General features: G+C 36.9%; 3 protein-coding genes, 1 non-coding gene and 3 pseudogenes across 9 annotated transcripts; 3 read left to right on the forward strand and 4 right to left on the reverse strand.

The window, feature by feature from the left end:
- The first annotated feature begins 21,193 nt into the window (after positions 1-21,193).
- Positions 21,194-21,300, forward strand: LOC114196884 (U6 spliceosomal RNA). The gene has a single exon (XR_003606814.1). It is a non-coding gene; the product is annotated as a U6 spliceosomal RNA (small nuclear RNA).
- An 8,726-nt stretch (positions 21,301-30,026) lies between these two features.
- LOC114196875 (ferritin heavy chain pseudogene) lies at positions 30,027-30,931 on the reverse strand (annotated as a pseudogene).
- Positions 30,932-44,193: 13,262 nt separating this feature from the next.
- CCDC18 (coiled-coil domain containing 18) lies at positions 44,194-148,954 on the reverse strand. The gene is given in 29 exon segments (XM_028087647.2): positions 44,194-44,763; positions 60,573-60,773; positions 63,346-63,483; positions 68,892-69,095; positions 70,647-70,790; positions 72,095-72,211; positions 76,694-76,793; positions 80,542-80,755; positions 81,175-81,338; positions 84,147-84,289; positions 90,088-90,255; positions 95,708-95,824; positions 100,603-100,680; positions 101,076-101,210; positions 107,592-107,723; positions 108,192-108,302; positions 109,429-109,652; positions 116,262-116,419; positions 117,262-117,386; positions 122,117-122,408; positions 123,414-123,535; positions 125,968-126,064; positions 136,669-136,797; positions 138,411-138,517; positions 143,146-143,304; positions 145,920-146,094; positions 146,616-146,795; positions 147,931-148,110; positions 148,815-148,954. Coding segments are annotated over 27 exon segments (4,458 nt in total). The 5' UTR covers positions 146,750-146,795; positions 147,931-148,110; positions 148,815-148,954.
- Positions 85,369-86,494, reverse strand: LOC114196846 (hsc70-interacting protein pseudogene; annotated as a pseudogene).
- On the forward strand, positions 119,693-121,133 carry LOC114196845 (histone-binding protein RBBP4 pseudogene; annotated as a pseudogene).
- Positions 148,955-149,116: 162 nt separating the features above from the next.
- Positions 149,117-164,349, forward strand: TMED5 (transmembrane p24 trafficking protein 5). 2 transcript variants are annotated; one of them, XM_028087653.2, is made up of 5 exons: positions 149,117-149,620; positions 154,597-154,694; positions 159,332-159,515; positions 161,556-161,601; positions 162,172-162,339. In XM_028087653.2, the coding sequence occupies exons 1-5, from the start codon at positions 149,432-149,434 to the stop codon at positions 162,255-162,257; spliced, it is 603 nt and encodes a 200-aa protein (XP_027943454.1). In that variant the 5' UTR covers positions 149,117-149,431; the 3' UTR covers positions 162,258-162,339. The 2 variants fall into 2 exon arrangements, with proteins under 2 accessions (XP_027943454.1, XP_027943453.1); XM_028087652.2 differs by lacking the exon at positions 161,556-161,601 and having other exon boundaries at positions 149,123-149,620; positions 162,196-164,349.
- Positions 164,350-179,777: 15,428 nt separating this feature from the next.
- Positions 179,778-237,369, reverse strand: MTF2 (metal response element binding transcription factor 2). 5 transcript variants are annotated; one of them, XM_028087648.1, is made up of 15 exons: positions 237,119-237,369; positions 206,059-206,257; positions 205,860-205,941; positions 201,337-201,432; positions 201,004-201,104; positions 200,468-200,616; positions 198,072-198,167; positions 197,101-197,169; positions 196,147-196,270; positions 189,755-189,822; positions 188,079-188,249; positions 184,151-184,256; positions 183,978-184,030; positions 183,760-183,864; positions 179,778-182,213 (listed from the first exon to the last, which is right to left on the reverse strand). In XM_028087648.1, the coding sequence occupies exons 1-15, from the start codon at positions 237,121-237,123 to the stop codon at positions 181,856-181,858; spliced, it is 1,782 nt and encodes a 593-aa protein (XP_027943449.1). In that variant the 5' UTR covers positions 237,124-237,369; the 3' UTR covers positions 179,778-181,855. The 5 variants fall into 5 exon arrangements, with proteins under 5 accessions (XP_027943449.1, XP_027943452.1, XP_027943450.1 ...); XM_028087651.1 differs by lacking the exon at positions 237,119-237,369 and having other exon boundaries at positions 206,059-206,160; positions 206,241-206,253; XM_088022355.1 differs by lacking the exon at positions 179,778-182,213 and adding an exon at positions 182,231-182,461.
- Positions 237,370-288,243: the final 50,874 nt, after the last annotated feature.

Below are 288,243 nucleotides of genomic sequence, written 5' to 3' on the forward strand. Positions count from 1 at the left end.
CAGAAATATTTTCAGGGGGTAGCATCGCTCTGACCAGGAGGCTATCCACGCAAGTGGTTAGGGGCAGGCCTGAGCTCACAGGCTTAGAAGGCCCTGGCTGCCCTTGGTGGGCTGCATACTGTGCATGTGCAAGATGGGTAGCCAGAGCTCTGGAACAGGGCAAATGTTTGGAGAGGATGGGTCATGGGATCAGGCTGTCGGGGGTACAAGCCATCCGCATAATTCCAGGCCCTAAACAACACCAGCGTGCATATTCTCCCTGAAGGTAAAGCTTCAGGAGTCTGGACTTCATTGTGAAGATGAGTTCTGGCCATGTGCTGGGGTATGCTTTACTGAGAGACACTTGGGAGCCTTGATTCCTGGTAAGCCCAGGACCCCATCAGGAAGCCAGTCCAAATGGGGACTGATAGCCCCCAGTTTAAAATGGAGCCTCAGAAATATTTCCAGGGTGTGGGCTTTTTGCACCCTGAAGCCATTAAGTGGTTGGGGTCTTGCCAGAGCTCCGTGGGCCCGGAGTGCGCCCTGCAGCCCTAGGCGAGCTGACAGTGTGGGTGCTGCCCAGGCATCAGCAGCGCAGGTCGGGGTGGCCAGCGTCCTGACACTGGACAATGTCAGGGGAGGTCGGCTGACAGGAGGAGGCCATTGAGGGTACCTGGCATCTGCCTGAGTCCAAGCCTTAACCTACACAAATGATTCCCCCTGAACACAGAAGTGGGGAAATCTGGACTGCCTTGCCAGGGTGGGTAGTGTGGGACACCTGGGAATCTTGGTTGCTAGAGAAGCCGGGGGTGGTATTGGCAGCCAGTCCAAGCATGGACTGTCACCAATTTAAAGCTGTTGCCTCAGGAAGACTTTCGGCGAGTGGGCGCTTTCCACCCCAGAGGCTCTGCAGGTGGAGATTGGCCTGAGCCCAGCAGACCTGCAGGGCCTTAGCAGCCAGAGGCTGGATGACAGGGGGCAGACTGTGCACGAGGCAGCAGCACAGGTCTGGGGAACCGGGGACCTGAGACAGGGCAGCTGTAGGGAGAGGCCAGGTCACGGGAGCGGGCTTTTGAGGGTAGCTGACATCTGCCTGATTCCACACCCTAATCTACATAAATGTACATATTCCCCTAACTCTGCTTTGTTTGGGGAGGCAAATCATGCTCAGATGGATTTTTGTCTTTGCCAGCAATGTATTTAACACTAATTCACGGTGTGAATTTCACAAGCCATTAGCATATGGGATAATGTCTTTTAATTTACCAATACAGAAACAGCATATTCCAAACCAATGTTAGGGTAATCATACCATTGTTCCAGGCAAGGAGAGATGAAAGGAATAAAGCTCAAATTTAGTTGCCATTCTTCCTCTTTGCAGGAGCTGGTACTCAGGTGAGACCGCTTAGGTACTCGCCAGCTCCAAAGTCCAAGTCCTGTGTCGCTGGAGCGTGTTGCTGGGGCAGGAGGGTGCTGGGCTTCCTAGGCAAGGGGCCACTGCTAGTAAAAGAGTCACCTTTACCCTGGCAGGAACTAATTGCCCCAAGGTCTTTGGAAAGCTCTTTTAGATGAACAAAAAGTAGCCTTGTCCAGACCGAACACCTTTGGGTAGTAATTACAAAATCTCCGTATTTATAGTCAAAATGTCCCCTTGCCGTAGTTGCTTCTTCATATGTGTTTATTGATAAGCCCCCAGCAGTGCCCCTCAGCTGCTGAGCTACTGAGTTCTTAGGGGTGAGGACAGATGAGATGGTGCCATCCTGATACCACTTAATTTATTCTTGTATCAAAACAACTTTACAACTAAAAAAACACAAAACCACCTTTTTTTGTCTTTGCCATAAACAAGTGGATTTGAAAGCATATCAAACGAATACACAATAATCCATCCTGTAATTTCAAATCACTCTCACTCTAATTAATACTAAGGGCCTAATGGGGCACCTGGGTGGTGTAGCTGGTCGAGCCTCCAACTCTTGGTTTCTGCTCCGGTCATGAGCTCAGGGTCCTGGGATCAAGCCCCACATGGAGCCGATTTCAGCCTCCGTGCTTAGCATGGAGTCTGTTTGAGGTTCTCTCTTCCTGTGCCCCCTTGCTTGTGCTCTCTCCCTCCCTCCCTCTCTCTCTTAAATAAATATTAAAAAAATACTAAGGGCCTAATGCTCTGTACAAACATGAGTTCAGAAAAATATCAATCCTCGTTGTGATTCTACATCACTTACAGTCTTAATCACAGCACTCAATTGTATTTTTCCTTTGATGCACATTCTTTTATACCATAGTTTAATGACCAGTTTAAACCAACATATTTCTAATATTACCAAGATAAGCACAACAAAGAACTCTTTAACATGGTACCTTATCAATCACTAAGTGGCCAAAAGTTAAGCTTCTTCAACCACTCAGTTTAACGTTTTTGACAATTATGTTTCCAAGTAAAAATCTTCTTTTCAAGATTTTTAAAAAAAAGATTTTATTTATTTGACAGAGAGAGAGCCAGAGAGGGAACACAAGCAGGGGGAGTGGGAGAGGGAGAAGCAGATTTCCCACAGAGCAGGGAGCCCGATGCGGGGCTCGATCCCAGGACCCTGGGATCATGACCTGAGCCGAAGGCAGACGCTTAACGACTGAGCCACCCAGGGGCCCCACGAGATTTTTTTTTTTTTTAACTAATCTCTACACCCAATGTGGGACTTGAACTTACAACCCCGAGATCAAGAGTGGCATACTCCACCAACTGAGCCAGCCAGGTGCTCCTCCAAGTAAAAATCTTTTTTATAATGCTCCATGGGGTATGGCTTAGCACTGTCAAGTTCAGTTGCCATAACATCAGAATTCAAGCTGTCATTATTTTAGGAAATGCATATTTTTGTTCTCTTTTCAATTCCTGCAAATTATTTTGACTTTATTAGTCACATCTTCCAAATGTTCCTTTACTTAAGTTTTCTAATGCATGATTTACATTTATTAGATTAATTTTAGGCAGGTCAATGTGAAACATTTCTCTGGTTATTTTAATAGTTCCTTCATCTTCTGTTGAGCTCAAATAATACCCCTTTCCTTCTATTGTCACATTCATTACCTGTTCTAGTTTTACACAACCCATCATGCTGCGTTCCTTATTTTTCCCTTGACTCCAGTAGGTTAGGGTGAGGTTGGCTTAGCGCATGCTCTCACGGTCCAGTTTCCTATATTAACTGGTTGACCAGGCAACAAGGGCATAGTCATATGGGCAACTATAGGCATAGCCAAAAGACTAGCAGTAATAAAGGTATTTGGTTCAATTCCACCAACATATCCTTAGGAACATGTTTTCCTTCTATCATAAGGCTTTCTGTTGCCTGTAGGCTTCACTCTGAGTTTTAATATTGGGGAACTACGCAAGTGTGGTAACCCAATGTCATGCTCCTCCTGGAAATGCCAATATTCTAATTTCACATTGGCTCAAAGAAGCACAGCCATTAGGATGCGTGGCACTCACTTGACTTACGGTTGGGCTGTTTGTTATCTCAGGCAACCAGTATTGTCTCGAGAATATCACTTTTTTATTTTTTTAAGATTTATTTGAGAGAGAGAAAGCACAAGTAGGGGCAGAGGGGCAGAGGGAGAAGCAGGCTCCCTGCTAAGCAGGGAGCCTGATGTAGGGTTCGATCCCAGGACCCTGAGATCATGACCTGAGCCGAAGGCAGACGCTTAACCAACTGAGCCACCCAGGTGCCCTGAGAGTATCACTGTCCTAAGAGTATTCCACACATCAGTCCATCTTAACGGCAACAACTGACAATCTACAGGCAAAGAAATATCTTTTATGTCTTTTCTTAGTATTGTGTTATTTTTAGCATTTCCTTCAACTTAATATCAAATTTTCATTGCTCTATTTACATCCTTATGAAATTAATTGATGTTCTGTAATATATTGCTAATTTCATCCATCTGTGTACCCAACCATGACAAAGCTGCCATGGTATATATGTGAAATTGTGATTGTTTGGTTTTAATTCTTTTTTTTTAATTACATCAATTTGGAATAAGAAAAAGCAACTGCCGTTTATCCTCCAATTAAACCTACCAGTCCAACAAGCATCTTCTTTCTTTAGCAAATCTGTTTTTGGCATAAGTTGTAAATTTGGCACAAATGAAGATGGATAAAACTGAGCACAATTAAGGGATCTCTATCTGGCTTGAAAATGCTGTATATTAAATGTCAAAGTATAGGCTACTATTTTAGGTTCTAATATGAGCATGAGAGGTTTTATTATCAGAAGATCCTATATTCTTGGGTAGAAATCTTTGGTGTGAGGCAGAAGCCTGATGTATATCACCACAGATACTGATATGTGTGATATGCTGTTTTCTATGTGCCCACTATCCACCTTACAAGGTGTCCCTCTTTTACTGACTGGACATAGGTCTATCATTAATTTTCTAATAGGTGAACATGGGTTAAACAGTGTAACTTGGAGTGTAGTAAATAATCTTTTTTTTTTTGCTTATTTATATTAAAAGATATTGTTGCCCATTGTGCATACTCAGCAGCTGCTCTTATACAATGAAATGCTAGCACACAAACTAAATCAGGAATTAAAGTGTGGTCACTTTTAGAGAGTCTGCTGTGTGTCCAATGCTGCACTCAATTCAGTAAGATAAGGGAAAAGTACAAAAGTCAGTAGCTGGGTACCATCATACGCTCTGGGCTGTAATGCCAAGAGCCAGTTGGTACTTCAGGCCAATTTTCATCCTCTAAATCAGTGTCTAATAGGGTTGTTCAGGATCCTCATTGATTCTTATGGAGATTGAAGTGTTTCCGCTGCTTCATCAGCTTCCCTAAGTATTCAGTTTCTCCATTGATTGAAGGTTTCCCCGTGAACAGATCATGCTGATAGCAAAAGATGGCGTCAGGAGGTTCAGCTTGGTGAGGCTGGTGATGCTAAGTTGTAATAAGGTGACGAGGATAATGATCCAATGGAGGAAGTAGAGGATGTCACAGACAGTGGAGTTGTATCTGGACCAAAAGTTGAATGATGGCACAACCATGGCTGGAGCTGTCGGAAGAGTATCCAAAGCTGCAACGAGAGTGCTGTTCAATAGTAAGCAATAGGCAAAATAGTATGGCCAGCTAGTGCCACGCTCCACTGAACCATTTAGTAACACTGATAGGGTTAAAGATGCATACCACATTCATTCCTGCAAAATAAAGATAGTGTCCCATATATTTTTAATTTTTTGTTCTTGCTATTCAAGTTATTGCCATTATTTCCAATATTGTCTCAAGCACCATCACCCTGCATCATGCTAGGGTAAACACTAGGCATCTAGGGTTGACAGAATAAAAGATGTTCTTCAGACCTGAAATTTCTATAGAGGCATTATGTTATTTTTAAAAATTTTATGTAATAGGTCTTTTCCTTCAGTTACCCAGTAGGTTTCATTAGTAGCAGGTGCAATAATTTTCCCAGTACTATTTATATCATTATGTTTTTTAAATTAATACTTTCCCTTTTAATTTAGATTCTGGGGTGTTGCTAGTGCTAATTCTGATCTCTGTTGGTGCCTGCAATATTAATTCAATAGGAGTTTTTTCCATCCTTTCTATATCTATGGTTTAGAAATCTTGCCACCTCCTAGATTGTTTTAGTCTAAGCTTTCATATATAGTTTGTTATTAAGCAACCTTATTTTTGCTTGAGCAAACCATTATACCTTTCAGTTGAATCAGAGATGATGGAGTTGTAGGGCAGGTGGAAGTTCCACATTATGCCTTGCTCCTTCGCCCATTCTTATACTAGCTTTCCTGTGAAGTGTGTTCCCTAATCTGATAGTATGATGGTTGTGATACCAGAGCGAGCAATCCAGATTTCTAACACTCTGATGGTGGATTTTTGATCATTCTTCCTGCACAGATAGGGTGATTCTCTTCCTGACCATGTGTCTATAATGGCATGCATATGTTTATTCTCTAGTATAGGCAAGGAGCCTGTATAATCAGTTTGTGTAATTCGGAAGGGTCTGTCAGGTTTGATCTTATCTGAAGTACTCATCAATGGCCTCCAAGCTTTACACTTACAGCAATTCTCATATATCTTAATTTGAAATTGGAGGTATTTGGCAGGTATCCATATGTTCTTTTTTTCCAACCATGTTCTAGTGCTGTTTGGCAGTGTTTGGTGATGTGACCTATCAATTGGCATATCTGTGTATTCATATTTTATGTTCCACTGTCTTTCTTTATTTAAGGTTATGATTTGAATTGATTTCCTCATTAACCCTGAATCATTTTATTTTAAAATAAATTTTAGGCATCTTTGCCTCATTAGTTTTCTTGGTAAGTTTGTCTACCTGGTTATTAAATTTGATTACTTCAGAGTTGTCCTTCTGATGGGCAGAAACCCGTGTGATGAATATGGATATATCAGCTAGTGATATTTTCTGACACATGCCCTTACCCTGTACATTCATATTTCCTACTTTCCAGTCATTTTTCTGCCATGTTCCTGATGAAAGAGCTACTCCATTAGCTGCTGCCCATGAGTCTGAGAAAAGATAGAACTCATTCTGATTTTTCTTAACTGATTGTTCATGGTCAATTTTATGGCTATTGGTTCAGCTTATTGTGCTGCTTCTCCTGAGCCAGATTCTGTCAGGATTAGACCATCATTAATCCTCAAGACCAGTCGGCCAGCATACCCCAGATGGTGTCATAGAGGCTGATCCATCTGTAAGCCATGCATTGTTGAGTGCTGTAAACCGGGGTGGTACCCACTGCCCGACTGCTCAAGTTTGGATGGCTCATTCTTTGGAAGTTCTGTAAAGTTCACTCTTGGCATTGCTGAGATTTCCTTAGTTAATGCAGAGGGTTGACTCTCCATCCATATGTCCTGCTTGGAAATATACCAGTTGCATTTTAGGACTTTTTGGGCAGGAGTAGTTCCCCTCTCTGTTTGTCAGAGGTCTGCTTTACCGACTCCAGAATAGGCTTTTGGATTTTAAGTGTTATTAGTTTGTTTTCTACTAGTGGCTCTATATTTTGTAGGGCCTCAGAGAGTGCCTGAGTGAGCCTTTCAGTTGGTTGGTAGCTGTTCTCGACCATGAGAAATTCTTTTTTTTTTTTTTTTTTTTAGGGTCCATGCAATAAAATCCTGTGCTTTATTACTCAATTAGAAAGTATCAAGCATACATCATTTTAATATAGAACAAAGAATTCTGATTGAATTAGTTTTGCTTTTAACCTAAATTAGTAAATGTCACAAGAAACCAAGGTATGAGAAAGCATATCAGAATAAATATGCTCCTGGAGGGGAAAATACAGTTTGACCAGGGAATCCATTTGGAGGGGGAAACACACTGTGAGGGGCAAGGGTAGATGGAGGGGGAAACATCCTTATTGGTTTTTCATCTTCTACTGATTCACAAGTCTCTGCTTTTTCTTTTTTTCTTCATTTTTTTAGAAGATTTTATTTATTTATTTGACAGAGAGAGACACAGCGAGAGAGGAAACACAAGCAGGGGGAGTGGGAGAGGGAGAAGCCGGCTTCCCGTGGAGCAGGGAGCCGGATGTGGGGTCGATCCAGGGACCCTGGGATCATGATCTGAGCTGAAGGCAGATGCTTAACAACTGAGCCACCCCGCGTCCCTCTGCTTTTTCATTAGACTCAGAGGATAGGGCTTCTTCCCCATCCTTCATTTCACAAGTCTTTCTCTCAGATAGAGTGACTCTTTCTCTTCTTTCATTTCACGAGTCTCCCCCTCCTCAAGTGGAGTGACTTTTTTTTTAAGATTTTATTTATTTATTCATGCGAGACAAAGAGAGAGAGGCAGAGGCAGAGGGAGAAGCAGGCTCCCCGTGGAGCAGGGAGGCCGATGTGGGACTCGATCCCAGGACCCCGGGATCATGCCCTGAGCTGAAGGAAGATGCTTAACCGACTGAGCCACCCAGGCATCCCTGGAGTGACTTCTTCCTTTTTCATTTCAGGAGTCTCTCTCCCCTCAGTTACAATGGCTTCCTCCTCCTCTTTCATTTCACATGTCTCCCTCTCCTCAGGTACAGGGATTTCCTCGTCTTCCTTCAGACCAGTGACCTCCCTCTCCTTGGGTAGGTACTTATTAAATGTTTGATCCTCCATGTTGTTCAGTTCCTGGTGTTGATGGGGAAAGACACTTCAGATGCAGGGCTGAACTAAGTAAGACTCATAGGCCACATCTCCTTGGACTTGACCATGAGAAATTCTTAGTCCGAAATCCAATTGGGTAAAATTTGGCGTCCTGCAGTGGTTTAGTCCACAGTGACCATGTTGCAAACCCTTGTGATTATAGGTACTCTAAATATAGCTTATATTTAGAGTCCTCATTAGCTGGTGATCATGTACTAGAAGTTCTGACAACATTTTTCAAATAAGTAAAGGCTGCCTCTTGAGTCTCTGTCCATCTAAATTCCCTATACTTCCTAGTTACTTTATAAATGTGTTTTAATATATTCCCATATGTGATATATTTGTTTCCACTATCCATGCATCATCTATCAGTTTCTGAGCTTCTTCTTTTGTGGTAGGAGTTGGTATGTAATCTGTTTGGTTTATGACTTGGTCTGGTATTTTTCTGCCTTCAGAGGACCAAATCATGCCTAAAAATTCTATAGTAGTGTGGGGTCTTTGGACCTTACTTGGGTTGATTGTCCATCCTCTGAGTGTAAAGAATTTAATTAACTCCATTTTTGATGCTAGTTTGTTCTTCCAAGTTATTGCCAGAAATAGAAGTATCATCAAAAAAGGAAATACTGGTTTGTGTGTATATTGAATTTTCATGAACAACCTGAATGTCTTGTGTTAGAGTGTTGTGGGTTATTACTAGTCTGCTAAGGTATCCTTGTGGTAACCTAGTGAACTTTTATTGTCTGCCTTCCATGTACATGCAATCATGGTTTGACTTTCCTCATTGACTGGAATAGCAAAGAACATGTCAGATAAGTCTGTCACTGTATAATAAGTTCTGGATCCAGTGGTGATATTGTTTAAGATAGTGCTTGTACCTGGGAGTGCTCCCTCAATTTTGGGGGAGTGTTTGTTTAAATTCCTATAATCTGTCTTTTTAAGGGCAGATTGGATTATTATATGGTGAAATAGTAGGCACAATACTTAGTTCCTTTAGTAGTTCTTGAATTTTTTCCTTAATTTGAGAATATCCTGTGATATCCATTCCAAGCATGTTTTCTAAATTGAGACTTATGAAACATTTAGCCTTATTTTTATTTATTTTTTTAAAGTAGACTCCATGCCCAGCATGCAGCTGAACATGGGGCTTGAACTCAGACCCTGTGATCAAGACCTGAGTTGAAAATCAAGAGTTAGACGCTTAACTGACTGAGCCACCCATGTACCCCCAAAATGTTTTGTTTTTTATTTATTTAATTTATTTATTGAAACCTTTAGCCTTAGTGAGTGGTCTGTCACCAATCTATGTACTCACATCCCTTGGGTTGATTTTTCTCCAAATCCTTCATTAGTCCCTTTTTATTGTTAAAGTTTTCCAAATTACTAGAATATCCTTGTATCATTGTTACTTGGGACCCTATATCTAAAAACATAGTGGTATATGTATTTTTATATACAAAAGGGTTTCTATTGATATAGTTAGTGTAACATATGGGCAGTTGTCTCTGGCTTGGGCCAAGGGTTTATAATGAAGTTATTATATTACATACAGTGAGTTAGTGGGTCTACAAATGGGTTTGTTTTTGTAGGTCTATTTACTCTAAAAGGTTGTTTATCTCTGTTTCTCTGCCACTATAAGTAGTTTCTGGGTTTTCTTTACATTTTTCTAAAGATTTTTGGGGGAGTGTTTGAGAGAGAGAGAGAGAGAGAGAGAGAGAGAGTGAGAGAGGCCAAAGGAGAGGCATGGAGCCCAATGCAGGGGCTCGATCCCAGGACCCTGAGATCATGACCTGAGCTGAAATCAAGAGTTGGACACCCAACCAACTGAGCGACCCAGGCACCCCTGTTTCTGGGGTTTCTATTTTTATAAATTGCTTTACAGTGAAGTGGTCTAAATAGTTTTTAAGTGGCCAGTAGGGCCTTGAAGATTTAGGCTTTTATGGTCCATTTTTTTCTTTTTTTTAAAATTATTATGTTATGTTAATCACCATACATTACATCATTAGTTTTTGATGTAGTGTTCCATGATTCATTGTTTGTGCATAACACCCAGTGCTCCACGCAGAACGTGCCCTCTTTAATACCCATCACCGGGCTAACCCGTCCCCCCACCCCCCTCCCCTCTAGAGCCCTCAGTTTGTTTTATGGTCCATTTTGATTGGGTCCATTTACATTAGGTAAAGGTCTGTTCTATCCATATATGTGAGTGTTAAAACTATAGCCTTTATCTTAGTTCCTCAGCTGTTCTTTTTTTTTTTTTAAAGATTTTATTTATTTATTTGACAGAGAGAGATAGCGAGAGCAGGAACACAGGCAGAGGGAGTGGGAGAGGGAGAAGCAGGCTTCTCGCTGAGCAGAGAGCCCGATGCGGGGCTCGATCCCAGGACCCCGGGATCATGACCCCAGCTGAAGGCAGACACTTAACGGCTGAGCCACCCAGGCGCCCCATCCTCAGCTGTTCTTATCAAGTCAATGAGTTCTCCTGTGTTTCTGGCACCTGCAAATAACTGTTAATAATGTTGTTCTGTCCTATGGGGTATAGCTTTAAGAATGACCTTTTTATTTTATTTAAGTTTTTATGTAAACTCCAGTTAACAGTGTCATATTAGTTTCAGATGTACAGTACAGTGACTCAACACTTCCACACAGCACCTGGTGCTCATCACAAGTGCCCTCCTTAATCCCTGTCACCTAGTTAATCCGTCCTCCCACCAGCCTCCCCTCTGGTAACCATCAGTTCTCTATAGTTAAGGGTCTGTTTCTTGGTTTGCCTCTCTCTCTCTCTTCTTTTCCCCCTTTGCTCTTTTGTTTTGTTTTTAAATTCCACATGAGTGAAATGTTATAATATTTGTTTTTCTCTAACTTATTTCGCTTAGCATAATACTCTCTAGCTCCATCCAGTTCACTGCAAATGGAAGAAGGACCTTTTTAATTTGTTCTGTCGCTTTTGCATGTAATGAGGACGGTGTCTATCCCCTATCATAATTCATAGTTAATAGTCCTAATTTCATTATTATATTAGTATCTTCCCCAGATATTTTCCATGGAGATGTCTTAAGGGACATCTTAGGAACATGTTAGATATAAGCCATCTTAATCTCCAGGTTGCTACTATCCTGTCAAACAAAGATCTTTGTAAATTAGTACTATTTTCTCCAGATGCTCTAAGATGTTGATTAATTTTAGCATCTGTGGTAATGGTCCAAGTTGTACAGTCTCTATTCCTGTGAGGATCAGGTTAGTCCTACTTTGGACTACTAATAGCCACTGGGTTTTTGTGTCCAAATCAGTCTCTTGGAATTCCATTCTAATTTTTGTCATTTCTTGTCTGGAATAAGCTCTCCCTCCAGTGACTGATTGTAGTTCTGTGTATTTTCATGGCCCTCCCGTCTTTTAGTAAGTTCAAGTTACCAGAGCCAAAAGGATTTCAAAAATCATCATCCTCAGTGTGTGGATTGTTGTCCTTAAGAGCAAAAGGCTCTGGGTTTCCTCCTACTCTGGAGATCACTTTTTAAAAAAATTTATTTATTTGAGAAAGTGAGAGCATGTGTGGAGGGGCAGAGGGAGGGGGAGAAGTAGACTCACTGCTGAGCGGGGAGCCTGACAAGGGGCTCAATCCCAGGACCCTGGGATCATGACCTGAGTGAAGGCAGACGCTTAACTGACTGAGCCACCCAAGCGCCCCTGGAGATCACTTTTTGTGCTAGTACTTTTCCTTTCTTCCTATCAGCATCTATGTTACTGAATGCACCTAATAAGAGCACTAGAATGTTTTCCTTTGTTGCTTTTTTTAAATTTTTTTTTTAAGTTAAACTCTACCCTCAGTGTGAGGATTGAATTCACGACCCTGAGATCAAGAGTCATAAGCTCCACCGACTGAGTCAGCCAGCTCCCACTTCATTGCTTTTTTTAAATATAGGATATAACTTACTGGGTTGAGTGATCAGGCCAACATTTTGAGTTATCTTCGTTTTAAGATTTGTCCAGACTAAGACTTCAGTGGGTCTTCAGGGATCCTAAGAAGTTAACATATAATCCATCCTACCCCTAAACCACTTCTTGAGTAATTTTGGTAGGTTTAGTGACTGAGGCATATTTGCTATTGTCCTGCTGCCTTTCACGACAGTGTTCAAGATATGTTTTATTACAGAGGCGCATTAATGAGGTTCATACATTGTCAGAAGAAGCCTGGTTATTAGAGCTATTTTGGGGGTAACTGGCATGTGCCTAATTCCAAGCCCCAAACCTACACAAATGCAGATATTCCCCGTGAAGGCAAGATCTGAAAGAAACTGGACTGCCTTGCTAGAGTGGGGGTCAGGCAGATGGACCCGGGCCTGTATCCTCCTGGTATTTCCTGGGAGCCTTGACTGCTGGAGGACCCCATCAGGCAGTTAGTCCAGTTGGAGACTGATTATCTCCAGTTTAAAGCTGCAATATTGGGGGGTGATCTCCCTTCATTCTGGAGGGTATGCAGGTAGTTGGGGACCAGCCAGAGCTCTCCAGGCTTGGAAGGCCCCAGGTGCTTAAGGGCAACTGACAGGGGGCATACTGTGCATGCACCGGCTGCACAGGTCAAGGAAGGCAGGGGCCTAGAACTGTGCATGTATCAGGAGAGTCCAGGTGTCAAGAATGGATTTTGGGCATCCATGACATCTGCTTAAATCTAAGTCCTAACTACACAAAAGCACATATTCTTCCTGCAGGCAAGCCTGGAGGAATCTAGACTGTTTTGCTAGGTTGGGGCCAGGTGAGATGGCTGGGCTACCCTTCATTAAGTAATTACTGGGAGGCTTGATTACTGGTTTCCAAGAAGAAGGTATTTTTCTACCCCTCAAGTTTTTTCTAGTCTAAAAATTGAATTGACATAAAACAGATTAATAGGTGAAAAAAACCAGTTTTATTACATATGCATGGGGACCCAATAATGAAATTGAGACCCAAAGAATGACCAAAGCTTTTGTACATTTTAGACAAAGAAATACGTATCTGTGAGGAATTAACAGGACAAGTGTGTTCTTGTGTTCAGGCGCTTCAGTTAGTAAGAAATCCTAAACAGGATTTGGGTTGCGGTAATAAATTAGTAAAAATAGCAAGGTTTATTTATATAGACTTCTTGGCCCTGAATTCCCTATCTCTAACTATAAGCATGCCTTTCTACCTCCTGGTAGAGGCACAGAGGGTAACTTTCACTGGGACAAAGGAGGGTCAGAGGGTTCTTCAAGCACTGACTATTTCTTTAATAACTTTAATTCAAAATAAGCAGTATGTCAAAGTGGCACATTTTGAGGTGTCTTGCCCCAGGCCCCCAGACTTCCCACCTTTGAAACTTCCCCAGAAGTCCCAAGGACTAAAAAACTGAGCTGGTAAGTTGTTCCATCTCGTTCAACCAGTCTCTTAGTTCTGAAAATGAGTCAGTTCAGTTAAACTCATTTCAGGAGGTGGTGATGCAGGTGTGTTCCCGAAGTTAGGGCTATGGTTCAATATCAATATTAAATAAGAGGCATTTCTATGGTAATAAAGAAAAATAATGGTTAATGATTGGAGCACATTATGTATCAGTTTCAAAGGTAGACAGCTGAGAAGATTTCTAGATGTCAAAATTAAAGCATCTTTAGATGGAGTGAGGGCAGGCAGTGGTAATCTAATAAATTTTCCTGAAGCTTTATAAACTATTGACATTTTTAGTGGCCCACACAGCAACAGACATGAAGATTGTCTATATAAGACCTATTGTAGCTTCAGGAAAAAAAGGGCAGTTTTAGCTTTCAATTTCAAATAAAACAAAGGATGGGGAAAAAATTGGAAATGTTAGTTTGGATATTGTAGCCAGACATTGGAGGGAACTAGAAGAATTCAAGATCTAGTCTAGTTTATAGAAAACAGAACCTCAAAGATAATGAACAGAACAAGAATCTAATATGCAAAAGTATATATTATAGTTTCAACTGAAACATTTTTTCTCTTCTTAGTTACCCCAATTTCTATCAACGATAACCATGGTAAGACTAATTTTAAGTCTAATTTCAATAAACTTGGCTTGATTGTTTACATCAGTGCAGCAAGAATAGTGATTTATCACATAGACTCTTTTATATCTGCTTTGCTGGAACTTTTCGTAAACGATCTCAGATTGAACTTTTAACAGCCTTTCAAAGTTAAGAAGCCAAGCCAAATACTTGCCATCAGACTTCACCTGCAAAAGCTATAGGTTTGGGTTACTTCCCATCTTTTTGAGGTTCTCAAAATATCATGAGGTTCTTGATCCTGCTAGGAAGTGATTTACTCACCCAGAAAGGAGGCTAGGAACCCTGTAAGCAAGGTATCAAATTGATATTTCCAAGGGGCTTATTGGCTCCATACAGTTAACCTTAGTTCCTAAAAGCTATCTGGTCATATCTGAATCTACGCATGTCTCTCAAATACAATGTTCCAGTCTAAGCCTTGTTATATAATCAGTGTTTCTAGCTGTGTCCTGTCACTAGGAGAACAGATTCTTGTTGAAGTTATACAAATAAATATATTGCCATGAAAATGTAAGAATACTCATTGAGAATTTCCAAATGCTGGAGGGATTAGATACGGAGGAAAAGATAAATTATTCAGTTCTGCTTATAAAGGTGTAATTTGCCAAATTTCTGTAAGTCATGGCTGAAGAGAAAAGGTTTTCTTATATCAGGAAAACAAAAGATTAAAAACCAGCAGTATTTCAAACAAAAAGTCATACAAATTATAACGATACTCCTCAGTTTATTCAGTCCTACATAATTAATTTTTGTGGATCTTGATCTTTTGTTAGTAGTTTTATGAAGCCATCAGTTTCTCCGTTAGAGTTCTGTAAATTCTTACGCAGTTGAATGGTACGATCTTTAAGTTATCAGAGACCTGTATTTTAGAGTACTTGCCAGAGTTTTTTCCCTGACTCTCCTTGAAGATGAAGCAGTCTTGCCAAAATATTAGAGTAAAACAATAACTGTGTAAATGACAAAAAGACTTAAAAATATCTCTGGTTAACAATCTGATTAGAATTTGTTACAATGCAATTAATAAGGAAATTTGGTTATTTCTGTGACACAGTACTTCAGGATAATTAGAATTATAAGTGATAACATGGCAAGACACATCAGATTTTTAAGAGTTTCATATAATTTCTTGAACACTTATATTTTAATAACATATATCTCCCCAAATATAATCTAAGAAGGTTTAGCATCACTTTTTTGACAACGCTTCCCATGTAACTTAACATACCAAACAAACCTAATTAATTTATTATCTCTTTTATGAGAACAAATCCTTTTAAATATTCCAAAGATCTGCTGAAAATTTCAGTTAGTTTGTGGTCAAAAGACTTCATTTCAGGGGCGCCCGGGTGGCTCGGTTGTTAAGCGTCTGCCTTTGGCTCGGGTCATGATCCTGGAGTCCGGGGATCAAGCCCCGTGTTGGGCTCCCTGCTCTGCGGGTAGCCCGTTTCTCCCTTCACCCCTGCTCCTACTCTCTCTCTCTCTTTCTCTCACTCTCTCTCAAATAAATCTTAAAAAAAAAAAAAAAAGACTTCATTTCAGAATGTGATTTGGGGAAGTTTGCTGAAAAATGTGAAAAGACTTGGACATTTGATTAAATAGGATCACAGGTCATTATGAAACAATTCTTGGTTATCCATTTAACCAAAGTGGCAATTAAAGACTTCACAGGCAAATACAAACACTTGTAAAAAGGCCTTAGCTCTTCTAATGTTGAATAGGGGTATCTAAAGTAATCAAAGACCTGATAAAGACAAAATGTATGGGGAGCCTGGCTGGCTCAGTCAGTGGAGCAGGCAACTCTTTATCTTGGGGTTGTGAGTTTGAGCCTCACACTGGGTGTAGAGATCGCTTAAAAATAAAATCTTAAGGGTGCCTGGGTGGCTCAGTTGGTTAAGCGACTGCCTTCGGCTCAGGTCATGATCCTGGAGTCCCGGGATCAAGTCCCACATCGGGCTCCCTGCTTCTCCCTCTGACCCATCCTCCCTCTGTGCTCTCTCTCATTCTCTCTCAAATAAATAAATAAAATCTAAAAAAATAAGTAAAATCTTAAAAAAAGACAAAATGTAGAATCTTTGTTTTTCTAGGTAGATTACATTAAAGGTAGAGAAAAACATTTTTTTTATTAAAACATGATCAAAGAAAACTTTTAACAGAAAAGACAAGTTTTAATTTTGTACCAGCTTACTTTGATATTAAAACTCATTTTTAATAAGTTTATTTTAATTTTAGCCAGCTTAACCATACATTAAAATTTCTTTTTAAAATTTTTTTTAAGATTTTATTTATTTATTAGAGAAAGAGAACACAAGCCGGGGGAGCAGAAGGCAGAGGGAGAAGGAGAAGCGGGCTCCCCATGGAGCAGGGAGCCCAATGCAGGCTCGATCTCAGGATGTGGGGCTCAATCCCAGGACCCTGGGATCATGACCTGAGCTGAAGGCAGATGCTTTAACTGACTGAGCTACCCAGGAACCCCTAAAATTCCTTTTTAAAAATTCCTTTTAAAAAAATTCCTTTTTCACAAAACTTTTACAACTTTCTTTTCTTTCTTTCTTTCTTTTTTTTTTTTTTTAATAGAGTTTGTCTGAAGTCTTTCCTCTTTAAGTAAACAACCTCAGCCTCACTTTAGGACAAAATTACTCACTTTGTTTCCTCAACAAAAATGCATCTCACTCCTCATACCTTCTTTTACCAAAAGCACTTCCCTTACGTTTCTTGCATAAGGAATTTAACTTTTTTAAAGCCTATTTTTTTGTCTCTTTTTTCTCCTGGGAGCTTTATGGTTTCAGGTCTTACATTTAAGTCTTTAATCCATTTTGAGTTTTTGTTTTATTTTAATTCCAGTATAGATAACATAGTGTTATATTAGTTTCAGGTGTACAATATAGTGATTCAACTATTCTATAGATCACTCAGTGCTCCTCAAGACAAGTGTGCTCTTAATCTATTTTTGTGCCAGTACCTTCACCTGTTTTACCCAGCCCCCTCCCCTCCCCCTCTGGTAACCATCAGTTCTCTATAATTAAGAGTTGGTTTTTTGGTTTGTCTCTTTTTTGTTTTTTCCTTTGTTCACTTGTTTTGTTTCTTCAAATCTACGTATGAGTGAAATCATATGGTACTTGTCTTTCTCTGACTTCACAGTATCACACACTCTAGCTCCATCCACATTGTTGCAAATGGCAAGATCTCATTCTTTTTATGGCCGAGTAACATGCCATTGTGTCTATATATACACACCACATCTTCTTTGTGCATTCATGGAACAGTGGACACTCGGGCTGCTGCCAAACCTTGGCTATTGTAGATAATGCTGCTATAAACATCGGGGTGCATGTACCCTTTGGATTAGTGTTATTGTATTCTTTGGGTAAATACCTAGTAGTGCCATTGCTGGGTCACAGGGTAGTTCTAGTTTTACCTTTTTGAGGAACCTCCACACTGTTTCCACAGTGACCACACCAGGTTGCATTCCCACCAACAGTGCAAAAGTATCTCTTTTTCTCCACGTCCTTGCCAACACCTGTTGTTTCTTATGTTGATTTTAGCCATTCTGACAGGTACGAGGTGATACCTCATTGTAGTTTTGATCTGCATTCCCCTGATGATGAGCATCTATCTTTTCATGTGTCTGTTGGCCATCTGTATGTCTTTGGAGAAATGTCTGTTTACTTCTGCCCATTTTTTTAACTATTTGGTTTCTTGGCATTGAGTTTGATTAGTTCTTTATATATTTTGGATACTAACCCTTTAACAGATGTCATCTGCAAATATCTTCTACCAGTCTGTAGGCTGTCTTTTAGTTTTATTGATTGTTTCCTTTGCTGTGAAGAAGCTTTTTATTTTTGATGTTGTCCCAATAGTTTATTTTTTCTTTTATTTCCCTTGCCTTAGGAGACATATCTAGAAAAATGTTGATACAGCCGATGTCAGAGAAATTATTGCCTGTGCTCTGCTCTAAGATTTTTATGGTTTCAGGTCTCATACTTAGGCCTTTAATCCATTTTGAGTTTATTTTTGTGTATAGTGTTAAAAGGGGCCCAGTTTCATTCTTGTGCGTGTAGCTGTCCAGTTTTCCCAATACCGTTTGTTGAAGAGACTGTCTTTTTCCCATTGCATACACTTGCCTCCTTTGTCAAAGATTAATTGACCATATAATTGCGAGTTTATTTCTGGGCACTCTACTCGGTTCCATTGATCTGTGTGTCTATTTTTGTGCCAGTACCATACTGTTTTGATTACTACAGCTTTGTAGTATGATTTGAAATCTGGAATACTGATACCTCCCACTTTGTTTTTCTTTTTCAATGTTGCTTTGGTGATTCAAGGCCTTTTGTGGTCCCATACAAATTTTAGGATTGTTTGTGAAAAATGCTGTTGGTACTTTGATAAGGATTGTATTAAATGTGAAGATTTCTTTGGGTAGTATGGACATTTTAACAATATTTGTTCTTTCAATCCATGAGCATGTAATGTTTTTCTATTTCTTTGTGCATTCATCAAAGAGTGGACACTCGGGCTGCTGCCATATCTTGGCTATTCTTGGCATTGAGTTTGATTAGTTCTTTATACTCTAAATTCTTCCTCAATTTCTTTCATAAGTGTTTTATAGTTTTCAGAGTACAAATCCTTTACCTCTTTGGTTAGGCTTATTCCTAGGTATCTTATGGTTGTTGGTGCAATTGTAAATGGGATCAATTCCTTGATTTCTCTTTTTTCTGCCTCATTGTTAATGTATAGAAATGCAACTATAGTGCATTGATTTTATATCCTGTGTATTGATTTTATATCCTGCCACGTTGCTGAATTCCTGTATGAGTTCTAGCAATTTTGGGGTGAAGTCTTTGGGGTTTTCTACATAGAGTATCATGTCATCTGCAAAGAGTGAGAGTTTGATGATGACTATGCTGATTTGGATGCCTTTTATTTCTTTTTGTTGTCTGATTGCTGAGGCTAAGACTTCTAGTAGTATGTTGAACAACAGTGGTGAGAGTGGATATCTCTGTTGTGTTCCTGACCTTAGGGGAAAAGCTCTCAGTTTTTCCCCACTGAGAATGATATTCACTCTGGGTTTTTTGTATATGGCTTTTATGATGTTGAGGTATGTTCCTTCTATTTGTAAACTACAGAGCTTTAATCAAGAAAGGATGCTGTATTTTGTCAAATGCTTTTTCTGCCTCTATTGAGAGGATCATATAGTTCTTGTCCTTTCTTTTATTAATGTAGTATATCACATTGATTTGAGGATGTTGGACCACCCTTGCAGCCCAGGAATAAATCCCACTTGGTCGTGGTGAATAATCCTTTTAATGTACTGTTGGATCCTATTAGCTAGTATCTTAGTGAGAATTTTTGCATCCATGTTCATGAGGGATATTGGTCTGTAATTCTCCTTTCTTTTAGGGCCCTTGTCTGGTTTTCAGATCAAGGTAATCCTGGCCTCATAGAAAGAGTTTGGAAGTTTTCCTTCCATTTCTATTGTTTGAAACAGCTTCAGAAGAATAGATATTAATTCTTCTTTAAATGTTTGGTAGAATTCCCCTAGGAGGTCTTCCAGCCCTGGACTCTTGTTTGTTGGGGGATTTTTTGTTACTGCTTCAATTTCTTTGCTGGTTATGGGTCTGTTCAGGTTTTCTATTTCTTCCTGTTTCAGTTTTGGTAGTTTATATGTTTCTAGGAATGCATCCATTTCTTCCAGATTGCCTAAATTGTTGGCATATACTTGCTTTATAATATTCTTTTATAATTGTATTTCTTCAGTGTTGGTTGTGGTCTCTCCTCTTTCATTCATGATTTTATTTATTTGGGTCCTTTCTCTTTTTGATAAGTCTGGCTAGGGGTTTATAGATCCTATTAATTCTTTCAAAGAACCTGCTCCTAGTTTCGTTGATCTGTTCTCTTCTTTTGATTTCTGTATCATTGCTATCTGCTCTAATCTTTATTTCTCTTCTCTGGCTGGATTTAGGCCTTATTTGCTGTTATTTTTCCAGCTCCTTTAGGTGTAAGGTTAGGTTATGTATTTGAGACTTTGCTTGTTTCTTGAGAAAGGCGTGTATTGCTATGTACTTTCCTCTCAAGACCACCTTTGCTGTATCCCAAAGTTTCTGAACTGTTGTGTTTTCATTTTATTTGTTTCCATGTATTTTTAAAAATTCTTCTTTAATTTCCTGGTTCACCCATTCATTTTTTAGTAGGATGCTCTTTAACCTCCATGTATTTGTGTTCTCCTTCAGATTTTCTCTTGTGATTGAGTTCAAGTTTTAAAGCATTGTGGTCTGAAAATATGCATGGTTAATCTCAGTCTTTTGGTACCGGTTGAGACCTGATTTGTGACCCAGTATGTGATCTGTTCTGGAGAATGTTCCATGTGTACTCAAGAAGAATGTGTATTCTGTTGCTTTAGGATGGAATGTTCTGAATATATCTGTGAAGTCCATCTGGTCCTGTGTGTCATTCAAAGCCCTTGTTTCCTTGTTGGTCTTCTGCTTAGATGACCTGTCCATTGTTGTGAGTGGGGTGTTAAAGTCCCCTACTATTATTGTACTATTATCAATGAGTTCCTTTATTTTTGTTGTTAATTGTTTTATATATTTGGGTGCTCCCAAGTTAGGGGCATAAATATTTACAATTGTTAGATCTTCTTGTTGAATAGACATTTTAATTATGATATATTGTCCATCTTCATCTCTTATTTCAGTCTTTGGTTTAAAATCTAGTTTGTTTGGGGGCACCTGGGTGGCTCAGTCTGTAAAACGTCTGCCTTCAGCTCCGGTCATGATCCCAGGGTCCTGAGACTGAGCCCCGCATTGGGCTCCCTGCTCAGCGGGAAGCCTGCTTCTCCCTCTCTCACTCCCTCTGCTTGTGTTCGCTCTCTCGCTGTCTCTCTCTCAAATAAATAAATAAAATATTAAAAAAAAATTAAAAAAATCTAGTTGGTCTGATAGAAGGATTGCAACTCCAGTTTTCTTTTGATGTCCATTAGCATGATAAATGGTTCTCTACCCCCTCACTTTCTATTTGGAGGTGTCTTTGGATCTAAAATGAATCTCTTGTGCTCGCTTCAGTAGCACATATACTAAAATTGGAACAATACAGAGAAGATTAGCATGGCCCCTGCTCAAGGATGACATGCAAATTTGTGAAGTGTTCCATATTTTTATTACAGCAAAAAAATAAATTAAATAAATAAATTAAATTAATTGAATCTCTTGCAGACAGCATATTGATAGGTCTTGTTTTTTTTTCCAATCTGATAACCTGTGTCTTTTGATTGGAGCATTTAGTCCAGTTACATTCAGAGTAAGTATTGAAAGATAAGAATTTAGAGCCATTGTATTACCTGTAAAGTCACTGTTTCTGTAGATTGTCTCTGTTCCTGTCTGGTCTTTGATACTTTTGGGCTCTCTCTTTGCTCAAAGGATCCTCTTTAATATTTCTTGCAGGGCTCGTTTAGTGTTCACAAATTCCTTTAGTTTTTGTTTGTCCTGGAAACTTTTTATCTCTCCTATTCTGAATGACACCCTTGCTGGATAAAGTATTCTTGGCTGCATATTTTTTTCCATTTAGCACATTGCATATATCATGCCAATCCTTTCTGGCCTGCCAGGTCTCTGTGGACAGGTCTGTTGCCAGCCTTATGTTTCTCCCCCTATAGGTTAAGGACCTCTTGTACCAAGCTGCTTTCAGGATTTTCTCTTTATCTCTGAAATTTGCAAGCTTCACTATTATATGTTGAGGTATTGACCTATTTTTATTGATTCTGAGGGGGGTTCTCTGTGCCTCCTGCACTTGAATGACTGTTTCCTTCCCCAGATTAGGAAAGTTATCAGCTATAATTTATTCAAATAAACCTTCTGCCTCTTTCTCTCTCTTCATCCTCTGGAACCCCTATTATTCAGATACTATTCTTCTTTTTTTCTTTTTTTAAAGATTTTATTTATTTGAGAGAGAATGAGAGATAGCATGAGAGGGAAGAGGGTCAGAGGGAGAAGCAGACTCCCCGCCGAGCAGGAAGCCCGATGTGGGACCTGATCCCAGGACTCCAGGATCATGACCTGAGCCGAAGGCAGTCGCCCAACCAACTAGCCACCCAGGCGCCCCAGATACTATTTTTCTTTATGGTATCACTGATTTCTAGAAGTCTCCCTACATGATCCAGTAGTTGTTTTTCTCTTTCTCATCTTCCTTATTCTCCATTATTTTGTCTTCTATATTACTGACTCACTCTTCAGCCTCATTTATTTTAGCTGTTAGAACCTCCTTTTTTTTTTTTTACTGCATCTCAAGTGACAGCATTTTTAATTTCACACTGATTAGATTTTAGTTCTTTTACTTCTACAGTAAAGGATTCTCTAGTGTCTTCTATGTTTTTTTTTTTTTTTAAGCCCAGCTAGTATCTTTATACTTCTTTTGAATTCTAATTCTAGTCTTATCTCCATATTGATTAAATCCCTGGCAGGGAGTACTTCCTCCTGTTGTTTCTTTTAGGGTGAGTTTCTCTGTCTTGTCATTATGTCCAGAAAAGAATAGAAGAAAGAGAGAGAAAGGACAAAAATAATAACAAAACAAGCCAGAAGAAAAAAGAAACAAAACGAAATAAAAATTCAAACAAGTAAAACAGAAGAAAACAATAAACTAGATCCTGTGTGTATTTTGGTCTGTTTGTTAAAAGAAACTAGATCCCAAAATAGGAAAGAAAGACATATATATATATATACAAACACACACACAAATACAATAAAACACAATTTAGGAAACCAAAAATAATATGTATAATGTATCTATAAAAATAAAAATTAAAAAAGAATTAAAAAAGAATTGAGGGACACCTGGGTGGCTCTGTCGGTTGGGCGTCTGCCTTTGGCTTGGGTCATGATCCCAGGGTCCTGGGATCAAGTCCCGCATCAGTCTCCTTGCTCAGCGGGGAGTCTGCTTCTCCCTCTCTCACTCCATCTATGCTCTCCCTCCCTCTCTCTCTCACATAAATAAATAAAATCTTTAAAAAAATAAGAAAATAGCTGAAAAGAATAAAACTGAAAGATTAAAGAATTAAAAAAAAAAAACAAACCACAAATGCTATATACTGTTTTCCCCAAGAGCTGAAGCTGTGCAGCCCTCTATGATCAGAAACTTGGTCTGAGCAAGCTGTTCTTGCTGGTTCTGGGGGAGCAGCCTGTTGCTCTGATTCTCAAGTGCCTTTGCACTTGTGGAAATGCGCCTCCCTTGCCAGGGGGCTGGGCTCAGTGTAGCAGCTCCAGATTGCATTATGTGGCACTATTTTGTTCCCTGAAGGTTTTCAGCACTGAAGGGGGGATGAAAATGGCGGCGCCCTACTCTCTAGCCCTGGAACTGAAAGTTCACATCCCCCACTCTTCAGTGAGCTCTCACAGAAAATCAATCACTTTTGTCTCCCTGGTTTCTGGCCGATCTCTGTGTTCACCCAGTCTGTGACCTATAATTTTTTATCTCAGGCACATGACCCAGTTTCAAGTCTCTAAATTTTACCGACTCATGGGGCACAGGAAGAGGGAGAGGAGTCTCACCACGCTCTTCCTTTTGCTGGGTCCCTGCCTGGGGAGAGGTTGCCTGACCGTGCAGGGGTTCCCAGTTTATGGCACCACTGAGCAGGAAGCCAGCACCTAGACTTGCTGGTTTCAGCTGGCTTCTCTGCTCTGATGCTTGGGAACTCTGCCACACTCAGGCACCCCCATCCTTTTTGTGACCCCAGGGATCCTGAGACCAGGCTGCCCCACCTGGGATTCTGCCCTGCTTTGCCACCTGAGCACCTTTAAGCCAGGGACTTCCCCCACCATAACAGACTTCTAAAAGTTCTGATTTTGTGCTCTGCTGTGTATTACTTTGCAGTAGCTTCCTTAAGCAGGCTCCCTCCCCATGCGGTATCCTCAGGTATATTGCCCCGGATTCATGTCTCCAGACCTCCTATCTTCCAAAAAGTGGTTGCTTTTCTATTTGTAGAATTGCAGCATTTCTTTTCTCAGAGCTCTGACTGACTTTGCAGGTGTTCAGAATGATTTGATAACTAGCTGAATTCCAGGGACTATACTAACTTAGGGTTCCCTACTCTTCTACCATCTTAACTCTTCCCCCTATTAGATCTTCTTGTTGAATAGTCCCCATTGTTGTGAGATAGTGTCGTTCTTCATCTCTTGTTACAATCTTTGGTTTAAAATCAAGTTTGATATAAGCATGGCTACTCTGGCTTTCTTTCGATGTCCATTTACATGATAAATGTTTCTCCATCCCCCTCATTTTCAATCTGCAGGTGTCTTTAGGTCTAAAATGAGTCTCTTACAAGAGACTAGCATCTAGATGGGCCTTTTTTTTAATATACATTCTGACACCTTATGTCATTTGATTGGAGCATTTAGTCCATTTATATTCAGAGTAATTATTGGTAGATATGAATTTAGTGCCATTTTATTACTTGTTTTGTCATTGTCTCCAGAGATTTTCCCTGTTCCTTTCTTGTCTTTGTCAATTTTTGGTCTTTCCTTTCCACTCAAAGAGTCCCCTTTAATATTTCTTGCAGGGCTGGTTTAGTGGTCATGAACTCCTTCAGTTTTTGTTTTTCTGGGAAACTCTTTGTCTCTCCTTCTATTCTGAATGATAGTCTTGCAGGATAGAGTATTCTTGGCCACAGATTTTATCCATTCAGTACATTGACTATATCATGCCACTGTCTTCTGGCTTGCCAAAAGTTTCTGTGGAGAGATCTGCTAACCTTATTGGTCTTCGCTTGTAAGTTAGGGACTTCTTTTGTCTTGCTGTTTTTAGGATTTTTTCATTTGCAAATTTAGTTGCCGTATATCCTGGTGTTGACCTGCTATTGTTGATTTTGATGGGAGTTCTCTGTGCCTCCTGGATTTGGATGTCTGTTCCTCCCCCCAATTAAGGAAGTTTTCAGCTATAATTTCCTCAAATAAGCCTTCTGCCCCCTCTTCCTGCTCTTCTTCTGGAACTCCTATGAATATAAATGTTACTATGCTTGATGGTGTCACTGAGTTCCCTAAGTCTACTTTTGTGATCCAAATCGTTTGTTCCTTTTTTCAGCTTATTTTCCATAATTCTATCTTCTAAGCACTTTCCTGAAGCACATTCTTGTCCTTCTCCCATCCTTGTAGTCATTACGGCTTTTTTTTTTTTTTTTTTGGTATTTTACTGGACTGATGTACATTTCACCACTTCTGAAAACGTAAAGTTAACATAGGACTAAGAATACAGAATAAGAAAGGGGGAGAAGCCATCCACACATTTGAGTAAACCAGAAAGGTATGTAAAACATTAGGTTGGAATTGAGGGAAAAACCTGTTCAGAGGTGAAGGGAGGTCCTTGGTTTCTAACAAAAATCTCCTAAAGGCTCTAGTAATACAAGGGTCAGTTTATGGAAAAACTCCGAATTGCACAAAACCCCATTAGGCAGGAGCAATGGGCAGGATAGAAGGACGTGGGCTGTGGGGGCAGCCGGTCTGCAGCAGGGATGGCTGGGCTGGAGGCGGAGGCTCAGGCCCAGGCCCTGTAGGTAGGAACAAGCTGGAAGACTAGAGGCATGTTGGTGCATTCACCCAAAGCTCAGCCTTTCCAGTTGATCTCTAGGATGCTGATGCTTTCCTCAGACAAGGGTCATTACATCCGTGTAGTCATTACATCCAGTTGGTTTTGAATCGTAGTTACTGCATTTTTCATTTTGGCCTGATTGTTTATCCTCTTTAATTTCTGTAGTAAGGGTCTTCCATGCTTTTCTGCAGCCCAGGTAGTATTGTTATGGTCATTGTTTTAAATATTACTTATATCTGTTTCAATTAGATCCCTGGTTGTGACATTTTCTTTCTTTCGTGTTCTTTCTTTTGGGATGAATTCCTCCATCTTGGCATTTTGTCTAGGTCTCTGTCTTCTTCTCTGTGTTGGGAAAGCCTGTTACATGTCCCGCTCCTGAGAGTAATGGCTTTATGAAGAAGAGGTCATACAAAGTCCAGGGCCCGGCACTTCAGGAAGTGTCTCTGTGCATAAATGCTGTGTGCAATCTGCGGCTGTGTTTTGGCTGCTCTGTCCCTCAGCTCAGTGGTCTGTAGAGTTTCTTCCAGCCTGCAGTGGGGAGTGTTTGGACCTTGGCCAGAGTGTGTCAAGTTTTAACTAGGTGTGCTCTGGTCTGCTTGTTAAATGAGACCTGATGCTATTTCCACTAGAAATAAAGCCTTGCAGAACTCTCTTGTCAGTAGACATGGTGCGGGGGTTTGTGCTGGTCTTCTGGGGGCCGGTCCTGCTGCGCTGGTCCTCACACACACTTGCCCTAGAAAGGCAGCACCTGCAGGGCGCAGGGGGTGGACGTGGGGTAAGCAGGTTAGGCAGCCAGTGTTGGTGCTCGGCTGCTTCCTGAAGTTGGTTTATGCCAAGGGGCGGGGGGCGGAAAGGTGGCAGCCTGCTCCATGGAGGAGAGTCCATGTCTGCTGCTCTCAGGGAAGCAGGTTTTTTGTTTTTTTTTGTTTTTTTTTTTTTTAAGATTTTATTTATTTGTTTGACAGAGCACACAGCAGAGGGAGTGGCAGGTAGAGGGAGAAGCAGACTCCCCACGGAGCAGGGAGCCTGATGCGGGGCTCGATCCCAGAAGCCTGGGATCATGACCTGAGCCGAAGGCAGACATTTAACTGAGTCCCCCAGGTGCCCCTGAGGAGTGAATAATGTCCCTTCGTGCATCACGGGCAGTTTTCAGGTCACGGATTTCACGCGGTGTCTGGGCCTCCTGCCTGTCTGGCGCAGCACCAAACACACTGGGCTCTACCTCAGCCAGGCCTGCTGACTTCTAAAATTCCAAACTTCGGGGACCTGGTGTGGTGGGGACTGTAGTCCTCTGGGAAAGGGTTTCAGCATGCTGGAACTGCTGCAGGTTTGACCCCGAAGGGCTGTCTCGCCAGAGCGCAGGGGCCTGAGATTTGGAGCAAGCAGGCTAAACAGCCAGCCTCCTGGTTAGCTGCCCTCAGCAGGTTTGTCTATACCTATGACAAGGACAGGGAAGGGAAATGGTGCCTGCTGTTTTTTTGGTCCCCAGAGAGGCAGTGCCATCTCTCACAGATGTGCTCCAAATGTAGTTTCTCCCCGTGCCCCTTAGGTGACCCTCAAATTGTGCAGTCTGCCCTGAGGTTGTCTGCTGGCCTCCACTCCAGGAGGGGGCCCGTGCCTCTAGTCTCTATCCCAGCCAAGCCCAGGGACCTCTCAAACTCCATTCTTGAGCCCCACTGGTAGCAAAACCCACAAAATTCAGCCCCTCTCATTTTCCCAGCCAGTGGCTTTGGGGACGTGTTCTCCTTGAGCATTCCCCCTGTGCACTCCCCCCTTCTCTCTTGCCTTTGTCCGTTACCAGGGCTCCCTCCCCTCTGCAGCACCCAATCGGTTTCTCCCCCAAACACTTCCCTTGAAGTGGCCTCCTCCCCCTCTAGTTGTGCAGTTTGTGCTATCAGTCCTCAGGCGGACTTCTTGAGTACTCAGAATGATTTGATAGTATTTGAGGGCTGAGGCAAGCCTAGGGCCCCCTACTCTGCCACTATCTTAGCTCTGGAACTCTTTCCTTTTTTGGTAGGTTGTTTATGAATAACTGTCACTCTGTAATGTACTCTTTAAATTTTCTTAATGGTAAGTTTGAGATAAGTTTCAGATTTTGATCAAGTCCAGTTTATTGACTTTTTCTTTTATAATTAGTGCCATTTTGGATCCTAAGAAATCTCTACCTACTCCATGGTCATAAAGTTACTCTCTTATGTTTCTTCTAAAATCTTTATAGTTTTAGTTTTTACATTTTACATTAGTCACCCTGACTTAATTTTATGATATATGAGGTAGAGATTGAGGCTCCTCTTTTCCCTCCTTAGATTTCTTTTATCAGGATGAGGATATTTCCTGTATCCTTTAATTTGTTAAGTCTTTATCATATATGGGTTTTGCATTTTGTTAAAAGCCTTTTCTGCATCTTTTGATACAATTGTGGTTTTTACCTCCTTTATTTCTCTTATTCTGTGAATTACATTTTTTTTTTAATATCAAGCCAAGCCAGACTTACGGGTTTAAGAGTTATTTGGTAATTATGTAACCTTTTTATATCTCTAGATTTTGCTTGCTCATATTTTGTTGAGAATTTCTGTGTCTATGTCAGAGGTTGACAAACTTTTTCTGTTGAAAGTCTAAATAGTAAATATTTTAGACTTTGTGGCCATATAATCCTTGTGACAACTATTCAGTTCTACTGCTAGAATGCAAAAGCAGTCATAGACGATATAGAATCAAACTTTATTTTTTTTAAGATTTTATTTATTTTATTTGAGAGAAAGAGAATGCAATTGGGGTGAGGGAGAGAGAGAATCTCAAGCAGACTCCACACCAATCACAGAGCCCCATGGGGGGCTTGATCTCATGACCCTGAGATCATGACCTGAACCGAAATCAAGAGTCCGTGGCTTAACCTACTGAGCAACGCAGGTGACCTTCAAACTTTATTTTCAAAAACAGGCACAGGAGCGCCACATTTGGCTTGAGGTTTTCTGACCTACAGTGGATGTTCACAAGGATATCTTCTTTTCATGTACTATACTTGTTAAACTTTGGTATCATTGTTACAGTGGCCTCATAAAGTAATCTGGGAATTTTCCCCTCCTCCATTTTCAGAGTTTCAGGTGTTCTTAATATTCCCCAATCATATTTAAAAATGTCTGTAGGATCTCTTGTCATAGCCAGCCCCTCTTTCATTCTAAATATTGTTTATTTGTATTCTCTCTCTTGGTCAGCCTTCCTAGATCAAATAATTTGATTAATATTTTTAATGAAGCAAATTTAACTATTTTCTCCATTGTTTTCTGTATCACTGATTTTTGTTCATTTTTCCCCCTTCCTTCTATTTACTTTAGGTTTAATTTGTTCTTTTACCCTTCTAGCTTTTTTTTTTTTTTAAGATTTTATTTATTTATTTGACAGAGAGAGACACAGCAAGAGAGGGAACACAAGCAGGGGGAGTGGGAGAGGGAGAAGCAGACTTCCCGCGCAGCAGGGAGCCCGATGTGGGGCTCGATCCCAGGACCCTGGGATCATGACCTGAGCCAAAGGCAGATGCTTAACGACTGAGCCACCCAGGTGCCCCTTCCCTTCTAGCTTCTTAAGGTGGAAATTTAGACCACTGATTTTAAACCTTTTTTCTTTATAGATTATTTATAAATTAATTACAAAGGTCATAAATTTCCCTCTACTGCTTTAGCTGTATCTTACACATTTTTACTTTTGTCTTTATTACCATTTAAAGATAATATCTAAATTCCCTTTTTATACATTCTTTCACCCAAAGGTTATGTGCACATTAATTTCCAAATATTTTTCTAGATTTTCTAGATATGTTGTTATTGAAATTTAAGGATACTGTGGTCAGAGATCATACTCTGTAGAATTTCAGTCTTTGGAAGTTTATTGAGACCTAAACTGTGGCCCAGCATATGAGCTATCAACATTCCATGTACACTTGAAAGGAATGTATTTTGCAGTTGCTAGGAGTGGTAGTCTATTTAAATTTTTAAAAAAAGATTTATGTTAGAGAGCAGAGGGGCAGGCAGAGGGAGAAAAACAGACTCCCCCCGACCATGGAGCCAGATGCTCAACCAACTGAGTCACCCAGGCACCTCTTTAAATGCCAATTAAGTCAAATTAGTTGATGGTTATGTTCATATCTATATTCTTATTCTTTTTTTCGTCTCTTTAAACTGTTAGGAAATGGAGGTTAAATTCCCACTATGATTGTGGATTTTTCTTTTTCTCTCCTTAGTTTTTTTTTTTTTTTTTGGGTACCAAATTACTTTATTTGAAGAATGGTACAAATGAAAGAAGTTAAGTAGATGTTTTGGTACAACTTATAGAAAAGGTAAAGGTAACCCCAACATGCATGCACTGCCTTGGTGACCAGGGAAGTCACCCTTGTGGCTATGGGAAGACAGCCTAAGGCTTAGCTTTCACTATCACTGTTTCCCAAGGTGTGCTTGTCAAAGAGATACTCTGCCATGCCAGATTCGGGAGCCCCCATCTTGCGCAGGTTGGTTACGTGGTCACCCAATTCTTTGATGGATTTCACCTGCTCATTCAGGTAATGAGTCTCAATGAAGTCACACAAATGGGGGTCACTTTTATCAGTGGCCAGTTTGTGCAGTTCCAGTAGTGACTGATTCACGCTCTTTTCCAAATGTAATGCACACTCCATCGCATTCAGCCCGTTCTCCCAATCATCACAGTCTGGTTTCTTGATATCCTGAAGGAAGATTCGGCCACCTCGTTGGTTCTGCAGCTTCATCAGTTTCTCAGCATGTTCCCTCTCCTCATGAGATTGGTGAAGAAAATATTTGGCAAAGTTCTTCAAAGCCACATCATCGCGGTCAAAGTAGTAAGACATGGACAGGTAGACGTAGGAGGCGTAGAGCTCCAGGTTGATCTGGCGGTTGATGGCGGCCTCCGAGTCCTGGTGGTAGTTCTGGCGCACCTGCGAGGGGAGCGCGGTCGTCATGGCGGCGGCTGAGAAAAGGCGGCGGCGAGCGGCGGCGGGGGCCTTGGAGCGGTCCGAGGGCGCGACGAAGAGATGGCGGAGGGCTGGCTCTGAACGGCCGGCCCGGGTGGGGGACAAGCGCCGGGTTCCGTCCAAGCACTGTTGAAGCAGGAAACCGCGGCGACTCTCGGCAGAGACTGTCTCCTTAGTTTTTACTTTGTATGTTCTGAAGTCTGTTATTTGGTGTATACACATTTAGGAGTATGTCTTTCTACTGAAAAGGCCATTTTACCATCATGAAACATCATTCTTTATCTTTACTAATACTTGTTTTTGAAGACTACTTTGTCAGAAATGGCCTGCTGTTTTGCCTGGTGCATCTTTTTCTATCATTTCCAACCAGTATTGTCTTTATATGCAAAGTGTGTCTCACTGTTTCTGGTCAGAAATCAGCCTTCTTTTGATTCATTGTTCCCTATGTGAGACTTCTTTCTCTGTTGCTTTTAAGATTTTCTATCTTTAGTTTTCTCTGCTATAGGCCTAAGTATGATGCTCTTTGTATTTATCTTGCCTAGGGTTTGCTGAACTTAGAGGATCTGTAGATTTTTTTTCTCACACCAAATTTGGTATATTTTCAGTCATAATTTTAAAAAACTTTTTTTTTTCCTGTCCCATTTCCTTGACTCACATGGTCTTCGTTGCTCTGTTCATATTTATCCAACCATTTTTCTCTGTCCTTCAGAGTTGACATTTACTATTAATTAGTTTTCAGGTTAACTGACTTTTATTTCCATTTTGCAGTTAAGGCCACACTGGGAATTCTTTATTTTAGATATAGTAACTTTTGGTTCTAGAATTTCCATTTGGTTCATTTATATCTTCTGTTTGTCTGCTGAGATTCCTTCCCCTCTGTTCATTCATTGTGTACATCTTTTTTCTTTAAACCTTCAAAAGTATTTACAGTAGTTGCTTTACAGATCTTGTATGCTAATTTCAACATCTGGGTTACCTTGAGTTGGTTTCTACTAAGTTTTCTCTAGGTTATGGGTCATAATTTTTCTATTTCGTTTTTTTAAGATTTTACTTATTAGAGAGGGAGAGTGTGAGAGAGAGCAGGGGGAGAGACAGAGGGAGAAGCAGACTCCCCACTGAGCAAGGAGCCCAAAGCAGGGCTCAATCCCAGGACTTCAGTATTATGACCTGATCGATATTATGATCTGATTGAAGGCAGATCAGCCACCCAGGTGCCCCAATTTTTCTATTTCTTAGGTCTAGTAATTTTTATTATATGCTGGACATTGTGATGGATACCTAAAAATTATTCTGGATTTCTGAATTATTTTGCTTTCCTTTAAAGAATGTCAAGTTAAATTATTGGCAGATGTTGTTGATCCTCTCAGGCTTGGTTTCATCCTTTGGTAGGGTGTGTCTATTTTGGTTTTGCCTTAGTTCTATGGTATACGTTTATTCTAGGGCTTGGTTCTTATACCCAATGTGTGACCTTATGTGCCCAAGTTGTTCAGCAGGTATCCTCTGTGGGCAGGCTGAAACTCCAACAGTACATACATGTATGCAATTTCTGCTCTCTCCTTTCCACTCAGCCTCATAGCGGCCACTATTAGTTCTGCGGATTTTCATCCTGTACCTGTAAAGCCACCCTTTGCAGGGCCTTGAGGCAAACTCTGATTCTTCTGTGCCTACCCTCTGTACAAAGCTTCCTCATCTCTGGTATTCTCCACAAATTCCAGCCATCATAGCAACTCCCCACTCCACTATCTGCCTCAGCTCAGCACAAACACCACTTACTCAGGCTTCTTTCCCTGTACCAGAGTTGTAACTGGGGAAGTCCGTGCACAGTCTGAGAGCCCGGGCAAATAGTAGGGTTAACATGAATGTTTCCCTTCTTTTAAGGAGTATAGCCTTGTGCCGCCTGTTGCTCAATGCCTAAGAAGAACTGCCTTGCATGTTTTGTTCAATTTTATAATTGTGTAGCACCTGAGGGCAAGACCAATACCAATAATTCTATTACGGCTGGATGTAGAAGGTTCCTACTCAAAGTCCATATTCTTTACCACATTAGTAAATTATCTCTGTGATGGGATTCCACATTATAGAAAAAAATGTTAAATGGGAATATGTTTTTTTTTTTTTTGAAGATTTACCTATTTGAGAGAAAAAGAGAGGGCACGAGTGGGGGAGTGGAGGGGCAGAGAGAGAGTCAGAGAATCTCAAGCAGACTCCCCACTGAGCATGAATCCTGACTTGGGGCTCAATCCCATGACCCTGAGATCATGACCTGAGCTGAAATCAAGAGTTGGATGTTCAACTGAGTCACCCAGGTGCCCTGGAAATACATTCTTAATAATGTGGAAAAATATCAACAGGGATAGAGAATGAGAGAGATGAAAGGATAAGAGATTGTTGTCAGAGAGTACGGATGCTGGAATGTAAGATTTCATAGATGAAACACATGATAACAAGATCTTACAGGCACACATGGCTTAAACAGAACAGTGTAATCTCTCTGTTTTGCATAAAGAGAAAACAGTGATCTGATAGCCACCAGATTATGGTCTTTGATGGCAAGAACTGGGTGAATGATGATGGAAAATAAGCAAACATCTAAACAAAAGGAAAACAGGAAAGTAGGACAGGTAAAATTTGAAAGAATACCATGAGTTCAGTTTTGGATAAATTTAAATTTTTCTTAAAAAAAAAATCTACAGGATATCCAGGGAACTGTCTGGGTAGGCAACTGAAAATACAGATCTGTTGCAAAGAAAATATGATATAGATCTGAAAGTTATTACCATAAAGATTATTACTGAAGCAACAGGACTGGATGAGATGATGTAAGAGGAACATACATCTTTAGAAGAGGGGTCTAAGGTAAAAACCTAGGGAATCCCAATATTTTATAGTAGGCAGGTAAGACTACTAAGAATGGATGTTCAAAGAAGTAAAAGGCGATATAAAGAGGCAATGTGGCTTTAGTAGTTAAGAGTATGGACTTTGGAGTCAGTTCAAATCCCAGCTGTTAAACTTACAAAACTACATGACCATGAGAAAAATTACTTAACCTTTTTTTGTGCCTGTTTTCTCTTCTGTAAAACACAGTGAAAAATTCTAGCACTTGCCTAATGAGAGACTATCACAATAGCTCTGGAGGCCCATTCAGCCCCCAATCTGTCCTCTCAAACTTTTAGTAGCAAAGAAGACAGCTGGATCAACAAATTTGAGTTAGCTCAACAGAGGAACAGGAAGGCTCCCCTTCTCTAACACGGCCAGCTCATCTACAAAGAAGTCTCCATTAGTACATAGCTACACAGATATTCCCTACCCCACCTCAATAATAAATATATAGGATATTATGGAGGCAGGGTTTCTTTCCACTGGAACTTTGAACACAGTGTATGCAGACTATGCCAAAGCTAGAGGATAAGAGTTTGAGAGATTGTGTGTACTCTCCTACTACCGTCTCTGTAAACTCTCCCTCAGTAAACTATTTTACATCTATATCATATGGTACTATGGTGCTGTGTTGCATGACCTCCTTGGAAGATATTTCCTCATAGTTGTTCCTCTATTTGTTCCTCATTACAAATATAATACTACTAGTAAAGAGTTTACAAACCTGCCTTGCACAGAGTAAGCATTATGTAAAGGTTAGTTATTTGTTTTTAAAAGGAGAATCAGGAAAGACTAGCAGTGTTCTAGAGTCAAATCAAGAGATAACAAAGGAGAGCTGGTAAACAATGTCAAATGCTACAAAAAACTCAAACAATGAAAATAGGACACTGGGTGTGGCAACAGAGTGGTAGAAGTCAGATTGTATTAGGTTAAGGATTGGGTTAGAAGTAGAGTAAAACAGCGAATATAGAATGGTTTTTCTAAGAAATTTGGTGGCAAAAAAAAAGAAAGTATAAAGGTTAGTGCTTTTTTGCTTGCAAGTGACAGAAATCCAATTTGAAGGAGCTTTATAAAAGGGCTTACTATAAGAATATTGTGATGTCTCAGAAGGCAAGGTCAATAATGTGGCTGAGTCTCAAAAGCATGTGGAACCAGGATCTTCAGCTATTCTTTTTCTTGTTCTTCTCTGTAGGTTTGTTTCATTTTCTCTCCTCCTTTCTCCAGACTAGTTGCATTGCTGCTTTGGCCAACACGGCACAAAAGACAGCTATCAAGAGCTCTGGAGTCCTGCATTTTAGAGTCCAAGCATGCAAAAAGATAGTGGAGTGTGTTTGCAGTTTGAGTTTCAAAATTCCTAAGACAAGACTCTGGCCCTTAAACTAAGTGTCTAACCCTGGGTGAATCAGCAGTAGCCAGGGATGATAGAGGTGAATGGACTGGAGCATAACATGACTATTCCTATTGCAAATATATATGAAATGCAATACGATGTGGAAAAAGTTCAAACTAAGTGTGCACTATAAGGATACACAGAGTATTTTCTTGAGGAGTAGGTATTATAAAGATGGGGTTTTAGTTTTTGTTGTTTAGGCTAGGGAAGGGATGTGAACATATTTTTATGAATGGGAGAAATCAAAGGGATAGGATTAAAGATAAAGGACAAGACGTGGGACATTTAATAGAGTAAAATCCTAGACTCAAAGGGAAAGAATGGAATTTAGTGCACAAGTATAAACACTGGCCTTTTAGAGAAATAGGCCTTTCTAAGGTAGGAAGAAAATATGAATGCATGCTGGCATAGGCAGGTCTAGAAAGATGAAGGAAATTGAGGGAGATTGGACCTGAAGATCTATGAAGTATGTGGCTAAGTTATCTCTTGAAAGTATGGGAGTATGGGAAAGTATGGGAGATGTAGTAAAGGGGGTAGTTAAAAAGAATAACAAATATTAACATTCCTGTCAAGAGGAAGAGGTTAAAGTTTGTCAAAATTAAGAGTCCAGCTCAGACTGGAAACTAAATTAATGAAGATGTCAGAAGTACAATGTGACTAAGTGATGTTCACTAGTCCGTGAACAAGAGCTCATAAAGCAGATGGTAGAAAGTCAGGGGAAAGGGAAAAAAGGGTGCTGGCCAAGAAGACTGAATCAGTAATTCAACTCTTAGAGTCAAGTCACTAGTGAGTAGCAGTAAAAAAGATAAACTTTATTCCACTCCTGATAAATAATTACACATTCTGAATTAGTGTTATTCAAATGGTACTGTCAACATTAATGGCTTTACTGTTTACATATTAGAAAAAAATTAACTCCTAAGGACACATTTATATATACTTTAAATATTTGGTCTAAAGAAACAAATTTGAACTCTTGAGAGATTTTTAAATTTGAAGGTTTAAATATGTCACCTTAATTCTGCTGCATTATTTTTATTCTGCCATAAAGTTAGCCATGTACAAATGGGGCCACTAGCCCAAAGTCCATCTCCTGACACTTAGAACAAATCAGTTTCTTTGGAACACACACTTCTGTCATTATGTTAAATAATTCCACCTGTAAAACAGGAATAATAATAATAGTATATACCTCACAAAATAGATTATGTGAGGGGTGCCCGGGTGGCTTAGTCTGTTAAGCATCTGCCTTTGACTCAGGTCATGATTTCAGGTCCTGGGATTGAGACCCGCATCAGGCTCGCTGCTCAGCGGGGAGTCTGCTTCTCCCTTTCCCTCTGCCACTCCCCCTGTCTCGTGCTCGCTCTTTCTCCCCTCTCAAATAAATAAAATTAAAAAAAAATAGGTTATGTGAATTTAGTGAGTTAATATAAAGAGCTTAGAATAGTGACTGATAAATGGTAAACACTCAACAAAAGCAGCCCTTATTAGTACAGTTGTGAACCTGTGGCAGAATGACTTCTAAATTCATATTACTCATTTTAAAAGTAATTACTAGAGGGCGCCTGGGTGGCTCAGATGGTTGAGCGTCTGCCTTCGGCTCAGGTTATGATCCCAGGGTCCTGGGATCGAGTCCCGCATCGGGCTCCCTGCTCCTTGGGAGCCTGCTTCTCCCTCTGCCTCTCTCTCTCTGTCTCTCATGAATAAATAAATAAAATCTTTAAAAAAAAAAAAAAAGTAATTACTAGAACAGTAAGCAAATAATGTTATTCTAATTGAAAATATAAATTAGTCAACGTACTTATTATGTATTTTAACAGTGATTTTTTATATAAAAAACAAAGACAAAGCAGCAAGTTTAAACCAAAAATGAGTAATGAATTAACTTTCACAACTTTTTTTAAATATACTGAAATAAAAATTTATTCAAAAGCAATAAAATAACAGCTTCTATGAATTATGAGCTACATGTAATAAACACTGTACCAAAAATCTCATTTTTCATCATATCAACATCTTCATTTAATTACAAATTTTCTCCCTGGAATAATGCAAAAAAAAATTAGCTTTTGAAATATCCTTATATTAATTTAGCATTAATGTCCACTATAATAATCAGGAGCATAACTTAAAGTAAGAGTGGGAAATATTTACTCAATTAAGAAATATGAATCAGAAAAAGTCAATAATGGACCGCATGGAATAAAAAAAGTAATTCTGATTGGGGGCATTGGGAGGGAGTGCAAAGTTAAACTAAATTGATATAAAAAACAAAAACAGAAGACAATATAAATACTTAGACACTGGTGTCACACTATAGTTTGAGGGCACAGTAAGGAAGATAGATGAAGGGCTACCTGAAAATAGTGAAAAAGAAGAGAAATAAGAGCAGGAAAGGGAAATGACAAGAGAGAAATGTTTGCACAAAGAAACAGCACAACATAAGTAGAAAAATATATGAAAAAGGCCCAGGAGATTTTTTTTTTTTTTTTTTTTTTTAAGAGGGAGAAAAAGCAGGGGGAGAGGGAGAGAGAGAATGAGAATCTCGAGCAGGCTCCACGCCCAATACAGAGCCTGAAACGGGACCTGATCTCACAACCGTGAAGTCATGACCTGAGCTAAAATCAAGAGTTGGATGTTCAACTCCCGGAGCCGCCCAGGCGCCCCAGGCCCAGGAGGTTCTAAAAATACAGGTCAAATACTCTTGTTATACCCTGGTCTTTACTAGCCAGGGATTTGAAGATGTTACCATGTCCTTAGGTATTACCTGTAGTCTTGCTTCACCTTTTTTCTTTCCATCTCTGTTTTCCCTATAGCCTACTTTCTCAATTCTTATTTTTCATCTTATTGCACGGCATATGGACCACATTTGTAAACTCTTTTTCCTTTTTGGAAATAAGATGGATATAAACAATACTTCTTATAACTTCCTAATGAACTGTGAATTAGCTAATTAGTATTTGCGGCACAGTATTACACTGTTCAAATCTGAAACAGGAGTTTTTAACTTGCTGTTTCTGAACTCCTTTGATAATGTGTTCAAAATTTTGTGCATATGTAATTTTTTGTGACTTTTGAAGCTTTTGTCAGCAGCTTTATTATGAATGGAACTGGCAACATACTTAACTGTTAGGAAAATCGTTATTTGGGCTACAACACAAGTAAAAGAGCTAACAGTTATTAAGCACTTCTCACACAGTAATTTCTAGGTTTTATTCTGCTATATCAGTGGACTTTAAAACTGCAAATTTTGGGGGCGCCTGGATGGCTCAGTCGGTTAAGCATCTGCCCTTGGCTCAGGTCATGATCTCAGGGTCCTGGGATGAAGCCCCGCGTCAGGCTCCCTGCTCGGCGGGGAGTCTGCTTCTCCCTCTGCAACCCCCCCATTCTCTCTCTCAGATAAAATCTTAAAAAAAAACAAAACTGCACACTCTGGAGCAGGGCTGGATTAAGGCCAACTAATGCCCTCAACACGGCCCAACAATGATGCCTCATCACCCGTCCATTGCTTAAAATAGAGAGCTTAAGGGTTCTTTGCACAAATCAGTGTATGACTTCAATGCCAGCTGGTTTTGCTCTCTACGGAAGTGAAACACACCATAAATAGAAACAAATTTAGTATCTTGAGGACACCTTCAAATCAAACCTGAGTCATTCACAGATTACAATCTGTCACTGTACTAATCAAGTTTATCCTATATAAAGTTTTTTTTTTAAGATTTTATTTATTTATTTGTCAGAGAGAAAGAGAGCGAGCTGCAAGCAGAGGGAGAAGCAGGCTCCTGGCTGAGGAAGGAGCCTGATATGGGACTCAATCCCAGGACCCTGGGATCATGACCTGAGCCGAAGGCAGATACTTAACTGAGCCACCCAGCCGTCCTGAAATGAGTTCTATTTACCAGAAATAGACTGTTGCATATCTAGGACTCTAGGGCCATTGGAATAGAGCAGATGTTCTCAAAGAAAGCAGTACTCCCCTCCTGGGGATGATTCTGAAAATTGGTGATAGTTCTTTTTGGTTGTTACTATGATGGGGAGATCCTGTTGCTGGCATATAACTGAGAGGGACAAAAGATACCAGATATATTTGCAGGGCCATTTCACCCAACAAAACTATCTGCCTGGCAATCCTACTAGACTTCCCTAGTCCTTTTATATTTTCTCATTTTCCAAGATAACTATTTCATATACCTTTCCCGTTCTTAATCCTCTAGTACCTTACCCTGCCATAGCTCATAACCTAAGAAAACCTTCACTAAGAAAATAAAGGCAATCAATAAAGAAATTGCTCCCTTCTCACCAAATCTACTCCATGTGTTTCTGTACTTTCTTTCTCTCTACAATAGATGAACTGTCTCTTCTTTTACCCAAGGCCAATTCCACTTCTCTGCTGGATTCTGTTTCAGCCTATCTTAGGAACTTTATTTCTTCTACTCTCTGTCTTGAATTATCAGTTTCCCTGTATACCACTAATCAAATGCTGTTTTATCTCTTATTCTAAAAAACAAACTCTCCCTTGACATTTCATCTCCCTCATTTCTTTACATCAAAAGAGTTGCCTGTTTTTGGTGTTTCCTTTTCTTCTATTCTCTGCTGATCACGCTCTAACCAGGCTTTATCCTATTACCCTGAAGCCATTCTCATAAATGTCACCAATAGCTTGCATAATACCAAATACATCAATTATTAATCCTCACTTTATTTAGCAACATTTAATCTCTCTTTTCTGAAACATGTGATATATTATGTTTTCCTTATTTTTTCTCTCACTGTTTAAATCTTACAGTTAGCTTTATTGGAGCCTCAACTTCTTGCATGCTAAAAATAATTTAGCCTAACTACTAAATTAGGCTTAATTTGGGCGCTGCTTTTTTCTACCTCCACTAATTCCCTGGACTTAATCCAGCATTATGGCTTTAGCAATGATCTATATGCTGATACCTAAATTTATAACTTCAGCCTCACTAACCCAGTCATTCGCTTGTCATCCTCACTTGGACATCTAATAGAAATCTCAAATTTAATATATCTAAAGTCAATCTTTTGAACTCTCCAAGCTTCCAAATCTGTTCATCTCCTAGTATTCCCCAACTGAGTAAAAGCCCAGCTACTCTTGCCAAAATCTTTGGAGTCTTCCTTGACTACTTCACTCAAGACCTACATTAAATCCTGTTGGCTCTATCTTCAAAATATATCCAGAAATGGAACTACTGTCAACACTTTCACCTCTATCCTCCTGCCTACCCCAAATCATCTCTTGCCTGGATTATTACAAGTAGCCTCCTGGATAGTCTCTGCTCTTATTCCTTTGTCATTCTTTCTTCCTAAAACAGCCAGAGTGATCCTTTAAAAACATAAATCAGATAAATGTCATTTCCCTAAGCAGAACCTTCCAATGCCTTCCCATCACACTTCAAATAAAATCCAAAGTTCTTATAGGAGTTACAACACTGCTAGAGCACCCCCAGCCCTAGCATCATCTCTTATCTCCTACTCCTTTCCCTCTTGTTTATACCAAACCATCAGTACCCCTCCTAGCTGTTTTTTGTACATACCAGGCAGGCTACCACCCCAGGACTTTAGTACCTGTTGTTCCCTTTCCTCCAGTGCTCTTCCTTCAGCTATTGGGACAGCTTGCTTCCTTACTTCCTACAAGACTCTGATCAAATGTCACTTTCTTGAGACACCTTCTCTGACCACCCTACCTAAAACAGTACCCCCATCACACTGCATGCTCTTACACATTTCCACCTTGCATTAGAGCATATGTCTATTTATTTGTTTACTGATGGTCTCCCAACTAAAATGTAAGCTTTGTTCGGACAGGGTCCTAGTCATTTTTGTTTATTTCTATAATTCCAGTGCCTGGTATATAGTAGATGCTCAATAAATAATGAAATGGCTGAATAAATGATAAAAACTAAACACTGTAGTTTTAAAGGCTAGATGAAAACTAATTTTATCAGGCATTATATACAATCTTATCAGGCATTATACACAATTGCCTAGTTTACTGTTCCATCTGACTTGCTATACACTTGAAATTTCATTTGAAAATTTTATTTAATAAGAATATTACTTAGTTTTTTGCTTATAAGTAGTAAATTAAGCTCTTTTCAATGTGGAGAAATATAAAGAAGGTCTATCAGTCTTTGTCTTGGATCCAATCTAAAAATGCTTTTTAAATTTTTTAGGCCACCAATGCTATTTTGAAAATGAAACAAATGAACATTTGAAAAAATGGATTCCTCTGGAAGGGATTCATTATTTCTATATGCAAATTATAGATTAAATGCTTATAAAAAACGTTGAGCGGCACCTGGATGGCTCAGTTGGTTAAGTGTCTGCCTTTGGCTCAGGTCATGATCTCAGAGACCTGATCTCAGGTCATGATCTCAGAGGATCAAGTTCCTCATCAGGCTCCCTGCGCGTCAGGGAGTCTGCTTGTCCCTCTGCCTCTGCCCCTACCCCCACAGCTCCTGCACATAGGTTCTCTCTTTGTCTCTCTCACTCTTCTCTCAAATAAAATCTTTTTAAAAAATGTTGAGTGTCTGTAAGGTATGTGTAATAGGGACAGAACTGCTTATTCAGTATGATATGCTCAAGGAATAATGGAAGTAGATAAATCATGTAAATGAGATACTCTGCACTGTGGAAATCTACAAAACAAAGGTCACCTTAATTTTTTACTAGAATGGTTTCCAGGAAGTCTAGAAACACAACTAATTTTGGAGCTCCAAAAACGTTTTCCAATTAAGCTGACCCCTGAATAACATGGTTGACCTTTGAATAACACAGGTTTGAACTGCACCGGTCTACTTATATGCTAATTTTTTTCAATAAATATATTGGAAATTTTTTTGGAGATTTGCAACAATTTGAAAAAACTCACAGAAGGCCCTCACAGTCTAGAAATACCGAAAAATTAAAAGGTGTCATGTGCATAAAATATACACAAATCTATTATAAAAAGTTAAGATTTATCAAAATTTATACACAGATTGTATATGGCGCCATCTGCAGTTGAAATGTAAACAAATGTAAAGATGGAGGATTAACTGCATAAAATTAAATATAGTACTATTGTAATAATCTTGTAGCCACCACCTGTTGTTTTGGGGTGAGCTCAAGTATTGTATTGCTTAAAACACTGTGTGACGTTAATCATCTCCACATGAGTAGTTCGTCTCTCCAGTAAATTATGTATTGCAATAAAAAAGTGACCTCTTGCAGTTCTCACATATTTTTCTGGTGTTTAGTGCAATACCATAAACTTCTGAAAAACATCAAGGGACCCATACAAAGTGCTGCTAGTAATGTTGGAAGTGCTCCCAAGAAGCAGAGTAATGACATTACAAGAAAAAATTGAATTGCTTGGTATGTACTGTAGATTGAGGTGTGCAGCTGTGGATGCCCACCATTTCAAGACAAGTGAACCCAGTGTAAGGACCACTGTAAAAAAAGAAAAGGAAATTTGTGAAGCCATCACCGCAGTTAGGCTAGCAGGTATGAACACCTTGAACTTTTTATCTTGTGTTGAAAATGCAACTTTTATGTAAGTGTAAGAAAGGCATGCCTATAGACTCTAATACAATTCAAGAAAAAGCAAAATCATTGTATGACAATTTAGAGCAAAGGAAAGGTAAAAGGTCCAAAGCTGGAGAATTTAATGCCAACAAAGGATGGCTTGATAATTTTAGAAATAGGTTTGGCCTAAAAAATGTCAAGGTGACCAAGAAGCAGCAGACAGTTCAGGGACGCCATTAAGAAAATCACTGAGGAGAAAGGATTATCTGCCTGGACAGGTTTTTAATACAGACAAAAATGTCCTATTCTGGACAAAAATGCCCCAAAGGACATTTATTTTTACGACATGGACCCTTCTATGATATGGGCACTGAACCTAAAGCAAATGGTGGAAGAAGAATTGGTACCGTATAAAAACATTTTTAAAGAAATGCAAAAGCAAAAAAAAAAAAAAAAAATCACACAGGGAAATTGTGATGTATTTTCCTAAAATTATACCAAATGTACCTGCCTCTCCTGTCTCCCCTTCCACCTCCTCCAGCCTTTCTGCCTCTGCCATCCTTCAGACAGCAAGACCAACCCCTCCTCTTTCTCAGCCTACTCAGTGAGAAGACAAGGATGAAGACCTTTATGACAATCCACTTCCACTTAACAAATCATCATGCTGTACAGTTAATAAACTTATCTTTTGAGTGTTTTCATGTGAAAATCTAGTAATGTATGACAAGAACTGGATGAGACATTTATGTGTCACCATCATCACCTAAGTACTGATCATATAGAACATCATGTGCAAGATCTGTATGGAAGTGGGCAGACTATCCAAACATGGGTGTAGGTAATATTTAATATAAACTCCATAATGTGTTAGTTTTCTTTGCTTTCAAAGAATAACATCACCATACAGTGTGTCCTTTTCTCTAGTAAATGAAGAAGGTGCACAGCAGCCCATCATCACAGGTAAGTGGTTTTTAAAAAAATATAACACTGTTTCCAATACTGTATTATGAATATGACTAGAATATTATTTGCCATAAAAATTTTATAATGATTCATTCATTAGCGTATAGGCTAAGCTACCATAAAGCATTCATCTTGCTACTGCTTCCTTTTCGATGCATGAATTATTATACCTGTAAATAAATAGGAATTTTTCACATTATCTTTTCATTTTTGATATCTGGTGTTAGTTATACATATAACATATACAGTGTTTTGTGTAAGACAATATTGATGTAGGTAGACAGACAATTCATCTTGTAAACAGATGATATAGACTGACAGTATCAATAAAATTGTACTGTAAATGTATTTTCTCTTATGATTTTCTTAACATTTTCTTTTCTCTAGTTTATTGTGAAAATACAGTCTATAGTATATATAACATACAAAATATGTGTTGACTGCTTAGCTTATCAGTAAGGCTTCCAGTCAACAGGCTATTACTAGTTAAGTTTTGGGAAAGTCAAAAGTTATATATGGATTTTTAGCTGCACTGGGGTGGGGGAGGGAGGTGGGGTCAGTGCCCCTAACCCCTGCATTATTCAAGGGTCAACTTTATTCTAGAGTTCAAACTGCTTTCCTAATATGAGGCAGACTTAGTTCTTTAATCAAATGTATAGGCTATTTTAATCAAAGTTAATTTTCAAAGCTAAATTCTCAACCCTACTTACAATGGATTTAACTTTCAATATTTGCATATCACTTAATGGCACACTTCATTTAAATATATGGATTTCTCTACAAATAGTAAAATGATATACTTTGGGGACAAATTATTATAACTTCAAGTGTATGACATACATACCTGAGGTAAACCAGCACCTGTTTGCATAGAAGACTTTTTTAACAGTCTCACTTCTTTGTTTATGTATCTTAGCATTCCACTGAGAGTACTGAAGTCATTACTCTCAGAACTATCATCTTCTGGGTCATATGTAAGAGGTTTAAATGAGTCTGACTGGCTATAAGTCAGATCCTTCTGGCTTTCTTCTAATGTTGAAGGCTGTTCTAACTGCATTTTTTTTAAGTCCTGTAGTAATTCTTCAGAAAGATCTTCACCACTACGTGTCTTGACACTAAGGTCACTGGCACTAATAGAGCGACGTAGCTTTCTACACTTGAAAAAGGCTGTGTGAGAATGTTTAGCAAATTTTGGATCTTGAATGTCAGGCATAATTTCTGTTGCAGATGTAAGCAGGGCTGGTAGAAACTTGATGTCTTCTGTCCTTTCACGCCCAGAAATTTTGGCTTGTAATCTGGTTAATTCTGATTCCTGTAGAAAAATAGGCACATTGTAGGTGTTCAGTACATTTTTGTTAAATGAATAAGTTACTTAGATGTCTTCCAAGAGTCCATGATTTTCTAAGTCAACCTTCTGCCCAGAACACAAATTCCTTTTAAAACATCCCATGAGACTTCAAGCTCTGTTTAAATCTTTCATTTTGGGACAATTACATATGTTCACTGGAAATATGTTAAAACTATGCTAAGGAATCCCATGAAAACTAGATTTACCTTACACCAATGTTTTTCTTTTTCAGTGCTAATGATAGCACTTTCTAGTAATTTATATTTAAGACTGAAATCTTACATCTGAAAATTTCTTTTCAAAGTATAATGGTACACTGTATTTTGCTAATCAAACGTATATGTACATACAAAAAACTACTCCCTTCAGAATTTCTAATAGGAAATAAATTTATATTAACTATTATGCTTCACATGTCCTCTTTACAAGAAAGCTTCATTACACCAGAAATTTTTCAAAGAAAAACCTTTCAAAAAGTGATTAAGGATTGACTTGTTTAATATTTAACTTTTCATTCCTACTATTTTTCCATGTCCTTCATATGGGTCCTCTGACCCAACTTTGGGATCATAAGAATGAGACTGCATATACTGAAAAGCCATAAAGTCTAAAAAAAAATGAAGAGAAGACATAAGTTAAATAATGTGTAGTAGTCTTCTGTTCAAATACATTTTCCGTTTCTTATAGGTATCCATAAAATATATATTTCTAGATCAGTCACTTTTAATCCAATAGTAACTATTCTTTCAAAAATACTGTGCTTACTAAAACTGTCATAACCACAGAATACATTACAAAATGAAAGTTTAACATCCTTATTTCACTTCTTTGATATCTACTACTTTATCTAAATGTTATTTACAAGCTGCTAGAGTGCCAGCTTATGTAGTAAATCTTGTATTTACATTCTGATAATCACAATTAATAAAGTAGCTATAGAGTTAACACACACAGGGTTATGTGCAGTTGAAATATTTTTTAACTCTAGCCACAGAGTTATCTAGCCATAAGTGAGAATTGTGGTATCTTAGATAAATAAGAGTCCATGTAACTTTCAGTTTAACACTTAGCTTTTATAATGAAATGTAGTATAATGAATATGTTAAACAGAATTCAACTTTTTCTTAAGACTTGAAGAATTTCACCGTTGTGGTCACTATTATAATAGTGTGCCATAATATAGTAATGCCTTTAGGGCTCTCAGCAAATGGTCTAAGCTTTGCCCTTGCTCTGGTTAACCTCAAATAACAGGGTATTTGTGAGGGTACTAAAGGAAGTGAGCTGGAAAATCAGTTGCCTCAAACACTGTTCTTTCTTCTCCCTCACTTGTTTCTGTTCTCTGTCATTTACTGCTGCTGTCAATGGAATTGCTGTCCATCATTTACAGCTACTTCTAATTGTTATAGTTATGCCAACTTCTGCTCTTCTGTTAGCTTTCTTTTTTTTCTTCTATCCTCCTTAACTCTTCTTCAGTCTAGACTTTAGAGCCAGTTAGTATTGACTTTGAGAATTACTGTCAAAAACTTCTGAATAATTAAGTACAATCCAATTCTATTTATTTCATTAGTAATAATTAACAAATGAGCAGAGAGAACTATAACAAGGATTACACAATGCAGAATCTTTAAAATTTTAGTCAATTTTTCACAATGAGGTTATATAATTTTATATAAATGTTGTAATTCTCCAGAACACTAGGTATTTTTATGTCTCTAAAAAAGCATACAGTGTTCAATCTAATTTAGGTTATGTCCAGGGGCGCCTGGCTGGCTCAGACAGTGTAGCACATGATTCTTGATGTCAGGGTTGCGAGGTCGAGCCCCCATGTTGAGTGGAGAGATTACTTAAAAATAAAATCTTAAAAAAAAGATTCTGTATATTCAGCTTTCCTTACTGTGAATAACAGGTATATTATAAAAGGAATTTGAGTGCTCAGCTTAGTAACTAGAAATATTTCTAAAATATTATTTGAATTTTTTTGCTTTTTAATAACTTCCATTTTGTAATAAAATCATTTATTGCTTCATAGCTATCAGTGAACTTTTTTGTAAGGTCTTAGCTAGCAATGTTAATCTCATACCTATTGGTAGTTTTGAACTAATATTAAAACTTCTTATCTCTATGCATCAGTACTGATATTAATTCCAAATTCTTCATTAAACTGCCATAATCAATAGGGGTGAATCAGTAGCAATGGGCTATTTGAAAATTGATGTACAGTAAATTTTTTAAAATATAAAGGAACTTTGTTTAATGAAAAATGCTCCTACTTGTAGGTATATTAAGTGTGGAACCCTCTAAAGTAAACATAATTAAGTCTGTATTTGAGTAAGTTCAGAGATGACAGAGGTGATTCCTCCCATGACACACTGAATCTACAGCTACACATGGAGCAATTCCCTCTCAAAGAAGCTCGTTGAGCAACACCTACACATTGGGTTAATAAGAAAATACCTACAAAAGGGCCATTCAGTGGGAGGAAACACTTGACTCCCAGCTTCTCCCTGAGGAGTGAAGGGTTTGGGCCCCATATCGAACACCCCAACTTTTAATACTGCCACTTGAGGGATGGGTGCCAAAAACCTACCTCTAGAGAGCTAAGAGGACTTGAATTCATGAGACCTACAAGACTAAACAAAAAAATCCAGTTCTTAATGGGCTCACAACAATGTGGTATGGCTATCTCCCCAGGGATCAGCACAGAAGGAGCCGGCAAAAAGAGTCCATCTCTCTGTCTTTCCCTAAAAGAGTCTTAGTTGTAGACTTTAAAAGCTTCTGCCTGAGGGTCAATTTTCTAATTTCGCACATGTCTAGGAGATTGTGATCCTCCAGAGCACCAGGGAAACTAGCAGACACCTCCTCCACCTTTTCCCTCGAGCCTGCTTCAAATTTCCAGTATCTTCTTGGAAGGAATTTGTACATGTCTGGCACTCAAGCTTTTGAAGCTGCTGCCCATGGGACAGGCCTCCGGACTACATGACTCTATAGCCAACAGGATATGCATTCCTGTGTCCAAAAGGACTGTGGCAAAGCAGTTCTTAGTAGGCAGAGCAGCACACCCTCGTGGCTATACATGTAAGTCCAGCACTGCGGGACCGGAGAATAAAGCCCATCTCTCAGTTTCTCCCTGTAAGGACCTCAATTACACTTTCCTAGCTGTTACCTGAGGGTCTAGCTTTTAGTCAGCCTACACCTAGGTGCTGACTGAGATCCTCCTCTTTGGAATACTGACAAATCTTGTGACACCCTCAACTACGGGGAGCCACCTAGAACAAAGAAGGCTGCTTGGACAATCACAAAGGTTTGAAAAACAACAAGGAATTCAGAACAGGATGATCAATAAGGCATATCTCCTATACAAGACCACTCTGTCAAGACTGGGAAAGGTGGCTGAGGAAAATGAAGATACAGGGGAATATGTTCCATACAAAAGAATAAGCTGAAACCCTAAAAACAGAAATTAATGAGACACAGACAGTGTGATTTACCTGACAAAGAATTCAACATAAGTTATAAAGATGCTCACTAAAGTTAGGAGAACAATGCATGAACAAAGTGAGAATTTCAACAAAGAGACAGAAAATATAAGAAAGTACCAAAGAGAAATCACAGAGTGAAAATACAATAACTAAACTGGAAAATTCAACAAAGAGGTTCAACAGCAGACTAGATCAAAGAGAAGAAAGGATCAGAGGACTCAGAGCAGAAAGAAAAAAATGAAAAAGGGTGAAACTAGCCTAAGGGACTAATGGGACACCATCAAGAGGACAAACATACACATTATAGGGGTCCCAGAAGGAGAAGAGAGAAAGGAGCACAAAGTTTATTTAAAGAAATAATGGCCAAAAACTTTTTTAACTTGAGAAAAGAAATAAACGTCCAGATCCAGGAAGCCCAGTGAATTCCAGATACGATGAATCCAGAGACCCAAACTGAAACACTTTATAATTAAATTGTCAAAAATCAAAGACAAAGAGAAAATCTTAAAAGCAGCAAGAGAAAAACTACTTCTTATGTATAAGGAAACCCTTATAAGACAATCAACAGAAAATTTGCAGGCAAGAAGAGAGTGGCATGATATATTAAAAGTGCCGAAAGGAAAAAAAAACAAAAAACAAAACTGCCAACCAAGAATACTCTTCCTGGCAAAGTCCTTCAGAATTAAAGGATTAAAGAGTTTTCCAGACAAGGAAAAGTTGAAGGAATTCATCTCCACTAGACTGGCCTTACACTAAATGTTAAAGGGGATTCTTCAAGCTGAAATAAAAAAAAATGCTAAATAGTAACAGGAAAACATTTGAAAGTTTCAACCTCATTGGTAAAGGTAAATATATAGTTAAATTGAGAACACTCTAATGTTCGAATTATAGTGGGGAAATCACTATAACTCTAATATAAATGGTTAAAAGACATAGAGGGGAGTTCCCAGGAAGATGAAGGAGGAGGATCCTAAGCTCACCTCATCGCATAGATACAACTGGATAACACACACATCAGTGTAATTAATCCAGAAAATGACCTAAGACTAGCGGAACAGACTCTCCACTGCTAAATGTAGAGAAGAGGCCATATAGAAGAGGGCAGAAAAGAGGGAGATGCAGTTGGGAGCCAAAAGGACTAGAGGGATTGTCTGCAGGAGGGAAGGACACTGTGGGCATGGAGAAGGGAGAAGAACACACCCCATGCCAGAACTCCAGGCATGAGGACCTGCCCTGGGAAGATAAATCCCTTTAATATTTGGCTTTAAAAACCTTAGGGATCCAACTCCATGAGTTCTTACAATCAGTGGGGCTTACAACCTGGAGCTTTAAAAATCAGCAGGCTGGGCTCTGGGCAAGCTGGAAAGGTGCAGTTCCCACTGTTAAAGAGACAGCAACAAACAGCCCCATGGAGATACAGCTTGCTAACAGTGTGCCCTGTCCCTCTCCTCTGTCCTCCTGCAGACTCGCCCTATCCAACCTAGCCTGGGCAAGAGTTTTCAAAAGTAGATCCAAGTCCCTTGCCATAGCAGATTAGCAAATACCTTGCTAACACCGTGCACCCTACTGTTGTTTTCTCCTGCAGACCTGCCTTTGACAGGAGTCCATCCAAAGTGGTGCACAAGTTAGCTGTCTGAAAGCAGCCACGATAAGGGGTCACCACCACTCCAAAATGACTCCTGGCCCAGGAAGAGGGGAAGATAACCACACACACCAGTACAATTGTGGTCTCAGCAGTAGGGTGGGGGCAGACATCTGGTCTGCAGGCCTCGCCCACCAACAAAAGCTTCTCAGGGGGACAACACAGGGAGAACACCCTGCAAATCAGGGCTACCACAGCTCTGGCAAATGCCTGGTCTGACTGGCCGACTAACAACACAGGGACCAAATTTTGCCCACAACAGGCAAAGAGAGCCATTGCAGATGACTGGACTGAAGGCAAATGCAGCTCAGCCACAATAGTAGGGCACATATAACACACTTAAGAGACACCCCTGAAGCATGAGGTTCTGGTGAATAGGGGATATTGCAGTGCAGGGCACTACAGAATCTCTTCATTAGGCTCTAACTTTCAAGATCAGAAGACACAGCTGACATCCCTAACAGAGACAGAGAAAGACAAAATGAGGTGGCAGAGGAATTTATCTCAAATGAAAGAACAGGACAAAATCACAGCAAGAGAGCTTAATGAAACAGAGATAATATGCCTGGTGGAGAATTTAAAGTAATAGTCGTACATAAAGATACTCAATGGACTTGAGAAAAGAGTTACATACAAGGGACCCTATAAGGCTATTAGCTGATTTTTCAGCAGAAACATTGCAGGCCAGAAGATAGTAGCATGATATATTCAAAGTACTGAAAGAAAAAAACATGCAACCAAGAAATAGAAAATTCTTATTTTTTAACTTAAATTCAATTAGCCAACATACAGTATATCATTAGTTTTTGATAAAGTGTTCAATGATTCATTAGTTGTGAATAACACCCAGTGCTCATCACATCACATGCCCTCCTTAATGCCCATCACCCAGTTACCCCATTCCCCCCCCACCTTCCTATCTGCAACCCTCAGTTTGTTTCCTGGAGTCAAGAGTCTCTCACGATTTGTCTTCCTCTCTGACTTCTTTCCATTCAGTAACAGAAAATTTGAACATGCCAACTACCAACAATCAAATTGATTCAGTAATCAAATAACTCCCAACAAACAAAAGTCCAGGACCAGATTGCTTTAAAGGTGAATTCTACCAAACATTTAAAGAGAGCTAATACCTATTCTTCTCAAACTATTCCAAAAAATAGAAGGAAAATTTCCAAATTCATTCTATGAGGCCAGCATTACCCTGATACCAAAACCAGACAAAGACACTACAAAAAAAGAACTACAGTCCAATATCACTGAACACAGACGACTCCTATGTGGAATATAAGAAACAGTGCAGAGGATCATAGGGGAAGGGAGGGAAAACTGAATGGGAAGTCATCAGGGAGAAAATCCATGAGAGACTCTTAACTATAGGAAACAAACTGAGGATTGCTGGAGGGGAAGTGGATGGGGGCTGGGTAATTGGGTGATGGGCATTAAGGAGGGCATGTGATAAGCACTGCGTGTTAAACACAACGATCAATTACTGAACTCTACATATGAAACTAATGATGTACTAGGTGTTGGCTAATTGAATTTAAATTAAAAAAAATCCTCAACAAAATATTAGCAAACTGAATCCAACAATACATTAAACATTCACCACGATCAAGTGGGATTTATTCTGGGGATGCAAGGGTGGTTTGCTATTCAACACTAGAAAGGATAAGAACCATATGGTCAAGGGCGCCTGGGTGGCTCAGTCGTTAGTGTCTGCCTTCAGCTCAGGTCATGATCTCGGGGTCCTGGGATCGAGCTCTGCATCGGGCTCCCTGCTCAGTGGGAAGCCTGCTTCTCCCTCTCCCACTCCCCCTGCTTGTGTTCCCTCTCTCGCTGTGTCTCTGTCAAATAAATAAAATATTAAAAAAAAAAGAACCATATAATCATTTCAATAGGCTCAGAAAAAGCATTTGACAAAGTACAACATCATTTGTGATAGAAACTCTCAACTTTTATAGGGAATATACCTCAACATAATAAAGGCCATATGTCAAAAACCTATAGCTAACATCATACTCAATGGTGAAAAACTGAGAGCTTTTCCCCTAAGACCAGGAATAAGACAAGGATGTCCACTCTCACTACTTTTATTCAACACAGTATTAGAAGTCCTAGCCATAGTCCTATGCATGTCCTAGCCATGGTAATCAGACCAGGAATAAAACACATCCAAATTAATAAGAAGTAAAATTATCACTATTTGCAGATGACATGATACTATATATAGAACCCTAAAGACTCCACCAAAAGGGCACCTGGGTGGCTCAGTCTTTAGGCGTCTGCCTTAGGCTCAGGTCATGATCCCAGGGTCCTGCAATCGAGTCCCGCATCAGGCTCCCTGCTCTGCGGGAAGCCTGCTTCTCCCTCTCCCACTCCCCCTGCTTGTGTTCCTGCTCTCGCTATGTCTCTCTCTGTCAAATAAATAAATAAAATCTTAAAAAAAAAAAAACTCCACCAAAAAACTACTGGAATTGATAAAGGAATTCAATAAGGTTGCAGAATACAAAAATCAATAATCAGAAATCCATTGCATTTCCATATACTACTAATGAAGTAGCAGAAAGAGAAATTAAGAAGAAGAAATTAAGAGTCCCACTGACAATTGTACCAAAAATAATAAAATACCTAGGAATAAACTTAACCAAGGAGTTAAAAGACCTATATTCTGGGGGCGCCTGGGTGGCTCAGTTGGTTAAGCGACTGCCTTCGGCTCAGGTCATGATCCTGGAGTCCTGGGATCGAGTCCCACATCGGGCTTCCTGCTCGGCGGGGAGTCTGCTTCTCCCTCTGACCCTCTTCTTTCTCTGACCCTCGTGCTTTCTATCTCTCATTCTCTCTCTCTCTCTCAAATAAATAAATAAAATCTTAAAAAAAAAGACCTATATTCTGAAAACTATAAACACTGATGAAAGGAACTGAAACTGACACAAAGAAATGGAAAGATTCCATGCTCATGGATTGGAAGAATATTGTGGAAATGTCCATACTACCCAAAGCAATCTACAGACTTAATGCAATCCCTGTCAAAATACCAACAGCATTTTTCACTGAACTATAACAAAGAATCCTAAAGTTTGTATAGAACCATGAAAGACCCTGAATAGCCAAAGAAATCTTGAAAAAGAAGAACAAAACTGGAGGTATCATAATCCCAGATTTCAAGACGTACTACAAAGCTGTAATAATCAAGAGTATAGTACTGGCGCAAAAACAGACCCACAGATCCAGAGAACAGAACAGAGAACCCAGAAATATACCCACAATTATATGGTCAATTAATCTTTGACAAAAGAGGCAAGAATATACAATAGGAAAAAGACAGTCTCTTCAACCAATGTTGTTGGGAAAATTGGACAGCTGCATGCAAAAAAAATGACAGTGGACTACTTTCTTACACCATACACAAATATAAACTCAAAATGGCCTAAAGGCCTAAATGTGAGACCTGAAACCATAAAAATCCTAGAGCAGAGCACAGGCAGTAGTTTCTCTGACATCAGCTATAGTAACATTTTTCTAAATACGTCTTTTGAGGCATGGAAACAGAAGAAATGATAAACTATTGGGACTTCATCAAAATCAAAAGCTTCTGCACAGGTGCGTGGGTGGCTCAATCAGTGAAGCATCTGCCTTCAGCTCAGGTCATGATCCTGGGGAGTCCTGTGATGGAGCCCGTGTCCCTCTTGAAAGGGAGCCTGCTTCTCCCTCTCCCTCTGCCCTTCCCCCTGACTTGTGCTTGGTCTCTCTCTCTCTTTCTTTCACTGTCTCTCTCTCTCAAATAAATAAATAAAATCTAAAAAAAAAAAAAAGCTTCTGCACAGTAAAGTAAACAATCAACAAAACTAATGCAATGGGAGAAGATATTTGTAAATGACATATCTGACAAAGGGCTAGTATCCAAAACATATAAAGAACTTATACACCTCAACTCCAAAAAACCAAATAATCCAATTTAAAAATGGGTGAAGACATGAACAGACATGTCTCCAAAGAAGACATATAGAGACAGTCAACCGACAAAATGAAAGATGCTCAATGTAAATAACCATCAGGGCAATGCAAATCAAAACCACCATGAGATATCGCCTCACTCCTGTGTAAATGGCTAAAAATCAACAACAGAAGAAACAAAAAGTGTTGGCAAAGATGTGGAGAAAAAGGAACCCTCTTGCTCTGCTGGTAGGAATGCAAATTGGTGCAGTCACTGTGGAAACAGTATGGAGGTTCCTCAAAAAGCTAAAAATAGAACTACCATATGACCCAGCAATTGCACTACTGGGTACTTACCCCCAAAATACAAAAACAGTAATTAAAAGGGACACATGTACCCCTATGTTTATTGCAGCATTATTTACAACAGCTAAGATATGGAAGCAGCCTGTGTCCACTGAAAGATGAATGAATAAAGATGTGGTTATACACACACACACACACACACACACTGGAATATTATTCATCCATAAAAAAGAATGAAATCTTGCCATTTGCAATGACATGGATGGAGCTAGAGAGTATAATGCTAAGTGAATTAAGTCAAAGACAAATACCCTATATGGTTTCACTCATGGAATTTAAGAAACCAACAAAACAAGCAAAGGAAAAAGAGAGAGAGATAAACAACAAACAGACTCTTAACTACAGAGAACACACTGATGGTTACCAGAGGGAGGTGGGTAGGAGGATGGGTAAAATAGGTGATGGGGATTAAGGAGAGCACTTGTCATGATGAGCACAGGGTGAGGTATAGAATTGTTGAATCACTATATCGTACACTGAAATTAACACTGTATGTTAACTATATTGGAATTTAAAATAAAATAAACTTTAAAAATTTTAAAAAATAAAATAGATTAAAAAAATATTCCATGTAAATGGAAATCAAACAAATACTGGAGTAGCTATACTTATATCAGAAAAAACAATATTCAAGCCAAAACTGTAAGAAGAGACAAAGAATGTCATTATATAATTATAAAAGGGTCAATCTAATAAGAGTATATTACATAAATATTTATGGGCCAAAAAACATAGAAGCACCTAAATATATAAAGCAAATATTAACAGACCTGAAGGGAGAAAAAGACAGAAACATAATAGTGGCAGGGGACTTAAATACCCCATTTTCATCAGTGGCTAGATCAAGGCAGAAAAATCAATAAGGAAAAACTGGACTTAAACCACACATAATATCAAATGGACTTAACAGACTTTTGCAGAACATTCCATATAGCATAAGGCCTATATACATTCTTCTCAAACATACAAGGAACATTCTCCAAGGTAAACCATGTGTTAGGCCAAAAACCAAGTCTTAATAAATTTTAGAAGACTGAAATATTAATACATTCCAACCACAATGGTATAAAACTAGAAATAAATTACAAGAAAATTGACAATTCACAAATACGTGGGGATTTAAAAATATGCTAATGAACAGCCAATAGGCTAAAGTAATTAAAAAAAATTACCTCAAGACAAATGAGAATGGAAATACAAAATGCCAAAAATTATGAGATATAGCAAAAACATTTTTAAGAAGGTAGTTCATAGTGATAGACATCTACATTAGAAAACAAGAAAGATCGCAAAAAACCTAACTTCACACTTTAAGGACCTAAAAAAGAACAACAAACTAAGCCCAAAGTTAGAAGAAGGGGAAATAACAAAGATCAGAGCAGAAATAGAGACTAAAAAGACAACAGAAAAGATCAATGAAACTAGGTGGGTTTCATTGGGTGGCTCAGTCATTAAGCATCTGCCTTTGGCTCAGGTCATGATCCCAGGGTCCTGAGATCCAGCCCTGCATCGGGCTCCCTGCTCAGCACTGAGTTGTCTTCTCCCTCTCCCTTTGCTTATGTGATCTCTTTCTCTCTTTCAAATAAATAAATAAAATCTTAAAAAAAAAAATCATTTAACTAAGTTTTGCTTACCTAATTAAAACACACCAGGACTTGTCTAGTTTTGTCATTTGGGTGGGGAGGTTGTTGGTGGTGATAAAATTTTCCTTTCAGAGATCTTGCAAATGAACTTGCATTTATGACTGTAGATATGAATACGGATTCTGATATGTCTGCTTTTAAATTGTCCAATTTAAAAATCTGAAAGGTTAAGGCTTCAGGAAAAACTTCAATTTAACTTTAAGTGATTTATTTCTTAAGTTGCTGAAAATGATAGCATCCCGGAAACACGGGCTTATCCATGGTTATAAATGCTGTTTTTGTTTTGGTGAATGTTAAAAAACAAAAACCATTTATATATGTATTTTAAGTATACACACAAAAACCCCCTAAATAAAGAAAAAATCCAGAATGGTCCTTAGGCATATAGGTGTTAAACACAAATTCTGACTGAGTAACGACTATGAAGATTTCCCCCAACATTTAGAAAAGGTGTTCTCTAATGCAGGGGGATAATATACCATGGTCTCAAATATTTTTTTTCTGATAAAGGAAGCAACTACAGAAAGTTTTTATTTGTTCAAAGTAACCAGTGCTATAGATGCAAAAAAACCCCAACAACTCCCCCAATACTACTTCAAAACAAACATATCGAACTTGATTTTCATTAGAATGTTATTTCTTCACACTAATAAATCAAAAAACAGACCTGGATTTTATTTATATATATATATATATATATATATAAAGCAATGCAAACAATTATTGAGCTTCATCTTCTGGACAAGAATGCCAAGTTAGTCTCTCTTCATAAAAAGCAATTACAATCTGAGGACACTTCGTATTTGCCTCTTTTGCCAGCACCAAGTCTGCCTCATCTGAATCTTTCCACTTCATGAGAAACATTAATTCTCCACTGCTGTCCGTGGCACCAATTATTCGTTCAGGATCAAGACCTCTGGCAAAGCCTCTTGTTTATCAGCAGCAACTCTTTTCTTCTTTGATTTGCTATCATCAGATTCACTGTCAGATAAAGATTTTCTTTTTGTACCATCTTTTTCTTTAATGGACACTTAAAGGTTCCTTCTAGTGAACCATTCCTTTTCAAGAAGTTGAAATCTCTGTGCTGTATTGACTAAAAGGTCATGATTCATGGAATGTCTAAGACTTTGTTCATGGAAACCTAATCATAATCAGATGGTTAGAGATGTTGGCAATTTAGCACCTGTTGGAATAAATGGGTGGACAGACTTTCATAATCCAAATTCTTAAACTGCATGTATTTTCTTTACCCCAACTCGTTCCTGACATGTAGGCTCAGTCTTCTCAGTATTTGAGTTACTGGTTCAGCAGAAACCAGGAAAAACAGTAACTGTAGTCAGAATGTTATCCAACTGTATATTGTTTACTTTATTGTAAATACTGGTAAACAGTGGTCAATAAATAGTTTTATATTCAAAAAAAAATCAATGAAACTGAGAAGGGGGCTTTTAAAAAGCTAAACAAAATACATAAATATTTAGCTAGATTTACCAAAGGAAAAAAGGGCCCAAATAAATAAAATTAGAAATGAAGGAGAAGACATTTCAACTACTACCAAAGAAATACAAAGAATCATTACAGACTGATACAAAGACATATGACAACAAAGTGGACTAGAAGAAACAGATAAATTCCTAGAAACATAAAATGTACCAAGACAATCATGAAAAAATAGAGTATCTGAACAAACCAATTAATAGTAAGGAAATTGGATCAGTAATCAAAAACTTCCAAAGAGGGGCACCTGGGTGGCTCAGTTGGTAAAGTGACTGCCTTCAGCTCACGTCATGATCCTGGAGTCCCAGGATTGAGTCCTGCATCGGGCTCCCTGCTCCGCTCCCTCTTCCCTCTCACGCTCTCTATCTCTCATTCTCTCTCTCTCAAATAAATAAATAAAATCTTAAAAAAAAAAAAAAACTTCCAAAGAAACAAAAGTCCAGGACCAGATGACTTCATTACGAATTCTACCAAACATTTAAGGAAGAATTAATATCAACCCTTCTCAAACTCTTCCAAAAAAACAGAGGAGAAGGGAACCCTTCCAAACTCATTTTATGAGGCCAGGGTCATCCTGATACCAAACTAGACAGGGAAGCCACAAGAAAAGTAAAGGCCAGTATCCTTGATGAATACAGATGCAAAATTCCTCAACAAAATAGCAGAAAAGCTGAATTCAATAATACATTAAAAGGATCATATACCATGATGAAGTAAGGATTAATTCCATAGATGTAAGGATGGTAGGTTCACGATCTGCAAAAAAAATCAGTGTGACATACCACATTAACAAAATGAAGGATAAAAATCTTATGATCATCTCAATAGATGCAGAAAAAACATTTGAAAAAAATCAACATCCTGTAAGACCAGGAACACTCTTGCCACTTTTATTCAACATAGTACTGGAAGTCCTACCCAGAGCAATTAGTCAAGAAAAAGAAATAAAAGGGGCACCTGAGTTGCTTAGTCGGTTAAGCATCTGACTCTTGATTTCGGCTCAGGTTATGATCTCAGGGTTGTGAGATTGAGCCCTGTGTCAGGCTCCCCACTGGGCATGGAGCCTGCTTAGGATTCTCTCTCTCTTTCCTTCTGCTCCTCCCACTCCCTTCTCTCTCCCTCTGAAAGAAAGAAAGAAAGAAAGAAAGAAAGAAAGAAAGAAAGAAAGAAAGAAAGAAAGAAAGAAAGAAAGAAAGAGAAAAAAGAAAAAAAGAGTATCCAAATTGGAAAGAAGCTGTCTGTATTTGCAGATAACACATTATATATAGAAAACACTAAAAACTCCATTAAAAATCGTTAGAATAAATGAATTTAGTAAAGTTGTAGGATACAAAATCAATATACTACCCAAAGCAATCTACAGATTCATTCAATCCCCATCCAAATTCCAATGGCATTTTTCAAAGAAATAGAACAATCTTAAAAATCTATATGGAACTAGAAAAGACCCCGAATATCTAAAGTAATCTTAAGAAAAAAGAAGATGAAGGCATCACACTTCTTCATTTCAATCCATTTTACAAAGCTATAGTAATAAAAACAGTATGGGACTGGTATAGAAATGTATACATAGATCAATGGAACAGAACAGATAGTCCAGGAATAAGCCCATGCATATAGAGCAAGTTAATTTATGACAAAGGAGCCAAGAATACACAATGGGAAAAGGATAGTATCTATATAAATGGTGCTGGGAAAACTGGACAGTCAGATGCAAAAGAATGAAACTGCATCACTATCTTACACCATATACAAAATTCAACTCCAAATGGATGAAACACTTAAATTTAAGATCTGAAACCATAAATCTCCTAGAAGAAAAAATAGGGGTTAAGCTACTTGACATCAAGCTTGGCAATAATTTTTTGGATTTGACACAAAAGCTAGGGCAATGAAAGCAAATATAAACAAATGGGACTATATTCAACTAAAAAGCTTCTACACAGCAGTGCAAACTATCAATAATAAAATGAAAAGGCAACCTACAGAATGGGAGAAAATATTTGCAAATCATATATTCAATAAAGGGTGAATATCTGAAATATATAAAGAATTCATACAACTCAAAACCCAAACAATCCAATTAAAAATCAGCAGAGGAACTGAACAGATATTTTTCCAAAGAAGACATACAAATGGGCAACAGGGACAGGAAAAGGTGCTCAACATCACTCATCATCAGGGAAATGCAAATCAAAACCACAATGAGATATTACCTCACACCTGTGAGAATGGCTATTATAAAAAAAAACCCACAAAAAAACAAAACAAAAAACAAAAACCACCAAAAACCCAAAGATAACAAGTGTTGGTGTGGGTGTGGATACAAGGGAACCTCTGTGCACTGTTGGTGGGAATGTAAGTTGGGACAGCCACTGTGGAAAACAGTATGGAGATTCTGCAAAAAATTAAAATTAGAACTACCATATGATCCTGCAACACCAGTTTTGGGTATATACACAAAGGGAATTAATACAGGATATCAAAGAGATATATGTATTTAATTATTTAAATTATTCCCAAGTTCATTCCTGGCAGCATTATAGCCAAAATAAGCAAACAACCAAAGTGTTCATCAGGAGATGAATGGATAAAGATGTGGTGTGTACATACACACAATGGAATATTATTCAGCCATGAGAAAGGACATCTTGCTATTTGTGACAACATGGATGGACCTTGAGGGCATTATGCTAAATTAAATAAAAGAAAGAAAGACAAATAGTTCATGGTATCATTTATATGTGCAGTCTTAAAAAGAAAAGAGAATCAAACTCAGAAACAGCAGATAGAAAAGGGGTTGCTAGGCAGTGGGGGAAATAGTGAGAGGTTTGTACAACCTTTTAGCTAGAAGATGAATAAGGTCTGAGGATCTAATGTATAACATGTTGACTACAGCTGGTAATACAGGTATTGTATAACTGAAATTTGCTGAGAGAGTAGAACTTAAATGTTCTTACCAAAAAAAATAGAAATAAATTTAAAAATTTTTAAGTTTGTGTTTGAACATTTATAAATTATTTCTCCTACGGTAATATGATATATAATCATACTTATAATTCCTACATCCAGTGTCTTCTAAATAAAATGCTTTTTATTCAAACTGGTCGACATTTGGTCATATTTTCCTTTATGAACTATAAGGATGGGGAAAAAAGTCATAAGTGTACTTTTTCATTGATGTGTTTTATGTACTTTTATATGTTTACTTACTTTAATAAGTAATGCTTCATTTGTAGCTTCAATTACTTCATTCCTATCTTGGACTTGTTGATGCAAATTGCTTACGGTGTCCTGAGCTTCTTCTAATTCCAGTTTTGCCTTCTCTAACTGTTCATTTAGTTGTTGAACAGAAGTCTTTTGAGAGTCAGCAGAAATCTTCCACTTCGCATGGTTCTCTTGATGTGAAATCATCTACACAGCCCCAGAATTGTAAAAGAAAAGAAAAAATAGGGTGGAGTTGGTTTCAAAAACATTCTAATACTTTTCACTTCCATTTATACTGAAGTAAATTCTGTTTTTAGGTATAAACATCTGATTTCTCAACAAATAACCTATTAGAGGAAAAAAAGGAGAAGAAGAAACCTATGGTCTTAAATTACATAAGAACAGTTAACCAAATACAATGGACTGTTTTTTGATCCTGATTTGAACCACTTAACTAGATAGACATTTTTGTGATAATTGGGAAAATGTGAACAAATGATGGGTAATTGATAAAATTAAGGAATTACTGTCAATTTTTAATTGTAATAATAGTATTGTGGTTATGTTTTTAAAAAACAGCTCTTTTAGAGATACTTATTGAAATGTTTACTGATGAAATAATGATGTGTGGGATTTGCTTCAAAATAGAATGAGATATGTGGGGGAAGGGAAATGAGTGAGGTTAAAGATATGGTGGACTGGCCAGGTTTTATGCCTCGTGTCCTGGTGTAGTTATGAACAGCATCCTTTTTCATTCTCAAAAGTATTCCCTTTTAAAAAGAAATGGTCAACATACTTATAGATGAAATCACACTGGCCACAAATTGATAATTACTAAAGTTGAATAATAAATATAGGAGGATTTATACCTTTCAAAATTTTCCATAATAAAAACTTTTTTTCTTTTTTAAGATTTTATTTATTTATTTGACAGAGAGAGACACAGTGAGAGAAGGAGAAGCAGGCTTCCCGCAGAACAGGGAGCCCAATGTGGGGCCTGATCCCAGGACCCTGATATCATGACCTGAGCCAAAGGCAGAGGCTTAACGACTGAGCCACCCAGGCGCCCCATAATAAAAACTTTAAAAAAATCTATTTCTTAGCAAAAATATTGGGGGAGGTGCCTGGGTGGCTCAGTGGGTTGGGTGTCTGCCTTTGGCTCAGATCATGATCCTAGGGTCCTGGGATCAAGTCCTGGCTTTCGGTTCACTGCTCAGCGTGGAGTCTGCTTCTCCCTCTCCCTCTGCCTGCCACTCCCCCTGCTTGTGTTTTCTTTCTCTCTCTCGTAAAAATAAATAAAATCTTTAAAAAAATATCAGGGCTTTTCCAATTATTATTATTTGACTTTTCTGACAATTCTGAAACCTGTTAATTTTTAAATGCTGTTAAAAATTATTGATTCTTTTTACTAACTTTGTTACTTTAATGACTTATTTCTTCATTTTTATATTCAAACAACATACATGCTTTAAAAATAAATCTTTGTCAAGTACCAAAGAGGATAAAAACATATTACAAATTTTTATATCTTACATATAAAACAGTACCAAATATTAAACAACAGTAAAACCTATTTTTACAATTCATTTTATGTACTACTGCTTATAATTTCAGAGGGCTTACAAAACTTAAAGTAAAAAATTAGATAATAAGAAATAAAAGTAGAACAGAGACCACATATTAAAAGTGCAAAGAATACTTGCTGGTAAATACTTGAGCTGGACTAGTTATTACTGATGGTTACTTGGGTTGAGTAGCTAATATTTATTTATTAAATAATTATGCTGAATCCAACAGCATTCCATTTGTCTTTAAAGACCAAGGATTTAAATCTCTTAACCTACTAACTGGATTCAACTTGCAAATACGTTTTGTTTGGCAGACACAATGTTTTCAAAGAGATCAGAATCTAAACGCACTTAAAAAAGACATGGTGACTACAAGCCCTACCAATCCCTCACAAAGATAGTCCCAAACTCCTTTGAAAGGAGTTTAATATAAATATAGTTGTAATCCTTGTCATATAGAAAAACGTTTTATTAGAAGTCCATAAGTAATTTAAGTCTAATACATACATTTTAGATATCTTTAGACATAATTTTTAAAAAGACAAGAAATGCAGCCACACTGGGAAATGTGAACCATGAGAATATCATTGACACTGATGAGAATAAACTAAACGCCTTTGTAACAAGAAAAAAAAAGACAAGAAATGCTATTCTAATAACTCTGTTCTATAAAGGCTCAGGACATACAAGTAGATAAAAAGTATCAGGTTCTAATTTTGCCTACCTTACTATCAGAACAAATGTAAATTGCAAAACATTATAAATTCATATCACATGAAACTGCTTATGTTGTTTACAAAATATCTCCAGTTAGTTTTGGCAAGCGCTATTTAATAACTGATGATGATGATGATGATGAGCCAGCCCCTGGTCTAAGAACTTTAACTATATTCATTTAATCCATTTAATTCATTTAATATACTTCTATGAGGTACATATGATTATTATTGCCCATTTTAGACAGAGATGTTAATTGCTCAAGGTCACAAAAGTGCTAAGTGGTAAGCTGAGATTTGGAACCAGACTGCCTGCCTCAAGAATTTAAGCTCTTAACTCCACAGAGTATTAGCTCACTGGATATGAAGTGAAAGTTATATTAAGCTACCAGAAATGAAGACCACAATGAGTTATTCTCTAATGAACATTTAGAGGCTAGACTTATACTTTTGTTCAGATAGTTCACTTTAGCAGGAAGTTACATTTTTCTTTACCTCCAGATGATAAGCTTCTTTGAGAGATTCTACTTCTGCTGACAATTTCTTGATTTCTGCTTGCATTCTTGCTTCTAAATGAGCTTCACGTACTTGAGAAGCCCCCAGTTCTTCAGCTAAATGGTGTCCATGAGCTTCCTTAAAAATGACATATTAAGGAAAAGTTGTTTGGTTATTATAGCTAAACTAATTACGTCCATTTATGGAAGTATTTTCATCTTTTTTTTAATTTATTTGACAGAGAGTGAGCACAAGCAGGGGGAGTGGTAGGCAGAGGGAGAGAGAGAAGCAGGCTCCCCGCTGAGCTAGGAGCCGGATGTGGGGCTTGATCCCAGGACCCTGGGACCATGACCTGAGCCGAAGGCAGCCGGTTAACTGACTGAGCCACCCAAGCGCCCCTGTATTTTAATCTTTTATAATACTATGTAAGTGCTCATATACAAAGTTAACTTATTAAATGGTATACTTCAAAATCTAGACGTTTAAGAGACTACAAATGGGACTGTATTAGTATATTGTTTATCATAATATAATACTTCACTAACCAATGCATTCTGTAAAACAAATAACCACAGCATGTTGAACTTTGGCAGGTAAGTCTACTCTAAGGTTTGCCTGTGCATTTTGTTCACCAGATGCACTGTTTGCTTATCAAGAGTCAGTTGTGGAGCGCCTGGGTGGCTCAGTCAGTTAAGCATCTGCCTTCGGCTCAGGTTATGATCCCAGGGTCCTGGGATTGAGCTCTGTGTTGCCAGGCTCCCCGCTCAGAAGGGAGTCTGCTTTCCCCTCTGCCCTTCTCCCCACTGGTGAGTGCGTGCATGCTCTCAAATAAATAAATAAAATCTTTAAAAAAAAAGAGTCAGACACAATGGAATATTATGCAGCCATCAAAAGGAATGAGGTCTTGCCATTTGCAACAACGTGGATGGAACTGGAGGGTCTTATGCTTAGTGAAATAAGTCAATCAGAGAAAGACATGTATCATATGACCTCACTGATATGAGGAATTCTTAATCTCAGGAAACAAACTGAGTGTTACTGGAGTGGTTGGGGTGGGAGGGATGGGGTGGCTGGGTGATAGACATTGGGGAGGGTATGTGCTACGGTGAGTGCTGTGAATTGTGCAAGACTGTTGAATCACAGATCTGTACCTCTGAAACAAATAACGCAACATATTTTAAGAAAAAAGAAAAAGAAGAAGATAACAGGAGAGGAAGAATGAAAGGGAGTAAGTCAGAGGTGGAGACGAACCATGAGAGATGATGGACTCTGAAAAACAAACTGAGGGTTCTAGAGGGGAGGAGGGTAGGGGGATGGGTTAGCCTGGTGATGGGTATTAAAGAGGGCACATTCTGCATGGAGCACTGGGTGTTATGAACAATGAATCATGGAACACTACATCAAAAACTAATGATGTAATATATGGTGATTAACATAACAATAAAAAAATAAAAAAAAATAAAAAAAGAGTCAGTTGTGTATTTATCCAAACCTATTTATGCTAGTTGTGCTTGTGATTCTAATTATGCAATTCTAATATACATTATGTATGAACATTGAGGAAATATACATGCAAAAAGAAAGTTTTTATATGAAAAGAAAGTTATATGCTTTGAGACAACTTAATGAATGATTCATAAACATTTTTTACCCAATTAGAAACAGCCAAATAGTTGTAAAATATTGTGGGACATCCCATGTAAAATATAAGAGATGTTAAATTCTAAGTGATTTACAAATGTCTTTTAATTCTTCTACTTTAAAGAAACCAAAATTGGAAACAATAGTTGAGGGAATAGGAGTATGGTTAATGCAAAAAGATTAGGTGAAATTCTAATCAAAGACCCTGCCCACACACACAAAAAGCAAGATTTGGTCCTAAATTAAAAGATTTACACATGAATCTATATTTAGAGTTTTGAGTTGAAATATTTTATTTTAAACAACTATTATTTTAACAAATCAGAACAACAGTGAGATACTACCTCAAAATGGCCAAAGATAACACAAGAAACAAGGATGCAGAGAAAGGTGTTAGTAAGGATGCAGAGAAAGGGGAACCCTCTTACACTGTTGGTGGGAATGCACGCTGGTGCAGCCACTCTGGAAAACAGTATGGAGGTTCCTCAAAAAGTTGAAAATAGAGCTACCCTGTGACCCAGCAATTGCACTATTTACCCCAAAGATACAAACGTAGTGATCCAAAGGGGCACCTGCACCCCAGTGTTTATAGCAGCAATGTCCACAATTGCCAAACTATGGAAAGAGCCCAGATGTCCATCAACAGATGAATGGGTAAAGAAAATGTGGTATTTATATACAATGGAATACTACTCGGCCATCAAAAAAAAAATGAAATCTTGCCATTTGCAACGATGTGGATGGAACTAGAGGGTATTATGCTAACTAAGCGAAATAAGTCAATCAGAGAAAGACAGTTCTCATATGGTCTCACTGATATGTGGAATTTAAGAAACAAAACAGGATCACAGGGGAAGAGAGGGTAAAATAAAACAAGATGAAACCTGAGAGGGAGACAAACTGTAAGAGACTCTTAATCATAGGAAAGAGAGGGTTGCTGGAGGGGAGGGAGGTGGGAGGATGGGGTAACTGGGTGATAGACATTAAGGGCACATGATATAATAAGCACTGGTATTATATAAGACTGATGAATCACTGACCTCTACCTCTGAAACCAGTAATACATTATATGTTAATTAATTGAATTTAAATTAAAAAATGGAGAAAAAAGTAACTTTATTTTCTTTTCAAAGTTTCATTTAAATTCAAGCTAGTTTCAGATGTAGAATTTAGTGATTCAGCACTTACACACAACACCCAGTGCTCATCACAAGTGCCCTACTTAATCCCCATGACCTGTTTAACCCATCCTCCCATCTACCTCCCCTCTGGTAACCATCAGTTCTCTGCAGTTAAGTGTCTGTTAATTGGTTTTCCTCTCTTCCCCCCCAACCCATGTTCATTTATTTTGTTTCTTAAATTATACATGAGTGAAATCATATGGTATTTGTTTTTCTCTGACTTATTTCACTTAGCATAATTCTCTCTAGCTCTAGCCATGTCATTGCAAATGGCAAGATTTCATTCTTTTTTTTCCATTTTTTAATTGTTATGCTAATCACCATACATTACCTCCTTAGTTTTTGATGTAGTGTTCCATGGGTCATTGTTTGTGCATAACACCCAGGGCTCCATGCAGAATGTGCCCTCTTTAATACCCATCACCAGGCTAACCCATCCCCCCACTCCCCTCCCCTCTAGAACCCTCAGTTTGTTTTTCAGAGTCCATCGTCTCTCATGGTTCGTCTCCCCCTCCGACTTACTCCCCTTCATTCTTCCCCTCCTGCTATCTTTTTTTTCCTTAACATATATTGCATTGTTTCAGAAGTACAGATCTGTGATTCAACAGTCCTGCACAATTCACAGCGCTCACCATAGCACATACCCTCCCCAATGTCTGTCACCCAGCCACCCCATCCCTCCACGCCCCACCACTCGAGCAACCCTCAGTTTGTTTCCTGAGATTAAGAATTCCTCATATCAGTAAGGTCATATGATACATGTCTTTCTCTGATTGACTTATTTCACTCAGCATAACACCCTCCAGTTCCATCCACATCGTTGCAAATGTCAAGATCTCATTCCTTTTGATGGCTGCATAATATTCCTGTGTGTGTGTGTGTGTGTGTGTGTGTGTGTGTGTGTGTGTGTGTGTGTGTGTGTGTGTGTGTGTGTGTACACCACATCTTCTTTATCCATTCATCTGTTAATGAACATCTCGGCTCTTACCACAGTTTGGCTATTGTGGACATTGCTGCTATAAACATTGGGGTGCACGTACCCCTTTGGATCCCTACATTTTTATCTTTGGAGTAAATACCCAGTAGTGCAATTGCTGGATCGTACGGTAGCTCTATTTTCAACTGTTTGAGGAACCTCCATACTGTTTTCCAGAGTGGTTGCACCAGCTTGCATTCCCACCAACAGTGTAGGAGGGTTCCCCTTTCTCCGCATCCCCGCCAGGTGGTATCTCATTATGGTTTTGATTTGTATTTGTATTTGATTTGTATTTCCCTGATGCTGAGTGTCGTTGAGCATTTTTTCATGTTAAACTGTCACTTTAAATAATTCCCCACTTTTTTTCTTGATTAATTGAGCTTACCTTATCCACATAAAATCAATTGTACTATACTTAGATACTTCTGATAAGGACAGAGATGAGATAAAAGTAGATAGCTTCCTAGGAGCTTTTCCTAGGAGACTTCCAAACGCCAACATATTCTAAAAAAAATTCCTTATGTATTCTGTTTTTAAAAAAAGATTTTAGAGTGGCCTGGGTGACTTAGTTGGTTGGGTGTCTGCCTTTGGCCCGTGTTCCTGGGGTCCTGGGATCAGGTCCCGTGTCAGGCTCTCTGCTCAGTGGGGAGTCTGCCTCTCCCTCTGCCTCTCCCCCTGCCCGTGCTCGCTCTCTTTCTCACTCTTAAATAAATAAGATCTTTTAAAAAAAGATGTAATTTATGAACCTATTAAAAAAAGATTTTATTTATTTATTAGAGAGAGAGAGAGCACAAGATGAGTGGGGGAGGGGCAGAGGCAGAGAGCGAGAAGCAGACTCCCGCTGAGCAGGGAGCCTGACGCAGGGCTCCATCCCAGGTTATGACCTAGTCCAAGGCAGATGCTTAACCAACTAAGCCACCCAGGCACCCCCCCTTATATATTCTTTATTAGTCTAACCAACCAGATATGTGAATAAAAGCATTAAGTTTACCAAAATTAAACGTAAAGATACTTTAATGCAATTCCTATATTAGTAAGCATAATAAAAAGCAGAAGACTCACAGGCACTTTTCTGAAACTCAACAAATACATTTTTCTCAAAGTCTAAGTAATTAACCCAAGCATATCAATCTAACTATTTTTAAGCAAAATTATTAACCTTCTACGAAATACTGGGGAAATACATTTATATTATTGTTCTTGCTATTAAAAGCACTTTCTCTCCCTAAGGGTTCTGGACTACAGATTTCATAACAGTTATAAATTTTGACTGTCAGTTTCACTTTTAACAGTAGCTACAAATGTAAAAATTTTACTCAAAAAAGATTAGCTTTGGGGCACCAGGGTGGCTCAGTCGTTAAGCTTCTGCCTTTGGCTCAGGTCATGATCCCAGAGTCCTGGGATCCAGCCCCACGTAGGGCTCTCTGCTCTGTGGGAAGCCTGCTTCTCCCTCTAAAGTACTTGTAACTTAATTCATTGAAAATTAATTAGTTTGGCCAAAACTCATTTCTGAAGGTCCTCCTACTTATATTACTAGGCTACACTAAATATAACATTTTTCTTCGTAAAATTTTAGTAAAATATACATAACATAAAATTTACCACTTTAACCAGTTTTAAGTGTAAAATTCAGTAGTATTAAGTACATTCAGTGTGTGTAACAGTTAATATAATCTACAATTTAAAAAAGTAAATGCTAAAATTTTAAAGATTTTTAGTAAGGTAATATTATTTAGAATAGGGATTACTTTTTCTTTAGAGAGTTGCTTTATTTCCTCCAGTTCACTTGACAGCCTTTCTACCTCTCTCTGTGCTTGGACTTGTTGACGACGAGCCTCCAACAATTCTGCATGAGAGTTCTGCATCTGCTGTTGAGTTAGCCTCAATTCTTGCTCCATATCTATGGCCTCCTTGTACTGAGTTGCAATGTACTGTTCCTGTTCTTTCATAACCTGAAATACACAAGATATTTGCAGGTTTCAAAATGAAATGATATAGATAACCTATTTCTTATTCTGATTTCTCTTTTAATTAAGTCATTTCCCCAACCCAACTCAATCTCTATAAAATTTAACACACAATATCATCCACTGTGAAACTGATACTCAGAAAATTTTTTTTTTCCTTTTTAATGATAAGAAAATGTACTATAATAAATCTGGGACTAATTGGTATATTTTGCATGACTAATGTGCAAGCTGTATAAACCTTTATCATTATGACTATAACGTGGCAGAATACATAATAATATAAAGAGACAAAAGAAGCTAATATCTGATTATCTATTTCACAGACGGAGAATATATTGGCATGAATAACCAAAACCCACCATTAATCCACATGTTTGGGTTAAGGTCATGACCTTATTCTCTGTAAAAGTAAAATCTGCCACTGGGACTGCTACTCCTTCTGAAACATTTCTACATTACTCAGTTAAATCCCTAGTAAAGTATTGTGTTCTTAGAGGAAAAAAAAATCTGTGAAAAGTTAGTTCTAAATTAGCTTGGTGAGGGAGATTAGAAGGTAGGTAATTGACTTTAGGGCTGATAAGAAGGAAAGAAATGAGTACAAATCATTAGGACCCTGATGTCTGGAATGGGGACATTGGGTCCAATTGTATTATATATCAGTATAAATCTCATGTAAATATTTTTAGTCAGCCTTTGTTAGGGAACATGAAATGACTGGGCCAATAATCATTTTCTTTTCCCTGGGGCCCAAACTTGCTCTCACAGACCCTGCTTAATTTATGTATACAATTCAACAAATATTTATTCATGATTACTATGTGATATGTGCTGTTTTAGGTATTGAGGACTTAGGAGTGAGCAAATGAGACAAAGTGGCTACCCTTAAGGATTTTATATCCTACTGGAGGAGACAGATAATCAAACACAATAAAGAGCTATATGTGAAGTTTTAAAGTTGAGTAGAGTATTTAAAAACAAAAAAGTTACATATATGAGAGCTCTTAGAAGCAAATTCACTTTTTAAAAAGGCAGGTGGGTAGAATGGGTTCACCAGTCAACACACATGCAAACTGATAATATGAAGTCATCAGACTTCATCTGGCAACTAATTCAATGTATTTGGTCTCAATAATGTACAATTATTATCTGTTCATTCATTCTCTGGATGGAGTTCCTCAAGGACAAACGAGTATATCTTATTAATATCTGTATCTACAGCTCTATTACATAGTAGGTTCTCAATAAATACCTGCTGACCAAGTAAGCACATATTGTGGGTTTACTATGTGAGAGATACCATGCCAATGCCTGTAGGCAATATAAAGTAAGATGATGTCCTTGCCTATAATTGGAACATCAGAGTAAAATATTTAAAAAGATCAAAGAAACCAATAATTATCTGACACAAATAATTAGCCTAAAAATACTTATGGCACAGTTTCTATATTTTAAAACCAACCAGTTTAAAACAAAGATTTATATCACTTTTTAGATAGTATTACTCTGTTCCTTAGGCGAAAATAATTTGCTTACACTTTCCATTTCTTTCATCTTTTGTTGTGTTCGTTCATTTTCTTTTTTCAGTTGACTTATCTCCTGTTCATTTTGTAGCATTATAAATTCTTTTCCTCGAAGCTGTTCTTTGGAATTTTGCAATTTTTCATTCAAACTGTCTATCTGATTTTTAAACAGAGCAGTATTAATGCAACTAAGGAAAAATAGTTCTTTAATCATAACTGCAGTCCAAGTAAGTCAAACACATACAACAGCAAAATATAATGTGTTTTTCTTAAGACCACCATAACTCAGACATTAACATCAGAATTCTTATGCTTAATAAGATGCTTATTTGTATACCTAAAATATACTAAAAGAGATGAAAATCTCAACCACATTTGTATAAGAAAGGAAAATTAGAGTACATTAAAACAACAGATGTTACATGACCTCACAAGTAATTTTATAGGTAATATGTACAAGAGGTGAAAAATATAGTTAGTGAAAACAAAGTCCTCTTTCCACTGTGTTTCTTCCTTAGAGGCAACCACAGTTAAGAGAATTACAAATCCTTCCAGAGATATTTTATACATATTCAAACAGGCACACATGATGATAAATATGTGGAAACATTGAGAGAAGAAAAACTACATTCGAAATAACATTAAGAAGGTAATCACCAGGGGCTAGGGAGTGAGGAAAATGAGGAAATGTTCAAAGCATATAAGGTTTCGGTTATACAGGTTGAGTAAATTCTGGAAATCTAACGTACAGCATACGACTATAGTTAGTAATACTGTATCGTATACTTGAAATTTGCTAAGAGAATAGACCTTAAGCATTCTCAGCAAAAATAAATAAAATAATTGAGGTGATGGATATGTTAATTAGCTTGATTGTGACAATTACTTCACAGTGTAAATATATATCAAACATGCTGTAAACCTCAAATATATGCAACTTCTGTTATTTATATGTCAATAAAACTGGGGGAAAATTAAGAGGAGAAAAATGAATTTATTTATTTTTTTAAAGATTTTATTTATTTTTTGACAGAGAGAGAGAGAAAGACAGCGAGAGAGGGAACACAAGCAGGGGGAATGGGAGAGGGAGAAGGCTTCCCGTGGAGCAGGGAGCCCTATGCGGGGCTCAATCCAAGGACCCTGGGATCATGACCTGAGCTGAAGGCAGATGATTAATGACTGAGCCACCCAGGTGCCTGAGAAAAATGAATTTAAAGTAGCATGTACAAGGTGATTAAAATTATGTAGTATTGGGGTGCCCAATACTCCCACCCCACCCGCTTGTGTTCCCTCTCTCGCTGTCTCTCTGTCAAATAAATAAATAAAATCTTAAAAAAAATTATGTAGTATTTTTATTGTATGTGTTCTATAAAAAAAGCCATATTATGTGAATAATAGATGCTTACAGTTAAGGAGTTATTTTTCAAAACAATACAAAATATGTAATTTTAAATAATTTACCTGTTTGTTGCATTCTTTAAGTTCCAATTCTGATTTCTCCAGAGTACCCTCTAATTTAATTATTTTCTGTTCCATTTCTCCCCTATGCTCACGAATAGTCATATCCAAATGTGTAACCTAAATACAAAAGTAACATTTTTTTTGTTAACATAAAATGTATTATTTGTTTCAGGAGTACAGGTCTGTGATTCATCAGTCTTACACAATTCACAGTGCTCATCATAGCACATACCCTCTCCAATGTCCATCACCCTGCCACTGCATACCTCCCACCCTCCTCCACTCCAGCAACCCTCAGTTTGTTTTCCTGAGATTAAGAGTCTCTTATGGTTAATACAAAAGTAACATTAAGGGACTCCTGGGTGGCTCAGTCGTTAAGCGTCTACCTTCAGCTCAGGTCATGATCCCAGGGTCCTGGGATCGAGCCCTGCATCGGGCTCCCTGCTTGTCAGGAAGCCTGCTTCTCCTCTCCCACTCCCCCTGCTTGTGTTCCCTCTCTCACTGTGTCTCTGTCAAATAAATAAATAAAATCTTAAAAAAAAAAAGTAACATTAAGCTATTACTTGACTTTATTCTAATGTGAAAAACTGTGTACTTAGAATGTGTCTTAAAATTGTTTACAGTAGGTATAACTGAAACATAAACTCACCTCAAATTATTTTACAAAATAAGAAAAATATTCATTGCTTATTAATATTGAATCTTAAGCCTCATATGTATTACAGAAACTTAAAGAAAAGATAAAACTATGTTCATAAATAACAAATAAATGATTTAGACTTCATTTTATGCTAAATAAAAGCTGCTAAATAATGCAACATAACAAAAATTGTGGAATGCAGAAAAAGCAGTGTTTGGAGGAAGATGTACAGCACTGAATGCATATATTAGAAAAGAAGATCTGAAATCAATCACTTAAGCTACCACTTTGGGAAACTAGAAAAAGAAGAAGAAATTAAATCCAAAGTAAGCAGAAGAAATAATAAAAATTAAAGCAGAAATCAGTAAAATTAAAATCAGGAAATCAACAGAAAATCAACAAAATCAAAAGCTGATTCTCGAAAAGATCAATAAAATCAATATCCCTCTAGCCAGGCTAAGAAAAAAAGAGAGAGGACACAAATTACTAATACCAGAAATGAAAGAGAAGACATTACTAAAACTCTCATAGACATTAAAAGGATAATAAGGAATACTATAACAACTCTCTGACCACAAACTTAATAAAACTAATGAAACAGACCAATTACGTAAAAAACAGAATCTACCAAAACTCACACAGGAAGAGACAATCTAAATACGCTTATATATATATTAAAGAAATTAATGATTAATAACTTTCCCAAACAGAAAGAAGCAGGTCCAGATGGGCTCACTGGTGAATTCTACCAAACATCTAAGAAAGAAATTATACCAATTCTCTGCAATCCAATTCAGAAGACAGAAGCAGAGGAAATACTTTCTAACTCATTCTATGAGGCCAGTATTACCCTAATAACAAAACCAGATAAAGACATTTCAACACACCTTCATCATAAAAACTCTCAGTAAACAAGGAATAGAAGGGAACTTCCTCAACTTAATAAAGAATATCTATAGAAAAACAACAGCTAGCATCATACTTAATGGTGAGAAACTCAAAACGTTCCCACGAAGATCAGATACAAAGCAAGGATATTCTCTCTTACTACCGCTTTTCAACACTGTTCTAGCAGTCCTAGCTAATGCAGTAAGACAAGAAAAAGAAATAAAAGATATACATATTAGAAAGGAATACAAAACTACGTTTATAGATGACATAATCATCTAGGTAGAAAATCCAAAAGATTTGACAAAATAATTCCTAGAACTAATAAGTGATTATAGCAGGATCGAAGGATACAAGGAGTACACAAAATCAGTCACTTTCCTATATACCAGCAATAAACAAGTGGTATTTGAAATTTAAAACATAATGATTTACATTAGCACTCCCCAAAACAAAATACTTAGGTATAAATCAAGTTAAATATATCAAGATCTATAAAGAGAAACTACAAAACTCTAATGAAAGAAATCAAAGAATTAAATAGAGAGATAGTCCATGTTCATGGATAGGAAGACTCAATATTTTCAAGATTCAAGATGTCAGTTCTTCCCAACTAAATCTATACATTCAAGGCAATTCCAATCAGAATTCCAGCAAATGAATTTGTGGATATTGACAAACTGATTCTAAAATTTACATGGAGAGGCAAAACACCCAGAATATCCAACATGATACTGTAGAAGAACCAAGTTGGAAGAGTGACATTACCTGACTTCAAGACACTTAAAAAGCTACAGTAAACAGACCTTGGTATTGGCAAAACACAGGTGAATAAATAATTGTACAGAATAGAATCCAGAAACTAAATATGTTAATTAACCTTTGACAAAGGAGCAAAGGCAATACAATGGAGAAAAAATACCTTTTCAACAAATGGTGCTGGAATAAGTGGACAACAACATGCAAAAAAATGAGTCTACACCACACCCTTCACAAAAATTAACTCAAAATGGATCACAGACCTTGCAAAACTATAAAACTTCTAGAAGATAACATAGAGGAAAGCCTTGGATGACCTTTGGTGATGACTTTTTAGATGCAAAGCCAAAGGCATAATTCATGAAAGAAATCATTAATAAGCTGGATGTCATTAAAATTAAAAACTTCAGCTCTGTGAAAGCCAATGTCAAAAGATTGTGAATTAAAGCCACAAACTGGAATAAAATATTTGCAAAAGACACATCTGAAAAATGTATCCAAAATATACAAAGAACTCTTAAAATTCAACAGTAAGAAAACAAACAACTCAATTAAAAAATGAGCCAAAGACTGTAACAGACACCTCACCAAAAAAGATATACAGATAGAAAATAAGCACAGGAAAATGCCCTCCATATCATATGATGTCATCTGAGAAGTGCAAATTAACCAGGAGATACCACCACACACTAATTAGAATGGCCAAATCCAAAACATTGACAACACCAAATGCTAGCCAGGATGTGGAGCAACAGGAATTCACATTCATTGCTGGTAAGAATGCAAAATGGTACAAGCCACTTGGGAACACAGTTTGGAAGTGTCTGATAAAACTAAACATACTCTTACCATATGATCCAGCAATCATGCCCCTTGGTAATTACCAAAAGGAGTCAAAAACTTATGTCCACACAAAAACCTGCACACAGATGTTTATAGCAGCTTTATTCATTTAATTGTCAAAACTTGGAAGCAACCAAGATGCCCTTCAGTAGGTGAATGGATAAGTAAACTGTAGTACATCTAGACAATGGAATATTATTCAGTGCTAACAGAAATGAGCTATCAAGCAACAAAAAGATGTGAAGAAAACTTAAATGAATATTACTAAGTGAAAGAAACCAAAATAAAAAGACTATGTACTATATGATTTCAACTATATGACATTCTGGAAAAGGCAAAATGATGGAGACAATAAAAAAGATCAGTGGTTGCTAGGGATGGGGGAAGAGGAAGAAGGATAAAGGTAGAGCAAAGAAAATTTTTAGGGCAATGAAAATACCCTGGATGATACCATAATGATGGATACGTGTCATTAAACATTTGTCCAAACCCACAGAATGTACACACCAAGAGTGAAGTGTAATGTAAATTATGGAGTTTGGATGATTATAATGTGTAGATTCATCAACTATTACCGAATGTACCACTTGGGTGGGGAATGTTGATAATGGGGAAGGCTACGCATTTATTTATTTATTTATTTATTTATTTATTTAGGAGTAAAACAAGATTTCATTGTTGACAAGGTTACTTTTGATTTGCAGAAATTCTTTTGGTTTTTCCCTGCACTCCCCCATTCAATCTTGACTGCCACAATGAGATGGACAGAAAGCGTGAGGACACTTTTTTCTTGCACCTCTAGTGGAAACCTTAGCAGCAGACAGGAACTGCTCCAAGGGCTGTGCATTTATGGTAGCAAGGTATATATGGGAAATCTCTGTACCTTCTGCTCAATTTCACTGTGAACCTAAAACTGATCTAAGAAAGTCTTTAAAAAAGATGCCTTTTGAATAGTTTCATTCCTCCAACACACTATTAAAGGAGTTAGAATAACTCCTTTAATCCCGTTGTCTTAGGATATGCAATAATTTAAGAAATCAAAAAGTTCAGATACTAAGCTAGCCTTCATTCTCAAAAATTGACTTTCTATAAAAATAGCAAGATGGGGGCACCTGGGTGGCTCAGTTGTTAAGCGTCTGCCTTCAGCTCAGATCATGATCCCAGGGTCCTGAGATGGAGCCCCACATAGGGCTCCCTGCTCAGCAGGAAGCCTGCTTCTCCCTCTCCTACACCCTCTGCTGGTGTTCCCTCTCTCACTGTCTCTCTCTGTCAAATAAATAAAAATCTTAAAAAAAAAAAATAGCAAGATGAAGAAAGATGACATATTTCTAAATTTTTATATATTAATGTGCACAGAAAAACATATATGCTTTAAAAAGGTCCATTTTACCAAAAAGTGGTCATCTCTAAAACCCTGCATGATTGTACTGTAACAGAAAATTTCATTAAATATAATTAAGAAAACCAACTTGAGCTGCTCTTTGCTTTAGTTCCCAATTTCTCTCCTTAAGTGCCTGATCCATTTCAAGGAGTTCTTGCTTTTTATCTTCATTCTCCATCTTGCATTCTCTGCAATTTATCAAAGGAAAAAGATCAAAGCAAATAGTAGGAATATTATAGTTTTAAAAAATTAAGTTGATTGGGTTAGCGTCCTATAAGTTAAAAGTGATAAAACATATGCAATTATTTCTGACTGAAAGGGCTCAAATTAAAGAAATACTGAATAAAGAAAATGACTGGTATCAATAGTTACTTTAATAAAGTATTCTCAAAAGGCAAAAGTTAACTCAAACACTACTACTGTAGACAATTTAAGCTAAATGTTAAAGTACTCCCAAGATATAAAACTGAATCATTATAAGAATTTTTAAAGTATGTCCATATTTTTCATTTACAGATCAGGGGAGCATTTGAAAGTCATTTCTATATAATAGCTGTGAGTTTATTACAATTGCATGAGGCATTTATCTCATGGTTGGTATCTCTGATATCCACAGCTCAATGACCACTGTGTTTCTCATGGGAATTTTACTCAAATGACGCCTTATATATAGTGAAGTATTGAAGTCTAATATAGAAACATTTTTTTTGTAAACTCTAGCTCTCCTAAACTTAACTTATTTATAATTTTATATTATGAAAATGCTTAATACTGACACAACTTTAAGACTTCTACTACTCAGATCAGAGAATGCAATCAAAGAATTTTAATTTGGAACTCTATGTTTTGATATGACAAAGGCTAAAAATGTTGTTGATCTCGAAAATCTTTATAGTTTTCCAGACTTAAATATGAACAATATTGAACAAAGGTACTGATTTTAAAAAAGCAGATTGTGAATTTCTTTAATGAACTGTTTACTATTCTCTTAAAAGTCTCAACAGTTAGGGGTGCCTGGGTGGCTCAGTCAGTTGAGTGACCAACTCTTGATTTAGGCTCAGGTCATGATGTCCAGGGTCATGGGATCAAGCCCCTCATCAGGCTCTGCACTCAGTGCAGAGCCTGCTTGTCCCTCTCCCTCTGCTTCTCCCCCCCCGCTCACATGCTCTCTCTAAAATAAATAAATAAATAAATAAATAAATAAATAAATAAATAAAATCTTAAAAAGTCTCAGCAGTTATAAAATACAAGGCTACATTAATAAGTTATTATGAAATGAATTCTAAAGATAGTTGTATAAGTGAATAGCTGATTTTCCAAAAACTCAGTTATTAGCTAGAATTTAAGATTTCATTTTTACTTCTTTCATCTACTCATTCACTTAACCATTTAGCAAATATTTATTGGATGCTTCCTATACATCAGGGCTCTATGTACTGTGAATTTAATAGTCAGTAAGATAGATGTCCTTCATCACATGGAGCATACATACTAATAGGTCCAATAGAGAAGACAGACTATAAATAATAAACAACAAAAAAATATAAAGTGCTATGTTAGAGCATTAAAGACAGTGATGAGATAGTGCCTGGGTGGCTACTTGAGAGTAGGCAGTCAGAAAAAGGCCCTCTGAGGTAATATGAAAGGCAAGAAGTTGGCCATTCAACCATTATTTCAGGCCAAAGAAATAGCTACAGCAAAGTCAAAAGGTAGGAAAAATTTACTAAGTTTTAAGTACCAACAAAAAGGCCAGGAGAAAAGGGAACAGTACAAAACGAGGCCAGAGAAACAGGTAGGAACCCTGTCATCTAGGGCTTTGTATTCCATGATAAGGAGCTTGGCTTTTTTTTTTTTTTTAATTGTGGTAAAATACATATACTATTTACCATTTTAACCATTTACCATTTTAACCACTTTAAAGTGTACAGTTCAGTTACGTTAAGTGAATTCACAATGTTGTATAACCATCACCACTATTTCGTTATTCATTACTCCAAATGAAAATTTCACACCCATCTGCAGTTATTGTCCATTGTCCCACCCCCTAGTTCCCAGCAACCATTAATCTGCTTTCTATCTCTATGTATTTGCTAATTCTGGATATTTCATATAAATGGAATCAAAAAACACATATCTGGTTTATTTCATTTAGCCTAATATTTTCAAGGTTCATCTATGTTGTAGCAGATATCAGTACTTTATTCCTTTTCATGGCTGAATAATATTCCCTATATGGATATATCACATTGTGTTTATCCATTCAACTACTGATGAATATTTGGGTTGTTTCCATTTAGTGGCTATTGTGAACAGAGCTGCTATGAACATTTATATATCATTTTTTTTGAACATGATGTTTTTAACTCTTTTGGGGAAATAACCAGGAGTAGAATTAATGAGTTACATGGTAATTCTATATTTAACTTATTAACTATGCCAAACGATTTTCCACAGGCAACTGTATCATTTTAATTTTCCAACATCAAAGTAGAAGGGTTCCAATTTCTCTACACACTTGCTAACACTTGTTATTTTCAGTTTTGGGGTTTTTTGTTTATTTTTATCATGGTCATCTGAGAGGGTGTGAAGCAGTATCTCAATGCAGTTCTGATTTATATTTCCCAAGAAGGTTGGATTTTATTCTGAGTATTTTGGGAAGCCATTGTAAAGGTTAAGTAGGGACACAATATAACCTGATTTATGTGTTAAATAATAAACTTAAGTCCATTTCTGTTATGTTTTAAATCATAAACTTAACTCTATAAACTGAAATGGACTGTGGGGAGGGTCAGGCATTTAAGCTGGGAGACCACTAGGGAAACCACAGCAACAGACCAGGTGAGAGATGATGATGGCTTTATGCTAAGGTGGTAACAGAAAAGAAGCCAATAAATCAATGGATTTCAGAAGATGTTTTGGAAATAAAGTTGACATGAATTCCTAATAGGTTGGATGAAAAAAGAGACAGACAAAGAGATAAGACTAATCTTTCAGATTTCCAGTTGGAGCAAATGCATGATTCTGAGATGGAGGAAGGGTAGGGTTATGGAGAGAAAAAAAAGAGTCCTGTTTTGGCCAAGTTTAAGATGCCATTACTAGAGATGTGGGTTTGGAAGTCTGACACACAGTATTTAAAGTTATATGAAATTTACTAAGAATGAATTTGTGGGTAGAAAAGAGACAGGGTCCTGCACTGAGTCATGGGATACATCTAAGTTCCTGGGTCCTCTTGCTGCTCTCTATCCTGTCATCCCACATTTCATATCCTGGTTTGTAATTCTGTTTTCCTTTCTGGAATCTATTTCCCACACCTTGGTTCTCATCTGGCTCTCCACCCCCACTCACCATAGATGTGTGCTGGAACAGCATTTTATGCTATCATTGCTAATCTAAGAACCCAGATTTTAGAGCTGGACAAACTTGTGTTTAATTCCCTTCTCTGGACCTGATTATGTGACCTTGGGTATTTTACTTCATTTTCTCAAGCCTCAGTTTTCTCAAGTATAAAAAGGTGGTAATATGTATATGATAGGTTTATTGTAAAGAAATGAGTCAGATCATATAGGAAGCCCCTGGCATAATCCTGGCACAAAATAAGATCTTAATACAAAGAAAACATTGGCATTATTAACATTATTTTGCTATTAACCACTGCTGTATGCTGTTCCAATCATTTTTTACCACTATATAATATAGGAGAGGGTGAAAATACAATGTCCAAAGACCAAGGATAGAAATATTAGTCATGAGGAATGGCTGAATTAGTTAGACAGAGCATGGGACAGGCTAACTGGGATGAACAACAGTGAGCCAAAGGCAGTTGAGAAATTTAGACATCTAGAATTAAACAGTAAACTTTACTGTATGACCCAAGAAATCAGAGTAATAAAGTGAAATACCTGTAATTGTGGTATCATTTCTTACTATTTAACGCACCTAAGTTCAGCTGTGAGATCCTTTATAGTAGTGTATTTTTCCTCTAATGATAATTGAGCCTTCTGTAGTACATCTCTCAATTCCTGAAGTTGTCTTAAAGTACTTTTTAACTCTCCATGCGCATTTTGGAGTTCAGACTCTAATGCTTCCCGTTTCTGCAAAGCTTCTGTTAGTTCAGTTTCAGTGTGGTGCTGTAATTTTTCTAATTCCTTCACTGTTAAAAGGAAAAAATAATTTTAGAACTATATAAAAACAATGTTATTAAAAATTTGTAGGGCGCCTGGGTGGCTCAGTTGTTAAGCGTCTGCCTTCAGCTCAGGTCATGATCCCAGGGTCCTGGGATCGAGTCCCACATCGGGCTCCCCGCTCAGCGGGAAGCCTGCTTCTCCCTCTCCCACTCTCCCTGCTTGTGTTCCCTCTCTCACTGTGTCTCTCTCTGTCAAATAAATAAAGAAAATCTTAAAAAAAATTGTAAATAATTATAATTAAGAATATCCAATTTTATTCATCTATAAGAGGCAAAATACTGACCACTCATTGTCCCTTCCAGCCCTACTAACCCAAATTCTCACTTTATTCCACTTTCTAAATATAAATACACAGGCAGATAAGCTCAGCTAACATGTTGCTTACCAGAATTTGTCTTCTTATCTAGTTCTGTCTTTGTCTGTTCTAAGATCATGTCTAACTGAGAGAGATGCATTGCTTTATTTTCTCCATCCCTTTTTAGGTACATTATTTCTTTTTCCATTTTAGAGAGTTCTTCTCTGTACTGATCCATCTCAAGTTTTACTTGCCTAGTTAAAAACAAAAAATACAACAATTAATAAACGATAATTTGGAAAACTAAGAGCCAACTGACTTGTCTCTGACTAAACAAAATCTGCAAGTTATATAAGGGCAAATATCAGCAAAACATCTAGTCAGAATCCTAGGTCACACTTAGGTCATATTATTAAAAATCCTCCAACTAAAATATTGTAATTCTACACCAATTATGTACCACTAGGTACGACTGTACTACCTGGTAATATTTAGCAAGGCTAGCTGTCTTTTCAATCTATCTACAGTTAGCTTGTGAAAAGCTTTGTATACTGAGAACAGCCATGGATAGGTATCTGATTCATCTGGAATTTCTGTTATCTGCAACACAGAAAATAAGGAAACCAAGCAATCAAAATATTCACCAGAATGACAATACTACTCATAGGAGAATCAAGTCAGTTATTTTTATTCAGACCTTTATTATTTATGTTATCCTTTTTAGCTTTACAAGGGACTAGAGATTTCCAGACTAGTGCAACTTTCTTGCTTTACAGATGAGGAAACTGGAAGGTTAGTGAATTGTCTGGGATAAGATGAATAGTTATTAACAGTTGAAAGAATCAGGTTTACTAACTTTCAGTCAGTCCTGAGCTTATTCCAACATGGAAGATCCTCTACCTATAGACAAATCAACATAGTGAAAGAAAGTTTTAGGTCCATTTGTTGGTAACTCCAAAGTGATATTCACTAAGTAAACAAGTGCTAATATTAGCCTCAATGGTGGGTAGAACTGATGTGCTTTGAATCAACATTTTTTGTTGTTGTTCTTTTAGGTCTTTGATATTTTGCAAATTGAGTTTGCAAGCGGGAACATTTCTTTTGTAAATGCAACTTAGACAAATGTGGACTTGTTCAAGAGGTTTTTAATCTGATGTCCATGAGTGAACTTGAGGAGAACTATAAAACTCCTAAAACAATATGCAAAATTATGTATACATTGAAATTGTGAATTTAAAGTAAGACTGGTCAGTGTGCTTATATTTTCCTCCAACTTCTCTAAAGATGAAAGCATGGAGTAGTGTGAGTTGGATTTTTAGTGCTGTGTAGAAAAAAGTGAGAGAGAGGTAAGAGAGTTGCAAGTAGATGCAAATCATTGATTTTAATGACTGACTAGAATTTAAGCTGGGTAAAGAAAGGAGAGGACATCAGAGAATGAAACAGTGATGGAACTGATGAATTAAGTCCTGGTGAGATCAAAGAATTGTTGAATTTGGGGTATTAAAGGGAATCAGGTGATAACAGAGGTATAGATGCCTAATATTCAGGTTACGGAAAAACTGGAGATATTGGAAACGATAAGATCTAGAATAAATCATGTGAGTGAGTGGCTGAGGTATGATAGAGCTCAAGATCATTAGAGGAGAGGAATCTTTAAAATGAGAAGGTAACATCTCAGAAGGATCAGGTAACAGATATTGAAATCCTCAAGAATAATGACAGGAGTGGTGTTGGAGGAAGCAATATTACATGAGGTGGCCTGTAGGTGTCAGCAACAGTGAGGGATGATATGGTCTGAATGAAGACCAGAGGTTCACGGAGTATGTTATACTATTCCATATCTCAACCCTGTGAGGTACAAGAACTGTGGGAAAAAATTTTTACTTTAGAGGGCTACAGGACAAGAAGCAAAGTCCTCAGGGAAGAGTAAGATTTCTGTTAAAGCAAGAGAAAAGAAGTAGGGAATATAGAGAATGTCTTTCAGGATGGACTTAGAATTCCAGAGGACAAGTAGAAGTCTCAGAAGTTGGGATAAGCTGAGAGAAGGAAACAGTACACATGGTGAGGTTTGGGGAATTAGTATGAGAGATGACTGTTGACCTGGAAATACACAGCTTCTTGTGGTGTCTGGCATAAGCAAGGATAAAGTTACTATGTAACTATTCAAGTAGACACTGGTGGTGAGGCTGTTGTGTGGGAGACACCAGTCAATGGAAGAAAGAAGGTCTGAAGAACTGTATTCTTAGTCTTAAACACAGGGCAATCCTCTTGACCCAGCTGAGTGAGTTGACATCTAGAAAAGAAACTTGCTACTCAATGCACAAGGCCTGATCTTTACTCCTGTCAGTGGGAGAGAGGGAACCTGGGGACAAGTGTTTTAGTTCAAGTGCCTAAGTTAATTCTTGACTCCTGCTGGTAGCATGGTGGGTTAATTATGAGAGTATTATTAATTATGTAAACTCTTGTAGACAAAGCATAAGAGGTCTGTGGAAGCTAGGGAATGCTTTCAGTTTATGGGTCCCTTTCTTAACCAATTAACTATTGATTCCTGGGCCCGGCTCAGCCAAATTAAATCAGAATCCTTAGAGGTGAGACCTAGCCATCAGTACTTTTTAAAGCTCCTCAGGTAATTTTAATGTTCAGTTAAGGTTCAGAACCACTGCTGTATTCTATTGTTACTCTTTCCCATAAACAATTAGACATCATGAAAGTTTTAAACGAGATCTTTGCCTAAAACTTTTAATACTATTCACAATTTAATATAACACAACAGTTGCTGAGTGCCTATGAGGTATAGGGAACTATGCTAATTGTTGTGGGAGGACCCTAAAATAAACCAGAAATTATTTAGGCTTTAAGGAACTTATAATACAATAGGAGGATAAAGGATTTTAAACTATAATATAAAGAAGGATATAAAGGTACAAAATGCTAATAACACAGGTTGTGAAGAAATTAAATCCTTAAGCAAATGCTTCATTTAACATTATCTGATTTTGAAATTCAGGTAACTACTGATGTTGAAATAGGAAGAAAAAGAAAAAGTGACATATTCATTTTACCTGGCAGTACCAGTAAGCTCAATAACTTTTTGCCTTTTCAAATCGGCTTCATGTATGGCTGCTTCACATTTCTCCTCCATTTTTCTCAACTTTTCAGCTGAACTTTCCCTTTGTTTTTGAAGCTCTTGTTCCAGTTTCGATACCTTGTAAAAATAAGTTTCTTTAAGTATTTTAAGTTCAGTCACATTTTTTGGAATGTGTCACATAACAGTCTTTGGAAGAAAAATATATATATAAATACGTAGTCTAGCCTATCATTCAGTTTCAAGATGTACTATAAAACTCAAAGTACAGACGAGAAAGCAAATGTTTTGGAAATAAAAAAGCAAAACTTTGTGGAAGATATTTCATTCATATATTTATAGAAGTAGCCACATCATAACACTAAAATAGGATTTATAAGAATTGAACAAAATAATGGTTGTGTCCCCTTTCATTATCCCCATGTGAAATGTTTTCTTCGCTTGTCAAACTATGTTGCTTTCCTTCTTCACAAATTGGCTCATTCATTAAAGGATTTCTAAATTCCCAACGCCCTCAAATGTTACCACTTGCATTTGCTCCTATTCATTATTTCCTCTGTTCTCCTATAGTGACGGAGGTATTTTTCCTCCTGTATAAGTCAAATTGCTTCACTAGTGTTCTGGATTCATTTTCTCAGGAGCCTATCCACTTTCTCAGGAACTCATACTATTGACTATCACTACTCTCTCCTGGCTTCTTTATATTAGCATTTAAACATGTTCAAGACATTCCCATCATGAAAAACTACCCATACCTCTACCTCCCTCCAACTACCACCACCACCCTTTCTTTCCTCCTCTTCAAAGCCCAATTTCTCAGTATTCTATGCTTGTTGTATCATCTTCTCACTTCTCATTCATTCCTCAAACCAAAGCAATTTAGCCATTTTTTTTTTTTTAGTAAAGAAAAATGTAGGGACTAACACACCCTTTTAATATGTTTTTAAATATTTTTAAGGTTTAAAAAGTGTTTAAGGTTTGTAATTCCTAGTAGGAAAACATTATCTGAATGAATACCCTAATGGCAAACCACTATAGAATGTTTCAGTTGCATGTGGGGCAGAAGGGTAGGGATTCTCTTCACAGCACCCCAGCTTTCTTCATGAGAAGGTCAGAGGTACACTGGTTTGTATTATTGCGACATCCATTAGGTGATCGTTGCTTTTCCTTCAGCAAGGGCTTTATTTGTCAGAAGGGCATTATGCTTGACCTCCAAATTTGGCTGACAATTTACTGGTGAGATCCATAACCTTTGGATTGCTCTGATATTTTGACATATTCGCTGGGTTCTGGGCCACATCCTGGAAGGCCACCATAACTTCTGGATCCTGCATGGCTACGAGAACCTCTGAATCACTAAGAATTTCATTGAGCCCAGGCATTCCTGCCATTCCAGGCATGCCCCCCTGCCATTCCAGGCATTCCTCCAGGAAAATTACCAGGCATTCCCCCAGGAAAGCCACCTGGGAAAGAGCCATACTGAGCTCCTGATTGTTGTCTGGCTTCTTCCTCCCTCTGGGCTCTCTCATGTTCTTCCCGAGCCTTCTTAACCCTTTCTATTCTTTCTTTGATCTCTCGCTCTTCACGTTTTCGCTCATACTTTCTCCGATGTTCAGCAATTTTCTGGGCCCTCAGTTGAACTTCTTTCAGCATTGCACTAGCATCTTCATCGTAATCCAGTTTACAAGCAAGGGCAAGATCATGTGCTGCTTCTTCCCAATGGCCCAGAAGTCTGTGTGCTTTCCCTCGCCACTTATAAGGCTGAGCTGAATCAGGATTTATTTCAATAGCTCTGTCACAGTCTCGAATGGCAGCATTTGGCTTCTGTAATTTGATGAAGACACTGGCTCTCTTGGCATAGAGAATGGCCAAGCGAGGATTCAGTTTGATGGCATCTGTGAACAAGTCAATGGCTTTCTGTAGTTCGCCATCATTTAGGGCATCAATGGCAGCCACTTTTTTATCATTTGCCTGATCCATCACTTCCTCAGTTATCTCTACATTTTCATCTCCCATTTCTAGAGGGGCATCAGTATCTGGTTCAATCACATCTTCATTGTCAATTTCTAGATCACTTTCCTCACTTGATGGTTCGTCTGTCTTTATGTTTTCCTCCGCCTTCTTACCATCTGTTTTTTCTTCCTTGATATTGTCTTCTGATTTAGTTTTATGAGTGGCAGATGGTATTTTACCCCCCATGCTCTCCACCCACTCCCGCAGGAAGCGCATTTCCTCGGTGTGCAGAACGCTCGGATCCTGCTTACACATTTTCACAAAGGCCCGAAGCTCGCTCACTTTGCGGGGGTCCATGGTCCAGAGGCGGTGGCAGGCGGCAGGTAACAGGCGCGGCTGAGGTTGCGGCCTGATTCCAGGTCCGTGTACTAGCTCCTAGCCATTTTTTTCTTTAAATTTTTATTGTTATGTTAATCACCATACATTACATCATTAGTTTTTGATGTAGTGTTCCATGATTCATTGTTTGTGCATAACACCCAGTGCTCCATGCAGAACGTGCCCTCTTTAATACCCATCACCAGGCTAACCCATCCCCCCACCCCCCTCCCCTCTAGAACCGTTTTTCAGAGTCCATTGTCTCTCATGGTTCGTCTCCCCCTCCGATTTACCCCCCTTCATTCTTCCCCTCCTATCTTTTTTTTTCTTAACATATATTGCATTATTTGTTTCAGAGGTACAGATCTGTGATTCAACAGTCTTGCACAATTCACAGCGCTCACCATAGCACATACCCTCCCCAATGTCTATCACCCAGCCACCCCATCCCTCCCATCCCCCACCACTCCAGCAACCCTCAGTTTGTTTCCTGAGATTAAGAATTCCTCGTATCAGTGAGGGCATATGATACATGTCTTTCTCTGATTGACTTATTTCACTCAGCATAACACCCTCCAGTTCCATCCACGTCGTTGCAAATGGCAAGATCTCATTCCTTTTGATGGCTGCATAATATTCCATTATGTATATATACCACATCTTCTTTATCCATTCATCTGTCGATGGACATCTTGGCTCTTTCCACAGTTTGGCTATTGTGGACACTGCTGCTATAAACATTGGGATCCCTACATTTGTATCTTTGTGCTAAATACCCAGTAGTGCAATTGCTGGATCGTATGGTAGCTCTATTTTCAACTTTTTGAGGAACCTCCATACTGTTTTCCAGAGTGGCTGCACCAGCTTGCATCCCCAGCAACAGTGTAGGAGGGTTCCCCTTTCTCTGCATCACTGCCAACATCTGTCGTTTCCTGACTTGTTAATTTTAGCCATTCTGACTGGTGTGAGGTGGTATCTCATTGAGGTTTTGATTTGGATTTCCCTGATGCCAACCGATGTTGAGTACTTTTTCATGTGTCTGTTGGCCATTTGGATGTCTTCTTTGGAAAAATGCCTGTTCAAGTCTTCTGCCCATTTCTTGATTGGATCATTTGTTCTTTGGGTGTTGAGTCTGATAAGTTCTTTATAGATTTTGGATCCTAGCCCTTTATCTGATATGTCATTTGCAAATATTTTCTCCCATTCTGTCGGTTGTCTTTTGGTTTTGTGGACTGTTTCTTTTGCTGTGCAAAAGCTTTTTATCTTGATGAAATCCCAATAGTTCATTTTTGCCCTGGCTTCCCTTGCCTTTGGCGATGTTTCTAGGAAGAAGTTGCTGCAGCTGAAGTTGAACAGGTTCCTGCCTGTGTTCTCCTTTAGGATTGTGATGGACTCCTGTCTCACATTGAGGTCTTTCAACCATTTGGAGTCTATTTTTGTGTGTGGTGTAAGGAAATGGTCCAGCTTCATTCTTCTGCATGTGGCTGTCCAATTTTCCCAACACCATTTGTTGAAGAGACTGTCTTTTTTCCACTGGACATTCTTTCCTGCTTTGTCAAAGATTAGTTGACCATAGAGTTGAGGGTTCATTTCTGGGCTCTCTATTCTGTTCCATTGATCTATGTGTCTGTTTTTGTGCCAGTACCTTCCTGTCTTGATGATGACAGCTTTGTAATAGAGCTGGAAGTCCGGAATTGTGATGCTGTCAGCTTTGCTTTTCTTTTTCAACATTCCTCTGGCTCTTCAGGGTCTTTTCTGGTTCCATACAAATTTTAAGATTATTTGTTCCATTTCTTTGAAAAAAGTGGATGGTACTTTGATGGGGATTGCATTGAATGTGTAGATTGCTCTAGGTAGCATTGACATCTTCACAATGTTTGTTCTTCCAATCCATGAGCATGCAACGTTTTTCCATTTCTTTGTGTCTTCCTCAATTTCTTTCATGAGTATTTTATAGTTTTCTGAGTACTAGCCATTTTCTATAGAAACTGAGCAATGTCACTAATGCCCTCCATGTTGATAATTCTAGTGGACATTTCTCAACCCTTATTCTACTTGATATTGATCTCAGCAGCCCATGACACCAATGATCATTCTTAATTTCATGAAATACTTACTTTGGCTTCTATGTACCGTATCTCACAGACATGTGCCCAAGTCAATCTTCTCACCTCTCATTCTGTATTTTCTCCCTAGTTAATCTCAGCCACTCCATGTTTTCAATGAACATTTACATGACTGTGCTCTTCAAGTTAATCTCTGGCTAATAAATTTAATATCCTCTCTGCTCTTCTAAAACCTCTCACTAGAGAACTGAATATAGATTAAAAGTTATTAATATCCACACCTCTAACTCAAGTTCCAAGAATAAAATTAAAATAGTACCCAGTGTAAAAACTAAATGGAATCACCAAAACCCATCCACTCTGTGTTTTATTAAAGAGCACATTCATAAGCAGAAAGAATCTAAAGATGAGTAATAATCTGAAATGATCTAACACGGAATCTCTGCACAGAGGAACATGAATGAAAGGCACGAAGAGAATACTGTATACAATGGAAAACTTACTCCAAATACTACAGAAATTTTTAGATATAAACTTCTTTAGACCCTCAAAGAAGTTAAAGAACATACAAAAATCTCTTAAAACAAAGATCAAGAAGAAAAAGAATTTACCAAATGAAAAATACAAATGAACTGGTAGATTTAAGGGGGGAAAAAAAGAGAGAGAGAACCATAAAATCATTATGGAAATGAAAATGACTTCAGAAAGAACAAGAATTTTAATCAATTCTACAAGCCAGAGTCAACAACGGACTTAGGAAGTCGGAATCAAACACAGATAAGATGAAGAAATGCTTCCAGATGAAGCTGAACAAGCATAGCAAGCAATAGGTCTAGACTTTTAACAAAAGGGATGGAGAGCCACAGAACAGCTGTCTCTAAAAAAAAGAAAATAGAGAATACCTGCCTGATATGTTTGAATGTATTGAGGGATTCTTTAGTTCCACTAGAGAGGCTGTGGATGAATTCAGAATACACAGATCAAATGACAAAAGGTGAGGTGTCGTGAGATTACAGGGAACTATCATTTTCTAATTTATACATTTTTGTAAAGTTTGAAAAAGAAAAACAACTCAAAAATATGAATTATCTGTCTGAAGATTTCAGATGAACTGGTAATGAATGAAAGAGGAAAGATTCGATTCTAGTATAAAATTCCTAGGATTCTTTCACTGGAGTAATAACTTATTTTTAGAAGTAAGTAGTTTCCTTTGGGATTTTTCTTGTAGTGCACTGCTTTAGCATATCCTTAGGGATTATCACGCATCCTGATCCAAACACACGATGGAATGAAAAAATCTAAATTATAACTAAGTTCTACGGATGACAAAAATGTGCCCATGGTATTAGAGATGCAGGTTAGAACACACACAAATAGAACTTCACCCATTTTTCAATGTTAACACAGAATATTTCTTATAATATGAAATCTGTGAGGTAAATAGCAATATAACAAAATACTTATCAGTTTTTAAAATTTCTATTTCATACAAGTGAAACAATGTTGACCAATAAGATATACCTGTTTTTCAAGTTTAGTTTGAATGTCTTCTAGCTCTCCGTTCCTAATTGTCTCTTGTTGTAACATTTGCTGCTGTTGCTGAAGAGTATGCTGTAGAATAAGATTCTGCTCAGCAGTCTCTTGAAGACTGTGATTTTTTATCTTTAGTTCTTTCTGTAAACAGTATACCTAACAAATACATACATTTCTCATTAAAATGACATTTCAAATAAAAAGTCATAAAATGTCAAAGCTGTCTTCCTTATTATCTTCATTTGTCATATGGGATAATTGTATTTATGGCTATTGTTTGTTATATGGAAGGGCAGGTTCACTTTTCGGATGGAAGGGTGAGTTAGAAGGGCCTGCTTATAAGGCTGACTCTTGGGGCGCCTGGGTGGCTCAGTCATTAAGCATCTGTCTTTGGCTCAGGTCATGATCTCAGGGTCCTGGGACTGAGCCCCACATCAGGCTCCTTGCTCAGCGGGGAGCCTGCTTCTCCCTCTCCCACTCCCCCTGCTTGTGTTCCCTCTCTCACTGTGTCTCTGTCAAATAAATAGATAAAATCTTTAAAAAAAAAAAAAAGGAAAAAAATTCCCTTTGTCCTACTAATCCAAATCCAATAAATCTGCCCAAAGAAATTATTTTAAAATCATATTAATAATGCAGCATAATTTAATATTTATTTTATAATATTCTTTATGTGCTCCCAAAAGTAAGGGGAAAGTTTAAAAAATGATATATCAATCTTGATTTAAAATGATGCAACCATTTAAAATCATAATTTAAAAGACAGTAGGAAATACAATATTTTAGACAATGAAATTAAGTGGAAAAAGCCCCCCAGAATTACATTTCATTAACATAATTATGAAAAACATTCAGACAAATAGAAAACTGAAAACTTATGTATTAGAAAGTGGATTGCAGGTAAATCCTTTAAAAATATCTTATTTTTGCTTACATAATAACTATTTTTAACATGAAGGAAAATAAAAGTCATTCCTTTAAAGCAAAAAAAAATCTTACCAATAAGTATTCCAGAAGAAAGGAATTTTAAACTGCTAAGAAATAGTGGAAGAGAACCCTGATTTGGTCCCTTTTTCTAATTATCCAGCAGTTGAACAGTCAGCAGCATCATGAAGGGCTCAGGGGCCAAATATTCTTTGGTCATGAGGAGAAGCTCTTAAGTTTCACATCTCTTCATTATATGATGACACTGTAAACTTGGTGAACCTTAGGCAACTAACCAATTTCTTATTCTATTATTATAGTCCTTTTTTAATGCTAATTTACTTAACTTTGTCTAAATGAAAATAATTTATTTAGTGCAAACATGTATCAGTATCACCTATTTTCTTTGTTTTACTTGCTAGCTAGCCCCCAAGAAAACTGCAGATCACACTTAGTGCAGTAGTTTATTTTATATAGAACTGATCTGCTGCAAGATAAGTTTAAATACTATTTTTTCTTTATCGGAACATCCTGTCTTATATTTACTTTCCTAGTCAGAGAAAAAAATGGACAAAATATTAAGATAAGGTAAAACAGAAGAAAAAAAGATAAGCCTTAGCCAAAATGCCAAGAAACCATACCACATAATAACAATAAAAAATTTATTTCAACAACCTGGTCACTGGCAAAATAATTTCAATTAAAAATATTGAGTATCAACCTGCATCTATTCAATTTGAAGTGGCATTTTATTGCACTACCCTTTAACTTCCACTTGACTTTAAACTATAAGAAATAGTTTTTACATTATATTCTCTACTGTTATTATATTCAGAGAAGAGATTTCCTAAAGGATTTATCACTTTATAATTAGGGTCAAGAAGAAAGTAGAATTTACACTATAAAATCTACTTGACGATTAACTTTATCTAGATTAATCTATATCTGAAGGAAAAATACTCTCACCATTATTACAAAAAGTAAAATATAACCCAGGGGTGCCTGGGTAGCTGAGTCAGTTGAGAGTCCGATTCCTGGTTTTGGCTTAGGTCATGATCTCAGGGTTCTGAGATCTAGTCCTGAGTTAGGCTCTGTGCTCCGTGAGGAATCTGCTTGAGATTCTCTGCCTCTCCCTCTCCATCTGCCCCTCCCCTTGCTCACATGCTTTCTCTCTCTCATAAAAAATAAAATCTTTAAAATAAATAAATTAAATAAAATATAACCCAGAAAAGTTACTGATATGATGATGCCAACTTCTCAAAATTTAAGTCTACCAATTTGAATAAAAATATCAATAAAATGATTGATTTTATGCAAAAAATGTTTAGTCTTATTCACATCTATTTTGTGTTTATTTTCTTCTCTCACATTAACAATGTAATTTTGCATCATACTTTATCACTTTTTAAAGCATGTTAATATGGAATTAAAATATTTTCAAAATGATTCAGAACTCCGAAGTTACTATTATTTTAATCATAAATGTACTTACTCAACATGTGGAAAATAATATTTGCCTGAGGCAAAATTTCAGAGGAATATTTATTAGCTTTTTGTGGTGGATAATTAACATTTAGTTTTTACAACTGGATAACTTCCTACCAGTATGCTCTAGAGTCACTTAATTATTCAGCTAGTATGTGATTTGGGAATATCTACTGATTTAAAAGATTAAAACATCTTTATAACATCACCTATTACTAAAAGAATGGATGCACTATGAATCAAATCCAATTTTCTTTTTTCCTTTTAAGGTTTTATCTATTTATCTGAGAGAGACAGAGAGAGTGCACTGCAGGCGGAGTGGCAGGCAGAGGGAGAGGGAGAAGCAGGCTTCCCGCTGAGCAGGGAGCCAGACACGGGGCTCAATCCCAGGACCCTGGGATCATGACCTGAGCCGAAGGCAGATGCTTAACGACTGAGCCACCCAGTGGCCTCAAATCCAATTTTCTAAAACCTAGCTATATATAATGAAAACTTCACAAGTCTGATATAATACAGTTGACTCTTGAACAATAAGGGTTTGAACTGCATAGGTCCACTCGTGCAGATTTTTTACAGTACAGTACTGTAAATGTATTTTCTCTCCCTTATGATTTTCTTAATCACATTTTCTTTTCTCTAGCTCACTTATTGTAAGAAAACAGTATATAATACATATAACATAGAAAATATGTGTTAATCATCTATGTTATGGTAAGGCGTCTAGTCAACAGTAGGCTATTCATAGTTAAGTTTTTGGGAAATCAAAGGTTATATGGGGATTTTCAACTACATGGCGGGGAGGGGGTTGGCACCCCTAACCACTGCATTGTTCAAGGATCAACCTTAATTATATTAACCAGCACTGATACTAAAATTTGCTCTAAAGACAAGTAATTCAAAAGTAAATAAATGTATGGGGTGGTACTTAAGAAAACAAAGTAAATAGTAATTGAATTTTTCTCCGTTTCTTATCAATATATGTGAAAGAGTGAAAGATAACCTGTTAAGCCAAATACATGTGCACTGAGATAATAATTCAGCAGCAAAAAATGCAAATCTTTCTAATTTACTTCCTTATTCCCTAGTATAGTTGTACATACTTGACTACTACTTCTGATTTCTAATTCAGTTTGGAGCCTAGGTTTTTATTTCCAGTCATTTTGGAAATAATTCTAAGTTCATTTTAGGTAAATGCCTACTATCCACCCTAGTCTCTGATGCGGTTTCTGAGAGCACAAAGTGTAAAGCTCAACAAACTCTCGTTACAAACACTGCTTGTCTCCAGATTCTATCTCTGCCAAGTCCATCTACACTGAAGGACAGTGAGGGCTATCAAAGAAATGTTTAAGTAATGTTTGAAGAAGTTCATAGTAAAATAAAAATAACATTTCTATTTTAAAAAGTCAAAGTATCCATAGTTGAGGTAATTTAAATTCCATATACTGCAGTAGAGAAATATATGCCTGTCTGTCAAAGATGCTATAAAAGCCTTCATGAAGAGACATGGAAGGAAGAAGACAGGACCAATAAAATATGAAGAGTTCCTTTTTCAATCTCTAAACTTACATAATTATGTGATACACCTAAGTCTGGAGTGCTAGTCAACTACATATTTGCTTTTAGATCTATGCTTGCCTTCCCCCTGCTCTGCTCCAGGTATTGCAAGAAATTCCTTTTTGGATAACAAAGATTTAGCCAGTGGGAGGGACCTGGAGCAGTCCTCCTCCCCTATGGCCTCAGTTTCAATTAGACAGATTCCTTTGTGGACCTCACTCCACTAGGCAGCCCTGCTTCTGGACTATAATCATTGCATCTCTTCCTGATATTCCTCTATCCCTAATGATGGTAGTAGGTCCCTGCTTATGATAATCTGAGTCACCTTACCATGCTTTGTTTGCTTCTCTCTTCCATCACCTGTGTATCTAATTCTCTGCATAAAATTCTCTCCATTTTAAAGATATAGAAAGGATTCTATTTTTCTGGTTGGGACTTTCTGATGCATTCAAGTCAACTTTGATGAACATTTTTGGGGGACTATTTCTAAACATGAATTTAAGGTTTAAAGCTTATATTTAATTTTTAAAACAGAATTTATTTTAAATTTGTATTATAAATTCTAACAAAGAAATAAAGGAACTCTTCACTAAGGTTATACCTTTGAGCAAAGTGAATACCTATTATGTTGAAAGCAAAGTGGTAGACACTGATGATATAGAATAAGGTATGAATAAGATAACCTGAGTCATCCATCCAGCATCTCAGAAACTCTTCTCAATAGACAAAGTTGAATTTCCAAACCTAATTCTCAATCCTTCAGACAACCAGAAGGAGCAAAAATAAAACGAAAAAACTTGAAGATGGGGCGCCTGGGTGGCTCAGTTGTTAAGCGTCTGCCTTCGGCTCAGGTCATGATCCGAGGGTCCTGGGATCGAGCCCCGCATCGGGCTCCCTGCTCCGTGGGGAACCTGCTTCTCCCTCTCCCACTCCCCCCTGCTTGTGTTCCCTCGCTAGCTGTGTTTCTGTCAAATAAATAAATAAAACCTTAAAAAAAAAATTTGAAGAATTTTACGCCTCTAAATCTAAAACAATATTCTAAGTCTTAATCATTTTGTTAGAATTCCTTTCTGTGATATTAACAATAATTTAATCTTCTGATTCCCTAGAAATAGATAAAAGAATCAGAATTTTAAGGTGTCATATTTTGTATTGCACAGAATTAATGTTTGTTATAAACAAAGAATATAAAATTGGAATTCACATTTTAATGGAAAGTTTTTTTTAAAAGATTTTATTTATTTGAGAAAGAGAGAGTGCACACAAGTTGGGGGGGAGGGGCAGAGGGAGAAGCAGGCTGCCCGCTTAGCAGAGAGCCTGATGGGGGGCTTGATCCCAGGACCCTGGGATCATGATCTGAGCCCAAGGCAGAAGCTTTAACCAACTTTACATAATTATGTAAGTTTAGAGATTGAAAAAGGAACTCTTCATATTTTATTGGTCCTGTCTTTAGGGAGAGGGAGAAGCAGGTTCCCCACAGAGCAGGGAGCCCGATGCGGGGCTCAATCCCAGGACCCTCGGATTAAGGCACCCTTTAATGGAAAGTTTTTTATCAGTTACAAAAAGATGTACTTTTAAAGAATCTTAAAAATAATATCTCAAAAAGAAGTCATGTGAAAAATGTTTTTTAATAAAAATGCTAATTTACCTCTTCAGATTTCTTCTTTAGCTGCTTTTCAAACTTTTCCTTATTTCCTTCTAATTGATTCAAGTGCAAGGCAAGTTCTTCCTTACAAATTTCCAGTGCTGAATCTAGTTGTCTGACCTAAGCAGGAGAAAAGCAAAAAAAGAAAAATCAACTAATATTAATGAGTGCTTATTATATGTTCAATATTTTACAGGTTTATCTCCTAATATTACCTAACTGCTTCAAACTGAATACATAGCCCAACTTAGGACACAGAATGCTATTACAGAAAAAATTTATTTAGAAAACTGATTTTTTATTGCAAATTAGGAAATCAGAGGCTGGAGTCCTAAAGAATAAACAGAACATGAACAAGTGAAGAAGAGCATTCCAGGAAGAGGGAGTATGTCCAGAGACAAGACAATGTGAAAAGGAATGGTGCGAAGTTGGCAGTTTAGGGTACGAAGAGTATTAATTTATAGGGGATGGGTTTTTGGGAGATTAGACTGGAAAGACAGACTGGGGCCAACTGTCAAGAACCTGTAGACCAAACACCCTAAGACATTTACCTAAAATAGTAAACAACATTTAAGCCTTTTCTTAAGTTCCCTTGATCAAGAAAAATAGTAAAGTGAGTACACGTTAGTGTACTGCGCTAATAATGCTATGGTGCAAATATTCTGAATGTGCTCAAGTCACAAAGAAAATGAAAATATTTTTGTTAGCTAGAAAAAAAACTTAGCAGGCTGCATTTGCTTTGAATCAGTGAAAACATTTTCAGAAAGGCAGCACTGTAACTTGGTCCAAGTGTTCACAGAGCTGCAAATGCTTTACACACCTTAATATTAAATAGCAAATGAGCAAAGAGCAACACAAATTCAGTAAACTTTTTTCACAAAAATTAGTTTAAGGGCCACAATTTGCACGTGTGCTCCATATCCCATCTGTCAAAAAGATGTTTGTCTTGCTTCTTTCTTAGTGTAATTTTGAGCTTCTCAGGAGTGGTTTTTTACCCCCCTTAATCAAGCAGCATTCTCGTAAGTCATCTTGAAGGTGTAAAAGAAATCTCAAGATGAGAAAAAGAAAAATGCTCCCTCTTGCAGATACTATTTATTCTATATCATGAAATTATCTTTGCAACTCTTATTTCTAAATAGAGAATCCTGAAAGACCATTTTCAAAGATTGTCCCTATAGCCTGTGAATATAACCATTAACAGCTAAAAAGTTGGTAATTTTGAATTATTATCCTTGTTAATAAATTAACATTAAATAACACAAATTAACATTTGTTTTATGAAAGGTATAAATACTTATGAGTTTTCTTTCTTTCTTTTTTTCCTGAGGGTTTTATTTTTTTAGTTTTCTTTCTTAACCATGAGAATGAGCACTGGTACTTGTATCATCTCCCACACACAGAGAAAAAATGAAATTTGTGACTGTCAGAATATCGCACCTGATAATTAATAATGTAAAAACTAATTCAGGCAAGCTTTATCACAAGATGTTAAAACTATTGGTTATAGGTAGTTGAGGAGTAGTACATTCACATGGCCTGAAAGAATCACCGCACATTTTAATTATAAAGGAAAAAAATGTGCCCTTTACATGGGGAGATCTGGCAGTAATCAGCTTAAATAAGGTGCCAATATTGGCAATGCCAGTTATGGGTAGTCTGACATGTGCTTCCTGATGGGAAGCAGAAAAACACAGTATAACTCATGTGGTGTTCTAGTTGACCTAGACTTTCAGAAGATTCACTATCAAGAAGAACAGAAGAGTGAGTTTAGGGAAACCTAAAGTGCCAAAAGCAACAAGTAATTATAAATGAATCCTAGAGTGGAAAAAGAACAAGAACAAGCTGAAGTAGTGTTTCTGAAGGTTTTAATGGGCATACAAATCAGCTGGGCACCCTATTAAAATACAGATTCTGATTCAGTAGAAGGACAAAAAGGTAGGACAGGAGACATGGGCTCAAAATTTAAGGAAGCTCTCACTCTCAGGGTCATGCCAAGTGCCAACACTATACTTATACAACCCCAAGAGTAAGAATCTCCTTAAATTTTGCACCAGAAGCAATTCACTTCCTTCACCTTAATCCCAATTCTGTTCAGTAGGTCCGGGGTATAGCCGAAATTCTGCAAGTCAAACAAGTTTCTAGGTGATGCTGATGTTGCTAGTCCACAGACCATGCTTTGAGTAGCAAGGCTATATAGAATGATTTTAAATAATTGGAAAAATTTAGTATGGACTGTGTGTTGAATGATGCCACTGAATTAACTTTTACTTTCTCTGGTGTGCAGAGTGGTGTAGTCATGTAGGAGAAAGTTTCTGTTCACAGGAGATGCAAGTTTAAATATTACAGGTGTAAAGTGTTAATGACATCTGCAACATTCTCTCAGGTGGTCTGGCAAAAAGGAAATGTACACATTTATGTCTCACATTTACGTTATGAGATTGGGTGGGTGCGTGCACAAGTGGGTATGTGTGTGTAGGGAGAGATGAAATGAATGTAGCTAGAGTTTAACAGACAGTAAATCGAGGCAGAGGGTTCACAAATGTTCTCTGTACTATTCTTTCCATTTTTTTGTAGGTTTGGAATGCTTCAAAATAAAATTTAAAGTTTTTGTTTTTTTGTTTTTTTTGATAGAGAGAGACAGCAAGAGAGGGAACATAAGCAGGGGGAGTGGGAGAGGGAGAAGCAGGCTCCCCACAGAGCAGGGAGCCCGATGTGGGGCTCGATCCCAGAACCCTGGGATCATGACCTGAGCCGAAGGCAGATGCTTAATGACTGAGCCACCCAGGCGCCCCTCAAAATAAAATTTAATTAAAATTAATAAATCAATTTAAAAAATAATAAAACCCCAAACATTTACTACTCTGTTGGATTCATTATTTGAACAAGGAGTTTGAGAGTCTAAATCTCATATGGATAAGCATCATTCACCTCACACAAACCACCTATAAATACACATACACATATATGGACATAAATGAATGAAATGAAATGAATGAAATGAAAATAAAGACGCTGCTTTGTTGAACCAAAAGAACTTCCTCAGGAGTATAGTCTGGGGGTAACCAGGTATGGGCTCTAGTCTACCTATTTTCAACAAAAGCAGCTAAGTTCTTTTTTGTTGTTGCTTTTTTCTACTTATGACTTTCTTTGGGAAAAGAAAAAAATCCAGAGTGGACTATAAAAGCAAAGAAACAAAAGAAAGTAAGTAAACAAAATCTCTAAATCTAACAGGCACCTTCTCAATATTCTATTTAACAACATGTAATATAATTGCTTTAATTTATTGGTTTCTTATTCCTGTTCAGAATTTCTCATCAATCTTCTAGTTCTCATTAATCATACTTTCATAAATGATATAACTTTAAATTGATTCTTATAACTCTCCTGCAGATAGAAAATTCAGAATTTTTGTGATTTCATTAATTATATTTGTATTTCCTTTGTTAATGGTTGAACTGACTGCATTTTTCAAGAATTTACCAATTGTAAGAATATATTCTTTGACTGGTTACTTTAAAAAAATTCATATTTTTTATGCAAAGAACAAATAGAGGTACCTACGTAGAGGGACATAGCCAAAGTCAAGAGGGGAAGGTGGTAATGACATATCAGGAAGAAACGAGGTTTCAAACTTCAATTTTGTTGCTACAAATATCCTGTATGTTAGGTTTGGTATAGCTTGAGTCATAGGAATGTTGTTTCTATATTTCTTCCTCATTTTGGTGTTTGCCCCAATAACATCAAACCTAAAGCCATTAAGGGAATAAAACCCAGTAACAATTTCTTCTCTTACTGATTTTAATATCTGGTTATTAACATATGGAAATAAACTACTAGATGTGTTAGGTAGTTTGATAAAAAAACAGGAGGTAAGTGGCAAAACAGATTTTATTTAATGAAATTATTTCATGCCTACAACTTTCATAATGATTTTTTCATGTTAATGATCTTAGAGGTTATTTTTACATGAGGAAATGAACTGACATGGCATTAAATGTTAAAAGTTTTGGGGAATACTATATGAGTTATGGATAAACATATAATCGTGTTTACATGGGCATACTTGGTAATAAAATGGATTAAAAACAGAGTACTAGGCAAAAATAACACTGGATTAACATATTCCTTATATTCAAGCCATATATGACAGAATAAACATGCTGTTACCTATTTTTAACACTAAAAATGCAAAGGAGAAATATCGAATATATAGTAAGTACTTATAAAACTTTGAGTAACTAAGTATGTGCTAAGCATTATAGGTACCTCATTTCATCTCCTCCTCATACTGACCCTCCTCCAGAGTATTGTTATCTGTATTTTACTGATGAAAAAGTTAAAGTTCAGAGACTTAAAATAACCTAGCCAGGGTTAAAGTTAACTAGTAAGCACTCAGAAATCAGGACTGAACCTCAAGTCAACTTAGCTCCAAAACCCATTCTTTTAACCATGAAGACAGAGTAGCCATAAAACAAAAGGATTTTTGTATTTTATCTGGAAATTCTGATTTTCTCCCCTAATTAATCTTATAGCAGAACTGGTAAAAAGAAGTAAAATTCGACTGCTTGTAGATTCATCTCCTTTCACTTCCTCTGTTAATTCTTTACTGGTAATGTTAATAAGTAGCTACAGTTAAAAAAACATTTTTTGTTAAAAAAGAAGCCTTTCTTAAGGCAAAAAAAAAAAGTTTAGACAATCCACAAACCAGATTATCAACAAATAATTAAGATTTTAATTCACAATGAAGAAAATATACTTACAGAAAATAAGTTCACTGACTCAGGCAAAATCTTTACCTGTGAGTTTTTATTTAAATAATTTTTATAATTTATAGAGAAAGTATAAAAGCTACAGAATGTCTCTATTAAAAAAAAGTTTTAAAAAATTAGCATACTAGCCTTGATTGTTTCTTCCGATACTTGGTTCTGTAATGTTCTCAAAGCTTCATCTTTCTTCATGTTTTCCTTTTCCATCTCCTGAAAACACACAGATTGGTAGCAGAAATATGAGTACATGTATAAATATTTTAATTTTAGCATTACTAATAGGCTGTTAAGCAACTGATTTAATTAGAATTAAAGGTAGATTATAGAAACATAAGTATTAGTCAGCTGTTAAATAGCACTTTCAGGGGCACCTGTTTGGCTCAGTCAGTTAAATGTCTGCCTTCGGCTCTGGTCGTGATCCCGGGGGTCCTGGGATCAAGCCCCACATCGAGCTCCCTGCTCAGCGGGAGCCTGCTTCTCCCACTCCCTCCCTGCTTGTGCTCTCTGTTGCTATCTCTATCTCTCTCAAATGAATAAATAAAATATTTTTTTAAAAAATAAATAAACAGATAAAATAAACAGCACTTTCACAAAGATGATTTTACCCCTTTGCTTTCCGTCAGGAGTCTGTCTAGTGATTCAAGATGATGTTGTTTACATATTATATCTTGCTGCAAAATGGACATAGTCTTTTCTTGTTCTTTAGACTGTTGGTCTTTTTTCTCTAGTTGAGATTCAAGCTAAACATAAAAACATGATTAACTTTCATATAATTTTTAAAAAATCATGAAACATGTTAAATATACAGAAAAGAATATAATACTCCCATGTTAAATTACTACTGAAATTACACAGATTTTTCATTTTGCCATATTTCCTTCAGTTTCTCTCCCTTGAGAGAAGAAATGAAATCACATGGCCAGGTCTTACCTCTCACCAATACAGTTGATTTCCTCCCTCATCAGTACAGCTGACCCTTGACCGACACAGGTTTGAATTGCACAGGTCCACTTAAATGAGGACTTTTTACACTATAGTACTGTAAATGTATTTTTTCTCTTCATTATGATTTTCTTAATCACATTTTCTTTTCTCTGGATTTATTGTAAGAATACAAATACGATACATGTAACATACAAAATATGTATTAGCTGACTGTTTTGTTAGCAGCAAGGCTTCTCATGAGTAGGCTGTTCAATTTTGGGGGAGTCAAAAGTTAGATGAGAATTTTCAGCTGTGCAGGGGGACTGTGCCCCTAACCCCTAAGTTGTTCAAAGGTCAAATATACTATGCTGAAATTGGTCTGTATCATTCTCTGGTATGTTTCTCACACGTTTTTTGTGTTTACTACATATGTAGATCTATGAATAATATGTATTTTTGTTTTGAAATTTTACACAGACAATATCAAAACATCTGCAAGTTTTAGCAACTTGGTTTTTTTACTCAATGTTGTTTTAGATATTTATCCCTGGATATTTATCCATGTAACCATATGTAGATCTAGTTCATTGCTTTTCCTAAAAGTACAGTATTCTACTGTAACAACTACAGACGTCCTCTCTTCAAATCAAGAAGAGTTTAATATTCTATTTTTCACCATCACAACAATGTTACAATACATCCTGTGCACGTCTCTTTATGTATTAGAGTTTCTTTAGAATAGATCACCTAGAAGTGGACTTTCTGTTTGTAGGATATGCACATTTCCAATTTCATTAGGTATTTCTCTTCAAAGTGCATCAAAATTTATGCTTATATTAGAAATGTGTAAGATTCTCATTCCCATAACTTCAACAATAATTGGTGTTATCAAAATTTCAAAATACCTTTGTGAAGACAAAATGGGAAATTACTGATATGTGTATATGCATATATGTGCATACTACATACAAATGTGCAAAAATTATATGATATATATATAACACACATACATATATAATAAAAATATGACAGAACAAGGTTAACCAGAAAATATTAAAACTAAGTAACTCTGAAAACACTCAAATGAAAATAATCAAATAACAAATTAGAGGAACAGAACAAATAAAGATGGAAGAAAAGTGAACAGAGCCTAAAGGACCTGTTGGACACCATCCGGCAGACCAAAACGCAGATCATGGGAGGAGAGGAGAGGGAAAAAGGGACATTGAGAATATCTGAAGAAATAATGATTGAAAATGTCTAAATTTTGGGCACCTGGGTGGCTCAGTTGGTTAAGCGACTGCCTTCGACTCAGGTCATGATCCTGGAGTCCCGGGATCAAGTCCCGCATCGGGCTCCCTGCTCGGCAGGGAGTCTGCTTCTCCCTCTGACCCTCTTCCCTCTCGTGCTATCTCTCATTCTCTCTCTCAAATAAATAAATCTTTAAAAAAAAAAAAAGAAAAGAAAATGTCTAAATTTGGGGCACCTGGCTGGCTCAGTTGGAAAAGCATGCAACTCTTGATCTCAGGGTTATGAGTTTGAGTCCCATATTGGGTATAGAGATTACTTAAATAAATAAAAACTTAAAAAAAAAAAAGAAAATGTCTAAATTTAATGAAAGACATGGAAATAAACATCCAAGAATCTCAACTCCAAGAAAGATGAACTCAAAAAGGAATTACATGAACACACAGATATAATCAAAACTTTCAAAAGACAGAGAAATCAGCAAGAGATAAATGAGAAATCACATACAAGGATCCACAATAATATTACAAGCAGATTCTCATCAGATACTTTGGAAGCCAAATGTGTTAATTTACTGAAAAGAAAAAAATGTCCACCAAGAATCCTACTAGCTGGCAAAACTGTCCTTCCAAAATGAGGCAGAAATTAAGACATTCCCAGAGAAATAAATGCTGAGGGGGTTGTGACCAGATATGCCCCACCAGAAATGCTCAAGGGAGTTCTACAAAGTGAAATGAAAGGACACTAGACAATAATTCAAAGCCATATGGAGTATTAAAACTCTCAAAGATAACAGCAAGGATAATTATAAAAGCTAGTATTATTCTAACGATGGTTTATAATTACACTTTTTGTTTTCTATAGGATTTAAGAGTAATATATTTAATGAAGAAAAAACCAGTTAGTGTAATTAATTAGTATAAATTTGGTTGTAATTCCAAGTCTTTTCTAAATACTTTGAGAGACTAATACATTTGAATGAATTATTAGCTTATGTTTTAGGGCACACAAGGTATAAAGAAATAATTTTATGACATTAATATTGGAAAGGAATAAAAATAGAGCTGTAAAAGGACACAATTTCTGTATATTACTGAAGTTAGGCTGGTACAAATTCAAATTAGAATAATAAAACTTTAGGGGCGCCTAGGTGGCTCAGTCGTTAAGCATCTGCCTTCAGCTCAGGTTATGATCCCAGAGTCCTGGGATCAAGCCCCACACTGGGCTCTCTGCTTGGCGGGAAGCCTGCTTCTCCCTCTCCCACTCCCCCTGCTTCTGTTCCCTCTCTCACTGTCTCTCTCTCTCTGTCAAATAAATAAATAAAATCTTTAAAAAAAAAAAAGAATAAAACTTTAGAATGTTAAATGTAATACCCATGACAACCACACAAAAAATAACAATACAATATTCACAAAAGAGAATGGAAATGAGAAAAGATTTCAAAATTTCACTACAAAAAAAGAAAACTGAATTCAAAAGAAGACAGTAACATAGGAAAGAAGGGACAAAAAAACTGTAAGGCATATAGAAAACAAACAGCATCATGACAAAAAGACAGTCTCTATGAGTATTTACTTTAAATATAAATGGATTAAACTCTCCAATCAAAAGATAGAGACTGGCAGAAGATAAAAACACATGATCCAACTACGGTTGACCCTTGAACAATGCAGAGGTTAGGGTGGCTGATGCCATGTGCAGTTGAAAATCTGTATAACTTTTGACTCCGCAGAAACTTAACTACTAATAACCTATTGCTGACCAAAGCCTTACCAATAACATAAACAGCTGATTAACACATATTTTGTATCTTACATGTATCATATTCTTCTAATAAAGCTAGAGAAAAAACATTAATAAAATCATAAGAGAAGATACATTTATAGTACTGTTGTAAAAAATCCACAAATAAGTGGACCCATGTAGTTCAAACTCATGTTGTTCAAGGGTCAACTGTATATGCTGTCTGCAAGAGACTCACTTGAGATCCAAAGACACAAACGTGCTAAAAGTGAAAGGATATAAAAAGATATTCCATGCAAATAAGTAACCAAAAGAGAGCAGGGGTACCTACACAAACATCAGATGAAACACTTTATATCAAAAAAGGTTTTAAGAGACAAAGAAGGACATTATTTACTATAAGGTTGAAAATAGTAGCGAGATATAATAATTATAAAGTTTACTCATGTAATGACAGACCATCAAAATATATGAGGCAAAAACTGACAGAATTGAAGGGAAAAACAGACAGTTCTACAAAAATAGTTGGAAACTTCAATACCCCACTCATAATAATGGACAGAAGACTAGAGAGAATATAAGTAAGGAAACAGAGGACTTAACAGAATAAATCAACTATATCTAATAGACATATGCAGAACACTCTACCCAACAACAAAATACACATTCTTCTCAAGTGTGAAGGGGACATTTTGCAGGATAGACCATATTAGGCCACAAACTGAAGTCTCAACAAATTTAAAAGGACAGATATCATTCAAAGTATCTTCTCCAACCACAACCAGATGAAATTAGAAATGAATAATGAAAATTAAAAAATTCATAACATTGGGGCGCCTGGGTGGCTCAGATGGTTAAGTGTCTGCCTTCGGCTCAGGTCATGATCCCAGGGTCCTGGGATCAAGTCCCGCATCGGGCTCCCTGCTCAGTAGGGAGCCTGCTTCTCCCTCTGCCTCTCTCTCTCTCTCTCTCTCTCTGTCTCTCATGAATAAATAAATAAAATCTTAAAAAAAAATTCATAACATCGTGGCATTAATTAAACAGATTTTTAAACAATCAATGAATCAAAGAAGAATTCACAAGGGAAATTAGAATTAGGAGACAAATGAAAACAAAAACACCACTTACCAAAACTTAAGAGACACAGCCAAAGTGGGGCTAAGAGGTAATTTACAGCTATAAATGCTTACATTAAAAAACAAAAAAGATCTCAAGTCACTAATTTAACTTCAAAACATAAGGAACTAGAAAAAGAAGAACAAACTAAACCCAAAGCTAGTTGAGGTCAGGAAATAATAAAGATTACAGTAAAAATCAACAAAACAGAGAACAGAAAACAATAAAGTAAATCAATGAAATGAAAAGTTAGCTCTTAGAAAAAATAAACAAAAGTGACAAATCTTTAGCTATTCAGCTAAAATTAAAGATTTTTTTTAAGATTTTTTTTAAAGATTAAAAAAATTTTTTTAAAGATTAAAAAAAAGAACGCAAATTACCAAAATCAGAAATGAAAGTGGGGATAGTACTGCCAATTATACGGAAACAAAAAAGATCATAAGAGAGTATAATGAATAATTGTATGCCCACAAATTGAATAATCTAAATGAAATGGACAAATTCCTAGAAAAACAAAACCTACAAAGACTATATAATAAAGAAATAGATCATCTGAATGACCTAAAACTAGTAAGAGGTTAAATCAGTAATCAAAAAGCTCCCAACAAAGAAAAGCCCTGAACCTGATAGCTTCACTAGTGAATTCTAGCAAACATTTAAAGAATACCAATGTTTAGGGGTGCCTGAGTCAGTTGAGCGTCTAACTCATGATTTCTGCTCAAGTCATAATCTCACGGGTCATGCGATCAAGCAACACATCAGGTTCTGTGCTCAGCACAGAGTTTGCTTGAGATTCACTCCCTCTGCCCCTCCCCCCACACTCTCTTTCTCTCTCTCTCAAATAAAATCTAAAAAAAAAAAAAAATCTTTCTCAAACTTCTCCAAAAAAGTTAAGAAAGAGAGAACACTTTTTTTTTTTTGAAGATTTTATTTATTTATTTGACCAAGAGAGACACAGTGAGAGAGGGAACACAAGCAGGGGCAGTGGGAGAGGGAGAAGCAGGCTTCCTGCTGAGCAGGGAGCCCGACGTGGGGCTGGATTCAAGGACCCTAGGATCATGACCTGAGCCAAAGGCAGACGCTTAATGAATGAGCCACCTAGGCACCCCAAGAGAACACTACTTAACTATTAGACCAGTTTTAACCTGATACTAAAACCAGACAAAAACACTAATGGAAAACTACAGATCAATATCCCTTATGAACATTAAAACCAAAATCAATATAATACTAATAATCCAAATTCAGCAGCATGGTAAAAGGATTATACACTATGACCAAGTGGGATTTATTCCTGGAATGCAAGGGTGGTTCAACATGTAAAACTCAATCAATGTAATACGCCATATCAACAGAATGAAGAAAAAAAAAACCACATGATCATCTCAATTGATGCAGAAAAGTTGATAAAACTCAACACCCTTTCATGATAAAAACACTCAACAAACTAGGAATAAAAGAAAACTACCTTAACACAATAAAAGCCATATATGGAAAACCTACAGCTAACATCATACTGAAAATGGTGAAAGACTGAAAGCTTTTCCTCTAAGATCAGGAACAAAACAAGGATGCCACTTTCACTTCTATTCAACACAGTACTAGAAGTTCTGGCCAGAGCAATCAGTGTCCATCGATAGATAAATGGATAAGCAAAATGTGCTATATACAGACAATAGAATATTCATTCTTATAAAAGACGTAAATTCTGCAATATCCCACAACATGGATGAACCTCGAGGACATTATGCTAAGTGAATTAAGCCAGTCACAAAAAGACATATACTGTATGAGTCCACTTACATGAGGTACTTAGGGTAGTCAAAATCACTGGGACAGAAGAAAGTAGAATGATGGTAGCTAGGGGATGGGGGGAGGGCATAATGGGAGGTATTGTTTAATGGGTATAGAGTTTCAGTTCTGATATTATCCCACACGTCCCTTAGGCTCTGTTCTTTTCCCAAATCTTTTTTTCTCTCTGTTGCTCAGACTGAATAATGTTATTGCTCTATATTTCAAGCTCATATTTTTACACACACACACACGGGGAGTATTATTCAGCCACAAAAAAGAAAAACATAATATCTTACTCTTTCAATCTGCTTTTCCATTTCTTTATGCTGTTCAAGATGAATTTTCTTAGCCTTTTCAAAAGCTAAACAAATTTTCTCATGTTCTGTATTGATATTGGTTTCTAGACTTCTTATCTTTTCATTCTTTTCCTAGAAATATAAAAACACTTTAAAAGAATATAATTGAGAACTAGTTTTACATAAAAGTACGTAAGTAAAGCATTAAATTTGTCAAACTCTATTCTTTGAAGAATCACAGTGGGTAATATGTAAAACTTCAAAAATAAACATTTATTGAAGAGACAAAATGGTTATTTAAAAAAACTGCATCAAAATGAAGATTTAACTATTTTAAAATACTAAAAAGCCTATCAAAGAAGTATACTATTTCCTTCAATTCTACTAGAATAAAAATCAGAAATTGCAGATAACAACTTGCCATATAAGCCTATAAACTTAAAAATATAGAAACAAAAAAATGAATCATCAGAAAAGTTTAGTAGAATTTATACTTTCCTATTCGGTATACTGTACAACAATGATACTAAAACAAACACGCTATCACAAATCAAGTGCCTTAAAGTCACAGTGAATTTGAAGCCAAACAGTAATTTTTACCATAAGCTCCTGCTCTAGTTCTGCATTTTTTGCAGCAATAGAGGAATAAGCAACTATTTTTTCTTCCAGCTGTTTCTCGAGAGTTAAAAGTTGAGAACATTTCTTTGTCATCTGAAAACACAATGAAATAAATAAAAAATTATTTTTAAAAAAATTACTTTTAAAGATAAGTGACAATTTAGAAGAAAAATAGTGAAAGGCCAGGTATATGACAGATTGTTCCATCTATGTAATACATAAGTAGTTAAATTCTGACCCCTATGTCCAGATATGATTGCCTCCTAACCCACTTCTTAAAAGTAGCTGTTAAAGACTGAAATTAGTATAATAAAATGTTAACAGTAGCTATTTCTGGTGGTGGAATTATTAATGATTTATTTTCTTCTTTGTCCTTTCTGTATGTTCAACAAGACTGTACTAATTTTGTAATCTGAAAAGTTATTAATCTCAGTACTAGATAATTTTCTAAGTAAGCTGATGGCTATAATTTAGATTTAGACTGACTAAATCTCCTTTTCCATTACTTACATAATATAAGTTTTTCCTTGGTGTAGGCTACAGATTTTAAAATGAGAAATCAGACATTTTAAAAGTACTCCTACAGACAGCATCAGCCTCAGTTTTAAAGTGTGAATATAACATATACACATGTGGTCCTGGTCTATAATTACCTAAAAAGGCATCCTTATTCTATCCTCAACAGAAATGAAGATCAAATATTCACAAAACACACATTATGCACTTTTCAAAATGTAATCCAAGCATATCTGCATCATAATCACATGCAGTTGTTCACAAACGCAGATTTCTGAGCATGACTCCGTACCTACTGAATCAGAATCATTAGAACAGTACCCAGAAATCTACGTTTAACAGGCTTCCCAGCCGGTTCTGCTGTTAGCTAACATTCAAAATCCTCTATTATCACTCCTTTTCTTCCAATTACATAATCCAAGTTCTTGACTTGTAAATGTGTATTAGCCATATTAACTTATACTTGGAAGAAATAATAGCCTGCAATATATTAGAAGGTCCACCATGTTTGAGACCTGTTAGCCACTAGAGAGTAATTTCTTAATTTAACATAGGTTAAAACCCAAAGGTTTCCAAATATAATTTTAAAAGAATTTATAACTGATGTATAAATCTGGACTTACACATACAACTTTTACACAACTATAGTACCTTTTTTCTTGTCTCCAAAGTTAGTACATATAAACAGCTAATTCAAGCTTACTTCACTTTCCAGTTTGCTAGAGTTTGAAGCTTTCTCCAGCAGCTCCTCTTGTATCAGCTGAAACTGACTAGTTCTGTGGGCCATGTTAACCTTCAAATCAGAATTCTCAGCTTCTATTTGCATCAACTTAGCACGTAGTTCTTCTATTCCAGAAGCAAGTCTCTGACTTTCTCTTTCATATTGCTTATTCACAGTATGTTGATTTTGGTCTTTTATTCTTTCTGCTAACAAACATAAAAGGAAAAGTGTTCTGTATAAAATTTAAAGAATAAAAACCTATTCAATGTTGAAAGTTTTAATCATAAACAAAGTTCAATTTCTCATCTGAAGAATACTAAAGGGAATGAGAAAGACATACGTTAAGGAAAATATAATGAAGGAACATGGTAAGGTACTTTCTATAATTAAGTACATAACAAAGGAGGAATAAAATCTTCTGAATCATTCACTTTTCTAGACTATTCCTTCACACCAGAAAGAGCCCTTCTCTCACTATAAAATTTTTTGGATAGAAAACATTGTAAAAAAAATCATTGTTTAAAAAAAAAGTCCTGTTTCCTTAAACTGAAGCTGACCATAAAATTTCTCTGGATAACTTGGCATCATTAATATTTTTTTTAAGATTTTATTTATTTATTTGAGAGAGAGAGAATGAGAGATAGAGAGCACGAGAGGGAAGAGGGTCAGAGGGAGAAGCCGACTCCCTGCTGAGCAGGGAGCCCGATGTGGGACTCGATCCCGGGACTCCAGGATCATGAACTGAGCCGAAGGCAGTCACTTAACCAACTGAGCCACCCAGGCACCGCTATATCATTAATATTTTGATGTAGGGGCACCTGGATGGCTCTGCCTTCTGCTCAGGTCATGATCTCAGGGTCCTGGGATTGAGCCTTGCATCAGGCTCCCTGCTCAGCAGGGGAGTCTGCTTCTCCCTCTCCCTTCTGCCCCTCCCCCCACTTGTTTTCTCTCTCTCTCATGTTGTCTCTCTCTCTCAAATAATTTTTTAAAAAAGAGTATTTTCATATATTGTATACAGATGCAAGTTCAAAAGCTGAAGACAAATCCTTCCTAGTCTAAACTAGCTCATGAGAATTTAGTGATGCTTTTTGAACTACTAAGGGTTATCAAAGATAGTTGTTCAAACACATCCTTTCTCCACTACAAACATATAAACGTACTCCCACCTAAAAGTGACTGAGCTTTCAGGAGTGCCTTAAAGAGGCATAATGTATATGATTGCATGAGAACACACACAGGTTTGGAATTATGTAGAGATGTACTATGCCTTCAAGGGTTACTTATGTAGCCATTTCCTATCAATTCTCCATATCCCTAATATTTCACTTTCTAGGCTATATATCTATCATTAGCTCTATACTCTTTGATGTAAGAGAATTTATAACATTTATCAACACCTCTAATAACTAGCATTCATTCTGCTAATAATCTCATCACTCATCCCTATTCTCTCTAATCACTTGGCTATCTAATTCTCTCTGCTGTCATTTTCCTGCCACCAGCCAATCATACTTGAAGATAGATCATGATAAGTTAAAGACATATGTGTTAACCACTAGGGCAACCATTAAGAAAATAAAGAGGTATAGTTAGCTAATCAATAGTGGAGACAAAATGGAATACTAAAATATAATTGATCCAAAAGAAAGCAGGAAAGATGAATAAAGGGCATTAGAATAAATAGCAAACAAATACCAAGATGACAGTTTCTTTCCCCCTCTCCCTTTGCCCCCCCCACGCTCTTTCAAATAAATAAATCTTTAAAAAAATAAAAATGTACTTGACTGACGTAAAATTTACTTACAATAAGATGCACCCATTTAAAATATAAAGTTTGATACGTTTTATCAAATGTTTGGTTTTTTCATGTTTATACCTTTGTAACTATCACAACAATCAAGACATCTAACATTTCCATCAGAAGACAGACAAATGGCCAACAGACACATGAAAAAATGTTCAACATCACTAATTATCAGGGAAATGCAAATCAAAACCTCAGTAAGATATCACCTCACACCTGCCAGAATAGCTAAAATCAAAAACACAACACTGCTGATGGGAATACAAACTGGTGCAGCCACTTGGAAAACAATATGGAAGTTCCTTAAAAAATTAAAAAACAGAATTATTATATGATCTAGTAATTGCACTACTGGGTACATATGCAAAGAAAATGAAAACTAGTGTTTTCAAAAGGATATATGCACCCCTATATATTTATTGCATTATTACTTATAGTAGCCAAGATACGGAAGCAACCCAAGTGTCCATCAATAAATGAATGGATAAAGGAGATGGGATGTGGGTGTGTGTGTATAAAATGGGATATTACTCAGCCATAAAAAAGAATGAGATCTTGCCATTTGCAACACGAATGGACCTAGAAGATATAATGCTAAGTGAAATAATAAGTCAGACAGAGAAAGACAAATACTGTGTGATTTCACTCACATGTGGAATTTAAGAAACAAATGAACAAAGAAAAAAAGACAAAAAAACACTCTTATATATGGAGAACAAATTGGTAGTTGCCAGAGGGAGGGGGAAAGAGTTAAATAGATAAAAGGGATTCAGAGTACACTTATCATGATGAATGCTGAGTAACGTATAGAAATGCTGAATTACTATATCGTACACCTGAAGCTAACATAACACGCTATGTTAATTATACTTCAATTAGAAAAAACCCAAAAACCAGAAAAACATTTCCCTCAGAATCCCTTGTACTCCTTCTCAATTTTCTTTGGGTTTAATTATGTCTTTAATTTTTCTTACAGTGAAAGCTTATTGATTTTAAACATTTCTTCTTTTCTAATCTAAATATTTAAAGGTATAAACTTATGTTTAGGCAATGCTGTAGCTCCCACTAATTTTTATATGTTGTATTTTCATCTTTACTACAAAATATCCTATAGTATCTCCTGTGTTTATTTCCAAATATTTAGAATTTTCCAGGTATCTTTTTGTTATTAGTAGTGGACATTAGGTTTTCTTAACCTAATTCATGAATGAACCTGATTTCAGTTTTTTAAAATGTTTTGAGACTTAGTTTCTTGGCCAGCATATGGAGTATCTTGATGAATATTTTAAATACATTTGAGAAAATTGTATATTCTGGTGATTATTGTGTAGAGTGAATGTCAATCATATTAAACTTCTTTATAGTACTTAAGTCTTCTTTCCCCTTAATGATTTTCTGTGTAGTTGTTCTAACAGTTACTGAGAAAGAAGTTTTGAAATCTTCAAATATATATGTGGGCTTGTTAATTTATCCTTCTAGTTCTGTCAGTCTCAACTCTGCTTGGTCTGAAATTAATATAGTTATTCCATCTATTTTTATTGATATAGAATTGACATATAACATTGTATTAGTTTCAGGTGTATGACATAATGATTTGATACATGTATATATTTTGAAATGATTACCACAGTAAGTCTATTTAACATCTGTCATCACATAACATCTGTCATCACATATAGTTACAAATTTTGGGGGGGGATGAGAGCTTTTTTTTTTTGAAAGATTTTATTTATTTGAGGGACACCTGGGTGGCTCAATCGTTGAGCATCTGCCTTCGGCTCGGGTCATGGTCCCAGGGTCCTGGGATCAAGCCCCGCATGGGGCTCCCTGCTCAGCGGGAAGTCTGCTTCTCCCTCTCCCACTCCCCCTGCTGTGTTCCTTCTCTCACTGTGTCTGTCAAATAAATAAATTAAATCTTAAAAAAAAAATTTATTTGAGAGAGTGAGATTGAGAGAACGAGCGGGGGGAGGGCAGATGATGATATATATATATATATGAGTGCAGACATCTTTTCAAGATAGTGATTTCAGGGGGGTGGGGGGATGGGGTAGCCGGGTGATGGGTACTGAGGGCACGTGTTGTGATGAGCACTGGGTGTTATACTCAACAAATGAAACACTGAACACTACATCAAAAACTAATGATGTATTATATGGTGGCTAACTGAACATAATAAAAAGATAGTGATTTCAGATGTCAGGTAAATACTCAGAAGCAGAATTACTGCAACATATGGTAGTTCTACTTTTAATTTTTTGAGGAACTTCCATACTGTTTTCCAAAGCGGCTGTATCAATTTACATGCTCACCAACAGAGCACAGGGTTCTCTTTTCTCCACATCCTCAACAATGCTTATTTCTTGTCTTTTTGATGATAGCCACTCTGACAGATGTGGGGTTCACTGTGGTTTTGATTTGCATTTCCCTGATGATTAGTGCTGTTGAGCATCTTTTCATGTGTTTGTTTACCATCTGGATGTCTTCTTTGGAAAAATGTCTATTTAGATCCTCTGCCCATTTTTAAAAAATATTTTATTTATTTGAGAGAGAGAAAGAGAGAGCTGGGGGAGGAGCTGGGGGGGTGGGACAAGCGGACTTCACACTGAGTGCCAAGCCCAACCTGGGGCTTGATCCCATGACCCTGAGATCATGACCTGAGCTGAAATCAAGAGTCAGATGCTCAACCGATTGAGCCAGGTGCCCCACCTCTGCCAATTTTTTAATTGAATTTTTTTTTGTATCGAGTTGTATGAGTTTTTATGTATTTTGGATATTAACCCCTTATCAGATATGATTTACAAATGCTTTCTCCCACTTTATAGGTTGTCTTTTCTTTTGCTGGACAGAAGTTTTTTAGTTTGATATAGTCCCACTTGTTTATTTTTACTTTCTTGCTTTTGATTTTGGTGTCAAATCCAAAAGAAAATCATCACCAAAACTGATATCTAGGAGTTTTCTTATATTTTCTTCTAGAAGTTTTATGGTTTCAGGTTTTATATTAAAGTCTGTAATCCATTTTGAGTTGATTTTTGTCTGTAAGATAATAGTCTACTTTCATTCTTTTGCATACAGCTATTCAGTTTTCCTGACACTGTTTATTGAAAAGACTATCCTTACCCTACTGTTTGTTCTTGTCTCCTTTGTTGTAAATTAATTGACCCCATAGGCACAGGTTTATTTTTGTGCTCTCTACACTGTTCCATTGATCTATATGTCTGTTTTTAATAACAATACCATACTGTTTTGATTATTATAGCTTTGTAACATAGTTTGAAATTAGGAAGTGTGATGCCTCCAGCTTTGTTTTACTTTCTCAAGATTACTTTGGCTATTTGTGGTCCCATACAAATTTTAGGACTGTTCTACTGTTCTATAAAAAATGCCATTGGAGGGCACCTGAGGGGCTCAGTCGGTTAAACATCTACCTTCAGCCCAGGTTATGATCCCAGGATCCTGGGATCAAGTCCTTCACTGGGCTCCCTGCTCAGCGAGGAGTCTGCTTCTCCCTCTCCCTCTGCTCCTCCCCCCTACTTGTACACACTCTCTCTCTCTCTCTCTGTTCTCTCTCTCAAATAAATAAAATCTAAAAAAAATATATATATATATTTGTTTTAAAAAGAAAGCCATTGGAAAGGAGCTAGAAAAAGAACAACAAATGAAGCCTAAAGCCTGGAGAAGGGAAATAATAAAAATTAGAACAGAAATAAATGATATAGAAACAAACAAAAAAAGAAACCCAGAAAGGATCAATGAAACCAGGAGCTGGTTCTTTGAAAGAATAAAATTGATAAACCCTGAGTCAGACTTATCAAAATGAAAAGAGAAGGGCATCTGGGTGGCTCAGTCAGTTAAGTGTCTGCCTTCAGCTCAGGTCATGATCTTGGAGTCCTGGGATTGAGCCCCACATTGGGCTCTCTGCTCAGTGGGGACTCTGCTTCTCTCTTTCCCTCTGCCCCTACCCCTGCTCATACTCTCACTCATTCTCTTTCAAATGAATAAATAAAAAATCTTAAAAAAAAAAAAGAAAAGAGAAAGGACTCAAATAGATAAAATCATGAATGAAGAGAGATCACAAGCAACACCACTGAAATACAAATAATTATAAATTAGGAAAAATTATATGCCACCCAGTCAATCTGGAAGAAATGGATGCATTCCTAGAAACATATAAACTACCAAAACTGAAACAGGAAGAAACAGAAAACTTGAACAGACCGATAACCAACAAAGAAATTGAATCGGTAATCAAAAATCTCCCAACCAACAGAAGTGCAGGGCCAGATGGCTTCCCAAACATTTAAAGAAGAGTTAATACCCATTCTTCTCAAACTGTTCCAAAAAATAGAAATGGAAAGAAAACTTCCAAATAGCCCATTGTAGGGCTCAATCTCATGACCCTGAGATCAGACTTGAGCCAAAACCAAGAGTTGGACATTTTAACTGATTGTGCCACCCAGGTGCCCTATAATGCAAAGTTCAACAATTTTGAAATTTCTGCTGTCTTACCAACCCAAACTAGTACTAACAGATTAACTAAACTTTTTTTTTTTTAAAGATTTTATTTATTTATTTGAGAGAGAGAGAGAGAGAGAGAAACAGCATGAGAGGGGAGAAGGTCAGAGGGAGAAGCAGGCTCCCCGCTGAGCCGGGAGCCCGATGTGGGACTCGATCCCGGGACTCCGGGATCATGACCTGAGCCGAAGGCAGTCGCCTAACCAACTGAGCCACCCAGGCGCCCCAGATTAACTAAACTTTTGATAATCCATTTCTCTAAAAAACTATCATAAAACACTTAGAATTAAGGGGCGCCTGGGTGGCTCAGTCAGTTAAGCATCTACCTCAGGTCATGATCCCAGGGTCCTGGGATTGAGCCCCACATTGGGCTCCCTGTTCAGCAGGGAGCCTGCTTCTTCTGCCCCTCCCCCACTCGTACTTGTGCTCCCTGAGATAAATAAATAAAATCTTTAAAAAAAAAGACTTAGAATTAAACATTTCAATTTAATACACTCACCTAATTGATTACCTCCTAGTTTTACTGGTTCTGTCTCTAAACTATTTAATTTGCCACTTTGTTTGTCATTACAAGCAAGAAGACTCTTAGATAACTGATTTGCAGCCAGGTTTGCCTGAAGCTTTTGAATTTCTGCCTCCTTTATCGCAAGCTTAATCCTGGAACAAAATAAAATACACCAAAAATTATTAGAAAGATCCTATACATCTCATACCATTTTTACCTTTCAAGTTAGCAAAAATTTTTAAAACTCTATTTGTTAACTATTGGGCAGGATACAGAAATTCTTATATACCATTGATTGGAATGCAGACTGATTCAGCTACTTTAAAAACTTGATAGTACCTAGTAAAACTAAAAATATACATACACCATGACCCAGCAATTTCACTTTTAGGAATATACACTGGAGAAACTGGCATATTGTAAAAGGAAACATGTAAAGGTATGTACTTTGCAGCACTGTAATACAAGAAAACTAGAAACAAGGTAGCTATCAATAAATAGTGATACACTTATAGGACAGACTCCTATATAGATATTAAAACTAACCATACTAATCCACCCATTGGTTAGTCACTTTTTTTTTTTTTTGGTTAGTCACTCTTACTACCTACCTCAACATGTATGAATTTAAAAAATAATGCTGCGTGAAAAAGCAAAATTACAAACAATATAAGCACATAGTATATTTTCCACGTATGGATGTAAACATATACAAAATGGATTGAAGAATATACACCCAATTGAGGATGGTGGATACTTAGGAGAATGAAACTTGTGGGAAGGAACATCCCATAATGTTTTTAGTTTTTACTTAAAAACATTTGAAAAAATATCACAGAATGTTAAAAATAATCAATTCTTAGGTTATGGAAACAGATATTTGTTATAATACTTGCAGAACTTTTCTGTACATTTTTCATCTTCTCAAAGATTTTAATTACCAATTAAAAAAAAACATTGTATTTGCTACAACTTCAGCATCTGAAAACCATACCTCAATTCTGAAATCACCATTTTATTTGCCTCACAGCAGCCAATGTAATTGTCTTCCTTGTTTGACAAACTACTCATCTGGTGTTTAGAAAGAGATGATTTAAAACCAAACATTTCTCTTTTTAACTGCAAATTTAAAAACACACATATATAAACTTACAACATCTATGATGCAATTGTTTTATTATTCAGAACTCCAATTTTTAAAAATTGTGGGAATTGATAGAAATAACCTAGTGTCCATCAATAGGATAAATGTATAAATACATTATGAAACATTGACATAACAGGAAAACCACAAGAGTTAAAATAAACCTGAATTATATAAATCATTTGGAGACATCACATAACACTACATTAAGTGAAAAACAACAGAGGCACATGTAGTATTTTCCAAAATATATTAGTTATATATGTTTTTCTAGAGCATGCATATGTGGCAACATTTAAAATACAGACAAGAAGGATACACATGAGTTTCGGAATAGTGCCTACCTCTGTGGAGAGATGGAAAGGATTAGGATCTAACACAGTACATAAAGAGGCTTATTTATCTGTAAAATTTTATTCTAAAAAAATATGAAGTGGATATCACAATATATTACTCAGATACAGCAAATGGTGTGCTGCATTGGTCTCTGCTTTTCTGTATGTTTGAACAATAAAGAATTTTTAAAGTTAGTTATGAAAAGGGGCAAGATAAGCACTTAATGACTACTATCTTCAAACTATAACCAAATCAAGCTTTCTAGAAATGAAAAAAATTCCCATTTCCAAACCACGTTACTCTTAGTGCACGAAACACAGGATCAAATATTACCACACCAACTTCAGAATCACATAGAAAATAATTCTTGATATTGAGTCAAATGAGAATATCAGTTTAAAATGAATGCTATTGGGGCGCCTGGGTGGCTCAGTCGGTTAAGCATCTGCCTTTGGCTCAGGTCATGATCCCAGGGTCCTGGGGTGGAGCCCTGCATTGGGCTCCCTGCTCAGCGGGGAGCCTGCTTGTACCTCTCCCTCTGTTCCTCCCCCCACTTATTCTCTCTTTCAAATAAAATCTTTTTAAAAAATTTTAAAAAATGAATGCTCTCTGTATCTAATTACTATCAAATTTCAAAAGTAAACAGTACATTAAAAACCTAAGCAAATAATCAGGATCCTAGGAAAGTATATATAGCAGAGGGCTGGGAATCAAGAATCATACATTCTAGTTTTAATTCTGCTACTAGCTAGTTATAAAAGTTACTTATTTCCTTGGTGCTATATTTCTTTGTCAATAAATGATGGTGTTGAATCAGATGATTTCTATGGTCCCTTTCAGCTTAATTCCATGACAGTTTAAAATTGGTTAAGTCTATATATTTGAAACCAGCCATGATGCATTTATATACACTTTTCTCCTGATCTCACCTTTATTTTACACCTATCAATAATGGACTTCTGATACAGTTATACTTACTTTCTTCCTAATCTCACTTATATATGGTTATATGTATAACTGAAAGAGAAATGGTGGCCAGCTGCTATCATAAAAACATTTTAATGTTCCGTGCATTCTAATAAATACATGAAAATTTGTACATTATTATTCATTAGAAAAATGCAAATTAAAACCAAAATGTGATACCACTTTATACCCACTAAGATGGCTAAAACCTGAAAGACAGATAATAAAAAATGTTAGCTAGGATGCAGAAAAACAGGAACCCTCGTACATTCCTCATGAGAACAAAAAATGGTATAGCCACTTTGGAAAACAATTTAACATAACTTTACCATATGACCTAGAAATTCTACTCCTAGGTATCTATCCACTTAAGAGAAACGAAAGTATGTCCACACAAAGAGTTGTATGCAAATTTTCACAGCAGCATTGTTCTTGATAGTCCAGAAGTGGAAGCAATCCAAATGTCCATCTAATGGTGAATAGATAAGTAAAATGTGGTATATCCATATAATGGACTAATATTCAACAATAAAAAGAAATGAAGTACTGATACATGTCACAATGAATGATCCCCCAAATTTTTATGCAAGAGACCATACACTGTATAATTTTATTTATATGAAATGCTCATAAAAGACAAATCTCTAGAGACAGATATCAGATTAGTGGTTTCCTAGGGGTGGGTGTGGTTACAGGGACTAATTATAAATAGACACAAGGGATCTTTTGGGGAAGATAAAAATGTTTAAAAACTAGACTGTGGTATTGTTCCAAAACTTGTAAGTTTACTAAAAATAACTGAACAGTACAATTAAAATGAGTGAATTCTATGGTATGTCAATGTTACTTGAATAAAGCTATTTGTAGAAACAATAGAGGCCATGCATGCGGAGCAAGCGCCCGTAGCCTCCCCGCCCCTCTGGCAACGCTCCACCCCAGGATCCCACCCCCCCCCCCCCCCCCCGCTTGCCAGCCCGCCATGGCCGACAAGGAAGCAGCCTTTGATGCAGTAGAATGTGTGATCAACGAAGAGTACAAAATATGGAAAAGAACACCTCTTTTCTTTACAGTTTGGTGACCCATGCTCTGGAGTGGCCTAGCCTAACTGCACAGTGGCTTCCAGATGTAACCAGACCGGAAGGGAAAGACTTCAGCATTCTTTGACTTGTCCTGGGAACACACATGTCAGATGAACAAAACCATGCTGTGACAGCCAGTGTGCAGCTCCCTAACGATGATGCTCAGTTTGATGCTTCACACGATAGTGAGAAAGGAGAATTTGGAGGTTTTGGCTCAGTTAGTGGAAAAATTGAAATAGAAATCAAGATCAACCATGAAGAAGAAGTAAACCAGGTGTGTTACATGCCCCAGAACCCTTGCATCATTGCAACAAAGACTCCATCCAGTGATGTTCTTGTTTTTGACAATACAAAACATCCTTCCAAACCAGATCCTTCTGGAGAGTGCAACCCAGACTTGTGTCTGCATGGACATCAGAAGGAAGGCTATGGACTTTCTTGGAACCCAAACCTCAGTGGGCACTTACTTACTGCTTCAGATGACTCTGGGACATCTGTGCTGTTTCAAAGGAAGGAAAAGTAGTGGATACGAAGACCATCTTTACAGGACATCATACAGCGGTAGTAGAAGATGTTTCCTGGCATCTGCTACATGAGTCTCTGTTTGGGTCAGTTGCTGATGATCAGAAACTTATGATCTGGTATACTCGTTCAAACAATACTTCCAAATCAAGCTACTCAGTTGATGCTCACACTGCTGAAAGTGAACTGCCTATCTTTCAGTCCTTATAGTGAGTTCATTCTGGCCACAGGATAGCCGACAAGACTGTTGCCTTGTGGGATCTGAGAAATCTGAAACTTAAGTTGCATTCCTTTGAATCACACAAGGATGAAATATTCCAGGTTCAGTGGTCGCCTCACAAAGAGACTATTTTGGCTTCCAGTGGTACTGATCGCAGACTGAATGTGTGGGATTTAAGTAAAATTGGAGACAAACAATCTCCAGAAGGTGCAGAAGATGGGTCACCAGAATTGTTGTTTGTTCATGGTGGTCACACTGCCAAGATACCTGATTTCTCCTGGAATCCCAATGAACCTTGGGTGATTTGTTCTGTATCAGAAGACAGTATCATGCAAGTGTGGCAAATGGCAGAGAACATTTATAATGATGATCTTAAAGGAAGCATGGATCCAGAAGGACAAGGGTCCTAGATATGTCTGTATTTCTTGTGATTTTAGACTCCCCCTCTTTTTCCTCTCAACCCTGAGATTGATTTAACACTGGTTTTGAGACACGGACTTTGTTTGGCTATCCCTCTATGATAGGTACCATCAACAATGTTATTAGCCCAAACAGAGGGTGTTTTCTAGATATTAACTGGGGGACTTGATTCAGTAAAGCCACAGACTTACATTTAAATTTTCTTTAGGAATTTTCTAGTAACAAAGGTCTAAAGTAGCCACAGAAAGGGGAATATTATGTGTCGTTATTTTTCTTCTTGGGCTATATCCCCAAGTTTTTCAGACTCCTTTAAGTAAAGGCTAAAGTAAGGAAGGAGTAGAGCCAAGTGAGGTAGGTGTCTGAGACATGAAGTATAAATACCACAAGATGTTGTTTTTATTCAGGAAATGGGGGAAATTCAAGTCATATAAATTCCTGTTCTAAAATTTTCACACCTGACTTTCCAGGATACACATTTTCCTATGTAGACCAGTCTCCTCTCAGTTTCTTCAGTTAAGTCAAAACTATGTGTTCCTCTTTCCCCCATATATTTTTGCTTGTTAGTGTATTTCTTGAGCTGTTTTCATATTTCTTTCCTTTCTGTGAAATGGTTTTTTAAAAAACTTGGGACCACCAAGTTGTAAAGATGTATGTTTTTACCTGATAGTTATACCACAGGTAGACTGTCCAGTTGAGTTGAGAAGAGTGAATTGATAGCTTGTATTTGTTTTTAAAATTAAATTAATCCTGGATAAGAGTTGTTTTTTTTTTTTTTTTAGGAGTCAGTCTTTGACCACTAGTTTGGTACCATCTCTATTTTGGGTGACCTGTTTCACCAGCAGGCCTATTACTCTCCATGACTAACTGTGTAAGTGCTTATAATGGAATAAATTGCTTTTCTATGTCAAAAAAAAAATCTATTTCTAAAAAATCCTGTGTCGTTCTTACATATGGCACCTCAGAGACTAAGAAAGGGTGGAAGAGTAGACAGGTTAAGTGCAGAAAAACAAAAGGGATTAGACAGAAAAGAAATTGATGATTGAAAGTACAGATATGTAAAAATAAATACCCATATACATACGTACATACTAATAAAGCAAACACAACATGATGACCTTTTAAAAAGCACTTCAGTAAAATTTTCTTTTTCATCCATACTTACTGGCAACTGGGACATAACTTTTTCCAAACTTCTCAGTTCCACCCTTGAACTTTCTATTTCTTGTTGACACAAATCCAGTTGCTCAGTCTGTGCTACAACACGGACCTTTAATTCTCGGTTTTCATTCATTAGAGAAAACTTTTCTCTAAGTACTTCTTCTTTGTCCTCTAATTCACTCTCTAGCTTCAGAATACTTTGCCTAGACTCAGTTAGTTGTGCCATAACTTCTGAATTTTTCAGTGCCATGATCCTTAGTTTTTCTTTTCCATTGTTATTTTCTTCTTTTAACTGCCTATAAAGAAAAAAGCATAAAAATGAAAATAAAATATACATTCATTTTCAGTAGTCATATTTAGTTAATCTCACTTTTAAAGTATTTTAAAGCCTTAATTCTAGAACTGTAACACCTGCTCACATTTACTGAGTGCCTACTTTCTACACACCAGAAACTCACAACTTTATGTGAGCAGCACTACTATTATTCTCTGTTTATAAATAAGGAAACCAAGGTACAGAAGGGTTATGAAACTTTGCCAGTGTCTCATAGTAAGTAGGAGAGCAGGATAACGCCACTATCTTCAAAGCCTTCTGCTCCCTTTAGAAAAGTGTAAGACAGGAGATCTAACTCCAAAATCCTAACTCAACATATTGCAACATGAAGAAAGTTTTAGATTATATAAGGAAAAATCATGAACTATTAGCCACAACTCTAAAAAATAGTAATCAACCATTAACTGATTACTAGGCAGTATTATTTTCAAATATATATATATATATATAGCTATAAAAACATGTCAAACATTAGAACAATCTGTAGAAGTGTTAGTAAATGGATAAATGGATAAAAAATGTGGTACATCCATACAGCAGAATAATATTCAACAAAAAATGAAATACCGATATACATCACAATGCATTCACAGTGTCCTTTTTCACATTTTTAATGTCTCTGAAATGAGAACGCTGGACTAGGTGATTCACATGATTTGAAGAACACATATTTTACTAACCAGCTAATGTCACACTACAAGAACATTATGTGTGTGTTCATTTTCTCTAAATATATGCAAAGCAAATATGCTGATATTACTCTGTATTTACAAGTATATTAATATCAACATGCTTTATTGGTTAAAAACCCTAATGTTATACCTAGAAAACAATTTCAGTCATGAAACCTATCTTTCTATGTAATTTAAGGCCATGATTACAATATACAAAATATTCTATCTTAAAATGTTGCAGTTCTTTCTCTATTTCCACACAAAAATCCTTTTTCCACAACAGGATACGGTACCTTAATTTCTCTTTCAGAATTTCAAGGTCACTTTTATATAGACCACACTTTTCCTGTAGCTTTTTATTTTCTTTTTCACAGCTAATTAGATTTTTCTCTAATATTTCTTCTTCAACTTGAACCTAAAACAATAATTTGTTTTAAGTGGACATACTACTGTGGTCATAAATTTTAGGTGTTTCAAACTAAAAAGTAGTGATTTCAGAAATAAACAGAAGAGTAGAGTAAGTATTCCACATGTTTAAGTCCCTGATCTTGTAGTAAAAGAAGCAAAGTAAACTTCCTGGGCAGTAACAAAGGACAGGGAGGGGGACTCTACCACCCATCCAGAAATGGTTAAGAGCCTGTGACAGAAGGGCAATGGCACTACTATCTGAAAGCAAGTGTTCTGGCCTCACAGGGGCAAGGCAAGCAACTCATGTAGCGATGCTGCATCAAGTTACTAAAGGCTAACTATACTGCAAATGCTCTGGAGAAATAATTTTTGAAATTTTAGCCACTGAATACTCCCACTGAAATCACAGTCCAAATCTAAAACACATAACAGTCAAGTGCCCAGGGGGCACCTGGGTGGCTCAGTCGGTTAAGCCTCTGCCTTCGGCTCAGGTGGTGATCCCAGAGGCCTGGGATCAAGTCCCGAATTGGGCTTCCTGCTCAGCGGGGAATCTGCTTCTCCCCCTGCCCCTTCCTGCTGCTCATCCTCTCTCTCTCTCAGAGAAATAAATAAAATCTTTAAAAAAAGAGATAAGCACCCAGGTTGGAGTGGTGGGAGAAGAGGGCTCAGATCTGCCCCACTTTCTCTGTTACATCTACCTAATTATAGGGCTCTGCTGAGCATGGTTTGAAACTGATAATCCTAAGGCGAAGTGTGAAAAAAATCACCTTACATTTTCCTCTCTTTCCTATATAAAGTCCTCCCTCTCCCTAAGGATATTCCCCCCACTGAGTATTCTACCTCCCCCTACAGAGTACCTTATTAAAAATCCCTTCTATGTGATTTCATTCCCACAGGGACCTTCTCCAAGGCTTTCAAAACAGTGATCTGATTAATTTACACTGAAGACCAGTACCTAATAGGATTCTGATTTTTAAAATTTTTCATTGAAAAATAGTTGACACACAATGTTACATTAGTTTCAGGTGTACAACACAGTGATTCAGCAACTCTATGCATTATGCTGTGCTCACCACAAGTGCAGCTCCCATCTGTCCCCAGACAACACTATTACAGTACCACTGACTATACTCCCTATGCTGTGCCTTTCATCCCCGTGACTTATTCATTCCCTAACTGGAAGCCTGTACCTCCTATGGGTATAGCCATTTTGCCCTCCCCCTGCTCCTTCCCTCTCTGTGAACCATCAGTTTGTTTTCTTTATTTATTGGTCTGATTTTGCTTTTTGTTTATTCTTTAGATTCCACATATTAGTGAAATCATATGGTATTTGTCTTTCTTATTAAATTTTTATTTTTAAAAAAATTTTTTAAAGATTCTTTTTATTCATTTGAGAGAGAGGGAGTAAGAGAGAGCACAAGAGCGGGGCAAGGGGCACAGGGAGAAGCAGACTACCTGCAGAGTAGGGAGCCCGATGTAGGGCTTGATCCCAGGACCCTGAGATCATGACCTGAGCTGAAGGCAAACACTTAACCAACTGAGCCACCCAGGCGCCCCTCTTATTAAATTTTTTTTAAAAATTTCATTTATTTGATACAGAGAGAGACTATGCAAGTAAGCAGAGTGGCAGCCAGAGGGAGAGGGAGAAGCAGGCTCCCCGCTGAGCAAGGAGCCTGAAGTGGGGCTCAATCCCAAGACCCTGGGATCATGATCTGAGCCAAAGGCAGACGCTTAATGACTGAGCCACCTAAGCAACCCTCTTACCAAATTTTTAATATTTCTTCTACCCTTCTACCTTTCTTTGAACAGAATCATTAACTCCCTCTGTTTCAATTATCTCAAGATGAAAGTCTCTCACATTAGTATCTATTGACCAGACCTCTCTTCTGAGCTCAACATCTGAATATTCAGCATGTGGCCTCCTCCAAACAGGTTTTATTATCCATGTGGTATTACTTGAAAATATTAAATGAATGTAATAAAGCCACTATACTACTATGCAGAATCTGTTCAAGGAATCTTGCCTCTGAGAAGCAAAAGACAGACCCTCCCAGGGTGGTAGGTCCAGGGAGACCAACTGAAGGCTATACAATCTACTCTGCCTTCATTTTCATCAAGGTGATGGGAACAAATTTCAGCTCCAACCTCTGCTCACTCACCTCATCTTTCTCTGCATTTTTTTCCTTTCCCTATATATTGTTCTTCCCCTTGTTTCCATTCTTTTCCCACTTTGGATAAAAAAAGTTTTTTGCTCATTATAAGATTATGAACACCAGCCTTAACCAGTATTTATAAATTCTTTATTCCAACAATTTTTATGAGGTCATAAAAATTACTCCCTGTTTTAACTCTAAACAAACATATTCTATTTATGTCTATTTTTATATTTAGAATATAGACAGTAACACAAAACACTGAATTGGCACATCTGCTTCTTACCTTTTCCAATTTTTCTGCCACTTTTTCTTTATAATGTTGGAAAGCTTTACTTAGTTCTTCAGCATTATATAGTGCTTCATTCCTTTGTCGTTCAGCTCTAAAATTTAAAAAGGGATGATTAATAAAAGTAAAGAATGCTCTGCATTTGACTAGTGAAACTCCAAAGTAACCTATAATTTATTAGAAGGAAAGTTAGAGATGAGCAGTACTAAAAAAGAATAGTAGGCTTAGACTGCAAAATGAAGAAGAGAGACTATAAGAATTCCCTATTATCAATATGAAAAATAAAATGTAAAATACATAAACTTTGAAACATATACACATTCCTATGTGTTGGAAATTTTTTTTCTTTATCTGGAAAAGACAGGTTAAGGGAAGTGGCCTAGGCTGTATAAATTTTCAAAGATCAGTTATTACAGAATCAGTCCACTGTCTAGTATATTAAAAATACTCAGTAAATCCTCTGACCTTTGCAAAGGGCAAGTAAATTTTCAAAAAGGTATTTCAGAAGACATATCTAAAAATCTGAACAACAAAATCCAACCACTACAAAGCACTGCCTTAGTTAACCCTGACCTTTCCTCATACTTTTACATTGAACTGAGACTACTGGGCTGAAATGTAGTCGATATCATACCCACACCTAAAAATTTTTCTATTATTTAAACCTCATCATATTCTTTCCAGTGTAAGGGAAATTAGTGACTCTTCTCTTATCAAGGGTGAATTCTTTTTTTTAATATTTTATTTATTTATTTGACAGAGCGCACAAGTAGGCAGAGCGGTAAGCAAAGGAAGACGGAGAAGCAGGCTCTCCGCTGAGCAGGGAGCCCCAAGTGGGGCTTGATCCCAGGACCCTGAGATCATGACCTGAGCCGAAGGCAGCCGCTTAACCGACAGACTGAGCCACCCTGGTGCACCTCATTATAGTTTTAATCTGCATTTTTGATCAACTGAGGTTGAGCAAGTTTCTAAGTTTCATTGGCCATTTGGATTTCTTGTCCTTACCTGTTCAGATCCTTTACCTTTATTACTAGATTTTCCCCTCCCTTTTCTTACTAATTTGTTAAGTTTTTTATGAATTCTGGATACTAATCTTTGTGAATTAAATTATTTGCAAATATTTCCCCAAATATGTCTTGTCTTTTTCATTTTTAAAATGATGTGTTTTATAGAAGAGAAAGTTTTTATTTTAATGGATTTTAAATGTAGCCATCTTTTCCTATAGTATTTATGCTTTCTGGATCTCATTTATTTATTTATTTTAATTCAATTAATTAACATATATCTGAATCTCATTTTAAAACATTCTTCCCCCTTCTATGAGACATCCTGAAAACTATTCTTCTACACTTTCTCTAAAAGTTTTACTTTTCACAATTGGGTCTTTAACCCATCTGGAATAATTTTTTGTATACAGGTATAGTATTGTTAGAAGGTAGAGGAGAGACAGTAAAGTATCCCCCAAACTGAGAAGGCACTTTGAGACCAGAAAATGAAGCACAGGGGTGCCTGGGTAGCTCAGTCGTTAGACGTCCGCCTTCAGCTCGGGTCATGATCCCAGGGTCCTGGGATTGAGCCCCGCATCAGGCTTCCTGCTCGGCAGGAGGCCTGCTTCTCCCTCTCCCACTCCCTCTGCTCGTGTTCCCTCTCTCGCTGCGTCTCTCTCTGTCAAATAAATAAATAAATACAATCTTAAAAAAAAAAGAAAAAAGAAAATGAAGCACACCACTCCATACAGTTTACACAGTTTTATTCAGGGTAACTTAAGTTGGGGGGGGGGGGCGGTCGGGGGGTCTGGAGATATCCGTCACCAAAAAGCACATAGCACCATAGCTATTCTCTATGAAGTCCAGACTTTAGCCTATAGATTTTTTTTAAAGATTTTATTTATTTATTTGACAGAGAGAGACACAGCAAGAGAGGGAACACAAGCAGGGGAAGCAAGAGAGGGAGAAGGAGGCTTCCCGTGGAGCGGGGGCCCAACATGGGGCTTGATCCCAGGACCCCAGGATCATGACCTGAGCCGAAGGCAGACGCTTAACGACTGAGCCACCCAGGCGCCCCTAGCCTATAGATTTTATAAAGCAAGGGGACACGTGGCAGGGAGAGTGGGACACTGTAGTGAGATCAGAGCGTTTGCATGCACCTAACTGACAGCTAACCTTTAATTAGATCTTGTGGCCTACCTATGCATCAGAAAGGGGAAAGACTATATTATTTCTAACAGATTCCTGGGAGGCCAAAGCAAGCCTCCCCCTATCCCTACCTTGATGGGCATTTCTAAGGTATGTATATTAATCTCAAGGGGCCCAGAACACATAGCCCCAAGAGAGGTAATCCAGTGAACATGAACAAGATGGAGGGCCAGAAATAGAGTCAGTATTGTCAGCACTCCTACAAGTACAAAGCAGGGATTTAATTTAATTTTTTAAAATCAATAATGAATTCTCCCAGCAATATTTTTTGAACTTTTTTTTTTAAATTTCAAATTGGTACCCCTTAATGCAGATTCACCAATTTTTTATATTTTGCTACAGTTGCTTGTGTCTCTCACCTGAGATGTTTTTGTACTGAACTACATTCTACAGAAATTAGTAACCTTCACCCTTAAATACTTTAGCATGTATCCTAAGAAAACAGACATTGCCTCATACAACCACAACTATCAAATTCAAGAAATCTAAAATTGTTACAATACTATTATCTAACATATAATTCATATGTAAGTTTTATCAGTTATTCTAATAATGTTCTTTATAGATCTTTTTTTTCTTCTGATCCAGGATCACATACTGCTTTTATTTATCTATTTATTTAATTAATTTATTTATTTTTTCACATACTGCTTTTAGTTATCTTATATCTTTAGTTTCTTTAAACTGGAATATCTCAGCTTTTTTTAAGTTTTTCATGACACTGACATTTTTTTTTACAATAATAGTTTGAATTTATTCAACATATATTAAGTGCCACAGAGAGCTTTAGCTGCTTTAGATACCTAATCAAATGGTCACAACTCAGTTAATCGGACATTATCCTTATTTTATCTGTAACTAGCACCCAGAAAGATTAAACAGTATGCTCAAGGCATGCCCTCACACATACTAAGTAGTAAACACAATGTATGAATCTAAGAAGCAGGTGGGCCCTTGCTCTCAAATCATTGGGGTACACGGACTACTGATACAAAATTAAATGTCAAATAAGGCACACAAAAAAAATGGGCTTTTAGAATCATGCTATGCGGGGTGCCTGGGTGGCTCAGTCGTTAAGTGTCTGCCTTTGGCTCAGGTCGCGATCCCAGGGTCCTGGGATCAACCCCACATCGGGCTCCCTGCTCCACGGGAAGCCTGCTTCTCCCTCTCCCACTCCCGTTTGTGTTCCTACACTCGCTGTCTGTCAAATAAATAAATAAAATCTTAAAAAAAAAAAAAGAATCATGCTATGCAAGTGATTTTTTCTTATATAGGGAAATATGAGCATTCTCTGTTTAATAAGTAGAAAAAACCTTTGCATATACACACACACATATATACACACGCAAAGGTTACTCAAAGGTCTATTCTGACAATGCCACTGAAGAGTCACACAGATGAGATCGTCAACTGCCAGAAGCTGATGGTCAATTCTATGTTTACTGTGAACCCCTGGATTCAATGATTCTACCTTCTTTTACTTCCTAATGTGATCAAGTATAAAGTTAAATGACCTATGATTAAAGCTGCCAGAAATGTGCTGCAACCACTAAAGCTATCTGAAGTAGATTATCACTACAACATGTTTTTCTCATCCTGCTTCTCTCTCTTTTCTCAACTACCTACTATTTAAGCCTTTGTGCTCCACTATGAGAGAAACACATCAAACTAGGGTTTTATTCTGTTCTCTAGATGGTTGATGTGTACCAAGTGAGAAATCCAGTAAATCAATGAATGCATGCTGCTAAATATCTGCTTAACCTTGCCTGTTTCCTCATGAGTAGATTCAGGCTATTCATTCTCGGGAGCACACTACATAAGTGACACTGTACCCTTTCCACTATACCACATATGAAACACATGATGTCAGTCTGTCCAACACTTTAACTTATTGATTCTTCCATTCTTTCCCCTGATTTGTTATGCCACCTGTTACATATCAAGTTTCCCCTGTGTGTGTGTTTGCTAAAGAGGGTCTGTTCTATACAACTGATTTTTTTTTTTTTTCGGTTTATTCCTATACCAACATCACATTAACTTAATTCATGTAACTTCAGAAGTCCTGGTATCTATACGTGTGTTCTCCACTTGGGTCTACAGCTTCAAAATTGCCTCCCTTATTCTTAGACCTTGGTTCTTACATATGATATTTAGGGTCAGTTCAATATGTTTTACCAAATATTCTGTATTTGATCTGGATAGTAGGTATGTGGATGTATACATATACAGAAGTTCATTCACTTAAGACTTCTGCACTTTACTCAGTAAAAAATTAAAATAAAAACTAAATAGAAATTCTACAGAAAATATGTACAGTCTTAATAAATATTTTTAAATGTGCTCAGGATTTGTTTTAATCAGGTATGGTGAGACACACAGACATGGAAATGAATGTCATGAAGAAGAAAGTTATTATACTCACAAATCCATAGAAACGGAAGACATGACAGGCCATGCAGGAGGTCGTGCAGGGAAGCATCAGGGTTGGTCAGGAGACAGAGAAAGTTGTGAGTAAAATGTAAGCAAGAGATGTTACTGTGGTGTCTGTGGGAAGGAACAGTTAAGGCAGGATCAGCAGGTTTAGGTTTGGTAGTATGAATAATCTCAGTGGGCTGGAGTGTAAGACTGTCCTGAGTTGGGGCGCCTGGGTGGCTCAGTTGGTTAAGTGACTGCTTTTGGCTCGGGTCATGATCCTGGAGTCCCGGGATCGAGTCCCGCATCGGGCTCCCTGCTCAGCGGGGAGTCTGCTTCTCCCTCCGACCCTCCCCTCTCTCATGTGCTCTCTCTCTCTCATTCTCTCTCTCAAATAAATAAAATCTTTAAAAAAAAAGACTGTCCTGAGTTGTCTACTACTTGGTCCTGAGGTAATTAGGACAGGGGATTATTGGCCCTGAGTGCAAGAACCAAAGACTGGATACAGAATATTTCAAGCACCCAAAAGGGTTTCTACCAATTTACACTCCTACTAGAAATATATGAATATTCCAGAGGCTCCACAACTTTGCCAAAACTTGATATTGTGAGTCATTTTCATTTTAGCCACTGTGGGCCATTATGGTCCTCTTTCCTTTTGTCATCACCATTGTTTTGTTTGGTTTACTTTCTTGTAGGCAAATTTTTAACTACTGATTCAATACCTGTAATGGCTATATATCTATTCAGGTTTTCAATTTATTCTTAAATTCTGTTAAATTGTATTTTGTTGAAAAATCATTTATTCAGGGGCGCCTGGGTGGCTCAGATGGTTAAGCGTCTGCCTTCGGCTCAGGTCGTGATCCCGGGGTCCTGGGATTGAGCCCCACACTGGGCTCCCTGCTGAGCTGCCGCTCCCCCTGCTTATACTAATAAAAAATAAATAAATAAAAAATCTTAAAAAAAAACATTTATTCATTCTAAGTTTTCATATTTATCATCCTAAAATGGTTCATAGTATTTGGTCTTATTTCTTAAATCATAGCTGAATCTGTAATTTAGAAGTCCCTTTTCAATCCCAATATTGCTTTTGCGCCTTGTCTCCTTGATTAATCTTGTATGATACACATTAGTTTGGTGATTATGAAAAGAACCAGACTTAGGTTGTGGTGATTCCATTGTTTTCCTGTTTTCTATTCAACCATTTCATCCTTTATTATTTCAATACTTCTACTTTCTATTTTTTTTTTCCCTAAGATTTTATTTTATTTATTTGACAGAGAGAGAGAGCGCGAGAGAGGTAACACAAGCAGGGGGAGTGGGAGAGGGAGAAGCAGGCTCCCCGCCGAGCAGGGAGCCCAATGCGGGGCTCGATCCCAGGACCCTGGGACCATGACCTGAGCCGAAGGCAGACGCTTAACAACTGAGCCACCCGGGCACCCCTTCTATTTTTCTTTCGATGCTCTTTCTTCTACTCTCCTTTTCTTGACTATATAAATTGGATGTTTTCGCTCATTCATTTTCACTCATATATTAATTTTAACATATGCATAGGAGGCTAAAAATTTTCCTCTAAAAATATCTTTGACTATATAGATGTAGTGAAAAGAAGGGGCACATTCACCCCAATGTTCACAGCAGCAATGTCCACAATAGCCAAACTATGGAAGGAACTGGGATGCCCTTCAACAGACGAATGGATAAAGAAGATGTGGTTCATATATACAATGGAATATTACTCAGCCATCAGAAAGGATGAATACCCACCATTTGCATCAACATGGATGGAATTGGAGGGGATTATATTGAATGAAATAAGTCAAGCAGAAAAAGGCAATTATATGATTTCACTCATATGTGGAACATAAGGAATAGCACAGAGGACCACAGGAGGGGGTGGAAAACTGAATGGGACGGAATCTGAGAGGGAGACAAACCATGAGAGAGACTCTGGACTCTGGGAACCAAACTGAGGGTTACAGAAGGGAGGGGGTGGGAAGATGGGGTAACCGGGTGATGGGCATTAAGGAGGGCACATGTGGTGATGAGCACTGGGTGATATATGCAACTAATGAATCACTGAACACTACATCAAAAACTTAGCTAATTGAACATAATAATAATAAAAAGGAATATCTTTGGCTGCAGCCCATGAGCTGTGATATTTTTTATGTCACTCCATTCTAAGAGCTTTCTAATCTTTATCCTAATTTCTTCAATGCTCCATAAGTAGCAAGAAGGCTGGCTTTAAATTTCCAAACATACATGATTTGGGGGGATTACATTCTAACTTAATTGTACAACAGTCTGAGAAGGTAATATATATACAACATCAATCGTTTGGTGTTTGTTGAAACTCAGAGTTTCTGGCACAGTGAGGTGAGAGATTATAAGTGTTCTAGAAGTGCTTGAAAGAATGTGAATTTTCATACTGTTGGGTATAGGGTTTCATATATACACATGAGATCAAGATTGTTGTCATTCAACTCTTCAACTTCTTGCTTTCTTGTTACTAACCTAATAATTCCTAGTAAATGTGTAAAAATGTTCCCTGTATGATTACAGATTTGTTCATTTCCACTTGAAATTTTACTATTAGATTCATACAAGTTTAGAATCTTTAGGGCTCCTGCTTAAGTGTTATTTAAACATTATATAAGTCTTTTTTTTTGAGAGAGAGAGAGAGAGAAAGAGATGTGGGGCGGGGAGAGGAGCAGAGGGAGAGAGAATCTAAAGCAGGCTCCACACCCAGCACAGAGCCCAACATGGGGCTGGATTTCACAACCATGAGATCATGACCTGAACAGAAATCAAGAGTCAGACACTTAACCAACTGAGCCACCCAGGTACCCCTAAGAGTCATTTTAACTCTAGTAATGCTTGCTGCACTTAAATCTATTTTGTGTGATATTAATATAGCTATATCTACTTTGTTTTAGTGACTATTGGCCTGAAATATTTATTTTAATTCCTTTGCTTTCAATTTTTCTGTGTCCTTATATTTTGGGTATGTCTCTTATAAACAGCATAAAGCTAAACAATCTCTTCCTCTACACTAGCTTTCTAACCCATTATGATTATGATTAATCTGCACCCCAAAAATGTCTTTGCAAAGGTTTCAATTTCAGAATGCCAACATCCATTCTAGATGGATGGAGCTTCAAAAAGCTCTAAAAAATTTAGATGTCATATCTCTACCTAAAAATCTCAATTGCCTATATATGCTCTCCAGATTAAAATACGAATACTTTGGGAAAGCAAAGCCATTTACAGTCTAGACCAAGCCTGTCTTTCTGTCTTGCTTCATTTCCTACTACACTTATCCATTTATAAGTACAAAAAACTCCCTAGTGTTCTTCAGCAGTGATGCTTTTATACTTCTATGGCTTTGCACATGTTGTCCAGAATCTGTGAAAAGTCAACATCCTACCATAAAAATTATCTTATTTAAGTTTACAGAGATAACTAGTCACTCGTCCTCTGCACTTTTTCTTAGCTATATTATGAAGCTAGTCTTTGTGTATTATCATCTCACTCTTTCAAATAACCATGTACAAAATGTTTATCTAAGTAAAAATTTATCTGAATATGTCTTAATTTCAGAATATTTAACCCCATGGTTTATACTTAAAATAGCTACATTTGTTAGTGTTTAAGAGGCACCTTACATTTCTTTTCTCATTTAATCCTCGTATAGATATAATATCATCTTGATTTAATAGATGAAGAAACTGAGGCTCAAGAAGGTTAAATAGTTTGCCCAAGATAACAGAGCTACTGAGAAATAAAATCTGGTTAACTCCAAAACCTTAATATTTTCATAAAGTAATAGTGCCTTCCAAATATACACTAAAACTTGAACTAGACTAACCAAATACTGCTGGGAAAATGTTTTTCCAAGCTCATTTTTTTTAAATTTTTTTTTAAAGATTTTATTATTTGACAGAGAGAGAGAGACAATGAGAGGGAACACAGCAGGGGGAGTGGGAGAGGGAGAAGCAGGCTCCCCACAGAGCAGGGAGCCCGATGTGGGACTCGATCCCAGGACCCTGGGATCATGACCTGAGCCGAAGGCAGACGCTTAACGACTGAGCCACCCAGGTGCCCCATTCTAAGCTCATTTTAATGAAAAATGACTTATAGATTTTGAGCGGTTTTTAGAAGTTCAAATGCACATGCAAACAAATATTTAACCTATTTATGACAACTTTTCAAAAAATACTTTCTTAAAAAAAACTTTCTTCATAACTTATTTTATCATAGTATACATTTTTTGAAAATAAAAATTTTTTTGCATTCCCACCAACAGTGTAAGAGGATTCCCCTTTCTCCACATCCTTGCCCAACTGATTCAGTCACTCTGGAAAACAGTATGGAGGTGCCTCAAAAAGTTAAAAATAGAGGTTCCTGGGTGGCTCAGTCAATTAAGCATCTGACTCGTGATCTCACCTCAGGTCTTGATCTCAGGGTTGTGAGTTCAAGTCCCATGCTGGGCTCCACACTAGGCATGGAGCCTACTTAAAAAAAAAAGAAAGTTAAAAATAGAACTATCCTATGATCCAGCAATTGCACTATTAGGTATTTACCCAAAGGATACAAAAATACTGATTTGAAGAGATACATGCACCCCAATGTTTACAGCAGCATTATCAACAATAGTCAAATTATGGAAAAAGCCCAACTGTCCATCAAATGATAAATGGATAAAGAAGATGTGGTATGTATATATAATGGAGTATTATTCAGTCATCAAAAAGAATGAAATCTTGCCACTGGCAAAGATGTGGATGGAGCTAGACAGTATTACTCCACATGAAATAAGTCAGTCAGAAAAAGACAAATACAGTATGATTTCACTCACATGTGGAATTTAAGAAACAAAACAGATGAACATGGGTGGTGTGGGGGGAGGCAAACCATAAAGCAGACTCTTAAATACAGAGAACAAACTGAGGGTTGACGGAGGGGAGGTGGGTAGGGGATGGGTTAAATAGGTTATGGGTATTTAGGAGGGCACTTGTTGTGATGAGCACTGGGTGCTGTATGTAAGTGATTAAATACTAAATTCTACACCTGAAGCTAGTATTAAACTATATGTTAACTAGCTAGAATTTAAATAAAAACTTGAAAAAGAAAAAAAATTTTTTTTAAGATTTTTTTTTTTTTTTTATTTGAGAGAGAGCACACAAGGATGCGAGTGAGGTAAGGGGCAGAGGGAGAGGGAGAGAGAGAATCTCAAGCAGGCCCCCTGCTGAGCATGGAGCTAGACAAGGGGCTCGATCTCACAACCATGAGATCATGATCTGAATCAAAACCAAGAGTCAGATGCCTAACTGACTGAGCCACCCAGGTGCCCCAAGAAAAAAAAATTTTTTTGAAGATCAAAATGCAGATTATCATTTTACCCTGTGAAAAAGCTGCTATAATTATATTATGATATTAGAAAATAAAACTAAAAAAATTTAAATCTTTATTAGTTTAAAAGTTAATTGACATTCAGAGTTAATGGTTCCTTAGTCAAGGCTACCTACAAAACTTTATCTTAAAACATGTTTTATATAAAATAAATACTTTTGTGGGGTGCCTGGGTGGCTCAGTCGGTTAAGCATCTGCCTTCAGCTCAGGTCATGATCCCATGGTCCTGGGATCAAGCCCCGCATCAGGCTCCCTGCTCAGTGGAGAGCCTGCTTCTCTCTCTCCCTCTGCCTGCGGCTCTGCCTACTTGTGCTCTCTGTCAAATAAATAAACAAAATCTTTAAAAAAAAATACTTTTGCATTACTCATGTATTCCTAAAGGAAGACCCAACTACACTTCCTCATGAATTTTATGTATGTCATACAACTTAATTTCAGAAATAAGTAAATATCATTACACTGATTATCATTATCAGGCTTCTAATTCCAATCCCGAATGCCAGTAACATGAAATTTTCAATAGAAAATGAAAAATAATTAATAGACAAAAAGAACATTAAATTATCCTACTACTAGGTTTCTGAAATTTTTTTCACTTTAAAAATTAGCTGTAATTTTAAATAGGTAATATATTTTTTTTCCATCTACAAAAACAATTTGCTTTGAAAACACATACCTCTTTCCTTGTTTACTTTGTTCAAGTAAGTCCACCTTTAACTTTATACATTCCTCTTGGGATTTCTGCAAACTCTGTTCCTTTTCAATCACCATTTTCTGGCTCTGCTCTAATTTATCTTCTGCCTCTCTATTAAATAAAGGATATATATATATTTTAAAGATTTATTTATTGAGAGTGTGTGTGCGTGCATGTGCAGGCCCATGGGGGGAGGGGCAGAGGGCGAGAACCTTCAAGCAGACTCCCTGCAGAGCCCAACAGGGGGAGGGGGTGGTGTCCATCTCACAACCCATGAGATCATGACCTGAGCAGAAACCAAGAGTCCAACGCTCAACACCCAGGTGCCCCAGTAAAGGATATTTTTAAAGGCTATTAAAGAGATTATTCCAGGTATGCAAGAATAGCTGAATATTAGGAATCCTATCACTTTAAATCACTGAGGTAAGAGAAATCAATATTTAATAAGAGATTGACAAAATTCATCACTTGTCTACTAAGAGTCTTTATAAAGAATGATACATATATCTGAAATAACAGCTTATATCCTATTTCATAGTCAGATACTAGAAGCATAACCATAAAGTTCAGAAACTAGTTAAGGATGACTATTATCACAACTATATCCAATGATTTCTCTAACAGTTACAAAAAGAAAAATGAAAAAGTAGTAAGTATAAATATTGAAACGACAATATTTTCTTTTTTTTGCTGATAATATCATTGGCTGCCTGGAAAATCAAGGAAAATCAAAATGAAAAACTATTAGAATAAAAGAGTATGACAAATAGTCTAATTACAAAATAATTATATTACATAAAAAGCAACAGCCTTCCTATATACCATCAATGAACAGAACGTGAACAAATTCACAACCAAAAATATAAAATACCTAGGAATAAAATTAAAATTACATGTAATACAAAGAAAATTACTAAATTCTGATGGTCATGAAAAATGACTTTAGTGTACATGAGAATCACCTGCAGGACTTATTAAAACACAGACTACTGACCTCTTAGAATTTGTAATTCAGTAAATCTGAGATAGAACCTGACATCTACAAATTTTTAAAAAGATTTATTTATTTACTTATTCTAGAGAGAGAGAGAGAGAGAGAGAGATGGGGGAGAAGGAGACAGAATCTCAAGCAGAGACTCTCCACTGAGCGTGGAGCCCAACACAGGGCTCAATCTCACAACCAAGATCACGACCTTGAACCAAAACCAAGAGTCGGATGCTCAACCGACTATGCCAGCCAGGTGCCCCTGAGACCTACAATTTTAGTAAGTTCCTAGAAGATGCTAATACTGCTGGTCCCAGAACTACACTTTGAGAATCATCAAAATGGAGTAATGGGCTATTTAGTATACATATATTTCTCATTTTATTCAAAGCAGAAGAAGGGGATAAATTATAAAGTGCCTGAATCCTTCTATTTTATTTCTTGAACTCCCACTGAAGCACCAGCATGTACTACTATGTAGGGCAAGAAATGAACTAGTTCATTTTCAATAAAAGCATGTAAATAACCATCTCAGCTAAGATTTAGTCTTTTTTAGCCCCCTTAAACTTCACGCATCCTGAAGCCAAGAGGAGGTATGATGGATTGGGGAACAGATTTCGTAAGTTCTAAGACAGTCTATAGGACTCTACAGATTTATTGGGGTAAGGAACAAGATTTCACTAGATACACCAAAAAGCAGAGGAAATAAAAATTTTAAAGCCATAAAAAGTATTCTTACCTCAAAACTTTATCTTGGGCTGAAACTTCTGCTTCCAAATTTATAATCTGTTCTTCTAAGATTGGCACACTGGCTGCCTGTTGTTGAAGAGATTCAAGCATAGAAACCTAAAACAAAACAAAAAACTTTTAGAGCACTTCCTTTCAGAAGATAAATTAATCTAATTGGTCCTTTGTTTCTTTTTCTGTCTGATGAGGGTGTCCAATATAACTCCTTAATCACTGGTCAAATGTGAAGCTCACCCTATCTATTCCTTTGATCAACATTTACATGGGCATGTCATCATCACAAGCCAGTGTCAGCGTGTAAGCTCTTGCCATTACCCTCAACTTAATATCCCAAGATAATCGATTAGCTTTTTGTGGGTGAAAAAAGAATCTCTACTGACAACATCCAAAAAGATAAATTTCACATAAATTGGAAAATATAAAAGATCAAATCATAAAAATGTAAACAAAAAAAATACCTATTGAATCTTTTTACAATTGAAGACCTAACTTTAGAATACATGCTTACTAGAGAAAACCTAGAAAATACAGAAAAGCAAAGGTCCAAGAATGAAAGCCTGGAATACAGCTCAAAATCTGTTGGTAAGTCAATACTCCTTTTCCCATTCCTAAAACACCAACAGTCAAATGATGGCCTATCAGGAAGAGATAGAAAATTTATTTATTTATTTATTTATTTATTAAAGATTTTGTTTATTCATCTGAGACACAGAGATACAGAGAGAGAGAGAGAGAGAGGAGAGAGCCTGAGCAGGGAGAGAGGCAGAGGGAGAAGGAGAAGCAGGCTCCCCGCTGAGCCAGGAGCCGGATGTGGGGCTCGATCCCACGACCCTGGGATCATGACCTGAACCGAAGGCAGATGCTTAACCATCTGAGCCACCCAGGTGCCCCGAGATAGAAAATTTATTATCTGGAGAAAGTGAACAGGAAAGGTTTAGAACTGTGGGACACTATGTGTTATGATGAGCAGGGATGAAGTAGTTACAAACAAATTGATTAATATAAAACAATTTCCCACTACTTACTTACTTCTCATTTAGGGCTATCCCACAGGTGGGAAATCAAAGGATTCTTTGCTGGAGAAACTCAACAGCTCCAAAGAAAAAGACTTCACATACTGATACTGGATGAAAGAGACAAGGTATCTCCCTACAAAAGAGCCATCTCCCTAGGCATCACCAACATATGAAGCTCACTGGATAACAAACTTCACCTTTGTACACAGAGGTTCTAAACAGCATTTAAGTGCTTTTCTCTTTTTTTAAAAAAAATTTTAAAGATTTATTTGAGAGAGAGAGAATGAGAGAGAGAGAGAACATGAGAGGGGTAAGGGTCAGAGGGAGAAGCAGGCTCCTTGCTGAGCAGGGAGCCCAATGTGGGACTCAATCCTGGGACTCCAGGATCATGACCTGAGCCGAAGGCAGTCGCTTAACCAACTGAGCCACCCAGGCGCCCCTAAGTGCTTTTCTCTTAAATATAAATAGCTAAAACACTAACATCTACAAAAAAATCCTGCTAACATAGAAGTCAGAGGCCAAAACAAAGAGGCAACTGGCAGCAAGCAAGGCAAGTATGCACACACGCATACACACACACACACGTCATTAAATCTTCAGAAAGCTAAGTGAGGACACTGCATCAGGATATTATTCAATACAGAATCAGAGGACATGGGAAAGCTCTGGAAAATGAAAAAAATATGACAGCTAAAATAAGATTCAACAGAAGTGTGGATGATAGTGTTAAGAAATCTCCTAAAAAGTATCACAGGAAGACAAGGAGACAGAAAACATGAGGAAAAAAACAAAACAAAACTTAATAGATTAAAAGGTTGAAAGAGTTAGAGGACCAATCGAGGTGATCTAATATTCACCTAACAGGAAAAATAGAAGAAAACGGGGGTGGTGGTGCCTGGGTGGCTCAGTCATCAAGCACCTGCTTTTGGGTCAGGTCATGATCCCAGGGTCCTGGGATCGAGCCCCACATCGGGCTCCCTGCTCCATGGGAAGCCTGCTTCTCCCCCTCCCACTCTCCCTGTTTGTGTTCCTTCTCTCGCTGTGTCTCTGTCAAATAAATAAAATCTTTAAAAAAAAAAAGGAAAAAGAAAACAGTGGGAAGAAAATTATCCAAGAGATTGTGTAAGAAAAATTTCCAGGACCAAAGAACACAAGATTCCAGCCTGAAAGGGTCCTCATGTACCTACTACACTGAATAAAAGGTCTATTCAAAGACATGTCAATTCTGAAATTTTGAAACACCAAGGAAAGAGGGAAGATCCTTAAAACTACCATAAAAGGAAAAACAAATGGAAAAAAATTATACTAAGGAAATTGATTCACAATGGCATTGGACTTTTCAGAGAAGCAGCAGAAGATAGAAAACAAGAAAGCAATGTCCTAGAAATTCTGAGGCAAAATAATTTGAGGGAGAAATGTCGGGGGAGAAATTAGGACATTTCAGACAGGCAAGGGGGTTACTAGAAAAATATGTTCCACTTAAAGAAAGACTAAACCAAGAAAGAAGACGACACAGAATCCAGCGAACAGGAGATCAAACCCAGAATATCAAAGACAAGTCTCAGGAGAGCAGCTGGACAGCAGGCCTGGAGAGCAATAAGCTCGGGAAGAGCAGGATGCCTCGCTCCAAAAGTGTAACTACAAACATTGGGAAAGATAAATTATGAATATACCGGTTGATACAATGAGGACTTTCAGCACAAGATTTCCAATAGTGGTATATATGCAACAGCAAAAGCTGAGACCTGACCTAGAAAAGGGAATATCCCTAAAAATATTTTGTCAGGCAATGTAGAAAATGCTGAGATGGGAAGTAAAATATAAATAACTGTCCTATTGCCTAGAATAACCACTGATATGTCTATATACTATTAGTATATACGTCTATTAGTATATATGTCTATATACTAAAACAAAGGAACAAAATGCTATTAGTTCAGTAGTTATTAGTAAAATTCTCTTAACATCTCTTTGCCTTTAAATAATTAAGCTTCTATGACTTAAGAAAAAAATCTATAGTTGGTAGAAAAATTAAAACAACAAAAAAGGTGAACAAATTACACAGCAAATATACTGAAAAGGTAAACCTTGTGAGAAATCAAGAAAAACAAAATATTTTTCTCTCAAAAAAATAAAATGTTAAAAAAAAAAAACCTGAGAATACAGAGTACAGTAAATTCTGAAAAAAAAAAAAAAACTCCCTGTGATAATTCTATCCTAGAAATAATCCCAAATACAAAAAGTTTCTTGTTCACTGGAGCATTTTTTTCTCCTTAGGCTGGAATTATCCCCAATAGCACTTTGTTTTGTTTAAAACATACACAAGAGGTGGCTCAGTCGGGCAGGCGTCTGCCTTGGGCTCAGGTCATGATCCTGGGATCCTGGGATAGAGCCCTGCAGATGACTCCCTGCTCAGTGGAAAGCCCGCTTCTCCCTCTCCCTCTGCCCCTCCCCTGCTCGTACTCTCTCTCGCCCACTCTCTCTCTCAATCTCAAATAAAATCTTTAAAAAAAATTTAAAAAAACACACACAAAAGAAAAATAAAGATCTCCCATAATCCTACTACTTAAAACATACTATGACAGTAAATAATGAAAGCCTCACCGCAAGACATTCCAATCCCTCTCAAAATTATCAACAATGTGAAGCACAGTCTTTCTGTTCTTATTGATGTTACATATATCTATATACATACACACAAACATTTGCTCTTTTAATAAAAAGCAAAACTGGGATCACTGCCTATGTGTGTTGCTCTGTAATGTTCCTCTACCGCTCAATATATTAGTGCTATATGCAGACATCATTCTAGGTGACTTTTCACACATTGTTATCATTTAAACCTTACAATGTTTCATAAAACAACCTTGCATCTTAGAACTGATATATTTACCTCCAAAAAAAAAGCTCTGTAACAATCCCTTATATGGATATATAATTTACCATCCCTCTATTATTGGACATTTTGGTTTCTAATTTTTTGTATAATTCCAATCATACAGCAAAAAATAGGAAACCATTAGGGGTGCCTGGCTGGCTCAGTTTGTAGAGCATGCAACTCTTCATCTTGGAGTCATGAATTCGAGTCCCATGTTGGGTGTAGAGATTACTTAAAAAAATAAAAATAAAAATAGCCACTTAAAGAGGAAAGTTATTAAATTATGGCAAAATCACATAAAGAAAACAATGCTATGATAAAATGATCATTGGAAAAGCTGAGTAAATGTATCAGAAAATGCTCAGATGATGTACAAAGTAAAAAACACAAGAAAAAGAAAACTATTCAAACAGTCTGGATTCAACAATGTAATAAACCAATAAAGTAGTTTCTCGTTGGTGGAAACTGGGTGATCTTTCTCCCTCTCTTTTCTATTTTCAAAGTTTTCAACAATGAGAATGTATTAGTTTAAAAAGGAAGATAAATAAGCTATATTTTCTTTATAAAAAGAAATAAAACCACATAAATTTGTAATCCTAAGATTTTAAGAAGCTATGACTTATGTAAACACACACGGTATACAATTTCTCCTAAATCATTTGCAGATTTTAAACTCATGTTAAATTGATTCCATAACATGTTGCTCCTATATTATAATAAAAATTATTATATATAACACATTAAGGCAATACACAGAATATTTTTCCAATTATAAATCTTAAAATGATTCAAATTGCTTTTTATTGGCATAGGCACCACTTCAAGAAACATACTTTTGCTCTTGACTGTGTTAATTCAAAGTGGACAGATTCCATTTTAGTCATTAAAGAATGATTCTGTGAGACCAAACAAGCATTCTGTTGCCTGAGTTTATTAAGTTTCTCTCGAAGATTTCTGATCTCCTGGTCCATGGGGGCAGATGAAAAAGACATCTGAAAAATAAGAAAGAGCAAGTTATTTTGGATTATTTCATTAAGCACTGTATGTAATGGAAAATAATGAACAACTGTCAGTAAAATGACTAAGTAGCTTGAAAAATGAGTTAAGATTTTTAGTGAGTGCTGGTGAGGATGTGTGGGATAATCAGCACTCTCTTCCACTGCTAGTGGATGTATACATGAATAAGTACAGCTTAAAAAACAATGGTACACTTTGGGAAAGTTCTTGGTATTATCCAGTAAAATTGAAGATGCTAACACTCAACAGTATTACTCCTGGGTATAAATCTAAAACTTTTACACCTGAAAATATAAAAATATTCATACCTACTATATAGTCCATAAGAGACAATAAATGGAAAGAATCCAAATGGCCATCAACAACAAAATGGATAATGAATAAATTCTTTAAACTATACACATTTTTATTATACTTTTGAATATATATTTTATAATAAATTATTTTAATTTTCAGGAGGGTTGAGGTTTTTAAAATACGATTTTTTTCTTTGAAAAAGTAATATGCAATTCAAAAGTAAAAACTATATAAAAGATACAGAAGCCTCATTCCCATTTTTCGTAGGTAGGTAACCATTTTTATAAGTTTTAAGATTTTATTTATTTGAATGAGAGAGAGGGAGGGACAGAGAGTGAGCACAAACAGGGGGAGGGGCAGAGAAAAAGGGAGGAGGAGAAGTAGAACTCAACGTGAGGCTCATGAGGCTCCATCCCAGGACCCTGAGATCATGACCTGAGTGGAAGTCAGATGCTTAACTGAGCCACCCAAGCACCCCTTTAAATTTCTTATTTATAAATTTTTATATAACACCAATCATACAGAAAAAGTAGGGAATTGAGGTGCCCAGGTGGCTCAGGTCATGATCTCAGGGTCCTGGGATCGAGCCCTGTATCAGGCTCCCTGCTTAGCCAGGAGTCTCCCACTCCCCCTGCTTGTGCTCTCTCTCTCTCAAATAAATAAAGAAAATCCTAAAAAAAAAAAAAAAAAAAAAGGGAACCTGCCTATATAGGAAAGCTAGTTATGGTCTTAAACTCAGTCTTCTATGTTTCCACTTTCATTTGCCAGCAATACAAACCACCCACCCTCACAGTGACTTATGCAAACACTAGCATTCTATAAATGTCATTCTATACCTTGCATTTTTTTCTTAAATATATCCTGCCAATCTCTCCACAACCAATATAGTTAGAAACTCCTATTCTTTCATCTCCCCACCTCAGCTGCAGTTTCCACTGCATGTTTATTCAACCAATCCCCTACTGATAGGCACTTGAGGTATTTCTAACCTGTTATGACAAAGCCTCATTTTGTACTCACGCAGGCATAACTGTCATCTATTTTTCTACAAGAGGGATTTCCATGTCAAGGGTAAATGCGTTTGTGATTTCGAGAAACATTACCAAATGCCCCTCCATAGGGGGCTGTATCATTTTGCACTGCTACCAGCAATGTATGAGAATGTCCATCTCCTCCTAATTCCACCAATAAAATACAGTGTCAAATGTATGATAGGTACAAATTGGTACCTAAGTATAGTTTCATTGTGAATTTCTCTTATTATGAGAATGAACACCTTTTTATTTGTTTGAAGATCATTTTAATTTCCTCTTTCACACATGTCTTTTGTCCATTTTTCTACTGGGTTGTTGATCTTCTTCCTAGAAGCTCTTCCCATATCAGGTATTAGCTCTTTGTCTTTAACAGGCATTACCAATATTTTCCCCTCCAATTTGTCATTAGTCTTTTGATTTTGTTTAGGGTAAAACACAATGATTTCAATTAAAACATATATGTAACAAAAATGATCAGCAATTTGAGTTAGGATACAGGTCAAATTTCCCAGAATTACACAATCTTTGTAGACATGGAATTTGAATTTATTTTCTAAATTGCAGGCACACATAGCTACATTAAGCAGCTTCCTTACAAAAAGAAAACCTCTCAATTGTTAGCTTTCTGAAGTGGGAAGAGCACATTTTTATGAAAGAAGATTATGATGTGCATATGTAACCACATGCAGGCATGCATGCTGGCGGTGAGGTAATAGAGAATAGAGCAGAAAGGGAGACTGAAGGGCTGAGTAAGGAAGAAAGGTAAACACAACGAGGTAGATAATAGGATGGAATAAAAAAGACAGAGGGAGAAAATTCCAGACCAGTAAAAATGTCTAAGATCATCCAGAAAATTTAGGGATAATGAAGAAAGAACAGTGCCATGCCATCATACAGCACTTGATCCAGGCTAAATATACTAAATACACTTTAACCACTTGATAAATAACTGATTACCTATTATGTATACTGCCCAAAATCACAGGGGTTACAATTTACCTGGGGAAAGCAAGACATTTAATTGCAAAAAGGTAATAAATATACAAGTTTAAAAATAAAGTAATACATCAAAGCAACTACTTTCTTGTGAGGACACACAAGAACCATAATATTTAAATTCTAGAGTCTTAAGCACAATGGTAAAAGACTATGGAAAACATAAACAGGCATTTAAAGAAAAAACTCAAAGAAAAAGTATTTTAAGTAGACAGGTCTGAAACTAAAGCTACTTTTAAGTAGACAGGTCTAAAAACAATAACCTTATCTCTTGGCTTTTTTTGAAAATCAGTACTGCCAGTGGGCATTTTACAAACTTTTTTATAAGGTACGTAATTCAAAAGTCCAAGCTGGTTAGGCTGAGAAAGATCTTCCAGAATGAGTTTTTCAGCTCTTGAAAGATTAGAGGCATAATCGGAATTTTCACTTGGACTAACACTAGAGAAAAAAGAAAAATATATTTTAGTTCCTAATTTAAGTATTCATCCAAATTTCTATACATTGAATAAGAAAACAGAAAGAAAAGCACCTGAAGTTCTGGTGGAAATCACATTCACTTATGAACTTAAGGCAATGTTTCAACTAAATTTCTTAATAAATTGTAAATGAGTTTTAAACTAAAAATCTGTAAGTTAGAAAGAGACTCTATGCTAGGATTACTTAAGATTCAAAAAATAGTCATAATAATAAAAGATTAAGCCCAAACATATATTTTATACTCTGGGTCCTAATATAGCAAAGGTGTTTACTTAATGTATAAACATTAATGTATAACACTTCTCTAACATTTCTATTTTTTTTCCTAAACCAAGAATTACATTAAAAATTACAGATTTCAAAAAAAAATTACAGATTTCATATTCTATTCTATTAGAAACACAATATATAATAATGAAATTCATACATTTTTCGTTCATAAAGTCATATTCTGAAGTCCTTATGTGATTTTACTTACGTACCTGGATAGCTCTTCCCCTAAACTCTGCAAACTCCATTCCGTTATCTTCAGTTCATGTCTTAAGGAAGCAACATTTGCAAGCAAACTTTCTTCTTCATTGTCTTTATTACAGTAGTCTGATGAACTAGATTCCATTTCTTAAAAAAAGAAGTGTATTTCTTGTACCTTGCCAGAAAGAAATCTGTGGTGTCAAAACACTCTCACATTAATAGAATTTAACTTATTATTTTTCTATTTATCTCAAATGTTGTGCAATCTTTCATGGTAATTTAAGACAAAACAAAACAAAAACCCAGTAACAGTGAATTTCTCTGCAGTGTAAAGCCAAGGAAATAGAAAGTTCAATAGTTCCCCCTTTTCTAAACAGATTTAATCTTTCTAACAATAGTGCACATTAAATATTGTTATTCCATGTTAAAGTTAAAACAAACTAAGAATAAGGCAAATTAAATAATTTGCTCAAGGTCACATAAACTGTAAATGGTGGAAACAAGATTTGAACCTAAGACATCAGGATGCAAAGACCTTTTAATTATGTCACACTGCAATTTCTAACTTATAGATCAATTTCAAGATGAGCTTCTGAACTTACATAATCAAGTTACAAGCTCTGGAAATCTGATAAAATTGATATCATTATTTTATTAAATTAAAACTGGTATCATATATTTTCTTAATGGCAGTTTATTACCAAATAAAGGTTATCTCCTCCTCCCATTCACAAGTTATAAGATTTAAAAAACACACACATTCACATCACAACCGTACAGATCAAAATGGCATTTGGCAAGTTAACTCAGAAATACATGAAGAAAAATTTCTCTTTCTTCAACGTATGAGTATCTCTAGAGTTGTGAAATTCTCTACTAAACTTTACACATAAAAATCGTGATAAAGGGCCACATTTTATTATTAATACATATAATCATTATGTATTAAAATACATATTAAGAATATGTACATATACATATTAAAATATATTAAGAACTAAGGCTTTAAAATTTCTACTACTGTAAATCTTTTTGCATCTTAAAATTACATTCCTCTTTCAGATCCCATTTACCTTTGTCATTGTAGCACCTCTCTTTCATCACCCTTCTAGAATTCTGACATCTCAAGCTCCAAAAGGTTAGGAGTCTTATGTATTATGTTCAGGACTATTAAGACACTTACAGAAGGTCAGGATGTTCAGTGAATAAATGATGATTGCTGAATTGCCCTTCCTTCCCCTCATCCAGCTAAAATAGAGAGGCAAATTTATTCCCCACTCAAAATTTCTCAGATGTAAGAAGGAAGATTAAAAAGAAACCCCTCACCTTATTGGAAGAAACTGTGGCAGGAAATTAAATGAGACGCTATGTAATCGCAGAGAAAATGTTTCTTTTTTCCCCTTTCGTTTGCACAAATCTGCTTCTGCTTAAATGAGAAGACTCTCCCATAAAAAGTCAATGGATCAGGTCCCCATTCTGCTTTATCTTTTCAACATTTCTAGCTTCCTACAGAATGGTGAAGGAAAAAGGGTACAATTTGGGTGAATTCTAAAATGTCATTCGATATTACGTTTCAACTAAATCAGGTCTTACATCCAACATCTTCTGTGTATTTTAATGTAACAATTCCCTAACACTTACGTACTAATACATTTTTTAATTTTTTTTCCTACCGAGCCATGAAAACTTTTCTTCCCATCAACTTACAGTAGGTTATAAGTCTATCTTCACTGCCTGTACATACGTGGAAAAGTGCATCATGCTACTACCTACAGGCCCTGACCAGATCACCTGCTCCTAATTACGCGTTGGTAGCTTTACGCGCACGCGCACCCATCAACACCGAAAAATCGGTGTTGTTTATAAACCTTGTATGTAATAGGATGGGCTGTAGTCGAAAGAAGATTCCTCAATTTGGAAGGAGGTTATAGATTTATGTTGTATGGTCCTGTTACCAAGAACTCTCAATTTGACAGAATTGATCCCACGTTCATCTGAAAGAAGCGGAGGAAAACATGACGTCTCCCTCTCCGATTTCTCAAATAAAATACAAGTCTGCAGAGCAGCGCACACAGCAAGCGTGAAGTCGATGCGAAGCGCGTCCGAGGGTGCTGGGAGGGAAAGGAACAAAACTCCGGCAGGTAGGCCTGTTTTCACCCTCCAAGGAGCAGTCACTCACCACCCAAGTCGTAGCTGGGAGACAGACCCACCTGACAACAGCGCACACCGCGCTCTCGTCCGCGTTCGGAAGCCTCGGACCCTCTCCTGAGCTCAGGCTGTGGAAGCATCAGACACTCCACGCGGGGAACGAGTGAACCCCGGCTGCACCGAGTTCGAACCGCCGCGGGAGCCGTTGGGGACGCACCTCCCCGGCCGCAGCTCCGCCCCCCGCGCAGGCTCTGCGCGAGGCGACGCAGAGGCGTGGGGCCTGTCGGGGATCGTGGTCTGCGAGCGCGTCCAAGCCCGCTCGCCTGGAACTACATTTCCCATAATTACCCCTAAGACGCCCATTGGTGGGGGGGGGAAGCCATGGGAACCTGCCGCCCTGGTGTGAGGCGGGGCGCGCTCATTCCAGGCCTGAGGGGGCCGAGACCGAGAAGCTTGCGGAAAAGGACTGCTGGCCCCGCCCCTCGGACCCTACCCTTCTGAGGCCGGCGTTTCCCGCTCTGAGGGGTCCTGTGCCGCCGCCGCGGCCGCCACCTGGTTTCTTCAGGCTCCAGGTTTCCCTGCTAACCACGAGGAGGAGTCCAGGGAGGAAAAGCGGAGCCTAGGTGCCAATAACCCACACTTTCCGCGTCTCTTCCAGCCCGAGATCGCCCCGGCAGGGATGGGCGACAAGATCTGGCTGCCCTGCCCGGTGCTCCTCCTGGCCACTCTGTTCTCAGTGCTGCTGCCGGCGGCGGCCGGCTTCACGCCCTCCTTAGACAGCGACTTCACGTTTACCCTTCCGGCCGGCCAGAAGGAGTGTTTCTACCAGCCCATGCCCCTGAAGGCGTCGCTGGAGATTGAGTACCAAGTAAGTGTGGAGGGTGAGGCAGCCTCCTTCCTTTATCCCAGCTACCCCGCGTCTTCGCCTCTCACCCACTTAGAAACTTCTTGTGGACTGCGAGGGTGGTGAAGAGGCGAGGGCCGCTGGAGTAGCCGGCCCGTTCGGCGCAGGCGCGCGAGGTTCGGCTCTCCTGAGGCCGGCGACCCAGAAGTTAGGCGGGACCTGGAATTGACGACCCGCCCTCTCCCCTTTCCTCCCGTTGGAAAGAGGCCAGCACTGGTGATCTTGGTGGTTTTCCCTTTTGTTTCCATAATTCGCCCATCGCCTTGCTAACCAGCACACGCTCTGATGCTGGGAATTTCTCAATACAGGACTGATAACACGTTCTCCATCACTGGAGGAGATGATGACACTTGTTTTGTTACCCCGACCACGCTCACCCAATTCCGGTGTTATAAATCTTCACTGTCATCGCTTCATTTAAGGATTTTTGAACTGTGAACTTGTGATTATCCCTAAATCCGATTTTGGAATATTTTGAAAGGAGCTCTTGATGTATTTAATGGGTACATTTCCTTCGCAGTTACATATTTTTAAATCAAGCAATATTTGTTTATTAAAACTTTATAACTTGTAGTTCATCATTGTAAGCATTTCTCCCATATCATTGTCTTCTTTTTAGTATCTTCATAATATTATGTAGGGATTTGGCTTAATTTATATAGTCATTTTGGTAGAGCGTAATTTCTTAGAAGAAATCTTGTTAGTTCCACACAGCTAATTTTGATGTCTCTGGGTAGCACTGCAAAAAAAAAAAAATGCGTTGGTGTGGTTCACCTTTTAATTTTTCCCAGATTATTTAATTTATAATCAGATAATTTTTTTAAGTTGATGCAAAGAATTATTTTCAACAGTTACTGTCACCTATAGAGCAAAATAAGTTATGTAGAATTTTCATCGGAAGGAACCTTAGAATTAAATTATTTCTAGATATTTAAGGAAAGCAATAGAGAGCGCAATATCTGAAGTCATATAGTGAGCAAAACTGAGGCTAGACCGCAACATTTATTGATCTCCAGTGTAGTTCAAAAGTTCATTTACCATGTGCCAGTAATTGGCAGGGTGGGGATGAGGGGAGTGTGGATGAGATGACCAACTATGACATGGACAAAAAGAGTCCGTTTTCAAGGATATTATTTAAGGGATACTGGCTAATAAACAGCTAATTTCAATTAAGTATCGTTAACTGCTGTTAGAGGACAACCACTTCTCTGGTGTTTCGGAAAAGGATTCCTGGAGAAAATAAATTTGAATCCTGAAAGATGCTTAAGTGAGACAAGAATGCAAAGAAGGCAGGGCATTTCAGGAAAAGGAACAAAACACGAATAGTTATAAAAATGCGTAGTGTTTTGTTGCTGGGCAGTATGTGGACACTACACGTGCTGAGTTTTTATTAGACCTGAAGACTAAAGTCTAGGGTGCAAGTAAAAGTAAAATAGATTGGAGAGGTCAGGAGGCTGGATCATGGATCATGAATCTTTAGGCTTGTGTGCCATGCTGAGTGGCTTTGCCCTTGTTCTGTACAAGGGCCACTGAAGATATAAGCAGCATGGTAACAGAAATGTTTTCCAGATAGATCACTGGGTACAGTGTGGGAAAAGGAGGGCAAAATTAGAGGCAAGGAAATCCAACTGGAGGTTAAAAAAAAATTTGTATTATTTGAAAATTCCTTAGTATTTATCTAGGAATTGGTATTAGGGAGGAAATATATATGAACTACTGACCTCTTATGATTATGATATAAAATCTGTACAAATAAAATGCTTGGGTTGAAATCCTAACTCTGTCACTTACTACCTCTGTGATTTGAACAAGTTATTTAACCTCTCGCTTGTAAAAGAGAAATAGTAATTACCTCACAGAGTTGATTTTAAGAAATGAGTTAATAAGTGTTCATAGACCATCCCTGACACTAGTAGTAAATAGGCGGTGAATGTTGGTTTTTCTACATTTACACTTCTAGAGTTATATAGCTGGCTTGGCTTAGCTTTATGCTCTGCATCTTTAGTCACTCTTAAAGGGACTGAAGTAATCCCCCTAAACAACTTAATTGTTTTGATTGAAGAAAGAAGAAAGAAGTAAAATTTAATGTCTGTAGTCCTAGACAATGTTGAGGGGTTTGTAGAGTAAGAGGTGATCTTCACCTTTTTGTTTGCATTTTCCAATTCCATTATTAATTTTCCAGTAACAGCAGCTACTGCTTTTTGTCTTTGTTTTTAAAATGTCAGGGAACAGACATTCCAGACATTGCCCTTGGGTCACTGTGACATACTGAAAATTTTTAACCATTTCTTACTTTCCAGCTTTAGGAGGACACTTTTAGAATAATTGACTAGCCCCACATTATATTAAGTTCTTGAAAATTTTAAGTGTCAATACATATATCTTAGGAATAAACTAGATCGTTAACTTTTTAAAAATCATTGCTAAGTGCTTAATTTGTTGGAGCACTATGCTAAGTGCTACGGATATAACGGTGAGTAAAAATATAGTCCATGTTCTCATACAATCTAGTATGGAAAAGGACAGTAATCAAACTGTTTACAAATAAATGTAAAATTGTAACTCTAATAAGTGCTATGAAGGTAGGTATATACAGCTATGAGAAGATTTAATAGGAGAACTTAATTTCATCTGGGAATTGAGAGAAGACATTCCAGAAGTACAATTCAGATCTGTAGAAAAATCAGCCTTATTAGGCATAAGGGGATGATTTAAATTTGCATTGAGGAAGAAGACAGAAGAAAGCCTTTGAGGAACTGAAAGGCTGTTACAACAACAGTATAGACTAGGGAGAGTGGCACTCATCATCTTCTAGTGAAATCATCAGGAAGTTTTGTTTCAGATTATGGTGTTTTTTAAATAAATATTTTTATGCTTTAAAATTGTATTTTATAGACTTTTAAGTTATCTTCTGTGTTCTTAATTATCATTTTTAACAATTTCATTAAGCCTGACAGCCACTACCAATAATACCTTTTAAATCTTTTACTGAAATCTGTTTAGTTTTGTTAGATCTCTTATTTTCTGATTTAATAGTTATCTTTTTTTGGCTTTTTTAGAGGATAACTTTGAGTAATTCTTTTAAAATGCTTTGAATCCTTGAACAGACTTTTTGCTTTCACTTTAGTAAATATAATTTTCTTTTACTTGGGATCATTGAAGACATGGCCGTATTGTTTTTTTGCATCTAGTATTATATGTAAGAATTCTGATGCCAATCCCAATTCTTATAAGTAGTAGTTCTCTACCAGTTATCATTGGAAGTTTCTAGGTTGTTCTTTTTAAATCCTTTGGAAAGGCAGTAGGAATTTTTTTATCTTTTACATCCATTAGCCCCTTCCAGTCTCAAGATTTTTATCTTTTGAAGCAAGAATTTTTGTTCTCTTATTTGATGATTTCTTCCCTTCATTTCTCGTGGTTCTCTTCTTTGAAATGCTTGTTAGATAGATATTTGAAATCTTTAGCTCTGTCCTTCGCAAAGGGTCTTACCATTCTTCTCATACTTTTCATCTGTACTTTTCACCTTGTTCTGAGAATTCCTTGGTTCCTTCCAGTTCGCTGATTTTTAGTCTCTATCCATATTCATTCTGCTCTCATTACATTTGTTAAGACTTTATTTTGGCAACATTTTTTATCTTTTTTATTTTTCATACCAGCAACCTCATTTTTATGGATTACACATTCTTGAATTTCTCTGAGGATATATACTTATGAAGAAACATTTTGAAGTCTGTTTATATTAACTATTTTTTCAGAATTTGATCCTTTCAGTAAAACCAGTAACATGAAAAGGAGGGCATTGATTTCAACAAATGTGTTTCTCTAGTCTGTTTCAGTGAGAATTTTGAGATTGATAGCTATTGGTAGCTAGATATATATATCCTTTGCTCAGTGGACTATCTTCCAGAAATTCCTTACTCCTCATGTCTGTTAACAGTCTTCCTAGATTTCCAGTGTTGTTATTTGTATCAATATATTTTCTTCATTTTATTGGGATTTGAAGATTAAAGAGAATTATATATATTTAGCTGGCTATTTGAAACTACTTTTGTTGGTAAGTAAGTATAGCACAGGAATAGGTAACTTTTTATATCATTCCACTAAGGCCACCAAGAAAAATAAAATGGTGTATTAAATAAGAAAAAGAGTAGTTATCGGAGGAAAACTGCTGAGTTCAAATTTTGACATTCATTGACTATATCTACCTTCAGAAAAGTATTTCTCTGTGCCTCATTTTTTTGTGTTTTTTTTTTGTTCTGTTGATTGGTTCTTGTTTTACTGAGAACAGTAGTAAGACGTACCTCTTAGACTTGTTTTGAGGAAATTAACCCAGATAAAGCACTTAAAACAATGTGTGGCATACACTGTAATTGTTAGCTATTATCATCATCATTTTGGGATTGTAAAGGAACTGTGTTCATTGGCAAGTAAACCAATAGCCTACTTGGAATATTTAGTTCATATTGGAGAATAATAAGCGAATGCACTGAAGAAGTCAACTGGAGTCAGATCATAGAAGTTTTGAGTTCTGGGTTAAGAAATAGCTAATTATTATTTTACTGAAGAGGAAACAAACTCAGAAAAGTTACATAGCATGCTCTAAATTGCCTAAGTAAAAAGGTTTACCATATGAACTCCCTTCTGTGTTTCCTTCCACTCTACAGGGCTTCTCAATCAAGGCAACATTTTAGGAAGATTATTTTAGTAATATTTATAAGGCCTAAAGTTAGGTGATGGCAACAGGAATTGGTAAGGAAGTTCCAAAGTGAATAGAATTGAATTGGATGATCTTTGTGCTCCTTTCTAGCCCTTACATGCATCTTGTTGACTTTCTTTACCTCTCTAGGTTTAGAAAGAAATTCTTTTCATCATATGATCTACTTTATATATTTTTTATTTCAGAATTTATAATGTGTTCTTTTCTTTGTGCTTTTCTACAGGTTTTAGATGGAGCAGGATTAGATATTGATTTCCATCTTGCCTCTCCAGAAGGAAGAACCTTAGTTTTTGAACAAAGAAAATCAGATGGAGTTCACACGTAAGTCATCTCTTAGTTGAGTTCCCTGGGCTGAGTATTACCAATGGGCTATCTGCAGGGCAGGGAAATTTAGCACATTTGATACAAACATCAGTATTAAATGATTCCATATGAACATTTTAAACAGTCCTAGATAGTGGTCTATCATAAACTAAAATGTCTTCCATTAACTTTTTCTCTTTTTTTAGGCGTTTTGTATTGATCCTAAATTTTTTTCTTTGCTTTGGTTAAATAAGATGAGTATGCCCTAGGTATTGCATTCAGTCTGTTATGGCATTTTAAACCTGTCTTTCTGACTAGCACAACCTTTCCATTTTAAGTTACTGTTCCAGGTACGTATCCTATAGTTTGAGCTGCTGGCTTTATCATCTTTGCCCACTATTTCCTTTCTTAAAAAAAACAAGTACAGGGTGCCTGGGTGGCTCAGTTGGTTAAGCAACTGCCTTCGGCTCAGGTCATGATCCTGGAGTCCCGGGATTGAGTCCCACATCGGGCTCCCTGCTCAGCGGGGAGTCTGCTTCTCCCTCTGACCCTCTTCCCTCTCATACTCTCTGGCTCTCATTCTCTCTCTCTCTCAAATAAATAAAATATTTAAAAAAAAAAACAAATAAGTACATCTTTGTGCATATGTGTTGTGTGTGTATGCCTGTAAAAGTTGGTTTTTACTCAGACCTCATTCTTTTTAGATAATTAGAAGATGTGATAGTAAAAGATCTGACCATAGGAAACCAGAAAGAAAGAAAATAACTTGTTAGAAGTTTAGAATTTGACAAAAGGCTATATATGCTCTCTTAATTTCACTTCTCTTTTTCCTATCTCAGTAGTGTGTTTCCCTGTTCATTCTGTCATTTTGCTACAGCACTTTGTTTACTTATTGCATTAAAACTAAACTCGAGTTTCAGGTAGAGGAAAAGCAAATACAGTCTAATATTTGCCATAAACTAGGCTTTGCATTTTATATGCTTCAAATTAATCATTCCAACCCACTGTGAGAGATTCTTTGATTCCCCAATTCCCATTTTACAGACAAGGAGGCTCAGAGAAGTTAAATAAGTCTGCAGGGATACACATTTATTAAGAGGAGGAGGCAGGATGGATCAGAATTCTTGCTTTCTACCATACGATGCTTAGAACATCTCTGGCACATAGCACTATATAAGTACTAGCTATTATAGTTACTGGTCTTTGTTAACCAGCATACTTGGCATGTAATTGATAGCAAATACTAAACACATGTATGAATGAATGAGGGGGAAAATATCTCAACTATAATACTCTTTTCAGAGTGCTTTATTTTTATTTTTTATTTTTATTTAATTTTTAAATTTTTTGTATTTTTTAATTTTTAAAGTTTCTTTTAAGTTTTTATTTAAAAATTTTTTAAATTTCTTGTTTTTTATTTTATTAAAGTTTTTTAAAATGGCATTTTACCTATGCAGAGCTCAGAAAAAAATATTTGTATAAACTATTAATAAAATAGAGAAACAGTAATTTAAAAAGTCAGTTTTGATTGATATCCTTGGAACTATGCTTTCTCTTTGATAGTTATATGAACAGAAACTAAAAATGTAGCTCATCTTTAAATTTCAGAATCTAGAAAATCTGTAGAATTTCTGTCATTTTTTTCTCCAATTTTCTCCTTTCTTTTAGAGATAAATTAAGATTAACTGTTGGGAGAAAAGGTATCTTATTGGTTTCTTGCATAGAATTGCCTCTCATTAAACCAGTGGGAAAAAAGAATGAGTTTATAAGAGTTTACATTTATTGAGTTCTTTTGATGTGCCAGGCTACTGTTCTAAGCACCTTATATTTATTAATTTTTTTTATTCTTCACCACAGTCCTATGAGGTACATATTACCATTTTATCAATAAAGAAATTGAGGCAAAGACCACTAACGTAAGTTAATGAAAGTTACACATCTAGTGAACAGGCAGAGCCAGGATTTAAAACCAGGCTGTCCAACTCACTCTTAATCACTACACCAAATTTACAAATCTGCTTTCTAAAAAATCAGATTTAAGGGGCACCTGGGTGGCTCAGTCGTTAAGCATCTGCCTTCGGCTCAGGTCATGATCCCAGGGTCCTGGGATCGAGCCCCGTGTCGGGCTCCCTGCTCGGTGGGAAGCCTGCTTCTCTCTCTCCCACTTACCCTGCTTGTGTTCTCTCTCTGGCTGTCTCTCTCTGTCAAATAAATAAGTAAAATCTTTAAAAAGTAAAAATAAATAAATAATAAAAAATCAGATTTAAACAAAATTTTATCTTTAACTATTAACTTTTTATTTTTTGATTTTATTTTTTTAAAGATTTTTTATTTATTTATTTGAGAGAGAGAGAATGAGATAGAGCATGAGGGGGCGAGGGTCAGAGGGAGAAGCAGACTCCCCGCTGAGCAGGGAGCCCGATGCAGGACTGGATCCCGGGACTCCAGGATCATGACCTGAGCCGAAGGCAGTTGCTTAAAAATAAAATAAATAAATAAAAATAAATAAATAAATAAATAAATAATAAAAAATCAGATTTAAACAAAATTTTATCTTTAGCTATATTTTTTAAAGGCAGGTTATAAAATATCTCTGTTACAGCACTGAAATAGTTTTTTTCTTCAATTAAATCCTAAATACTGTCCTTTCAGAAGGCAGCGTTAGTAAAAATGTCTCCAAACAGAACTATAAACAGCTTAAGTAATACCTATTCACTGGCACTTCCAGGAATAAGTCTGTTTGTGTGTTTATATTTTTTCTAGACAGCTGAATTAACGTTACTGTAACTCATGCCAGAATTTATGCATTCTGAACTACTGTTGCTCTTTATTCTACTTGAAGGGAAAATTAACTCTGCAATTTTTATTTGGATAATATTTTGTATCATTTGTAGTATTAAAGTTCCTTTCTACTAAAAGCAGTCAACAGATTTAGAAAGAGATTAGTATAGGAATGACTATAAAGTAGTAAAATACCTTTTTTTTTCCATACACATGCTGAAGCTCATCCATGTGAGTCAGTGCTTCTCAAACTTTTTTTCATTTTTACTCTTGTCCCCATGCAACCTTTCTAGACTTTTCTGCCTTATCATCTCCCCATGAAATTTTAAAACCAGTTTTTGTACTATATGTAGATCTGTACTTTACATGTAAAAAGAGTAGGTACAAAGCTTCCCCTTTTTATCCAGTGCAGGGTTAAGAATGGCTAAATAAAGTTGAGTTAAATAAAATTAAGACTAAACAAAATTAAGAGTTAAATTTAAAAGTGATTAAAATTAAACTTAGCTTTACATAAGTCAAAACATTTTTTTCTTTTTAAAATTGTTCCCCACTGTATTTGCCAGTATATTCTTCAAGCTTCTTCCAAAGGTTAAATACATCAAGACAAAGGTTTGTCATGACTGAGGAGATTACAAGGAATGCAGACAGGCTCTGAGCAGTACTATAGAAAAGAAAGATCAATTAACATGAGAGTCAGAAAACCAAGCTTCGTCTATGCCTGTGACAGGCTGTGTGATCATAGGCAAGTATTTTAACTTATGTGAACTTTATTTTACTTACCTTGAAAAGGTCAATTATGCCTATTTCAAAATATGATGGTAAGGATTAAAAGAATTAAAATATGTTAAAGTAGTGTGTAAATTATAAAGGGGTATACAAGTATTGGCTATATTTTATTTATGGTATATATGTTAAGATTCAGTCAAATTGCTGAGTACTTCTCTCTCATGCTTAAACTAAATAAATTGGATATAGGGGTGGAAAAGAAATGGAGATTGATTTAAAAGAATCACATGTTGTAGGCCAGTTATCTTGAATGTGAAGCTAATGAGACCAAGATACAAGTTTAACTTAGATGTGAGTGGCATTTATTCAGTAAAGCTAATGCCACTGAGTGTAAAGCTCGTTTGTTGGCCACTGATCCCTAATCTCTGTAAACCTATGTTATAAAGATGGTTTTTTTTTTAAAAAGATTTTGTTTATTTATTTTACAGGGAGAGACACAGTGAGAGAGGGAACACAAGCAGGGGAGTGGGAGAGGGAGAAGCAGGCTCCCCACTGAGCAGGGAGCCCTATGCGGGGCTTGATCCCAGGACTCTGGGATCATGACCTGGAGCCAAAGGCAGACGCTTAACGACTGAGCCACCCAGGCGCCCCTATAAAGATGGTCTTAATCTGTAGGAGGCCTGGAAGAAAGCATTTAGAACAATCCATTACTGCTTTTGAAAACAAGTCACTTTAGAAAGTAATCTAAATTAAAGGGGAGGTTTGTGGTCATATTTGCATATGAATTGAACTCATGATAAATTACTCTTAATATATAAATATTAAAGATCATTGTGAGGTATCATGTATCTATGTTTTAGGTTTTTAATCCTATTCTTTTCCAAAAATTAGGTCAAGATCTTTTACCGTATTTCCTGAGTAAATGCCAAGCACATCTAAGTTGCAACTACTTATATATTTTACATATATATTTCCAGGTTGCCTCTTTCCCAAGAAATTATAAATTATCTTTCAATACTTAAGGAAGTCTTTTTATCAGCAAACTATCCAATTACTATAAACCATGTTATTTCTTACCTATAGTAGTTTTTCCTTTGATCCCAAAAAGAAGTACAGATAACTGAAGACATGTACTTTTTTTAATACAGGGTAGAGACTGAAGATGGTGACTACATGTTCTGCTTTGATAATACATTCAGCACCATTTCTGAGAAGGTGATTTTCTTTGAATTAATCCTGGATAATATGGGAGAACAGGAGCAAGAACAAGAGGACTGGAAGAAATATATTACTGGGACAGACATGTTGGACATGAAACTGGAAGACATCCTGGTCAGTATGATCTTTTAATAAATAAAAATTATCCAGAGGTCTGACTGTGTGATAAGCACTGAAATAATAATTTTCTCTGCATTATCTCATGTAATCTTTACTTAACTCTATGAGGATTATTTATCTCCATCTTTCCAATGAGGAAATTGTGGTTTAGGGGAGATCATGTTTGTCACATAACCAGAAAGGGGGGAACTAGAACTTGAACACAGGCTCTTCTTAACTATAAAACTCCCTTAGAATGTTCACAAATAGAAGAAGGTAATGATCTATAGCATACTTGCACATAGAAAAAAAGTGAGCAGTTTGTAAACACTTAAGATGTTATAGGCATTTTTCTCACAGCATAATTTTTATAACATGAAATTTGATATCACTTGATTAATTTGGCAACACTGTTTACATTACTCAGACCAGACCTAGCAGTTATCAGAAACTAGGACTACATTCAGGAGCGAAAACTTTTAGAATATGGCTTCTTTGTTTGAATTGCCTTATCATTTACATGCATAATGAAATGTGCATGTGTAAGAACCTATTTGTCCATAATAGTATTGGTGATGGGGGGAAGGTCATGACCCTTCAGCCACAGGTAGATGTAATCAAATGATAGAATTTACTGAGTGGTATTTGTAAATAGCATATATAGCTGTATGAGAAATAACATAATCATTGCCAATTAAAACTGTGTAATCTCTAATTGTCTTATAATCTGAATTTTTTTTTAATAATGTGGTATTTTGATCACTTGAGGTTTTTTAGGAAAGCAGCTGTCAAACAGCAGAAGAGACATACTATACATACCTTAGGAAGTCAGAAAATTAGACAATCATGTTTTATCATGTGTGATTGCTTAGTGAATGAGCCCTCACAGCCTTGGTTTCCTCACCTGCAAAATGGGGATAATACCTCTAGAGTTGTGAGGATGAAATAAGAAATGTCATGTGTCTAAGTGCTTTAAACAGTGTATGGCATAATACATGTTACTTTTCTTACCTTTTCCACTGGTGTTACTATGAATACAAACTGAAAGGATTAAGTTTGATTGGTATGAATTTTTACCATGACAGTTTTTTATCTCACCATAATTTCCCATGTATATATCTTTTAAATTTCAATCATATTAACTTATTCTTTCATTTTAAATTTATTTTGCCAACAAGACTAAAACACTAGTACTTATAAACCTCATTAGTGCTTAACTGCATTCTCAAGAGATTGAATTCATTCACATGGTTAAACAAAATGAGCAGTAAGTTCAGATTTAAATATGGCTTAAAATACTTATAAGCCCTTTTTAAAGAAAAATGTCTTTCAGGAGCTTTATTTCCCCCCCAATTTTGTATCCTAACAGCAAACTTTGATAAATAATTTTGTATTTGGCTATCGTTGCTGTAATACTGAAAAGAACTATGCATGATCTTTTTTATTTGGGGATCTGAATTCCTTATTTTTCTAGAAAATATTTGCATTACTAGGTTACTGTTGCTTTACAAATATGCCCAAATGATAAATATTACACTTTGTAGTTTTGTAGGTTTAGCAGAAAGTCTGAAATTTTGAGTATAGTTTTTGCTTAAATAAGGATTTTAAGCAAGATGACTATGCAGGAAAATCTGTTTCTAGTATTTTCTTATTTTTGCCATAAGTACAGTTGACCCCTGAACAAAGTGCAGTTGAACTGAGGTCTACTTACGCAGATTTTTTTCAGGAAATGTATTTTCTCTTACAATTTTCTTAGTTAACATTTTTCATTTTGCTAGCTTTATTGGAGGAATACAGTATATAATGTATGTAATATATATAACAGAAAACAGTGTTTTGACTGTTTATGTAAGGCTTCTGGTCAACAGTATGCTATTAGTAAAGTTTTTCGGGAATCAAAGGTTTTATGTGGATTTTTAACTGTGCAGGGCGTTGACCCCTCTAACCCCCATGTTGTTCAAGTGGTCAGCGATGTACTTTGACATCATTTCAAGTCTCAATTTTAACTGATATTCATATAGCCCTCTTAAGTTTTCAAATCACTTCTCTCACCAGGACCCTGCTATAAAAACAGGTTTTTCAGAAGATGTACAACTTAAGAGTGCATCTTGATAAGCTTGTTTTACAAATGTAATTTTGGAACATTTTTATATTAAAAATAGATTATACTTTTGGATGTATAATATGCGTATCAAAAATTGGAGTATTTTCTAATTTCACTATTATTTTCTGAGATGAAAACATTGGGTGTTTTGCTAGACACTAAATTGGACAAGACTAACATTCAAAGAAAATACTATAAAGACACAGTGCATTATATAAAGATAAATATCTAAAAGCTGTTAACGGGTTTTTTTTTTTCTATCAGTTAGGTTTTTTAAAACTAGTCTTTTTCTTATGATTGTGAGGTCTAAGAAACAGTGTATATAAAATTCCTGGCACTATGCACTGAAATATATTTTCACATTATTTCTTTTCAATTTACATTAGCTTTGTTCCTCTGTTAAGTAACTATTAGATGAGAACTATTACATAAACTTACAGAAGATCTTTAGGTGATCCAAGTAGTACCTGTCCCTTAATTAAAATTGTGTTTGGATGTAAAACTATTATGAGTTAGGATACTGTGAATCACATGTTTAACTTAAAATTACTGAGCATTCTTTGATAGTAAAATTATTTTATTTATCTCCAGGAATCCATCAACAGTATCAAGGCCAGACTAAGCAAAAGTGGTCATATCCAGACTCTGCTTAGAGCATTTGAAGCTCGTGATCGAAATATACAAGAAAGCAACTTTGATAGAGTCAATTTCTGGTCTATGGTTAACTTAGTGGTAATGGTGGTAGTGTCAGCAATTCAAGTTTATATGCTAAAGAGTCTATTTGAAGATAAGAGGAAAAGTAGAACTTAAAACTTTAAACTAGAGTAATTAACATTGGGGGAAAAAAAGACAGAAAAATGCAATACACTTATAATCAAGACCATTAATAGTCTTTCCAAAAAATGTTTTCAGGCATTACCACAAGTGTGAAACAAGTATAATTTTAAGGTGAAAGGAGTCTTCACTTTCGTCTGTGCAAGTAATCTTATTGCTTCAGTTGTACTTAAGTGTATAACAAATATTTCACAGAGTATAGGTATAATTGAATGAAGCCATATTTATCAGCATTTTCCTAAGTTTGAAAAAGTTTTGCAAATGTCATAGGTGATTTAAATAAATGAACTTTGGGCCTAAATGCAACACCAAACATTGTTTTTAAAAGACTGTCTTACCTTGAAGTTTCTTTGTAAATGTGGCAATTACAAATTAGAATTTTTCAGTATATTGAAGTTTCTTTGTAAATGTGGCAATTATAAATTAATTGTATAATTTTTCAGTATATTAAATTATAAGTCATCTGAGAATTACCTAATCATGGATTGGATATATCTTTAGAAGACAAAAACTCAACTTTTCTTTTTACATATATATTTCTCCTGTAATGTAAATAGAAGCATAGCTGTGAGAAGCAGATTTGTGAGATTTTTATAACCAAATATATTTCAACTTAAAATATTAGCAAAAAGTATTAAATACTTCGCTTATATTCCCCAAAGGCCAACATTTTAATAATATTTAAAAATGCTCAGTCATTATTAAAATTGGAACAGATTTTCTCTTTGAAATGAAATAGCTAAAGGCTGCTCACAGTCTCCATAAGGACACATTTGGTCTAGTCCTTAACTCAGAACTAGAATTTTGAAATTAAATGTGAGGGAAAATAATTTTATTTTTATATTACCTATCAGCAGTGTCGTTAGTTTTAACATGATTACTGACTTGGATAATACATTATTACCAGCAGTTGTGAAGGAAATACTGCTTAAAAATCTGGGCCTTACATAAATAAGTATCTCCTTTTCTGAGTTCTCAAAATCAGCAACAACAATCAATAAAAGAAGAATTTAGGTAAGCTTGAGAACATCTGATGAAAATTAAGTTCACTTAAATAAACTGTAAGTATCTGGAATCTGATTGGTTCATCGTAATGACCCAATCCTAATATCAATCATGAGACTAAATTCCAGGTAACTGAAGAAACTATACTTGGCTAGGGTTTTATTTTTTACAGTTGTTTTATTCTGTTTTGAATTGTCTAACTATTCAGGTACATTTTATGAAACAAACTCTACTGTAAGGTTTAGCACTGGGTACATACATTACAATTGTTATAACTTTCATTAAATGACCTTTCTGATCACTTTATTTATTGACATTCAAGTAAGGATTTGAAAGCCCACAGAATCCCAAATTTAAAGTGGTATGTGAATAACTCTATGTAAAGTCTCTGCCATCCTTGCTTATATCAATCTGGGGAGTATTACTTAAATACTAGTAATTTAGCTACAACATGAATTAAGTAGAATTTTTAGGTTATGCCCATTTGTAATATTAAGACAAATATGAGAAATCAACTTAAAAATTTGAGTATAGAACCTCTCTGTACATTAGTACTGCTGGAATTCTTAATAAGCAGTGATACTGAGAGAATGGTTTCATTTACTAATTTACAGTCAGAGTGGTACAAAAAGAGATTTATTTCCCTCCTTCTTATCCCCTTGGGAGAACAAAAAGATTAGCTATCCCTACTACGAAGCTTTTAAAAAATGAGGTAAATGCCATATATAATTGATTACCTTAACTGGCCAAGAAAATGTTTAAGTGTCCAGGAGTGGTGCCTACAATACATGCAAAACAAGGGCCAACAATCACCTGTGAAGAGACCTCCCTTTCCCCCCTTCTGTTAAACTCATTATGAGAAGCAACCTTACCATACTATAACTAATAAAACAGTACAGATATAAACTACTGCATCTTCTTTATAAAACTGTGATCAAGAATTCTACCTCTGGCTGGTTACTGTACTATACTCTTGATTCCTTACCTAACAATGAACTTGTTACATTATCTACAGATGATTTGTGCCACTGATTTTAAACCTATGATTCAGTAATGTCTTATAATGGCCTTATCTAGAAAAAAGGAACTTAGGAATATTGAGGACATAATTTTATTTTTTATAGGCACAAAATGAAGAGTGGGATTAAGAAGGATGTTACTTGTATTAACCAAAAATATAATTAGCAAAGAACTAAATTCTTTAATATTTCTATAGGCATATAGTTTATCTGCCTTATGTTTTTTTAAATGTCAGTACTCAATTTTGAAATTAAAATTACGCTAAAATTAAGCAACTTATCACTTAATGACTGATTTTGTCTTCAGTTGTTAGTTATATAAACTCTTAAAATACAATATTTAAGGCCTAGAGTTTTACTCTTATTTGCATTTGGGTCATTAATGATGTGCTGTTCTTTCATGTGAATGTCAAGGTATAGAAGGCAATTAAGTGGTTGAAATAGCATGGAAATAAATTACAAATTCAGATGTAATTTTGTTAAGTATTTTTATCCTTAAATATTGTTACTGTCTTAAAATTAGCAAAAATTGAGTACCTGTAATTGTAAGCCTCCCTAAGTACTTTATCTTCAATTTTTTAAAAGATTCAGCATGTAATAACTTTTCATCTTAATATGCAATCAGCATTGCTCAAATTGCTTTATAGTTGTGAATAGCCATATTAAATGAGCAATGAATACTGTTCTGAATATATATAATAAAATTTACAATCAAAGAAAATCTTACTGATCTACCAGTTATTATAAATGCTAATCCTTAAAACCTTCACTGATCTCATCTTAGCCATGTGTGCTCTCCCTTCCATTTGAAAACCCATAGTTCTTTGTACTTCTTATTGTATATCATTCTACCTTGCATTGGAGTTCTGTTTACATGTGTTCTTATTCATCTGTTGCCCAAACATGCATTATAACTATAAGGTGCTCAGAAGCAGGGGGGAGAAAGGCAAAGATCACCTCCAAGTTTGGAATGCTAAATAAGCCCTCAAAGAGCTTCTTCCACTCCTCTAACCCCACACCATAAATTGCCTGTAATATGGCTCTAGAATCTTAATTTTTAACCGACACAACTTGGGATTCTGGTGTCCATTATCTTTGGACCATCTGCTAACTGGGTAATACTGGGAAATCAAAATTCCTTTGAGCCTATTGTGTGTAGAAACATTTTAGAAAGCATCTTAAAACTTGGTTAAAATCACATATAAAAGAGTCCGGTGCTTGGTGGAGGTTGGTTATTGGTCATTTCCTTCACACCATCCAGACAAGACACTCTTCCCCTACAAGCTCATAGAATTCCTTAGGCACCTTTCTGCTTCTGCACTCCCATCACCTTTAGGTGTCTGGGTTTCTGGAAGGTTTGTGTCATTAAAAACTAGAGCTACACTACACTTAATGTCTCTCTGGAAAAGGGGCACAGAATAAAGAATCCAGACCTAAAATGATGTTATATGAAAAGAAGGCACAATGAGGTGGGACTCTGGATCCCCGTATCTGAAAGAGAAAGGTGAGAAATTGCCAAGCAGGGAAAAATTTGGAGGTCTTAAAAATCACCGTGAGTCAACAGCAAAATGAACAGAGAATCAGTATCCATCACTGAAATGAACTCCTTTCTATATAAAGAGACTACTCCCCAGTCCTGGAAGTTTTCAAGTGGCAGTAATGATCAAATGTCAAAGGGTTTATTTTTACATTGGATATCAAGTGGGAGGAGGGACTAAAAACCTTTCTACCCTTACTTAAATTCTAAAAGGACTAGTAATGCTATTTGTAGGAGAAAGCTGAAAGAAAAGGCCACAGCTTAAAAACACACATTTAAGGGTTCCATTTTGCTGGATTCTTGCTTGATATTCAAAACCAAATTGGAAACAAAAAACCACAATACCATGGACAATCACTCCAACGGAAATGATACAGTTAGGTGTAAATCTAAAAAAAAACATGTATAAGACCTGTATGCTGAAAATCACAAAAGTTGGTGAAAGATTAAATGCCCAAATAAGTAGAGAAATGTACCACGTGCCATGGATTGGAAGGTCAATTCTTCCTAAATCTATAAATTTAGCATAATTCCTATCAAAATCCAGCAAGATTTTTAAAGATTTTTTAAGATTTTATTTATGTATTTGACAGACACAGCAAGAGAGGGAACACAAGCAGTGGGAGAGGGAGAAGCAGGCTTCCCCCAGAGCAGGGAGCCCAATGTGGGGCTCAGTCCCGGGACCCTGGGACCATGACCTGAGCCGAAAGTAGATGCTTAATGACTGAGCCACCCAGGCGCCTCCAGTAAGACTTTTTTTTAGATTTATTTTTAGAGAGTGCAGGGGCAGAAGGAGAGAGATAATCCCAAGCAGACTCCCCACTGAGCAGAGGCTGCTGCAGGGCTTGATCTCACAACCCTGAGATCATGACCTCAGTCAAAATCAAGAGTGGGAAGCTTAAAGACAGCCACCCAGGCGCCCCGCTGCCTTCGGCTCAGGTCATGATCGCAGGGTCCTGGGATCGAGCCCCACATCGGGCTCCCCACTGGGCAGGAAGCCTGCTTCTCCCTCTCCCACACCCCAGCTTGTGTTCCTGCTCTCGCTAACTCTGTCAAATAAATAAAATCTTCAAAAAAAAAAAAAGCAGCCTTTTAAATAGTGCTATGGCAATTAGAATAAACAGGTAAAAGCATGAACTTAAATGTAAGAAAACTGCAAAGCTTTTCAAAAAAAATTTAAAAATCTTCAGGACCTAGAAGTGCTAGGGCTAGACAAAATTTTCACACTTGACAGTAAATGCATGATGCATAAAAAGAAAAACTGATAAACTAGAACTCATCAGAAGTAAAAACTTTTGCACCACCAAAGACCCTGTTATGGGGTTGGAAAAAGCAAGCTACGGAAAAGGAGAAAATAGGGGCGCCCAGGTGGCTCAGTCGTTACGCATCCGCCTTCGGCTCAGGTCATGATCCCAGGGTCCTGGGATCGAGCCCCGCATCGGGCTCCCTGCTCCACGGGAAGCCTGCTTCTCCCTCTCCCACTCCCCCTGCCTGTGTTCCCTCTCTCGCTGTGTCTCTGTCAAATAAATAGATAAAATCTTTAAAAAGAAAAAGAGAAAATATATGCGAACTACCTATCCGAAAAAGGACTGGATTATACAGTCAACCATGTACAGCTCAAACTCGTGTTGTTCATGGGTGAACTGTATTAAGAATTCTCAAAGCTCAAAGTAAAAAAACAAATCAGTTATAAAATGGGTAAAAAACATGGAGAAATATGTGGAGCATGTGAAAATATGTTCAACGTCATTAGCTATTAGAGAAATTCAAGTTAAAACCAATGAAGGGTACCTGGGTGGCTCATTCGGTTAAGTGTCTGCCTTCAGCTCAGGTCATGATCCCAGGGGCCTGGGATCTAGTCCCCCATCGGGCTCCCTGCTCAGGGGGGAGGAGTCTGATTCTCCTTCTGCCCTTCACCCCACTTGTGCACATGCTCATGAACACTTACTCACACTCTCTAATAAAATCTTAAAAAAAAAAAACAAACCCATAATGAAGTATCACTACCCAAATGGCTAAAATAAAAGTTACCAACAGCTGAAACTAAGGTAACATTTTACATCAGCTAAAATTTTTTAAAAGTCACCTAATGCTGGCAAGGATGCAAGAAAAATTAGATCACTCGTGCATTGTTGGTGGGAGATCAAATGGTAGTCACTGGAAAATATTTTAGCAATTTCTTATAAAATTAAACATGCACTTACCATGCAACCCAGCATTTATACTCTTGGACACTCACCCTGAGAAATAAAAGTGTGCACATAAGAAGCTATACACAAGTTACATATAGCAGCTTCATATTTAACAGCCTCAGACTAGAAATAACCCACATGCCCTTCAAAGAGTGAATGGGTAGGGGGTGCTTGGGTGGCTCAGTCAGTTAAACATCAGACTCTTGATTTTGGCTCAAGTCATGATCTCAGGGTTGTGAGATGGAGCCCCACATCAGGCTCAAACACTGGGCATGGAGCCTGATTAAGATTTTATTTGCCCTGCCCCCCCTTAAAAAAAAAAGTGAATGGTTAAATTTTCATACATCCTTACCATGTAATACTGTGCAGCAATAAAGGAACTATGGATACATGTAATTTGAATGAACCTCAAGGGAATTTTTAGCGGGGGAGGGGGATCTTAAAAGTTTACATACTGTATGATTCTTTTTATGTAATATTCTTAAAATAACAAAATTAGATGGAAAAGAGATTAGTGATTGCCAGGTGTTAGGAACGGAGGGAAGAAAAGGAAAGTGGCTATAAAGGCAGCCTTGTGATGAAACAATTCTGTATCTTAATTGTGGTAACTGCACAAAATCTATGTATAAAATTACATGTAACTATATAAACACAAATAAATGCTTGTAAAATTGGTGAAATCTGAACAAACTCTGGATTGTACCAACATCAATTTTCTGGATTTGATATTGTACTATATGCAAGATGTTACCATTGAAGGAAACAGAGTACACAGGGACTCCCTGTGTGTCTGTGTATGTGTGTGTATATTTTGCAACTTGTGAATATATATTCCAAAATAAAACCTTAAAACAAAATGGTACAGATGGATATACCCAAAACAGACATTATTAGTGTGTTGTTATATATATGTACATATTTCTGAATGACGACAGGAACGAGTGATATTTTAATTCCTTTTAAAAAAATTCTGTTAAAAACAGATTATTTTAGGTGTTACCTCAATCCTTAAGAATTATTAGTAGAAAGGGGAAACACTATTTTAGGGAACTTAAGGAATTGAACTTGACTGTTTTTACATGAAATATGAAAGAAAAGTCAACCTTTTTCTTTTGGAATTCTATATTCTAAAATAGTGTCTAGAGGTTATAATGCAATGAAGTGGTGATCAGAATACCACCGTGGGAAAGCCACATCTATTTCCCAATGTTATCAGCATTCAGTGAATCTCAACAGAGGAGCGAGCTATCCTTTACTTTTTCAAATGCTGACTTTTCAGTGGACAATCCGGGTATACAGGTATATAATGAAAACTTGAACACAGAATGACTGATTCCTTCACCCATAAAAGTAACAAAGTCTTTTTGCTGTAAAGGATCTTAGAATTAAGGTATATATGGCAGATATGATTGAGAAACAACTTATTAAATATAATACAAGCTTCTGTAAATTCTTAAATGCCAAAAGGGCATAAATTTAAAAACATGTGCTAGCAATTACTACTCCACTATCCCTTAGCCATACAGCAAAGAAGAAAAGGATGAACAAAGACCAGTTTGTTTAGACAGGGAAACAGGGAAAGTTTAGAGAACATTAGCAAATGGCCCATATATTATCAGAGTATTTCCTTTTTGGCACCCAAGGGAAGTTCAGGATGCAATACTTTTATATCCTCAAAGCATCTAATACAAGTTGCAATTATCACAATATTCTAGGGCAAGGTTTAATATTTCAGAATAAGAAAAATTTGAGCATTACTATGTCTAGTACTTTGAACACAAAAGCAAAGAATCTGCCCCTCAAGAGGTGACAGAAAGTGGGGAGAAAGACTAGTATTCAGGACTCATCAATTACCCATTTTTCTAAGTCAGCTTTGTCATTCACTGCTCCAAGAATTTAGCCAGATCCCTCAAACTTAGGTTGTATCCTTCTTATGTGCTTCTCTCTACACTTGTTTCAAAGCAATGACCACAATGTATCATAATTAATGTATACGAACCCTCTACTAGACTCTAATCTCTAAAGGCAGAGAATGTCTATTCTATCCACCACCCCCAGCACAAGGCCTAAAACACAGTATTTGTTAATGCAAAGACGAGGCCATTTATTAAGTGAAATGTGAAGTTTCAAAACAATCTTTTAGTAAAAATAAGTAAGTCTACAAGTTCAAGGCTATATTTATATACCATTATCTCTGGAGTGCAGAATGGAAGATTTTCAGAGTTTTGTGTTGTACAAGTTTACTTTTTTTTTTTGAATTTACTTTTATATCATAGTTAGAAAATAGTAAAACTTTTCCTTTTAGGGGAAAAAAACTGATAGATTTCCTCCCTTGTTTTTCTCATCTACCACATCCAATGCCCTTTTCTTCTAAACCACAGCTTCATTCTCTTAGGACTGCTTAATTAATTCCCCCTTTTGGTGCCAGCTGAGAAACAATTTGGGGTTAAGCAGAAAAGCAGTATGTTAGAAACATTAGCATTATTTCCTCCAAGTCAGGCTTAGATATGGAAAAGGAGTACTTCACCCCAAGTGAGAATAATTTCTATAACAGGAAAATCCAGAATCGGATACTACTCCAGGTTACTTATAAAATAACAATTACTTGTTAATTGTAACATTTAGTTAATTTTTAAGGTTCCCTATTACCAGGCTATAGCAAAATGCTTGTCATTTTCTAAACCTAAATTTATACTTCTCAATACCAAAGACAAAATAATGTAATTTTTCAATGAGGCCAGATTCAGTAATTACTTGAAATATTTTAATGCTGCTTTTTAGTGTTAGCCAAGAAAACCACCTGACACTTTACTATCACTATGAATCTTATTCATATTTTAAGTATTATCATTAATTTTTCTTTCCAGTAGTCTTTTCCTCATTCATTTAAAAAATCAAACTATTTGCACATTATTTCCAATTATGATTTTTATTACAACCTGCTTTTTATGCAACACCACTTTAGAGCACAAAACGGGCTTCAGAATCCACAAGTGTCCACCTAGAAAGCCCTACAAAGTATTCTCTTGGAAAGACCTCCAAGTGCTTTTGCTTCAGAATAAATCACAAGTTTCCCACAATAAATGCAGGTATTACTTGCTTTTGTTCAGCTAACACCATAAATCTGCTCTAAACTAATTATTTCTCCATGATAGTACCTAAGACAGAAAACTCTCATATTTTTATTGAAAATTTTCTACACACCTGCCACAGGACCACCATAAAGAAACCTACTCAAGTTTTAGGTCTTTGCTTAATGAATGGTAATTAAGCAGATTTTTAAGAATAAAGAACATAAGCTTCTGGGAAATGCCCAGTAACATGGTCCTAACTCCACCTACTTCTTTACTTCTTCCATTACTTTCAAGCATGAACTTTTTATTCCAACCAAGCCTATCTTCCTTCTTTGCTGTCCTCTAAGTAGGCCTGCTCCTCTTCTGTTCCATTTAATATCACTAGGCTTCTCAGGTTCTCAAAACTTAAAAGACCCCTTAGCAGCTCAGTCATCAGGTAACGTCAGCTCAGCTCCCAATCACTCTATTATTTCTAGCATTCCCACTGCTTCTACTACCTCAAATTCATGTAAATCTAGGTTTGGCACTCACACCATTTCCCTCTAAGTGATCCTACATACCAGTGCCAAAGTAATCTCAAAACGTACTATAGCGTGGCAGTCCCATCACAGCAGGCCCATCAGGATCCTCTTTTCCAGCCTCACCCACGTCACATCACAACCCTTTTGTGTAGGCTTCATGACCTCGCTTCTTCCTCCTGCACTCTGTAATGCCCTATTGTGCTCCCTTTTCTACAGGTTCATTCTTTTCCCGGTCTAAACTCCTTCATTAAGTCTTCCCTAGTAATTCCTTTCTCTCAAATGTCCTCCACAGCCAGGCCCCAGGAAAAAAGTAACCTCTCCCTTCTCAAATCCTCTTGTCACTCTGACCCCTTTCAATAGCTGAACATACACATTTGTATGTTTCCAGGAAAGAGAACACTAAGGGATGAAGGTAACTCTATTTCACATTTTCTTCCTAGTAGTCTCTTGGAATAAGACACCAAAATACCAAGTGAGATGTTCAGTCTCAACTCCAGGCCTATTCTTACTCTGCTCCTTCATTTTGAACTGCTGGGCTTTTCTCTCCCTTAGCCTGTATATTTAAGCTAACCCACTCTTCAAGGTACAACCTAACAAAATACTGCAGTCCAAAACAATCTCCTTTCTCTAGTGATATATAGAGCACCTATTTGGATACCTGTAGTCATCTTTTCCAATGTTGTTTCTCATGTTTATGACCTACCTCCCCAAACTGTGCCATTCTCTATACCTCTTAAACCCCTCCTTAATCAACATCCATCTTTGAACTTATTTATACTGTTTCTTATCCTATTTTTGCCAGTCAAAAGCTGACCCTCCTTCAAAGCCAAATGCAAATAGTAAGTCAGTAAGTCTTTCTCGAATGTCTCTCCAGGTTCCTATGGAACTTTGACAAAATTCCATAGTACTTACCACATTTCACCTTAAATTTAGCTGTATTTATGTCTGTGCCCTTCATAACTTAAGAATTCAGACCAGGGCTCCTAGTATTTCATCTCTCTTCACAGCAACTTGTAGGTATTCCAAGAATGAGTGTTGCATTTGAATAAACAATAGCACAAAACGGCTTGCAACACCATTTTAAGGAACTGAAACATACCAAAAAAAAAAAAAAATCCTGTAATCATACTCAAGTGGGTTGAACCCTTCCCCAACCAATGTCCAAGTCCCAACTCAAGTACCTGTGAATGGACCTTATTTAGAAATAGGGTCTTTGCAGATGTAATTAAGTTAAAGATCTTGAGATGGTATTATCCTGGCTTTAGGGTGGTCCCTTAATTCAATAACTGCCACCTTTATGAAGAAGAGATTTGACAGAGGGTAAAGCTATAATATTGGAAGCAGGAAATGGAGTGATGTATCTACAGCCTACAATTGCTGGCTACTATCCAGAAGGAATCAACCTTGCCACTACCTTGATTTCAGACTTCTAGCCTCTAGAACTGTGAGAGAGAAACTGCTGTTGCTTTATGCTACCAAGTTTGTGGTAAACTGTCAAGGCAGCCCTAGGAAACGAATACAAACACCTCAGTAGAATAGTTTAAACATCCAGAAAAATAAACTTTGTTTTTATTTTCAAAGAACAATAATGAGGTTCTTAGGAAATAGATTTGAGTTTTATATTACTAAAACTATATTTTACCTAAATTTATGAAATGAATTTTATTTGTAAATAAGTAGTGGCTTATCTTAAACTGAGTTCAGTGCAACCTCTCAATTTAAATGTCCTGTGTTAAAGATACAATTTTAAAAGATATAAAACCAAAGTTATTCTCATATATGCTATAATAAAAAAAATCATGCTATTATCAACAGCAAATAATCATGATGAATAGATGTTCTATTTTATCATGGTATTTTCACTGCATTATAAATCTTAATGTTCTTAATAGTGAAGTTTCACATTTTCAACCTAACTTCGTATTAGGTATGGATCAATACTGTTTATTCTCTATTAAAAAAATTTAACCCAGCACTTCCCTTTTAACTCTGCCATGTTTCGAAGTTATCCAACTTTTACTTTTTTAAGTCAGTGTGCTTAAGGAACACAAAATTAATTTCAGTGAGCCTAAACCAACTATAAAGCCCTCAGATTCCAAATATATGTATGACTGTGTATTTTGCTAATTTTGCTTATCTAAGACACTGGCATCTTCCATTAGCAGATTTAAAATCTAGCATAACAACATGGCTGACAGCATATATATTTTATGTAGGAAGGGCCCCCAAATAAATGTAAATTGTATTTTAAAGAGCATGGGCCTTTATATTAAGTACTACCTTCTAGGTACAAACTTAGTTTTAAAATATTTTCAGGTATGCCTGGGTGGCTCAGTCAGTTAAGCATCTGCCTTCGGCTCAGGTCATGATCCCAGGGTCCTGGGATCAAGTTCCACATCGGGCTCCTTGCTCAGGGTGGAGTCTGCTTGTCCCTCTGCCTCTGCCTGCTGCTCCCCCTGCTTGTGCTCAACTCGCTCGCTCTCTCTGACAAGTAAATAAAATCTTCAAAAAAATTAAAAAAAAAGTATTTTCAAACTTTTGAAAATCATTTCAAAAATATTTTTTAAAAAATCAAGAGTTTAGTCCCACTGAAACGTTTTAAATTATACCTTCCACACAAAAAAACTAACAAGCATAGGTAACCTAAAATTTTACCCATTTTCCTGACTTCAGCCAAGTTCATAAAACAAACCAAATTTAGTCTTTCTGCCCACAGGTCCTGTCCCCATGCTTTAATAAAACCACCTTTTTGCACCAAAAACAGACAAAAAATAAGTTTAGTTGGCAAACATTAGTTTACATGAATTTGTTGAAACACCTATTTTCTTAGAAATTACGCTCCTCTGAACCTTGACATTTTAATTGCAGTCAACTTCAGCACTTGAAACACCAAAAAGTTAAATTACTAGTATCAATTCTTACACTCATTTAACCTATAAAGTTATGGAAATTAGTAATTATTGCTCTGATTGAAATACCATCTCTTCTCTGTTCCTCTAAGCTACTTTATGACTATGTATGTGCACGTAATAAAGCCATGTCAATTTGCCATCCTTATATGACAAGTCCACACTAAACAAGACACTATTTTCTCTTTTCCATAATGCAAAGAGAGCATAAGCCATTGAATCTAACACCTACTGGAGAAGAAAAGCCACCTGGCTCAACTATGAGCCATGGAGGCACAGTTTTGGTTCCAATATTCCTGTTTATCACCAAATCTCTTCCAGAATCCAAGAGCAGATTTGTAACTGGTCCAATGATATTGCAATTTTGCTTTTTATCTTACTCCACTTACTAGTTAATAGAAAACAATGGTGCTGTTTTCCAAGAAGTTATCTTAAGGCACAAAATAATCAACCTACATTACAGTCTTATCTCACTCCGCTGTCAGATTTCTAAAAATCTCAACCACTTACACATTATAAAATAGGAAGCAAGAAAAACAAAATGAGAGATTCTTTTAAGTAATGAATATTTAAAAAGCCAGCTACTTTTTCAAAGGAAATCACTGTTGAAAACTCACTCAAGAATCTAAAAAAAAAAATCAGAAGTTGGGTAAAATGAAGTTTAAAATTTTATTTATGTGGTTATCTCTTTGTCCCAGAAAACCTTGCTTAATTTTTTTCCATTCTACAGCAAATTAATGTTTAGAAGCTAGGTGGGAGAAAGGAAAGGGAGAAAGCCACTCTATGCACTGTAAATAAATGTGGTTTATTAACATGGGTACTGCCACAGAAGATGCATGTAAAGCAGACAAGAATAATATAAAAGCACCACCTAGCCTAAGTCATTAAGAGTAATGACTGATTTGGGGTGCCTGGGTGGCTCAGTTGTTAAGCATCTGTCTTCAGCTCAGGTCATGATCCTAGGGTCCTGGGATCGAGCCCCGCATCAGGCTCCCTGCTCGGCGGGAAGCCTGCTTCTCCCCCTCTCCCCCTCACTCCCCCTGCTTGTGTTCCCTCTCTCGCTGTCTCTCTGTCAAATAAATAAATAAAATCTTTAAAAAAAAAAAAAAGAGTAATGACTGATTCCCCTACCTACCCACATCTAGACCCCTGAGAGTACCACCATATTATAGCAACATAAATGTTCACAATCTCTCAGTAATTAGGAAAAAGTTAACATGCTAAAGATAGTGTTTTTAAAAACATTAAGTACTTAACACATTCTAGAAAAATCTTCAATAAAGTGGCATTTTAAATACTTCTGGTCTCATTTAATGGCTTAAAAGTTGCTTAAAGGGGGCGCCTGGGTGGCTCAGTCATTAAAGCGTCTGCCTTCGGCTCAGGTCATGATGATCCCAGGGTCCTGGGATCCAGCCGGCTCTCCCTGCCTCTCCCCCTGCTTGTGCTCTCGCGCTCTCTGTCAAATAAATAAATATCTTAAAAGAAAAAAGTTGCTTAAAGAACAAACTATAGTTTATTAAGAGGTATTAAGAATGAGTTTCTGATGACAAAATTCTTCACTGGAAACTTTACATCCAAAGATAAAAATAACATAAAAAGTCTAAAATACCAGGTTATGCAAAATTATAATACAAAGTAAAAACAGACCTGTTATAGATCCGCTCTTGGATTCCGGAAGAGATTTGGTAATAAAAGAATACAGGAACCAAACTGTGCCTCCACAAATCTTAGATGAGCTAATAGGCTTTCTTTCCCAAAACCCTCTTCAATATGCTTCATCCTCAAGGAAAAGTTTTAACTTCACAGGTATCTAAGCAAGCTTTATATATTTTGCAAAGGGGACCCAAATTCTCATTAAGATTCTAATTTATTTGAGAGAGTGAGTGAGCAAGTGAGCACAGATGGGGGGCCGCAGAGGGAGAGAGAATCTCAAGCCAACTCCACGCTCAGTACAGAGCCTGACATAGGGCTCGATCTCAAGCTTGATGTCACAACCCTGATATCCCAAATGAGCTGAAATTGACTCAGATGCTCAACCGACTGAGCCACCTAGGTGCCCCACAAAATCTTGTTTCTGTCTCAAATTCTGTATAGGCAAAATTCCCTTACATTCCACTAATAGTACTAAAGATAAAATATGTAAGGAGTCAATTAACAGCCAAAACAATACTAATCATAATCCTTCACTAAGCATATATTATTTATACTAGATGCTATTAACATTTAACTTAAATTTACAACCTCATTTTGAGTATTTAATTTAATGTAATTTATTTACTTAAATTGTTATGTATCTAAAGTTACATATGCAAATTAATTTGTAGAAACACTATAATAGTAATGTAATTAAGACTTTCAAACATTTGAAAAACTTGATTTTTTTTTCAAGATTTTATTTATTTGACAGAGAGAGACACAGTGAGAGAGGGAACACAAGCAGGGGGAGTGGGAGAGGGAGAAGCAGGCTTCCCGCAGAGCAGGGAGCCCGATGCGGGGCCCAATCCCAGGACCATGGGATCATGACCTGAGCCGAAGGCAGACGCTTAACGACTGAGCCACCCAGGTGCCCCGAAAACTTGATTTTTTAAAAGAATTGTTTTTGGTGAGCTTACTTTTAACTTCTGCTTGATATGAAAAAGTTACTTAAAAAAAAAAAAACTTTCAGGGGAACCTGGGCGGCTCAGTCGGTTAAGCATCTGCCTTTGGCTGAGGACATGTTCCCAGGGTCGTGGGATCGAACCCCGCGTCGGGCTCCCTGCTCAGCAAGTAATCTGCTTCTCCCTCTCCCTCTCTCCCCAACTCCTCGTGCCCACTCGCTCTCTCTCACTCTTTCTCTCAATAAATAAAAAATCTTAAAAATAAAATAAACCTTTCAATCAGCTGCTAGATATTCACTCAGATATTATCAACATTTTTTTTTAGCACTTGACATAATTAATGATGGGCTGAATAAACTTGGTAGAATTCAGTAACAAATGTAAGCTACTTTTATTTAATTCCCAAGCCTAGGCCACACACAAAAGCAGGAAGGATCAAACATAAACATCCACAAGGGAGACAGCAGAAGCTAATAGGCATGTGCAGCCTACCTCTCACTATGACTTCAAGATTGAACAGAGCCCTCCAAATTTTAAAACAGTTATCTGCCATAGTTTTGTAGCACCAATCTTGTATATATTTTGTTCCATGAACTCAGTGTCAGTGCTACTCCTGTGATATCCAAGAAAACTCAATGAAAGTAATTTAAATACTAAGGAATAAGATTTTTGTTGGGTCGAGTTGAGCTCTGGAGGGCCACAAACCATTATCTAAGACTTTTTCTGCCTTCTGGCCCCCATGAACCAATCTGTGCCTGTTTCGAGACTGTATCACCCTTACTGTGAAAGCATGAAAGAAAAAGAGAGAAAAGATTGAATACCTTTTGGTAAATACAAGGAACAAAAATTAGACTAATGATTTTGAACAAGATATATTTTTGTTTTATCCAATAAGTACATTTTATCACCTATGGAAGTTTTGTTCATTTGTTTGTTTGCTTAAATACAGTGGAATTTTCTTGAACGAAATATCACATTCCTTGAAGATGCTGCAAAAGTGAGGAATTACTATTACTAAGCATAGTTTCAATACTCATCATCTCTAACAAAGAGAAAATGCAAGGGGAGGAAGCAAAGAGGGATTTTGCTGGGTAAGAAGTGAGGGAAGGGGAGAAAAATAGAGTGAGCTAGTTTATTTGCAGTCTTATTCTAATTTTAAAGATAAAGACAGTATAATATTTTGATCTAGCTATTGCTCCAAGACATTCTGTAACTTAAAAATTACAAATATTGTACTTACTCCCATTCTATTTGTTGATATTCAGAGAGCCAATCAGTTTGCTTTCACAGCTTCTCTCATCTCTAAATTTTTATCAGTCTGACAACTGGTTTCTTAACTGCTACTAATTAGAAAAGAATCCATGACCAGATAAAATCCTCACTTTACATTTAACTGCCAAGTTTTTATTTTCCTGAGGAAAGAAGATGACTGATCAACTGCCACAGAAGAAACCAAAGGAGACTTTTGGGAGTGGGTATTTGTGGAAGTACTCAAATACAATTGAAAGAGGAAAACTTCCCCACATTAAACAGGGCATTTTTTTTTTTTTTTTTTTTACTATTTCCCAAAGTTGCATGGACATCTTCCTTTGCCATCACATCCTCATTTAAACAACTCTAGAACTACATATACAACAGTCTGCTATAACTATGCAAGTCAGATCATGCTCCAACCAAAACTTAATATTACCTGGTAGAAACTCAACCAAGTAGTTCATTCAGAAGAATTAGTTCTACCCCCAAGGCTCATAACAGAAATCTTCTGAATATATACACAACAGAAACCAAGCATGTACAGTTGGACATAACTTGCAAAATATAAGGGGAGAGGAACCCTCAACTCACACATCAGTGAACATTCACTTGTTAAACATTTAGTAACAAAAGATGACTAGCAAGATCTGACTTTATTACTTGTACATTAGAATTTATAGAATAACTTTGATAGCTCATATTCTGATCTAGTTAGATCGTATAAGAATCCATACTTATCATTTATTATCAGGATATTTATAAAAATGTATTTGTTTTGAATAAAATGTAATTAAAACGAGTAAGGCATACTATTTTTACATCTTTTCCTTCTATAGTCTAGGAGCAAAGCTTTTAAGGAAAAAAAACCAAAATCCTTTGATGTGAACCTGACACCTTCTATATAAGCAAAAAGAAAAATAAAGTTGAAAAGTCTGAATTTTTTTCAAATTTTGGGGACAAGGTAGATAGAGGGAGATATATTGTCTTTCAAGTAGGAAGTGTACAAGCTGACTAAACAGTTTTTTTCTTAAAGGGTCATTTTAGATGAACATGCAATAATTATTAATATTATTTGAGGGACAAGCAGAAAATGAAAGCCAAGTTTCATAAAGATTCATTCAAGTGAACATATTTACAATGGAATTGGAAAATCCTTAGCTCCCTGACTAAATAAAAGCAGTCATCCACTGCATCAGTGTGTATTTTCAAGCAAATACAGAAGCAAAACTCATTAGCTCTTTAAAAAATACACACATTTAATGTTGGTCTGTTTTAATTCTAAGTAAAGCAATTCCAAAAATACAAACTGAACATCAGAGCCATGTGGAACCACCGTGATAAAATAAAACAGACATTCACAATAATTACGTCTAAAGACAGTTCAGCTTAATAAATCATCTTCCAGGTATACTAAAGAAAGAGTTACTAAAATACTGCTGGTGTTCAGTTAGAATTAAAGGACTTTGGGGAAAATGAAATAATATGATACAGGTGGAGTGAATAAGGTTACACGGGATTTACATTTTCCATTACCCCTAGATATAAACAAACATTCAAAATCAACACAAACTCTGTGTGTTATTCAAAATATTGCAGCTGCAGGAAAGGCAACTTTAAATTAATAGCTAGGGGAAAATCAAGTTTTGGTGGAGGTAAACAGAAGTGACAGTTTTTAATTTGCACTTTTGTAAAGCTCATTTATACCTGGCCAACCAGGAACCAAATGCAGGACAACGAAGTTCTCTGCTTCTTTTGGCTATAATGTGACAAGAAAAGGTCATCTTTTGAAGATGTTTAAAGAAATAAAGCAACTTTCTTTATAAAACAGTCAAATAATCAATCAATGGAATAAATAAGTACTAACCCACATTCTTACCGCTCTGTAACCACTACACTTTACATATTTTTCATTTTGGCGGCAAATTCCCCAATTTTTAGGCAAAATCCACCAATCACTTTTAAGAGTAAAATGAATAGCCACCAAAATAAGAATATTCTTCTGTTTACTCTTTGGCTAAAAAAGAAAACAAACAAAACAAAACAAAAAGAAACAGAAGACAACTAACACTGGTGATAAAAGAAACTGTTTTTTTACATGTAAAATAAAGTTATCAATTTAAATCTTGGTACATTTTATAAAAACAAGAGGTAATGTTGTAATAAAACAGCAGTAGCCTTGTCAGGCAACATACTGTTTGTTAACCCTGTGCAATAAAATACTTTGTTCATACTACACTTATTCAACATGACTAACAGTTACTACAGACATTTCAGGAATCTTCACGGGACTCCTACAGACTTACTGTTAAAACTGAGAGACATTTACAATCATAATGTGCCATGAAAACTTGAAAACGTTACTTCTAGTAGGAGATAATGTTCATATTATTTGAATTGGTTTTAGGTATTGAACAGCTGAGTTACAAGGACTGAAAGTGAAAAGCATTCTAAAAGCCCATGAACACTGTTGTTCACACCCTTCTTCAGAACACACTAAACTTTAAACTTGTTTGACACATTTCTCTTCATACATAGCAAGCAACAGCACCCAATAAAAGCCTGAGAAGAAATGCTGCTGTGTAAATACTGCAACTATTCCTGAAAAAAGAATTATGGGATATATACTCCAAAGCTGCCCATTCCCATAATTTGTATTGCATAGGTCACATAATCACACACATATATATACACATCTGTGTATATATATGCACATGCAAAGAATATATTAAGACGACAATGAAGTCTAGTCACAGAGCAATTTACAGGCTCAATATATTTTTTACATTTTGCATGAAAGAAAATTTCAATATTTTACAGTCTTTTAGTAGGCATTATATACACTGCACTTTATGAAATCTGAAAGGTATTGAAATAAATTTTTTCCAACATTTTGGTAACAAAACAGACAACGTTTCTCCAAATACTTGTGCTATCTATCTACATGATCTGTTTGATCTGATAACCACTAATCACAAAAACTGATTCAATGGAATAATTAGAAAAATTATCTAACACCATGCATGGATTTGAATCATTTTTAATATCCTATCCTAGAAACATTCTACAAATCTTAAGATTTAAAAAATTAAGTCTCTGTTCTGATTTTTAAAAGATATCTTTTTACGACAATATCCATAACATTGACAGGTACATGTTAAGGCTAGTTATCATCTCCTTTTGTGAATTTTTTTGACTTTTTTTTTTTTTTTTTAAGAAAGATAGTAAAAGCCAGACTCCTTTATCCTTTAGGGCTTTGAACTGTACCTACAGAAAATGAGAGTGCAGTGAACATAATGTTCAGTCCTACAGTCAGGATGCAGTTGCTCCTTCCCATTCCACAAGATACTGCACCTTTCCATCAAGTGTCACCCGACGAGCCAATACTCGGTATTTTTCACCACATGCTATTCTACCTGCAGCACCAAAATAACTGGTAATGGAGTTCTTTAGATGATTGAGTTGCAACTCCTGATCTGCTAAGTTATTCAAAATCTCTGTGTTGAGTTCATCAAATTGGTAATCTTCTTTGCCTTCATCATCTTTTACAATTTCTGAGTTCTGAGTCTGGAGTGCTCTTCTTGGAAGACGACCCCTTCTCCTCCGTAAATGTGGTATTGCAGCAGGCCAAGATCTTCCTGTACGAGTTCTTTTTCTGGAGTCAGATAATCTATGGAACAAGAAAGACCACAATTGTCTACTGAGTTTATAAAGCATCCTCTGCCCAAACAATATGTTCTCAGATTTTTTTCTATCACTCTACTGTAAGTATATACCCTTGCTGACATAAAAATCAGCCAAACCAAAACAATACATGCTATTTTTATAAATGGATTATCACTCGCCTTCGTTAGATTCCATCACCTTCTTGGGGCTGACCTTTGAAGAGCTTTTCTTCCTTAACAATGTACTATTAAGCTTAAAAGAATCAGAGGAAGTTTTTAATTACGAGGCCAATGAGACAAATTCTTACCAAGAAGAGGCCCTATTCATTAGTCAGATATCGTCAACAGTCTTATCATTAAAAAGAAGACAGTTCATTCACTCATTCAATGCAGTAAATACTTAATAAGTACCTACTCTATACACAACATTGTTCCATGTGCTTAAATAGATGGTAGAACTAGAATAAATGTTCTCTTATTACCAGTTCTAGGCCTAGTGAAGTAATGCACTGAACTGGAATAAGCATAAACTAGAAATCAGGGTACCCGGAATCTAGCTCTGTGATATTGGCCAAATTCAAATCTCATATCCTCTGTATTCCCTTCTGTGAAGAGATTAAATGAAGGGGTTGAACCAGATCATCTCTGAGGTCCTTTTTAGCTAAGGAATTCAATGATTTTCTAATCTTATAACAAGGGGAGAATATAGCATAACAGCTAAATTCAAAGACTTTACAATCACACTGCTCAATTCAAAATCCCAGCTCTGTTATCCTTGTTAATAAACATGCTAGTCTGGGCTTGTTTCTTAAAACCCTCTCAAGTTTCAGTTTCTTTATCTTTAAAATGGGAATAACAGGACCTACAACTCAAAAGATTGTTTTAAGAATTAAATAAGACAATGTATGTAGGAAGATGAGCAAAATGCTTGGGTAAGAGGCCAAAAACAGTTCACGTATTTTTCACAATTCATTAAAAAATGAGTTACATTTTAAGCTTTTTAATACTCTGAATTTTGTATGATTTACATGAGCAGTTTCTGAATTGTGAACAAAAATTAAACTAAGGGAAGTATAAAACTTGCAACTCACAGTTCTGACCCCAAGTAAACTATCTTTTCATACCTGATATATCATGCTTTAGGAAAGGTATCCTTCTGAAAAGTCAGGTTAACTAAAATATTAGAGAAGTCTGCTACTGATAGAAATCCTGAGTTTAAGATCCTTTTAGTAACAAAAGGATTTGTATGTCTGATTCAGATATTAAAAAAAGAAAAAGTCTTCCTAAAGCAAGGCATACCTAAATATTACAAGCATAGAAAGGTCTCGAGGAAAAGAACACAGCCTATACACACCAGTATACCTCTTTTCTGTGCACACAGCAAAATTTCCTGATGAATATTAACAACCTAAGGAATCTACATATAGATTGCTTCTCAAACAATGAAAGGCATACTTATATAACTTTCGATTGCTAAAAATTTAATATTACTTTACAAAGAAAAATTATCTAGAAGAAAATTAGTAAGGAATAAGAATATAAAATATCTACCCATAATGCCTGGAAATGCTAGACGAGGTAGTTTCTTTTGCACTGGAAGCACCCGTGAAATCCACATCTGAGGTATTAGATGAATGTGCAGTTCCCTCAGTTCTCCTGAGACAAAAAAATTTAAATGGTATAACGACTATATTACATAACAATAGAAATACTCCCATTTCCCCCCAAAAGAAAATTCCTAGGATAGGAAAAAATAACTTTCTATTTACCCTATAGAACAAGGTAAATCCAAGGTAGGATTCTCTGAAATTGATTCCTTATCCTGGAAAATAAAAAATAACATTTAAAGCATGGTTCTAAAGTAAATGAAAAAGATACTCATTTCTCAGTTAATTTCAAGCATCCTTCCTCTCTGAGAACATATACCAACACATCCTCTTACCAAAGGTGGCTCAGCAGTTTTCTGAATCATTTTTCTTGTATATGGGCCAGGTGGACGACCTACAGATTTTTTCTTTCCTTTTTTTTCTATGCCATTGCTTACTTCCCTGAAACATAAAACCATTATGTATTTAATTTCTGCATAAAGAAAATAAAAAGACAATGGATAACACACACTCTACTTATGTAATAATTAGGTTATACTTATATTTTTATATTAATGGTACTATAAAAACAAAAAAATTAAATATAAGTTGAATCTACAAGTTTAGTCAAGTGCATAGATAATACATTCCAATTTAAATATACATTTCTTGACTTCAGAAATATTTACATATGCAAAGGTTTAAGAAAAAAAGTGTTCTCTTTACTACAATTCTGAAAAAGATATAGCACCTAAAAGTTAAAAAGCAAAAACAAAAACAACCAGACTACTACACTGGATGGAAGATTTCAAAACTCCCAGAAGTTCAATTATGTAATTTAGGTTGTTACTATGTGGTACTTGGGAGATATTTCAAGAATTTATTACTAAAAGTGATTACGAATTTATAGTTACCCACATGGAGCCAGGAAGTATCTATATTAAAATATTTTAGTTATAAACACAGGCTGCCTTTAGAAATGGATATATATATATGTGTATATATATATCCTTGAATGATGTTTATCAGAAAGAGAATGAACCCAGGATGGAAGAGTGTAGAGGAAGGAATTCTTCATATCGGGCAGGGAGTCATTCAAAAGACACAATTAGAAAGATCTAGAAAACTGTTTTTGAGATATAAAAGCAAATGTCAAGCAATAGGAAGAAGGAAAAAAAGCAATAATCAAGGACATCTCTAGGAGAAGAAGAAAAGGGCAAATATCAACATATAGAACATCAACTTCATTTATTCAACAAATATTATCTACCACAGAAAAGAGATATCATAATAGGAATACAAAGATCTTCCCTGTGCTAAGGGGTTCACAGTATAGTCAGAAGTTGACAAAGGTGTACACAAGCAGGCTAATAAAAAGGGTTCAGTGCTATAAGAAAGTTACCCAGGAAAATTTAGTTAAAAAACATGGAAAAGGAGGAATAATACTATATAATAGGCTAGAAAGCGGTGAATGGAAAAAATGAGAAGACAACTACTCCAGACACCAAACTAAAGTTGGGAAAGTACAAGGAAGGAGCAAGGGAATTAGAGGAACAAAGCTTAACTGGAACTATAATCAAAAGTCTCAAGGATAAGGTAGATGGGGTATACATGCTTTTTGAAAGATAATCAACATTTATAGAGGACTCTTGGACTAAAGAAAGTACTCTCAGATTAAAAGGACCAATTCATACATAGGACCCAGAAGGAATAGAGAATGCCTTTAAAGAAAGCTTGAACCATTTCCTGGTGGCATCAAATGAAAACCTGAGAGCTAACACAGATATAGTGTCTTATTAATATCATGATAGGAATGAGAAAATTTGTGTAAACCTTTTTTCTAATTCATAATATGGGCAACCGATAGCAAAGGATTAATGATAAAATCTGAAAGTGCTAAGAATAAGTATGCTTTCCTTTAGGGGAAAAAAAAACTTGAAAGCAGTATCTACTTTATTACAAACTCAAATGGGTATGAAACACTGTGTAATTACCTTTTTTACTCTCCAAGATGACTATCTCATACCTTTTATTTGCTCCTTAAATTTCCCTCTCTGCACAACCCTCTCAGCCGTCTTTATACCTCAGTATTTCACTGAGAAAATAGAAGCTACCAAGCAATAACTTCAGTCATCTCCCAAATGCCAAATTTGTAATAGAACTAGCATCTGTACCCATTTTCACCCAATTTCAACAAAAGGGTGTAAGTCCTATCAAAAGCCATTCCCACATTTAAGTTCTAAGTTCCTTCCCTTTTAGTTTCTCAAGGACTTTACAGTATCCTCAATTACCTTCCCTCTTTCCTATACCAATCTCTTCTCCACTGGATCATTCCTACTAGCACATTAAAACAGGTTCCAATTAATTTTCCATCTTTTAAAAAGCCATCACTTGAGCACTTCCCCTCTTCAGCTTCCATTTGTCTACCTCTCTTCACAATAAAACTACTTTAGTGTTGGTGACACATGCCCTCCCTTTACACTTTCTCCCTTCTCATTCAGAATTCTTAAAGATTATTTCCTATTTTCCTCTTTTCCTTTATTATCATCATTGTTATTTTGAATCTGCCTATGTCCCTTATTTGTAGAAAAAGCCCAGTTTTGACATGTTAATTGAGCAGTGCTGGATTTAATCATACTTTAACCCACTCCAAACTGACTTCTATCCTTACCTTTTCAAAAAAACAAACAAAAAACTGTTTTTGTTAAGGTCACTAATAACAGAATGTTATCCTATGCAATAAACATTTTTCTCTCATCTTAAATCTACCTCTCAGCAGCATTCAATACTGTTTAATATGCTCATCTTTCTTGAAACACTCCCCTTCTCTTAGTTTTCAAGACACCAAACTTTCCTGGTTTCCTCCTATCTCACTGATCATTCTTTTTTAGCCTCCTTCGTTTATTTCACTTCTTCCAAATCTCCAAATGATAACAGGGCATTATCTGGGCCACAGTACTCCCCCTCACCCCAGCTCTTGCTTCCTAGGTAATTTCATTCATTTTCATGGCCTTATAAATCAGCTTCCAAATTTGTTTCATGTGTCCTGACCTCTCCTGAGCTCCTGACTTACAGACCCAGCTGTCCATCATCATCACTTAGATATCCCTTGTAAAAATCTCAAATTGTTAGTATGAAACAGAAGAATGCTTCACTCACCTTGCCAAATCTGCTCTTGCAGGTCTTGATAACAGACATCACCACCCACCAGTTGCTCAAGCCAGAAATCTGAGCATTATATAGCGTTATATAACTTCTTCATTCCTCCCTTTCTTCCATAAATTTAATTCATTAGCAAAGCCAATAAATTCTGCATCCAACAGAGATCTTGAACCTATTTTCTCTCCATTTGAATGATACCACCTACCCAGACAATCTCTCACCTAGAAAACTGCAGGAGTCTTCATTTCTCTTGCTTCTATTCTTACCTCTATACCTACCCATTCTCCAAACAGCATACAAAGATGTATTTTTTTTAAAGGATAATTCAGTCTGCTTACATCTTTAAACAGCTCCCCATCATTAAAAAAACACCCGAACTCCTTAGGAGACCTACACAACTCTACATGATCAAGCCCCACCCAAACTTTTCAACACCTGATGCTACTCTCTAGCCCTCATTCACTCCTTACTAGTATGTGAGTTCCTAGAACATGCCTCAAGCCTTCATACTTGTTATTTCCACCATCTGCAATATTCTTCCCTTTGTTCTGCATTTTTTGGTTAGTCTCATTCTTTGAGTTTCAGCTTAAGTATCATCTTAAATAGGCCTTCCTTAAGCCTCCTTCTTAAGAGTAGACTGTTTCACCTCTATCCGTCCCAGAACAATCTAAATCCATTTGCTATGTCCTAGATGGCACTAGCATGACCTGTAATTATTTTATCACCTTTCTTCCCCAGTATACTCTTAACCCCATCAGGGCAGAAAGAAAGTCTGTCTTGTTATTATATCCCCAGCACTTAGATAGTAAGGTGCTTGATAAATGGAATGAATAAATGGATGGATGAGTGAATGAGAAATGAACAAACAAATGAACAGGCCAGTACTTAACTGTCTGCTAACAAAGTCAATAGGACTTATTCCTAGAAAGCCTAAGATCTAAAGTAAATAAATAAACATCTAATTTAAATTAACTGTACCTTGTCTAAGCAAGAAATTATAAACAGGAAAACAAATCAAGGTAACTACCACTTGTACTTTCAAATATACTAATGCAACTAAGTAACACATTTTTAGTTACAAATAAGCTAAAGAGAAAAACTAAGCCACAGATCAACTTTTACCTTGAATCAGATATAGGTTTGGATGCCTTTCTGCCTTTAATTTTAAATTCATGGGATGTTCCTTCAGGTTCTTTCTCTGCTTTGAAAGCCACATTTGGTGGCACAGGAGGAACACGAATTCGCAACCCAAACAAATGCTTCTTCTTCTTTATTTCTTTCCCAGACATAAACCTAAATTTTTAAAAAAATTAACTAAAAATTTAAAAACTGAACACATATACATGGCAGACCCTAACTCATAACTTTCAGATATAAAGCCTTTATACATGAAAGTCCACCCAATACTACAAAACTCACTCTTTCCCTTTGCTTTCCTTGATTCTTTTCTGCTCCAGAGCTAATCCACAGCAGGATATAACGGGGGAGTAGGGACGGATAGGATCAGAAGGGAGAAGAGCACATGTCCACTTCTAACTTTTTAAAGGAAGAAGAGTAAAGAGTGGTGTCTTTTTAGTCCTAAAATGTGTTGTTCCATATTTCAGCACCATGTGTTTAAAAGATCTCAAAAACGGTTTAGGAAAAGAAAAATTCTATTTCAGAGTGGATCTGTGAGGGGAGAAACCCTGGTCAGAAAGTAACAGGCGTTAGCAGTGGAAAAGAGGACCCAGTATGAGAGGTCCAAAAAATAAAAGCAGTGTCTAGTGTGTCAGATCTAGAATTGGAAATAACGTGGAGCAGAGAAAAGTTATTTCAGTGTGGGTTTACGTCTCTGAAAAATGTGTTCCATAACTGTTTCCCTAAGTCCTCAGGCTCCTTACTCCAAAACACCCCACCTACCTATTGCTACTAGACCCTGCCTAACCTTAAGAACACACTACCAAATGCTTGGAATATTCTTCCACTGTTATGCAGGTTTGAGAAAGGGGAGCTCCCATTTCTATCATAATAGGAATAGATGTATTTCTGGTACCCTAAAATTGGATTACAGAATTAATGTCCCATAAAGTATTTTTACTAGCACAGTAACTGCTCAGGCACTTCATGGCTTTTTGAACTGGCCAAAAGATCTAGCTAGCCACTAGTGATTACAATATTTTTAAGGAGGGAATGCTGTCCAGTTCAAAAAAAGAAAAATCTTATAAAATAGCTCAATGGTTGGTTAGAACCAGCATACACCCTTAAAACATTTCTACTGCAATTTTTAAATATTTTTTAAAAATGTAGATACGCTGGTTTTTTATAAAAAGGAAAGCCCTATACAAGAATATATCAAACAATTATCAATTATCAAAAACAGTACTAATACTACTTTTCTGTAACTGTTGACAATAACTAATCTTAAAATCATAGAAGATCTCGTGATCATTAAACCAACATTCTCTACGGTATTTTCCACTACAGTTTGCATTTTCCCACCAGCTAAGATTTTATTTTATTTTCAGGAGACTGTATTATAAAAACAAGTCATTACTGAATGTTTTTCAATTGAACAGGCCAAATTCCCGAGATATTGGTATGCCTGCCTCCCACATCCACCATTCCCAGAGGATTGCTCTTCCCCTCTCCAACCCTTGAGAATCACTACTTTACACTGACCGAAAAATAGGACATTAAAAAGCTTAAAATGGTTTGTACTAGTTCTGAACACCAATCCCACAATCCTTAAACAAATGCCATTATTCCTTATACTTACTAAATGTCTCCCTCATAGGGATACATAAAATAAATCAACTTACATGGTCTTGTAATCATTTAATGCCTCCAGAACATGCTCATATCTTTCAGATTTTGGTGTGTCTGCCAGCTGTGAAGTATCAAGAAACAATTTAACGCACTATAATTTCATCAATTAGTAATATACAGGTGCTAGACAGAGGCAACGTGATGCAGAAGTAAAGTATACTGACTGGTAGTCAGAAGATCTAAGTTCTAATTCCAGGTCCTCACTGACTAGCTGCATGATCTAAGGTCATTTAACCTCTTAAGGCTTGTTTTCTTATCTATAAAAAGGGGAGTAAAAATCCTCCTCTAATTACCAGTAATTATGTGAATCAGACGATATGTCTGAAAGAACTGTAAACTGTAAAACATTACAAGAATGGGATTTTATTAGTTATTACATTTAATTCTATAATCTGAGGAAATAATATATTAGAATGACTTTAATATCAACCATATATTGGTTCTAATAGATATTATTAGGGAAGAGTATAAAAAGTAATGAGAAACATAAAATTTTATTTCCCAATACTTCTAATATTAGCAGAAACCAATAATCTCTATAACTTCAAAAAATTCTGTGAAACGGGGGGGGGGTTATTTTCATAAAAGTTATAGACGTTAGCCAGCCCTAAAACTCAAAATGTCTCAGTAATTTTTTATCATCACAAATCGTTTTAAAATCTTGATTTTAAATTCAATTCTAGAAAATATTATTTTGTTTCAAAAGGGCTTCCTTAAGAGTCATTTCTGCCTCTTCTTCTAAGTGTTTAAAGACTGGGGCCCAACAGCAAAAAATTCTCAATTTTTATAAAAGGACCATTCTCAATTAAAGCCACAATAACTTAAAAAAAACAAAAATCCAGAGTATCATAGTTGACTTTCAAGAGTACCACCAGTATGTTCTTTACCAATTTAAACTTCCAAACCTCAGAACTGCTTCAAGTAAAAAGAGTAAACAAATCTGTCAAATAGAATGTTGGAGGCAAAAGAGACTTAGAGTCATCTACTCCAACTCTATTTTACAGATTAGTTAACAGATATAAAGGTTAAATGAAATGCTCAAATTCAATGGCTGATTAGTGAGAGAGCTAGAATTCTGAACCCAAATGACAATAAGTCCATTCACTCAACATTCACTAAGAGTCCATACTTGCTAATGTACTGGGTACTTTTAGAAAATAAGAAAAGAAATGGGACAGTCTGGTGCTCATGCCTCTATACCATACCACTTCCTCTTATTGTAATTTCTGCAGTTTTCAAAGATAGAGAATTTCTATTAAAGAAGAAATAACAGAATCAGACCTTAAAGGTTGAAAGACACTTTAGATGTCCATGTAATTCAAGGTTCCATCAATACTTTTATAGTACTGACAGGCATTCAACCTTGGTTTAAATATTAACAAAAATGAAAGCTGATAAGGCACCCACTGAGGGAGCCCATTTCATAGGTGGACAAAACCTTCCTTCCTGGAACTCTTCTAGTCCTTTTTTACAAGCCAGTTCTTCAAATATTTGATAGCAGCTATCATGTCTAAGTGTAAGATTATGTCTAAGTTCAAGATTAGGTTGAAAGCTCTTAGCAACCACATTACATAATTATTTCCTATTAACCTTTGGCTAACTAATTCCATCTCTTCCTCATCCCCCCCACCTCCCCACCCAAACTCTAAAATCTTATCAGATAAACTGATCAAATCAAGTTTTCGCTATCATACACTGCTTCTTCTGAACTGGTTGGATGTGTATTTAAGCCTAAAAGCAGAACTTTATAACTGTTGTTAATTTGCTTTGTTTTCAGGTCAGTGTTTGAGATAATCTTTTCTCTTGATTCTGTCATCCTTCTTGAATTAGGAGGAGACACAAAGACAGAACCTGTGGCTCTCCATTAGAATCTCCCTCAAGAATATTTCCAAGCCACTGAATGCTTTTGTTTCTATTTTTCAACTGGTTACATATCCATTTTTTACTTTTAATTTTAACCAGTTCAAATTTCAGTATCTAATATGAAATTCAGTTACACTATGTCCATACTATGCCCATAGCATTTGACATACCAGTGTGGCTAACCATAACAATAAAAGAAACTAGGGTATTTAAAATGATTTATTCTAATAAAAGTGTTTTTCCTTATTGCTTTTTAAATCTTCACAAACCACATCTGAAAAACGTGCTCTACAATTTGCTGACAATCAACAAAACTAATTTCTCAAATCTATTCCCCTTTTACTTTTTTGAAAAGCACACTGAACTCTCTTCTTTTTTTGGTACCTGCTCTCTACAGTTCCTCAGAAATTTTATCTGTAAGTTCCTTCAGCACTCCAAAACTATTTTGCATAGAACTATATATTTCAACTTGCATTATGGGGCCAAGGGATCCCTTTCCATATTTTGAAGACTCTAAGTACAGATATTATAGTTTGAATCAAATAATCTGTACTAAAAGAGCATCATATTCTAAGTCTGCCATCTGACCATGAGGTTTAAAATATCGCTAACATAATAACCATTTTTGTTCCTCCCACCACAGATACTAATCTCACATTATGCTTTTACTTTCAGGGTTGTAAATTTCTGTATAGACATAAATGCTATTAGGTATAGTTATAACTCTTCCCTTCAATAAAATACACCTTTGAATTACCATGCCACCTAGGCTTAAGATGCAAAACAGGTTAAGTAATTTGTTTGCCAACCTATACACTGTATGTTAATACGAAACACTCAAAGCCTCAAGTATTGTTGTTAATCATTTTCTTATAATTTTCATTTAAAAATATTATACCACCTCTATTATATTTTCTTCTTTAGCTAAAACATCATATCTGCTATAGTATTTCATTTAAGTTTATGCCTTTCCCCCTACATCCTTCAAAAGGTAGCACTCAATACACTGCTATGAATCTTTGGGGGTTAAAATTTAAGAACACCATTAACAGAAAAGTAGGTTGCTCTTATAGAACTAGGATTTCAGATCACTCTGGGAATTAAGGACAAATGATAAGTAGATACCGAAGTATGAATATCTCTTTTTAACTCTCAAAAGCAATCTGGTACAACAGTTAATTGCTCATTCTAAATAAACCTTTACTTGGATCTCGAATGTTGCATTACATATTTTTACTATCTTAAAAAAAAGTACTACAAAACAATAGTTTCTCAAATAGCTACATTTAGTCTATATAAGGCAAGAAGTCTCAAAGATGTAAAAGAAAACAAAAATCACATAAGAAAACAGGATATATAACTATCATTATGTTCCAATATGTTCTAAAAGTTTCAGCTTCTCTTCACAATCCTGAAATAACCAACTAAGAAAAAAAATATGATACATAAATGTTAAATTTGCCTTTCAGTATGAAAGGATATACTCTCCAAAAGAAGTTTAATACTTTTGAAACATCTTTTTGTTATAAAAATAGTCATAGTATTTCTTTTATATCAAAAAAAAAGGCACAAAACACTAAACGGATACCACTGATTCAATTAAGATTGCTCCAAGTAACTAGAAATTGAAATAAGTACTTACGGGGCTTCCAAAATAACATAGAAATACCATTAAATTTTGACCAGTGTTATCATATATAAAATTAAGTCCTAATTCAGCTCAGAAAATAAATATAAGTGCCTCCCTATGACTATGACTAGTGTGTCCATATATATTCCTGAAAAAAAAAGCCATAAAACTCTCAATCAACTTCTCAAGTCACCACAAGATTTTTTTTCTTTACCCACATGGAGGAAAGAAACTCTACATTTAAGGCAGTTAAATCACAACTATTTTTGTTTTGTTTCATTTTTGAGGAGAAACTTCTACAGCAAGTGCCTATGTCATATAGTCGACAGTATACATAGTAAGAACCAACGTTCTAAATGACTCTTAAGTACTCAATAACCAACAATACACTTAACACACAGTATTTCCCATGTTTTAAAAGTAATTAAAGCTATTTATAAGATTTTTAACACAAAGTATTTATAAACAAAAAGGAAGTTTTATAAACCTAAATTTGGATTAGTGACAAAACTCAATTTGCAATTCAATTTCAGTTAACCAAAGATATACTATTTTAATAATCTGGAATAATCCATTATTTGTATTATCTTTGTTTCTATTATCACAAATATTTAAAAGTAAATTAAGTGGAAAATTAGTTACATTTAAATGTTACAAATAAATGTTTAGGCTGGCATAAATTTTATAGTCTATTATTAAAATCTCATTCTCAAAAACCAATTATAATGACAGTATAAAGATACAGAAGATTAATATAGAGTTAAAAGCTGAACTTCCACCTGTAAACATTTGAGGATGGAATGACTAAGTCTGAATATTTTCTTTTTTTTAGTGCAGAGAAAAAGCAATGAGAAATGATTAGAAAGTCACTTGTTCTGATAATAAATTTGATGGCTCCCAAAAAATGGAAACATTCCTCAGAAAAGTAAAACTTTTCCACTGTAAAGTTTTATTAGAGTATAATGTTCTTAATTTTTAAATTAAAAAAAATTTCCATATTGGCAAAGAGTAAGAAATCAAACTGAATGTATAACATCTTATTTCTAAGACATTATCACATAAGCTACAGAAAAGGAAAACATGTATCTACTAATAAATTTATTGATATGTATCAGAAGTACAGCTAGAACTAAGATACATAAGATTCATAAACTGAATTCATTTCTTAGAAATAGACTACTTGTCTAGACTAATAGTCTAATTGTGATTTTTTCTATTTTCAGCCTCTTGAATAAAATCTAAATATCATTTTTCATTTTAATAAAAGATAGCATTTGAAATAAAGTAACTTGAGTTTTTATATCTGTGCCCACTGTCTACATGAAATAACTACTACAGAATTTAATCATGTGAAACATAAAATGTACTAAGAATAGAGATGTATCTGCATATGAAGTGCTGAAGGAACCATGGCTAGAAAGAAAGCATTTTAAAAGAATATATTAAAGTATTAAATATTAAGATGACTATAATGAACACTACAGCCACTAGTGCCTTACACTTTTTTCTTTTATTACTAATCAGTTTACTAAAATTTATCAACTTTGTAAGATACTCATTTTCTCTCAAATTTCATCCAGAAAAAGCATGTAACAGAAAAGTGTTGTGTTCCAACTTCTAACACTCAAAACATCTCAGCTCAATTGATTTTAATAATATCTTTGATTTAAAAAAATCTAAGTATCCTACAAGTGTTTGTTTTATATGCAGCTGTTACCACAAACTAGCTTTTCAATGTGCATTATGTTCTCCCTGATGCCCCATAAAAACCCCCAAAACAACCCAAAAAAACCCTGATATCCTAATTTGACATGAACCTTTTATAAACTACCCCATGTCTAAAGCTACAAAAGCAGAAATTCTTCCTAAACTTCACTTTACACAACTTTTACCTCTTCAAAAAGTAATGTGTGACTAAAATTCACACATCTAATTCCACATAATATAAAACAGAATTTTTATTTAAGCTAAGAGTAGTTATGGGTGCCTGGGTGGCTCAGTCGGTTAAGCACCTGACTCTTAATTTTGGCTCAGGTTATGATCTCAGGTTTGTGAGACAGAGCCCCAGCATCGGGCTCCACTCTGGGGACTGAGCCTGCTTAAGATCCTCTCTCTCCCTCTCCCTCTGCCCCTCCCCAGCACCCCCACACTCTCAAAAGGAAAAAACAAAAACATTAAGCTAAGAGTAGTTAATATCTATATTTTAATAATTCAAAATAAGTGCTAAAAACAAGTTAACTATTAAAGTTATTTTAGTTACTTTCTTCTTTGCGCTTGTCTATTGTTTCAAAATCTTTTTCAATGAACATACATCAACCTTTATATTGCTTTTTTTAAAAGACTCTGTAAACCAGCATGAGTGGTTAGACTTTGCAAATGAAAAGCAAAATGAGATGTCAGAATGAGGGGGACAATCTCCAACTAGAATAGCTTTACTCCCTAACTCATTATTCTAACACTATTACTGTGTCCTCCCATTCCTGGAAGTCAAAGATATATATATATAAGGGAGTATCAACAAGAGAGAAAGGAACAGGGTTGGTTATATCTCTTAAATTTATAGAAACTTAGAAAAACAGAAAGAGGAACCATAAGTAAGATATGCAATAATAAGGATTTCTCCCTTCCATCTTTAACTATAATGATTCTCACTTCAGAAAATCGAAGAATCAAGTAATTTACTTCCTCCTGCATTTTTCCCTGAGTTAGCAGGCAATAACCAGGAGGATGAGAGGGCTGACCCTGCTATCAAAGTTACTTCTCCCTGAACTAAAAATAAAATTCTGCTTTAGATGTGTAATTTATACATGTATCTTAGTTGCTTTTAACAGAAACAAAATAAAACAAAAAAGACATCAAGTAGCTAATGAAATTAGCTCTAAGACCACTTACCTCTCCAGGATGCAATCTATCCCAGTTTTCATTAATGTATGTCATAAGCTCAAGTTCAGAATCAAAGTATTTCTTCTTGTGAATAACACTTAGGTTGTAAAGGCATAGGTGTGCTATATCTACCCTGGAATCCAAAAATAATCACAATATACAAAAGCAATATTTTTGGTTATTGCTAGGAAATCACATTTTAAAAAATAAAAACAGCAATCAAAAAATCCAACATGAAGTATTTAGGTGAGCAGAGGGTCAATAGCATAAGTCCTATTCACAATGTAATAAATCATTACATATGAAAATAATTGGAAAACAAATATTTGTTTATACTGAGTAGTAAATTTGAACTAAAAGGTATTTGAGTAATTTCTTAAAATACATTCCAAGAGGAAGTAACTCTAAGAAAAAATAACTTAGAATAAAAAATTTTGCATTTCACTTACATATAAGCCATAGAACAGATATTTTAACACTTCATCTGATTCATGAGTTAAATCTTATCTTTTCCTAAAATGCATATAACATTTAATAAAAATTTCTAAGTACTTACTATAAGCATTTTATCAGAAATCTCCCAAAATTCATCACACTTCCCATACCCAAGAATTACACTAAACAGAAACCAGCATATTTGGTATAAGACCTCTCTCTTCTGCTGTATGCTATTCTGAAGGCCCAAAAGAATTAAAAACATGAATAAGAATTTTGAAAATCTAAAAGAAATGTAAAGCTACATTTTATGCATTAGACAACAAATGGCCTTATTATTTCAGCAATAAAACTAGATAATCTTTAGTGAAAAGACATCATGTTTACGGATCTATAAAAGAAATAAAGCAAGGTATAAAGAAAAGCAAATTTTTATTTAAACCAAGTTAATAATATACAGAACATTTCATCCTGTAGGTTTAAGAATATGGCTCTTTATTGCTCCTTAACAGAAATGTCCATACTTACCACTGTAATGGTAGACGTTTGAGGTATTCTGGTCCAGAACTGCAGACAGAGCAAATAAATGTATAAAACCTAAGAAAAAAAGAAAAGTTGCATATTGAGTAATCAAAGGTATACATAAATTATTCAACAACTAAAGCTAATATTCAGCAAGTACATATCCTACAATAGATGAGTGATACACAAAGCAAAATATAATTTGAACTATGACACTGTGATTTAAAGTTTTCTAGTAACAACAAATAATGAAATAGTTCATATATGGGGGCAAGGGCAATTTTTTTTTTACCCATTAGACATTCAGAGTTCACACAGAGATTCATACACAGGTATATTTTACTAATGGCTTGTGTGTACTATGAATTGTGATGACAGCCCCCATATACAATGTTCTACTCAATGCTCTAAACAATCTGGTAAAATAAAAGGAGATAAACTGATCTTCCTAAGTTCTGAAAGACAGTAAGCAGCATAAGCCAACATTTAAACCCAGGTTTTTTATGCCAAGTTCAGTGCTCTTTCATTTTCCTTCCTAGAGCTCTCTGCTATTCCACATTCTCCTTATCCAAAAACCACATTAGGTCTGCTTCTGTAAATTTTTTAGATCGGTGAAGGTATAAATTTTGTATCAAGGTTCTGTGGCCTTTGCCAATTTTCTGTCACAGGATCCCTGAGGTTTTTTAAAGGAAGGTAACAATGGGAATAGTTTAGAGCATTGTGGGGCAATAGGAGCAAATATAATCACTGATTAAACACTTAATACTGTTCTGAAATAACATCTAAAAGCACAAAAATTTTGTGTATTTTAAAATTATGCATAATTTAAGTCTGTCATTCAATATTTTCCCTCTTAAATGACTCCTTCACAAATCATTGTTGTAATTACATTTAGAAATCTGAAACTGCAAACATAACTACAGTATAAAAGCTAAAAATATATATATCAATTGGTAAAGTTCAAGTATCCTTCTCACCTGTCTCCAAACAGCATTGGCTTTTGAAGGCATTGCACACAAGCCTCATGAAACCACTGCTTACATTTGCAGCATTGTAGCATCTTTAAATACCAGCTATAAGAAAAAAAGTTAAGATTAAAATTACTACCTTTTGAGGTAAAGTTTTAAAAACAAAGCAAAACAAAACCAAGTGGCATTATACAAAATAGTCATGATTACCTTATGACATTTCTGCTATATTTAACATGAAATTTTTTCTTTCCCAAAAAGGTTACTGAGGATTTCATCCCTCCTTCCTTATTCACAAGAACTTATGAAGCCTGGTTCCTAGACCAGTAAAGAATCTCTGTCAAAGAACAAACCCAGGATTTTTTTTCACATCAACTCTCTACAACCCCTAATGGAGATTAGTTTCAGAGGTTACTGATGTGTACAGCTGTTCGCCCAATATACCCAATAGTCACAGGCAGCTTTGTATCTTCACAGTGTTTCCATTATTCTTTTCCATTATAATGGAAAGGAATGTAGAATAGCAACTTTATATATAAATTTGGTGAACCTAAGTATAAATCTAATCAAAGACTCTACCAGATATAAAGGCTTTGTGACAGGTTTTGTTCTTTTTCCAATAGCTGAAGAAGCTAAAACTGAATCTCTACCTAAGGATATCCTCTCTTTTCAGCTGGTACATGGTTCTGATATACTGATATCCTTATTTGCCACCCAAATAATGCCTTTTCTTCCAATAATTATTTTGCTCAAAAAGTAAGTCCCCCATTAACTGTAAGCCATATGTAGGCAAAGGCAAGAAGACCAATATTAAGTAAGGTTATTCATTCATCAAAAGACTAATTAATACTAATTATGTTCCAGGTACTTAGCTAGGTCCTCTGCTAAAGTTAGAGTGGCTAACAATATCAAACACAGTTCACGTGGTCATGGTACTTAAAGAACAATGAATGATCCACTTCATAAAATGTCTATGATGGTTTCTACCTGTTTTGAGTAATACTTTAAACCAAATGCTAGGTATAAATGAGTAAAAGATCATTCTCTATGCTTATTCACTGTATCTCTTTTATAAGTGAAAAAGAAACTAGACAAATGTTTCTTAAATCTGCAGGTGACCAAAAACTAAGAATTGTTATAAAAATGTTAAATCACAAATAAAAAATTCCATTAAGAATTAGAGATTAGGGAGAACGAAGAACTAAACATTCATCTATATATTTATTTATGTTTCATCACTGAACAACTTATGTCCCAGTCATGGTAAACTTTACATTTTCTGTACATGCATTTGAACAGATACTATGTTAATGACAATGACTGTCATTTAATGACATTTAATGACAATGACTAACCCAGCATTCTAAACAGTACCCTTGTCGGGGTGCCTGGGTGGCTCAGTCGGTTAAGCATCTGCCTTTGGCTCAGGTCATGATCTCAGGGTCCTTGGACTGAGCCCCGAGTCTGGCTCCCCACTCGCCAGGAAGTCTGCTTATCCCTCTCCCTTTGCCCACCCCCCACTCATGCGCTCTCTCTCTCTCAAATAAATAAAATCTTTAAAAAATAAACAGCACCCTTGTCTTAAGAGAAACACTGAGTCTGAGAGGAAGAAGGACACAAGAAAACAATAATTACAATTTAAAGAGTGAAATACGATTCACCAGCATTTTTTTAAATGTACTACAAATACATGATTTACAACTTGGCTTAATATGAGCTTATACCAAAAAAAAAAAAAAAAAGAATAAGAGGTATTAGTTGACCACCACAAACCCAAAATGAGCAAAAAAAATATAAGAGGACAACCTAAGAGAAGTAATAAATAGAATCTTTCCTTGCAACAACAGAAGCATAATGTTCTGAACTCTAATAGCCCAATTATATTCTGTGAGACTACTCCTGGAATTTTCTAATTTTCTAATCATAACACCGTATTTCAAGAGTAACTTTCAAACCTAGAGCGCAACAAAGACAGAGGTTAGAAGTCATGTCACAAAGAATGTTTGATGATAATGGAGATTTTAACCTGGAAAAAAACACTACACTATTGGTGTGAGTCATGGGAGTGAGAAATATGATTGCTAGATGGAAATATTTTAAGAGTTACCTTCAAAGAGAGATAAAATGTATCTGTTTAGTTCCAAAAAGCAAAACTAAGACCAGTGATCGGAAGTTAAAGGTAAATTTCTAACCATTCTTGGTTAGAACTCAGATTCACTTATTTAGCTAACATCTAATGATACAGATGAATATAACTACGATCTCTAAATTTTCTCCCCTAATTTTCTTTATTGACACTTTCATGCATTTACAATTCACTATCAATCCCACACCACAATCAGTAACAAAAATAAAGAAGATAATATAAACAAAAATCACATACAGGGCATGAAATAACTACTTACTCTCCAGGGCCTCCACAATAGCAATAACATTGCTGGACATTGGTTTTATGACCTGCATCCCATTCAAGGTCTGCCACACTATAGGGTAATGTCTGCTTCATGACTTGCAATGCTTTGGCATTTGGTCCTTTCTTAAGCGCACCACCCCTCTATATTAGAGGGAAAAAGTTATTTAAACGAATGAAGGATAAAATTTTAAATACAATTCTTTAACATAAAAATGCTTCTGAAACTTCTGAAGAAATCTCCACTCTAAATTTCTTACCATATCACAAACTGTTTGACTAATAATAATCTTTATTTTGTTGTCTTTCAAATTATTGCCCCAATTCCAAGACCACTCACTATCAGAAAATAAGTGCAAGGACAGCTCCAAGTCACTTTAAGCATCATTATCAAACAATAAGCCTCACCTCTTTCTACCCAGCATTGATTGTTCATTTCAGTCACATAAACTTTCAACGTACACAATCATTACGTTGAGAGTGCCTTACAAATTCCATTTAGGGCTTTAGCCCAAAACACTTAAAAGATACCTTTGTTGTTGTTGCAAAAACACACTGTCGACAGAGCCATTTTTCATCTGAATCAATCACACTGGAATCAATATGAGGTGTGTGACACAACTGATGATATCCTTAATATCAAAAAAAGCATAAAGCAAATTCTATTTTATTAATAAATACTGCAACACAATTTCAAGAAGGCATTTTAGTATTCTCCTACATTAATATATTTACAATTGATGAATAAATTTATAACAGCTTCAAGTTACCAATGTAAAGTATTTTTAATCATTAATCTTCAATAGGAGCATTAAGTATGTAATAAAACTTATCAAAACATTGATAAAGGAAATCAATGTTTACCTTGGCCACACTTATCACATATAACCATTTCATTGGGAGCTTCTGAATACTCTTCTTGACATATTGTACAGACCATTTCCCCACTTCCAGTGGCTCCTAAAATGTTTAAAATATACATTAAAAGATAGTCATAATAAAGCAGAATTTCATATACCAAACTACTTTTTTGACTCTGTGGGTAGCCCATATTGGCAATGTTTATTCACTAAATTATAATGATTTCTTCTCAAGACAAAGTACTACCCACAAAATGCTATCTCTATGCACCCTGTGTCCCTCCCATCTAACATTGCTACTCCCCTGGAGGGCAAGGAAATGCGCAATCTTTTGTGAACACTTGAACTACTCTCCAGAACACACATCTACCTATATACATGTATCCACTCACCCTATACTCTCTACCATCATAAGACTAAAGAAAAAGGGCAAAGAAGGTATGTCAATGACTTCTTTCTTTATACATTTCTTTTTATTTATTGACTTATGAAAGAAGCTGAACCCCAATTATTTAATCTCCAGCTTCAGAAATCTGGAAATATGCTGTCCAATAAAGTCTCCTAACAAAATCTCAGTGCAACAAACGTTAAGGTGTTCCACAGTTATTAATTATATTTTTTACCTTAATAGGTAAATTATTTCTTCTTTAGGCATTTTTACTCTAAAAACAATTTTATTCCATAAAATTAAGAATATGATTTTAACACTCTAACATCATTATTCCCAATATTCTCTTCTCCTCAATTTCACAAACTACATGGTATATTCATATGCCAACAATAATAAAAAGGTAGGTACTATTCTGTGCTATCAGCGAAGTATTGTTAGGTTCTTGACATATATTATTTTGTTTAATTCTACAACTTATTACATAAGTATCTTATTATTATAGAGAAGAACTGAGGTCAGAAAGATAAAGTAACTAACCCAAGGACCCTCAGAAAGTATCAAGGCTAGGATTCGAATTCAGATATGCTAGAGTCCATATTCTCTCCACTCTGAGATCTTTCCTTCATCTATATTTTGTAATATTTTTTCTATCAAAAGTATTGCTCACACTATATTCAAAATTATAATTTCTAATAGCTGCATAATATTCTATCCAGTAGAAATAACCAATCTTACTTTATTACCCTTCTACTCTAGGTACGTAAGTTACCAAATTTTTTGTTTGTTCATTTTTTGCATTTTTCCTTGTTTATTTTGGTCTCTTGTCCGCTCTCCCTACCTCTCCCAGGCTTTGTTTACTTCCTTGTACACTTGGAAGGAAATGGCCCGCATAGCTTCTGAGTTTACGGCTCCAGTCAGGAGAGCAACCAGATCGAGCCTGGCACCTCTCAGTCCAAATCAGCAATTCCCTGAAAAAGGACTGACGGCCCCGGGTTTTATCTTATATATATCAAATTTTTTGTTATTGTTAAAATAAAACTACAGTAAATATTTTCCACCTAACATTTTCACTTTTGAATTATTTCTTTTGAATAAATTGCTAGAACTGAGTATGCAGTATCGATTAAAGAATATAAAACATTAATGCAACTATTAAAGTAATATCCAAAATAAAAACTATTTTCACAGAAACCATATTAGGTGTTAAAATTTAAAATCCTTCTAAATGTATTTGTCTTAACCTATCTCCCTTTTATAATGCACATGCCTTTGATTACTAATATGACTCTCTCTACATAAGTTTATTTACATAAACTTTTAAAATAATCTTATTAGGGACGCCTGGGTGGCTCAGTCATTAAGCGTCTGCCTTAGGCTCAGGTCATGATCCCAGGGTCCTGGGATCAAGCCCCCCATTGGGCTCCCTTCCCAGCAGGGAGCCTGCTTCTCCCTCTGCTTCTCCCTCTCCTGCTCCCCCTGCTTGTGCTCTGTCAAATAAATAAATAAAATCTTAAAAAAATAAACAAATAGGGGCGCCTAGGCAGCTCAGTCGTTAAGCGTCTGCCTTCAGCTCAGGTCATGATCCCAGGGTCCTGGGATCGAGCCCCACATCAGGCTCCCTGCTCAGCGGGAAAGCCTGCTTCTCCTTCTACCTGCCGTTCCCCCTGCTTTGCGCTCTCTCTCTGACAAATAAATAAAATCTTAAAAAAATAATCTTATTAAATGGGTGAAATTAGTCCAATTTATTAAGTTATTATGATATATATATATTGTTAGCAGGTTTCTTATAGAAAGAAAATTACTGAAGCTACTCTCCACACTGAAATCTGCCATTAATGCAGTATTCAGTTTCACTTCCTCATTCTATAGCAACTCCAATTACATGTGCGCTATTTTCTGGGTGCTATAAAGAGTAAAATAGGGGTGCCTGGATGGTGCAGTCAGTTAGACATAGGACTCTTGGTTTCAGCTCATGTCATGATCTCAGGATCATGGGATCAAGCTCTGCATCGGGCTCTGCACTCAGTGCAGAGTCTCCTTGAGTTTCTCTCTCCCTCTCCCCCTTCCCCCCCATGCGTGTGCACACACTTTCTCTCTCTCTCCCACTCTCTCAAATAAATAAATCTTTTTTAAAAAAGAGTTAAATAGCCAAGGAGCAATTCTTTTTTCAATTCTAAGGATAATAAAAAAAGCCAGTGAGCAAAAACAATCACACACCACTAAACTGATAATACTGGGTGGAACACATGTTGGACAGTACCCTTCACTTTCACAACTTTCTATATGTATGACTGGCTTTCTTCTTCCTGTCTGCAAGGAAGGAAGGAATGGATTGGGGGTGGGGGGGAGACAGACAAATAAATGTGTATTTAACCTGCAAGAACCCTGAAAAGTTGAAAGGGACTCATAACTAATAGGGGAACAGAAGCAGTAATAACATGTTTCAGTCCTACCACAAAGACAGACCCATGTTTACAAACTAAGAAAAAAAGATAATTCTGTATGCAGGGTAACAAAATCTGCTCAATATAACTACTGTTGGAGATGTCCGATCCTTCTCCTATCCCTTTTCTCACTGACTCCTCAATTTCAGATTCAAAACGTAATTTCAGAACTTTAAACTGATCAATCCCAAGAATTATAAAAAGTTTCTCTTGAAAGACATTTTACCAGAGTAAGAGCTAAGCCCTGAGTATCAACTATGTACATGGTAATTAGAACATTTAATTCTTTTACCAAAACTTTCTTATTCTTTAAAAAAGATTAAGAGTGAAATCAAGAAATAGAACACACAGTAGTAACCTACCATAGAGTTCCACTTGGGATTCAAATTAAAAACCCAATCACTAAATACTTTAGAAAGGTATCCACCCTGGGGCACCTGGGTGGCTCAGATGGTTAAGTGTCTGCCTTCGGCTCAGGTCACGATCCCAAGGTCCTGGAATCAAGCCCCACGTCAGGCTCCTGGCTCAGCAGGGAGCCTGCTTCTCCCTCTCCCTCTGCCTCTCTCCCTGCTCATGCTTTCTCTCTCTATCTCTGTGTCTCAAATGAATAAATAAAATCTTAAAAAAAAAAAAAAAGGTATCCACCCTGGGGCACCTGGGTGGCTCAGATGGTTAAGCGTCTGCCTTCAGCTCAGGTCACGATCCCAAGGTCCTGGGATCGAGCTCCATGTCGGGCTCCTGGCTCAGCGGGGAGCCTGCTTCTCCCTCTCCCTCTGCCTCTCTCCCTGCTCATGCTTTCTCTCTCTATCTTTGTGTCTCAAATGAATAAATAAAATCTTAAAAAAAAAAAAAGGTAACCACCCTTTAGGGAAAGAAAATTTACATCTCCTTTCTAGGAGATATGAAACACAGGTCTTAGTGCAGGCCTATTAACTCAATTAAAAAAAAAAAAAAGGCAGGGCTTTGGTGTGCAGCTAAAATACTCAGATTTTTAATACTCATAATTTATAAATCACTTTTCATGAGAGAAATACCTAGAACAACACCTTTATTTAGCAGATTCAAAGGGCATACAGCAATTATAGAAATTATTACAATAAAATAGGAAGCATTACAAAAAACATACCTATAACAATACCTGTATACACTTTCATTGGCATACAAATATAGCCTCATTTTCCCATCTAAACATTAAAACCCCTAATCAAATGGTCATTTCAAATCATTCTTATTAATGAATACTTCTAATACTCTAAACCTGTTTAACATGTCTTAATTTCCCCCAAGTCATCTGGCAAATAGTATGTCCTCAATAAATACTAGCTCCCTACATTACTTTTACTAATATAAGCAGGTAACAGTTAAGTTGAAGCCCAAAATGTTACCCAGATTAGTGGCTAAAAACTTTTCTTCAAAGTTATTATTAGATGGGCCGTAACAATAGTTCATAGATGTGCACCACTGATGCATCTGTTCTTTAGTCTATCTCTACTCTAACAAGAATAATTCCTGTTCTTTCAGGGTCTATGATGTAGATTATAACTCCTTGAGGACTATGAAGAATACATTTCCTCAAAAGTGATTCTGAGTTACCTTAATATACTATACTCAACAAAAAATACTAGAAAGTGACAGGCTAAAGAAAATCAAATTTTACTGTAAATCATGTTCAAGAGAAATAGTAGCACCTGCCTGTTTGAATGTCCTTCCAGAGAACCCAGGATTTAGAACTGTCTTCAAATATGATGAAGCAGCTCTGTTTCAATATGTTTATCTGAAATACAGAGGAATATTTATAGTGATTTCTTTGTAAGTCAAAAACATGAAGTTAAATTCAAAATTATTAAAAGTTTACTGCACAAAACAGCAAAGATATATAAAGGTAACCTGCCTTTTTGATAGTTCCAAGATAAAACAAGCCATCTGACCATCTAGCTAGGACATCCTGACCCTCTTCAAATTTACATGCTGGCTTTTTGACTTTATGTCCATCCTGTAAAGACAGCTTGGTCAAGGATGTTGGGGTCTTTTGGTTTCGACGTAAAGGAGACCGCTTGTGGACCAGTGAATTACCTGCCCCTGTAGAGTCTCTGTTTAGGAAATAAAAGACCATATATAAGATTAACTTACTTATAGAGCTTATTTATATACCAATGATATGTTTTATATATTAATCAAAAATTTTGATTTATTAAAAACCTTAAATTGGGAGGAAATATAATAGGTACCTCAAATCACAAATACTCCCTAGGAATAAATAACTTTAAAAAGAAAATGACAGGTGTTCTCAAAATTCATTCAGTGCCTACCCTTACCAAGACAAGGATTCAACAATCACTCTAAGATCACACATATTCAGGGCAGCTATTATCAAAATAACAGCTCTAAGTTGAAGTGGGTCATGAGCAAAGGATGCCTTAAATCTCATGACTGGGTTTAGATAAACTAAAAGAAGTTACATGGCACAATTTCATAAGCACATGAAAAGGAATAAAAATGATTATGCCGCATGTAGTGAAACCACACTAACCGGTGACTTTGGGGTAGTTGGGTATATTCAACTCATTGGAAGAGTAGTCCTGACCTCCTTACAGGGAACCACTACTGAATTAAGTCTTGTTTATTGATGGGAATGTGTCCTAAGTCCCTCAAATATAAAGACTAGTTTAAAAAAATTAAGAACCACCAATTTCACAAAATCATACTCAAATGAGAGGTATAACATCATTAATTTTTTTAGGCAAAAGACCCCAAAATTATGTATTCCAAAATTCATTATAATTTGTATATTAGTAATTCCATAAACAACATAGCATAACCACAGCATAACTATCAACTTTTCCTCAAAAGTAACAAAGCACTGTTTAGTTTCATTTTCTTAACTTAGATGCTTTACTAATTAAACATACAACAATGTATAAAACTAGACAGACAATAATTCAAAAGTAGATAGTATAAAAGTTAAATAAAAATAAAACAAGTGAGGAAGAAAAAAGTTTCAATACCTAGGAACTGGGACTAGCTAATTTCAATACCTAAGAATACACAAACCCTAGGAAATTCTGTCATGAGCTTCAACATGAATGAACCTTGAAGACATTATGCTAAGCAAAAGGAGTCACACAAAAAAGAATAAACATTATATAATTCCACTTATATAATGTAACTAGAGTATCAAATTCATAGAGAGAGAGAGCAGAATGGTGGTTGCCTAGGGCCAGGAGGAGGTCTGCATGCAGAGTTAGTGTTTAAGGGGTAGTAGGGTTTCAGTTTGAAAGATACACTACATTTTTTTCTTCAAGTTTTTAAATTCCAGGTAGTTAAAAAATAAAATAAAATAAATTCTACTTAGTTAACACACAGTGTAATATTAGTTTCACGTGCAGAATTTAGTGATTCATCACTTACATACAACACCCACTTCACAAGTGCCCTATCATTGATTTAACCCACCCCTCTACCTACCGACCCTCCAGTAATGAAAGACATACTACATTTTAAAGATATCCAAAGGAATAATGATCGATATCTTCCCAAATTTGCTGCAAACCATTAATCTACACATCCAAGAAGCTCAACAAACTCCAAGTAGGACAAATGGCAAAGTGACCTATACCCAGAGTTACCACAGTAAAAATGCTGAAAGAGAGAAAAAGAACTCATCACGTACAAGGAAACTCCAGTAAGATTAACTTCTCATCAGAAACAACGAAGGCCAGAAGGCAGCAAGATCCTACATTCAAAGTGCTGAAAGAAAAAACTGTCAACCTAGAATCTTATACCCAGCAAAACTGCCTTTCAAAAATGAAAGCAAAATAAAGATAATCTAGGACAAACAAAACTGACAGAAATGTTGCTAGCAGAGCCACCTTACAAGAAATAACTAAAGGAAGTTCTTAATAAGGTTGAAAGCCAGTAAATCAAAGTAGAAATACAAATCAACACACCAAAAAAAAAAAACACAGAGCACTGGTAAAGGTAATTAATTATAAAAGACAGTATAAATGCATATTTCTTCTAACTCAAATATATGAACAATATGTGTATAATTGATTATAAGGCCTTTAACATATTTGACAATAACAGCACAAAGGCGGTGGTGGGGGAAAAAATTGTATTAAAGTAAAGAAATGACACCAGATAGTTATATCAACCCATAGGAACAAATGAAGAAAACCAAAAATGGTAAATAAGAAAGTAAATGTAAGTGAAGTATGTCACTTCAAGGAAATATCTGCCAAATATCCATGTTAGTCACTGTTTCAAGTAAAAATGGTATTCCATGAAAAAGCTGCTACTTCAGCTGACAACTCAAATAATGACATAAATATCCTATCTATACTTCCTATTTCATCACACATGACATTAAAAATCTAAAACTCAGGGGCGCATGCGTGGCTCAGTCAAGCATCTGCCTTCAGCTCAGGTCATGATCTTGGCATGCTGGGATGGAGCACCGCGTCGGGCTCCCTACTCAGGAGGGAGGCTGCTTCTCCCTCTGCCCCACCCCCTGTTCGTGTTCTCTCTCTCAAATAAATAAATTTTTTAAAAATATATAAACTCAAAGTTAAAGTTTAGTAAAAACAATTTTTACTGAAAAAAGTTTCACATCAGGAATATTCTTAAGTAAAATAGGGCTTTCTGTGTATGCGTGCATTTTGGTGGGTTCTGGGGTTTTTTTTGGTTTTTGTTTTTTTACTGTGTGTACTCAACAATGAAGAATACTGCCTTGTTTCATGCTAAGGCGCACAGCAGTTTGACCACTGTTTTCATGCCATTTGTACAGACACAATGAGAAAGGCAAATAACATCTAAGTATTATGAAAATAATTTTGACCTTTCAGACTCCTGCCAGGATCCATGGATCACACTGTGAGAATCATGCTCCAAATAAAGGAATATATGTTGCCATATATCTAAATAAAGGGAATGTGTCTGCCATAGACAGCTGTAAGGAAAAGGCATTTAGTATGATAAGGGGTTAAAAGTCTGACAAGACAAGTGCCAGAGAGAAGTAAAAATGGAGGATGAATCTACCATTAATTTTACCAACAGGAGTGCTCAAGGCTAGGCTGAGAACCTTCTTTCTCCAGACACAAAAACAATTTAATGCTTTCATCACAATATTGAAATGATTCTAGCAGCAAGCACTTTCTGGAAAACTATAAATCCAGGGGTCACTTGAGGGATTTTGCTTTCCTTAAAGAAACTAACCAAAGCCTGAACAACATAATTAATTATACATGAAAGATGACTTCAACAGAATGCCAAGGTGGCTACTGGGACCTAGAATCTTCCAATTCCAGACTGGTAAATGTACAAAAATCAAAACTGCAACCATTCCCAGATTGGTTTTGTATGTTGTGCTATTGCTTCAACAAATTTTTTTTCACGATGGTCTCCCACCTTACTCTCTTAAAATGTTGTAAGGATCTTTGAGGAAAAAGAAAACTAAAATTCCCCTGATCCCTCATGCTCCCTGCTCCCTTCCACCACTCCTCCTATTTCTTTCCTCCCATTCACAGCCAAACCTTTGGAGGAAATTTATACACTCTTAACTCTCTCTCTACTATAGTCTTCCCCATTTTTCAGCCCACTGCAACACACATCACCATTCCCTCACCCAAACACTCCACCAAAAACAGGGAATGTGTCTGTCTTACTCTTCACAGTTGTATCCTCAATACTCTGCCTAAGGCATGATACATAAAAGGCAGAAAGGTCATATGGAATTTATAAAGTTCAAGCTCAATTCAAGAAAAATCTATATTTAAAGAGTTAAATGATTTCTAAAAATGACTGCATGCACAAATAATCTGTTTTGTTCTGAATAAACAATAGAATCTAATTCACATACTACAACAAATACACACCAATCTTTTATTCACATAAACATGAACATAAATCATATATAAAACTGCATTAATAAACAGGTATTTATAAAGTCTTATTCATTTAAAATTTTCTGCCCAAACTTACAAAAAATAAAGAAAATGACCAATGATAGCATAACTCAAACATAACCAAGATAAACTCTGTACATTTATCCCCCACAAGGTAATTTCTCCCATTACTGTCACTGATTACTTCCCTCCTCTCTAGAATGTGACCTTTATTAGAAGCCAAATTAGTTTTTCTAATTTTAGAATTTATTATTTCCCTTCTGATTAAAGGTAACCATAAGAGTAAAATAAATAATACAGAAAGAGTGAAAAGTGAAAATTCCCCATGCTACTTTCTCCCACAAAAGAACTGTTAATCTCCTGACTTTTCTTATGTATATACCACATACACAGACATAATTCATACAAATGTTTTAATTTAAAGAGTGGAAATTACATATACTCTTCTATAACTTTCCTCACACAATAATTTACCTTGGACAATGTAATATTCATCTATATAAGTATAAAACAAAAGTATGTAAGATAATTTTTTCTTCAAATGCTAAGCTACTCTCCAACTACTATCCAACTGAGGAACATTTAGTATGTTTCCATTGTTTTACTATTACAAGCAATATAAACCTCATCCTTTCTTTTATTTTTTTAAGTATTCCTGCTACTACACAAGAAAAATTCAGAGAATAATTACTACAACAAAGAATATACACATTTTTCTTTTTTGCTGTAGAAAATTACAAACATGCAAACTAAACAAGCATAACAAACTATTCACCATCCAGGTATTATCATCTCATGACCAATACTATTTCATTTAAACACCCCATTCCCCAACCTACATTATGTATATATTTTAAGTGACAATGTCAAATGAATCTTAAAAAAGTAATATCACTGACACTACCAGAACAGCACTTGAAGGCCCATTCCTTCACCAACAGTATTTATCCTTTTGCTACTTGACAATACATACACACACACACACACACACACACACAAAATATTTCTATCTACAGTTCTATTATTATTAGAGAAGGATTTTTTCCATAGGTTTGTTAATTTGTATGTCTTCTGGAAACAGCAGATATTCTCTGCCTTTTTTTTAAACTAAAATGTTCATCTTTTTCATAATGACTTAAGAGCACTTTATATAGTATGAATAATAACACTTTGTTATACATGCTGGAAATACTTCTTCCAGCTCATACACTATAAAAATGCCATGACAAAGAATTTTTGATAGGGGGATCAGTACTTGTGGGTGTTCAGTTGACTCTGGTCAGTAACTACAAAGCTGTATGTCTCATCTTGCATCCAGGCTGCCTTGCCTTTTTAAGAAGTCAGACCAGAGAAAATTTAAACAGAAAACCAAAACAAATAAAGGAGTTGGTTTGCATGCCCCTTTTTTAAGCTGTGTACTCCCAACCTCTGTTGTTGGGTTATGTAACGTGCTCATGTTCTTCCTAACGCCCAATCTCTAGTCCACAACTTTTCATTTTACATAATGTTAAGAGTGTCTAATATTGTTGCTTCTCCCAACCGAGTTAAAGTTAAATTTCACTCTATTTGGCAGATAACCTTTAGTGTATAAATTCAGTGCAGTTCCAATTAATTGAAGCAGGATTTTTTTAGGTCAAACGTTTTATAAAATTTGTAAAAAAAACAAAACAAAACAAAACAAACAACCCCACTAAACTAAACTAAAAATCCATAGAATAGTTAAGTCAACTTCTAAAAGAAGAACAAAGAAAGAGGGGAAGACTCGCCCTACCAAATACTATGACACATTCTAGAGAAAAACTATTCCATACAGGTAAAGAACAGACAATAAGATTATTACAACAGAATAGGTATCTCCAACAAAACAGTTTCATTTAAGGCAAGTGGATATATGACAAAAGTAGCACCACAAATCAGTACAGAAAGGACATATTATTTAGTAAATAGTACTGGGGAAAATGATTCACTTAAATGGAGGAGAAGCTGTCCTCCTAATTCACAATACACAAAAAGGTGAATTATAGGGGCGCCTGGGTGGCTCGGTTAAGCAACTGCCTTCAGCTCAGGTCATGATCCTGGAGTCCCAGGATCAAGTCCCACATCAGGTTCCCCACTCAGTGGGGAGTCTGCTTCTCCCTCTGACCCTCTCCCCTCTCATGCTCTCTCTCACTCTCTCTCAAATAAATAAATAAAATCTTTAAAAAAAAAAAGGCGAATTATAGATGGATTAAAGACATTAAAATAAATGTAAAACTTGAAACATAACTAGAAAATATAGAATATTGTTATGACAACTGATGAATTATTGAACTCTACATCTGAAACTAATGATGTACTATATGTTGGCTAATTGAATTAAAAAAAAAAAAGATGCTTTCTACACAGAAAAAGAATGTTGTTATCATCTTAGAAGCAGAGCGTACATACAAAATGTAAAAATCCTGCAAATGTGTTGTTGAAAGCAGAACGAAATTTATAGCACAATTATCATTTATGCAAACTGAAAACATACATATATAATACCATATATTTTACAAGGACATATATTAAGTATTTTCAAGTGGGTATGTTAAGACAATTGGTAAGTGAGAATAGAGATCTGACTGAGAATTGGGGAAACTGGACATGTCCTGACCAGAGACTTGTGATGATGTAGTATACTTTTTTCTGTTACTAAGATCTGACTCAATTACATCAACTCCTCATACCATATACCATACAATACAGATTAACAAAATAGCAAGAATCAAGTCATATTTCCATAATGGCCACAACCATGATCACTATTTGCTATCTGCTTTTACTATTTGACAACACACATATAAAGAATATTTCTATCTAAAAATATTTCTATCTATAATACTACTACTTAGAGAAGCATTTTTTTCTTCACTGCTACTGATATCCATCTTAAGAGAGATAGCCTGGAAAAAGTTTCCTCCCTTGAAACCAAATGGAAGACCAGGAGTTCAAGCTACTTCTTTCTTGGTTTACTACTCCCACAATAAATAAGACCCTAATTCAGGAACTTGGGAATTAGATGCATAATTCAAATAGTGTGGTCCTTTTTCTTCTCCAATTTATTCCCCCAGCTAACAAGAAAACTATCTGATTATTACATGGAAGACCATAGTCAATTTCATCTGTCTGCAACAATCTCTGAGGACTACTATGAGGCCAATATTAAAAAACATGGGTTGAGGACTTGATATAGTATAATTTCTCAATAAATTAAATATTTCTTCTGCCAGAAGAAATATGAAGAAATTCACTCTCAGTTTAATTATTTTTCCTTCAATAAATTTAATGAGTATCTGTTCTAGGCCTGGTGAATAAGAGAGTCAAGATCCCTCTCTTCAGAGCCCAAGATTTTGATAGGGAAGAATCAGCTAGACCTTCCTTCTTAAGGCTCCTTTCCTGATTCAACCCCACCCACCAAATTCGGGTTAAATGCTCTCTAGTGTGCGCTAGTTCTCCCATCAATATTCTTCTAACACTCTATTCTATTTGCCTACTTACTTATCTTCATCTACTCCCCACTCCCTAAACAGTTTGTATTCTGAGGGGGAAAATGATTGTCCCATTTTGTTTACTGCTCCTTCCCCAGAACCTAGCCTAGTGCCCAGAATGTATTAGGAACACAATAAATAATCAGTAAATTACCAGTAATAACTGGTAATTAAAGGCAATCTCTAAAGAGCCAAATGCCACTACCCCAACATAGGACTCATCTTCCCAGTAGGAACTTTCATCCCTCTGCTGCTCAGTTTCCCTTCTCCTCTCTGACAACCCAATCAGCCACGACTGATCCACCACAACCATGTCTCTAAGTACCCCTGCCACTACTCTTCCAACCCATGAAGTTCCACTTGGCAGTAAAGGAAGGAAAACCTAGTCTCACTTTGCACTGCCACCCCCCACTGGAGCACTCCTCTCACTGATTCACCCCAGTCCAAAAAAATCAAACGAGTATGCAACCGCAGAAAATGACAGGCACTGCTGTGAATGAGAAGAAAACATCGATTCTGCTGCTATCTTAACCTTTTATCTGCCTCAGGTCCCAACCAATCTCATCTCTTGAAAAGTAAAAGCTGCCATTTATCCCAGGCTCCTTCCCACAATTTCTTCCCTTCTCTGGGAAAAGTAGTACATGTGTGGGTGAATCACATGTGAATGACAATGGAACTTAACAACAGTGCCACTTTTGCTGGAATCTTTCACAAAGATATAGTTAAATTCATGAGGCCATGCAGGGCCAAAGTAGGGCCCAGGTACAAGCAGAAGGCAATCTACTGAAGCTTGGGCCCGCATTAAAGCTATGAAGAAAGAATTCTCTTTTCTCTCTCGCAGAAGGTATAAGTAAAATGAAGCTTGGGGCTGGTTGAATTCTTCCTGGTTGAGGTTTCCTTGAAAGTAGAACATCAAAGGGGACGAGGGTCAGACCAAGAGAACAGAAATCATAAAGCAGGCAGCTTAATGATGGCTCTACTCTAATCCTTAGTTTTAGAAATTATAAAAACATAACAATGCATACTTTTAAAAATTCAAGTAGATAGAAAGGTTTTAAAACAAAATGCAATAGTTGCCCACCCATCCCTTCCCACATCCCAATCCTGCTCTCCAGAGGCTGGTGCTAATCTTAACTCTTTCAGCTATTTATTCTGGGAGGTACCTCCATAGTTCTAAATCATGTGCACATTTCTCTTTTTAATCGATTTATTTCACATCTGACTTATAAAAAATCATAACTAACAATTCCCAACCTCTACAATCTTATTGAACTAATTTCATTAAATCAATACTGTTTTTTAGCTAATTAAACCTGTAAATATGGGGTGCCTGAGTGGCTCAGTCATTAGGCATCTGCCTTCAGCTCAGGTCATGATCCCAGGGTCCTGGGATTGAGCCCCCGCATCGGGCTCCCTGCTCCATGGGGAGCCTGCTTCTCCCTCTCCCACTCCCCCTGCTTGTGTTCCCTCTCTAGCTGTGTCTCTCTGTGTCAAATAAATAAAATCTTTTTTAAAAAAACCTGTAAATATTAATCACTGCAAAGCTAAATGGCACATTCTCATTAAACAATCTTTCTTATTAAACTTTTTATTTTTCCTGTAATTGCTTATTAATGTGTTCCTTTATTTCCTCTGTTTCAAACTGTCAAAAATACGGGCGCACCTGGGTGGCTCAGTCAGTTAAGCATCTGCCTTCAGCAGTCTTGATCTCAGGTCCTGGGATCAAGGCGCACGTCAGGCTCCCTGCTCAGCAGGGAATCTGCTTCTCCTCCCTCTGCCCCTCTCTCTGCTCAAGCTCTCTCTCTCTGTCTCTCCCTCTCTCAAACAAGTAAGTAAAACCTTTAAATTGTCAAGAATAATTCCAAACCTTTCTTTCCTCTACAGGTAACTCTTACTTCTAGAGCTCTCCAAGTTCCTGCACCACTCTGCACTGATTACTCTCTAGGCCTTATCATCTTCAAAGCTTCTCTTATCACTCTATTTTCTTGATTGCATACTCTTTTGCTGTAGAAAGGGCTTGCAATTAAAGGATGTATACACGTACATTTTTAAAAGATTTAATTTTAGCGAAAGCGAGCAGGTGAGAGCAAGTGCAGGGGGCTGGGAGTGCAGAGAGAAAGGGCGAGACAGTCTTAAGCAGACTCCGCACTGAGTGTGTAGCCTGATAGGGGGCTCAATCCCACAACCCTGAGCTCATGACCTGAGTTGACACCAACAGTCAGACACTTAACCAACTGTGTCATCCAGGAACCTCCACAGGTAAATTTTCTGAGCCTTTATGTATCTCAATCCTAAACTCACAAAGGACTGTTTCCTGGATACAGAATTTGATGTTGAAAATATTTTCCTTAAGAAGTTTGATGATATTCCTATTTATCCCATTTAACATTCAGCATCAATGACAAAAAATCTAATACTCCAGTAGAGGTATTTATTAAGAAATGAATAAATCACAGATAAAAGGTACAGAATAGGGAATACAGTCAATGATATTGTAACAGCAGTGTACAGCAACAGCTACACTTGTGGTGAGCAGAGCATAATGTATGAACTTGTGGAATCGCTGCTGTACACCCAAAACTAATGTAATGTTGTGTGTCAACTATAGGTCAATAAAAAAAAAAAAACCATAAAACCATAAAATAAAATCAGAAATGAAAAAGGAGACATTAAAACTGATACCACAGAAATACAAAGGATTACTATAAATATTATAAACCAATAAACTGGACAACCTAAAAGAAATAAATTCCTAGAAACACACAACCTACCAAAACTGAATCGTGAAGAAACAGAAAATCTAAACATACCAATTATCAGTAAGGAGATTAAATCAGTAATCAAAAAACTCCCAAAAAAACAAAAGTCCAAAACCAGACATCTTCACTGGTGAATCCTACCAAACATTCAAAGAATCTTCTCAAACTCTTCCAAAAAACAGAAAAAAGAGAACACTTCCAAACTCATTTACGAGATCAGTATTACCCTGATACTAAAACCAGAAAGGGATGCTACAACAAAAGAAATTTACAGGGTAATATTCTTGATCAACACTGATGCAAAAATCCTCAACAAAATATTAGTAAGCTGAATTCAAAAATACTTCGAAAGAATCATACACCATGATTATGTAGGATTGATTTCACAGATACAAGACGCTTCAACATCCATGAAAGTCAATGTGATACACCACATTAACAAAGAGGACAAAAATCATATGATCACCACAACAGATGCCAAAAAAGCATTTGACAAAAGTCAACATTCATTTATAATAAAACTCTCACAAAGTGAGTATAGAGGGAACACACTTCAACATAATAAAGACCATATATGACAAACCCACAGCTAACATCATACTCAGCAGTGAAAAGCTGAAAACTTTTCCTCTAAGATCAGAAACAAGACAAGGATGCCCTCTTTCACCCATCTTCTTCAACATAGTATTGGAAGCAATAGCTGCAGCAATCAGCCCAAAGAAAGAAATGGAATTCAAATTAGAAAGGAAGAAGTAACCCGTCACTATTTGCAGATGACATGATATTATACATAGAAAATCCCTAGGACTCCACCAAAAAACTGTTAGGACTAATAAGCGAATTCAGTAAACGTGCAGGATACAAAGTTAATATATGAAAATCTGTTGTATTTCTATACACTAATAATAAACTATCAGAAAGAAAAACTAACAATTCCATTTACAATTGCACCAAAAAAAAAAAATTCCTAGGAATAAATTTAACCAAAGAGATGAAGTATCTGTGCACTAAGACCGTAACGCTCAATGAAAGCAAATGAAGAAGACACAAATAAATATAGTTCATACCCATGGACCGGAAGAATAATGCTAAAATGTCCATACTACCCAAAGCAATCTACATACACATTCAAATACAACCCCATCAAAATCCTAATGGCATTCTTCACAGAAAAAGAACAATCCTAGGGGCACCTGGGTGGCTCAGTCAATAAGTATCTGCCTTCGGCTTAGGTCATGATCCCAGGGTCCTGGGATCAGCCCCGCATCAGGCTTCCTGCAGAGCAGGTTCTTCTCTCTTCTCCCTCTCCCATTCCTCCCGCTTGTGTTCCCTCTCTCATTGTGTCTCTGTCAAATAAATAAATAAAACATTTAAAAAAAAAAGAACAATCCTAAAACTTGTTTGGAACCACAAAAAGCCAGAATAGCCAAAGCAATCTTGAGAACAAGAAGAACAAAGTTAGACATCACACTTCCTGATTTCAAACTGTATTACAAAACTATAGTAATCAAAACAATATGGTACTGGCATAAAAAGAGACACATACATCAATGGACCAAAACAGAGCTCAGAAATAAATCCACAAATATTTTGTCAACTAATTTAAGACAAAGGAACTAAGAATATATCACTGGGGAAAGATGGTCTCTTCAATAAATGGTATTGGGAAAAACGGGACAACCATATGAAAAAGAATGGATTTGGACCACTATCTTATACCATTCACAAAAATTAACTTAAAAATAGATTAAAGATATGAACATAACACCTGAAACCATAAAACTTCTAGAAGAAACCACATGCAGTAAGCTCCTTGATACCAGTCTTGGTGATGATTTTTTTTGGATGTGACACCAAAAGCAAAGGCAACAAAAGCAAAAATAAACAAGTGGAACTATATCAAAACTAAGCTTCTGCACAGCAAAGGAAACCATCAACAAAATGAAAAGGTGACCTACTGAATGGGAGAAAATATTTTCAAATCATGTGTTTAGTAAGGGGTTAATAACCAAAATATGGGGGTGCCTGGGTGGCTCAGTAGGTTCAGTGTCTGCCTTCGGCTCAGGTCATGATTCCAGGATCCTGAGATTGAGCCCTACATCGGGCTCTCTGCTCAGCAGAAAGCCTGCTTCTCCCTGTCCCTCTGCCCCTCTCCCCTGCTGAACCTCTCTCTCAAACAAATAAAATCTTTTTTAAAAGTGTTAAAAAATTCATACAACTCAATAACACAACAAAAAAAATCTGATTAAGAAATGAGCAGAACATCTGAACTGACATTTCTCCAAAGATATACAGATGGCCAACAGGTACATAAAAAGATGCTCAACATCACTAATAATCACAGAAATGCAAATCAAAACCACAATGAGATATCACTTTACACCTGTCAAAATGACTATTATCAAAAACACAAGAAATAACAAGCATTGGCAAGGATGTGGAGAAAAGGGAACTTTTGTGTACTGTTGCTGGGAATTTAAATTGGTACAGCCACTATGGAAAACAGTATGGAGGTTCCTCAAAAAATTAAGAACAGAACTACCATACAGGGGCGCCTGGGTGGCTCAGTCGGTTAAGTGTCCGCCCTCAGCTCAGGTCATGATCCCATGGTCCTGGGATCGAGCCCTGCATCGGGTGCCTTGATCAGCGGGGAGCCTGCTTCTTCCTCTCCTGTTGCCACTCCCCCTGCTTGTGCTCTTTCACTGTCAAATAAACAGTCTCTCTCAAAAAAAAAAAAAAAAGAACTACCACACACAATCCAACAATTCCACTTCTGAGTATTTATCCAAAGAAAACAAAAACACTAACTAGAGATATATATATCCCCACGCTTACTGTAGCATTATTTACAACAACCAAGATATGGAAACAACCTAGGTGACCATCAATGGATAAATAAAGACAATTTAGTGTGTGTGTGTGTCTATACATACACACACAAAATGGAATATTATTTAGCCATAAAAAAGAATACAATCTTGCCATCTGTGACAACATGGATGGACTCTGAGGGCATAATGCTAGGTGAAATAAGTCAGAAAAAGACAAATACTGTACAATCTCACTTATACGTGGAATCTAATAAAACTACAACAACAAAAAAAAACAAAGCTCACAGATAGAGAAAACCAATGGGCGGTTGCCAGAGGTGAGGAATGGGAATGGGTTAAATGGATGAAAGGAAAAATACAAACTTATAAAATAAATAAGTCTCAGGGATGTAATGTACACCATAGTGACTATAGTTAGTCATACTGTATTGCATATTTGAAAGTTGCTAAGAGTAAAATTTTTTTTTAAGATTTTATTTATTCATTTGACAGAGAGAGAGATAGCAAAGAGCAGGAAAGCAAGCAGGGGGAGTGGGAAAGGGAGAAGCAGGCTTCCGGCTGAGCAGGGAGCCTGATGTGGGGCTCGATCCCAGGACCCTGGGATCATGACCTGAGCCGAAGGCAGACGCTTAACGACTGAGCCACCCAGGTGCACCCACTAAGAGTAAATCTTAAAAGTTCTTATCGCAAGGGAAAAAAATTTATAACTACGTATGGTGACAGATGTTAACTAAACTCACAGTGGTGATTATTTTGCAATTTATACAAATATTGAATCATTACACTGTATACCTGAAACTAAATTATGTTATGTGTCAACTATAGCTCAATTTTAAAAAGGAACAAAAAAAGGCACTGTAGTGAATACAGGGTCACATCAGGGATTGAAATAAGAAAAATCCTAGATGTCATTTTTATTTCATCAGTTGGATGTAAAACGTGGAGTACAGATCCTGGGGGGCGGGAGAGAAGATAACAGTTAATAAATTAAATATCCATCTCATGTTGGGGGGGAGGAGAGAAGTAAAAGAAAAATTAAAAAAAATCAATGAAAGAAAAGCATACAACAGAGAAAACCAATGGCACAAAACTTGGTCCATTGAAAAGAATAAAACTGCAAATATCTGGGGAACACTAATCAGGAAATCTAGGAAGTTGTTGGATAAAAAGATGCACAGCTCAGAAAGAAAATCAGGTCTGGAAGTAAAGACTTGAAGTCGGGAAAATAGTGATGGTATTTGGAGCCCTGGATAGAAATGAGAAGGGAAATGTGATGAGAAGTTTAATAAAAGAGCAAAGTGAAGATTCTCTGCTCCTTCTCATGCTAAAACAAAAAGAAAAACCTTAAAATACACTCCATCTTCAATCATACTAGAGTATACATGAAACTCCAAAGCACAATATTTGAAAATGGAAAGCAGCTGAAAGAATAATAAACACTTGTAAAATGGGGAAGAAGATTAAACTTAAACCCAGCAGAAAAAAATGATGAGAAGCAACCCATTTGTCCCACAGAACCCCAAAAGACTGAAGAATTGGCGGCACCAAACTCAAAGACAGACGTCAGGTGAGCTCGAAGAATAGAGTAATGTGGAAGTCTGTATAAAAGGACAGTTGGATCCCTAGTCACATCTTCTATCTATGCTATTTGTATATCCTATCAGGAGATGGAAAGTTTATTCATTCAAAGAACTGAATCAAAGGAAACAAACACAAAGCACAGAGAGAAGAGTAGCTGAAGGGCCTACTGAAAATGGGGTAAGTTTTCTTTGTAAATACATTCAAGCCAATACACGAAAAAGAAATGAATAAATTTTAAAAAATCATTTTTCAACACCTAATGAATAAATGGATCTAGGTATTGAGTACCAGTGGCTTCTAAAAGCATAAGAGAAACAACCACTGTATGCCTCTTAGTGGGAGGATACACAACTATGAAGTAGTCATGCCAAAAAAAAAAAAAAAAGCAATCTGGAATAACAAGCTTCTACATCTAGCCACCGATTTATAGAAAATGCAGAGAAATTATTTTCAACTGCACAATGGGGATGCAACTGGCAAAATCCAAGCTGGGAAATTTATATGTCAAATGACCTGGTTTCTTCCACAAATAATCTGCACCCAAAAAAAAGGTTGGAGGGAGTAACAAAGATTTAAAACATGTAATTTTAAAAGATGCTCAACATCCCTAATCAGGGAAATGCAAATCAAAACCACAATGAGATATAATCTTAACATCTGTTAAAATGGCTAAAATCAAAAAAACAAGAAATAACAAGTGTTGGGGAGGATGTGGAGAAAAGGAGCCCTCGTGTGCTGTTGGTAGGAACATAAACTGGTACAGCCACTGTGGAAACAGTATGCCTGTTCCTCAAAAAATTGAGAGAAATACCTTATGATCCAGTAATTCCACTACTGAGTATTTACTTAAAGAAAGCAAAAATACTAATTCAAAGATATATGTGTCCCTATGTTTACTGCAGCATTATTTATAATAGCAAGATATGGAAGCAACCCAAGTCCATCAATAAATGAATCAATAAATATGTGGTATATATATACACAATGGAATATTACACAGCCATAAAAAAGTTGAGATTGTGCCATCTGAGACAACATGGATGGACCCCCAGGGTATTTTTGCTAAATGAAATAAGTCAGACAAAAAAAGACCATATGATTTCACTCATACGTGGGAAGGAAAGGGAAAGGGAATAGGAAAAGGAGGAAGGGAAGAAGAATCAGACCTGTGCGTCTGGGGGTACTCGGTTGGTTAAGCCTCCAACTTCTGATTTTGGCTCAGGTCATGGTATCAGGGGTGTGAGACTGAGTCCTGCCTCCAGCTCCACAGTGTGTGTGGAGCCTGCTTAAGATTCTCTCTTTCCCGGGGTGCCTGGGTGGCTCAGTTGGTTAAGTGTCCGACTCTTGGTTTTGGCTCAGTTCATAATCTCAGGATCCTGAGATCGAGCCCCACATCTGGCTCCGTGCTCAGCACGGAGTCTGCTGGAAATTCTCTCCCTCTCCTTCTCCCTCCCCACCCCTTCTCTTATCCCCACAAACGAAAAAAAAGAAAGGAATCAGACCTATTAATACAGAGAAAAAACTGACAGTTGCCAGAGGGGAAGGGTGGGGGTTGGGCAAAATGGGTAAAGGGAAGTGGGAGATACAGGCTTCCAGTTAAGGAATAAATAAGTCATGGGAATAAAAGGCACAGCATAAGGACTACTACAGTCAATGATATTGTAATTGCAATACATCGGGACAGACAGTAGCTACACTTGTGGTAAACATACCATAATGTATAAACTTGTGTTACCACAAGTCTATGAAGTTTTATCACCCAAACACTCTCTCTTTGGGCCTAACAGAAGATACCAAAGAGAGGAAGTAAACCAAAAAGGCAGACATGAGGGGCACCTGGGTGGCTCAGTTGGTTAAGCATCTGCCTTCGGCTCAGGTCATGATCTTGGTGTCCTGGGATCAAGCCCCGAGTCTCTGCTCAGTGGAGAGTCTGCTTCCCCCTCTGTGCTCTCCCTCTCTCTCTCTCTCTCAAATAAATATATAAAATCTTAAAAAAAAAAAAAAGGCAGACATGAAATGCAAAGGAATCAACAGGGGAGATACAAAGGAATTCCCAGGGTGACTATGAAGTCGAGCCCCAAGACTAAATCTATGCAGTTAAGTCTAGAGAGCAAGTCCAGATTAGAGAACTCCAGAAGAGCTCCAGGAGAGTATCTCTAAGAAAAATAAATGTAACTGATAAATTATAGGACAGATGGACAGTGTAGAAAAGTACACTGCAAGACATTTTACAGAACAGTGGAAAGATGTGTGAAGATTTCAATGTTCAAAGAAAACTAAGCACATCCTATTTTTTTAATAAGGCAAATTTTAAATCCAGTTGTGTAAGAAATGTAATCCCAGAAATAATAGCTAAAACAGCTAACAAATGTTTAGCACCGTTCTAAGAATTCTGCATGTAATAATAACTCATTTAACCCTCACCCATTATTTTGCCATATCAATATTCTCTCAATATATTGTTTATATAATCATACCAAGGAAATTTTTTATATAAGCATATTAAAAGAAGAGAAGAAGGTATCAGAGAAATTCCTCATCTAACATTATTGAAAAAAAGTCCAAAATTGATGAAACAACACAATGTTTACTCAGAAATATAAAGAAACAGCTAAGAGTTAAAAAGCAGTTGCCTCTAAGAAAAATAGAGGGAACATATAAAAAAAAAAACCCACATCTTTTTAGAATTTTATAACTAGAGCTTAAGGTTTCACACTCTTAGAAAGCACTATTTTAATTTAAAAAAAAATTACTTACTAAGTAAATACCAAGTAAACTAGGGGGCTTTTTCACAGAACTACCTTGGAAGCTTTGATATGTTAAGACAAACTTTATAGTTTTTCCCTAACATTAGATGACAAGCAAGAAACTAGTTTTAAGGCAGTGGTTCTCAAGTAACCAAGTCCACAGACCCGTGCCAATCTAAAGGTAAAGTAAGAAAAACAAGGACAATATATTGAGTTAAAATTAAACAACTCAAGCTATTCCATACTTTGAGAGCACACCCTTCATATACTCTTAATACCTTTTCTTTAGTGAAATGAAGGTAGTAAGTGGCAGTTTTTAAAAACATTCTTACTGGGCGCCTGGGTGGCTTAGTCAGTTAAGTGTCTGCCTTCGGCTCAGGTTATGATCCAGGGCCCTGGAATCAAGCCCCACATCAGGCTCCCTGCTCTGTGGAAAGCCTGCTTCTCCCTCTCCCTCTGCATGCCGCTCCCTCTGCTTGTGCTCTCTCTCTGTGTCAAATAAATAAATAAAATCTTAAAAAAAAAAATTCTTTCCAAAATAAAAGCTGACAACCCAACATCAGTACACTATCTCCATTCTGCCAAAGACAGTTAATGGTTCATGAAAGACAAATCAGAGAGTCTTTGGAAAACTCTTATTGGAATGACACGCAAAAAAAATCCTCTGAGGGAACAAGTCACCACAGAAATAAAAAAGATAACCCAGAGAAAGAGTATCATAAAAAAAAAAAAAAAAGGAACGACAATGAAGAAAAAGGAGGTAGGAGTATGTACCTAACAGGTTAAGTAAAATGAGTAATATAAACTGTTTACTGAAGTTAACAATTTCAAAGTCACCTACGACCAGAGTTCAAACATCAGACCACCCGGGGTTTAGAAGCGAAGACTAACAGGTTGAGTTTAGCTTACTTTTCTAAAACTTAAGCTTCTTAAGGAAGTCAAAGGGGGTTTTGGGGTGGGAAATATCTTAACATTAATACAAGCTGTTGCTACAAGAATGGAGAAATTGTTGAAACTAAAGGAAAAATAACCTAACCATAAACATTCATAATCTAAGAAACCTACTCTCTTACCTGCATACACTGATGACTTAAGTCTGAATCTTCTGTGTAACATGTATGTTAAAAGCTGAATCAAACAATATTTTAGAAATGTATTACCTAAATGACTCCATGTACACAAATGGGATTTGCATTTCAAATCACAATTGAAAGAAAGACTTTTCTTAGTGTCTGCCACAAAGTAGGTACTTAGTAATTGTCTCTTGAATAAATCAGTGAAAGCCTATACTTAACAATATACACATTAGTAAATAAGTCCTCCATCCACCAAGCAAATATGAATGCACATACTATACTATGAATCCTATGAATACATATATTCTACTACACACAGCTCCAAATTTGTTCATGTGTTTAAATATAGAAATAAAAAGCCAAAAAGTCTTCTAAAATTGTACTTAATTTCATCTCACTTGAAGATTGAAACTAAAAGCAGCAGCACAATAGCAGAGTCTCCACCCGGACCTCAAGTTCAGCCTGAGACCTCTAGAATTAAAAATAGTTTAGCCACCTAACAGGTCAGGCAATGACAAAGATGTTTACATTTTCAGCGAGTGTGGCTTTGGCTCTCTTCATGAAATTATAGAAAATATATCTAAATACCTTAAAATTTATGATAAAATTTCAGTTTTATAGAACATTTCTATATATTTAGGCTTTTGCAACAAGCATATAGTATTTTTGTGTTCACAAAAATTTTTATGAACTATAAAAAAAGACTATAACTTTTTTTAAAGATTTTATTTGTTTGAGAGATCAAGAGAGCATGAGCAAGGGGGAGGGGCAGAGGGAGAGAGAGAAACAGACTTCCCGCTGAGCAGGGAACCCATCATGGGTCTCCATCCCAGGACCCTGGTCATGACCTGAGCTAAAGGCATACGCTTAAAACCAACTGGGCCACCCAGGCACCCCAGAAAATATTTTAACTTTTAAAAAATTATAAATGAGAGGCTCCTGGGTGGCTCAGTTGGTTAGGCGACTGCCTTCGGCTCAGGTCATGATCCTGGAGTCCCGGGATCGAGTCCCCCATCAGGCTCCCTGCTCAGGAGGGAGTCTGCTTCTCCCTCTGACCCTCCCCCCTTTCATGAGCTCTCTCTCTCCATCTCTCATTCTCGCTCTCTCAAATAAATAAAATCTTAAAAAAAATTATAAATGACACTGTTAGATATAACATATCAAGTATTTTCAGAATGGCAAAGAAATACCATTTAGAGACAGTATTAGATTTCAAGAATGTATTGGATTAAAAAGTTAACTGGTTAAGCCTATTCAACACAATATCCAGTCATCTAAACTATTTGTGCAAATGAAAAACATAATGTCTCCACAATGAGAATTTAATACTAGCTAATATTAGTTTGCAGATTCTTGATGATATATTAGTTGTGAGATGACTAACTTGTATATGTGATGGATAGCAGGTAACTACAGATTTAAAACACCAAAACAAACAATGCCAATAACATACATAAAAACCATAGATAACTGCAAATATTCATGTCTACAACTGGTAAGGTTGATTACAATACATATATGAAACTACACTAACAATTCAGGAGAAAATGAACTGAATGGAAAGTTCAGAATTTTCATTATAATGCTGCAGAATTTGGTCCTAAGACCAGGGAGGAAGAAATAATAAAATTGAGGTATCCTTACTTCAAGCCACTAACTCTGCCCAGAGTTTAAGTTCCAATTCCTAAAAGTATAAACTGGATCTTGGGTAGCAGAGCAGACAGATTAAAGGGCTTGAAAATAAGATCACCTTACTACATAGTGTTTTAACTTTCTCAAGAGCAATCACATCTCATTTTCTCCTAATAATGTCAGAAGATAGAAAGGGGAGAATATTATTCCCTTTAACCAATAAGAAATATGTAACTCAAATAAAATCACTCTCTTGAAGTTCTAAAAATGTCAAGTAATGCTTGATTACATCCCCAAACTCTTGACTCTTAATATATGGTAAACTCCAGCAAGCCACATTGTCTTTTAGACAGAGTTATTCTCGGTATTTGTCATTTGGGATCCTAATTATGAACTGGTCATAAAAAACAGTGTAAGGCCAGAAATACTGTCAGACTTTAACATGTGGTGAAATGAGATTTGTTGCCATTATCAAGCCTCTCATCCATAGTAATATTTAGCCACAAGGCTTTTACTGGCCTAATTTAAGTCTACCGGTAATTTCTAGAAAGGCATTTCTAGAGATGATTCAACTTTGTTACATTTCCTAAGATAGGAATAGCTGGCTGCCCCTGATTTTGACACAAAAACTCAAGGACATCGTCTCTATTTTTACAAAGCTCTGAACTGACAGATGAACTTTGTCCCATATAGCCACAAGACTATTATACCCAGCAGATTTAACATTAATAGTACTGCCTAATGTACAGTCCTAATTCTCCATTTGACACAAAAATGTTCTTTCAAGTTTTTTCAAAATCTAAGATCCAGTCAAAATTCACACATTGTATTCTGTCATGTCTCTTCCCTTTCCTTTAATCTCAGCTGTATCCTTGTTTCATTTTAACAGGATATTTTTTGAAGCCAACTGTCTTCTCACTTCTAAGCTGAATGGTAACATGCTATACATTCTGGATTTGTCTTATTGTTTCCTCATGATTAAAGTCGGGTTAAACAGTTTTAGGAAAAACACTAAACTGATGATGCTGTGTGTTTGTTTTGTGTGTGGGTGTGTGACTCCTTCAAAATACTGCATACTCCACAAAGGCAGTATAAATGGCTATGTTGTTCAACAATGTATTTCCAGCATCTAAGACAATGTCCCACATAGGAAGTCCTCAATAATATTTGTTGAACGAATAAGAAAACGAATTCTCCATAGTATATTTTCTTCAAGAGGGCAACCAATAGATATTTGTTAACTTATGCTTAAGAGGTAATGTTGTTAGGATCCAAAACTATATTAGGATAATGTTTTGAAATTTAGTATAAATCTATTTTCAGCAATAGGTCAGTGCTCTATTTTTGTTTTGTTTCAAGTTTTTATTTAAATTTTAGTTAACATAATAGTATATTAGTTTCTATAATTTAGTGATTCATCACTTACATTTAACACCCAGTGCTCATCACAAGTACCCACCACCCCTGCCCCTCCAGCAACCCTGTTTGTTCTCTATAGCTAAGAGTCTGTTTTATGGTTTGCATCTCTCACTTTTTTTCTATGTTCATCTGTTTTGTTTCCTAGATTCCTCATATGAGTGAAATCATGTGGTATTTGTCTTTCACGGACTGACTTATTTTGCTTAGCATAATACACTCTAGCTCCATTCACATCGTTGCAAATGGCAAGATTTCATTCTTTCTCATGGCTGAGTAATATTCCATTGTGTATCCATTCATCAGTTGATGGGCATTTGGGCTCTTTCCATAATTTGGCTATTGTTGATGCTGCTATAAACATCAGAATGCATGTGTCCCTCTGAATCAGTGTTTTTGTATCCTTTGGGTAATACCTAGTAGTGCAATTGCTGGATCTTAAAGTAGTTCTATTTTTATTTTAAAGATTTTATTTATTTGACAGATAGAGAGAGAGACAGTGAGAGAGGGAACACAAGCAGGGGGAGTGGGAGAGGAAGAAGCAGGCTTCCCGCTGAGCAGAGAGCCAGATGTGGGGTTTGATCCCAGGATCCCAAGATCATGACCTGAGCCGAAGGCAGATGCCTAACGACTGAGCCACCCAGGTGCCCCCAGGTAGTTCTATTTTTAGCTTTTTGAAGAACCTCCATACTGTTTTCCAGAGTGGCTGCACCAGTTTGCATTCCCACCAGCAGTCTAAGAGGGTTCCCCTTTCTCTGCATCCCTGCCAACATCTGTTGCTTCCTGGACTGTTAATTTTAGCCATCTGACAGGTTGTGAGGTGGTATTTTATTTGTAGCTTTGATTTGAATTTCCCGGATGATGAATGATGTTGAGCATCTTTTCATGTGTCTGTTAGCCATCTGTATTCCTTCTTTGGAAAAATGTCTATTCATGTCTTCTGCTCATTTCTTAACTGGACTGTTTTTTTAGGTATTAAGTTCGATAAGTTCTTTATAGATTTTGGATACTAACCCTTCATTAGATATGTCATTTGCAAATACCTTGTCCCATTCTGAAGGTTGCCCTTTAGTTTTGCTGACTGTTTCCCAGTAGGTAAGTGCTCTGCTCTTAACCAGAGTTGCATAAAATGCTGTCTACCTAATGGAGAATTTGAGAATTGCTATCAAAAAGTCCTCAGATAGTCAACAGAGGGGTTCAAGCACTCATAAAAGATTAAATTAATGTTGAGGACAGGAGGAAATGACACTCTTCTCAATGAAAATTGGTTTATTTTGTTCCTGTATGTTTAGAGCATCTTAGTATTAAAAAACTAATTCTAAACAAAAACCAAGAAACTCTCCTAGGAACAGTAAAGTGGTACATGTGCCAGCCACTCCTCCTCAAGAGAGCTGGAAGTTCAAAATGATTAAGATCTAGTCTCCTGGCCTCTGGGAACTTGAAATCAGGAGAAAGTCGACACTTACATATTTTTCAAAAAGCTAAGGTGCCACACCAAGACATACCTGCAAAGCTATTAATGCACAACAGAAAGTTCTTTTCTTTTAAAAAAATCATTTTTGTTATGTAGAAACCTTCAGAAGCAGGAACTTGGTGGAAGGTCTGTTGGGTCATTCAACTTCTTCACTCAAAAGGTAGGGTTTTATTTCAGAAAAAACGGAAGCTACAAACATGAAATTCCTCAACTTTCTCCCCACTCATCCTTCCCCTAAACCTATTCACAAAAGCATGTACCTAATTCATTTTTTTAACCATTTTATTTTTTATTTTTTTATTATGTTATGTTCGTCACCATACATTACATCGTTAGTTTTTGATGTAGTGTTCCATGATTCATTGTTTGCGTATAACACCCAGTGCTCCATGCAGTACATGCCCTCTTTAATACCGATCACCAGGCTAACCCATCCCCCACCCCCCTTCCCTCTAGAACTCTCAGTTTGTTTCTCAGAGTCCATAGTCTCTCATGGTTCGTCTCCCCCTCCGATTTCCCCCCCTTCATTTTTCCCTTCCTACTATCTTCTTTTTTTTTTTTAACATATAATGTATCATTTGTTTCAGGGGTACAGGTCTGTGATTTATCAGTCTTACACAATTCATAGCGTTCACCTAATTCACTTCTGTAAAGAAGACATGACTCTTCTTCTCTCCAGTATTAGAGAGTAATCTCACATTATCAATTACCTCCTTTCCTTTATTTAATTTTCTTTTTTTATTATGTTATGTTAATCACCATACATTACATCATTAGTTTTTGATGTAGTGTTCTCTGATTCATTGTTTGCATATAATTTTTTATTTTAAATCTTAACTTTGCTTGATGCAAATCTGCCATAACCAAAATCAAATTAAAAACAAAAACAATAGTCCTTACAAATTATTTCTACATTTTTCTCATTATTTCACCAATAAACCTAAAAAAGTACATTCCACTTAATCCATTACGAATTGACTGTCCTGATTACTTTTAACAATTCCATCAAAGACCTCCAAATGACCAAATGCCAGACAATGCTAATTTCAGTTCTCACCATACTCCATCTTTGTGTAATAACTGATGGTCATGATCTTTTTCTTGAAATTCACTTTCTTTGGTTTCTGAGATACCTATCACCTATAGTAAGTGACTCTCCTTCCACCTTTCTCAGGTTTCCATACTGATTTTTCCTGCCCTGCCAACGCTTTAATATTGGGAGTGGTCTAGGGTTCCCTTCTTTTTTCCTACATGTTCTGCTTGTCTTAGTCATATGCTCCTAATGCTTCACTTAATTTTTTCAAAAAGATTTTATTTATTTTTTGAGAGCGAGAGCGTGAGAGTGAGATAGAGCATGAGCAGGGGAGAGGAAGAAGCAGATTCCCTGCTGAGCAGAGATCCAACTGGGGACTCAACCCAAGGACCCTGGGATCATGACCTGAGCCTAAGGCAGATGCTCAACCGAATGAGCCACCCAGGTGCCCTGCCTCACTTAATTTTTACTTATTATCAATTTCTACATCTCCAGCCCCATCCTGTCTCACAAGCTTCAGACCCTAACTGCCAATTTCCCACTAGATACCTCAACCTGGATTCTCCCAGAACCTTTAACTTAACAAAACTGACATTTTCTTCAAATTCCTCCCCTTTCTCCAGTTAATTCCACTAAGTTAATGCCATTACTGTCTCATGAGTTCTTAATCTATAAGTATTATTTGATTCTTCCCTCTTCCCTGACCCCCCAAATATTCACCAAGTCCTAATTATTCCTTAAAAATCACCTCTCAAAAATCTCCTACAACCACTGCCTTATTTCTGGTCATTATCAGCTCAGCTCTTGCCTGCATTACTAACATATACTTCCCCAATTGATCTTCCTGCTACCAACCCATCCTTTAATTAATGCACTTTCAATATGCAGTATGGAAAACCTGTTTCAATTACTCCTTTGCCTAAAGAGCTCCAATTGGTTGGTCCTACTGCCTAGAGAAGTCATCAACTAAAGGACAATTTTCACATTTTAACTCTGAAATGTAGATCTGTGTTATAACTGGTGATATAATCACCAACTACCCAGGCAGCATGAGCAAAGTACTCCTCAGTGCCAATGCATATGAATACACTAAGAGCACCAGCATCAAAACACAGAGAATTGGTGTTCACAGCCAATGGGGAGGAAATATGAAAGAAAATACTGAGACATCTTTTATCCATAGAGAAACCAAATGGTTGTGAGAGAAGGTGGGGTACATAGTAAATCAGACATGTTCTGCTGGTTTCCCAAAGTGAGAATCAAGAGTAGACCTGCTGTAGTTAACAATAAATCTGCAATAGGGCGCCTGGGTGGCTCAGTTGTTAAAGTGTCTGCCTTTGGCTCAGGTCATGATCCCAGGGTCCTGGGATCGAGTCCCACATCGGGCTCCCTGCTCGGCGGGAAGCCTGCTTCTTCCTCTCCCACTCCCCCTGTTTGTGTTCCTGCTCTCGCTATCTCTCCGTCAAATAAATAAAATCTTTAAAAAAAAATCTGCAATAGAGCCCAGCACCAATTTTTATATAATTACTTTAATTCTCATACAGATTAGCTTAAGAAATACTGTCACCAATACTCAAGATGACACAAAATTGACAGTGAGGAAACTATGCTACAAAACCGAAAAAATGATTCAGAATCCACACACACAAAAAACCCTACTAGAATAAACCAGATTAGCAAAGTTGCAGAATACAAGATTAATATACAACAATCAAATGCATCTCTATATGCTACCAGTGAATAATCTGAAAATGAAATTAAGGAAAAAATTTCATTTGCAATAGCACCAAAAAAGAACAAAATACTTAGGAATAAATTTAACAACAACAAAAAAATGTAAGGCTTGGGCACCTGGGTGGCTCAGTTGGTTAAGCAACTGCCTTCAGCTCTGGTCATGATCCTGGAGTCCAGTCACAGGATCGAGTCCCACATCCCGCTCAGTGGGGAGTCTGCTTCTCCCTCTGACCCTCTCCCCTCTCATGTTCTCTCTCACTCTCTCTCTCTCAAATAAAGAAAATCTTTAAAAAATATATATATAAGGCTTGTACAATGAAAACTACAAAACGAAGAGAAAGCAATTAAATAAAACCTACGTAATCGGAAAAAAGACATCCCATGTTTCTGGATGTTAACATTTTTAAGACGGCAATTTTTCCCAAATCGATCTACAGATTCATTACAATATCTATCAAAATCCCAGGTGTGCCTGTCTTGCAAAAATTGACAGACTACTCCTAAAATTCACATAGAAAAGAAACCCAGAATACCCAAACAACACTGAAAAAGAAAACCAAAGGACTCATACTTCCCCATTTCAAAAGTTAATACCAAGTAACAGTAATCAAGACATTATAATGCAGACATAAGGACACATAAATGGAATAAAATTGAGAATCTGGAAACAAATCTTTTCATTTATGTTCAACTGATCTTTGAAAAGACTGTCAAAACAATTCAATGGGAAAGAAGAGTCTTTTTAACAAATGGTTCAGGGAAATTGGTATTCACACCTAAAATAAATGAAACTGGACACCTACCTCACACCACATACAAAAATTAACTCAAAATGGGTCACAAACTAAATGTAAGAGCTGAAATTATATAATTCTTAGGAAAAAAACATAGAAGTAAATCTGTGTCACCCTGTTATGCAACATTTTCTTAGATATGACATCAAAGGCACAAGCCCCGCATCCACTTCTGGCTCCCTGCTTCTCCCTCTCCCTCTGCCTGGTGCTCCCCCTGCTTGTGCTCTCTCTGTCAAATAAATAAATAAAATCTCAAAAAAAAAAAGCATAAGCAAAACAAGAAAAAGGATAAATTAGACTTCATCAAAATTAAAGACTTTTGTGCATCACAGGACATCAAGTTAAGGAACAACCCAAAGAACAGGAGAAAATAACTGCAAACCACACACCTGATAAGGGACTTATATCCAAACCACATGAACAATGCTTACAACTCAACAGTGAAAACATAAATAATCCAATTTTTTTAATGGGCAAAGGACCTGTATAGACAGTTCTCCAAAGAAGGTATACAAAAGGCCAGTAACTACATGGAAAAGATGCTCAACATCATTAGTCATCAGGATAATGCAAATCGATACCACTGCACACCCATTAGGATGCTTATAACCAAAAAGACAAGTATTGGTAAGGATGTAGAGAAACTGGAACCCTCATAGTTGCTGATGAGACTGTAAGAAGATGCAGGCTCTTTGGAAAACAGTTAGGCAGTTTCTCAAAATGTTAAATACAGAGGTGTCATCTGACCCCGCAATTCCACTCCTGGATATGTATTCAAGAGAAATGAACCCCATGTCCACACAAATCCTGTAAATAAACATTCACTGCAAATAAAAAACTTAACAGCAAAAAGTGGAAACAACCAAATGCCCATCAACTGATGAATGGATTAACAAAATTAAATATATATCCATACAATGAGACATATTTTGGCCACAAAAAGGAATGATACATGCTATAACACGGATGTACCTGAAAACATCATGCTAAGCGAAGAAAGACAGACACAAAAGGCCATATAGTATATGGTTCCATTTATGTGAAATGTCCAGGATAGGCAAAATATAAACACAGAAGATTGGTTAGTGGATGCCAGGGGTAGTGGGAGGGAATAGTGGAAAGTGACTGCTAATGGTTACAGATTTTCATTTTGGGCTGATGAAAATGTTCTGAAATTGGATAGTGGTGATGGTTGCACAACTCTGTGAATATACTAAAAAAATCAATAAATTGTACCTTAAGACGGTATAAACATGTGAGTTATATACATATGACATATGCATTACCTCAATAAAGTTATTATTTAAAAGTATACGGTTAACATATGTAAATTTTATCTAAAAAGCTTTTTAAAATAATAAAAACAATGGAGGGGAGTGGAGAACGCAGAGATGTAGATGAAACAAGCATGGATACAAAAAAGTTTATTATACTATTCTGTTCACTTTGTACATGTTTTTAAATTTTCCTTAATAAAAAGGTTTTTTAACTGATGTATTAAAAAAACAAGTAATTAAAAAAAAGTAATCTACTTTCTTAACATCCGTTTTTGTTGCTATTTGACAAAGGAAACAATCATATATTAAAAGATCAGAAAAGGAGCACCTGGGTGGCTCAGTCGGATTAAGCCTCTGACTTGGCTCAGGTCATGATCAGGGTCCTGGTAGGGAGCCCTGAGTTGGGTTCCACATTCAGTGGGGAGTCTGTTTCTCCCTCTCCCTCTGTCGCATCTCCCCCCACTCCCACGTCCTCCCCTCATGCTTGAGCGCAAATAAATAAAATCTTAAAAAAAATAAAAGATCAGAGAAGTTGCTACCTTCTTCATTCTTTTGCAGAGATATGACAGAAAACTAGGTATGAGGCAAAAATGAAGAATACTTCATCTTAAAATGTACAAAGAGAATTTCAATCCTTAGTTCCAAGATATTTCCTTACCCTTGGGTTCCCATGGTTTCCATGGTTATTAGATGTGACAATTCCTAATAAATGGATGCAATAACCCCTAATACTATGCTGTCTAATACAGCAGCCACTAGCTACATATGGCCATTTAAAACTTAGTTTCAACAAGTTGAAAATTATAAATCCAGCTCTCAGTCACACCAGCTACATGTCTAGTGTTCAGCATCCACATGCAGCTTTGGCTACCATACTGGATAGAGCAGATACAGATCACTGCCATCCGAACAGAAACTTCTATTGAACAGCACTACACCAATACATAAAAAATAGCCACAGAGAAACCTCTACATTCTAATTTAGGGTTGTTATACTGCATTTTACTGCAATAAACAAATCCTGAAAAACAAGGAAAACAAAGCATAAAAATATCAACCAAAGAATATCATTCATGGAAGTTCAGACTAACTAAACCAGCAGTTAAATTTTACTTTCCAAACCACCCAGCTACAGATGTTGGCCATGACAACTCCTCAGGTGGAAACTTCCCTGTCTGTTAAAATAGATTATTACTAAATCACCAGTTTCCTAAAGTCAGATATAAAGATTATGCTGAAATAAGAATAAAGCAAATTACCCTTTCAGTCAAGGATCTAATGAAAGGTATATTTATAAATCAATGACATCAAAGAATTTATTGACCCATAGCAAAATACACAAAATAAAATCCCTTTCCAAACTGAGCTTTGAGGCAACCAGCATAATTAAAAAGATCATTAAATATATTTTGTTTCATCTAGAAAAAAAGTTTAACCAGATGATTTCTATACTTCTAGTTCTAAAACTGTGTGTGCATTTCATCCTGATTAGGTATAGATTTCCGTTAATGCCATTAACACGAATACGCAGCATCAGGAAACAGGTGCACTCTTAATTCAAATATTTTAGAATATTTTTAGCACTTAAAAAAACTGAAGGTGAGCAAACAAAATGTGAATTCGAATACATTTTTATATTTAGGAACCTAATAAAACAAAAATAGAATTTCACTTTGTCGTCCCTCTCAAGCTATCACTGCAAATGGTTAGAGTGTGACTAACATTCTAAATATCAAGAATGGAATGCTCTATGTTAAAGAAATTTAAAATCTTTCCCTGCCAAAACTGCTGGGCACCTAAACCTGTTAGTCAAAATGGCTCCACGTAAAGCATTTTCAAACCTTTGAAAAGGTCACTTAAGAATTTAAGTACATTTTACTTTACCCTCATAAAATACTTTCAGATTCAGTCTTTGCAATCTACTGCCCAAAACAAAACAAAAAAGGAATTCTCAAGAAAAAATGAAAACATGGAAATTGAAGCCAGCGTGTAGGCAACGTATACAGAAGAGTCACATGGAATTGATGTTGAAGGAGAAAGTTAGTACTACCGGAGCATCTGGAGTCAAATTAAATCAGGCACTATTTACATATTTCTAGTTCTGTACTGACCTCACATGGTGCTTTCTGACGTTATACACAGGCCTACCTAGGTCTGCATATTTTTATTTGTAAACGGTTCTAACTTTTAACAGTTAACATTAACATTAATAAATAATTAATGTTAATTAACATTAACAAAGTTAAATGTTTTAAAGAATAGAATAACATTCCATATCCCTTTTCCATTGTTCACGAACCCTCTCTGTTCGTCAAATCACCCCGATAAATCCATCTGTTCCCTCTAGTTGCTTCCAAAGAAAAATTCTAGCAACCAAAGACACCAGATTGTAAAACACACACTCAGAGTTAAGAGTTCTGGCACTACCAAAATATGTTAAGAAATCTTGGCAAATCAGTTAAAATCCTTTGAACCATAATTACCTCAGTTGTAAAAATGAATAATACATATCTACATTCGAGGAGGGATGAGTTAGATTTCATTGTGCGCTCCAAATATAAGGTGTCTCTCTCCCATCTCACACTTTCCCTCCCTTCTCCCCTTTAAAGCTTTCAGGGTTTGCTTCCAGGCTCCATTTAGTGTTTCCCTTATCCACGTACTCCATCCTGCCCTTCTACTCTAGCCCCTTACTCCAATTCCATACAATTCCACCACCCTCTGGTTCCAAGCGGCTACTTCCCTTTGCGCCCCCTAAGGTCCCAGGCAGCCCCTTCACTCAGCTCCCCACGTCTCCCTCAGTCCGCATTTCCTAACGGCTCCTCCCCTCGGTTCCCCACCCCCTCATCACCAGGTTCATCCTGCCCCTCCAACCGTCTCCCGCCCCCAGGTTCCTTCCTGCCCCTCCAAACACAGCTTCCCCGTCTCAACGTTTCATCTTGGTCCTCCAACCGACTTCCCCAATGCCTTGCTCGCTCCCTATTTTCTCCAACACCTAAATGACTACTCCATTCTATCCATTCTTTTCAACATATACATAAATGCAAGGGACCCACAAACACACACTGGAAATCCCACCCCCACTTCGATCCTCCATCTTTCCCTTTTATACTTGCTTCCTTTCTTCCTTCTCCCTCCCGCCCCCACCTCCTCCGGAAGAGCCTGGTTCCCAGGCCAAGGTCTCTCACCTCATTCGGTCACTTCAGTGGTGCCAACCGCTTCATACAGGAAAAAACAACCAATCACGTCCCCTTGGGCGCTTCCCCTGCGAGTCCAAGCACTTACTGGGCACCCGCCCCACCGGGCACCCCGCACACGCACACGCACAAACCGAGGTCCTGGGGACGAGGGTTGGGAGTAGAGTGAGCCTTCTTACACCGGCCTCAAACACAGCCCACTTCGCTACAGCCCTTCGCCATTTTGGTTTCCCGCGGACTGCCGGTGCATTCTGGGAGCGCGGAGCCACTCCGGTGCCGAATGGCAGCTCTCCAGGGCTGCGAGGGGCGGGGACTGTGCAGCGAGCGCGGAAGAACACCGCGCTCTGCGTCCCTGTCCGAAGCTGAACAAAGAAGGACTCTTTAACGTAGCGGTGGGGCTAACTCCTTCCGCCGCCGGCGCTAACACAATAGTGATCGCTGCTCTCCTGGCGATGGCTTGTGTTAGCGCTGTTTCTCATATACAGGAAGGCGTCGTGTCCAGTCTGCGCTATGCTTTTTTTTTTTTCCGGAAAAATGCGACGGTGCTCTCTACATCTTGTCTTGCTGATTGACTGTCATTACCTTAGATAAAGCACATTTCTTCTATCTTCACCTTGAGGCCTGCTGTTCGAATTTCCTTCAGCGAGGAGACCCTGGATGTCAAAATTAAATTTTGCTGTGCGATTATTATCCAGTCCCAAATTCCTTTTCAGGAGCTCCTTGCATAGAAGATTTTCGGACATTTTATTCCTTGACAATGAAAGGTTTTTCTGTGTATCTGCTTTGCAATCATTCCTAATTGTAATGAAATCTGAGAATAATCCCGTGCAAGGTGATTTATTTTAGGATTACAGAACTTTTTTCATATTAGGGCAGACCCTTAGCCTGCCAATATACTGCTGCAGACCGGAAGTCCGAGTGACAAATTGGAAGAACATGCTTGTCTCTGACTTGCGCTTAGATACAACCCAACTCCTCTGAGAGCCACCTGGGGTACCTTTGTTTATAACTTTGTCAAAATATTTTTAAAATTATTTTATGGTTTTGTCTCATTACATAACAGGGATAATTAATACAAGGAGAAATTAATACATGTTTTTTCTCTCTCTGAAGAAGTACATCTTGGGCCTAAACTCACTTTGTTCATATTTCAAAAGGGATTCCCCAGCCGATAATCTCAGATTTGGCAAATAAATATTCATTCCATCCACACCTTTCAATATTTTAAATAATTTAGTCATACTCTTCCACTCCTTTGCTTCTCCTAATAATTCTAATCGAATTTAAGTCTGTCTTACTACATCCTCTATCTGCTACCTTTCAGGTTTCACTTTCTCTGAATTCTATTATAAAGTAGTTTCTCATAAATTCCTCTTCCATGCCTTTAACACTTTTGGTTGAGAAGAGTTTTGACTTAAAAAAAGTAGATACAGTCCAAAAATGGATAAAGATATTACACAAACAGGTATATTTGCTGTGCAGCAAAACCTAATCATAGAACATAAGTTCTGGAGAACATTTGGTCTAAGTTCTCCTCAGTGTTTCTCTCAAGGGGTGATCAAGCCACAACTTCAACATCTTCAGTAGTTCAAAGCTCAGAGACAGTCATTTCAATTTCATAAATGCTAGTAATTAGAAAATTCTTCCACCTATAAATGTACAATCTACCTTCTTATGATTCCCATTTACTGGTCTAACTTTTGTCCTCTTTAGCCACATGATAGTATTCTAATCCCTTATACATTACAGAAGCAATGATGCCTATTAAAAAAAAAGCTTGTCATTTTTCTTTTTAAACACACAGATGCAAAAGTGCATCAATTTAATTTAAGGAAACCAGGTGCTCAGGGTATCATAGGCACTGAGGGAGTCATAGTAAAATATAAAGAACACCCATAACTGGGGGCTTAGAAATTTCAGTTAACTAAGCAACATGCAATAGAGTAGGACTTTATGTAGATGTGGGTATTATCTACGTGTATCTGTGGGACCAGGTGAGCCTAGGATCCTCTTCTGCCATGTTCCCCAGAGATCTTGGATTAGGACTTTATAAAAAGAAATAAATGTCAAATTTACTGTTGTTTATTTATATCATAGTCATTAGGATTGTTCTGGTTCTCCTCTCTTCCAGACACAGTAAAATTGCACTTCTTGCTTCCTTGAAGTTAGGCATGGCCATGTATCTTGCTTTTACCAATCAAATAGGAGGAGAGTGATGTGTATCATTTCCCAGGACAAGCTTTAAGAGGCAGAGGCACTTTCCCTTACCCCCTGTTGTGGTGATGATGGAACCATGTGTTAAAATAGAACATCTATCACTTCAGGTCCCTAAATGACTACAATAAGCCAAAACTAGAGTTGTGCAACCATCACCACAATCTAGTTTTAAAAACATTTCTACCACCCCAAAAATATTCATTTTGCCCATTTGTAATCAATCACTGTTCCCATTCCCAACCCCAGGCAATGTTATCTGTCTCTGTAGATTTGTCTTTTCCCGTCATTTTATATAAATGGACTCCTATAATATATAGTCTTTTGATCCGGCTTGTTTCACTCATCAAAACATTTTTGAGGCCCATCCATGTTGTACCACATGTCTGTAGTTCTTTCTTTTGTATTGCTGAATAGTGTTCCATTGTGTGAATGTACTATATTTTGCTTTATCCTCTCACCAGTTGATGCACCTTTGAATTATTTCCAATTTTTGGCTGTGTAATGCTGCTGTGAAAATTTGTGTACAAGTCTTTGTGTAGATACTTGTTTTTATTTTTCTTGGATAGACTCCTAGAGTGGAATTGCTGTGTTGTATGAGACATTTATGTTTACTTTTTTAAGGTAACATGTAAGCAATGCATGAGGGTTTCAACTTCTCCACATCCTCATCAATACTTGATATTGTCTGTCTTATTTAAACTGAAGGTTGAGTTATTTAACTTTCTGCCATGACCTAACTATACTACCTTCAACCTAGCAAAACCATTCCCCAGTCAAATGTATGATTTATCCTACCTCTGAGGAGATTTCTTACAAACTCTTTCATCTTTTACTAACAGAACTCAGAGTTCCCCTTCTCTCTGTCTCTGTGTGTCTCTCTCTCCCTCCCTCCTTTACTCCCTAAATGCTGAATGAATGTCATCTTGTTTTTTGATTATGTTTCTATTTATACAAAAAATCAAAGAACAATTGTCTCCAGTGGGAGTGAAGTGGTTTCTCATTGTGGTTTCAATTTTTATTTTCTTAATGGCTAACGATGTTGAGCATCTTTTCATGTACTTATTAGCTAGCCATTCTTATATCTTTGGTAAAGCATACATTCAAATCTTTTACCCATTTTTTAACTGGACTGTTTGTCTTCTTATTATCAAGTTATAAGGTCTTTACATATCCTGGATACAAGTCCTTTACCAGATACATGATTTGCAAATATTTGCTCCCACTCTTTGATTTGTCTTTTCATTTTCTTAATGGTGGTATCTTTTGAAGCTCAAAAAAATTTTCTTTAAATTTTGATTAAATCCAATTTATCTTTTTTTAAATGCCATATGCTTTAGATGTAATATCTTAGAACTCTTCGCCTGACCCAAGATCATAAACATTTTCTATTGTTTTTTCTAGAAATTTTATAAGTTAGCTCTTAATAGTTTATGATTCATTTGAGTTAATTTTTGTGTACACTATGAGGTATGGGTCTATATTCATCTTTTTGCATATGCATACTCAACTGGAGGAAATAAAATTTTGTCGTATTAAGCCACTGCAATTTGGAATTGTCTGCCATCCAGCATATTTTTTTATGTATCACTTATTCTGACTGATACAACCTAGATATGTTAATATGGTACAGAACTCAGTAATAACATTAAACTCTCTACTATAATCAGAACCCAAACTAAAAAATATGAAAATTTGAGCAGAATATTCAAAACATTACATAATTCTCAATATTTAACGTTGAAAAGTCACAGGGAATGTTATAAAATACTTTATTTATAAACCTAAAAGCTCCCAATTATTAGCTATTACTCTCTCATGGCAAGGGGCTAGAAGACCTTCAACATTGTTCATTGTACAGAGGTAGAAATGCAAATCATCAGACAAGTCAGAGAGTGTGTCCTCGTAGTTTGCTTTCTTAAGTCTAGAAAGGGAGGTAGAACTGAAACAGCAAAAGAAAAATGAATGTTTCCATAATAATCAAATAAAAAGGATTTGTTAAAATCCCTTTTTTTTCCAAATTTTATTTTATTATGTTATGTTAGTCACCATACAGTACATCATTGGTTTTTGATGTAGTGTTCCATGATTCATTGTTTGCATATAACACCCAGTGCTCCATGCAGAATGTGCCCTATTTAATGCCCATCACCAGGCTAACCCGTCCCCCCAGCCCCCTCCCCTCTAGAACCCTCAGTTTGTTTCTCAGAGTCCACAGTCTCTCATGGTTCGTCTCCCCATCCGATTTCTCCCCCTTCATTTTTCCCTTTCTACTATCTTCTTCTTCTTCTTCTTCTTCTTCTTCTTCTTCTTCTTCTTCTTCTTCTTCTTCTTCTTCTTCTTTTAACATATAATGCATTATTTGTTTCCGAGGTACAGGTCTGTGATTCATCAGTCTTACACAATTCACTGCGCTCACCATAACACATACCCTCCCCGATATCCATCACCCAGCCTCCCCACTCCTCCCACCCCCCACCACTCCTGCAACCTTCAGTTTGTTTCCTGAGATTAAGAGTCTCTTATGGTTTGTCTCCCTCTCTGGTTTTATCTTGTTTCATTTTTCCTCCTTTCCCCTATGATCCTCTGTCTTGTTTCTCAAATTCCTCATATCAGTGAGATCATAGGATGCTTGTCTTTCTCTGATTGACTCACTTCGCTTAGCATACTACCATCTAGTTCCATCCACGTCATTGCAAATGTCAAGATTTCAGGTTTTTGATGGCTGCTTAATATTCCACTGTGTGTGTGTGTGTGTGTGTGTGTGTGTGTGTGTGTGTACCATATCTTCTTTATCCATTCATCTGTTGATGGACATCTTGGCTCTTTCCATAGTTTGGCTATTGTGGACATTGTTGCTATAAACATTGGGGTGCATGTACCCCTTTGGACCACTACATTTGTATCTTTGGGGTAAATACCTAGTAGTAAAATTGCTGGGTCATAGGGTAGCTCTATTTTCAACTTTTTAAGGAAACTCCATACTGTTTCCCAGAGTGGGTGCACCAGCTTGCATTCCCACCAACAGTGTAGGAGGGTTCCCCTTTCTCCGCATCCTTGCCAACATCAGTCGTTTCCTGACTTGTTAATTTTAGCCATTCTGACTGGTGTGAGGTGTTATCTCATTGAGGTTTTGATTTGAATTTCCCTGATGCCGAGTGATGCTGAACACTTTTTCATGTGTCTGTTGGCCATTTGGATATCTTCTTTGCAGAGATGTCTGTTCAAGTCTTCTGCCCATTTTTTGATTGGATTATCTGTTCTTTGGGTGTTGAGTTTGATAAGTTCCTTATAGATTTTGGATACTAGCCCTTTATCTGATACGTCATTTGCAAATATCTTCTCCCATTCTGTCAGTTGTCTTTTGGTTTTGTTGGCTGTTTCCTTTGTTGTACAAAAGCTTTTTATCTTGATGAAGCCCCAATAGTTTATTTTTGCCCTTGCTTCCCTTGCGTTTGGCGATGCGTCTAGGAAGAAGTTGCTGTGGCTGAGATTGAAGAGGTTGCTGCCTGTGTTCTCCTCAAGGATTTTGATGGATTCCTGTCTCACATTTAGGTCTTTCATCCATTTTGAGTCTGTTTTTGTGTGTGGTGTAAGGAAATGGTCCAGTTTCATTCTTCTGCATGTGGCTGTCCAATTTTCCCAACACCATTTGTTGAAGAGACTGTCTTTTTTCCACTGGACATTCTTTCCTGCTTTGTTGAAGATTAGTTGACCATAGAGTTGAGGGTTCATATCTGGGTTCTCCGTTCTGTTCCACTGATCAATGTGTCTGTTTTTGTGCCAGTACCATGCTGTCTTGATGATTACAACTTTGTAATAGAGCTTGAAGTCCAGAATTGTGATGCCACCAGCTTGGTTTTCCTTTTTAACATTCCTCTGACTATTCAGGGTCTTTTCCGGTTCCATACAAGTTTTAGGATTATTTGTTCCATTTCTTTGAAAAAAGGTGATGGTATTTTGATAGGAAAATCCCTTTTCTTTTTATCCAAAGCTTAAACATCTATATATAACAATAACACCACTTTTAAAAACCAGCTATTTGTTGTAAAAAGTAAATACAATTGACCCTTAAACAATGGGTTAGGGACACCAACCCCATCCCCACCCTGCACAGTCAAAAATCCATTGTATAACATTTACTCCCAAAAAACTTAACTACTGTGCTAGCTTTGGCAGCACGTATCCCAAAACATTTAACTACTAACAGCTTACTGTTAACTGGAATCCTTACCAATAACCATATCTTATATGTTATGTGTAGTATATACTGTATTGTTACAATAAAGTAAGCTAGAGAAAATAAAATGTTATCAAGAAAATCATTAGGGGCATCTGGGTGGCTCTGTCAGTTAAGCTTCTGCCTTGGGCTCAGGTCACAATCTCCAGGTCCTGGGATCAAGCCCTGTGTGTCACTTCCAGCTCAGCAGGGAGTCCGCTTCTCTCTCTCTCTCTCCCTCTGCCCCTCCCCACTTGTTCTCTTTCTTTCTCTCTCTCTCTCTCAAATAAATAAATAAAATCTTTAAAAAAATAAAAAGAAATGGGGCACTTGGGTGCCTCAATGGGGTAAGCGTCCAACTCTTATTCTCGAGTCAGGTCATAATCTCAGGGTCGTGAGATCCATGTTCAGTGGGGAGTCTGCTCGAGTTTTTTTCTCCCTCTCCCTCTGCCCCTACCCCCACCTCTCTCTCTCTCTCTCTCTCTCTCTCTCAAATAAAAAAATACAAATCTAAAAAAAAAAGTGCATTTTCAGCAGCCTCCTGCAGTGTGCACAGCTTCCCCAGAGCTGGGATCCTGTAGTACATGCACTTTCCTCAGGCTTGTCAAATCATCTTCATTCTACCCCAACCCCAAAAGAATTTGCATGTGCTGCCATCAAATGATATTTCTGCTGTCTTGGCAGTCAGAAATTTAAGGTGAGTGATTAAAAAGTGTGTGTGCAGTCAAAACAAATCACTCAAGAGTCATAAGAGCTAGGTTTTAATTCCCGTTTCCACATACCTGCTTATAACACAAGCTTTGGAAGATTAAATCATCAAAATTTGGGGGAAGGGAGGAGAGAGAGAGAGAGAGAATTATATACAATAGTAAGAAAGATAAACTATTTTGTCTATCTTCACACTGCTATTTTGTCCACTGAACATTCAAAGATGTGGACAAGGTAAGACAGCATGAAGTGAGAGGCAGAGAAACAGAAGTAGAAATCCTGAAGGACTGAAGACCTCAGGTGCTAGCCAACCTTTGTCACTTTATTAGCTGAGTGATCTTAAGCAATCACTAAACTCTCACAGTCTGACTTTTTCTGTGGGCTCAATGGGGAGGCTAAGAATATCAACATTAAATCTTTATCACACAGAATAAATGAAATGGTATGTGTAAAAGTGCTTTTTTTTCCTCTTACAGCAATTATTACATATTTGACTCCCCTGATTCAACTTCAAGCTCTTTGAGGGCTGGAGGGCATTATTCTTCTTTATTTCCCTGTTCCTGGAAACATCTGGACCACAGAGTAATCCTTACAATAAATAAATTTTAAAATGGATATTTATTTAACAACGTTAAATATGAACAATGGATCGTGGATCACCACATCAAAAACTAATGATGTATTGTATGGTGACTAACATAATAAAATTTTTAAAAAACAATGTTAAATATGTTCTTCTATATGTGGAGAACTATTCTGTATACTGTTCAGGACAGAATAAAAAAAGCAATAATACATATCCACAAAGCAGGCTGGAAGATTTAGGGTCTAGAGATAGTGATATTAATAAGTAATTAAGATACAAATCTATAAAAATGTGAGGTGTGATATATTCTAGGAATGAGAACAAATTTAGCCGAACCTAGCATGAAGCATATAAACAAGGATGGAAAGATGGATGGATGTTATTGTGAGAGACCCCATATGACAAGTGGTATATTGGTCAAGACTTTTTTGATTGCCACGGTGATGTCTGCGAACTTGCCTTGGTTTTGCCTGGAAACAGAAACTAGAAAGATATCAGGATCTTCCATCTCAATCTCTCTCAGTCTCTCCCTTTTCCCCCTTCTCTCTCTCCCTCTCTTCCTCTCCTATTTCTGCTTCTCTTGGAATGGTGTTTTCACTTTCTTCTTCTGCAGATGGCCTTCTCTGTTTAGTAGGAAACAGGGCATTCAGCAAGGCTACATATTACTATAGTAACCAGTTAAGAGAAAGGACTTTTCTCCCTCTATCTTTTTTCCCCATCCTTACTCCCCACCTTTAGAGTTCTAGGAAGGAAGGAAGGAAGGAAATAAAAAAGAAAGAAAGAAAGAAGGAAAGAGCGGAAGGGAAGGGAAGGGAAGGGAAAGAAAGAAAGGAAAGGAAGACCCAGGGAAATATTCCAATGGACTAGGCTTGGGTCACATGCCCAAACTGGACCAGATGTTACAGACAAGAAGATGAGCTATTATGTTCAGCAAAAATTGGATCAGTGCCCATCCTTGCAGCCAAAGAAGTGAAGTTTTCTATCAGCTGCCACCACAAGAAGCACATAATTGGAGTGGAAGAGAAGGTGTTTCCTCCCAAAAGTGTTGCTATTCTGGGCTGCCAAAATACTTTAAGTCTACTAATGTGCAATGAAGTTTGTGCTTCCATTATAATAGCAGTAATAATAATGTTGATAATAACATTTATTGAATGTTTACCCCTTGCCAAGATGTATGAAAAGTACTTTACAAATGATATTTCATTTAATTTTCCCAACTACCCTAAGAAAAAAATAGTAATTCCTACTTTACAGATAGAGCAACAGAGACACAAAGAAGATAAACAAATTATCCAAAGTCACACCCAGTAAGTGCAGATTTAAATGCAGTTTTGTTTGACTTTGTAACCACTATTTAACCACTATTCTATATAGAAAAGAGAGTTTAAGATAAATCCATCCTTCAGAAATATCTCTCTAGTGCGGTGTGGAAATTGGATTCAAGATGGGAAGTACTGCAAATAAAGAAGCCACTGCAACTGTCCAGTTGAGTAATGGGTGAATGCTTGGAGATAGAAAAAGAAGGCACTCTCAAGACAGAAGGAGATAACAACAAAACTTAGCAGTCATTGGAAGAGATATGTGAAAGAGTGAATTGATTTAAGAATAATCTTTGAGGTTTGTGGCTTGAGTGAAATGAGAGATGATGACTGTGTTTCTTTCTTCTTCCCTCTCTCCTTTCTTCCCTACTTCATTTTAACATAAGGTGGCTGATTTTTAAATTAACCAAGACAAATAATAAAATACGTGGAACAATTTAAAGGAAAAACTAATGAAATAAGTTCTGAAGAAGTTGAATTTAAGTTGCCCACAGAATATTAAAATGAGTATGTCCAGTGGACAGCTGGAGCCCAAGAAAGGAGTGGGCTAGTATTAGATGGAAAACTACACACTTAATCAGCCCTTAGTACTCCAATCCAAACTGCTTCATTAATATTCTTCCCTGACTCTCCTATGCCAGGAATAAGAGGTTGGCACAATTAGTAATTATAATTGAAGCAGAATAAAATCTTAGGTAATCAAATTTAATTTCATAAAATTTTCTTTTTTTATAAAGATTTTATTTATTTATTTGAGAGAAAGAATGAGAGAGAGAGAGAGAGCACATGAGAGGGGGGAGGGTCAGAGGGAGAAGCAGACTCCCTGCCGAGCGGGGAGCCCGATGCGGGACTCGATCCCGGGACTCCAGGATCATGACCTGAGCCGAAGGCAGTCGCTTAACCAACTGAGCCACCCAGGTGCCCTATAAAATTTGCATATTAAAGTAGAGTATCTGCAGGATTGCTGATAGGAAGACAAGAATGAGCAAATAGTGTTTGTGGATTTTGTTTCACCTTTGTCATCAGTTTATAATAAATGTAGAGTTTGAGTACCTGGTTGGCTTAGTCGGTGGAGTGTGTGGCTCTTGATCTTAGGGTTGTAAGTTTGAGCCCCATATTGAGTGTAGAGTTTACTTAAAAACAAAATCTTTACAATAATAATAATAAATGTAGAGTTTATGGTTATCTGTAAGTGGTAAGATTTTTTTCTTTGTTGTGCTTGTCCCTATTTCTTAATTTTCCTGCTCTTCTAATAATTAAAATGTTATTTAAAACTCATACACTGCAGCAATATAGATTTTTGGTCATGTGACCCATGAAAAAATTAAATGCTGCCAGGGGCATTAGAAAACTCCAAGGCTGTCAAAACCTGGGCTCCTTGGGGAGCTCTCCAGGGTACTGGACTGCCTCTCCTGAGCAGTGAACCAGATCTTTGTGTTTCACTTCTGACTTATTTGCCCTTGGTGTACATTGAATCCTGCCTTTCTGATTAAATGGCTATCTTAACTATGTCTTAACTAGCAACTTAGTTCTCTAAGTGAGTTCCCAACAGGCTTTAACTGTTAATTGTATGCTGATGCCTAAAAAATCTACAGAGCCAGTAATTTTCTTCCCAGCCAAATTCATCTGTTCCGTTTCTACTACCATTAGCCTTCACTAATTTGTTTGACAAATACTGTTGAGTATAAACAGATATTGTAAAATGCAAAATTATAAAACTTCTAGAAAAGATAACATAGGAGGAAATTTTTTTAAGATTTTTATTTATTTATTTGAGAGAGAGTGAGAGTGAGAGAGATCACAGAGGGAGAGGGAGAAGCAGAGTCACCACTGAGAAGGGAGCCCAATGCGGGGCTCTATCCCAGGCCCCTGAGATCATGACCTGAGCTGAAGGCAGCTGCTTAAATGACTGAGTTGCCCAGGCGCCCCCATAGGAGGAAATCTATGTGGCCTGGGTTTGGCAATTCATTTTTAGATTCAACACTAAAACCATGTTTCATGAATTAAAAACACTGATAAGTTAAACTTTATGAAAAATATTTTTGCTTTGTGAACAACACCATTTAGATAATGAAAAGAAAGCCAAGGATTGGGAGAAAATATTTGCAGAAATACATATCCAGAATTCAATAAAGTTGCAGGATAGAAAATTAATATGTAGAAATCTGTTCCCTTTCTATACACCAATAATGAAGGAGCAGAAAGAGAAATTAAGAAAATAATCTCATTTACTATTGCACCAAAAAGAATAAAATATCTAGGAATAAGCTTAACCAAAGAAGTGAAAGACCTTATACTCTGAAAACTATAAAACACTGATGAAAGAAATTGAAGATAACACAAACAAATGGAAAGATATACCATGCTCATGGATCAGAAGAATTAATATTGTTAAAATGGCCATACTACCCAAAGCAATGTACAAGTTCAGTGCAATCCCTATCAAAATACCAAAAACACTTTTCACCAAACTAGAACAAATAACCCTAAAATTATTGTATGGAACCATGAAAGACCTCAAATAGCCAAATCAATCTTGAGAAAGAAGAGCAAAACTAGAGGTATCACAATCCTGGATTTCAAGATATACTATAAAGCTATAATAATGAAAACAGTATGGTACCAAGCACAAAAAGAGACACATATATAAATAGAACAGGATAGAGATCCCAGATATAAACCCATGCATATATGGTCAATTAATCTATGACAAAGGAGGCAAAAACATACAATGCAGTAAAGACAGTTTCTTCAGTAAATAGTGTTACAAAAACGGGGCAGCTATATTCAAAGCAATGAAACTGGACCACTTTCTTACACCACACACAAAAATAAACGCAAAATGGATTAAAGACCTAAATGTGAAACCTGAAACTATAAAACTCCTAAAAGAAAATAGGCAGTAATCTCCCGGACATTAGTCTTTATATTTATGGATATGTCTCCCCAGGTAAGGGAAACAAAAGCAAAAATAAACTATTGGGGCTACACCAAAATAAGAAGTTTTTGCATAGCAGAGTAACCATCCACAAAATGAAAAAACAACCAACTGAATGGGAGAAGACAATTACAAATGGTATATCTGATAAGGGGTTACTATTCACAAAATATAAGGAACTTATGCAACTAGACACCAAGAAAACCCAAATAATCTGATTAAAAATGGACAGAGGACCTGAATAGACATGTTTCCAAGGAAGACATACAGATGACCAACAGATACATGAAAAGACGCTCAACATTGCTAATCATCAGGGAAATGCAAATCAAAACCACAAGATAACACCTCACACTAGTCAGAATGGCTAGTAACAAGAAATATCAAGTGCTGACAAGGCTGTGGAAAAAGAGAACCCTCATGCATTGTTGGTAGGAATGTAAATTGGTGCAGCCTCTGTGGAAAACAGTACGAAGTTTCCACAAAATTTAAAAATAGATATACCATATGATCTAGTAATTCCATTACTGGATATTTACCCAAAGAAAATGAAAACACTACTTCAAAAAGATTTACGTTTACTGCAGCATTATTTACAATATTTACAATAGTCAAGATATGGAAGCAAACTACGTGTTTATTGACAGATGAATAGGTAAAGAAGATGTGGTGTAAACACATATGCACATGTGCACATACACTGGAATATTACTCTGCCATAATAAAGAATGAGATCATGCCATTTTTGAAAACATGGATGGTCTTAGAGGGTATTATGCCAAGTGAAACAAGTCAGATGCAGAAAGGCAAATATCATATGATTTCACTTATATGTGGAATCTAGAACAAACAAAACAAACAAAAACAGAAACAGACTCATAAATACAGAGAACAAACTGGTGGTTGCCAGAGGGGAGGTGTGTGGGGGGATGGGTAAGATAGGTGAGGGGGATTAAGAGATACAAACATCCAATTGTAATATAAATAAGTCACAGAGACGGAAAGTGCAGCATAAGGAATATAGTGAATAATATTGTAATGTTGTATAGTTACAGGTGGTAACTACACTTATCATGGTAAGCATTGCGTAATGTATAGAATTGTTGGATCACTATGTTGTGCACCTGAAGTTAATATAAAATTGTATCTCAACTACACCTAAATAATAAAATCTTTTTAAAACTTGAATTATGAAATTTAGAAATATATAAATCTTATAGATAATGTCAATTATGTCTAAAAAATGTTTCTCTTCTATAATCCATGTGCTTTCCCCTTACTCTTTTTTAAAGCTGGTCGGAAGTGTTATGATTATTGAGGAGCGGTTTATCAAACTTTCTAAAATGAGTTTTCAAACAATCTTTTGTAGTTGCAATTTCATTGTTTGGTGCCTAGGCTGCTATTAAAATTCCCAAAACATTATAAACTATAAAGATTTCCCACATTACATGCCTATATTTTTTAGGTTCTCTATAATCACAAGAAGTTCTGGTTTTAAATTGTTCAGTTTTGTTTTTGAATCTTCAGTCCTTGAAAAAATTTTAAATAGGCTATACTATGCTATGATTTAAAAGAAACAGTAGAATATAAATGGGAAGGGAGCCCATGGATATCAGTCAACAGTCACAGTTGATAAATTTTGGAAGTCTAGGTAGGCTTAACTTTTTAAAATTGAAGTCAGTAGTCTCAATTGATTTTATTGAGAATATTGTGGTAAGTGAATGATGATAATCTCTACCTAGATCTCATTCTTACTTTCTCAAGCTTTTACTTTGATGTAGTGAACTCAGTGTGGTTGATGAGCATATTAGATTTCACAATAATGTGAAAATTACTGGGCTGAATTTTGTTTTAGAGCACCAGTTATTGTGGTATTTACTTCTGTTTAAATCAGCTATAGTGTCTAATGTCAAAACAATACACTGGATCCAGTAGCTCTTAGGGTGAAAATTATCCATGTACAGATGGTAGCAAGAGTGACCAATTAAACTCTGGATGTATAAATACCATAAATATATATTCAGGGTTGTGAATGGAATAAGGATTCTCACAGTATTAATGCACTTTCAACAAGCCGTGCAAATAAAGAAGGTGTAACACAATCTGTTCTATACATTTTCACCTTCTTAATTGCTATAACACGAGAAATGATTTCTTAAGGGTAGAAACCCTCAACAGCTTTTAGACCACAAAAGTCCATCAGTTTACAGTTAGAAGCTTCTATCCATCCAGAATATTTGGTACTCTTACGGATAATAGTCTCACTGTTTAAGTTAATAGATTTTGTAGAGTTGGAAGTAAAGTGCTTTTAAGTCATGACATGACGCTAGCTTTGGCCTTAAATTAAGCCTTTTATTAAAAAGGCCTTTTGGCCTTTTATTTCTAAGGACTTCTGTAAAAGGGTTCTGTTGTTAACATATAACATATTTCCATTGTAATATAACATTTGATTTTTCTCCTGTATCTTTACACACACAAAAAAGTTTTTGTACCAGCCAATAGTTGTCTCTTAACATATTTTTTTCCAATTACAAAGTGTTCATGTTATTTCTGGAAAAATACAGAAAAGTACAAAGCATAAAATAAAATAAAAATTGTTCATTATCCACATAGATGTAAACATCATTAACATTTTGGTATTCATAGTCCCATATAAAATACTTCTTTTAAAAGGAAGAAATAAATAAAGACATTCCTGGTTCATTTAAATTGGAAGTAGAAAACGCTAGAAGTGTGGTTAGATAGGTTTGTGAATATTTTCTTTTCTAATTCTATTGTGGAGATAAGAATAGCTATATGACGACAGAATGGGATATATGTGTAATTCCCATTCTGAAGAAAATTTCAAAAAAATGTTTACATAAGACTAATTATAAAATATCACCATAAAGAAGAATAAGAGGTGAATAAACTCATTGTCGAGGTGTATCTTTAAAGGGAAGAAAAACATCAAGAAGTACAATAAAAAACCCATAGAGTTGTACAACATAAAGAGTGAACCTTATCCATTCATCTGTCGATGGACATCCTGGCTCTTTCCACAGTTTGGCTATTGTGGACATTGGTGTTATAAACATTGGGGTGCAGGTAGCGTATTATGCTGAGCAAAATAAGTCAATCAGAGAAAGACATTATCATATGACCTCACTGATAGGAGGAATTCTTAATCTCAGGAAACAAACTGAGGGTTGCTGGAGTGGTGAGGGGTGGGATGGATGGGGTGGCTGGGTGATAGACATTGGGGAGGGTATGTGCTATGGTGAGCGCTGTGAATTGTGTAAGACTGTTGAATCACAGATCTGTACCTCTGAAACAGATAATACATTATATGTTAAAAAAAGAAGAAGAAGAAGAAGAAGAAGAAGATAGCAGGAGGGGAAGAATGAAGGGGAGTAAGTCGGAGGGGGAGAGGAACCATGAGAGACGATGGACTCTGGAAAACAAACTGAGGGTTCTAGAGGGGAGGGGGGTGGGGGGACGGGTTAGCCTGGTGATGGGTATTAAAGAGGGCACGTATTGAATGGAGCACTGGGTGTTACACGCAAACAATGAATCATGGAACACTACATCAAAAACTAATGATGTAATGTATGGTGATTAACATAACATAATAATAAAAACTGAAAAAAAAAAAAGAGTGAACCCTAATGTAAACTATGGACTTTAGTAAATAATGATGTATCAATGTTGGTTCATCAATTTTAACAAATGTATCACACCAAAGCAAGATGCTAATAATAGGGGAATCTAAGGGGTCGGGGAAAGGAGTATATGGAAATTCTCTGTACTTTCTACTCAGTCTTTTGTAAACTTAAAACGGCTCTAAAAAAATAAAGTCCAGGGCGCCTGGGTGGCTCAGTTGGTTAAGCGACTGCCTTCGGCTCAGGTCATGATCCTGGAGTCCCGGGATCGAGTCCCATGTCGGGCTCCCTGCTCGGCGGGGAGTCTGCTTCTCCCTCTGACCCAACCCCCTCTCATGCTCTCGCTCTCTCTCTCTCTCGTTCTCTCAAAAAAAAAAAAGTCCACTGACTTTTTTTTAATGAAAAAAGAAGTAAAATAAAATAATAAGAATCTGTAAACCTCAATACTTTTCTCAGGGATTTTTCACCTGCATGTTTGCTGATTCTTCTTTGTCGGCTGAGCCCCTATCTAGTATCCATGACACCACTTCCTCAGTCCTTTTCTTTTTTATTCTCCAGTCTATTCTTCCTAAACTAGATCATCCACTTCCATGCCTTCAGCTATTACTTACTGTCTATCCCTTATCACTTAGATCCTTCCTTTCTTCCAGTGAAAGTCCACACTCTCCCTGTGTTCCCATCTTTGCTATACTTCCACCATTTCCTGTCCTACTTCCACTTTCAATTTCAGGCACATCAGATAAATAAGCTGTCTTTTTACTTACCAATCTGCCTGAATGCCCTCGCCCTTCCTTTCATCTTTCCCTATCTTATTCATTCTTTAAGCAAATGTCCTAGAGCAAACGTCACTAGTTTTGTGAAGCTACTCCTGACTCAACCATTGCATTAAGTCAGCATTTGCTTATAATCACAATTGGGGCTTTAAAAAGGGGGGGGGAATCACACAGTCTGGCTTATACTGTCATTAGTTGTATATTTTGCTTACTTCCTTCACTAATCTCTGATATCCTGGGAGGTAGGGTGTATGTATTACTCAATTTTGCATTGTCCTGTTACTGGAACTAGGTACTAGGTTGTCCTGTTACTATGGTACTAGGAGCATAGACAATAATAAAGATTTTGGTTTGTGATAATCAAGCCTGAGCCAAGCTCTGACTTACTCTTCTGCTTTCACAAAATACCTGTTGAAGTGAGTGAAAACATTGATGGGGTTTGTTATCTGCAAGAAACAGTCCTGAAATATTAAAATTTACATTTTCATGTTAATAGGCTTATAGGGTATCTCTTTCTAGGTCATTAAGAAGCATCCACCTTAAAATAATAAAAAATAATTTCTAAAATAGAGAATTATACTTTAAAAAGCCTGTTGAAATGAACAAAAACTGGTAATATAGTTTTTAAATATCATCAAGAGAAACTGAGTCTCAAATGATCCAGAATAAGTAAAATTGGTGGTTCAGCAATTTCTTTCAAGATATATCTCTAAAGGCAAGTGAAACAAAAACAAAAATGAACTTTTGGGACTTCATCAAGATAAAAAGCTTCTGCAAAGCAAAGGAAACAGTCAACAAAACAAAGAGGCAACACACAGAATGGAAGAAGATATTTGCAAATGACACTGCAGATGAAGGGCTGATATCCAAGATCTATAAAGAACTTCTCAAACTCAACACCCCCCAAAAAATAATAATCAAGTCAAAAAATGGGCAGAAGACTTGAACAGACACTTCTCAAAAGAAGACATACAAATGGCTAACAGACACATGAAAAAATGTTCATCATCATTAGCCATCAGGGAAATTCAAATCAAAACCACATTGAGGTACCACCTTATACCAGTTAGAATGGCAAAAATTGACAAGGCAAGGAACAACAAATGTTGGAGAGGTTGTGGAGAAAGGGGAACCCTCTTACACTGTTGGTGGGAATACAAGCTGGTACAGCCACTTTGGAAAACACTGTGGAGGTTCCTTAAAAAATTAAAAATAGAGCTACCCCATGACCCAGCAATTGCACTCCTGGGTATTTACCCCAAAGAGACAGATGTAGTGAAAAGAAGGGCCATATGCACCCCAATGTTCACAGCAGCAATGTCCGCAATCGCCAAACTGTGGAAAGAGCCAAGATGCCCTTCAACAGATGAATGGATAAAGAAGATGTGGTCCATATATACAATGGAATATTACTCAGCCATCAGAAAGGATGAATACCCAACTTTTACATCAACATGGATGGGACTGGAGGAGATTATGCTAAGTGAAATAAGTCAAGAAGAGAAAGTCAATTATCATATGGTTTCACTTATTTGTGGAACATACGGAATAGCATGGAGGACATTAGGAGAAAGAAGGGAAAAATGAAGGGGGGAAATTGGAGGGGGAGACAAACCATGAGAGACTATGGACTCTGAGAAACAAACTTAGGGTTTTACAGGGGTGGGGAGGTGGGGGGATGGGTTAGTCCAGTGATGGGTATGAAGGAGGGCACATACTTCTTGGAGCACTAGGTGTTATACAAAAACAATGAATCATGGAACACTACATCAAAAACCAATGATGTACTGTATGATGACTAACATAACATAATAAAATTAAATTAAATTAAAAGAAAAGTAAAGTTGGTGGTTTCATTAGCATTTTTCTAGAACTTTTTATGAGAAGAGTATCCGGATAAATCAAAATGAGTATTTCACTTGGCATGAAATCTACAGTCTTATGTGAAACATCAAATATTCACAAAGATTACAAAAGAGGGATATGATGACATGGGTGTGTTTTTGGTTTTGGTTTTTTTAAAGGAGCAGGACTTTCATCATGCCCTGAGTTTCTGGTCACTAACACACACACAAATACAACTAAATATGCTGCACTGATAATCAGCCAAATATATTTATTAATTTGGACTGGAAGAATAACACTTTATTATAGCTAACTAGCATATTTGGAGGTAGAGACAGAGTGTTACAACAAACACAGAGTACAAAACCAATTGCTTAAAATGCAAACAGATATTAATCGAGGAGGGCTGAAGTAGAACTTCAGGATTAGCATCAGATATAGAGATATGAAAATACAGAATATGATCAGGAGCAAACACAAATCCCTGTCCCTCTTTCTTCTTCCTTCTTCTAATAAAGCATTAACAGTGCTTATTATGTGCCAGGCCCTGGGCTAGCAGCTGGAGATAGAAAAAACAAAAAGCCTTTATGAATCCTACCCTCATAGTTAAGTGAAGGAAAAGGTAAATAAACAAATGCAATACAAAATAAATGCTGTAATAGAAATAAGAACAAAATTACATGAGGAGGAAGAGCCCTTAAATCTGCACAGGCAGAGAGTTGGAAGAAAGTGAAACTAGTGTATAGGGGGGGTGTAGGGTGGGGAGATTCTACATCCAATGAGATAAAAATGTGAGGGTGACAGATGGCAACCAGGCAGTACCCCACTAATTGATGTTTGTCTAACTGGAACAAGGAGTTTGTGCTGGGAATAGGAGAATATAAATTTAGAAATATAGGCAAGCAAAGGAAAGTTTGTGACTTGGGAGCAAGGGCCTGGGAGACTTGAACTTTTTGTTAATCTGTTGCCATTGTGAAAATGGACATTTCCTTGTTCACATGGTGAGCTCCTCCTCATCCTTCAAAGACCAGTTCAGATGTTCTAGATATTCATCCCATTAGGGCCAACATGGAAAGCTCCTTCTGTGCTTCACTTTATTCCTATTTCCATGTTTCACTTGCTCACACTGTGATTTATTTAGATACTGATTTATTTGTTTCTTCCTTTTAGTCTGGGCTTCTTGAAAAGAAAGGACTATGTCTTTTCCTTCTACGTCCTATTATAGAGGAGGCTCACAATATAAATAAGGTGATGAATCAACAATTAGAAAAACAGCATTTGTTTCCCTCTTTTTTTTTTTAACAGAATTTCTTTTTTGCCTTTTCAAGGAAATGCTCTTTCATTAGAGTTAGTTTACATGTACCTTAGAAAAGCAGAAAAACCCAACATGGATTGTTTGTTATATGTTTCTTTCTTATAAGATTTTGTTTCTCTTCCCTATTTCTATAACTGCAGATAACCTGGGAATCTTACTCAAGGGTGTCCTGGAGATCATCCTTTCTTAGTTCCCACCCACTCTACTCATTTCTAAAGTTTGAAGGCATTTTCAGGCTTATCCCCACTCATAAGTCATAGAGGTACTTTTAGATTCAGACGGATGTCTTAGTCTTCTTTTCATTTGGACTATTTACAAGTCAACTGTGATTTATTTTAATGGCAAACATTAGTTGCAACAGAAAGACACAATTGAATAAAGTCACTATAATGGCTTTTACCAAAGATTAAATCCTTTCTTCCCTGTCTTCTATGGACAGATGCACTTGGCAGCATCAGAAGCTGGATTTCCCTGGTAATAATCAATATGTCTGTCTTTTCCTGCTTATTTTAGGGAAAAGGTTCTCTGCTTATCAGCCCTCAGGAGACAATATTTTCATGAAATTGACCAATGCTGATTCCAGAAGTTGGAGCCACAGTCTTCCATGGAGAACCCTCTCTCCAGGTCTGACTGTACTCTATGTATTAAAGTGCTTTAGTGCTAAGAAACTTCTAAATGTTATAATCCCTTTGAAATTAATGATCTAAGCATGACATGTACTTGATTTATACTTGCTTACCACACTGCAGACGACCTAAGGGCAGGCACTGTCAACTTTAATACCCTGGGCAGGGTAAAATCAAGTGAGTATTCTTGAATTAAGTTAATTTAAACCAGGGTTGGCTACATAATCTGCAGAGCCCAGTGGGGAAAAAGTGAAAATACCATGTCCCCTTGTTCAAAAAGCAGGAGAAGGGTACCATAAAAAGTACTAAAATGTTATGCTTATGGCAGTATTATTGGTAAGAGCCATATTAAGGAAACATAATATGTGGAAACAACACAAATGTCCATCAACTGACAGATGGATAGACAAAAGCAGTATATTCATGCATGGTTTATTATTTGGCCACAAATAGGAATGAAGTACTGATACATGCCACAATGTGAATGAACCTTGAAAGCAATATGCTAAGTAAAGGAAGCAGCCAGTCACAAAAAGGCCATATATTATATGATTCCATTCAAATGAGATATCCAGAACAGGGAAATCTATAGAGATGGAAAATAGATTAGTGATTGCCAAGGGCTGAATGAGGGAGAGGGATTTGCACGGGAAACGGGGTGGATTTTCTTTTTGAAGAGATGAAAATGTCCTAAAACGGACCGTGGTGATGGTTGTACTTACTTGAGAATATGCCAAAAAATAATGAGTTATACACTTCTAATGGGTAAATTATATGAAACGTGAACTATACCATAATAAAGCTGTTTTTAAAAAGTACTAAAATATAATGATTTTTCCTTTCTTCTGAAGTCTCTTTCTGGACTTGCAATGATGTTATTTGATATTTAATGTCATTCTAAATTTTTAAAATTTATAATTATTAGCATGAATTTTAATGTTGACTTTTGTATTATGCGATACCAGTTTTATTTTTTTTAATTTCATTTATTTATTTGAGAGAGAGTAAACGAGAGAGAGAGCATGAGGCGGGGTGGAGGGGCAGAGGGAGAGGGAAAAGCAGACTCCCCGCTGAGCAGGGATCCCCAGTGCGGGGCTCCATCCCAGGACCCTGAGATCATGACCCGAGCCGAAGGCAGACGCTTAACTGACTGAGCCACCCAGGCGCCTGTGATTTCAGTTTTAAATGTAAATATAAGAGCATTCAACTCATGCAGAATTACCAAAATTACACCATTCATATATTGTAGTTTATACATGTGCATGTATTTCGTTCTTACCAGAACAATGGAAACGCTGTACAAAACAAACTCAACTGTTTTTATTTCACTTCTTGTTATGCGTATATGATACCAGCACTGTCTTCAGCTTACTGATGAGTGAGGAAGAACTGAAAGGCAAAGAACCATAGGTTGCTCTCTTTCTCTTTCTTTCTTTTCCTCATTCTCAGCGTAAGTGGTTGGCAAATACAGGGAAGTAACACGAATAAGGAAGGGTATGAGGAGATTTCTGAGTCATTTGGATTTCTTAGGATGCCACTGCTTGCTTTCTGATTCAGAGCAAGTTCTGGTTTGAATTGAAAAAAAAAAAAAAAGGCCTCTCAGGGCCCCACTTAGTTTTGGATGTAACACGCTTACCTTGTGCCTGCTCTGCGTCTCTCTGAACTCCCAGGCCTTTTGGATCTCCACTTGAATTCGTGTTCATGGGGCAAATCTAGAAAATTATATGCAAACTCAACAGCAAAGAATGGAGGACACTCTTATCTCTGCTTATGCCACATTGTCCCACCAGGCTTCACTTACAAAATATAAGTTCAAAGATAAAATAATTAAACATTTCCAGACAGAGACAGCAGAGCATTACACCAAGGGGTGGGGGGGCACTTCTGAGCAGGAGCTCTAAGTGACTACACAGGTTGCATGCCCATGAAGCCAACTCTGATGGAGAAATACTCTATTTCTAAATGATTTTAGATACAACTTTGGATAAGCAATGCCTCTGAGGGCAGAAAACTTCCTGAGTTTTAGCCTTTTCTTCCAACTGAGTGACTTTGAGCCGATGATGTTTTAATCGTCAGGCTCTCAGAATTTAACTGGATGTTTTCATCTTTCCTTTGTACTGTCTTGACCTAAAAAAACCTAGAAGAGTGAATTACTGAGTCCTTTTTCTCAGCTCTTCCAGATTCAGTTTAAAGAAAAGTTTGGTAAAAATCTATGCCATGGGGTGCCTGGGTGGCTCAGTCGTTGGGCATCTGCCTTCGGCTCAGGTCATGATCCCAGGGTCCTGGGATCGAGCCCCGCATTGGGCTCCCTGCTCTGCGGGAAGCCTGCTTCTCCCTCTCCCACTCCCCCTGCTTGTGTTCCCTCTCTCGCTGTGTCTCTCTCTGTTAAATAAATAAATAAAATCTTTAAGAAAATCTATGCCACGATTACTTAGATATCTAAGCATGAATCTGAGTGGGAACAGATTGCCCTGCACAAAAGGTTTTCACTCCCAAGAGGGCTGTGGTTGACTGAGGGAACAAGGGAGGGGGTGAGCAGTCGGATGCTGCAGGGAGCATGGTTATGGTGCACTGGGGCACATATCAGGTTCACTGGGGGCCTGCATCAAACCAGGAGAGGTCTAAGGAATAGCTCATCAGCTCCCAACTGTCTCCAGAATAAATGAATAAAAAGGTAGTCTGTAAATTAGAATTGCAGATGCTCAATGATAAATTTTAAATGGCTTTTTATCCACAGCTAATTTAATGGCTTTAATAAGTAAAGGTCATCTACACAAACTGCCTAATAGAAATATTAGCGTTATTTATTTAGATTTTATTTAAATTCAAGTTAGTTAACATACAGTGTATTATTAGTTACAGGGGTAGAATTTAGTGATTTATCAGTTACATGTAACACCCAGTGCTCATTACATCAGGTGCCCTCCTTAATGCTCATCACCAGTTACCCCATCCCCCCACCCTCCCCTCCAGCAACTCTCAATTTGTTCCCTATAGTTAAGAGTCTCTTAAGGTTTGTCTCCCTCTCTGCTTTTATCTTATTTCATTTTTCCTTCTCTTCCTCTATGTTCATCTGTTTGTTTCTTAAATTTCACATATGAGTGAAATCATATGGTATTTGTCTTTCTCTGACTGCACATTTTGCCTGGCATAATACACTCTAGTTCCATCTATCAAGTAAGTTATTTATAATGCTATTTAACCGGAAAAATACTTGCATCAGGATTCATGTAGCTAGAGCACAGAACACTTTTAAGTTATTTTATAACTATTACAATAATAAGAATTCAAAATATTTACTGAATGTAGAAACCTGTTTTGAAGAAAAGTTGTTTAAGCCTAGGTGATGGACCCCTAGATGCTATTGAATACAATAAACTCCACTAGCCATTATTCTATTAATAAGAAATGCCTGTTAACAGACACTTCCCTTTTTAACCTACTATGTAATGATTATGAAGTTTCATATATAGCTCTGAGACTCACATAGTAATTCAAAAATTTGGGGGTGCCTGGGTGGCTCAGTCGATTAAGTGTCCTACTCTTGATTTCAGCTCAGGTCTTAATCTCAGGGCCGTGAGTTCAAGCCCCAAGCTGGGCTCCACACTGGGCATGGAGCCTACTTTAAAAATTTTATTTTATTTTCAAATTTTTGTTTAAATTCTAGTTAGTCAACGTATAGTGTAATACTGGCTTCAGGAGTAGAAATTAGTGATTCGTCACTTACATGTAACACCCAGCGCTCATCATAACAAGGGCCCTCCTAAATCACCCATTTAGCCCACCCCCCATCCACCTCCCTCCATCACTCTTCAGTTTGTTCTCTATCATTAAAAGTCTCTTATGGTTTTCTAGTAATTCAAAAATTTTAAATAGTGACATTACATTCAATTTAATTTCACTAGCATTATATTTCAGTGCTTTGAAGATTTTTAGAAAATTTTCTAGTAAGACTAAACATATTTAATACCCTAGTAAAAGTATCCAACGGTATACAAAGTACAAAATGGATTTGTAGATTTCTAATATATTAATACAAAGTGCATTGACTACATACAGTACATCCTACAGGCCAAAAGGTGGAAGGGGGAAAAGAAGACTGTGGTTGAGGTCTAGTAAGAAATAATATAAATAAATAAATACAGAAGTAGAGTTGATCCATATTATATCTACCACCAATACTGTGGCCAAAATATACCAAAAAAAAAAAACCCAAAAAACCATTTCAAACTAACTCAGGAGGACGATGATAATGTCTGGGACTCTTGTAATACACCTCAAAGTCTATGGGAGAGCCAACCTAACTCACTGTGTAGTCTGCACATATGGTGGTTTGTGGTTTTTGCCATAAGGAAGAAATACAAAATTTTAAGTTTAGATTAAGAACTATAAAACTACAGGGTGCCCATAAAAAGTGGTTCACTCCTTATTGTTATTTATACTATACAATTTTAAAAATCCAGTTTTAAAAATAAGCACTGAATCATGTTATGCAAAGTCTGAACTAGTGATGTTTTCTCTAAACATTTAGAAAAGAGGCAATGAGAGTACTTTGGTTTGGGTTCACGTAAGAGGCTTTCAAATGAAGATTTTAGAATTGAAGAGCTCTGAGTGCTTTGAAGATTTAATTCCCAGAACATTGTATTTATAGTGGGTGTGGTGCTTGATTATCTAAGTATACTATTCTCTGACCAAATGTAAGTAAAGATTTTATTTACTTAGTTTCTAGACTGAGACTTCCAAACTCCTCTCTATATCATCAAAAATATATTTCTGTTAAAAAAAACTTGTTTTCATCTTGTCAAAAAAATCTAATGAATTTATTTTTCTAGATGCCTGCCCTTTTAAGGTTATGAAGTTCACTTTTGTTGCCTTGGTGTGTCACAAGCCCTGCTATCAAAACAACATTCTTCAAAAAAACTGCATGATGCAAGTGTAAATTTTATCCCTGTGCAGATGGTTGATATACTACCTTTTGGTTAAGGGAGGTGGTGGTAGGAGAAACACAATCCCAGACCAATTTTCACGGCATTGTTCAAGTATAGAACAATCAGAGGGCCTACTGTGATCTTCTACATTAAGAATTCTCAGTGCATGAAAAGATGCACCAACCTAACCTTTTAAAATAATGTTGCATTTAGCTGTTATGATTTTTTTTAAGATTTACTTTATTTATTTGACACACAGAGAGAGAGAACATGAGCAGGGAGAGGGGCAGAGGGAGAGGGAGAAGGAGGCTTCCTGCCAAGTGGGGAGCCCGATGCAGGACTCGATCCCAGAACCCTGGGATCATGACATGAGCCAAAGGCAGACGCTTAACCGACTGAGCCACCCAGACACCCCAAGAGTCACATGCCCTTCTGGCTGAGCCACCCAGAAGCCCCTAGATCATGATTTTAAAGGGGTTTTTAAAAGCATAACTTCACTTGAGTCAAATATTTACATAAGACAAATATATAAAACAGATGAAAATAGGATGGCTTTGGTGAAGGTTAGAAGTAAACAAAGACCCTTCCACACACATGTGGGTCTTTCCGGAGCTCAGTGAGAGCACTACTCATCCAGGTTATCAATCCTAGCTAACTTCTTTGGGACTCACTCTGTGCCTGTCATTGTGCTGAGAACTCTGTAATATATTATCTCCTATAATCATCACCACACCTTTCTATGAGAAGAATCCCTTATTGGCTCCATTTTACAGATAAAGAAACTAAAAGTCAGAGCTGTTATTGTTAAGTTAATTAATGGCCACATGGTGGTAAATAACGGGCCTTTGACACCAGATTTCCTGACTCCAAACCTCGGGCTTTTAACTGCCATGGTATCTAGCCTCCTACGAAAGCATGCATGCTACAGGCGTCAAATGCTGGGTGGTGCAGGGAGGTGAGAGGAACAAGAGTGACCACACACCAACCAGCCAAAGTACACTGGATGGATCTGTATCTGCTTTCCTATCTCTTATCTCCATCTCATTTCTCCTCCGCCTGTCCTCCTTTCCCACCTACTCATTTGTGGCTTCTCATAGTCGGCAGCACCCTTTGATCAGATCTGGCACCTTGTGGTTAAACACAGGCTTTCCCCTGTGATGTTCCCATTGCTTTTCTGATTGGATCTGACACTTACTTCTGCTTTCTAGGAGCCCAGACATCTGTTTTCAGTTTTACGATACCCCAGGTGTGGCCACCAAAATGCCAGATGTGGGGAGTCTGTTGAGCTGGGAAAACTAAGAGAGCAAACATCAAACACATTCTGTTTCTTTTACTTAGAACGAAAACACAAGTTGATTACATTTTGAGGTGAGATCAAGTGCTCTGATTCCCACACTTACATGTGAACTTCTTCTTTCCCCAAAATTCGCTACCTTGATCAAAAGTATTTCAACATTGCTTTGAAAACAAAAAAGTTATTTACTCCATACCAGCATGTAGTCACTAAAAAAATATTTGTAAGAAATGTGAGAAGCTTAACTGCTTATTTCTCTCTCTCTCTCACCCTCTCTCCCTCTCCTGCCTAGTATACACCTCAGATGCAGTAGGCAATTAATATTTGTATATAATTGAATATATAGAAAGAATCTTTCTGTAACAATCAACAAAAATGCATATAAAGAAAAATACTTGTTCTTTCAATGAGAATTATAAAAAGTATCTCACTCTGATCCTTGCAAAGTTCTCTCCATGATATGATCCAAAGAAACTATGGGATCAAAGAATCTGGGTTGCGGCAGGAGACTGGCCTCGGCTCTTATCACTTCAGCCTCCTAGGAAGGAGGCCTGCAGGGGTCTGAGGAGATGAGATGCCCAGACAGCACTAGTATCCATCTCACCCATACCCCACTATCACTCATAACTCTGTCAAGGGATAGTGCTCTTGGAGCTTCTTCAGCCCCTGTGTCCACCGTGACCTTAAAATATCCCTGTAATTCCCTAGGCCCAGGGATGTGCCTGTCGCTGGACAGACTTTAGATTAGGGAGGCACTACCCACTTGCTTGCCAAAGCTCCAGCTTTGATACTTTCTGTTGGGGTTTCAGTTGCATAATCAGTAACGTTTCTAGAGCTTGGGGCTAAGTAAGAGAAAGATGCAAGAATTGGGCAGTTGGAGACCAAATATCACCTTGATTTCTGATAAAGGCTAGTTTGGAGTATGTGGTTTAGCAACAAAACTAGACAGACTGCCCTACCCACCCACAGGCAGTACTGGGTGACCCTAGTCCTATCCCTATAAAATCCACAGCATAGAGGAACAGCCCAGAATGTATGTTCTCTGCACGAGGGTAGATTTCGAGGAGAATCACGGAAGGAGCATGCTTGTCTTCTTCAAAACTTACCAATCAGGTAATTCACTCCACCCTCATGGGATGGTGTGGAAGGAGAAATGATCCAAGGTAAGAATATACTCAGACTCCTGGCTGTGGCCCATGGCCTGACCTTCTGGTCAGGAATATAGAAAGAAAAGGACTAGAAGATTGGAGGCAAGCAACAGAGGCATGTGAATGGTCATAGAAGGTAGGCACTGAGTGTGAGGATTTTTGTAACATGTGTTAATGCCTGCTGGAAGCATCCAACAGAAGTGCTGAACAGAGTAAACAAAATTTCTCAGCTCGATGTTGTTAGCCAGCCATTGCCATTGTCAGTCCTGGAAGAGGCATGATGGGAGTGTGAACAGACTGGCTATTGTGGCAGAGATGGAAGCTACATATTGGCCCCAAAGCATGGATTTCCACTTGCTAGGGCCAGTCCAGCTATTGCTGCCTCTGAATGTCAGCAACATAGACCAACATTGGGGTCCACATATGGAACTGTTCTTCAGAGAGACCAGCTGAAGTGTCTTTTCCATCCTGGAAGAGCCTTGGTTCATCCTCACATCCTCAACATGTTTATTCCAAGGATGGGTTTGCCTTTTGTGCTCACAGAGCCACAACCAGCACCATTTTCTGGAGGCTTATAGGAAGCCTGATCCACAGATATGAAATCCCACTCAATACAGCCTCTGACCAAGGGATCCATTTCACAGGGAAGAAGATGTGGGAATGGGTCCATGACTCCATTTTCTGTTTGAATGGTACAGTCAGAAAATGACTTAGGTTTTCCATTAGGCGTTACCTGAGTAGACATTTGTAGGATGGTTAACATTTTGTTTTTCTTATATGCCATTATGGGCCGAATTGTGTCACCTGCAAAAATCCTATGTTGAAATCCTAAGCCCCAGAGACATCTGGGTGGCTCAGTCAGTTAAGCATCTGCCTTTGGCTTGGGTCATGATCCCAGGGTCCTGGGATCAGGCTCCTCGCTCAGTGGGGAGTCTGCTTCTCCCTCTGCCTGCCATTCCCCCTGCTTGTGCTCTCTCTCTCTCTCTGTCAAGGAAAGAAATAAAATCTTAAAAAAGAGAAAGAAAGAAATCCTAAGCCCCAGTAAGAAACTTTTAAAGAGGTAATTTAAGTAAAATGAGGTCATTAGGAGAGAGGACAGCCATCTATAAGCCGAGGAGAAAGGCCCCAGAATGAAATCAATGCTCCTAGCACCTTGGCCTGGAACTTCCAGCCTCTGGAACTGTAAGAAAGTAAACTTCTGTTGTTTAAGACACTAAGTCTGTGGTATTTGTTATGGCAGCCATAACAAACTAACACATATGCTGTTAATAATAACAACTAACATTTATAGTGGTTATCTTTACAGTTTATAAAGCACTTGCAGTTACATATCTTATTTGAATCTCATAATAACTCTGACATGGTTATAATTTTCAGTTAGGAAATTGAGGACATGGGAGTCCCTAAGATCAATAGTAAGTGACAAAGTTCGGTCTTGAACCTAAGAATTCTGAGTCCTTCTCCTCTCTATCAAGTGGGACCTTCTCTTTTGAAAACCCATCAGTGGCCACATTCCTTACTTAGAATGGCGTACTGAGTCCTTCCCCTTCCAGCGTGCCCCCCATTTTCCCATTCCAGGCACGATCATTCACCTCCCTTCAGCCTCACGCTTTATCAGTACAGGATCCTCACTCTGCATTCAACACACCTTGCTCTACCCTGCCATTGTGTGAACCTGTTTCTCCAGCTGGGATACCATTGATGCTTTCTCGACTTGACAGATTACAACACATTCTTCAAAACCCAGCCCAAATAGCACGTCTCCGTGAACCCCATCCCCATGGCTTTCACACCTTTGTGCTCCCATATTTTGCATACGTACCTATAATTACACTTATCTCATGAGACTGGGAAGCAGATTAGAGCGAAAAGGGCCAGGTTTTTGGAGCCAGGCAGACATAGGGTCAACTTCTGACTCTGTCATGTTTCATTCAACCAAATAGTTTTTATTGAGTATACATTACAAGCAAGGCATTGAGCCCTGTTCCAGGAATACAAAGATGACAAAGCTGTGAGCACCCTGAAAGAAATTCAATCCTAATATAATCTAGTTGAGGATTCAAACAATGAATTAGAATTTAGAGGGACAAGTGTACTGCTAGAGATATGCCCGGGGAGCACTAGGCAAGGCACTGACACTTCTCTAGGTCAAGGAAGGGCTTTTGAAGGACAAAAAGGAATTAGATGAAGGCAGGTAGAAAATTTCAGGCAGAGGAATTAAATAGACCAACGAGTGAGAGACCGGCAAGCTAACTCTCTAAGCCTTGGTGTCTTCATCTGCCAATGGGGAGATGTACACCGACCTCTTAGGGTTGGTGGTAGGATTAAATGACACATCATATATAAATCATCCAGTAAAGTGCCTGACGTTGAGTAAGAGCTCAAAATATTGAGGCTATTATTTTGTTGGGGTTATTTCTGCTTCTGTCTCTCCTGCTTGGCCATGGAAACTTTTTGAGGGTTAGGAACAGTCTTGTTCATCCTGGTATCATTAACTTCTGACCCTGTGCCTGACTCATAGTGAGCACTCGATAAATATTTGTTGAATAAGCTTGTGAGTGCATGAAGCACTGAGCATGTGTTTCAGGATCTCATCTATTCTAAGACAAAGGTAAGCAGTTTAAGAAAGGAACCAAAAAATCTATAGCAGCCCTTTAAAAATCTTCAAACTTTTCAAAATTTTCCATTTTTCAATTAATAGAATAGTGTGCTTGTGATTTATGTCACCTGTATTATCAGAAATTACCAAAAATTCTGCCTTAAAAAAACTCAAAGAGCAGCAGATCTAAGTAAATTTTGATGTGAAAAAGAAGAGTAATAAGTATAATTCCATGGGGCTCCTGGCTGGCTCAGTCAGTAGAACCTGTGACTCTTGATCTTGGGGTTGTAAGTTCAAGCCCCACATTGGGTGTGGAGATTACTTAAAATAAAATAAAATCTTTAAAAAAAAAATCCAAGTTCTCTGATCTCATTCCTTCGACAGTAATTAATACTTTATTACAGAGGATTAAAACATATATTTCACTAAGAAGTTGGTCAGCGAGAGAAGGCTGGGAGACCAATGTCTCAGGAACTCTTTCTTTCCCCTTGACAAGTCCTAAGGGGATCCTGGGAACATGGTGAAAAACATTGTTTTAATAAATTTTATAAATACCATGTGTGTAAATAGAAGCTTGTAGGTCTTCGTTACAACCATTCTTTTTAGTACCAAAAAATGTTAAGATAAATAGACATTCATTCTCCAAGGTCAGAGTCTCTTGAAACAATCCCAAGCTTTTAACTGTAAGAGTAATTAAATGTAACTGAAGCACATTTTAAACAGCCTAACAAATCTTTGTCCTGTCAAGCATTCCTAGAGGAGACGCTGTACTTTGGCATTAATCTTAAAAGTACCCCAGCTGTATGTGTAATCTGAATTTATGCTCCAAATTACCAAATCCAGATTCTACTTTCCACACTTCAGTCTATTTTCTTCAGTTTGTATGCAGATTCTGCCAAGCAGGTGGTCCGAAGCTTGCAACTGACAACACTCACCAGCTGTTAAATTTACACATTGCTCTAATTTACTGCTTAATTGCTCTCAGTGCACTCAATTTACAGCTCATAAACCCCTCCCAAATGGCCCCCAAACATCTCTGCCTATGATGGATTCAAAGTTAAATGAACCATAGTGTCCCTTGGTGGGAAAATGAAATATCTGATTAATCTTATACTCTTTAAATGTTTCTAGTTATTTGTCAGAAAAAATCAATATCTGAGTATTTTCTCTAAGTTAGTTGTGGAGAGAAGTAAAAGGTCAGGTTCGGCAACTGCCAGGTCATCTACTAGTCGCCTAACAAACATCCTTGCTCTTTGAAACGGAAACATAAAGATGGTACCTGCACTTATCTTGACATAATGTCTAGGATGACCAGGGTGGATCATAGAAATATTAAACACTTTGTGGATAATGGCTACATCATTGCAAACTGTTCCAATGTCAATGGCATCTAACAAAGGTCAAGAATACAGGTGCTGTGTCACAATCAGGTGGGAGAGTCTGTGCAGGCTTTTCTACTATCTACCTGCCCCCTTGACTGGGAAACTGAATGCTCATTTCGAGAGAGCGCATCTTATTTAACTCTAATGTTTTATGAATGAGGATACAGAGCTCCAGAAAGTTCAAGTGGTTTGACCAGCTAATGAGAGATGAAGGGCAGGACCGCGGTCTCAGGTCTTTGCCGTCTCAGGCAGTGTCTTGGTCATTTGACCACCCAGCCTCTTTTGTCCCCCAATTTTGTCATCAATGGCAGCAAGGAGAGAGGGCAGAACATAAGTAAATAAGTAAACCTTTTGGGACCCCTGGGTGGCTCAGTTGGTTAAGCGTCTGCCTTCGACTCAGGTCATGATCCCAGGATCATGATCCCAGGGTGCTGGGATCAAGCCCCATGTCTGGCTCCCTGCTGAGCAGGGAGCCTGCTTCTCCCTCTCCCTCTGCCTGCCTCTCTGCCTACTTGTGATCTCTCTCTCTCTCTGTCAAATAAATAAATAAAACCTTTAAAAAAATAAGTAAACCTTTTGAAAACCTTGCCTAAGATACAGAAATGGATTTTTTTTTCAACCAACAATACCTAGGTGCTTCCTGCTTTAAGCTAAACCACATATGAAAATAGAGATTTATACTAGGCTAAATTATGGAATGCTTCTTGACTTAATTGAAAAGGATTCACTATTGGATTGCCTTAAAATCTGGCTTCCCTACTGAATTTTAAAGTGACTTATGCTAGCCTCAGGAACACATCTATTATGTAAAATAAGGTATTTATGCATTCAAATCAATTAGCAAATGGTGTTTATAAAGTACCTAACTGTGCAGGTGCTATACAATTTTTAAAAAGTACAATATAAGCCATCTTCCCTACTGACAAAGGGCTTGCCTCTTTGCTGTGGGCACAAGACAAGCAAATGAAAGAAACTGAGGGGCGCCTGGGTGGCTCAGTCGGTTAAGCGGCTGTCTTCGGCTCAGGTCATGATCCCGGGGTCCTGGGACCGAGCCCCATGTTGGGGCTCTGCTCCTATCCCCTTTCGTGCTCTCGCTCCCTCTCTCTCTCAAATAAATAAATAAAATCTTCAAAAAAAAATGAACAACCTGAAAATGAAACACTATATAATGAAGTTAAAAAATACAGTATGGGAAATTTTAGGATATGGATAATAAAAAAGGCAAGTGAAAAGCTTTATGACACTTAAACATCTTTGTGCTAAATTTATTTGTATAATTTTTATTTATGGGCTATCAAATAGAAACAGGTTAAAAAGCAACGTTAATGAGAAACTGTGTCATTTGACAGGTTTGTAAGAGTTTTGACGCCCTCTAGTGGCCAGTCGTGATAGTATTGTACGTCTGAATTTACTGTTCTGTAACAATTCTTGATGCCCTGAAAACAACGGGGGAGACTTTAATTTTAAACTACTTTTCAAAGTTTTCTTTGAATAACAGAGGCCACATAGTATAGTGGTTAACATAATTTCTCGAGCTAGACGGTCGCAATTTAAACACCAGCTTTGCCACCTACTGGAGCCTGGGCAGGCAAGTGACCCTTAATCTTTCCAGGTCTCAGTTCCCTGTCTGTAAAATGGGAGTAATAATAGTACCATATTCATGACATTGTTATGAGTATTAACTTAGCTAATATTTGTAAAGCACTTAGAATAGTGCCTATCACATAATAAGCATAATATAAATGTTTGCTAAATGAATTAAATCACAGTAAAGATTATCCTTATGTTTAGGTTGTACAGTAATTTATATTTTTGCTAGCTTGGGAAAACTATTTAACTTCTCTGGGCTTAAGTTCCTTTAATAATAAATAATTATATGTCAGGAAAAATTTTAAAATAGACTACATATGTATGTGTTTAAGACTTTTAGAAAAGTTTTAGGTTCATAGTCCCCCACTATCAGCATTCCCTACCAGAAAGAACATTTGTTACAACTGATGGACCTATTGACACACCATTATCACCCAAAATCCATAGTTCACATTTTTTAAAGATTTTGTGTATTTATTTGACAGACAGAGAGAGACAGAGAGAGAGCACAAACAGGAGGAGCAACAGAAGGAGAGGGAGAAGCAGGCTTCCTGCTGAGCAGGGAGCCCTATGTGGGGCTTGATCCTAGGACCCTGGGATCATGACCTGAGCCGAAGGCAGACACAACCCACTGAGCCACCCAGGTGCCCCCATAGTTCACATTATGATTCACTCTTGATGTTGTACATTCTGTGTGTTTGGACAAATGTTTTCCAGAATGTCATATAGTTGAAATCACAGAGTATGTAGCCTTTTCGGATTGTCTCCTTTTGCTTAGAATATGCATCTAAGGGTTTTTCATGTCTTTTCATAGCTCATTTTTTGTTGTTGTTATTGTTGGGTTTTTTTTGTTTGTTTTGTTTTTGTTTTTGTTTTTTTTAGAGAGAGATCACGAGTGCAAGCAGGGTAGGGGCAGAGGGAGAGGGAGAGAGAGAATCCCAAGCAGACTCTGCGCTGAGCATGGGGCCTGACGCGGGACTTGATCCCAGGACCCTGAGATCATGACCTGAGCCAAAATCAAGTCAGATGCTTAACCAACTGAGCCACCCAGGCTCCCAGCTTGTTTCTTTTTAGTGCTGAATAATATCCTGTTATTTGAATGTACCACTGTTTATTTATCCATTCACCTACTGAAGGACATCTTGATTGCTTCTGGGTTTGGGTACTTATGAATAAAACTGCTATAAATATACATATTCATATTTTTGTTGTGGACATACATTTTTAGCACCTTTGGGTAAATGCTAAGAACCATGATTGCTGGGTCATATAAAAGTATATTTAGTTTTGTAAGAAAGTGTCAAACTGTCGCCCAAAGTGGCTGTACCATTTTGCATCCCCATTAGCAATGAATGAGAGTTCCTTTTGTTTCAATCCTTGCCAGATTTTGGTGCTGTCAGTGTTCAGAATTTTGGCCATTGTAATAGAAATGTATCTCATTGTTGTTTTAATTTTCATATCACTGATAACATAAAATGTAGAACATCTTTCCATGTTTATTTGCCATCTGCATATCTTTGGTTAGGTGTGACTTTATTTTTTTAGGACAGTTTTAGATTTACAGAAAAAATGAGAACATAGTCCATAGAATTGCCATATACTCCACACCCAATTTCTCCTATTATTATCATATTATATGTGTATTGTACATTTGTTGCAATCTATGAACCAACACTGATACATTATTATTAGCTAAAGTTCATAGGTTATTTAGAATTCTTTAGTTCTTACCTAATGTCCTTTTACTACACTAGGATCTCATTCAGGATACCACATTACATTTAGTTCACAGGTCTCTTAGGCTCTTTTGACTATGACAGTTTCTAAGACTTCCCTTGCTTCTGATGCCATTGGCAATTTTGAGGACAGACTGGTCAAGTATTTCGTAGAATGTCCTTCAATTGGAATTTGAGGTTTCTCTTGTGATTAGATTGGGTTTATGGGATTTGGGGAGGCAGATCACAGAGGCAAAGTGCCATTTTTCATCACATCATTTCAAGGGCATATACTATCATCACGATTTATGACTGTTGGTGTTGACATTGATCACCTGGCTGATGTAGTTTTTGTCAGGTTTCTCTACTGTATGGTTATTCTGTTTTCCTCCCTTTCCATAAACTTTGAAGGGAAATCATTATGTACAGCCCTCATTTATGGAGTAGGGATGTATGCTCCCTCTCCTTGAGGACAGAGAGTCTATATAAATTATTTTAAATTCTTCAGCATGGACAATTTGTCTCTTCTCCTCTTTGTTAATTTATCCAATCATTTATATATATCAATATTGACTCATAAATATTTATTTTATACTTTAGATTATTATCCAATATCACTTTCATCTATCTACTTATTTATTTGCCCGAATTGTTCCACCATTGGCCACTGGAAACTCTTTCATTTGGCTCCTCTGCCAACTTCTTAAAATCACATCCTTACTTCCTGGCACTAAAATATGCTCCAGGCTCACTTTGTCTATTTCCCATCCCAGTCCTCAAATCAGTCATTTCTCCAAAGAGCCCCAGTTCCTTTCATTGGAGAATGATATTGGAAATCAAGATCTGGGTGTTAGGTGTGTTTGTGAAAGGGATGTCATTTCTTTTAGGACCACTCAGTTAACAGATCAAAGAAATATATGTGTGTAGAGTAATCGGTGTATCTATATATCTATAAATATTTCTATATGAAACCATATGCATCTGTGTGTATAAGCAAAGTGCTGTGGGCACCCATGGGAGAAAGTGGATGTCTACTGGGAATGCAATGAGGTGTAGGCATAGTGAAAAGCTGGCATCTGTCTTGCAGGCCTTTGAGAGGGAGATGGGAGAAGGAAGATGACTGGAGAAGAGAACCTGCCAACAAGTATTGCAAGAAGCTGAGAGAGGTTATCTTAGGTCCTGGGTAACAAGTGCATTTTTCTAATCTGCATGGGTGACCCCAGAGTTAGATTTGCAGGTCAGGAGGAAGGGTTTTGTGGTGCCCCTTCCTTGGATAACAGCAAAAACAATGGCTCCCACTTAATGAGCCCCTACTACCACGTGCCAGGCACAGTGGTAGGCACTTTACACATATTTTTCCCTCCCAGAACTGGACTGCTGTGTGTGTAACACACATACACATAAAAATATGGAAGGAGTCCATTCTTTCCGTTGAAAGCTGATCCTACTGATGATGCTATTAAGGTGTGTACTGGCGACCTTAGAGACATTGTCTTACATGTGTAAAGAGAAATTGCCCTTTGATGTCTCTCCTTCTCTAAGCCCCTTTAAAAAACCATCCCATCGCCAGTTGCTGCATTCCGTGGGAGTGCCCACCTCCTGTGTCTGATCCAGGCATCAGGCTTCTAGATCACCTCATTTTCTTCTTTACCTCTAAGATTTTATATGTACCTAAACCATTCCAGAAATGCATGATAATAGGAACTGGGATCGGAATTGGAGGACACCAAGCTTTTCTTTGAAGAAAGTAACAAAAAGAGGTCAACTTTCTCTGGACTCTGCTCCATGTAAGTTTCCTTAAGAGAGTCCAAACAAATCTGTTGATTGGTATTTGGGCTGCCTGCTTCTTACTCAGAGAGCTCAGAACTGAACTTTTCCCCCCTCATGTTGACTCTATAATATGTGGCAAGGTCTTGGGATTGGGCCAACACTCCATGGAGGCCATCAGAACAGCACTGTTCTGGAATAGAGTTCGCTAGGGCAGAGCACTATAAAAATGTGGAAATGTAAAGAGTAAGAGCTGCCTCAGTTCCAACTCTGTTTGATCATCATGACATTTGGCACTGGAAGATGACAAATCAGTTTGTACCAAAAAACAAATTACCAGTTCGAGATAATCTTTGACGAAGATTTGGCAATCCTGTGATGCTGCAGATCCTTTATATATTTCAGCCAATGCATTCCGCCAGGGAATGTGTACTGAGTGACACATCACATAGCTAAAAATAAAGCAGCAGTTAATTTGACACCCACAACTAGATGACAAAAATGGAACCCACAAAGTGACTCAAAATTTATAATATTTCCAACATTATAAATACTGATGATTGGGTCTCTTGTATTCATTTCTTATGATGCAAACTTTTCCAAACAGTAAACTTAAATTTGTTATAGAATAAAATTTCGAGATCTAAGGAATTATAAAGTCACAACTGCACAAATATAAACATGTGCCCTTATCCACGTTTGGTTAGTTAGTATTTGGTTTTTAGTCCTTATAAATGTATCAGTATTATAATCACACCATTCCGTTTAGGTAAAAAGTTATTTTAGTCAAGTTAAACTATAGGTGGTTGTGTATACAACCACTTCTGCTACTCAGCTGAAGCATCCCAGAGGCAGGTAAGTGTTTTACGAGTGCTTGTACCCTCCATGCAGCGGAGGCTTCCAGTTGTCCTCCAATAATCACGGTGCCGCCCTGACCCCCAGTTTTTTAAAAAAGTTTTTATTTAAATTCCAGTAAGTTAACATACAGTCTTATATTAGTTTCAGGTGTATAATATGGCAACTCAGCATTTCAGTACAACACCCAGTGGTCATCACAGGTGCCCTCCTCAATCCCTATCACCTATTTCACCCATTCCCCCACCCACCACCCCTGTGGTAACCATCCATTTGTTCTCTATGGTCAAGAACCTGTTTCTTGGTTTGCCTCTCCCTCTCCCCTTTTTTTCCTCCCTTTGCTCATTTGTTTTGTTTCTTAACTTCCACATATGAGTGAAATCATATGGTATTTGTCTTCCTCTGACTTATTTCGCTTAATATAATACTCTCTAGCCCCATCCATATCATTGCAAATGGCAAGATTTCATTCGTTTATATGGCTGAATTATATATATATATTCAATATATATTACCAAAATTATCACATATATATATGGTCTTCTTTGTCCATTCACCAGTTGATGGACACTTGTCCCACCCTCCAGTTTTTAAGTGGATCACATGGTCACTTAGAAAAAGACCACATTTCCTCAGCCTGCCTTACAGATAGGTATGGCCTGATAATTACGTTCAGACAAATGATATGTAAGAATAAGTGTCATATAGCAGTCTCCAGGAACCTTCCCTAATTTAGCTTTCTTCTCCATTCCTTCCTTCTTCCTCCTGGCTGGATGGTGAGCGGCTATCTTGGACCATGAAGTGATCTTAGAACAGAGGCCAGGCCTGGTAGAACAAATCTGGCCTGTCTCACTGTGGACTTTCATGTGGGACAAACTTCTATCTTGTTCAAGCCACTGTCACTAGCAACTGAACATAATTCTAACTGATAAACCTTAAAATCTCTGGCATACCCTAGCATATTACCACCAAGGTAGAATATATAGTAATAAAAGTTTATTGCATAAATGTTACAAATTTCAGGGTGTACATTATTTTTGTTAACCCAGAAATTCCTGGGCTGAAATATGAAAACAGTGAGGTCATCTCAAGATCAAAGGGAAATGAGATCAAGAAGCTCAAGCAACCAGGAGACTAGCCCTTGTCAGACAAATAAGGAAGAAATAGTCAAAGCTAAGGCTCTGCAAAAGAAAACATGACTCAGTTGGGGGTACATGGATGTCAGAGGAGTTTGCAAATATCTATCTCTAGACTGAAGGATATTGAACAAGTAATTCAGGGTCTATGTCAGAGGTTCTTAAATGGGGACAATTTTACTCTTCAGGGGACATTGGCAATATCTGGAGACGTTGTGGGTTGTCACAACTGGTTGGGGGACGGGTGGTGCTGTGGGCATCTGTGCACTGAGGTCAAGTGCTGAGCTGAGAATGAGAGTGCTGAGGGGAAGAAATCCTGGTCTAGATGATTATAGCTGTAGAGGGTGGACCCCCAACTCCAGCTCCTCTTGGAGTTCAGGCCAGAGGTCAAACGAATCATTTAGCCAGCCTGGATAACAGCTTGGAAACAGACAATCCAGACTTTCATGTTCAGCATCATTAAGCAGACTTTGTGACCAAGCTGAGTTCCTGCAAATTGCTCCTGGAATACTAAATAGCTTATACCTTGAAGTTCCTCCCACAACACACAGATAATTGTGCCCTACCTAAGGCTGAGATTGTGACGTGCTCACAAGCCATTAAGGAGAATGTGGGATATAAAACAGGTATGTATGGAGGTTATAAGATCTCTCCCCATTCCAAATGTGGGGAGAGAAATAAACTTGACAAGCAGCTTTTCCCTTGGTGTGTATCATCTGTGTCCTAAATGTGGGAATAAGCCCACATTCCCAAGGCCAGGGCTTGTGCAAGAGATCCATGCCAGAGTGGCTGAGACGGCAGATCTATTCTTGATTCTGCAGTTGATTTACTGTTTGAACTGAAATAACCCTTTGACTTTTCTAGGCGTCAGTTTTCCTTTAGTGTGAAAGTCAAAATTATCATTAGCTGGAGGGCAGGCCTGAGGGAAAGAGAGAGGAGGAGCAACCTGATTGAACTTCTCTGGCTGTTAGGCGCTATCGCTCACTTCCACCTCAGAATATCCCGGTTGGCTCTAGGATGACAGTACTGTGGAAATAAAATCCTGTTTATATTCCTGCATCTATGTTAGCATACATACATCTGTTTTTTTTATATTAATTGGATTATAATAATTACTTTTGTTTCTCAGAAATTTATCTGCCCAATGCATTAAATATTAATTGAAGGCTTATTATACACCAAGAACTACTATGCTTGGTGTTCTGTAGTTCCTGCCCACAAAAGGCTTTCATTCCAGTGGGGAAGCAGACATTCACACAATAAATTATAATACAAGGTAAAAGCCATAAAAAAGACATAAACACAGTGTTATGGGCCCATAGGGAGTGGAATAATCAATTTCGTTGGAAGAAGTAGGTTCAGTCATTCATTATTTTGTTTAAAGCATATTATTGCACCTCTGATATATGCCAGGAAGTCTACTAAATTATTATGGACATTCAAAGATGAGAGACACCAAAGAGCTTCGCTGAGTGGGAAAGAGATGTATATTGGAAGTGACACTTGAGCAACATTGTGTTAAAAGTTGTTCATAGTCCTTCCAAAGGTCAGACAGGTGGGTGGGGGAAAGGGGGTGGGTAATCCAGGCAAAGGGAGATCATGAGCAAAAACTCAGGGCGCCAAATCAGGCTCCACATAGCTCATGATCACTACCCAAATCCCAATTTCCACCAATAACCACACCTGCTAACACCTTAATTTAGGAGGGGGCCTCTCTGTAAATCTGCTCTGTAATTTAAATCCTCCGCGAGGAGTTTTTTTCTTTTAATGGATGTGCAATATTTCTTCCATTAGTAATTGTCCACGTTATTTCTGCTTGGAAACTACTATTAAAATGATACAATAAACATCCTTATACATGTGTCTTTGCATACTTGTGTGAATGTGTCTATGGACTAAAGCTTTATTTTTATTTATTTATTTTTTAAAGATTTTATTTATTTGACAGAGAGAGACAGCGAGAGAGGGAACACAAGCAGGGGGAGTGGGAGAGGGAGAAGCAGGCTTCCCGCTGAGCAGGGAGCCCGATGCGGGGCTCGATCCCAGGACCCTGGGACCATGACCTGAGCCGAAGGCAGACACTTAATGACTGAGCCCCCCAGGCGTCCCTGGACTAAAGCTTTAAATTGGGGTTGTAATAAACTAATTTCAAGGACAAGTCACCAATTGACAGGGATCTCAGATTCCTAGAGAGACGAAAGGTGTATGATAGAGCATTGAGCCTCCAAGAGAAAAAGGCAGAAAGAGAAAATGGAAGGCTCTCAAGAAAAACTTCACCTGCCTCATAATTTTGTGTGAAGGCAACTCTTTCTACAACCTCAAACTGGGGTTTGCCAAGTGGGTCTTTACCTCTTTTAGTATTCTACTTCAGTGAGACTCATTTCTATGGGGGTGTGCTGAGCATTACACTAGCATGCACTAACAGACAAGCATAAGTGGTAACAAATATTTAAGATAAATATGGGAGAAATTTAAACTTGACAAAAATATGTCCATTAACTTTTTTCCTGTGATTGAAAAAGATGGGCCCTCTTCAATTTTAGCTTTTGAAGATCAGTGCTTTGAGAACCCTAGGTCTGATGAATCATTAGAACCCGTGTGGGAATCCAGAACCTGTTACTTGGGTGGTGCTAGTTTGTTGAAGGATGTGGTGAGAGAAGTAGCACAGAGAAGAGAGGAGGGCCAGGAAGCCACCCCTGCTCTTAAAAACTGCCAGGAGGGTCAAGAAATGATTCAATCTTTTAAAAAAAATTAGATATAATTCACATACCATAAAATTCACCGCTCAAAGAGTATACAATTCAGTGGCTTTTTGGTATATTTACAAGGTTGTACAACCATTGCTACTATCTAATTCCAGAACATTTTCATATCCCAAAAGGAAACCCCATATCCATTGGCAATCTCTGTCCATCTCCCCTTCCCCAGCCTCTAATCTACTTTAAGTCACTACAGTTTTGCCTATACTGGGCATTTCATATAAGTGGAATCATACAATATGTGGTTTTATGTGACTAGTTTCTTCCAGTTGGCATAATGTTTTCATTATTGCTAAGAGGTTTTACTGAAATAAACTGATGGAATGAATAGTTTAAGCATTTTTTTTTCTGCAACGCCAAACTCACATTCTTCTACTTCCAGTTTCTAGGCCTAGGATTTATCTCTTTTTTAAAAATCATTTCTTTTGAATATAGTGCTGATATTCCGAAAATCTGTGGAGAGATGTGAGTGTGACCTTGTGCCACGTCTCTACTTTCCAGAGTCATTTTAGATTCAGAATTGATTACATATTATCTCTAACCGGCACAGTGATTCAGTTCTTTGAAAGAATAGAATTTTAATGTCTCTTTCTATTAATATCTTGCATTTTAATGCTTCGCAGAGTAGGTAAGTCTTAGAATCCACAAAATCTATGGTAAATCTGATTTGATCATGAAATTCTTTGCCGGATCCAGTAAATATTCCATGCCTCTTTTTAGCATTCAGAATTTTAGCAATCATGTGATTGATATTGTCTGAGTTACAGAATTATCCAGGGCAGGGATATATGTCTGCTTTGTTCATTGCTATATATTTCCCCAGTTTCTAGCACAATAGGTAGGTAGCATAGAAAGTGCTTAATAAATGTCTATTGAATAAATAAATGGGATATGATGCATTTAAGAAATTCCTACTTGTGTATTGTTTAAGATTTGGTCTAATTTCTCTCCAGGTGAGAGTTTCTAACAACATACATAATAAAGCACTGGGAAATGGGAGACCGGCCTGATCAGACTTGGGTCCCAGGCCTACTGGGGGTGCGGGGGTTGGGGGGGCCGTATTAGGACTTGAGTGAGAGCAGATTTGCTAAGGAAGGGGAGTTCTGTTATCAAAAGAATAGGAGACAGGGAATTGGGGAAACAAAAACAACAGCTGTCTACATGGTAGTGCATGAACTTATCATAAACTACGCAATCACATCACATATTCCAGAAAGAAAGTTTAAAATGAGAAAGAAGGAGAAACCGCTAGGTATTCCGGCAAGGGGTGGAGGGAAGTTGGAGGAAGAGAAGGGGGGCAGAATGAGTGAGACAGAGACAGAGTGAGGGCTGGAGAGGGAGGTTGGCAGCAGGCCAGGCTGCAAAGCTAGGGTTTTATTCTCAGTGTGGTGGAAGTGACATGGCCCACTTATGCATTTAAAGATCATTCTGGCAGCCCTGTGGAGAATGAACATGGAGAGGTGGCAAGAGGGGAAGTCTGAAAAACAACCAGTTAGGAGTTTATTGCCAACGAGGCAAGAGATGCTGATGGCCGGGACTAGGCTGGTGGCAGGCAAGGTAGCGAGATGTGGTAGATTACCCAGACATTAAGTGACGGCGTACACAAATAATTAACTTCAATTGGCTTGCATGCTACGAAGGAGATGAATAAGGCAACCTCGTCTGTCTACGGGGCGGGAGAGCAATCAGGTGAAGTTGCTTTGAGCAAGTAACATTCAAGTTGGGACTACAAGGATAAGTGAGGAGGAGAGAAGGAAAGTTCCTAGCACAGGAATGCAGGTGGGAAGGCTTTGAGGCCAGGAAGACCACAGCTCATTCCGGGAACCAAAAGGCAGCCCGCATAGCTGGAGCAGAGAGTAAGAGGTGCAGTTACATATGAGATGGAGCTGGTGGGGTCAGCAGGAGCCAGATCTTGTAGGGTCTTCTAAGCCTCGTATGACTTGTAAGACTCTATGCCTAAAAGCACAAGGAAGCCACAGAGGGATTTTAAGCCTGACGGGGACATTATTGGTTTCCTCTGTTAACATATGTTTATTAAACATCATCAACATGACCATCACCTACATGGTAAGATTCACAGTTTAGAAAGAGTACTTTAATTGCAATTTGGCAAGTGAGTAAGGGGAAGTAAGAGCGAGTGCAGAGGACCAAGTGGTGGACTTATGAAGCAGGTAGTAGAAGATGGTTGTGCTTTGTACCATGGAGGTGGCAACGGCCACAGAAGGAGGTGCATAATGTGGGGATTGGCAGGTTGGGGGGGCAGGGGTGTAGGAGAGGCTCAGGGATTGGGCACTGCACAATAGGCATTGGCAAATGGGGTTTAGCAAAGGATTGGGACCTTGTATTAGGCTCCAAGGAACACCTAGTTAGTCCCCGGCTTCTTATCCGATAGCATCTTAGAATGTCCTTAGAAGACTGAGATAAAATTTGCAGAATGACTAGCAGGAAATAGGTGGCGTGCTTAACTTGGAGCATTTCTAAGTGAGCTGATTTACAAAGGGTTGCTTACATAGATGTGGGCAGGGTGTAGAAGCATCACAAAGGATAACCCTAGGCCCCAAATAGGTGTGGTAAGTTACCAGAACCTAGCTGGAGAAAGTCCTATAGAAAAGGTCTCTTTGACCTATGATCTTTGGTCAAGGGATTCACAGGGAAGAAGCTAGGGGAGTAGAAATTCTCCCTGACTCGCTTTCCTCCCTCTTATCAGACCACTTGCCCAGGATCCCCACTGGCCAACCTCAACCAGAAGCTGGGGGGCTTGGAGAATCTGTGGTGGATTCAGGTCAGCCTCCAGGTGCTAGTGCAGAATTAAAGGTGAAGAGTGGACCTGGAGGGTCAAACGTAAGTCCATGCTAGAACCCAGCCAATCAAATTACCAACTCAAATTCTTGCCTCTTAGCCTGCACTTGAATAGGATTTCAAACATTTAAATTGGGAAACAAAAATGAAAGAAGAAAAATATTCTCAACTGTTGGAGGAAGTCCCTCCACCCATCCTTATCTATTACTCAGGATATTTAGTTGTAAAATCTGATGAAAATTCCCTTTTGGGATCTGCTGCTTTTGCCAATCTTTCAGCAAGACCTTCAAAAATACAGTTTGAGAAGTAAAGAATTTTACAGTGAAGTTCAAAGGAATTCAGTATGCATCCTGCACAAGTGTGGGTTGTTTTCTGCAACCTAGGCAACTCCTTGGAGCTTAAACACATCAGAAGCCGGGAATCCTGGCCAGATACCAAAATGATTTTGCTGCATCAGGGATCTGATCAACCCAGGCTTTCTGCCTTTGTTTTCCCTATTACCCAACTTAGAGCAAATTCATTTTTCTGAGCACATTGTCTTTTTAAGTCCATGACAAATTACGAGAAAGTCATCTATTACTTTAAATTCAGTTGGTCAGCACATTTTCCATCCATGTCTAGTAAAACAGGTTAGCCCCGTATCCTATTTCTTTACCCTCTAAAATGTTATGATCTTGGAACAGGCTTTTAATATTTTTCTTAATGGCTCCAGTTTCCACTGCAAGTTAACAATGATTATTTGTGGTCTGACAGTTCCCTTGGCATTACACCAAAAACAGAAGCAAGAAAGCACATTCTCCGCCAGAGAGGCTTACCATCTAAGCCAGACGTTCAGCTGTGAATCCAAATTTCCTTCTCTTCTATACTGCTTCTCTTTCTTGAGTAAAAAATGTCATCTGGCAGGTTCTTTGGTTTCCTAGCTCCAGAAAGCTATTTGAGCCCAGTAATTTCCAAAAATGCCATAGCATTTTCAAGTCAGTGTAAATGTCAATCTGTTTTCTTAAGTAGAAGATGTGTGTCCAAGTTAAAAGAAACAAAATATTTTTTTCCCCTCTACTTAGAAAATTGGTTATCAAATATTGTCTTGCGGGGGTGGAACTGCAGCCTGAGACTAGTAAGGTAGACTGGTCAAGAGCAAGTTGTGAGGTACATACAAATAGACTGGAATGCTGTCGTCCCTCTTTCCTGCTCTTCCTCCTCGGGTTCTGTCCCTGCCGTGCCAGCCCCACCCATAAGAGCCCTCCCGTTGAGCAAGGAGAGAACAGCAGTGATGGGAGGGCCAGGGCAAGGCTGTATGAGGAATTCAGGACAGCTTGGTTTCTGAACACTTGCACTAAGAGTTCAACAACAACAAAAATGTTTCAATTAAAAGCCTCAGAAACAAAAGGCAACTTAATTTCACCTTTTAGTTTTAAAAATTAAGACCAGGGGACCAGGAGAATTCTATTTAACAAAAACAGTTACTTTTAAAAGTCCAGTGCTAAAGTGTGATCATTTAAGGGCAAGATATGATTAAGAAAGACAAGAGAATGAAAAGGTGGAGGAAGAAAGAGAGAAACGACCCCAATGATTGTCAAATTGCTGAGCACAAATCCGATGTATTCACAGTAGTGTGGCTACATTAACAGCAGTCTTTTCTTTGCATTAAAAATTGTTAAATATAACAATTATTAAATTGTTAAATATAACTTCTATTTTCCTTTTAACAGTTAATTTTGAGTATTTCTGAAGCAAATAATTAAATAAATTTTTTAAAGATTTTATTTTAGAGAGAGAGAGCATGCACACGTGTGAGTGGGGGGAGGGGCAGGGGGAGAGACTCTCAAGCAGATTCCATGCTGAGTGTGGAGCATGAAGTGGGGCTCAATCCCAAAACCCTGAAATCATGATCTGAGCAGAAACCAAGAGTCGGACGCTCAACTGACTGAGCCACCCAGGTGCCCCAACTCTTAAAATTTTTAACAAAAACTTATGCATGGAAGGTATATAACATGATGATTTGATATACATAGTGAAATGATTACTACAATAAGGGTAGTCAACATGTCATTTCCACACATAGTTACTATTTTAGTCTATGTAATGAGTGTATCTGAAATCTACATTCTTAGCTTATTTTCAGTGTGTCAAAACAGTATTAAGTACAGTTGACCCTTAAACAACGTGGGTTTGAACTGTGTGGGTTCACTTATACACGGCATATTTTACAGTACAGTATGACTGTAAATGTGTTTTCTTTCCCTTATGATTTTCCTAGTAACATTTTCTTTTCTTTAGCTTACTTTACTATTAGAATAAAGTATATACTACATATAACATACAAAATATGAGTTAATTGACTGTTTATGTTATCAGTAAGGCTTCTGGTCAACAGTAGGCTATTAGTAAAGGGGGAGTCAAAAATTATACACAGGGAAGGGGAGTGGAGGGATGGGGGAAGAGGTAACAGAGGATAAAGAGGTACAAACTTCCAGTTATAAATAAAATAAGTCACTGGGATGAAAAATACAAGATAAGGGATATAGTCAATAATATTGTACTACACTTAACCATGGTCAGCATTTCTTAGGGTATATAATTGTTGAATCATTGTGTTGTATACCTGAAACTAATTTAATATTTTATGCCAACTATTCTTCAATTAAAAATTTTAAAAATGAAAAATAAAAAAGTGGGGAGCCTGGGCGGCCCAGTCAGTTAAGCAACTGCCTTCGGCTCAGGTCATAATCCCAGGGTCCTGGGATCGAGCGCCGCATCAGGCTCCCTGCTCATCGGGGAGCCTGCTTCTCCCTCTCCCACTCCCCCTGCTTGTGTTCCCTCTCTCGCCGTCTCTCTCTCTCTCTGCCAATTAAATAAATAAAATCTTCAAAAGAAAAAGAAAAAGAAAAAAGTTACATGCAGATTTTCAATGGCATGGGAGTCAGTACCCCCAACCCTTGTGTTGTTCAAGGGTCAACTGTAGAGTCATCATGCTGTACATTAGATCTCTAGACTTATTCATTCTACATAACTGCTAATTTGTATTATTTGACCAACACCTCCCTAACCCTCCTCCATCTCTCACCCCTATCAGACCCTGGTAACCACCATTCTACTCAGCTTTTAGGAGTTCAATCTTTTTTTTAGATTCCACACATAAGTGAGATCATACAGCATTTGTCTTTCTCTGTCCGGCTTATTTCACTTAGCATAATGTCCTCCAAGTTTGTCTTGATAGGACCTTATTCTCTGCCCATACACCCCTCTCTAGCCTGTTACAAGCCCATCTCCACACTCTCAGAGCCTTCCAGTTTCTAAGCTGATCTCTGAAATCTACATCACCCTAACGTCTATTGGTCTGGTTTATAATTAATCATTCCTTGCTTTGCATTGGCCTCTAATATTTGTGGGCACCTGAATAAACATTTATTGCTGACTCATTGCCCAGTTTAATAAGTGATCTTTGTCTTTTTCTGAACAACAAGTCTAGTAGAATAGCCCAGGCCTTAAAGTTAGGCACATCTGAGTTTGCGTCTCAAACTGCCAACTTTCCAGCTGTGTGATTTTGGTTAAGTTACCTAATACTCTGAACTTAAATGTTTTCGTTTGTCAAATATGGACCCTGGGGTCATTGTTAGGATTATTTGAGACTTCATATGTAACAGAGCATAATGTCTGGCAGATAGATAACTTTTCATTCTCCTTTCTTTCTAACTCATCCAGTAGGGAAAAAAGTGAAGAAAGAAGATATTGCTTTACGGGTATCTGAAGTTCTACTTAATATCTCACCAAAAAGAGAAATGGGCTTCTCTGGGCTTATGAACAATCTAATGACTAAAATTCCTGGCAACAGATGAGTCTCCTAATGTTTCAATCCCAAGATTTAGAATCACGAGAAAAGCAGTGGTGTCTGCACTGTCAATGGCATTATTCAACACTCTGAATATTTCAGTTAAATCTCAGTAGTGATTTTTTTTGCAGTCGATCTTCTCTTTTTTTGCTTGGCAAACTATCCTGGCCTGATTTTTAGAAAGGGAGGGGGATAGATAAAGGAAAACTCCAAATATTAATCAGTTCCCATGCTTATAAATAGTAAACAGAATTAAAACTGCCTGATGAAATCAATCCATTAAAAATTCTCTTTCATAAAAACCAAAAAAAAAAATTCTAAAAAGGCAGCAACAACAAAAAAGTGTTTGGCATAATGTGCCTCTCAAGAAATAATCTTCTTTTCTCCAAGCAATAAGGGTGACGGCAGAAAAACAGTGGATAATTAATCAGAATAAACGTGGTTGAGAAAAGCTATTTTATAAAGTAAAAACCAAGAAGCAAAGAGAAACCCAGGCAAAGATTTAGTAATAAATAATAAAAATGATCAAGGGACTGACATTAAAGAAAATAAGTAGCCATCATCAGTGAGTCCCAACTCAGGAAAAACACTCAGTGATTTCAGCTGTGTAGATAATCCTACGATCTATAGATAGATCTGCTGGATGATGGGCACCTGGGGAGAGCAAGAAAGTATGTGCTATAAACAGGCACCTTGACAAACTAGCATCTCTCTAGCTTTCCTGTGCAGAATTTTATTCCAGGCACAGGACCTACAAGTCACTGAGCTAAGCTTGCTAACATCCTTGTACCCATCTGGATCCTTCCAGAATGTCTGAGATTTGGAGTAACTAGGCCAATATGCATCTCCTCCCTTCCACAGAAATCCCAGGGCTCTTCTCAAGTCCCTATTTCTGCCCCAGTCCTGGGATATAAGAAGTGGCTAAACAAGTAAAAAATGCAAGAATCTAGCCAGCTCATCATACAGCAGGGTAAAGAAATTATGCAAAATCTGAGTCTATCTATGACTGCTTCACAGAGCGTCATGGATTTTGGTTTACCTCAGGCTCTCTCTACCCAGACTGATTTTCATCCACAGTGTAATTCTCAAGGCAGCCAGCCTAACTTCCCAGAATCTGCATGGCTAAGAAAGGAGTCAGGACTGGCCTGTTCCAGATTATGGCAGAGGACACTGGCCTGCCCAGTTTGAGCCTGTGCCCTAAAGCCAAATCACTCACCAAAATATTTGCTTTTTCATGGTAATGAAGACCAAAGGCAGGAAAGATTAGATGATCATATCAGTAATAATTGAAGCCTACTTTCCTCCCTATTCTGTGGTTTGTTCTTACTTCTTTATCAGGCAATTTAACGGTGAGGTGGAGAGTGGGAGTGTACCAGAAGAGAGCATGGTGAGAGGCAGTTGAGAAGAGAGATGCTATAACCATTAAATCCCTTGCCCCTTGCCTTTTTCCTCTGAATATATCTTCTCCATTCCTCCAGAAAAATTAAGGTCCTGTTTGTCTGAGCATCTAGGTTTCGCAGGGTTGAATCATTCTTTCCTGCAAGCCCATCAAGGCTTAAAAATGGGCTTACATGCTCCTCAGCTGAGAACCGCCCTAAATCCTACAATGACACTCTCAACATGAGCCTCTTGAAGCCTTGGTGAAAAGAAACCAGATCACCCTTCTACATCCCATCTTGTTGGGTCTCCTGGCTTTTCCATCCTTATATTGGCCCTGCAGGAGAGATTTCTACTGTGAGCTGCAGTTAAAAGCCAAGGTCCTGATTTTCCACTTCATTCCTGCTATCCCATTTCCCAGGAGTGGGCCCTCCATTAAATTGGAATAGATTACCTTGAATGACGCTACTCTGCTTAGAATTTAGGACCAGTTAAGACCAGTGAACCCCATAAACACAGACTTACATTTTTTTTACTGTAAAATAAGTTCTTGGATCAGAAGCAATGTTGTATGGTATATCATAGTGGTGGATGAAGTATAATATTTCTGGAAGATATATGGTAGGCAAGAAAGACTATCCAGAATACATTCTATCCCAATGAGGACAAATTACCCAATTCCTTAGTCATAGGAATAGAACGGGCAAGGGCAATATAACAAATCTGCCACCAGGTGGCAGTCTCTTCTTGCTGAGTGTAGTACAGAATTGAGGCCTCAAGGAAGATGGAATTGAGGGCACAGGGTCAGATTGACCTTCAGCATGGCAATAGCCAGATCAACTTTGTTGAAGAGAACCTCACATTAAGTCCATGAATAATCTCCATCCCTGACACCATTAATTTTTCTATGAGTCTAGGGACGCCTGGGTGTCTCAGTCTTTAAGTGTCTGCCTTCGGCTCAGGTCATGGTCCCAGGGTCCTGGGATCGAGCCCCGCATCAGGCTCCCTGCTCCGCGGGAAGCCTGCTTCTCCCTCTCCCACTCCCCCTGCTTGTGTTCCCTCTCTCACTGTGTCTCTCTCTGTCAAATAAATAAATAAAATCTTCTAAAAAATAATAAAAAATTCTTTTTCTATGAGTCTACTGTGCAAGTACTGAAGTGTTTGGGGAAAGAATCTGAGAGGCACAAAATGAATAATCTTGTCCACCCGATTATTCAGATCATCTTTGATGGGTATTCACAAAGGACACAAATATTCTCATATTCTCATATCATTCCAAGATATTCATTCACGTACATCTTCCCTAAACCTCCAGCTACCAATCCCCTGATGTTCTGTTCTTCCCTCCAAGTTTCTGAACATGTGACCAAACCCTTAACCACTGTCCTTGAACATATACGGATCTACATTTCAGTCCATCTCTCTTTCTTGGCAAACTGACCATTAGATGTACTGGTCAAAGTTATGCCTGCTGGGAGGATTTTCATTCCTCACTGTCTTTTCATGACGCACCTAATTTGGACTACTATAGCAATTTTGACTGGTAACGTCATATTGTGGAAAGCCATTTGTAATCCAGGCTTGAATTTCTTCTTTCTTTGCCAATTGATCATAGAGAATTTTCCATAAGGATATAGGTGTGGGTGGAGGGAGAGATACCCACTCATGCAACTTACCTGGATCTTAGTTATTTAAATCTAAAAAGAAGGAGAAGGAGAAGGAGAAGGAGAAGGAGAAGGAGAAGGAGAAGGAGA

The sequence above is a fragment of the Eumetopias jubatus genome, unplaced genomic scaffold, assembly GCF_037043125.1.
Source record: "Eumetopias jubatus isolate StellerSeaLion01/CBP00866 unplaced genomic scaffold, mEumJub1_p1.0 scaffold_4, whole genome shotgun sequence".
Taxonomy (NCBI): domain Eukaryota; kingdom Metazoa; phylum Chordata; class Mammalia; order Carnivora; family Otariidae; genus Eumetopias; species Eumetopias jubatus.

Coding starts and splice junctions, on each gene's coding strand:
- MTF2 (XM_028087648.1), bottom strand. Junction 188,250..189,754: donor TTAAATGATTACAAGACCAT/GTAAGTTGATTT, acceptor TTAAAAATTTAG/GTTTATGTCTGGGAAAGAAA. Junction 182,214..183,759: donor AGCATTTCCAGGCATTATGG/GTAGATATTTTA, acceptor CTTGTTCCATAG/ATTATCTGACTCCAGAAAAA.
- TMED5 (XM_028087652.2), top strand. CDS start 149,432: ATGGGCGACAAGATCTGGCTGCCCTGCCCGGTGCTCCTCCTGGCCACT. Junction 149,621..154,596: donor CGCTGGAGATTGAGTACCAA/GTAAGTGTGGAG, acceptor GCTTTTCTACAG/GTTTTAGATGGAGCAGGATT. Junction 154,695..159,331: donor AAATCAGATGGAGTTCACAC/GTAAGTCATCTC, acceptor TTTTTAATACAG/GGTAGAGACTGAAGATGGTG.